The 288358-nt window shown below is 36.2% G+C and overlaps 7 protein-coding genes across 11 annotated transcripts; 3 read left to right on the plus strand and 4 right to left on the minus strand.

The window, feature by feature from the left end:
• Positions 1 to 1968: 1968 nt before the first annotated feature.
• pstpip2 (proline-serine-threonine phosphatase interacting protein 2) lies at positions 1969 to 34060 on the minus strand. Its single transcript, XM_088910516.1, has 15 exons — positions 33827 to 34060; positions 18614 to 18714; positions 14627 to 14701; positions 13786 to 13820; positions 13206 to 13312; positions 11919 to 11981; positions 10972 to 11070; positions 9989 to 10034; positions 8665 to 8744; positions 7363 to 7461; positions 6143 to 6239; positions 5774 to 5849; positions 5250 to 5284; positions 4099 to 4159; positions 1969 to 3769 (listed from the first exon to the last, which is right to left on the minus strand). Exons 1-14 carry the CDS (start codon positions 33857 to 33859, stop codon positions 4104 to 4106), a joined length of 1002 nt encoding a protein of 333 aa, XP_088766642.1. The 5' UTR covers positions 33860 to 34060; the 3' UTR covers positions 1969 to 3769; positions 4099 to 4103.
• Positions 34061 to 44341: 10281 nt separating this feature from the next.
• Positions 44342 to 49959, minus strand: atp5f1a (ATP synthase F1 subunit alpha). The gene is made up of 12 exons (XM_088910517.1): positions 49815 to 49959; positions 48768 to 48846; positions 48049 to 48218; positions 47664 to 47837; positions 47156 to 47322; positions 46747 to 46895; positions 46510 to 46661; positions 46011 to 46235; positions 45461 to 45568; positions 45236 to 45380; positions 44940 to 45090; positions 44342 to 44569 (listed from the first exon to the last, which is right to left on the minus strand). Exons 1-12 carry the CDS (start codon positions 49872 to 49874, stop codon positions 44488 to 44490), a joined length of 1662 nt encoding a protein of 553 aa, XP_088766643.1. The 5' UTR covers positions 49875 to 49959; the 3' UTR covers positions 44342 to 44487.
• A 1599-nt stretch (positions 49960 to 51558) lies between these two features.
• haus1 (HAUS augmin-like complex, subunit 1) lies at positions 51559 to 61101 on the plus strand. Its single transcript, XM_088911262.1, has 9 exons — positions 51559 to 51647; positions 52443 to 52617; positions 54064 to 54199; positions 55455 to 55589; positions 55849 to 55972; positions 57011 to 57076; positions 57718 to 57789; positions 58192 to 58239; positions 59730 to 61101. Exons 1-9 carry the CDS (start codon positions 51627 to 51629, stop codon positions 59811 to 59813), a joined length of 861 nt encoding a protein of 286 aa, XP_088767388.1. The 5' UTR covers positions 51559 to 51626; the 3' UTR covers positions 59814 to 61101.
• Positions 61102 to 62997: 1896 nt separating this feature from the next.
• On the plus strand, positions 62998 to 87562 carry ark2n (arkadia (rnf111) N-terminal like PKA signaling regulator 2n). Of its 4 annotated transcripts, none has more exons than XM_088910518.1 (5): positions 63001 to 63191; positions 64945 to 65810; positions 80669 to 80848; positions 82962 to 83088; positions 84276 to 86912. In XM_088910518.1, the coding sequence occupies exons 2-5, from the start codon at positions 65039 to 65041 to the stop codon at positions 84463 to 84465; spliced, it is 1269 nt and encodes a 422-aa protein (XP_088766644.1). In that variant the 5' UTR covers positions 63001 to 63191; positions 64945 to 65038; the 3' UTR covers positions 84466 to 86912. The 4 variants fall into 4 exon arrangements, with proteins under 4 accessions (XP_088766647.1, XP_088766644.1, XP_088766646.1 ...); XM_088910520.1 differs by having other exon boundaries at positions 80753 to 80848; XM_088910521.1 differs by lacking the exon at positions 80669 to 80848 and having other exon boundaries at positions 62998 to 63191; positions 84276 to 87562.
• Positions 87563 to 111381: 23819 nt separating this feature from the next.
• On the plus strand, positions 111382 to 148645 carry LOC148837927 (E3 ubiquitin-protein ligase ARK2C-like). Its single transcript, XM_088911382.1, has 8 exons — positions 111382 to 111506; positions 135023 to 135332; positions 135824 to 135949; positions 136422 to 136542; positions 137807 to 137911; positions 138640 to 138735; positions 142268 to 142374; positions 143320 to 148645. The coding sequence occupies exons 1-8, from the start codon at positions 111446 to 111448 to the stop codon at positions 143435 to 143437; spliced, it is 1044 nt and encodes a 347-aa protein (XP_088767508.1). The 5' UTR covers positions 111382 to 111445; the 3' UTR covers positions 143438 to 148645.
• Positions 148646 to 156385: 7740 nt separating this feature from the next.
• Positions 156386 to 237569, minus strand: LOC148837928 (lipoxygenase homology domain-containing protein 1-like). 2 transcript variants are annotated; one of them, XM_088911274.1, is made up of 46 exons: positions 237470 to 237569; positions 234345 to 234503; positions 233457 to 233608; positions 232479 to 232616; positions 232114 to 232287; positions 231119 to 231317; positions 214325 to 214439; positions 209704 to 209784; positions 208013 to 208197; positions 206277 to 206375; positions 205418 to 205566; positions 202615 to 202738; positions 201752 to 202002; positions 200922 to 201057; positions 200258 to 200418; positions 200030 to 200116; positions 198716 to 198851; positions 197613 to 197767; positions 196951 to 197111; positions 196655 to 196731; positions 196186 to 196382; positions 194833 to 195025; positions 194521 to 194681; positions 193284 to 193593; positions 192370 to 192521; positions 191291 to 191424; positions 188213 to 188361; positions 187361 to 187465; positions 186831 to 186959; positions 186002 to 186166; positions 184799 to 184980; positions 184072 to 184188; positions 182756 to 182918; positions 182155 to 182309; positions 180211 to 180420; positions 178684 to 178828; positions 177078 to 177286; positions 174732 to 174917; positions 173558 to 173685; positions 172809 to 172926; positions 169109 to 169286; positions 159998 to 160183; positions 159191 to 159361; positions 158301 to 158439; positions 158005 to 158166; positions 156386 to 156866 (listed from the first exon to the last, which is right to left on the minus strand). In XM_088911274.1, the coding sequence occupies exons 1-46, from the start codon at positions 237567 to 237569 to the stop codon at positions 156386 to 156388; spliced, it is 7464 nt and encodes a 2487-aa protein (XP_088767400.1). The 2 variants fall into 2 exon arrangements, with proteins under 2 accessions (XP_088767400.1, XP_088767401.1); XM_088911275.1 differs by lacking the exons at positions 231119 to 231317; positions 232114 to 232287; positions 232479 to 232616; ... (1 more) ...; positions 234345 to 234503; positions 237470 to 237569 and adding an exon at positions 219986 to 220715.
• A 7079-nt stretch (positions 237570 to 244648) lies between these two features.
• st8sia5 (ST8 alpha-N-acetyl-neuraminide alpha-2,8-sialyltransferase 5) lies at positions 244649 to 281407 on the minus strand. The gene is made up of 8 exons (XM_088911717.1): positions 280648 to 281407; positions 270534 to 270641; positions 263182 to 263274; positions 262647 to 262733; positions 260307 to 260451; positions 258722 to 258834; positions 258039 to 258131; positions 244649 to 249968 (listed from the first exon to the last, which is right to left on the minus strand). The coding sequence occupies exons 1-8, from the start codon at positions 280812 to 280814 to the stop codon at positions 249506 to 249508; spliced, it is 1269 nt and encodes a 422-aa protein (XP_088767843.1). The 5' UTR covers positions 280815 to 281407; the 3' UTR covers positions 244649 to 249505.
• Positions 281408 to 288358: the final 6951 nt, after the last annotated feature.

The raw sequence follows: 288358 nt of genomic DNA on the forward strand, positions 1-288358 counted from the left end.
CTCTATCTCTGCTTCTCCCCGCTAGTAGTGGGAGCAAAGTTTGTCCTCTTTGGGTAGGTCTGTGTAGATAAGTTTATCTAATTGAAAATTATTAACGTTCATTAGCTGTAGCTTGACTTCTAACTGTATAACAATATTCTGTGGTACTGTTTACTTAGTAAAAGGGAGAAACACAGACAATTTGTAGTAATTCTCATGCATGTCATTCCAAATCTGTACCAATGCCCAGTACCGGATGCTCTTACAGGGATCAGCTGAGAATTCAGAACTGAGAATTCAGAACTCAGAATTCAGGGGTTCATGATCACTGATTGGCAGAGCTCTAATGCCCTGACTTGGTGCCACATGGACATGAGCTGGCACTTCACACAATAATAAATATCTGCATTGTTTGAGAGGGACCTGTCACGGGAGCCGGTTCTGACTCCTGTGAAATGCGTAGACCCTATGCGAGACGGTATAATCTGGAAGTGACTGGAGTAGGACATCAGGAAAGACACAGCAGGATCAGGTTGGGTAGAAACACGGGGCGGTGACAGCAGTGATGTGGTGCATGGGGGGGGAGCGCATGCAAAGGTCTAGGTCCAAGATGATCCATCCAAGACCAACACAGGGAACAGGGAACTAGGAATAAGGATAGTTAAAACCTTGACGGGACAAGGCGCTCTGAGTCCCAGACTCAATAGGTCAGGACACCCTGATGAAGCCTATGACCTTGGGCCACTCCTGTGCCCAGTGGTAATTGGGCTTCTGGGTGTCCCTCTTCCAGAGCTGAGCCCAGAACTACGGAGACACCGGGCTTAAATATGGAAAAGGGAATAAGACACAGCTGAGACAAATAAAACTGGGACCACAATGAAAAAGGTAGGAGCGCCCTCTAGAGGAGGGATGATGACCGTGACAGGACCTTTGCCTGTCTAAGATGAAGGTCACCTTCTATTTCCTGTTTATAATGAATCTTAGATGTAATTAATCCAAGATTTTACAATCTGTCTTAATAACCAAACTAAACTGTGTGAGCTGTTACTAAATGGAAAGATCTTTTCAATTTTCCTTCCAGTGTTCACGTTAAATTAAATAACATTGAGAGAATTGTTAGTGAGGATGAATATAAAAGGCTAGCACAAATAGCAGCATCTGTAAAGTAGGTGCTGTGAAGTTACTGAGAAAACTCTAGAAAAACCACTGCGACAGAAATAACTATTAAAACACCAAACTGTCTTATTTTGATGGAATATTTATGAACAGAAAATTGAATGCACATAAAATGGGTCATTTCAAATAAATCAGCTTAAAATTTGTGCAGCCATTTAATGTATTAATAGTCACATTGCAATTACATTCCATATGGTCTTATCATCCACCCTACATAATATTCTACTTTACCAGCTTGTTTCAATTTCAAATTGTAGATTGATGTATTAATATTTGTTATTAAATTTACATATTATCTATATTTATCACCATAAAGGAAAAATAGTCATCTTAATTTCACTGAGCACTTCTGGTTATATATTTCATGTAGAAGACATTCCGTTTTGCAATTATCAGGCAGTGTTATAAATAAAATAATAAGCCATGTAATTGAAGGCATTGCATAGGCAATAGCCAATATTGACCGTAGTATTAAATAAGCAAAAATGCTTTAACTAAAATAAGAAATACATACACTCTAATTAGAAATAATTTAATTTATGAAGCACAAACATTAAAATCAGATAGCATACTGTGCCTTTCCATGAATATGAAAGTGAAGTATACAATGGAATAGGATTCCTGAATATCCTGCTAAATAGTTTATTTTCTTGTGTGAAGAAAAGAGTATAGAACAAAGGTTTTAAAATTAAAAAAGAACCATAACTTGCAATGTTTCTATTGTTCTCATGTATGAAAATCCCTTAAAGTATAAGAAAGTTGAGACATTTTTGAAAATATTTTACAAATTCAGTATAGCAGGACTGATTTTCTCTGTGTGAAGACAGTAAGAACTTTTTTAATTAATTTACTACAGAGCTTGCAGCTCTCTCTCAATTATACCACTAGGAAAATAAGGACCAACAGAGTAAACATTTGATCACATTGAGATGTCTGAGTGATTGATCCGCAGTAGTGCAGTAAAAATGCTGTAAAATGGAACAAAACCATAAAGAAAAGCATTGTTACCACAGTAACCAAGGGTTTGTAAGAGAGGATTTGTGTGAGAATTGTCCAAAATATACGTATGAAGGGACACGTTTTTGAACCATTAACATTGACCTATAGTGTTACACAGTTTGAAACTTGCACATCTGGTCAGTAATAATAATAATATATTTTTCAACAGATATAACAGTTGGGATAAGACCAGCTTATTTGCTCTGGCCCCTAAAAGTTTTCAGTTTGACAATACAAGTTTAGCTAAAAATGTTTACTTTAAAAAATGTGTAATCATTTGTAATTCAACACAATGGGACATCATGAAAAGGATATGCATACATCTGCAAGACTGTAGTTTTCAGAATAATTGAAACTATGACCATATACGGTATGTTCCTACATTTCTGGTATATAGTTAATATTTGTGTTTTGAAGTTTTTTTTAAAAAAAACACTGGGTTGTGCAAATATTTCTCCATACCATAGATATGTTCTTTGCTGGATCATAAAGTTTTTTTTGGAAACTATACATATAATTATAAATATGGATTAGTATTCTCTTGAATAGCATGTACATCATCATTCAGTGTGAATCAAATGAACAGTATTGGCATTATTTATTATATGACAGTTATAGGACATACAGTAAATTTTTCCAATAATCTATATTATCATCCTTTCTGTAATTCTGTCCACATTTACAAACAGTAAAGTTTGCATACAGCTGGGGTTGACTCTTAGGATACCCAAGCAAAATGCAAATAAAAACGTTTTCTTCATAATTTATTACTCTAAAGCCATGAAGACTATTCAAAGAAATTATCTGATAGGTACAGTAAGAACAGAAAGTAGAACAGAGTAGGATCTTCATTTCTCATTTTTCTAAAGGGAAAGGTGCATTAGGTCTTTCTGACAGTGCACATTTCAGTCCTCCATGCTCACTGAACCCAGTGTTCAGCTATGAGCCCTTCTCCATCTTTATCTCTTGTCAATATAAGGCCAACCGACAAACACCTACTAATAAAAATCCAGCACAACATTTGTTTATTTTATTGTGAAGCCCTGACTGTTCCTTGGGTGTGCAGTAGCAGAGCAGAGGCAGGTTATAAACACACTCTGGGTGTTAAAGGCTCTCTCTAAGTACTTAAGAAAAATGTAAGAACTGGTTCTTACCTTCAGCTAAGGAGAAATTGTTAGCAAATGTACTGTATAAGATGGACAGTTTGGTCAAAGAGGAAAATGTACCCTGTTTCTCTCCAGAGAGACTGTGCATGAGGTCAGAATTTAGAACAATACAGTGTATCAACAAGCACAAAAATGTATGTCATTCCTGTAACATGAGAAAATGCTGCAAAGGCTTTAATAAGAGCTAGACAGTGTTAAAGACCATAATTCTTTGTCTTCAATAATGAAGTGAAAATTAGTTCTGCCCTCTTCACAATCAGACATCTGATTGCTGTGGAAGTCAGTTTATACACCACTTTAGACAAATGGCATATCAGTAGTAAGCTGTTGTGTTTTTCTGCCGTTATTGCTGTTACACGGGGAAATTGTTATACGGAAAAGGTTGGTATTAAATATGCAGTCTTGTGGTTTGTTTCTCTCCACATTCTCTGGTGATAAAGGATGAAGGGCTGCAACAACAAGAAGATGATTAAGTCTGTGATAATTAACCTTCCATTGCAACTCACACCAGACAATTAATTCATTTTTGGAAGCCTTGGGTAGATCTTTCATAAACGTTCATCAAACAGCTACTAAATATCTGCAATATGTTTATACACACATAAGTACATACAGTACAGTACACATAGATATGCAACTCCAATTGTTTAAAATTATAAGTTATTGTCTATATCATAACCATTAATTGAACCAGATTCACACAATGTACTGGAATAGGCAAAAGTAATACATGGCACTGTAATTATAAAAGGAGGCAATACAGCAAAAAAAAACTTACATGATCTATTGCCGCACAAAACTATAGGTGGGGTCGTTAACTGTTGAATAAATGCCATCACCTTAAAAAATACAATAGCGTCAATTAAGATTAATTCTGTATTTGTATGTTATTGATTTATCATCAATTTTTTACTTTTACTGCCACACAATTTGAAATACCTAATTGCAATACACTACCCTTTATGGCTGCAACACCGTATTCTGCTTGGGGGAGAATGAGACATAGACAAGGACCTCTGACATATCCACCTACAGACAATAACTCAGCAGAACAAGATTTAATAAAATCCTGTCCAAAGATTATTTTTACCCTGCATGTGAAGATTAATAATCATTGTATAGATCTTCCCTGGTTTCTTTAATATTGTTTTACAAGTTAAAGCAATTTTCACATTTGGAAACATAAACATACTCCTTCAACACATTACAGATGGTCTCTATTGTTATCAATGTTATACAGTACCTCTCCCTGCACTTACACCATTTAATATTTAGGACAGGGATGTAAAACATCCCTACTAGGACACTACCAAGTCCTCTGGAAGCAAACTTCCTGCTAAAATGTGAGTGGAAAAATGGCCATTCATCAGGAAAATTCTTACAAATTTCTCTTGTCATATTACAATAGCTATACCTACAGTATGTCATACACAGTACCGTCCTACTATTATTATAATCGTATACATTTGTATGTATGTACTGTAATTACAGCATGCAGATGTGTAGTGTGTAGAAGAAGTGTAGTGTGTCGAAGAAGTATAGTGGAAGTTTTATTTTAGTTATAAATATACATATATATAAATATAAATATACATTGATGCTAAGCATAAGCATTTCCGTATTACATAATGTATTTGTTTATGAATGTGTTAAAACAAGCAAAGTGGTGAATGCCCACTCTCTACCTGGAATTGTTTTCAGTTTGCTAAGTTTGGGTTATTTCATTGTTTTTTATGGATAAATCCAATAGGGGTACAACAAGGGTAAATTTGCATCTTTCCAGTCCCCGTTAACCCTTATATACTGTACATTGCTTCTTATGGGAAAAAATTGCCAGAAAAAATTAATTAATTTTTAGTATTAATCCAGATTTGTAGCCTACATTAAGAACTACAAGGCACAGAAACACTGTGTTTTCATTTTACTTACTTTCTGTATCCACAGGATTTGGCAATGGTCCTCTCCTGAAAAACAAAAAAATGAAAATGGAAAACAAATGCCTAAGAGAAACAATAGCAGGACAAGTAAAAATAATATTACAACAGGGATTAAAGAATAGACTTTGCAAAGATAAGAGAAAATGACAAGTAGACATGTGTAATGAAGAAAAACATTAATATAAAGTAGCTTAACTTTAACAGTAAAATCTGTGACATTTGTGTTCTGAATGTATCAATGAAGCTCGCACACTGGGAATTCAGAAAGTGCTTTAGGACAGAGGGTATATTCTTGATTAACAAATTTTATACTGAAATTCATGAGAGAATGCTTGGGGATAATAAGTTGATCCATGTTTTGAGTGTTTCATTATTTCATTGTCGACTGGAATTGTAGAACTTGAATAATAGTCATTAGAAACCACAAACACCCCTCAGAACCATGCTAACCCATTCTTATTTACAACACAGACTCCAGTAAAACACTGGAGATGCTCCTGTTTAATTCATTCCTACCTTCCACCTAGAAACCCTGGGCGACCAACAACAGGAGGCCTTTGACCGCTGTAGAAGTTCTCGTATGGGATGGGAGCTGGATAAAATGAACAAAGCCACCAAAATGAGAGCTATAACTGAGGTTCCTGTATTGGCAGATTTTAAGAAATATACCTCTGTCATCAATTACAATAATAATGCTCCTTGTTGAAAGGAGCTATTGTCATTCATTGCAGTGACATACCTGTAGGTATGTAGACATCTTGTAAGAGGACAATTATATTACCTCCAACAGCATAGGAGACATTCTTTAAATGGGGAACAAAAAAACACAGGTTCAGGGGTTCCTGTAGTCCTTATACAATATGTCACCTGGTAAACATACTGTACCTGGTGGCTTGTCTCCAGTTCTCCTGAGGTCAATGAAGTACTCAATGTCCTTCTGGATGCTACACTGCTCCAAAGACTTTCTTACTTCTTCATACAGCTGAGTAAAGAGTCACAGGAGATGTATGTGAACAGAAGTACTCCTGTCACAAACGTTACACTAAGAACTGTTTTATGTTTATTCTCCTGTACACATCTCTCTCTTATGGTGGTGAGATTTTGGATATAGATTTGGTGGTCACCCTGTACGTATTTATTCCAGGACATAATTGTACTGATAGTGGATGTGCTATTTAATAAAACAATTTCTATTTCATGACACACAAATTAGAAAATGAGTATTAACCCTTTATACCCAAGGGGTTTGTCTCCTTTCCAAGGTACATTATTCAGGATTTTACAACTTAATATAGGGATATCAAAAACTAAGGAGCACATTTATTGCAGCAAAACAGATACAAACTAATAGTTAATAGCAATTATATAGCCATTTGTATCTCAAAGTATCCCAGAGCACTTTACATACAGTAGGAGACCTACTTATAATAATAGTAATAATTGCTTACACTTACATACCGCTTTTCTGGACACTCCACTCAAAGCACTTTTACAGGTAATGGGAACTCCCCTCCACCACCACCAATCTCCCACTGGTGGAACACCCAGCTGGGTGTAATGCTCAAGCCTTTATTCACCAACAGTCCCACTACACTGCAAACCAGGTGGTTTCACCGATTGAATTAAGGGTGTATTTTTAGTAATCCAGTTTGTACAAGCCCAGACTGGAATTCGACCAGAACGCTTGAGTTAGGTTACTGTATGTTTCATATCCACTGCAGCAGTAGGTGCAAGTGTCTATTCAATAGTGTCTATTCAATTTTAACAACATAACAAATACCGTAGGATTAATAATATTCATATCATTACAATCACAATATTACTCAAGAGTATTGATTACTATACAATTATAATTGTAATTTTATAGACCAATACATGCCACAGATTACTCACAAGAGTAATTTAATTTAATTCCACAGATTTTGGTCAAATCTGCAAATAGTACAAATAGCTCAATTACACTTTGAACTAAAATACAAATCATTCTTTCTGAACCAGGTAAGTTAAATTCACAATTACATTTTCTGGAAACTTTGTTCTTTTTCAACAGGTATATGACACAGAAACGAATTATTTAAAAAAAGAGACTAAAGAATGAGCCTCACCTCATCACTGGTGACACACTGCTGAGAAAGATGGTTGAGGTGAGTCCATAAAATATTCCGCAGGGCACTTATCCTCTCCACCTCGTAGTTCTCAAATATCTGTAGATATGAGTATGATTAGAACATAATTTCCTGCAGTTCTGCAAGACTCTTCGTTTTCAATTATTCCCGGCTTCCTTTTCAGAGCTGCAGTAAACAGACTAGCAGTCCACAAGGTGGCAATGTTGACTTATCCATTCATTATTATACAACCACAGTTAGGGCAACCCAGAACCCATTCCAGAAGCACACAGGCCTCAAGATGGGACCACACCCTGGGCACGATTCCAGTCCATGGGCACGCACATGCATGAGCAGACAGAGACCATTTACAGAGATGTCAATTAACCCAGCCAGCATGTCTTAAGAAAAAAGGCAGAGCACCTGGGGAAAGCCTGTGTAGACACAGAGAGAACCTGCAACCTCAAACACAGGCACTTCAACCAAGAATGACAGCAGTACCTTCATCACGCTATGAACAATTAATTCAGGATTCACTGTTCTTATTAAACATTGGAAACAACTTCAGAGTTAAAATAAAAATATAGACAATCAGCTGTTTGTTTTGTAATGCAGCTCCCCGTTTTCTGGTTTCCTCTTTTTGTTTTTGAAGTGGAAATTCTTTAAAAACAGCCCAACAACTTCAGTGTAATTCTAAAATTAACAGATTTGCTTTTAAAAAGAGCAATATGCAAAAAGTGTGAGTGCAGGGTAATCGGGATTGAGGTGCAGAATGAGATGCACTGGCCACAGAAATAATATAGATGTTTGTGTAAGTGATACCCATAACACCCTGTTTAAAAACAACACAAAACATTATTTCTAAATTAAACCTACTGGAGACCACTAAAAATATTTCGTGATGGACCCTACCCTCAAACAGGATTGTCCAAAAGGGATTGGCAAACACAAAAAACTCACTACTTATTGTATCTAATCAATTACCTAATTAACACTCACTGTGTAGCTATGTACAAAGAGTAGAGGCTGTATAGTGTCCTCCAGTGGCATGTCAGCTGTAAGTGCAGTCCTTCCTTAAATTTGTCTTCCAACAGTTCACAATGCACACTGGGTAGATTGCACCATGAAGCATAAGAATTTGATCCATGGATTTTTGTCAAAACCGAAGTCTAGTCACTGTATTTATGAGTAAATGGTGTTTATTGTAGAGATGGGAGAGGTCTTCATTATCCAAATACCAAGATCATTACTCATTCATAGGAGTGTGGAAGTAGGGCTTTGAGAGTACAAAGAGATGATTACCTCACAAGCTCTCTCATGCTCCTTCTGCCAATCCTCGCGAATTTTCTCCAGGATGGATACATTCTGACTGTACATTCTGTCTGAAATAATAGAGAAGAAGAAGTTTAAGTAACAGGCCATGCTACTAGGCAACCTGCTTGCTTACATCATAGGAATAGTAACACAGATTCTGTCTCTACACAGAAGATAAGAAAAGATTGGCCTGGTCAGTACTTTGATAGGAGAACTCCAAGGAAATCCATGTTGCTCCTACAAGTGGTGTTGGTAGACCAGCAGGGGGCACTCATCCCTCCGGATCAGGATTTCATAGCATTTTTCTCAAGAGTAGTGGTGTTATCCTCTGTTTCCTGACTAAATTCCAATCTGTGCTTGAACATTCTAGCCTTCCTAGAGCCTGCCGTTAATTTAGTTGGCAAAAGCAATATCCCTCTTCTTCTTCTGATCTGCTGTGCAGTGGGACTGATGGTGCATGAATGTAGCCAGACGAAGAGCGTCTCTTCCCACGTGCTTTGTGATCTATATAAATGTAAGGAATTCTTTTTATTATTATTTCATAAACTATAATTCATTCAGCTGAAGCATACCTTGGGTGAACTAATAAAGGCTAAAAATGTTACCGAAGCAATGAAGCATTGAAGGTGGTGTAAGAGTCAGTAAAACACCTGAAAAATCTAATGTATCTTAATTTCTTGTTGCTTTTTTTGGAGAACTACTTTATCATAAAAATAGTATTTTTTTAATTTTATTGTTACATATAACATCCCTTCTCCTTTACGTTCTGTACTATAGTTTACTTTGCTAGAGTTCCACAGCTGTCGTGACTGATCCAAGGTTTTCTCTAGATAATTAGGAATCAGAAAGGTTGTACACTTCTCTAGTTTACTGTAATTAAAGCTAAATATTTGTTTTATGTTATTTTCACCGGTATTTTAATTTTGCACGAGACTACAATAGCAGGCAAATCCCAGCACCCTGTCCAGGAATGGAACACACCAGATATTCATTCATTTCAACATTTTTTTATTGAGATGAGACTGTAAAATCTATTGTGATGAAAACTGGGAAAGATACTCCTCTTACAGGAGATGAGCCCCAGACCCACCCCTATGTATCAACATTTGATACATTATTACATTCACAAAATGGTTTGAGTTACATTCAATTAAAACATATCATGTGTGGGTATTAAGTATGTCCTTATTAATATCCTGAAGTGTGTTATTAACAATGATTTGTACAGTATACTATACAATGCCTGTTAAATAAATTCACTGTCAAAATGTCACTTCTCAGCTCCACAAATAAATAACAAAATTTCACTTACCTGCTTCCTCTGCAGCCATTTTTGTTTGCTGAGATTTCAAACTCAGCTAAAAGGTGAAAGAATGATGTTAATATTTTTGTGTGCACATTGTCTGGGTGTTTCTGCAATTAGGTGCAACATTAAGAAATATAATGAGCTAGCATGCATGGTCACAACATTGTCACAATTTGTGTAAAAAAAAAACAATTGACTTTTTTGGGTTTTCCAAGATTGGCACAGTCAATATCTTTCGCTTTCAGAATCTACTGCAGCAACACAAATTCTCACAGTGGGATGTCCTGCTTTTGCATTTTGTTTCATTCATTGCAATGTTGGAGTTCCTATATTTACACAATACAGGGGTTGCTTAAGTAAAAATGAGGAAGAAAGAATCAGCCACACAGTTTTACACTTGCTTGAAACACTCTGAGATGTAGCCCTTTCCTAAGGTCACTGAGTGTAAAATGAGTTTTTATATCTTTCTTTTTATATCTATGCCTTTATCTGCCATTCAAGAGAAATGTATTAAATTAGACCATGAGTAAACATTACATCTGTTATGTATTAATCGGTATTAATAGAAATTTCAACAAACAAAAAAATTTTCAAATCCCCTTCATCCTCATGGCAGCCTTACTCCTACTTGAACAGAAATCCAGAAATGTTTTGAATCACGTAAATCTCTGCAAATACAAACTCAATGCCTGAATAGGGGAACTTGTTGGTGGTTATTTACTATTTTTACATAACTATTTTTACCATTTCTGATGCAAACAACTAAAACTCGCACCATATCTGAAACCCCCTGCTGCAATCTAAGATCCTTTAAAGATTTGCAATCTGCAAATTCTAGGCACTTTAAACTTACAAAACGTGCAGGAAGATTTTGTCTGGAGATATTTAGGATCTTTTTCACACAGATGATAATGCAGGACAATTGCCTTTCACCATCCTTTGATTACATAAAGTGTTTTTCAAAGGAAAAAAAAAAGAAGAGGTCGTACCTTCTCCAGTTGTTTAGCATTGCTTGTATTGGCATTCCGATTCATAGTCTGCTCAGCATCCTCCTTTTCACGGCACTTCTGCTCATAGGTTTTCTTTGTCTTCCAAACAAAAAAGTGCACTAATGCAATTTATGTTGTACAGCCAAGACGTATAAGAGAAGACTATTCTATAAAGAGCAAATGATGACAGCCCTAATATAGGTTGATCATGGCACTAAAAAGCAAACCTTACATCCTTCATCAAAATAATTTCGTCACTACATTGTTTTTCAAATATTTTGCATTTTAAACACACACTCCTGTTTTGGCTGATGGAAACAGAAGGCGGCAAAAAACTGTAGTGTTCCTGTTTTGAACAATTTCATTCAAAATGACTAATCAATTTAAGAAGCATGACAGGCCCATTTTTGGGGGTTACTTGTTCTTCCTCAAGGGCCAGAGAATGAAGGAAAGCCACACTACTGTTCAGTAAAGACAAGTCTAGTCATTTCTAAAGAGCTTTTTATTCTCTCATGGGATGTAAATAAGAGAAATTACACTGAAGAAGCTTTCCTTTTTCTAGTTCTAGTTGACCAAAAATATTCTATAGTTTTTTGCACTACACTTTTATTTTATGTGTGAAATGATGTATTTCTGCTTTGAAAGATCAAATGTAATTTTTTTACCTTAACTTGATACATGGAGCCAGGAACGTTGAGCACAACTAATGACTAATGCAGCAGAACTTTAATGCAGCAGAGTTGTTTTTGGTTTCTTTTCCAGCGCTTCAGATAGCAGTTGTTCTACACAAATATATTTACACGGAACAGCAAAATTCCTGAAATCAAATTCCCTGGACTGTTTGAAGGGGGAAGAAGCTTCAAAAACACAATACCTAATGTCCAGTTTGATTCTCCATTAGCTCCCTTCCTATAAATCTTAGAGTTCAAACAGAGTTCAAAACTTACTTCCATTGTTTTCTTGTACTGGGTTGCCTTCTGCTTGTGAAACGCCTCCATATGCTGTTCTACCTAAATGAGAGAATCCTGCAAATTGTTTTATTTTGAAAAAGCAAGAGGTGGACCTGTCTTCTTTAGGAATCACATGCAATAACAAATGTAACAGGACTAAGATCTTCTGTGACAGAATGAAGACAGAACGGTTAAAGCAACCAGTGCTATATGGTCAGTCAGCACTTTCACAGAGATTTTATCTCTGATATCACGGAGGTGTGACCTATGTAAGGGCCAAATTTAGCAAGTGGAAATGTATGCAATATCACAATACGTAAGATTAAAAGATAAAATACCAAAAAACTCCAATAACTGTACTTAATACTTAATAAAGTATGTAGCAATACACAATTTATTTTAACTGAACACCTATACTCTCACTCTCACACACAAATACTAAAATCTTTATCACGTGCAGTTTCGTATTATGCATTTCACATTTTCATTGGCATTATTTTTCCCTCTTTTAATTTCTTAATAAGTGCGCTATTGCGGCATGGTAATTAGTGCCCCAGATTTCAATGGCCCTGAGTTTGATTCTGACTCTGGGCATCTGGCCATGTTAAATTTGAATGAAAGGTGTCCATTTTGATGCCGGCTCTCCTCGTGTTCATGTGACTTTTCTCAACATGCCTTTGTTTCCGGCCATCTCGCAAAAGACCGATTGGCTATGTAAAATTGTTCATCCCTTGTTGTGTGCTCTTCCTCTAATACTTAAGCCTATGCGCGAAGCTACAATGTATGAGATAATGAGTTAATGCTCTAAGTCAGAATCCCCACTAAAAGTGCCACAATCTGGAATCTGGAGTGCCACAAACATGAGTAGGATAACGGTCTTTCTAATAATTCCCTAAACACTGAGTGCTCAGGCTGTGCAGTACTAAATTATTGAGCACATTTAAAAAAGGCTGTATTAATAAAGGTACTGACAGCTGTATACACTAGATATTGCTCAACCATCTGTGTGCTACTTTTTCTTTTTGTTATTTTTTACCATTGTATGCCTTACAGTACTGATTCAATCTGTATACATTATCATAATTCAAGGTTATTTAACAAATTAATTCTAATTTCATGCATCAATTTGTTAAGCAATATAAATGTTTTTTTCCCAATTGACAGTATATTGGTTCAACTGAATGTCACATGCACTGAAGTCAGTTGTGGTTCTTAACATTTGTGTAGGAATTACTCTTCTCAATTATTTGAGCACATCAGTAAGCATATTTAGCATTGTGTTACCTTCTTCCTTGCCTCTTTCTGCCTTTCTCGGAATTCTTCAAGCTTTTTGGCTTCATCTCGCAATGTCTGAGCCAGCTGTATGTGCGATGTACCAACATTTTCAATTTCTAAAAAAGAAGCAAAACACTTGGTCCATGTTTGCAAAAAGAAACAAACTTCCAGAATGTGGACAGTCACATAATAGGATTGGATAGATTGTATTGTTCTTTTTTGATATAGATATATAAAGTACATGCATATATGATATGCATTCTGCTTTGACTTTTTTATAGATATGCCCTACTACTATAAAAAGGTACTGGCTACTTGTATCTTGACAGTTCCAGTAATCTCAGCTGTATAGAATAGTATCAAAAATGTGTGTGCAAAAAAAACTGGCTAATATCATCTCTATTCTCATATTATTCTGGATAAAATCTTTAGCCATTTACATCAACATGTAAATCAATAAATAATGCAGCTATCAAACCAATGAACAAAATTGTTGTTTATTTTCACTTTGTCATTTGAAATGGTGTCACACCCTTTGACACTCCGCTCTGAAGCAATTTCAGAGTTTACTCAAATGCAGTGTACTTACGCAACTTGAAAACATCCAGGGATCTCTTAAGTGTGCTGCAAAATAAACAGAATTGTATCAGTCTGCTTCCAAGCCCTGGGTCACACAAAGTGGGTCAGCTTAGCTTTTGTAAAGTCACATTAACTGATTCGAAAAGAAACATGGTTTCTTTAAGACACAACCACAATAACAAGAGTAAAAAATACTATCAGGGAGGTGAAGAATTTCTGAGGAAACTGCAGTATCATTTGTTTTCACAGATATGACACAAAGTATTCAAGGAATGTACTATATCAAAGTTACATAGACATGAATAGATCTCAGTCTGAATCCATTTAATTCACCAGTTAATTTACTTAAATACTGTTTGTTTATTATACATTTTCATTTATATAGAAATAGGTAACCCCTATCTGAATGCAGTTTATTCACCTGCATTCTTTACTGCTACTCTCTGGCAGTGAGGGTCTTAAACATGGGATAAATTTCATCTTAAGACAAAAGTCTCTTAAAAAATGGTCATCAATTTAATGTTAGAAAAAATGTTAAGAAACAAAGTTGGTATGTAATGCAAATAACAAATTATAGCTTGTGTTACTTATTACAATAGTATACTGACATACAAAATCATTGGTTGTCAGGCCAATGAAATCGTTTTATACCAATGTGTGTCTTCTGACACATTAAGTTTGAGTCCAGTCTGCAGATACGGATGTCTTTCAATAGCCAAAAGCTTAAATGGGGCATTAATGAAAAAAATAATTAAAAAAAGCAGCATGAAGAAATCAAGAGGTTTAGTTCTCCTCACCAAAAATACAATAGCAGCAAAGACTTGTTAAGCTTAAATAACACTAGTTCTTACTTCAGTTCACTTTGTCCACAAACCTTCCTGGATAGGTTCAATAAATCCTTGCCATATTTCTCTTCTATTGTAGCCCTGCAAAATAATAATTGGATATGTTTTAACAGCTTTCATCTGCATGAAAAAAAAAACTAATTTTCAGAATATCTTAAAAAAAGTATAAACAGATTCTCTTATTTCACTAAGTTTTCATAAGCTGCAGAGGCTCTTCAAGAAAATGTGTTTCCTACATTTTCTTACTTGCCACTGATGCAAAAAAATCTATTATTGTCTATTATCGTCTTGTTTGGGTGTAGCACTTTTACACAGCAATCAAGAGCTTCGTACATTCTTAACTACTAACAACAACCTAGCTAAAATCCAAGAACAAAAGAATACTTATAGTTTTGACTGATGTTTTGTTGACAAATGAGCAACTGTCTAATGCTATAAAAAATTGTAGTATAATATTTTAAATTTTTTCTAAGCAAGACATCATCCAGTCCATAACTCTTTCTGTTTTCTGATGTTATATGTTGTTTTGTTTCTTATTTCATCTCCCGTATGCATACATCTGGAGGGAACTGTATCCACAGTGTCTACAAGAAAGTATTCACTCCATCCAATGAGGTCCCATCCATCAGCTCATTTTCTAATGAATTTTTCTTCTTCCAGTTCATGGTCACAGGGGAGCCGAAGCCTATGCCAGCATGCAATGGGTGCAAGGCAGTATACACTGGACCATCACAGAGCACACAGACACAAACACATACTAGGTCCAGTTTTCCCAGAAGTTAATTAACCTACCAGTATGTCTGTGGACGTGGAAATAGGGAGACCATACAAACGGCACACAGATAGCACCCAGGAAATGAACCGAGGGCTCCAGCTAACCAGTGCGCTGCCTTGCTGCCCACCATAAGAACATAAGAAGGATTAAAAAGGTTCAACTTGTTTGTTCGGTTATAAGTAATTTATTAGTTTAAAAATCTCTTCAAATACTTTTAAAAGGCCTTTCAGTTGGGTCTTATTCCCTTTTGCATGATTTCTGGAGCCCTTTTGACAGGAAACCCTGGGGGGGGGGGGGGCTCCACCAATGGAAGTTGGGGGGATGTTTTGTGTTTTGCTCTGCTATGAGAAATTGAAGTTCATAAAACATGTTCACAAATGAAATGATCCAGTCGAGTTAGTTTTCCAGTCTGCTGTGACTTGGTATAGAAATACATCCCTTCTCACTCCTAATTGTGCCTGTCTTGCCCCTCTCTCCAGCAGTAATTCGGATATTGTCGGTTTCTGCTGGGGGGGCACTGATTCCAAAGGTGAGGAAGAAGACACAGTTTTATACCTGAGAGGAAGCTTTTTTCTATTGTTTATTCATACAGACATGTCTTGGAATTGGATGACTGACAAAGGGTTCTGAGGAATGTGGGGCTCTCATACTTAATTTATGTACGTTATTGGAATGTAACAGGAATGTAGCTGTAGAACAATGACAAATGCTCAGTACAACATGGCCTAACTCTCTGATAGTGTCTCGCTTTGTGTTAATCATTCTAGATAAAAAACAACAGCAGTAACAAAATATGACAGTTTGCAATTCAATATACAAGGGAAGACATAATCTGTACAAGAGATATGGTTATTCAATAAATGTCTCTACAATTGTGGAAATAAGCCTGGGCAACCCTTGAACTCATTAAACCACCACGGGATCTCAGCTAACACTTTCTGTACCTGCAATAAAGTTAGATGAGGTGTCTTTGACAAATAAGTGACAGTGAATAACATTCTTTGCGATGCATGGTGCCCATAACCATGTCTTTTACTATAAGTGAATAGTCTGGACACTCTCCAGACAATTGAGCTCCAAGATGTTCTGAACACCCTGAGCGCATTCCTTGAATTACACATACTTTTCTCCCAGTTCTAAAAACATATGACCAAAAAAACAGGCACAAAAAACATTTGCCTTATTGTAATGGTATACTGTGAAATAAGGTTAAACCAGTTCACTCGCTGAAGAGATTTGTGAATAGAAGGGTAGTCTGCTAGGAGACAAAAGGAAATGTTACATGCATTTGCATCTACACTTTCCAATTGAAGAGGAAAGAAATATTATTTTTGGTCAAAGATTCCCTTGATTTAAGAGAGCTGGTCTGAGTTAACCCCTCCAAGTCTTTGAAAACTACAAATCAGAAGAGTCATGACAAATACAATTCCTTATAAGTTTCTCATGATTTATAACTTTCAAAATTGCCCTTGAAATCTGCTTCTTAGACTTTCTTAACTAATTCTCCAGCCATCTTTACTTTTTTCATTCTCCAGCCTACATCTTTCTATTACGTCCCTCTACGTCGCTTTTTTATACAGTAGGTCTAAGAAAGACTCCAGTGATGAAATGTTACTCTTTATTTTTTGCCACTGAATAAACCTCCTGTATGTTTGTTCTTCTGCAACCCCTGCACCTACAGTATGCAGCTCTGCACTCTAACCTCATGAAAAAGCTGTACTACATTTAAGATTCTAAGCTGATATGATTGCACCTACAGTACCTACAGTATGCAGCTCTGCACTCTAACCTCATGAAAAAGCTGTACTGCATTTAAGATTGTAAGCTGATAAGATTTCAGAATGCAGAAGACTAAGGAAAATAGTCAGCCAGGTCTGATTCAAATTCTTGATCCTTTACTATTATGCTTAAATTCATTTATAAAGTTTCCCTGCGAGTACACCTAAACCTAGAATAATATTTAGCTCCACTGAGAATCGGCCCAGTGCCAGGAACAAACCTTTGGCATTGCTGTTAAGTGACTATCTTTAATAACTGGATAAATGTAACACTGCAATTAATCAGTTTCAGCCACGGAAAAAGTTTGAACTTGTCACCCTGGCAGCTGACTTTGTCCAAAGGATAAATGAAATACGTAACAATGTGAGGCTTTGTAATGGAAAAAATGGCTACATGTGCTGTAAAAATGTAACAATGCATGTTTGTTAAATAGCAAGGAACACATGGGACTAACAGGATCTTATCACAAATAACAGGAATTATGCTAATAAGAATGCAAAAATGGAAATTAGAGGACAGTATCTTGCTTAGAGCACCCCTTTGAAGAACAGGAAGAAACAAAATACTCTGTACAATGCCATTGTATGTCGTTAGGAAGGCAAAAAAGTGTGGTTCATACATTTCAAATGATCAATGGAGTTAATACCATTTTTTAACCATACATATCCATCCATTTATTGGTATCATCTGTTGGGTTCTCTCTCTATATATATTTAGCATTTTTTTGTTATGTTTGTATAGCTTAATAAGACATTTTACATACTGAATCACCACTACTAATATACAGTATGTACCAGGCTTAGGGCAGTCATGATATTCCTCCACAGCTGTTAATTACTTACCGTAAAAGGATTTTATCAGCTCCACTAAATATTTAAAGACTTTAAAAGAATCATTTAGGGATATGAGATGGAAGAAAATCACAAACATAACATTTCAGATAACTACATTTCTGCTTTCCTCTTAATTCAATAGGTACTAGCTCAGTTGCATTTAGTATCCACCCAAAGAACACATGAATGCAATCAAGATCTGCTGATAGGGAAAAAAAAAATCTTTGCCGCATAAATATATTGTTAACCGATGCTTTGCCTTTTCATTTCAGCTTAAACTTTACTCTGGTTGTTAAAAATGTTAAAAATCTATGGGCTTTCGAAACACTTTAGCTTGAGATGTTCAAGTCAGAATATTTGGCCTATAAAAATTCATACTCGTTTTCATCTTTTTAGTGATGTGGGGCATATATATCTAGAACAAATACAAACACAGACATTCACAATCACCTTATTTTGACATTTTGATATGTGTTGTAATATCAGTTATACTGCAGTGTTCATATACACTACCACAGCAGTACAGAGGAACCAGGTGTTACACCATACCATCACAGGAAAACATAATCAAATTGCTTTTCTGTATCAGATACTGTTGACCTTCACCTAGCTTTGATGAAGTCTTCAATTTCCTTGCAGGTTTTCTTTCCATCATTGAGACGCTGAATGATAGTGTCGTACCCTGAAGTGCTGGTGATCTCAGCATTCTGTAAAAAAAAGTAAATGACACAAGTTAAAAGTAGCCAGAGTTTAACAATGCTTATCCTAATCCTTAGTTCCACTATTTGTTTCATTTCCCCTTTGCCATCCACTATTGAAATGTCCACGATTGAGCACATGTAAAGTGGTTTGGTCTAACAATAGTGTCCACACAGTGTTGCTTTTAACTCTTTTCACCATAATGATGTGTCACGTAATTACATGAGACACAGAGAAGTTGGCATTTGCTGTATGAATCTGTCAGACATTGGGCCTCTCTTAAACTTTTTCTCGCCAGAATATTGTGTAAAAACATTGATGACAATACTGGTCATTTCTTGTTTTAATAACTGAGAAACTCCTTCTGACTGACAGTGTTCCTTCAAAGGAGACAAAAGATGATTATGACTGAGTGCCAAAGTTTAGTTTTTTTATGAAATACACTAACTTCATAGTACAGGCTCATAATATAGACATATACAGAGCTTTGCCACTAAAACATTTTTATAGTTTTCCTGTCCCTGTACAACTCTTCCACTCTTCAGATGTACAGAAAAAGTCAGTTTTCTGTATGATGAATAAGAGGTATGTAGCAGACACTGCTATGTTTGTTGTCTTTTCCATTTCACGCTTAGAGTTGTATCAATGCATATTATCATCTGCAATCACTACACTATGACAGTCCTTCAAAATCATAATAACTTCGAAGTGTGAAATGGTGTTTTGTAATCAGCACCTTACTAACTTTCTCAAAACGTGTGTCCCTGAATGTATCACTGTGTATGTTAGGACTCCTATCTGGCAGAGGGATGTTGTTATTGTATAATACACACTGTACGTATTGTGCTTTTTATATAAAAGGGCAGACAATCTGAGGAACTTAGATATAAGTAATGGCTTCCCCAGGGATTTTGGACAAAAGGGGCCATTAAAGTTCACACAACACTGTTCAAAAGAAATCTAAGACAACAGAGCAACATAATATTAGGTGAATGGTGTGTCTGAACAAAATTAAGAAATGGAACAGTATTGACAGATATTAGAAATGAGTTACTAAGGGGAGGGGTGTACACACAATGTCCAGGAGTGTGCAACATGATTTACTGGAAACTGCAGTTTCTTTTTTTTTGGAGAAAATATCTTGCCCTCTTACCTGCTGTTTCTTAACAGAAAAAAATACCCAAACCTCTCATAATGAAAATGGAAGACCCAACATTGTCTTCCTCATTTTAACATTTCCATGGGCATCACTAACTCCTAAATCTTCAACGTAACGAACCAAAAGCAACTTTAAAAAATGATGCATTGGCATAAGAAACTGTGATATTTAAAAATATTGCCCATTATCTGCATTCAAGAAACTAGAAAATCATAATCTGGAGCCTATTTTCAGATAGAATAATTATTTTCCAGTTTATATTTTAGAGAACTGACCAAACTCTAGCTCATAATTAAAAGAAGAAGGCGAAAAAGAGAAGATGAAAACACCTAAAATGTGTGCTTCCATTTTGTCAGAGTAAGACAATAGCAGTGTTCTTACTGAAATCCATGGATTTATGAGAAAAGTGATGTACAGTAGAAGAACACAATGCCTATACGTTTTAGTATGTAATTTACATTTCATTTTTTATTTAAATGAGGAAGAAATAAAATTAAAAGAGTAATTTCACAATTTCAAATTTGCATAATGATATGAATGTTGGAATTACTGCTGTTTCATTGTTCTGAATGATTTAGACAGCACATCTTAATCTAGCACATCTTTCCAGTTTCAAATGTTTTTATCTTGGGAAGAACACTTATTATATTCTTCATTTATATGTTTAGGATTGTAGTAACGGAGCACAGAAGTAAACTTATAACTGTTACAGTTTTATTCATAAATTAAACAAATTAGCTTCTAAACAGAAATTAATTATAGATATTAATTAGTACAGTATATCACAGTATCACGGACTCCTCCGCTCCTTTTTATCCCTTAAAAAATTGGCTTATTCTGTTTAGACGAATATAAACACACATTTGTTTATTAATGACCAGTCTACTGGTTGCAAAAGTGTACCTAAAATGGTGCCACTGTTATGAACAATGTCCTAGGTTATATCCCTCAGCAGGGACTGCATCCTTTAGGCTCCACAGTGTTCAACAATACTGCAGCGGTGTGAAATGACTGTCAGAAACATTCCATTTCCTTCTTCTGAACAGCTACTTTGCTTAACCAGCACTTCAAAGTGATTTGAATAATTTGGAATCAGACTTGTTTTTTGAAGAAAAGGGGACACGTCAGATAATTTCTGGTGCATTTATACTGAAGGTAAAAATCTGGTAATATATTCTTCACATTCTCCGTGTGGGTAAATCTGTGCAAGTGTAAATATACGGTTTTAGAAGATCCGTTAGATTAAATCATGATATCATAACCAGGGCTGAAAAAATCCTTTTAAAAAATCCTACACATGCCCAAACAGAGCTGAATTTACTCTACACTGTACAAGTTCTGATGTAAAAACTAGAACATGGAAAATTAATTGGAAAAAATGGCCAAAATGGGGCTTGTATGAGGGTGATAGGTGGAGATAGGATGGAGACTGCATTCCCCAGAGAAAAATGGGGAAAGATCTGCCATCCTCTGTCACCTGTCCAACTGGCGGAACACAACTGATCGGGTGATATTTAAAAACCAGGAAGTTGAGGATTTCAGGTGAGCAGTCATCCTCTGTTATTGACAAGATCAGAGCCAATGAACTGAAGGGCAGATGGGCAGACTCATCTACCAGACAACCAAAAGAGCAAAACCGATAAAGCAAATCTGACTTTTATTTTTGTTGTATCCTTTTTTATGGAGTGCAGAATTTTCAGAGAGAGACTTTGGTTTCTCAACAGGGAGCTTTGGTGGTGGAGCTGGTAAGCACCTTAGCTATCTGGTCATTTACAGAGAGGGACACCAGAAGAAGTGAGGTTAAAGGTTGGAGACAGTCCGGCTTTTTTGTTTTGCTGAGCTGGAGCTTTTTTATTGAACGGCTACAAATGTGTGTCTGTTTACCAAGCCTTGTCTAATTAAGAGGCCCACTATGGTACCCCGCCCCCAGAATGTCACAGGTTCTATTTTAGTTCAAGTAAGAAATATAAAGCAAGCACAACTACTTTCTGTCATTGTGATAGCATTGACCTGAAATGGCTCAAGCTGCTTAATAAGCTGAAAATATTCTCAGTACAGGCCTTCTGTATTTCATACACATGGAATCACAAGTTAATGTCCATAGACAACTTCATTACAACAACCAAAGCCATAACAATACTACAATTACTACTACGAAACATAACTACAAATGTTAGACCATTCATTTATTATCCAGCGGAAATAATATTTTGAACATTTGGTTAATGTTCATGCCAAATTAAATAAAATATACAGGTCCTTAGAGTGACCTGTTAAAGAGGATGGGGTTTAATACAGCAGAATCCTAAAAAATAACTGCACTGCATGAGACTACTGCACCTGAAATGTAGAATTTAGTTCTTTGAGTTCACCTTTTTGTCCCCACAGAAGAATATGCCATAGACCTACACTGATATTTCATTGCTGAGCTCAATTTTATTTTTTTTAATAGTGACACCTTGTATTTTAGATGAGTTGTACCTGACAACCAGTTTGACTGACATCATACTGAAGTTCCAAATATGAAATTATGTGCAATATGTTTGTCTGAAGGAGCATTAGAAACTCCATCTTCTTGAACTCTTAGCCTTTTCCTTATATTGTGATATCAGCCTGATTGACAAGGAATACTTGTGAAGATAATGAAAAATGACCTCTCAGAAAGTGCTATGACACAAGATGCTTTAAAAGCATGCAGAAATGTACTAAATACAATAAATGTTCCAGAGCAGAGGCAAAAATGAACATCAACACAAAAGTAACAAATCCGTTACTTTTTTAACACGTCATTGACTTTACTGGAAATTAACTAAACTAAAAAATAGTATGTCTTAGCACTTTTGGGCAAAAGCCTCACCACAATTTAACACTGAGCAGGATTTTACAGAACTGACTTTGCAGTGCTGTTGATGCTGCAGAGGATAAGGCTGTGTCTATTTGCAACACTTTTGTGCTTCTGTAATGTCTCCTACGTTTGCTGCAAGATGGGGATTCAGCTATGCCTGACACAAAAAACAATAAACAATGAGGCATATTAGCAGTTTTGAATTTCTAAGTGCCAAAGAAAATGGCCATGTGTTGTGTGAGTTGGAACTAATACAATAAGAGATAAAGGAAGTCTATTAACATTGTATGGTGTTGCTGACTGACCAGGTCACTTCCTCTCTATGTTGCTTGAGTTTAACTCATCATGATCAAATGGCCTGATTGTAGCAGGCAACACTCCACTGCGGCAATGAGGTGCGAGAGAATAGATAAAAGATTAACATGTTGCCTTTGTTGTAAAAAGAGACCATCAATGAGAATTTTCCTATACATTGTGTAACACAGAGTATGCACTCAGTACTCAGACAACCCTTTTGTCTTATTCGGGTTTTATTCATTCACTGTCCATTTTCACATTAGTTGACATTAGACAGACAGCTGCCAGTACCCTGCATTCCAGAACAATAAAGTCTCAGGACATAGTGAGTGCTTACTCAAACATTTCTAAGACAAAACAACATTCAAAAGTGGGCTGTTCTGTCCTTAGCCCAGATCTAAGTCCTAGATTAATGATTAGATTTAGAATTTAGAATCAGAACCCCAAATCTAGGTTGATAGGCATCCAAAAACCTGGTCATTAACCAGGGACTAAATGTATCAAGTAGTGCTGAAGAACTTCAGCAACATAAGGTTTTATTAAAATCACTTTCTCTCCCTGATAGTGTGCAACTGTTACAGTACATAACACATACTGTATCCATTATTTATTAATACCTTGAGCTTCAGGTGGTGACAGTAGTTCACAATCAAATATAGCAACTGAAATTAATTGTGCAGCCCTAATGAATGACTTACATAACTACTGTAGTACAGAAACAGATTATGATTTTTTAATAATCTAATAATGATGCACATATTGTTTCCATCCAGGTGCAGACTTCTCATATTTGTGTTTAACTTCCTGTTATTGAAGTGCACTAATAGGTCATTTTGTTTTACACACAACACTGTTACTTAGTTTTCAGGTTCAATACCATTTTCCAAACCTCACTCCTGCTCAGTGAATGAGCTCCCACCTGCTGTGCTGATTTGAAAAGGGCTGTTTCATTTTTAAATTTGCAGTAACATGTCTAAAGGAAAAAAATGCACTTTTGGCCTGTGAGATTACATAGGGGATTGTGATATGTGAGATTAATATGACTTTTATTTTTGTTGCATCCTACAAGCAAAAAATAAACTGTAAAATACAAAGAATTACAGTACAATTACACGTACAGTCTTACGGTCACACTTTAAAAACTTGAAGGTTTACCCACCCTGACATTAAAATTAGTGGTAGATCAAATTGTTGATAAACGTCTGTTTTTATTACTTAATCTATTTTAACACGGCACTTGTTCGTTTAACAAAAAAAGTTCTTAAAACCTCAGATAAATTCTAACAGACTAACATTCTGCATTCCAGTAGAGAAACTGAATTCTTTACAACTGTATTTTCTACAATTTAGAAAAAAAAATAAAGAAAACGCATAGGTGTATTAATACATTTTAAATAGATCTACAGAAATCCATCAAATGCTTGGAGATAACAAAATTATTTCAGGTTATCACTTACAGTTTGTATTTTGAACTCAATCAAGGTTTATTGTATTCATTTTATTTTAATCAACATGTAAAGAATACTATACCACAATTACATTTTAAATGTCTCATTTATTTCTAATCTTTCCAGTTCAGATGAGCTAAGGTAAGGCTAAAATTGTAGATAATGCCAACTGTTTTTCTAAAAGTTAAACAAGAAAACATGCAGAACTTTCTTAAGAACTAAATGGTTGACTCCACCTAAATCAAATAAAATTACAGCTTAGTTCAAAGCAATTTATCCTTGAATTATACTGTTCCAGACATAGAGATAAATAATGGTTACCTGATGTAGATATCAAGACTGAGATGAAAGTTACTTTGTGAGATAAAGCACAGTGAGCAGCACAGTACTTTATTATGCAGTTATTAACTACTGGCACAACTTCACGGTAAGGCACACTTTTACAGGATCTATATGTTGTGCTCTATTTAAGTAGTAGTTATTCAAGTTTAAATTAATGATAATTTTATTGAATAGAAACAGGAATTGTAGATGAAGCCATCTATACCGAGGCAACACTAACAGAAGGTTTTTCTTTTATTGTCTGATTTTGCTTTCTGCGAGTGATTTTGATTTCTGCCAGTCACACTTCAGAATCTACTGTCACTGTTGAATGCTAGCTTTCCAGATAATATGCCAAAGAATAGTTGTTGATGAAATCTCTTTCTGAACCAGGATTATATAAAGTCCATATCAATTAATGCAATCAATGTCTTGAATGCATTGAAAATACGACTGTCAATGAAAGTACAGAAAATCCACATGATTTATGCTTAGTAGGGCCTACACAATGGTTTCCTTTTTAGTATTGCTATGCTATAGCAGGAACACTTTCAAAACTTTTTCAACATGCCAAATGTGTCCCAAGATTTCATACCTCATACCTTTTGCAAACAGATACAATCAGATCAAATTATATTATGGCTGGTGATGTATACCTTAAATTTGTAGAGCTCTGAGGGTTTTCCAGTGTTTAGCATCCAAATGATCTAAGTTAATTTTTCTGTTACAGTCAACTTAAATAATTGAACTACCACCCAAAATTAGACAATAAAACATCAATTTCTCTCCTCTGTCATTTGATCCATCAAAGTCAGACATGAATACAGTACCTTCTTGAAATGTTACATACACCATGTTTTAAAAGGTTTTTCCGGTAATTATGATTGTGCTGGGTGTTCACACCCAGGGGCACACATCTTGTAGTCATTACCAACAAATTGCTCATGCTCTTGAAACCTGTGAGGAAAAGGACACAATATATAATATAAAAGAATCCAGCCCTAACATGACTCATCATTGTTTGATATTGTAGATGGTTTCAGACCTGACTATGTACATAGTGTGTTGCCTGAAGTAATAGATCATTTAAGCAGTGAAGTAAACTTGGTATTTAGAAAATAACTCTAAGGCAGTTGATGACAGACTATTAAAATTTACATCTTCATCTGAAATTACTGTATTTTCATAAGATTACATGTTTCTTACCCAGCATGTTTCTTTCTGCTTTTGTTTTTTTTTTTTACCATTCACTTGCTTGTTTTAACTGTTAGGAACCACAGTCTGTTACGGATACCCTCTTATTTCTTTTGAAGTAAGAAGTGGTATGTTATTATCTTTCTTCAGAGGAACTCAGCATGTACCAATACAAATGTGCAGTTCTTCTCAAGAAGAAAAAATGTCACAAAAAACTTCAGTGATTCTTCCTTCTTTCAAAAGTGACAACAAGGGAACAATTTACAATATGTACAATTAGACTAAGAGGAACTAACACCTATTTACACACACAATGCTTACCAATTATTCATGACAGTTTTGAGTCCTGACTAACTGTATTAACACCAGTAAGCTTTACAACCACTCTTAAAAAGCTGAAAATCCGGTGTTTCAGCTCAAATGATTCCATTGTGATAATGCATAACCTTTGAGCTTTAAATCCTTACTGCACACGTGGGGCTGACTTTGCCCACTGTACGTGTGAAGACGAAACATGCTTAATACTAGAAAGGTTATCAATTCATAAGAGGCAAGAGGGTAAATAAATCTAGGTATTCTGTTATACTCAGTCTTTAAACTTAACATCTTGAAAATCAGCTTTCCTTCTATACCATGTGATATCTTTGGGGGGTTTTTAAGAGACAAGGAAGTATTTGTTATCCCTTTGTTAAATTATGAGGATATTGGTTATAATCAGCTAAGTCAGCTATATTTCCAAAATGTATAATATTTTTAATGAAGTCTTACATCATTCCTTAAACCAATGAGAATGACTGAATTAGTCATTTGAAAAGTTATAATGACTATAATATATTACGCTAGTTCAAATCAAGTGTTGGTAAGTATGCAGGTCGCGCACAAAAAAATAGTTATGTGTAGTAGCGTGAGTACTTATTGAATACATATTGTATATGAAGTACAAAGGCACACTTCATACTAACTACTGATACTCATTTTATAATCATTCCTTCACTACATAAACTGTAGCATTTTTGTACCAGTTACCAGCAGTAACTACAGTTATTTAAGTAGTTATTTCTACTTATAAGGAAAAGAATACAAGTGGAAAGTGTTTTTTCTTAGAGTTCTGAGAAGTCATAATGTATTTGTCAGTGTCCCTAAAATAAAGAAAGCACAGCATATAAAGAATAACAGATATGTCCTGATACAAAACCATGAAGTAATTATAGCAGTTTCACAAGAAAACTAAATTACATTCTAAACAGTTCTATTCATTTTCACAGAGAAATCTCAGAATGAAACTAATAAACAAAATCATTGCCCAGCTTCAAAATGTTAGAAAAAGGCTTGAGCTATATTTAAAAAAGGGGAGGGAACTTCAGGAATGAGAAACATAAACATTGAGCAAATTAGTTTGTTCTAAAGCCCAAATTTCAAGGGGAGATTTAAGGACATCTCTCATTCAAGCCATTGAAGTCATTTGTAATGATGTGAATTACTTATATCACTCAATTAAACACATGACAAAGAGGACCTTTTTCCTGTACTGCAACAAAGAAAACCTCACAGAAAACACAGCGTGCTATCTAGAAGATGTCTTCATTACATAAATAATTATTCAAGTCAAAGCTACAAGCACAAAACACAAGACACTGCTGGTCTGAAATTTCTTCTACTTACAAGAAGAAACAATGAAATGAATATAACTACTAACAACATACTGTAACAGATACTGGATACAGTTACTCAAAAACATTTTAGCACTAAAATGCATACATTTTTTTCTTTAGATGGTCCAGTGCAATTTACACTCAAAACAAACAATGAACTGTAAAGAAAAACATTTAAATGACACATAAGTGGAAATAACTAGTGATTAGAGCTGTACAAAAATAACTGAAGTGAAAAGGCTTCAAAGCATCACACTTCTCCTGTTTGTTAGGCAATACGATAATTGTCCATTTGAACTTCAGGTAATTAGAGAGCCAGTACAAAGAACTTACAGTATCTGTCAAGATAAAGCAGAAAAATATACAAGCACACATGACAGACCTCATTAGACCTTACATATGAGTTCTCCTTTTCCTTATCAATTGCATGCTTACCACAGTTTGTCTTTTTCCTGTTATTTAAGACCTATCAGGTCTCATATCATACTACAAAACTTTCAATTGCACTTCCTCCTTTGGCTATATATATACCTGAAGAAGGTGTGTCTACCTTGTCTTTCTCACACCTGAAGAAGGCTTTACAGTCAAAACGTTGTGTTTTCTCTCTTCTTTTTTTAGCATGGAATAAACCTACTACTTGTTCCTTTAAAATCTTCATAGTTTTGTATGTGCAAGTAAACTAAATTCATAAACAAAAAATATGAATGGAGGAACACAATAATAATAATATCATCAAACATTTAGTTGTGTTGTGCTTTATCACTTTTTTTCTCTTTGATATAGGAAAGTTTTTCACAAATTGCTTTTGCAGTCCCCAAACCTGCATGTGTAGGCACGCAAATTTTACAAGGCATGATGCATGAAGTACGTTGCTTAAAAAAAAGAAAGATTCCCATTACAAAGGCAAATTTCAGCGTCTGTCCCTTCATCATGCAAAACAGATTTCCTTTTGCATAGATACAACACTGTACAACACACAAATTCTTACTGTTCATTTCCGTGCCGAGTCAGCTCTGTTAACAAGAATTGATCCATTTATCCATTTTTTAAAATGAGCTAAGAATGTAACAAAAGAACATTAGAGGTTACAAACAAGAGGAGACGATCTGGCCTATCTAGTCCATTTGGTAGTCAGTGGTTAATTGATCCCAGGATCTCATCCTGCAGTTTCTTGAAATAAGAGTACTGGCTTCAACAGCATGGGTGGTTAACCTGTTCCCCACTCACACAACCCTTAAAAAGACTGTCAAATAATAATAATAATAATTTCTAAATACTGTCACACTTTTAAATTTTTTAAAAATTGAACATGACAAACAATAGAAAAACATATACAGAACTGAGGAAAATATCACATATTCCGCGAATAGAAATCTGCTTCACCAATTACAAAATTGCTCAACAACCTATTTGGAAGCAAATTCCATTAACTAACCTTCTGTCCTGAATATCACAATCAAGTATCCTTGATTGGCCACCTGCTACCAGAGTTGCTACAACTGACCTCTTTTTTCATCTTTTCTGTTACGCACGCACTTTATTTTTTAAACATTTAATTTCTCAAGGGTCTGAGACGGGAGCACCTGAAAAAAGCTGAACTCCTCTCCTGCTTCCTGTTCAGGAGTTTGACTTGCCAAAATTGGCTAAAATGATAGCAGTCTATGCCCTAATACAGCAAATGCAAGGTACAAAAACAGAGATGGGAGCCTTGAACCTCCTGAATTCTATTAAAGGCTTAGATCCTTATGCTCAGACAATAATATTGGTTCTCTAAATTGTACTTGGGAGAACAGTGAGCAGAAAATAAAATACTGAATCACATGCAGCAAAGCTGGAACAGTAATCAACTTGACAACAGATCAAGACAATTAATAATCAGATTATTACAGAGGACTCTGAACATGATTATCAGGTTAAAATCCTGAACACAGTGATCCCTGAGAGGATTCCAGATCTGGTACAACAGAACGTCTTTCAGTAATTTGGTAAAAATTGTAATTAAGACTTTGATGAGGTACAATTTGAATAGAGAGCATTAATAGGGTAACTTGCCTAGTAGAGTAGAACAACATCCCTTCCATAAGAATATAATTGGTATAAAAGTGTGCAAGCCATCTTTTCTGCAAAATAAAGAGGCCTGTAATTGTATCGTACAGTATATTTTGAATTCCTATACTGGGGTCAGGGGGTGAACTACCCTATATTGGTTTGTTGGGGATCCAGAGCCTATTGTGACAAGAAACAGGCACATGGCAGGGTACACCCTGGATGGGACACCAGTTCATCGCAGGACAGACACAACACACTCACATCCATATCAGGGCTAATTTTTCCCAGAAGTTAATTAGCCCACCAGTATGTTTTTGGACTCTGGAAGGAAACACACACGCATGGGGAAAACACACAAATTCCACAAAGACAGCACCCAAGTCTGGAACTAAACCCAGGGAACCAGCACTGTGAGGCAGCAATGCTAACTACTGCGCCACCATATTACCCAACACTGCAGTGTGCTAGTTCTTTTTTATGCACTTTGACAAAGTCCGTTACTTTTTCAAACATTTACATACATTTGCAATACCTTTACTGCCTTTGTCAAACATACAAGATGAGTACTGGTGTTTTTTGAAATTACAGGATTACTGAACTACCTACTTAAGAACAAGACTCAGTCTATAAAACACACTTAGGGTATTAAATCAGTAACACTTTAGTAGGGTCATAGTGAATTCATGTATAAAACCCTCATAATTCATAAGACAAGACAGGAATATTAATACAATGTGAATAAACTCACAATAATAAGAGTAACAATAATAAGTGGCCCTCACTAATAATTGATGGTATAGTTTTAAACTGAAGACCTGTATTTGTCAGTTATACATACAGTACTTTATTAATGGCTACTTCATTGTTGATAACTGTTATAAACTTAGAAATTGTGATTTAGAGCACCCTTTAAAGTATTACCAAACAATGCCTTCTTCACGATATGTACTTTTTTATATGAGTTAGTACTTTTCTAAATCCGAATAAATACCGTGTGTACCGCATTAGACATGTATTTTCTTTCCAATCTTCAACATCTTTGTTAATATGAATATTATAAAGAAAACAAATCCAATTTGGAAAACAAAACTTACATCTAGCAAACAACAGGAAAAAATGAGAACTGAAATCTAAGATGTCCAGTGAAACATGATGACTTTTACTCTTAATATTTACTTCTATTTAATTTTTTTGCAGTCCAAAAGGCTGAGCAACAGCACATCAGTATTCCATCGCTTTACCTTGTAATATTTTGGAACGGTACTTTGTTGATATTTTTAAATTGGCTATTTAGATAATGCTCAGCAGAACCTGTGGAAATTGTTAAATCAGATTCCAGTCCTCATAAATTATAACCTGAATGAGGCCAGAAATATTTGTTCCTTAAAAGTAAAAAAGGGGTCAATAGTGCCTAAACTAGAGAACAATCCCTATCTCATGTTTATGGAACGTGAAACATTAACTTGTTCAAGATTTCATTATGTAGTTTCCTTTTTTGTGTAGTGTACCTGATATAATCTTTTAGAGGTTTCAGATTGTTGTATTAGTAAGGTAACTTGTACTACTTAAAGAAGTAGAATGTTAATAAATCTATAGTTGTGAACAGTTATAGAGGTGCTCGAGGAGAAATTAAGTTACAGAAGAACTGGTAAACACATAACATACTGATAAAAATATTAATGTGTACACATAAACAGTGTTACCACCTTCTAGCCTGAATTCAACATACAGTATGTCAGAAGCAAACCAAAGCTGCGCCTGATTTTTGCTGCTTTAAGTAAAGCTGCTGGACTAGGGGGTACAGTAGCACTCTTCTTTTTTGTTCAAAATTTCCAAACCAGTACTCCAAAACTGGTGGACAAGGACACTGTGTGGTAGGTGGTGTTGTCCTTTACATGAGACACTAAACCAAGGCCCAGAGTACTCGTCATTTAAGATCCCATTGCGGCATTCTTAACATTCCCCTTGAATTTAATTGGCAAAGTCATTTCTCACTTCTCCACCTGACCTGCTGTGCAGTCGCACATGGTGATGCACTTCAGTGAATGAGGGGGGTCCATTCATGCACGTAAAGCATTGTGTGGAAGTGTATTAGGACTCAGCGCGGTGACTGTGTTACAGAAGTGATGTCGTCCCCTTGAAAACTAGATTGTTTAGATTTCTACTCTGGGGCAAATCTTGGTCTCTTGGGGACAGGGATTGTCAACTGTCCAATCAAATCCAGCTTTAATTTAAAATAATCTTTCCAATTATATAGCGCTTTTCTGGGCACACCACTCAAAGCACTTTCGAGGTAATGGGCACTGCCCCCCACCACCCATGTGCAGCACCCACCTGCAGCCATAGAGCACCAGTGCCTCACCACACATCAGCTATCAGTGGTGAGGAGAACAGAGTAATGAAGCCAATTCATAGATGGGGATTATTAGGAGGTCATGAACTTGGCCAGAACACCAGTGTAACACCCATACTCTTTTTGAGAAACACCCTTGGATTTTTAAGGACCACAAAGAGTCAGGACTTTGGTTTTATGTCTCATTCGAAGGATGGCACCCTTTTTACAGTATAGTAGTACTAGTGTTACACTATACTGGGGCATTAGGACTCACACAGAGCGCAGGGTGAGTGCCACCTACTGGCCCCACTAACACCTCTTCCAGGAGCAACCTTAGCTTTCCCAGGAGGTCTCCATCCAGATACTGGTCAGGCTCACACCTGCTGAGCTTCAGTGGGCTGCCATTACAGGGTTGAGTTACAGGGTGATATAGCTGCTGAGCACAGCTCCATGCATTACGTATGCACGATATGTATAATAAAATGTATTATGTCAGATCTAAAGTCATTTACATCACTGTACCTTACCATACCCTGTCAGCAATTACCCTCTTACCATGGTTCTACTGTGAAGTACCTTAAAGAATCACAATGAGTTAGTCTAACCCAGCAGACTGAAATTACACAACGGAGGGGGCAACTGACAGATGCCAATTGACTTGAACAACGAGTGGGAGGAAACTGGAGTTAGCCCACACAAAGCAGTGGCGAACATGCAAACTCCACACCCATGGATCCAGACTTCAACCCAGAATTTTGGATCTGTGAAGCAACAGTACTACCCGCTGTGCAGTCCATGAAAATCCACATGTTACAATTGCAAAAGAACTAATTCTACTAATTACTATGCAGCAAATGAGCTGCAAAAAATAGGCATGTGAGTGATACATTAAATTTTACATCAGTAAACATAAACTGTTAAATGATGAGAATAAAGGCTTGGGTTATACTTATAAAGTTAATTACTAAGAAAAAGTCAAAACATAAATAAAAGACTCTTATGGGCATATTTAGGATTGGAACACTGTTGGAACGGTATACTGTATACTGTATATAAAATGACCTTTTTAAAGGATGTAAGACAGTTGTGATATGCTATTACCTAAACCGTGTTTTCCTTTCATGTTTCTCTGCAATAGCCTTGTTGCATATGCGGGTCATAATTTCAAACTCCAGCTCACACTTGTTCGTGAAGTGTGAGGTTTGTGAAGTGTGAAGTGAGAAGTGAGCGAGGCGAAGTGAAGAATTTGGTAAAGGATCCTACAGCGTTGTATCTACCTTTTCCCAATCTACAGTAACATTTCAGCAACTCCAGCAGACAGATTATCTTCTCGCGTTGTGTGCCAGTTCCAAAAAGAAAAATATTTTGAAGCTGAATCACTAGCTCCGGGCACAGAACAGAAACAAGCAAGACGGTGAGCAGCAAATTATTTCTATATGCAATTTTAGAGGAGGATGTAATATCAAATACATATAATCTATATAGAATCTGTGATTAAGACTTTTAAAGTCGCACAAAAAGTAATATGGAACAAACACATACGAATATGTTTCATACAAGTTAATACGTTTTGCATATTTACTGAAGAAAATGCATAAAAGCTTTCTTTCGCCGATATCATTAGAAATCAGAAATAATAAATCACAATTTTCTTTTCACCTTCAGTTTCATTAACTGAACGTATGCAGAGGTCAACTGCTTTCATTATTTCCCGACTGGTCAACTTGGCAACAAATTTTAAAGTGCAATAAATTGCTTTACAAAAGTATTACAGAATCGACAGTCATTTGGGTTTAAGTAACGAACATAAATTCACTTACCCAGAAATTGCCTTTAAAGTGTAATTCTTTCATTTTGATTTTGATGTCAAAAGAAAAAGGTAACTCTTTTCTTGTATGTTTTCATGTATGTGTTTCCTTTTATGTTACAGTAGCCGTTCCAGTTCCCTTTTATGTAACAGTGCAAAGGGAATAGGATTTTAATATCACAGCCAAGGAAATATTTCTGCTCCGTTTAAGGAGTGAGCTCTTACTGTAGCAGTAGTTCCTCAAACTGTTTTCTTTTTAAACCGTATTTCCGGGTCCTAAAGTCCGTCATAGCAGTAGTTAATAATAGTGTTGGCTCACCGACACGTAATTTCTTAAAATAGAAACCCACATTCAAAACTCTTGCATATAGTTAGGCTTCACAGTGATTCTTGAGAACAGGTTAAAGCTATTTTTGTCTTTACAAAGTTCTAATTGATCAGATTCAGAGTTTTAAGTACATCTAAGGAATTAATTATTAATTTTACATAAATGCTGAGCTCCTTGTAGTATTTGTATAGAGAAATTTGAATATAGTTACTTACAAAGAATTTGTCAAACAAATGAGTCAAACAAAAAGCATGTTATTTACTCTTGAGGTTTCATATTAATAACAGTTAAAAAAGGAAGTGTAATACTGTTTTTGTACAAATCAGTTCCATGCCACATCCAAACCTTTATCTCAAAATATTTTTGGTATCAAATCTGAAAATCATAATATATTCATTATTTTACAAAAACAATTTGAGAGTTTATCTGCGGTCTACAAGATAATAGTTTTGATGTACTGACAGCAGATGAAGTTAAATGTGACTGGGTAACAAAGGTATCATGAAGTACACAGTGCTGGCATGACACTGCACTTCTCTATCAAGGTATTTTTACTCCTACTTTCCCTGATAGTTACAACAACTTATCTTCCCCATTTATGTATCGTTTTTAAATTGTTTCATAATGCAAACAACTGTGCGTGTGGGGATATGAAAACAAATGAGAACTTAATAAAGGCTTTTATTGGTAATGTTTTTTTCTAGATCACCATATCTTCTGTACTGAGCAAATAGACTTTTACATTTACATTTGTGACTTTACCTTTGGGTATCTGTTATTTTTTCTCTGTTTCTTGTCCTTCTTCATATACTGTATCAGTAGTTCACTAATGGAAAGGGAATTACATTTTAATATTACATGGAATGGTTTCTATCTGGCCTAAGGAATAAAATCTAGACTTTCAGACAGTAAATAAGGATTCTGAAATTCTTTATATAGAACATTAATAATCAAGGATATAATAAGACAAGTAGACACAATGGGAAATCATGTACTGTATATTACCTTTTTCTAAGACATTTTTCTTAAACTTTTATTTTTATGTCATTTCTTCCATATCTCACTAATACCTTTATTCTGCCTGTACCTGCCTGAAAAAAAAACATAGACAATACAATTGTCTGATTGCCTTGGCTATATTTAACAACAGACAATTTTTTGTCCTTAATTAAAGAAGTCATGCTGGTCACTTTAACTTCATTATATGAATGTTATGGTTTTATTTTAGTAAAATCATTTGTACAATGCATATTGACTATATTGTAACCATAAGCAAGAGTCCATTACAACAAGGAAGAAGCAGCTAAATCTTATAAATCTCGACATCTCTATAAGGGCACATCTTGAGATGCTGTTGATGTCTTGTGGTGGTAAAATTATATTTTTATACATTGTATCAAGCCAACACACAAGCAGCTATACCGAAGTTTGGAATATTAGACATTGCAGTAAGTGGAATATACAGTACGGTATACAGTATGCAGTATACAGCATATATCAATGCATACAGTATGTATATTTAATGTTAAAGTCTTCTTTTAAGACTGAAATGTTGATGAAGTTGTTGTTATTGGTACTACACGAGGACAAAAAAAGAAGTTTGCATAGTCCATTTAAAAAATATTCAGGAGTATAATTATGCAGTATGAATAGAACATAGAACATTACACATAAAGAAGACTACAAACAAGAGTAGCTATAAAACAGAATAAAGAAAATTACTAACAAGAGGAGGTACAGTATGTATTTTGTCCATCTTGCTTGTATGGTTGATAGCAGATTCCTGAGAATCCAAACATTTCATCCATCTCTGTCTAGAAGAGAATGTGCTTCATCAGTAGTTGGTTAGATCCTGATGAATGCGATAGTGGGACGAATGTGTTAGAAATTATTTGACATAACTTGCCCAGCTGACAAATTGACAGCCTGAAAGTAAGGATGAAGCTGACCGAACACCCTCTGACTTTTGTGAGGAATGAGCAAGGGAGCTGCTGCAAGGGTGAAGATGGAGAGATGATAAGATAAGATAAGACAGTGTATATATAGAAGAGCAGAATTAATCAAGATAAGGATCTTTTTTTTTCTTTTTTCCAGAGAAACATACCCTTAGTGCTATCCTTAATTGTCATGTGTGTCACGGGAGCCGGTCCTGACTCCCGTGTAGTGTGTATTTAGGACCATATGCAGATGGTATAATCCGGAAGTGGCTGGAGCAGGGCTACAGGGAAAACACAGTGAGGAAAAGAAGGGATGGCGAACAGGGGGCGGTGCCGACAGTGATCAGGTGCAAGACGGGAGCGCAGGCAAACAAGTCCAAAAACAATCCAATGTAAGAAATCCAGGAGCAGTCCAAAATCCAAAACCAGGTGATCCATCCAAGACGAGACGAGAGTAAAAACAAGAACAGGATCTGGGACTAGGAAGTTAAAAATGGAATGACAAGGCCAGGCGCTCCGAGCCCCGGACTCAGCTAGGTCAGGATGCCAACCGGTGCCACGGATGTCGGAAAGGACGAACCGTGGAATGGCAGGAGAGCGGAAAAAGACCCTATGCGAGGCGGCGGAATGGGGAGTTAGCTGGGGCTCAGCAGTTCAAAGAGTTCTGGAGTGCCGTATAGAAACCTATGCCCTCAGGCCACGGACGGAGTGGCGACCTGGTGCTAGGCGGGTCTCTGGACATCCAAACGACAATGCTGAGTGAAGCAGAATAAGTGACCCGGAAATATATAGCCCCAGAGAGAGAGACACCGGAAGGAGAGGAAAGCACAGGAAACTAGGGATAGGACAGAGAAGGAGCGCCCTCTGGCTACAGAGGGCGTGACAACCGGAAGCCTATGCCTTCAAGCCACGGACTTAGGGCGACCTGATGCTAGGCGGGCCTCCAGGCATCCATCTTCCAATGCAGAGCCCTGAGCTTCTGGCTTAAATAATATATGGAACAAGCGGCAGGTGAACGTGATAATGAAACTAAAATACAAAACGGGCGGAGCGCCCTGTGAGGAGGATGACGATTGTGACAATGTGTCCTCAGGCCCCTGTTTCATTATTGCTCCTGATCTGGTACTCTGGTTAAATTTCAGTGTGATTTTCAGGTTTTTTAATGATTTTTAAATTCAGAGATTCCTCCGTTCATGTTTAAAGAGATGAATTAGTGACAAAAACTGTACAGAATATTTTAAATGAGGTCTTACCAGTGTAAGTTGTATAATTGTAACATTATACCCTAATTAAATTCTGCTTTTTTTTTTACTATATACGCTTTCATTATCATTTGGTCACATTTCAAGATGAGGACATTGATAAGTGCAAATACCTAAACCTTTAAAAAAGTTGCATCTTCAAGGCCAGTGTCTCCAATCATGTACATTTAGGAGCCTACAGTACATATAATATTCTGCATTTTTCTACATTAATGTTCATTCGAAAGTTTTTTTCTCTGTGCAACAGCATGGAGAAAATAATGGTAACTTAGAATCAGGTGATTGAATAATTGGGTAATAAGTAAACAAGGCCTGAGTCTGGATAACCTTGTCTTATACAGTATAATGGCTAGAAACTATGGGAGTTTGATCTGCCCTACACAAGTTAGTGGAACAACCTTATGCCACAATCAAATTTCAGTGGACTTAAAAAAACAGAGTAGTTGATGCTGATCAGTCTGGGAAGAGTTATAAAGCAATTTCTATACATTTGGAGCTCTATCCATCAGCTGTCAGACAGATGTCAACAAATGGTGTCTCTACACAATACCAGTCATCCTGCCAAGATCTTCCCAAGAGCAAGCAGCTAAATCATCTAAGAATCCTAGTGTCACATCTAGGGATCTGCAGGCCTCTCTGTAGCCAGTGTCAGTGTGGCCAAAAAGCTTCCTTCCAACAAAAGAAATTCATTCTGACCATCAAGCATCGTGTTGGAAAATTCATAGCTTGGGGCTGATTTGTTACCTCCAGATTCAGACGGCTTGCAATCATCAATGGAACCACGTTATCTATATTTATGTTTAGTAAATTAAAGAGCAGAATAGCAGGTCATCCATTCGTCAACTGAAGCAGAGCCGAAATAAGGTCATGCAGCAAGAAAATGACCCTAAACAAACGAGCAATAGCAAAAGAAGAAAGTTTGCATTTTGGATTGGGCATGTCAAAGTATGGATCTAAAACCACAATGAAATGTTAGGGTACAGTCGGAAGCAAACTCTTCATGCAAAGAAACCATCAGATTTCACTGACCTGAAGCATGTAAGGACAAATGGGCCAACATTCCTGAAAACTGATGCAAGAGACTGATAAAAAGTTGCAGGAAATGCCTAATGTTGCTCAAGGAGGTGCCACCAGTTACTGTGATAACTTATTATTATTATTCACATTAGGATATTTTCTATAAAATAATTTTGTTAATTAAATAATCCACGTTTCTTATGTCTTTGCATTATACATTGATTTCAGGTTATCCATCCATCCAGTTTCTAGCTACTTTATCCAATTCAGGGTTGCAGGGCAACCAGAGCCTATCCTGGTAATCAGTGGGTACAAAGCAAGATAAACCCTGAATGGAATACCAGTTCATCGTATGGAACACACAGATATAAACATACACACAACTGGGCCAATATTCCCAGAAGCCAGTTAACCCACCAGTATGTTTTGGACTCTGGGAGGAAACCAGAGCACCCAGCAAAAACCCAAGTGAACATGGAGAGAACACTCAAATTCCACACAGGTAGTGCTCCAGGTCTGGAATTGAACCTAAGGCCCTACCACTGTGAGACAGTAATGGTAACCACTGCATCACCACGCTGCCCACATAATTATGTTTAAAGTCTAAAATATATGAGACTATGAGCCAGACTAGAGGGCTCACAAACCTTTTTTTCCATGGAATTGTAGTATTTCATAGGCGTTTATTGTAACCACTGCTACCATTGCTTGTTCAAAAAATTCTGTAATGCAGTTAAACAAGATATACTCTTTCTAAATCCATGCTATCTGAGAAAATATGATTAATATAGTTATAACACTGTTTTTTTCTGATTAGTATGACCCCAGTCCAGAGTACCTGCTTGTAGATTCTTGTTAAAGTATTGTATAACATCCTTCATTTCTTAAAATACTATAGCAGAAAAAGCTAAAGTACTATTGGCGCATAGCTGTATCTATACTGATGGAAAAAAGAAATGCAACATCTCCTCCTCCACACCTATCCCGTCTGCGAGGAACAGGCTGAAGAGTGACTCATCCGTGAAGAGGATCTGATGCCACTGCTGACGAGTCCATCACAGCCTCTGTCTGGCCCAAGCCAGGTGGCTGTCATCTAGGAGATGTGAGCAGAGGGGCTCTAACAGGTCGCCCTGCTCTAAGGCCAGCAGCATGGAGCCTCACTTTCCTGTCACTGATGCGGGCAATGTGTCTGCTGGCAGTTTCAGCAGCAGTGCGGGTGGCAGATCTGAAACGATCTCTCAGATGGACCAGTCTGATGTGTCTCTCCTGCTCTGGTGTGGTCACTCGAGGCCGACTGGATCTTAGATGGTCATCTGTCCTGCCAATCTGCGGAAACTTTCTCTGCAGTCGGAACACAGTGGAGCGGCTTACTCCATAGTGTCTGGCAACACTGGCACATGACATGCCTGCCTGCAGCATGCCAATGGCCCTCTCCCTTGCTTCTGGTGACATTCGAGGCATTATGGAATGCACAAAAAACTACTGTGTGTCCATTTTCTTGCAGTGACCTAAGCTTTCAATTAATGCCTTTTTAAAGGTAACCTGATCGGGCATTGTTCCACCTGGACCTCGTTGGATAAAATTGCACATAACGAGCTTTTGTGTGATTGGCAAGTTGCAATGCCTCACTGTACAAGCTGTATTGCTGTCAGAGGGCTTAAAACAAATTGACGACTTTTTTATGAAGGTACATAAGCTATAACTATAGTATTCTCATTCCAGAAAATTTAACGTTTCTTTTTTCCATCAGTATATTTAGGACAGATTTAAGATGAGAATAAATTATTAGCATTAACGTTGGGAAACCCATTTTGCCCTAATTCCTTAGAATAAGTGATACAGTATATGCAGAAAATCTAACAAAGATTACCAATTCAAAATCTTCACTCAAGTATACTAATAAGATGTGATGAGAAATCTGCATGTCATGAGGAACTTGAGTAACACCAGTTTTATCATGGACGGTTACTGGTGTAAAGCACATATTAGTTTTACAGTATGTTACCAAGTGTATTGAGCGATCCCTATTGTGATAGATTAAGCAGGAGAGGGTGTGTATTCAAAAGAACTGAAAAGCAATGACCAACTTATCTGAGTCAGCTCCAGGGTGTAATAGGATAGAATAGATACAGTTGAACCACAGGACAGCAGGCCTTCCCATGAGTGAAAATGAGAACTGTTCTGTGTCAATATCTCTGTTGCAATGTTTACAGGAAGTTTACAGGAGAACAACTTTAGTGTTCTCAGGTTAGGAATTGTTTAGTTTCTTTTTAAGGTTGTATTATTGAAATAAGGTGCGTTTGTTGAAATTATTTTCATTTGATGACTACTGTCAATGGATATGCTATATTAAAAGGGGAAAATGGTCGTATATTCTACCATTTATTTAGGAAAGATGTATGATTTTGGAGTGTTGTTTGGAGTGTTGAAAAAGATTTTTCTAAGATGGGCATCTTATCTATGGAGACATGCTGATATCTTACTAAATAAAATGATTATTTCAAGCCAATAAATTAAGAACCACATACTGAATTCTATGCTTTAATTTATTATGCTAGGATAGTTCCCAGGAATGTGGGAAGTTGTTTAATCTTTAACTAAATAACTTTTAGCATATTTAGACATACACAATGTATCTGTATATACTTACCTATTGCATGTACATATACACTCTCGCATTGTATGCTGTATGTATTCTGTAAATATTGTATCTGTAAATTCTGTTAATATCTGTAAACGCTATACACACATAAAGCAACTGTAAACACACCTAACAAAGCTGAGAAATAAAATAACTGCCTACTTCCTTACAGACAGCTTTACAGGAAGATCATAGTCAGGAAACAGAAAATTAAAGGAAGTTCAGTCATTTTGATACACTTATCCAGACCAATTAAAGGAATGTTTTATTTGTATGTTCTTATATTTAGGTTACCCATTGAAAACGGTCAACATTTTCATCTTGTTCTTATAGAGATAAATGCACTATATTCATTCCTTGATTTTAGGAAATTACAAAATGTAAAATAACTGTAATTTTAAAGATGTTTTTATGTATGTATATGCACCTTCAGCTGTAATGCCATGTGGTTAGAAATATACAGTAAATAGCCCCCTCTACTGGAACATTATTGAATACAGCATTAAGACAGTTACAAATTCCCATTTTAAAATCATTAAAAAGAGACATATTTTCTAAGCTAATTTTACATCTTTATTAGGCATGCTATGTTATACTATATATGATGTATAATATTTATAACATATAAACTGTATATAATATGCAATAATGTTTAACTCAATGTGGGTGACACGTATTTAGTTCTGCTGAATTGATTCCAGCTTAGCTCCTGGCTTTGGCTCTAGATTGAAATGCCTTCTGTTTGGAGTTTGCATGTTCCTACATGCATGTTTGTATGCCTTTTAGCCAGGAGCTCCAGCTTCCTCCCACATTCCAAAGATATGCTAGGTAGGCTTCTCTAACTGTATCTGTTTGTGTGCATGCCCTGCAATGGGACTGGTCCTTTGCTGCTGTGAATTACCAGGAGTAAGCGACTGACCGTTGAAAAACAAAATCTATTTATGGTAATACAGCCCCTTGAAAAGAGGTCTAATCCCTTGCTGGGTTGAATAGGTGCTCTACATCTGTGGTTCAATAATCCATCCTCACAGTTCTCGGAAAAGAAGGATGCTCAGATCATGACTAAGCTAAAAAAATTAGCAGTTCATAAAACAAGTTTCTATTTAAAAAGGTCTAATATTAAAGATAATCCTACACTACATGTAAATACTTCTGAAGGCAATGTTTTGTTAAAATAGTGCTTTTAGTCCAATTATAATGCTTGAGTTTTGCAGAAATACAGCTGGTCTTTTTTCTATTTTTGCATGGCAGAATAAATGAATATTGGTTTTTGACTATCAGGTGGTGACATTATTTTTAGATCCACTTTACATCTGTATAAAATGTTTTTAGCTGGCTATCTGAAAGGAAGAGGGCTGTGGTGTGTACTTTACAAATTGTATGTTTTCCCTCTTTGCTACCCAGCAGCATGACCTTGCATATTACTGACACTAAGCCAGAGCACTGCCAGTGCTTGAAAGCATTCATTCTAAGTAGCAGTCAATTTGAGCTTAGCAGGCAGTTTACCCACTACAATTACCTCATGCTAAACTCCCTGCTGTGTTTAACAGAAATGAAATGTTTCAGGTCTATCAGCCAAGGGAGTCTCATTGGAACAGTGTGGGAATGGAGTCACAGAAGGTAGTCTGTTGGTCAGTATTTTTTTTAATACTCCTAGAGCTGAAGAAATAGTCTCACTAAAGGATACCTTTGTCCACAGGGTGCAACTTCCACATTAACCACAATGAGAAGGTTGTGAGATGCACAAGCCTCTACAGACAAGAGTACTTTCAAGCTTACAGCAAATACATTGAGGTTTTTGGTTTTCAACTATATGATTTTGGTTTCAAGACCATGTATTGATTATACATGTAAGCGATTATCTCTGCCCTACTGTGATCACACCACCACTACATGAACAATTAAACTAATTTCAGTCTTGGAGCTGTATTTCATTACCTGAAATTTTTTTCACTTGCAGCACGTAAAGGGTTAGGTCTGTGTAAACCAGGAGAGGAATAAAATCTGCCTATTTGGCAAAATGTTATATCAGGTAAATCTATATTACAGAATCTTTTCCCATGAACTCAGAACTTTAAGTCAAGTGAACACCAGTTGACAACCGGTTGCTTGGAATGTTGAACTGGCTCTACATTAGATTCAGACCAAACTCAAGATAGTCAGAAGTACTAATGGATGTGTATCTCCTTTGTGTGATACATATCCAAGTACCACATCAAGACACCAATCTATCTTTATTACTTCAGCTAAAATAACATTTTTATACCTCATTCCAGACTGAACCAACAATGGTTGTAAAAGTGTTTGAACTGACTGCTCCTGCCAAAGACTCTATATTCCCTAGGTAGGGACTTGCATCTACCTGTAGTCACTAATCATGCTACAAAACAAGAACAAAAAAATTGTCAGGGAGTCATACATCTCAGGTGAGAGGTTTTAATATTTTCCCCCATAGCTCCAATGAGAGCATGACCATAATCTTCCAACAGGTTATCAGCAACACATCCAAAATTACATTACAGTACAGTTGCCATTTCTAGATATAACAATAGTGCTAATGACTGGCCGAGTTCCATTACACAACTGCACAATAGTGACCAATGCACTGAAAATTGTTGGGCCCTTGTGAGCTTGTAGCATTACAAGAATGACATCACTTGTCTAGTGACTCCCAACATAAAGGGTGAGACATGCCCCTTGACAAAAGCATGTAGTGATCACCTCTTCACCCCATTTGCCAAAATGAATGGTAATCTTCAAAGTGGGAGGGTTTGAACAAAAAAATCATCAGGTCTCACTAGAATCTATACATTACCAAACTAAATAAGCAGACAAGTGTATTGCATACACACAAGCATATATGCATGTTTAAATTAACATTTTTGCACGTGAGAAATTTTAAATTTCCTAGTGATATCAAACCCTCACAAATGGTTATGCAATTTATATCTCAACTCACTACTGCAATTTACTGACTAGCTAGTCAGTAATCACTGAAGAAAGGTTTGAGAACACAAAGAACAATTCCTCAAAATATTTTTCAGAATACATTCAGATGAGGCCTTTTTTAAAGAAAGGCCTTCATCATATTTCAGTTTAGGGGAAAAAAAGGTATAAAGATGAATAAATTCAAGGTTTTGTACAACACTACTACTGGAGATGCAAACCTGCAAAACACCTTAATTTTTACTTAGTTTACCAATTTTTGTGTGCTGTTCCAAGCACCTAATCTTCATTAATGCCGTCTACAAGTCTCTTTCTTGCTCTCAAAGTTCTGTCATGTTTATTCTGTTTTGTGCAAACTACATTCAAAACATTGTGTTCCAATAAAACAAAAAACAACGTCCTGGGGTTGGAACACTTTATTCTCAGAGAGAAATAATCTGTACATTGATGAAATGCTTTCTTAATTGTTAAAGTTCATATAAAGTTAAACTGCAGCACAATGCAAACATTGACAAAACAGCCGACCAGTAAGTAGAACAGGATTTATGCATCAAAGGTGGACAGGAAGTTCAGGACAATCTCCTTCAATTTTGCATCTGCCTGTTCTGAGATTTTGCCGTCCGCCCTGACAGGAGAGAGAAAATATTTTAGTATTGGATAATAAAATGCCTCACCTCTTAAATATTACATTGTTACAAAAGCCCAAACTTTATATATACACTTCAGCTATGCAGCTGTACCACACCTGGTTTTAGACAAATAAGCAAGAGCTAGAACAGTATTTGATTTGAAAGCCAAGCAACCCAACATGATGTTTTCGACCCAGATTTAAGACATTACAATGCCAACTACCTATTTTACAAAGCATAGCACCTGAGGAAAAAGTAGTGAAACAAGGTCAAGCAATGGAATTCCATCTTACAAGCTCTCATCCACAGTGTTATTTCAGACATAACTAAATGAAGTTTAGTTCTTTGCCCACCCAGGCCCCATACCTGATTGTGGCCAACAGATCCTGATGCTGGCTGAGGATATGTTGCAGGAAAACCTTCTCAAACTTGGTGATCTTGCTGGGCTCCAGTTTGTCCAGGTGGCCCCTGACACCAGCATAGATAACAGCTACTTGCTCCTCAATGGCCATGGGAGCTGAAGGGGGAAAAAAATGCATCAATTTCTTAAGATGTTCACATAAAAAAATTCCACTTGGCAAATGTTACGAAGGACAAAACTGAGAAATTTATTCCCTCACTGCACTAAGCACTTTAAGAATTTCAGAAAGGCTGATACTTACAGTACTGCCCCTGTTTCAGCAGCTCGGTCAGACGGACACCTCGGTTCAGCAGCTGCTGGGTAGCAGCATCCAAATCTGAACCGAACTGGGCAAAGGCAGCCACTTCACGGTACTGAGCCAGCTCCAGCTTCATGGTTCCTGCTACCTGGTGACAGAATTGCAGACATCAAGACCTCATCTGAATCACTTTGCAGAATATCCAATTTTTTCAGGGCCAAGACCAACCTGCTTCATGGCTCTAGTCTGGGCAGCAGATCCTACACGGGACACAGACAGACCGACATTGATGGCAGGGCGGATACCTTTGTAGAACAACTCTGTTTCCAGGAAGATCTGAAAAGACAAGTTTAAAAGTCAGTCCCCAAGACTGCAACCAGTTACTCTTAAAGCATTTACTTATGGAAGTCTTAAGAAATGTAGATTCTATTTCAGGATCGAGTAGTAGTGGAAATTCAGGTTTCTTAACCACTTAATTGTAATGTAAATTGTACAGCTTAATATTTGGAAACTTTACACTACTTACAACAGTAAGGTTTTAATATGCAACATGTTTCCTCTTAATTAAGGAACTTCCAGAATACACTTGGATACAATTGGAATTACATTCCAAAAGGCTATCTCCCACACCCCAACAAGAATTCTCAAAATATAACCTTAGGAAACCAAACAGAAAAAATGAATGGTGGGAATGGTTTCAATTCCTTTTTTCCCCAGCTTTTAGGCTGGAATTGGAACGCGCTCGTGATGCACAAAAGAGCACGGGTCGCATACTGACCTGGCCATCAGTGATGGAAATGACATTGGTCGGAATGTAGGCAGACACATCACCAGCCTGAGTCTCAATGACAGGCAGGGCAGTGAGGGAGCCACCACCAAAGTTGTCATTCATCTTCGCTGCTCTCTCCAGCAGACGGGAGTGCAGGTAGAACACATCACCAGGGTACGCCTCACGACCAGGGGGACGACGCAACAGCAGAGACATCTGGCGGTAGGCTACAGCCTGCGAGGAAACAAGCCAGCATTTGAACGTGCAATTTGAACTTTCTTCCTTTCTTCAAAGATATCAGATCAAGAAAAAGTCTTAACTATGGTTATAAGGGCTCAGAAACCACATTGATCCATACTCAGATCTATGTTTATTGTTCACTAAATTCAAAGCGCACTACTGCTTACTTCATTAAAAATGGTTTTGAGGTATACATTTGGTTTTGCACAGGACACTTAATATACTATAAAAGAGGAGATCCATACGCATAGATCCTTTGCTTACTGACCTGCTTGGACAAGTCATCATAGATGATTAGGGCGTGCTTGCCGTTGTCTCTGAAGTACTCTCCCATGGAGCAGCCAGAGTAAGGAGCCAGGTACTGCAAGGGAGCCGCATCGGAGGCAGTGGCAGATACCACAATGGTGTACTTCATGGCATCTACAAGAGCACAGCTTCAGCTTAAAGCTCATCTCAGAAAAGGTCTCGTCAAACATTCAAATCCCCCACATCAGAAATAACTCACCAGCATCGGTGAGCCTCTTGACAAGCTGAGCAACAGTGGATCTCTTCTGCCCAATGGCAACATAGATGCAGTACAGCTTCTTTTTCTCATCTGTCCCTTCATTGAACCTCTTCTGGTTAATTATGGTGTCAATGGCAATGGCGGTTTTCCTATGTATGAAATTGCAAACCTCATCAATCTTTAAGCAACAAAAGCACTGAAAATAAGTCAGAAATTAAATTATAAACTGAAAGAACACTAAGTAGAAATCTTGGTTTCATGTTCCTAAATCCATAAGTGTGTTACCATTATGGTCCAACAGTACTGGTGCAAGGGAAGTGCAAGTTGGCTTCCCCCGTATGTAACTGAATGCTATATCTTTAGTGTTTAGAGCAAAGATAACCAAAGGTAAAGGTGTTTTAAACCTTACCCTGTCTGTCGGTCTCCAATGATCAATTCTCTCTGTCCACGTCCAATAGGCACCAGGCTGTCAACAGCCTTGATTCCCGTCTGCATGGGCTCACGCACAGAGATCCTGGGAATGATACCAGGAGCCTTCAACCCGACTCTCCTGCGAATCTTTGCACCCAGAGGTCCCTGGAGAAGAACACGCAAGAATAACTATGACGTGCATCTTTAAAGGATCATTTATACACCTAAAACATTTCTCCAGACATGAAGTAAGTCTATGAAGAACCACAAGAGATGGAGATTTAAACTTTAATGAATATTCCTAATGGCTTTTAATCTAAAGTATTTACTAGTTATACAAAAGACTTTCAAACGCATGCTTCAGAAAAAGATGGTCTTCGGCACATACTGACGATCGACCAGATGAATGGTATCCACTCAATGAGCTAATCATCAGTAAAAACAGTGAAGGTCATTACCATTTCAGCTTGTACATGCAAATCTACAGATTGAAGCCAAACATGTACCTTTCCATCAATGGCATTTCCCAAAGCATCAACAACACGGCCAAGCAGCTCCTCCCCCACAGGCACATCAACAATAGCTCCAGTTCTCTTCACGATGTCACCCTCTTTGATGAGCTTGTCATTACCAAACACTACAACGCCAACGTTGTCAGGCTCCAAGTTCAGAGACATACCCTGTAAGCAGGAAAACAAACTTAAAGATAAAAAAAAATACATCCATTTAAATAGACTATTGCCCCACCACTAAATGCGAGAGATTTTGCAGTGAATGTCTTCACTTTGAAAACAGGCTTCTCTAAAGTATTAAAACTAAATTTCCTCTACAGAAAATAGTTGAACTTCAGAGGGTTTGCTGAAAATCTCACACTGATTTTCCAGTCATTACCTTCAGTCCAGAGGAGAATTCCACCATCTCTTCAGCCTGCACATTCCTGAGCCCGTAAACTCTGGCAATACCATCTCCAATGGACAGCACACGGCCAGTCTCCTGCAGGTCAGCAGTTGTGTCCGCACCCAGGATTTTCTCCTCCAGGATAGAGGATACCTCCGCAGTGCCTAAGATAACACAAACATGTTTTGTTCTGTCATGCACTAACAAGAACAGTGAAGGCTTTGCCCAAACCTAAACTCAAAAACTATCACTGAACAGAACAGATCTTCACAAGGTGCCTGTGCCCAAGTAGTATAAATCAAACTATTCCACAAATTTGATGACAATCCAGATATTCAAAACAGAAGGTGCTTTATCTATCTTTCCTTTAATGCAAATTTTTATATTTATCGGGCAAAAAATGCATTTAAGAGACCAGGAGCCACAAATTTGCACTAAAGGGTTGTAGGAGTTTGGAAGCCATTACCATAGTTTGACTTGGGTTTTCTTAAACAAGTGGATGAGATTCAATCCCCAGATCAATTAACTACTAAAAAAACAAGTGAGCTAAACTGACCAAATGGCCTCTGCTTGTTTGCAACCATTATTTGTAAGACACAAAGTAACTTCCATTCAACACAAAAATCAAAATAATTTTTAAAGCCATACAAAACAGCCAAGAGACAGCTATAGTGCACTGTGCAAGACAATTCTTCATCAACAGCAGTACGGACCTGTCTTCTGCAGCCATGGGGTAGTGGTGTGCAGGTTCTTGACACCTACACAAGCAGCAGCTACAGTATTTTTGGAAACCTGGAAATATAAACAGTTAAACATCAAATTCTGTTAGGCTGCTTGACGAATGAGGAAAGTTAAATTCATATACCCCGGTAATGCACTATCCAAATCTGTAAGCTTAGTCAACGTAGAGGCAAGCGCTAAATCAAGATCTACACCCAACATGTTTAGCTAATTGCAAGTACGGAAGTAGTTCAAATTCCAAGACGAACTTCGGACAATACTATCTGATGAAGCTTTTACAACTGCCTGAAAATAAAACACTGCACATGCTTTCGCTCATTCAAAAACCATACGAAAAGAAAGAAAGACGGGCCCACAACGCCGATGTTTACGTTTCTGTATAAAGTCTTCATCCAAAGAATGTCAATAGTCGTAATCAAATGTATTTACAGTCTATTAGTTTCCTAAATGTAAACGAAAATGATTTAATAATATCAGATCGTTAGTCCAATGAAGACATTTACTATTCGCAATCTGCACTTTTGTTACTTAACTAATCCACGTTTTCCCTAAAATAAACACTTGTAATTGCGCTTAGAAAAATTGTTAATATTTGCACAAGACGTCAAACCATTAAATGCAGCATCAAGGGCGCATTTTCTGCAAAACGGTGTCCTAAAACCTGCAGACACCGTGAGGCCCTGACCTTCATAGTTATGACATTCAATGAGACAAGTGAAATTCAGCTTTTGTGATTGGTTAACAAATGTGAAATCAAATAACTTAAGCGATCAGAAATTAAATGGGATGGCAGGAATGAATGCAATAACCAAAACGCCTAAACCAAGCAACATGCAGAGGTTTCAAAGTCATGCACTACTCCGTTGGCTACTTCAGGCCCCAAGTGCAACATGGCGGCCTTCATAGCTTTACATGTCCTCTCCATTCACTGACATTCAGGATATAGAAGATTACGAATAACCTTAGGAAGAAATCCTAAAGGATCAGAAACGGGGAAAAACAGAAACCATATTGCTTACAAATCCGGCCCGCCTTGGCAGAGACCGGGCGAGAGCGGCTGCAACACGGACTGACAGCATCTTGCACTACGTTGTCTGGTTTAACCTCCTCCACCGGCCGGCTGTAGCTCGCAGTGCGGAGTGAAGAAGATGGAGGTGCAGCGCCGGGGCTGTATAGGCTAGTTACCTAGGACCCGGAAGCACTTCTCTGCATGCCCAATTTTATTTTTTTTCACAAATGGGACAAATAATTAAAATTCCCGTGCGTTCATAATCCAATAATCTAATCATTTCTAGATTATTTTCATATATTATTATTTTTAAATAAGTGATTGACTCCTTTGTCTTCGGGTGTGTCCGTTAGGACACGAAGTCCTGCTTCAGTCACCTTGTGTTTAGGTCGCGAGGGCGGGCGAGATGCAGAGAGCTTGACAGCTCAGAAGTGGAACCATGTTCGAAATACTTTATCACTTTAAAAGTGCATATAAACTTTATGGTAAATTAAACGATTTCTCAAAAAACAAGGTTCATACGATGTCTGCAGATGTGGAAAATTAGGCTAATATTTGATAAATTAATATAAGTGACTTAATACAAGTAATTTAACATATTATTGTAATGATTGAGTTGCTATAGATATTTTAATTTATTTTATGGTGGAACAGCACATATTAGCAGAAAAATAACGTACATTTAAAATGCAGTTGTCACACCCAGATTCGAGTTTTTGCAGATACCGTTGCATTTAAACAATTTGGGTTGTATCAAATTTCCGAAGTGAGAACGTACACAAAACATGTAATACGTTTAAAAGCACTGAAGGTAATTTTACGGAACATGATAGCTCATAAAGCAAGGAAGACTAGCATAACGTTGCTGTCCTATTAACATAAAGTAACCACTTCTTCCAAAATCATGGAGTCAATAAAGCGAATAAAATAAGATATGGATTAAAAGACATATATGTGTTGGGTCGGGTCCACACCCGAATGCCAGTGTAAGCAAGTAATACACTTAAAAACAAGAGAAAATTGTTGTGTATAGTTTCGCTTAGCGTGTACAATAATACACTTCATATGCATAGAATAAAAATAATTAACAATAACCACTCGGATACGAGAGAGGACGTTACAGAACATTTATGTTGGTAAAAATTACTTCCAGACACTAGTGCCAGTCTCATGGGTAGCTATGTGCATATTGCAGCTTTGCAAGCTTGCTTGCATCTTGATAGCTCTATGTATCTTCAGAAAAACACTACTCTATAGTTACTGCTTGACTAGATCTGTGCAACGACAAAGGATATCTTACATGACAGCAATATTAGATTTGCAATGGTGAATACAATAGGCCATTTCTGATTTGGCAATGCTGTGTAAAGCACTGTATATTAACATAGATTTTAAAAAAGTGATGCTTTTCAAACAACAACAATATCACATTTTTAGATGCCGTCTTCAACACTCCTCTCAAATAACTATAAAACAATTATGTTCAAGACAGTCACAACACAGTGAGATTAATAAAGAAACCAGTGATATTTCTAATTTGTGCCTATGAAACTGTTCCTTCTCTTGTCCTGCTGGTGCCGCCAGCTCACTCGCTGCAGCGCCAACAAACTTGTATGCGGCAGAATCAGAGGACGTTGCTGATTGGGTTGTCATTTCCGAAACACCAATCATTACATGGGTCTCACGTCCGTGCAGAAAAGAAACTTCGAGGCGGGAGTCCAGGAAATAACAAACTGTCGGTCGTGTTGCATTATTGGAGGTGTTAGCTATAGCGTGTGGGTAGATTTTATAAATTTGTTTTTAGGTTTTACCGAATGTTGATATGTGCGAAAAGACGACCAAGGTATGTAAACCGTCTAATACGGTGCATGATTAGTATAAATGTATATGTAATGTTGATTTATTAGCTAAAATAATTAATCTCTTGATTTCGGTGTAGGAGACGTTCATTTATCTTCAATCGGCAATCTAGCTGACCTTTTTTCCACTTTCGTTGCATTTAACATTAATGTGGCAGTCTTTGTTTACGTTTGAAAAAGAAAGTAACGCTACTAATATACTGTGCCAGTTATAAGGGTGTGAAATAAGCGAATAGCTAAATCTGGGAACTTCTGTAGCCCACTTGAAACATCGAGTTTAAATGCAGTTATTTATAAATAAGGTTACATATGGAGTTGTAAATGAAAAAAAATAGTTTACATTTGTTCTTTTTTTCAATAACTCCAATCACTTAAATTTATCGTTAGCAAATAGAAGTTATTTCCTACTAGGAATTCTAGGAATGATTTGTGTTCTTTCAACCAAGTTAGCATATACTCTGGTAAAAAATACGTACTTTCTACACCTTCATCTTAAAATGTCCCATGTTTATGCCTCGTTTAAATACCTTGAAAATTATAGATCAAACCCAAAATAAGAAACTACAGCATGCGAAATGTTTTTTTTATATATCACACAGTGTTAAAATGTTACTGTATCCTTTATTTTCAGTAAAATTGTCAATTGTCATTTTAGTTTAAAATCCTCCCTTTAGTATGAAACTACTAAACTACTTTGGAGTGTTTTATTCCATGCGAACAAATACTTACACGAGAACCTTTGAATTACAAATAACAAATTGCTTCATTTAATATCTTAGGTTACACAGTGGCTCAATAAGATATTTGGGGACCAGCCAGTACCATATTATGAAGTGAACAGTCGGACTATAGACGTACTGTACCAGCTGGCACAGAGCAGTGAAGCCAGATGCAAGGATGAGACTCTGCTTCTAGAGGATCTTAAGCAGCAAGCTGCTGAATACAGTGCAGATGGTAAGTACACCAGGTGGAAGTGCTGGAGCTCTTGGACGACCTCCTACAGAAACCGTCTGTGGGGCAAGATTTTTACTTGTAGTGGTACAAGGACTACCAACAATATTGTCTTTATTCCATGTTTAGCCATTATTTAATGCATATTTCAAAAGTGGGAATAATATTAATATCTACCTTTTTCAAGGAACAAGGACGTGGATGCGGTATTGTGCATTTCAAGTCAAAATATTAATATTATGTCTGAAACTAAGAAGTTTATGAAGTGCTGTAGAAGTATGATGAATGAATTAATTAATTAAAACAGCAGCAGAAACTTTAGGTGAAGGGGTAATCGGTTTCAAATAAAATTCTCATTGGCTGAGTCACATTATGTTTTCCCTCATGATAAAAATAGACATTCTCTTTAAATTTAGTTAGGTAGACCCAGCTAAATATTTGCTACTTAAATCTATAACTCAGTGCTAGCATAGGTTATTTTCTTCAGGGGTGTAAATTGCTGTAATACATAGTTTTAAGTATGGAGAAACAGAATAAGCCAGAAATCTTAAATCTTTTGGCAATTCTCTCAGTTACATTATAGCAAAGATTGTAGCTGAAGACTTGATAGTTAATATTCCACTTGAAAGACCTCCAGTTAACAATTCGACTTCAGATTTACAGTCATGCATTATTGTAAGTCAAGTCACAATAATCAAGGAATCCATCTTATGTTAAATGTGTTCTTGTGCATACTCAGTTATTGACAAATACATTAAATCATCTATAAAACCGTAGTCAGTTTCAATTAATTTAGAACTGTTTACCTTGTCAGGTCCATATTTCCTCATACTTCTTTGTTCTACAATTTCTACAGCTGTCACACTCTTTTATAGCTGTATCTCTGTCAGGACTGTCATTCAGTCACTGTCTTTGCAACAAGTGGGTGTTGAAAAATTAGACTGGATAAAAAAAATGCGGTCTAGTGCGCCGTCATAGTCATATTATGTAGATGTTTATCCTGTAATAGGCTGATAATTTTAAGACTACATTGACTTTACATTTCTAGTTGTGTTCTAGTGCTTCTCAGGCATTTTCAACTGAAGTACTGTTTGTGTCCTCAGTACTCTTCATTCTACCATTTGGAATCCTTATGTGATTTTCTTTTTAAAAACAGAAATAGGCGACCACAAAAAATAACAATAATCATTTAGACATTTTTTGAAGTATATAGATAGTAGATATAGATAGTCTCCCGTGTATGATTTGGATTTTAATTGCCGATGTTTCTTTTCATGATTTCCCGTCAGTGGTAAATTGTGCTTTGATCAGTTCTGCTGTGAAGCTAAAGTTTTCTTACAAAATAGCCTGTTAACTCTTGTTTAGTGAATTTCTTTACACCAATTCCCGTTCTTATGATGCCCTTTAGAAGTTACCATGGTGAATCTGTAATCTGTCTTGTTTTTCCAGGAAGCTACGTTCAGGAGCTGCTGCTCCAGGCAGTGGGGTTGTCTTCCAGCAGCTTGTCTAAAAGGGCCTTTAGCAATCTGAATGTTCTGGAAGGCAGTGCCATGGCCCTCAACACCAAAGACACCTCCCTGGCAAGGTACGACTAACATGACCAGAGTGGCACAAAGATCAAATGCAGCACAGTGTGTTTTATTTATTGTGTGACGGAGCTTATTGTCACTGTTGGAATTGTTTGGACAACTGGAATTAAAGACATTTGGCATTGTTGTTGTTAATGCTGTGTCATTAGGAGCCTTTCTGAAAAGTGTTGATGAGCAGGATGATTTGAACGGCCTCCTATAGTCTCTTGTTCTTGTTTCCTAACTGTGCAGGACTGTAAATCAAAAGCAGTTTTCCTAAGGATCAAGTCTGGGTCTATAGATGGGATACATTGTTATCAATAAGGCTAAGGCACTGATCCATTAAATATATGGTCTGATCTGTACTGATAGTGGAAATGTGCAGGAATATTATTTTTTCAGAAGGTCGTAAGTAAGGGTACGTTTGTCTAGCTACTGGCCCCTACCCAGCTCAGTATCTTGTAGATTGGCTTACACAGTCTGTGTGCAGTAAAGCCATGTTGGAGACTGTGATTAATTAGTTAACCACATTATTCACTTTGACTGTGGTAAGGTGCTGAAAGCTGCTGTTTTTCTGGAAGTATACTGTAGCTCCTGGCAGTGGCTCAGGAAATTCATATCAGTGTATAGTATTTAGCTGTTGGTTGCTAGGCTATCAGTGGTCAAATAAATTCCACCAGAAATTATGGCTTCAGTATTATTAATTCTGATGACTGGTTGTGAATTCTAAAAGCAGGATAAACTGTACAGTACTTCAACATGGGAGATATGTTTCCTCTTAAGACCTGTCTTTGGTAAGTGATGTAAAATTTGTAAGTGACATGTACTTTGCTCACTTCATCTAAATAGACTCTATTGTCTGATCTCCATTTATACAGCCAAGGAAGCTTAAGAGCCTTAAAATGTATGATTCACATAGATTATTATTCAAAGATCAGTCTAATGTGTAGTATTTTGTCCAGGCAATTTCTCTACTTGAATGTTTGAAACTTTGTAGCCACTGCTTTTGGAGAAAAAACAAACCCTGATAAGTGAATATTCCCTTACAAAAATAGGTAGGGATTTTTATCAATTTAGTTTTCTTTTGAATTAATGTATTTTCTTTGACTCCACAGCCGATAGAGAGTTTGAGAGATTAAATCTGTCTTTGAGTTACAGGGTGTATAAACTGGGGTTATTTGGTCAGTTTATTAATTTTAATCAGTTACTAAAAATTTTGTGCAGTATTCAAAACAGTGTATCAATCTCACTGTAACGTCAGCATTTTTCTAGTTTTGTAGCTGCCATGAATGACCTGACAGCAGAGCTTATGACAGTGGAAAAGAAAAACCGTCAAATGGACCAGGACCTCACCATTCTGAGGAGAAAACTCACTGCTGCTATCGTACAGAGGAAGGCTTTACAGGAGTAAGTGGAATGGCATTTGGTCTGCATTGAAGTTAATATTTTGTATTTCCAAAGACATACCTTCATGCATAGTTATTCACCTATTTTGTGTCTTTTCAAGAGCACTATTTAGCTACTGTACTTATTCCTGTCTGTTTTATCCTTTCCTTTAGGATAATAATCTCATCTCCTGTTTTACCAAGGACATATATTGTTTATAACACTATTGCATGCTCCTGTACATTCTGAAATTATAAGTCAAATGTTTCTTTTTTGTTAGGGACCTGACTAAAATTGAAGAATCTGAAGAAGTAGAGAATGCTAGAGCTGAAAATAGACTCCAGAATCTGGACTTTCTCAGAGCAAAATCTGAGGACTTGTCATTTAGAATAAAAACAGCAGAGGTCAGTAGGATTCAAATATAATTTCTCTAGTACAGTATGTGTAGCTAGATTACCAGTGAAATTGAAATGATACTACTCCACTGTTTCAGTTAAGGCTTGCTTTCTAAACTTGATATGAAAAAAAATGTATTTTTGGAAAGTGTTTTTTAATCCCTACTCTCTCAATTTTCTTTTGTTTTTTGTAGTTGTGTTCTGGCTAAACACAGAGGGGAAATGTTTAGGAGGTGACAGGGAAAGAGGAAAAACAGGTTGTTTTTCCTCTTTCCCTGTCAGAACAGAAACAGAAAGAAAATTGACTCAGTACAGAAAGTACTGAGTCAATGTGGTAAAGAAAACAGAGGCCTACGTACTGACTACTCAGAAAAACCCCAGACTGCTAGCAAGTTTTCCATCCTATATAACACCTCTACAGGTCCACAAGAGAGATAAATTGACTTCTAAACCAACAGAATATGACCTAGAGTTAAATCTCTCTCTTTAAATCTGGATGCTACAAAGTGAATGGGAAACATATCATCCTATTCTAAAAATGCAGCTAATCAGGACTCTCATCAAATAAGGGATTCTTTATATAGGACATCAGAGGTTCCTAAAAACAAGAGAATGTCAAGCTCTCTTAACACGATTCAAATACTAAACTCAACTCTGGTCTTAATGGCTGATCGGAACAAGGACTTTCTTCACTTGGCACTGTCTCTTCTCTCTGTCTTTGTCTTGTCCCACATCTTCTCTCTTTTCTGTCTGAACCTGCCTGTTTTACACTGTGTTCCTAATACACTAAGCCCTAAGGTAAACCAGTATAAACTTGATGATTGCTTTGATTTGTGAATCTCCTTTGATTTGAGTCCTACATCTCAGCAAAAGACCACCTTGCTTTGAAGCTCCTGAGAACTGGAAATGTTTACACAAGCCAGGTGCTGACCATTGTTTGTTATATTATGACACCTCAATAGCCAATTCCCAATAAACAGTAACAGTGTTTATTATCTTTTTTTTTATTTATCTATCTTATTTATATTTTTGGGGGTCTCCCTACAGGATCAGTTGTCTGCTACTGGGATGGTGCCTTCCTTAACTCACCAGGCAATCGTAGAACTTTCAGAGGTAAAATATTTCACAATTCTCCAAAACTGTGGAATTTAAATTTACACATGAATCAACAGTTTCATAGACCCTAAGTAGCAAAAAACTGCTTAACATTGATATTTGACTGTATTCAAGATGGTGGCTAACCACTTATTTTGTTTAGATTTTCATACAGCATTTGAAAACATTTTTTTTCCCATAAAAGATTAATTCTTAAATTGCATGCAGTAAACTTTTTAGGTAATTGTTGTATTTTGTTTAAGAACTTAGGTTAGTTGTTTAAAAAACATTATTCATAGTACAGATAAGGGCTAAATTCTCACATTAGAGTCTTACATTTGTGTTTGTGAAGCACTACATGGATCTATATTAGAATCCACTACCCTTAGTAGTAGATCATATATAATATATTATATATTAATTTTATTTGCGACTATGTCCTTATTTCTACATTGCTTTTCCACTCTTACCTATTTCCTTTTTAAACCTATTTGGGGAAAAATAAAGATCTTATAGTACAAAACACACTTCCTGTGCAAAGAGTTTAAAAGGAAAAAGAATAAATCATACTAATGATTATTGCACACACGCACGCAAGCACGCACAGACATTTACTGGCATGTTGGAATTTTTCAAATCTGTTAAATTTCCCTTTGCAGAAACTTGCCAAGCTAAAACAAGAGACTATACCACTGAAAAAGAAGCTGGAGTCCTATCTTGACTTAACACCTGTAAGAAATCATCCTTTCACTCTTGTGTGCATGAAATCTATATAATATTGGGGGTTTGGATCCTTACTATTTTCAGAATTGCCTAACACATTAAATTGTTTGGTACATAAGGCCACTAGCACAAAGGTTTCTACTATAAGGTGCACCTTATCACATGAGAAGCTTTTGTGAATGAGTCCCATGGTTATTCTAATGGCGTCAATCATGTTAAACTGTGTCGAACATTATGAAAATTATGTGAACAAAACTTGAATGCATTGTGCCTGCCTGTAACTGTATATTAATTGGTCCATGAAGGACTTGGGAGTGTTAATGTATTTAAATGCAACTATAGAAATCTTTTACTCCTGTTATATTAATATAAGCCACTGATCACACTGTCCTTTTTGTATGTCTTCACAGAATCCATCTCTTGCTCAAGTAAAAATTGAAGAAGCTAAAAGAGAACTGGTATGTCTTTGTGTTACCTGAGGTGCCTAACCTGCTAAAACTGTTTCTATTTTTTTACTATTTCATGGGAAATTATATTTAGTAACAAAAAGTACAAATCATAAATACAAAGACCATTGAGAGGTATTCAGCTTCTGTGTGTCGTGTTGTTGACACCAATAGAGTTTAGCTAATCCACATCTTTTGGATCTTAGTTTATCTTTTTCTAATTTAAGAGATACTGCTTCAAAGTAACACACAAACGATTATATAGCAAGTATGTAATGGCAAATAACATGCAAAAATTAATATCTTGTTGTGAGTAAAGTATTTGACCACATTTTCTTTAGTTTCCAACCCTAACCCTGGAGAGCTCTTGTCCAGCAGGGTTTGTAGCTAACTATGAAATAATTCCAAAAGACCAGGAACAATTTATTAGGATCAGTTAAAGAATTTAGAATACAAATCAGAACACCTTTAGTCCTCACGGACTAGGAGTTCCCTCATTGAACAGCTTACATGCTTGTTGGATGGGTAACATAAGCAAGTGCTTCTAATCTTTATCTAACAGGTGATTTTAGTAATGAGCCTAATGAGATTATGACTCTCCAGCACTAGGTTTAAAAACCCCTGCTTTATAGCTTTTGTGTTGAGTGACCATTCAAAATATGTATTGATCACAGGGTTGTCATTATGGGCTCCCACACTTGTTATTTGTGTGCATTTAGTAATTAGTACAATGGTGGGAGATAATGGTATTTTTTTAGTGGAATGTTTGATGTGCACGTTATTTGGGTAAATATACGTTTTATACCAAAAGTTAAATTTGTGGCCTATAAGGTTATATCACTGTGGATCAGATAGACTAGAGATGCCACATCCTTTCACGTGAACCAGCTGGTTGTGGTGGAAAAGGTCCATCCGCTAAACATTCACAGCAGTGCTAATTGTCATTTATAGAGGGGTGGGTAGTTCCTAAAAAAATCCAAAGTGGGCCGTGTTGTTTACTTAATCATTTTTCCCTCACGTTTAGATGTGTAAGTGAGGGCAGTGAGTTTAGAGAAGATAGTATGCCAAAGTGGTTTGAACTGTTGCTCATATACAGTGTGTGTCGATACCCCTCACCCTCCTCTTCTTAATAATGACTGTGATATGGAGAAGCTCGCATGCTTACTGGTTCATAAGGAATTTTAAAACCATTAATTGAATTTATTTTCATGAAATAGCAATACAAGATCAGGACTTTCAGTTACAAAACCTAATTTTAGATGTTAAAAATAAGGCAATTCATTAAATGACTTGAATAAAGCATTGCCTAATCAACATTTGAACCTATAAAGAAAGTTATATAGCTCACTTACTCTTTGAGTTGTCAGTGAGCTCAGGTATGCTTGCATGCTGTTGGATTGCATCTGTCTAAATTGTTTACGTAGCGTGATGCTGCCTGAAATATCGATTGTTAATTCTGTGGAAATGTTTAATTGGATTTTATTTCCCCCTTTGTATCTCAGGCTGCCATTGATGCTGAACTTACAATGAAAGTGGATATTGTGAACATTGCACTACCAGAACAACGTGGAAGGCATCTAAAATAAAAATATTTTTTTTTCTAAAAAGTATGTTTTTAATGCTTTTTCTATAAAAGAGAAAATAAATGTAGTGACATATTTGAAGCTATATTTAATTTTTAGGTCATGATTTTAAGTTTTAGCTGGGCTTAAAGAATACTCTGCTCACACATAGCTCCTTGTCCCAGAAAAGTATGCAAACTGTCTTGATGTGTTTTTTTTTCTTTCGTACTGCAGACAGGCACAATTTACAGTATGTGTATTATCCCATGGCTGAAAGAATGTGATCTGGTAGTAGTAATAACAAATCATAATAGTAATAGACTTGTAGTATTGGTGAAGAGATGCAGGATGATTCCAAAGTTTCCACCTTTTTATAAGATTAGGCTGAGGGTTATCCCTGGTGAATCCTGCTGGTGACACTTTTTATTTGGTTATATTTAGTGTGTAGGTTACTGTATAGTTCATTCCATTGAAACTTTGGGATTTGCTCATAAAGCCTGGATGAAATGAGGTTGGGTTGGGCAAAATAAATTCCCCAGACCACTGCCTATTGTTCTTCACATCAATATAGTGCACAGTAATACAGTATGTGTTCGTCCTGACCCAGAGAGCATTCATTGGTAGTTTAAAAGGAAGTCAAGGCAAGGAATTCAACCTAAATACTTATTTCTGATTATATGTCATATTGAGTTTCTTATATACTTCTAAATTATCAATACTAAGTATTTTTTTAATGTTTCATTTACAACAGTTGGCTGGTAAGGTCAATTGCGGATTGTTATCAGCTTGTGCAGTGTACAGTATGTTCCACTTGTCTTTATTGATACTTTATTATAGTTAGTGATGCCAGCAGCATGCTAATGTTTACATTAAACATTTCGTCACATACGTTAAACATTATGTGGAAAATCATGCTTCCTTTCTTAATGGGTGGTTCTTCAACATGCACTGACAATGAACCAATACAACAAAGATAATCAATTCCAACTTTAAATATAATTAAGCATGTATTTTACATGATTGGAATAAAAAAAGAAGTTGGAAGATCTCAGGAATTAGTGGGAACTTAAACGTTTCCTTCATAAAAGCATTAAAATTATTACACAGTGTTCAGTGACCTCATTTTACAGACATCATGCAGTGATTGATTCAAAGCTACATGCAACCAATATTCACTTTTACACTGAAATCTTCATTGAGTGTGTTTCAGAACTAGTGATCACTTGAAATCACAAATGTTTTTGTTCTAATATAGTCACATATATATATACAGTATGAAATATCCAAAAGAATAAATATTTATTGTACTGTACCTTTTTGTCTGTCTTCTTAATCTAATAGTCACAAATGCAAACTGTAAAGCAAAAATGACAGTTTTGGCTTTACTGTCCCAATATTTTGGACATCACTCATATGTTTTTGATTCCCTTAGTCTTGCTATAAATATGCATTTACCATCAACATTTTGGTCTAAGAAGATAGAAATCCTATTGCAATATTGATTGGTTGCTGTGTGTGATCTTGGAACCCTCAACTACCAGACAGTTTCAGAAAGATATAATTTAAATATAATGCAAGACCCAGGCTGTATAATGATGTCTCAGTGTATGACTCAATTACCCGGCTCAACAATTTAATGGTGGATTATCACATTAGAGGGATATGCTCAATGTTAGCATTTTCCATGGAAGTGTTTTGTGGTTCTCTATAAGCGTCTGTGTGAGGCCCTTCTGATACTGGGGTTCTGAAATCTCAGTGATCAAGATGGGCACCAATGGATGGACTCAAGTCCTACAGCAAATCAAAATCCTTGAAGATTCAGTCTGTTGGCAGGCTATATTGAGTCATGGTTTCACTGCTGTGAATCTGCAATTGAGCAATTGCAGGGGATCCCTGCCACTCAAAGTATTCTTAATTCATCCAGACTTAAGGTGGTTGCAGCATTATCACCTTACTGTAGAGAACTTAATGCTAGAACCATTTTAAGTAACTTTTGAATTTATAACTTTTGAACTTATGCATTTATTTTCCATTGTATGTTCTATGTGGCCTACAAACTAGAATTTCAGTTCAGTTACTGATATTATGAGACAATGCGTGTAGTGGTCATAACTAGAAAAGCTAATCAGATCTCATTGTTTGTTTGTTTTTTTGTTCTGTAATTTTGTTAAAAGGAAAAAGCTAATAAACTACTGAACAACATGTGATGAAGCCAACCTTGTTTAAAGTAAAAAGGGGTAAAAGGTGTTAGCCAGTTTCTTTATGAGAAAGATAAGTGACTTAGGCAATCTGTATGTTGCTTTGGTTTAAAAACGTAATCTATGGAATTGCTGCTTAGAGTCATATTATACTACCCAGCACTGTTGTAGTATAACCACTGGAGTGGCCAACAATCTAGCTGGTTTTATTGGTTACTGTTAAATTTAAGATTAGCGATTTACAAACATTTAGAACAATTTCTTTGTGACCACTTCAGCAGGCTGTTTGGTCCATTAAGTTGTCTGGGGATCATTCCTGTAGTTCTCAATGACCACAGTTGACCATTTCTGACTGACCAATTAAAATACTAAATTAATCAAATCCCCCCTGTGCTCCACATCTTTACAAATTGACGATTTAAAGGTGACCTATAAAACTTGCTAGGCTAGACTGTGGCTGTCCATGTCTCAGGTTGTCCTTTTTCCTGTACTATACGTTTATGTAATGCAGGGTTCCCTGGTCCCAGTCCTAAGGGGTAGGTTATGTGTGCAGGTTTTCAATTCAGCTGTGCCCTGAGGGACCTAAATCATCTTAGGTTCTCAAATTCTTGACTTTAGTGGGATAGTTTAGCAGCTGCTCCCAGTTCTTCAGTTGTTGCTTCTTTAAAGACATTAAAAATTATGCTGGCCCTCCAGGACCAACCAGGTTAGTGGTTAAAGTTTTGTGGCTACCCATTACATAATTCCAAATTTATTTTTCTGTACATTAATAATTAGAGTGAAATCAAATAACACTCGCAGATTCTAAAAATTAATTCAGTAAGAGCGAACTAATTTTTATATGACACAAATACATGGTTATATATAAATATGACACAATAACATGGTTAAATGGGGACGTTGCGAAATAATTTGGATTTACCCCTCCGCTACGGAAGAGGGCGCATTCGTGTGGCAAGCTGAGGCACCAAGCGCATTGAGGAGGCGTCATAGCAATCCTAACCGGAAATGACGCATTCACTCTGCACAACGGCTGGTGGTGACATTTTAAAATAAGTAGAACAAGATACGGGAGGGAGGTAGTGGCTTTAAATAAATCAGGTTCTAATCTGTTATCTTATGTATATAGGTAGCCAGTAAAATAGGCGATATAATATGATGTTAAGGAAGTCGGGCACGTAAAGAAATCACACTTTATATCCAGGTGAGTGCTTGCGCTCTTCCATTTTGTATTTTTTTTAATCGAGGGAAAGCCATCGAACAAGTGGAACAGCTCGGTGTTTAACTTCCCCCAGCCCCAATCAGGGGTGTGTGTTTAAGACTACGTACCTTTTCCTCTTTCTTGTGAACCATATCGTGGAACTTGGGTTTCTGCCGTGTGCGACGCTTTTCTGTTTCTAGATGGAAGTTGAGTTAAAAGTGCACAATGATCCGTTGCGCGGTCTGGGAGTAGCGCAGGGTGCAGGGCCGCCTGGCTTGTGTTGCTGATCTGACAGAGGCTCTAAGGGTTGCGCTGAACACTGGAAGATGATATCCTTCCTTCTGTGACACAGTTCAGCCGGGCTGGCCGGCCGGCCGACCGACCGACACGGGGTAGAAGTTCAGTTTCCGAGAAGTGCCCTCCTCTCTCAGTTCGGTCTGTGGTTGGGCCTGGGGTTCTGCGGTCTTGACGGACGAGACGTTACCGACACGTCGCGGGTGCAGTAAACGCCGTTTCTTGTCTACACTTGGCGTGAAGGCGAAGGAGCTGACGGAAGAAACCTCCGACACATGTTTGTAAAACGGCAAGTTCGGTATCGACCTGACGTTAATCGTACCCAGGGGCGCAGATAGAGGCGATTAAATACCTTCCGAGTCGAACTAGGGGAGTTTGAATTTAACACCCTGCTGGGATTTTCCCCAATTGAAAATATTGCCCCCCCGCCAAATTAACGTGTCGACAGCAGTTAAAGTAAATTGTGGGATGTGGATATCATCGGTGAGAAAGATCTCTAAGAAAACCAACAGGACCATGGTCGATCTTCAGAGATGAGCAGGCTATTATTATAAGTACAAAAGAGATTAAATCAGAGCATGTGAAAATAGCCGGGACAAAGTCAACAAAGGCCGATTTCTTAGGAATTTGTTTAACCAAATAACGATCATGATCGATTTTCAAGGGTGAGTTACTTGTAACTCATAGCCAGCTGCAGAAAATGTATTACGTTGTCCTTTATAAAGTCACGCTAGTATTCTGCGGAACTGAATTACCTTTAAAAATGTGCTGTTAATTTCTAGTTCATATTTAAATTACATTGTGATTTTTATTTCAATGCTGCCGTTTAACATTTAATGACATTCAACCTTGGTAAGCTCGAAACAGTTCATCAAATTTTTATTGTTCTGACCTTACTAGTTAGACTAGTTTCATCGGGTTAGGTCAGAAGGGGAGTGTTGCCACTGAAGTTAAATTGGTTTTGTGTGACCGTAGGTGTATACATGCACTGTTATGATGTAAACATACGGAAGAGGAGTGTTTGCGTCAGTGCACATTTAAGGCCTCGCAATGCTCCACAAAATGACTTCTTTTGCTTTTAAGCCTGGCTTAATGTATTGTTTTTACAGGTTTGCATCTTGTGCTGTAATAAGGACCCTGTACTTGAGATTGAGTTTGAATTTTAAAACTCTTTTTAACGTGTCGTCCTATTGATATCACGGCCACCTGTTCTCTGTACTGTTTATGATTACAGAATTGGTTTTGCATCCAATTTGCTGGTTTTAGACCTCAGTTTTCATTGATAATCGTTGATACCACACTTGTATTTTGTAGTTTTTGCGCGCCTGTTTTAATTCTGAGGAATTTAGTTACTAAGTCACTCTGTCTTCATGACCAGAAAAATGTGTTTGCTTTGCGTCTGGGTTTAGGTGCTGGCTGCCGATGTGAGTGGTGAATGATTGCATCTTCATGTACATTGCAGGTACACACCTGTTCAGTCCTGTTCACACAGCATTCCCCACTGCTGTATGTTCTGAGACCAGGGAAGTGGTTGGTGGGTTGGGAACTCAATTGACATGAAGATGGCAGACACGGAGAAGCCGGAAGAGCTTGTGGATCCCGAGACGCCGCCAGAGGGCCCTGTGGAGAGGGCAGCAGCCCAAGGAGGGGCAGAGGACGAGGCCCTGAAACCCGAGACATCCCCCTCGGAGAAGGAAGGCGACAGCCCCCTCCAGACAGACCCCGGCCTGCTGTCCTCCATGCCCTGCCTCCTGATGGAGCTCCGCAGGGACTCTCCCGAGTCCCAGCAGGCCTCCACCGAGAGCGAGAAGCCCATGTCCGGCCCCGCCTACGAGAGCGACTCCTCCAACCCCTGCATGCTCTCGCCTTCTTCCAGCGGCCACCTGGCTGACTCGGACACGCTCTCCTCGGGGGAAGAGAACGCGGGAGAGGGCGCGGGGGCGTCGGGCCCCGCCGAGGGAGGGGACCAGAGCGGGTTGGCGGGCGGCCAAGCGGCCGCGGGGGCCCGGAAATCGCGACGGTTGCGGTCGGAGAGCGAGATGTCCACCAGCACCATGGCGGCGAAAAAGAACCGCTGGCAGGCGGCCGCCGGGGGCGACAAGCAGAACGGCCGGCTGGCCAAGGTCAAGGGCCACCGCAGCCAGAAGCACAAGGAGCGGATGCGCCTACTGAGGCAGAAGCGGGAAGCAGCCGCCAGGAAAAAGTACAACCTGCTGCAGGACAGCAGTACGAGCGACAGCGACCTGACTTGTGACTCCAGCACCAGCTCCTCGGACGATGACGAGGAGGTGTCGGGGAGCAGCAAGACAATCACTGCTGACATCCCAGGTATTTCCCACTGTCAAAGAGTTTTGCGGCAGTTGTCTGGTTCAGGACTGCCTTTACACAAACACTTCCTTTTTTAATGGCAAAGCAGCACACTGTGCTGATTGTATGAAACCTGTCATGTCTTTGCATTAATTTGCATAGATCTTTTTCTTGGGGCCCTAAAGTTAAACAGATATTGCCCTAAGCGTGTGCTGTTTTCACATTGAGATAAGTTTCCCTCATATCTTGCTATTTATTTAAAGCAAACGTGTAGCTTATGTGTTCCCATATTGTGTAAACCCCCAAATTTTAGTAACTAGCATCAGATAAACAATATTCAGATGTGAGGAAAAATTTACAAGAAACTATTGTCTTCCTGGAATTGGTTTAATGTAGTAGTATTCTCAAGGGTATGTAATACACATGCATTAGAGGTGCAGCGAATGAGTTTCCCTCACTTCACCATTAGAGCCCTTTCCAATGTATAAAAGGGAATTTGAATGTGATTTTCTTTACATATGATGTTCTATATGTAGTATATCTAAACTCTGGGGGGGGGGGGGGGGGGGTATAAGTTGAGTGTGTTTTTGTATAGCTGTTAGCTGTCTTTGATACAGCTGCATGTATATGCCAAAAACTAATTGTTGCAAAAAACAATGGAAAAGATCTATGTATGTGTTCATGAATTCATTCAAAGATAGGTTCACGCACTTTGAGGTATTCATATCTCTTAGAATGAATTAATTAGGGGAAAGATTAATGTATTATTAACAGATTGCATATATGTCACTACAATTGCATATATTTTTTAACAAATCTTTTCTCTTGTTAATCTACTAACCAACTCTTTTTTTAATTTAAAGTACAACTATCAGACTTGCAGATGGAAATCTGAATGCATTCATTTGACCTGTGAATGTTTACTGTAGACACGACCAGCATGGGTTGATGGTTTCAGAAGCATACTAAGGTCTTGGTAGCAAATGTTGTAAGTGCCTATGAATAAGGAAAACAACATGCAAGAATAGGAGGCTAAGACTTAAGGTTAAATTTGGAATGACTTTTGAAGAGAAGATATTTTGCTATGCAAAAATAATGCCTCGCAGTTAATGTTGCACTATCATACTTTACAGTTAAATCTGTTACGATGCTCAAGTGGTCTAAAGCAGGTGTTCTTAGATATTGATAGTAGCCCTCCCTTTGCAGGAGGAGGAAAAAATTTTCCATCTCCCTTATTTATTGTTACCCCAATAAAAATAGGTTCAAATATTTACATGTTCATTTCCATAACTGTACTTTGCAAGTAGTTTAATTTCTCAGTAATTGAAAGCAGATACAGCATGAAGGCAGCCAGTGAGGTTTCATTATTAGCAATAAAAATCCAATTATAAAGCAGGAAATGCAGTACAGCCGAAGTTGGAAGAAAAAAAGTGAGTGGGAAATACTAAACAAAGTGCAAAAAGTCAGATAAATGATTTACTTTTGGTGAACTGAATATTTGATCATTGTTTGTAATGCATAGGTTTATTATGACAGTGCTTTGAATTTTCTTTTTTATTCATAGCTTTTGAATGATTGGGGAACTTTACAGTCGGGGTTAATTTTACCTCTGGAGTTTGCAGCATGTCGGAGGAGGAAGAGCTTGACAGCGATATGTTTGGAGAATCATGTCTGCCCACCATTTTTCACAGGAGTTTTGTATGCTGAGATGTAAAGTAACAATTTGCACATCTAAATTGGGCCATTAAATTAAAAAAAAGAACATTGTTGAAACAAAATTATATAGATTATATAACTGTTAATCCATGATCATTACTAGAGAATTTACTAAGAACTGAAGTACTTTCCCAATCAGTTTGTTGATCAGGATAATAGCTTTCTTTCTGTAGCACGGGCAAAATTGTGAAAGTTACTGTCAGTAGCGTGTGGTCCCTCTTGAAAGCAGTGCACACTGTGTATTGATGACATACTTATTACTAGGTTGCTGATGCTGTTTTATGGAATTCTGTCCCATTTTTTGGTGGAACCTGGTTTGTGCATTTTCACAGGTCTCCGAGCCTTAGATGGACAAAGCATTGTCCCAGCTCTTCCCACAATTGTAATGGGGAAGCAACTGTGGTGACTGGCATAAATAGCACATCCTTATCCATAATGGAAGTGGTTGTGTGAGCACGAGGATGTATGTTGTTCGTATGGAATGTGCCATGTCAGATTGAGCCCACAAGAATGACAGCAACTGAGGTCCTCGTAATTGATCAGTGTAGTGAAATTGCCATTTATCACTGCAAATGTAGCTGCTAAAGCACTACACACTCCTGCCCAGATATTCACAATTAACCCACTTATCTTCTGGTCTTTTTTTTTTACACATTAGCTTTTCACATCTGAGCCTCACTTGCTGATTTCTATAAGGCTAGTCACCACAAATGTTTTGTCTCTAACGAGTACTTCTAGAGTTGTTGGCAAGTCCACCTTCGGTGTCTTAGTCTCATTTATTCCTTTCTATGTTTTTTTTGTAATTTTTACCGGTCCTGATTGGATTTAACCATCTGTAGCCAGTCCTCCCTCACTAATTTAGTGCCAAAAGTTGAAGTAACTTGAATGTAGTCATGAATTATCAATTAAAAGGGTGTTAAATATCCAAACTCCATAAATGTATTTTTTATAACATCGTGCCTAAACCAGTTTATTTTGATGCTCAGTGAAAACATAATGGTTAAGAAACCTACGTCCATTGAATTTTGCCAGCAATGTCATTCCTGAAACACTGTACCGTATGAAAGATGAAGCACAGAAATGATCCAGATCATACAGATCATACAGAAATGATCCAGGATTGTTTCACAGCTGATTGTGGGCACTTCCTCCACATCTCATCACAGCACATGTAACTCTTGTTGAATGGTATGTTGGGGTTTAAAAAAGGTACCTGAAGTTTGTGAATGTAGATGTAATGTCATCCCAACATGGCAGAACTGAACACATATGTGTTTACCAAGGGAAAATGAAATCTAGTTTGCAGTACCTGTAATTATATCTGTAAACATGGTTTCTAGCTTGCAGGACCTATTTCACCTCTCTTATCATGGACGAGCAAGGCCGTGCAGCTCCACAGACCTGTCAGGAAAAGGAGGCAAGGCTCTGAGACGGAGTCTCTGCCGTGATTTAAGGATTTCACGCAGGAGCCAAGCTGCACAATGTGTGTGCCAGCTTATAAACATGGAAGGAAGTACTGGAAGGAGAAATGAGTTCCAGAAGTCATTTGCTGCATTATTAAAAGGAGCATTCAACACATGTATTTGAATTGATTCTCATTTGCATTTTTGTTAGTCTCTTTTTTGTAACAAAGGACAGACACCCTTTCCAAAGAGAAGCTGCCGTGTACTAAAAGCTAAATAAAATGTTTGGGTATAACCATAGCATCAATAGCAACCAAAAAGGCTCTATACAAGTTTACACATGTTAAAATATAAGCAAAAAGCTTATAATTCAAAGGTTTTTCTGCATGTCGCACATTTTTCTTAAATGCAGAGTTGTCTCCACCTTTTTTTTATTGGATTCTTGTAAGGTGCTACACTTAATATTTTTATTAATAAGCCAATAACTTAGCTCTCATTCTTCAGGCAGCACAGTCAGCACCTGTTCATAGGAACTAGGTCATAAATGTTGTCAGTCATATTTATGCCTACTTCATCAGCACTTTTTCCCTACGTTAGGAAACCGCAGGAAGCTTGGAACACTATAATATTATTAGTTACTATGGTCATGCTAAGATGCTGTAAGTTAAGTAAATTTAAAAATCTTATCTACACATGAATTTATGACCTTTTTCGACCTTTTTTAACTCGTTAAGATCTCAGCTAAATGGTCTGAATGTGAGGTGTCAAAAATAAAATTTTCAATAATAGGTGATCATTTCATGAAAATTAAAGGCTGAGGAAACCTGCATATACATTGCCTCAAGTATTATTGCAGCAAATGTGTGTTCAATAAATGTATATGTGTATTCAGTAGTTGGTGGTCTGTTGCATTTAAACTTTAAGGGCGATTACAAAGTCAGGTCTAAGGAATTTTGGTTCTAAACCTATTAAGGGTCTTAATTACGGATCAAAACCCGTTTCCAGCTATCAATATTTCAGATTTAGGAGCATGACCGTAAGAAATATCAAATGGAAGCCATAATTGCCATGAGAACTTTGAAGAAAAAATTTAAACTGCAGACTGCATTCTAGCCTAGGTATTTAGAACAAATTGCAGCAAAATCTTGCGAATATAACTTGAAGCAAGATATACATTTTGAAAAACTGCTTACAGTGAGTCATACTCTGCAGAATATAGGAGCAAAGCAGAGAAAAGACTGTGGAAGGGATCCCAGCCCATCTCAAAAGAATGCATCTGGCAGACAATTCCTGGACTCAAATTAACCTAGACAAAATGTCCTGGGATAGGTAAAAACAAGATTACTCACTGAAACACCAGGCTCCCACATGGAAAATTCTATGCATTTTTCAATGATTCTTATTAAAAATAATATTGACATGGGGAAAGATGACTGCATCTTTAAAACTCTTAACAGCTCTTACAAAAATGCCCTTCTTTTACAGTTTTATCCAGGATGCACAGATAATTCTTTGCTAAACGTGCTAGTTTCTTGTAATGGTTATCATACATCCTCTGCAGTGTAAGTGGGTCCTTATCAGTGGAATTGCAACAAAGGAATCTCTGTGTAGTGTTCAAATAGAGTAGCCATAGTTGGGTAGAATGCTTGACGGAACATCTTATTTTAATACAGGACCCGGCTCCTTCTATAGATGTTGGGTTCTAGTCCCCAATTGTCATCAAACTGAAATTCATTCACCCACTTTTTACCTTGCTCAGATTCCTATTTCTTCTTCAGTAAACCTGAGGTGTTTGTGTTGAGGGCTTATAGATGATGTGACAAGTGCTGCCTTATGTGCTGTTTCTTAAGATGCTAAACGCCACATCTTGTGGTGAATTTTAAACATACTTTGTGATTCATCATTTACCAATACACTTATTTATGAGGATGCTATCTGCCAAATTGGAATTTAAAATGTCTTAACGTTTTCCCCACTACTAGCTATGAATGTAGGTTGGCCATACAGCTCCTTATTCACCATGACAAAGCACTTTAAGAAGAGAATGGGCATGAACATTTCCTTTAACTTGAAAGATGTGATTTAATAAAATTCAGCATATGAAATTTCCCTATGGAAATCAGTGTTTCGTACTTGTACTCATCAAACATCGTATTGAACTTAACGTTGGTCATTGGATTAGTATAAAATCTGTAAAGATTTCAAACAAGTTAGTAACATTGTTTATCTGTTCTGATCGTTGGCAAGACTAACGCTTTCTGGTCTCGCTTTTCAGTGCACTTGCCCTTAGTTTCCACTTGTGCCATCTGGTTCATGTTTTACTGCTAATTCTGAAGAAGTCCATTGGGTTGTCTTTATCGGTGCCTTTGAGGATTTTGCATACTTGTGTCAGGTCTTGTCTTCTCTATTCAAAGCTGAAATGATTTCATTCTTCCTGCTTGTCACATTGGGTATTCCTTTGATCTTGGGGAGTGTCCTAGAGGAACATTGTGCCTTCTGCTTTTTCCTCCAGCTGAGTTCTTAATCACATGCTAATTTCAGTTTTATATTTGGGCCATATTGGTAACTTTCCTTTTGCTCTAAAAAGTACAAATGGGATTTGTAATTGGTGTCAACCTTGTACCCATTTCTGAGTTTCAGAACTACAGTTATTCAAGTATGTTGTGAGAAAAATGTGACCTCTGCAGAAGGAATAATGCTCATTGTGGATGTATCTCATTCCCACTGTTTGTTCATCATCAGTTGACTGTGAGCTGCGTGGTGGAATGGCAGTTAACACAGCTGCCTCGCAACTTTTGCATCCTGGGTTTGTTTCTTGTCTGGAACTCCTTCTGGGTGGAGTTTGCATGTTCCCCCCCACCCCCCCACAGTATTTGTGTGGGTTTCTCTATGTGCTCCTGTTTCTTCCCACCTCCTGTGTGCGCCGCAGAGGGTTTGCCTCTCTTCTGAGAGGCTCTGAGCCTGGCAGTGATCATCAGAGATTAGTATCTTTCTGAAAATAGATGGGTATTTTCTTTTTCTTACACTCCATTGTGTTGAGGTGTAAGGAATCTGATATTGAGTATAAGCAGAGGCCTTTTTGTTTTGAAAGGAATAATCTTTGTGACATATTTTGACTAATATCTTGAAGTTTGGATTCCTATATGCCTGTTGTATACTAATAGACTATAGTTTTACAATATAAAGTAGTACACATAGCGGATTTGGTTACTGTAAAGAAACACTAGGAATTATAGGAATACTACCGGCAGGGCCCCAGCACTGTGGTAGTAATGCTAACCACTGCTTCAGTCTACTACCCATTCTAAGAACATGAAGGTTCCAAATTTAAGGAGACCTTCTGTCCATCGGTCAGCAGATGCTGTCTGTCATGGAATATCAGTATTCCATTCACTAAACTTTAGTCACACTGATTAAAAGATCAGCCGTCTTCCATTTCGAGTCTTGACCTAATGAAAATGAGCAAGGGTGATGTTAAGATTTGGATTGAAGACTGCATATTCTGATCTTGTTCTTTTTTTTTCTATGAGCTTTTTTTAAATAGCTTGATAAGAAAATGTTGATCTGTTACAGGATATGAAATTTAAAACATACAAAAGCAGGAGAATATTATTATTATTATTATTATTATTATTATTATTATTATTATTATCATCAGTGTCCTAGTTTAATCATATATGAATGATCTTTTTTTACATTCTGGAATTCTGTATTTTGTATTAGAAGGGTCACGCCATTCACAGACACTTCTCGTTTGTTTTTAACAAGGCTATACAGTCAGCTTTCACAATACATGCCAGCTTTACAAATAGCTTATTCAAAAAACATTTTTGGGGGTTCTCTTTCATGCAAGTCTTTTTTTTTGTGTGGCTTTGTCAGTTGAACTGGTAGTCTAGCTTGGAACATGTGGGTATCAACTTAAGTACGTAGTTATGTGCATAATTCCAGGTAATATTTCCAGATTAAGTGTTAAATTCCTGAATGTGGAAAAGAATACAATGCAACAATGTCTTAACACATAAAGAAAATGAAATGTATTGTGTGCTTTATAGCCATTCCTCTTGTATTGTCATACAACTTCACATTTAACCTTACATCTTTACCTAAGAGATCAAATTTGTTTGCTGCATTTCATAACACTGTGCAGATATTCACAGTTTAAGACTGCTCTTTTTGTAGTAGGATTTCTCTTAGTGTAAAAATTTGTTTGAAATGAAGTATAGTTTAAGACTACCTTGAGGTTGTACAGAAGTGTTAACAAATTGTTCCATTTCCTTACTTGAGAATTTTGTTCTTTGGTTGCCAAGGCAAATGGGTTTTTTTTTCACTTAATAATTTTCAGTATTACTACATAATTCCTGATGGGAGAAAGTAGTTGCTTTGTCCCATTTACCTTAATTAGTCAAATAAGTGTACTGAACAATGTATTTACACAGCATTTCCATTTTCTACGTTTGACTTCCTTATTGCACATGAAGTAAAACGTTGTGAAACACTGTAGATGAAGTGTCGGACTCAGTTCTTGGAGAGTCCAGTGTCTTCTGGTTTTTGTTCCAACCCAAGTTGTGAAATAAGGAATCTATTTTCTTAAACGTATATAGAATCTTTAAAGGTCTATTGCAATTTAGGACTTTTAATCAAACATTCACTTAATTAAAAGTATAGTTACCTGTAAAACTCTTGGGAACCAGGTTTGATAAATTATAATTATGCAGTTAATAAAATATTTAGACCCACTATGTAACTGAGAGCTCGGGTATAACAAAAACCAGAATATACTTGGCTCTCCAGGTATTGCATTTGACAGCCTTGCCATAGATGATAAATTAGTTTAATTAGATAAGAGGGTTGGACATTTTGCAAGATCACTGCATGATTTTGTGTTTTGTTCATCAGCATGTAACACCAAGACAAGATGCCCACAAAAGCATATGAACTGCTTTTTAAAAAACTATTTGAATGATTCTTATCGAATGGCCTCAATGTCTTTAAAGCTGGCTTCAGTCGTGCTGAGGGGTCGTCAGGAGTGACCAGTCAAATTCAGGGACTGCTGGACAGTGGGACGTCATGGGACCGGAACTGCATTGGCAACGTCCTGGAAGAAGCAATGAACCGCTTTGCCGTAATGCAGCGGCAGACAGAGGAGAGGTTTCGCATGTGGATGGAAAAACTCACTCGACTAGACACAGATGAAGAGGCTAAGCAGCAGGATGAACCTGGCGAGCCCAAAATGCAAATGATCGGGCAAAGAGTGCCTCCAACCACTCAGTCCAGTGTTTTTATGCAAATGCCTGACAGCCATTTGCACATGCAAGAGTCCTATAGCCCATACATAATGAGTCATCAAAATGTCAACACCGAACCTATCCAGATCCCCTTTAACAACAACCCTCCTGAGAGTATTTCCGAAAATGGAAACCCTGCTGCTGAAGACTTGGTTCACTCAAGCCTTTAAAGACATTTTTTCTAAATCTTTTCATTTAGACTATTAATCGAGCTCTCTCCAGCTTATGTTAAATTGCCATTCAAATTTTACACAAGAAGTGGGTCCTAATAATTTGTGATTTTGTGCTTTAAAGGCAGGAAATTATTTCAACCAGAAATAGTTCAAAAATGTATTGGGAATAGATCAAATACTTTCTGCTGCATTTGGTTAAGAGGTTAGAAAGCACTCGTAATGTGATGTAGTGACTCAGGTTTTCAGAAATATGCGGTTCTGTAGAATTCATACCGACTACTAAATCACTGTGAAACCTCTCATTTTTTACAATTAAGTTGATTACACTGGTAACTCTAGATATAATTAACAAAACTTGGTCTTTGATCTTATGTTGAACATCTAATATGATGCACAGCGTATAATGTTGTAACATTTAGTTTTTCCTGTGAATAATGATGAGGGACATCTGTTATCAACATTTTTACTGTATGTAAGGATGCATTCAGTGCATATTGAATGCAACATGGTTGGTTGTCACTAATCATCCCAATAAGCAGCAGCAGTAATTGCTGTCTCACTTATTAGAAAATGTATTGATGTCAAATTCTAAATAATGCTGTCTAGGACAATACTTTTCAAAGTAGGCCAACAAGGCTGTGGAAATTAAAAAAAGGTGAAAAAATCATAATAATAGTGAATGCCACCAATAGTAAGTTTCCTCACCCAAAGCCAGTATTGACTGGCAAAACATTGCCCTCTTAGGGAGGAGGTAGTAATTACACCTATAATTTACATTCAGTGACTAAATTGTTTGCTTTAATATATTAAAAGACCAAATTTCTGAACACCCCCTCTTAGACTACATTCAAATGATGAATAAAGCAGTCCAATGCAAAACTATCAGATATCAAACTGTATTACCACAGTGTCACAAACTTAATTTCAAAGCATTTGTCAACTACTGAAGATGAAGGTAGCATTCAGGTGGTTTTTATTAGAAGACAATTTTCATTACACTTTATTAACAAGAGGTAGCTAAATTGCAGTAAACCTTGCACCAAGAATGTGCCCAAAGCTGTAATGGTCTTCCAACTGGTTTCATAAATAGTTATTGCAAGTTTAGATGTTCTATTAAAACATCTTCTGTACTGCATTTTACCTACAAATTCTTATCTGTAGTCAGTTACTTTCTTGACATGTAATGCACTCTTTCCAAGTTTAAACCATCTGATATGTTTGGCAGTGCACTCCTTTTAAAATGTGAGGTACATTGAATTATAAACTTAGAACACCTTACCTTCTTGATAAATCATATCTGAAATAAACAAAAGAACCACCATCAGTCTTTTAGCATATTTAGCCTTGAACTCAAATTCCATTTTATTTACAAAGAAATGTACTTTAAGTCAATTTCACATAAATATTCAAGGCTGAATTTTTAAGTTGGTCAATCAGTTTTATTATTTCGAAGTTAACAGAACCATGTACTTGATAAAGCATGCATTTGGTTGTTACACAAATGCTGTGTATATGTATTGGATTGTTTTCCATTAAAATATAGAACATAGGGTAGTTGGACATAGTTATGACTTTTCCTTTAAATTAGAAATAGATTTTTTTCTTTTAAATTCTGTTCCATAATATTAATTTCTGTAAACTTTTACAGACATTTTCTGTACCTATGAAAACTTTTGTGGGCTGTGATAATGTAGTATAATAGAATGTAAATGTTATAACCTACCCTATTTTTTTAATATAGATTGCAGCTTTTGGAATCATTCATTACTATGTATATCTTTGATTAGGCATACTTATTGTTTGTAAGGTAGATGCTGATTTTTTTAAATTTCAGTTTTAAGTGCTTTGCACTTAAAGTACAGTAGTGAACGTTGTAAAATTCAAGGGCCTATTGCAATGAATCTGTAGTATGTAAAAAGGAAAATTCAGAGCTGTTTAGAATGCATTACCACTATTTTGGACTTACATTATTGTCGTGCAGTTAGCAGCCTGGTAATGTACTGGGCTACAGTACAGTAGAAGAGTGTAAATTTGAGGTTTTAATTGTGAGCTGACTGGCAACTACAACTAAACATTAAGGCCATGTACTCTTTGGAAGACTTAATTGACCTTAAAAATAACTGAATTGCTAAAAAGGTGACCATTAACCAGAATGGAGCCTAATTAAGTTTTCTCCATTAACAGTATTACTTTTCATCAGTTTAAGATCAGATTTTCTAGTAAGCATGCTATTTATAAGAATTATTCTGGTGGTCAACTGTAAATATTATGCTAAGGTAGATTATAAAATATCAGTTTTGCTTTAACCAATATGAAATAAATAGTTTTCATAGTTCTCAATGAACATTTTTGTATGTGTGGAGTTACCAAAGATCACCTGCCAAATGCAAAAAAGTAAAAGAAAAATACTGTTTAGTTTTTTAGCTCCAATTTGTAAGGGGCAGGCCTTTAAAATGCTCTTTTTTGGGGGGAAATTAACTTAAATATCTGACATGTTTGCTGTGCCAATTATGCAGTTTTCTGAAACCATAGCAATACATGCACATCTGTATCTTAAGGCATGCAGGCTGAGTAAGGCATGGCTATTGCAAACAGTTTTCACAAAGTATATAATACGAAAGATTACTAAAACAGGGTATTAAAGCCTGCTACATCCGAAGCATGCCCTGAATACCTATAGAAAGTTAAAACTACTTGTATCTGTAACTTTAGCAAAATTGTATCGAATGTGTTCTTTTGTAAACTTTTAAAGCTGCTGCTGATGTAATGAATTTTCTGTTACCAGCCTTTGCACAAATCCATGATGGCAAAATCAGCAGGACTTCCTGAAATGATGCTTCTTTTTCTTCCAGAGATTTTTTGCCATACTGTGCAATGGATAGGAATAATCCATGATATCAATTTCCGTGCTTTATTAGAGATGCTTGTGTTGCAGAGTTGCAAACTGTTCTCACGTGTAACTGGGTGAAAATGAGTACCTTTTTATATCATTTGGAAACGAGCATTTCTGATTGCAAATTATCGATATTTTGCTATGTAGTACTTGTTTATGTAGAACGTTGTACTATAGAAGCCATTTATGAAATTAAGCTATGCCTTTTGTTTGCTTGGTTTGGTAATCTCTTCCGTTGATACTGTGCCATTTAATTTCACAAGGTGTTAAAACAGTGACTGACTTTTGACTGACTTGAAGTTTAGACGTATTTTTAAAATAACACGGTTGCCATTTTTGTCCAGCAGTATTGGGAAGTTTTTATTTTGTTAGCTCCTGCTGTTTGATTTTTTTTTTTCTATTTGTGAAATATTTTTCCTTCATTCATGTATATTAGCTGTAAAATTTAGTGTGACTAACTTGAGATTTTCAGAATTTGTTTTGAGTGTTTGTCACCTTGTAAAAAAAGTCATTCTCAAAACCAATAAAGACAAATCTTAACACATTGAGTGCTGACATAATATTTTTGTAATTTCAGAAATTGTGAAATCCAAATTAACTTAAAGAAAAATTTATATACAGACTTTCTTTAACCTGGGAATAGAACCCTCAGCTTGTAGAATTAATTAAGATAAGAGTTTGTTTTCGTGTTCTTACAGAATTTATCTTCATCTTAATGTTAATTTTCTTAAATAATTCTGGGAAATCTCACTTCCACATTGATATTATTGTAACTGGGATAGATACGTTCTAGTGATAAAATCTCAAGTTTTTTGAGGTTCAGATCTGTGAAGATGCAAACTGCGGTGCCTTAGAAGCTCAAAGCACATCAGAGAGGGATCACTGACAGAACTCCCTTAGCTTTTTAAGAAATGTTAAGAAACGTGCAAGAATTTTTGTCTACAGTTAATATTAAAGCTTCTAATATCTGTTTCAGTGGAGTCCTTCAGTTCTTGCTACTTGCTCTCTGCTGAGGACATTTTTTTGTTCCACCTGTTTTATGCATTGTGACGTAATGTTAAAAGTAGCAACATCTTTTCTTTGTTGTACATTTCAGATTGAAAGCCTCCTGTATTAAAGATGGGGGAAAGGTGTATACATCCATAAAGTATAATGATGTAGCTGTTCCAGTTACTTTTGCTTTGGGGAAATATTTCACTGTTAAGATATTTTTGTATTGGCAAGTTTAAAGTTGTAAACCAAAGGTGTTTGAAAGTGCAGAAGATACAAGAGTGGAACTACAGAGAGCAAGGTTTTGCTTGCTTTTTGCTACTGATGAAGAATTGAAGTAATACCCAAGCACAAGTTTAATAATGGGTAGGTGACCAGTGTATTAATCTGCATGCTTTGTATTGAGAAATTATATATGCATGAATATCATACCATTTACTTAGTAAAATTCTTACTAAATTTTATATATATCCATTTCCTTTAGTACTAACCAGATTAACCTTCAAGCATCTAAATTCATAAAATATTCCCTTTTCATTCTCACTCTGAGCTAGAATTAGTCTCGGTATGAGGATCAGTCAGTATTATACTCTGCTCTCAAGTGGTATTGTATCTTCTGCACTGAAATGAAAAACTTTCTGTTGAGCATGGGTTGTACCTGCTTTGGCTAACGTTAAAATTCATTTTATGTATGTTTTAAAAACCTTTTCATATCCTTAGTTTTTTAAATATGTAGCTGCTGCTTTTATTTAAAAAAAACATTTGTGCAGATTTTTAAGCATGAAGTGGAAAGAGGTAAAAGCAACTGCTGCCTGAATGTTTGATTTAAAGCCTGAGAATATTAAGTCATGCAGTGCTTGTTTACCTATTTTGCTTGCCTTCACCTTTGTGATTCTTACACACCCAGTATATGACAGCATTTTATGAATGCCTTTTTCCAGATTTTTTTCCAGTCTGAGAGTATAGTAGTAGGATTAAATTTAAGACCTAGCCAACACTTTTTGGCTACTGCAGTGGCTTAATTGTTAATAGCAATTTTTTGGATGCTATTATGATTGAACAGATTTTGCTTGTGATTGTTTGCATACATCTTAGATACATTGCCTTGCTAAAGTATTCAGTTGACTGGGAGATGTGATTAGTAAGCTGGGTCTGTAATGCTGGGCATTTAGACCAGAAAGTTCTGATTTGGTTTCATCTGACCACAACATCTTTTGCCCCATTTTTGCAGGATCACTCAGGTGCTTCCTTGCAAACCCTATGCAAGATATTAGATGGGTTTTCCACTGGGTTGTGTAGCGAGCTCTGTGGAATGACTGGGATAATGTTGTCCAAAGCACATGTTCTCCAATCTCAGCCACTAAAATATGTACAGTAGCTCATTCAAAGCTGTCAGTAGCCTCACAGTGGCATTGCTAATAGGTTTCCACCTTGCCTGGCTGCTCAGGTTGGAGAGACATCCTGATCTAGGTAGTGTCTGAATGATACAGTGCTTCTTTCTCTTTTCTTCATGACTGTGCTCATAGAGATTTTCAAAGATAATTTTTTTGTATCCTTCTCCTAATATGTGCTTTTCAGTAACACCATTTGAGGTGCTTTTGAAAGTCTGTTTGAAATTTACTACCTGACTATGGAACCTCCATAAGACAAGATAAGACGTTTTTATTCTGAAATCCTTTTTATTCTGTTGCACACAGAAAGAGGCCACCAGATCAGTTGGCTTGTTAAGGCACCTGTATTAATTTAGGTTTTAAACAGAAAAGTTTCAGTACTTATGCAATCAAGACTTTTCTATTTTTCTTTCATATTATTAATTGACCTCTCTTTTTGTTTTTTTTTGCATTGAATGTGTGACAAACTGTGGGTTGTCTATATAACACTAATTGCTACTTCAGAATGTCATGACTACAAGCTTTAAAGCAACAAAACACTCAATGGCAATGAATACTTTTCTAAGGCACTGTACAGTTTTAAGAACAATAATGTGTCTTATATTTAATACCTATAAATCCTTTATGAAATAGAATTGGTTTAACGTGTTTTAAGACTGAATGATACCCTAAACTTTGATGTACAATATTAATATAATGGGAGTTAATTGATCATCTTACTACTGAAAGTCGGTTCTGGGTGTTTTTCAGAATCCGAGTCAAGTCTGAAGTAGATGATTACAGTGATCTGCTTGGCTAAAGTAAAATGTATTATTTTAATTACGTGTATTGCAAGAAAATGGGTATCATACAAAGTGATAAAACATGGAGTAATACTGGGATCTTTTGTCATAATGGTGCTGTACTTTATTACACCTTTAATTTTGTTTTTTAGATTTCAAATTTTGAAGTACATTCATTAAAATCAACATAAGGTAATCACAGGTTCAGGTTAAGTAACATTAGTATTTTTTGTTGTGTTCTTACAGATGGGCCTCCTGTAATAGCACACTATGACATTTCTGACACTAATTCTGATCCCGAAGTATTAAGTGTGGACAATCTTCTTGCAGCTGCTGTAGCTCAGGAACTAAAAACTTTCAGACCCCAGGATATGGGAGCAAATTCTTGGGGAAAAAAAGGGCATCTTGGGTCAAGTTCCATAACAGGTTAGTTGTGAAAACTGTATATTAAGTAACACTGTGCTACTACTGAATGTTATGGCTTAAACTATCTTTTCTGGTTCATTAAAAAGGAAATATGTTTTCAGTTGGCAAGAATGGGCAATTTCAGTTCATACAGGTCACAGTCTCTGAAGACTTAGGTTCTGTCTGCAATAGTAGCAGAATCCCCCCAGTGTACTATTCTACCATATAACCTCTCTGTAAAGTAAGACAGGTACTTTGCTATATTTTTTGTACTTGGAAGTGTTTATTTAAAATGTTTTTATAATAAGAAGTGAAGTATTTATCTTTGTTCCTTTAAAATTACTTTAAAGTGGTTCATTTGAGGCTTCAGGCTCTGATTGCCTTCCCACACACTGAGTGTGAATCTCTCTGACATCAAGCCTGCTGGAAGACATCCAGCAGGAGGAGTGCATTACTCCTACACAACCCAGTCTTGCTAGCTTGACAAGCAACTTTTAGTCAAACCTTTTCAGTGCAACACAGAACTACTGCTCCTCAAATTCTTGCTTTGCCAATTATGAAACTAACCATTTCAGTTCAGATTATGGTCTCAACAGTACTAACATTTTATAAAAACAAAAATAAAATGTATTTGGCTTTAGGGTAATTTATATGGTTCATTTTATCTTAAAATACATGTCAGTGTCCCACATTTATATAAAAACAAACATGTTCTGGTAAAATTCACAGCATTTAGAGTCTAATTCATAGTGTGCAAAGGCAATAGCAGGATTTTGAGCAAAATGGTTTCTGTCACTTCATGTGTAAGATTCCACACAAATTAATGTTTCACTGGGACAAAAGGACAGAGGTGTGTTGTGACTAGTTGTCATGCATTCAGAATGTTGAGATTTTCTTTACAATATTCTGGTTTATCTGGTGTTGTTGGTTGTAAGAATTAACATTTTATATTTAATTTATATTTTTTTACAGAAAATGCTGATCTTATGTAAAGTGTTATTCAGCTTTATATAAGTTATGCAACTGTTTGGTCTCTTTAGGAATTATTGTTTTTCCTGCTAAAATATTGCTGGTGCTACTGGACTGTTAACTTCAAATCAGGGGACTCCAGTCCTGGTCCTGGAAGGCTGTTGTGTCTGCAGGTTTCCCAGTTATCTTTAAAACATCAGCACCTCAAGAGCTGGGAGATGTTTGTAATTTGGCCTAAATAAGCCAATAATGAGCTAATTCAGGTTAAGAGGTCAGATGGAGTGAAAACCTATAGACACATTGGCTGTATATGGTTACTTTTTCATAAAATGTTTTGATTGATCTAAATGTATGAATTGGCCCTATGATGGTCTAAGCTAACTGTTATATTTACTGCTTTTACATTTCAGTAGTCAATTAGAGGTTTAGATGCTTCTGTTTGTAGCTGACAAAAACAATAATATACTAATAACTTAGAGTTTTATTTGAAATGCTGATTTATGGTAGTTTGTATTCTTAAGACTATTTTTTAAAACAAAACACATTGGCAACCTTGGAACAATTTTATTCTCAGTATAGTTACAAACTACTAAGTTGTTTTTTTAAAGCTTGCTTATACAGTTTGTATACTTATCAAAATAAAATAAATGACTGTCATTGTAATATTTTTGGAGAAAATAGAAAGTTTGATTGGTGTGGGATATATTTTGTTACCATGTACCTTGAAAAAAAGTTAATGACTAAGATAATTAGATCTTGACCATTTTCATTGCAATCTTTTTCAATTACATCTTAAGAATGTGGGATCATCAGAGCACAAACATCAATGAACATGTAAAAAATGAAGCCATTTTGAAAAATATATTAAATGTATTAAAGTAGAAGATTTTAGAATTAACCTTCCTCTTATATCTTGTCAAAATGTATTTTTTATTGCTCTGTACTGTATTTGAAATATGTCTGGTGGTTCTGCAAGAAGAAATGGTTCACCTACAAATTAAGCTTCTCAGTCCAAATAGACTTATACTTATTGAGTAAAAATCAATTTTTACCTTGCGTTTATAAAGTTTCTTCACTGCCGAGATCTCTTTGAAAATACTTTTTTACTGTTTGACTTTAATTGATATGTGTTATTTGAAGATTTGTCTTTTCCCCTCTGTTGCAGGTCACATAGAAGCTGAACTTGCAACTGGCGATCAACAGACCTGTGGTCCACTTCAGATCAAAGAAGAAATCAATATTGCTTCTTCAGACAGTGAAGTAGAAATTGTGGGTGTGCAAGAAAATTCAAGGTACTTGTCGTATATTTTTTCAGAGAGAGATTCATTCACCGCCAGTCAGAACAAAAACAATAGGAAGAAAATGCATTTTGTGGGAGGCTTATAGAAATATGGTGAAATTAGTGCTAACCTAAGTTAACTTTCCAGAAAGTAAAACTGTCAGCATTCCAAATGGTCAGGTATTTATTTTAGTTATGTGAATGAAAATGAATTATTTATTGGAATTTTGTCTGTTTCTTATGTTGGGTTACAGGCTTGCCTGTACAAGTGGCAAAGCTCTAATAACATAAGCAATTTGCATGTCCCATGAAGAAAAGAGACTACCGATACTCATGTGCATGTAGTGTGGTTTGTCTGTGGAACATTTGTGTTAAGTGAATTTCTTTTCACATTTTAATTCTATTTTTATTTAAATGCTTTACATTAATATTAGACACCCCCTAAATCGGAAGAGGTTTAAGTTGAAACTATTATCAGGGTCTTCAGTTTTCAGTCATTTGTGGTAATTTGATGCAGCCTTCTGTAAATATTTATGTAATCCCACAGTTTGCACTAAAAACCTTGCACAGTTTTTTAAGAACATTTCAAATGTAGGGATATCTGTTCACATTATTACACAAAGCCAGGGTGAAGACTTGATTATTAATTTTGAATGTCTCTTTAAATTCTAATATGCACACATTGTATAGATACATTTATAAAATTGTTAAAAACAAGAGTCCTCAATCTAGTTAATAAGTTTTAGACTTAACACTGAAGACACTTTCAAAATACTATTTTATTACAACTAGATAAATATTTATTAGCATGAACAATGTATTTTTGTTTTAGATTTTTATAAGAATTCTTACAATGGACATTTATACCAACATACAGTACATTTTATACCAACACATACAGAACTTTTTTACACAGGAAGCTGCAGTTATGCCTCAGACTGTTTTATTACTGTATAATCATAATGCCCAAAAAATCTCAAGCAGATTTACAGTATTTCTAAAGCTATTGAGTAATATTTTACAATAAACCTCTAGTGTTCTACCAAATCACTAAAATAATGTCTCTGACTTGTGACTCAGGACTAATGTTTCACAAGTGTATTATTGGTAATAGTTTGTGGTCAACAAAAATAATTTGAGATTAAAATAATGTCAAGTGTTGTTTTTTATTTTTTTTTTTAAATCTTTTGGTTGTTTTAGATGCATCCATCCCAGGGGAGGTGTGATTCAGAGCATTTCATCATGGAAGCACGGGCCAGTTACACAGTACAACAGCACTAGGCAATCTCACCTCTGGACAGCTGTTTCACCCCAACCCAACTGGGCGTCCCCACCAGAAGTGGTTGACCTTACTCTGGATGAGGATGCTAGACGCAAATACTTACTGTGAGAACCAATGCACTGATCAGTCTTCTGAGGTGCACAAGAGAAATCTTAGCTTCACCTTCAGAAGTTCTTCCCTGGTGTTATGGATTACTTGTGGACACTTCCTTTTTTGAGTGCAGTTTATTTTTAACCTAAATATAGCAATATTAATTTTTTTACCTCACTGACTTAGAGGTATGTTTTTAAGTAGGCACTGTTTGTTAAGCTAGCTAAAAAGAGAGAAATATTAAAAAAGCTGCATTTTAAAGACAGCAGGGCTTCTAATGAGCTCAGTAACCTGTTTAGAGGACATCTTTCCCTCAACCTGTGAGATTTAATTCTGTCTCACATCCAAGTTGACAATCGTGTTGGAGTATTTTAGAAGTTCTTACACTAATAGCTTGTGGCTGATTCTCAGGCAGAATATTTCTTCCATAAAGTGCAAATTGCAGTCAGTTCTTGAAAGGCAAACATTGGAATTCATAGTAGCCTTTAACATGTCTTGTTTTAATTTATTATAGGTTGATCGGCAGCTGTCAGTCTTTACATTGTCATGCAGAAATGATCTAAGAATGAGCAGCACATAGTATATTTGTTCTATATTACAACACCAGATTTGATAAAGCTTGCCTTTAGCTGAAATACATTTCATTGTTTGTTATAGATTAACTTGCTCAACATGTCACTGAATAGGTTTCCTTTTCCTGGTGGTTTCTTTGGTAAAACATAAAACTGATGTCTCTGAATCATTGAATGTATGAACATCCTAACATGCTTGTTGAACTTTGAACTTACTGTAAGTATAGCTGATTGGAAACAAGTTGTCTTTAAAATGTCAGCTTTAACAATAAGAGGGAGATCTTTCTTATACTTCCCTGAAAGACCTCTTAACAAGAGAAAAGATGCTGTAAATTCCATCAACCCTATCCATCTAAAGTTTACTTAGTGTCATGGCCTGACTGCCTCAGATTGTGCACTATTTATTGTTTCAGAATCATGTGTATTCTGTTGTTAAAGTTTGACTTTTTTTCCTTTAGAAAACATTTAATAATGAATGAGCTTTTATTGCGTGTAATATCAACAAAGATGAATCAGGAAAATATTAATGTGGGGCTTCAACATAAGTAGAGTGCATTGTTCTTGTGGCATTTGGCGTCTACATCATTCAGTACTCTGCTTAAGAGTTTTCTCTATTTTTACACCCATTTATACAGAACATTTTAAAGGAAAATAAGTTCTTCTATCCTAATTGTAGTGTAACAAGTTTATTTTTGAATCAAGTATACTGATTTGACTTCAATACTATTGTATACTGTCTTTTGTTCAGATAACATTATTCTTTTGTCATGCCTAAAATATATGGATTAAAAACTTTGAACCGTATAGACAGACGAGTGTTTAAATATCCACATTTTTGGTTGCATAAAGGGAATTCATTAGCCCTCTGTAGTAAAAGTTAAACGTTTACCAAAGTAATATTTCCAACTCCTACCAGCTATGCTTTAAAATTCAGAGATTTTTTTTTTTCTATAAGTGTGTCCTTGAATACCAAATATTAATTTATGAAAAGTAAAATTAAGTTAAAGTTTTGAGATTAGGACTGCTCTATTTAAAAATATGCTGGTCTTTTGACCTAGCTGTTTTCATACTCTGCCTTGGACTGAGATGTGTTCTTAGCAAGGGTTACACTATCTTGAATGTGAAAACCACCGTTTTCCAATAAGGTTTTAAATACAGGGAACAGCATCATTAACATTTTGTTCTTCATAATCTAACAGTGATGTAAACTCAAAAGTTGAGGTAACATCTACAGTTTTTTTTATTGGGTCAAGTTTAACCACTGGAAGCAGCTAGCAGTTACTGTTATGTTAATAGCTACGTAGACATTTTATCATGCATGGAAAGACTACAATACCCGTCTGATCTGAATACAATACCTGCAATTTGGAACCACTTCCGGATGCACCAGACTTGTTCAAGGATGGTCAGGGAAGTGCCACTTAGCAAATGCTTGTCACTGTCTTTGATCTTGCTGAAATTACTGTAAAAATGTTAATCCTGATCTAAATGTGAAAGGACCCCCCAGCACTGAGGTTTATTGATGGAAGGAGAACGAGAGACTAAGCTGGGTAATAACTTTCCCTATTGTTTGTATGGTATGCTCTTCAGATATGATAGTATGAATAAGTTGTAAGAAATTATAGGGAAAACAGATGTTCTAGATGCAGCATGGTGCACATACAGTGTATACAGTTACAATTTACTTTCTTACCTACAATTAATACATTGGTTTTCCTAATGCTCATTTCATGAAATCCTTGCTTATTTTTACTTTCAGTATTTAATTAACTAAAACTGAGTGTTTTTTTCTTGCCTGTGCAAGTCCCTGACTTCCTTGAAATTTTAAGTCTGTAGTATAAAAGTAAACTATTTTAAGAAAAAAATAAATAGAGTGTATTATTTAAAGACGAAGTATGTGTGGTCTGTTTTAATGACTTTAAAAGCATTCTTTCTTAGTTTGCGTATTACACTTCATGTTTCAGTTCTAGGCTTTACTTTGTTTTCTTGTAGTATTTTAGAAACAAACGCCACAAATTTTATGCATTTTGTGATGAACGTCCAATAGCACTCTTCTCTCTAAAATATTTGAACTGGTCCACGTCTTAAGATCTGCAGAGGTTTAAAGGCAAACTACAGTCTACCTAGTTTACTTATTCCTATATTCCTCGAGTTTTCCATACAAACACTACAGAATTAAGGTGTACTCATTGCAGAGTCATAACACCCCTACCCTGTATCAATGATTAGCAGATGTTTCCAAATTTTTCTCATCAAAGGTGCCCTGGAAAGTCAAATCAGATCGATTTTAATGAGGTTCAACATCTAATTATTGGGAGTGTTCCTGTTCCCAGTAAGTACTGTAAGCACTTAAAATCCTATGTTGGATATTAGAAGCATATGGAATGTATGTTTGAAAAATGTTTGTTTACAGATTAACAATGTGTTTCTCTTGGAGTGAGATGCAGTATTAAAATGAGAGAAACTATCATGAGTGGGAATATGTTCACTGTCATGTTTAAGTGTTTAGATTGCAGACAAGTAAAATCAGTTTGAAGTCAAAACACAATTGTCTCAATTTTTTCTAACTTAAAGGGTGTACCTCAGCCCATAGGTCTGTCACAAGTGTAATCATAAGAGCCATCATTTCATCAGCTTTTCCAAGACTCCACAGGAAAGGCAAAAATGCCTTGCTTCAACAAGTGCAGTCACTGCATTTTGATCCCCACTAAAATTAGTCAAATTAAAATCTCCTTCCTGTGACTTTGGTGTCACAGTGGACAGTTCACAAATATTCCTCAAGTTACTAGTCTCTTTGCACACAGAGCAACATGCTCTTAAGAAATACGTGACAGAAATTGACGAGACCCAGCAAGAAAAGGAACAGAAATCATGCAAAAAAAAAAAAAAAACATATGTGACTCATTGTCTCCGAGACAGGAGAGACTTTTGATTGGATGTTTGTCAACAGCATCCCCAGTCAGTACCTGAAAAGAAGGCAGAACCTACACTTCTTTCAGTGACCTACATCCATATAAAGACCCTCTGCTGTGAGCTCATCTGAGGAGCAGACAAGGTCAAGTCATTGGGAGACCGTCACAACATGTATGTAATACATTGGAAGTGTTATATTATTATTGTACTGGGCAGAAAGATTTCCCAGTATCTAGATATAATTTGTGTAATGGTTCAAAATCAATAAAATGGATACAAAGTTTGTAAAGACGTCAATGAAAATGGCATACAAGTCAAAGTTGTCTTTGTTAAATTATGCAAAAGAGCAATATGCAGGGTATTACACAAATTGTGAGCTTATGTATGCTACTGTCCATATGCATAGTATTACTATCAGTAATATAGTATTGGTATTTTCTATTTTTCTCAACTTGCACTCCTGATTTCACTTTTCTTAACTGGTGTGATACATCCAGTATCGGTCTCCAAATATTCCAGAAAAAATAAACAAATGTTAAGTGCAGCACCTTGAGAAAAATGATCAAACTGTTAAAGAAAAAGATACCAAATTCACGAACTGATTTGTGCATCACACATGCATCTCAATTCAACGATTTTAAGGTTAGTACAATTTGAGAAAAGACATTCATTGTAGTATTGTATTGCAATGTAAAATGTGTGACCTAAATATTAATTTTGATGTCGATTCTTCTCTCTGTTCAACAGGGAATGACGCTAATAACAGATATAATAAATACTGCGAGACATTAAAAACTAAACAAATGCTGTTGGTTCCAGCTCTGGTTTTTAATGCCTCTCGGGTCATAGTGTGAGAGAGTGTTGGGGGGTGAGTACTGTACGTATGATCTGTCAATGTGGGGACAAAATTTCATAAAAATTGCCACCAAGGATAGTAGTCCTAATCTTTTTTTGTAAACCAGTGGCATCATTGGGCTAAATTTTGTGTTTAATTAATTGCTAAGTCAGGAATAATAACAGAATGAGAGGTAATGAATTGTCCTCACAAAACCACGGAATCGAACAGTGCGTGTGGAGAAGAAAAAAAGGTATCATCTGGTTTAATTCTAAAAAAAGTCAGGCGAGTATCTGAAATGAACAAACTGCATTACATTCCTTGGAGGCTTCAAAAACATACCTTCCTTGTTTAAAGGAGTGTAGATTAGACAAATTGTGGGCTATGCTACGGCTGGAAATGTATTTTTCAACATAGGCTGTTGAAATCCTGCTTTTTTGTAGCTAATTGTAGCAAATAGCTATTGTTAAAACTGTACTTTTTATTTTTCATCAGTTTGAATTATTTTAAATTGTTTTTTTTTTAGCTGGTCAGTTCAGTACCTGCACAAAGGAACTGTGAATTTTAACTTGTTAGATCTACATTTTAGAACACAGAAAATATAAATATCCACTCTTCCATTCTGCAAGTACTAAAAGTCCAGAAATAAGAAACCTTACATCCTGTAGTGGAACTGAGCCCTCCTGTTGAGAACATGCAGACTCCACATAGACACCCAAAACTAAGATCCTGCAGCTGTGAGGCCACAACACTAACCACTGCAATGCTGCACCACCCAGTATGTGGATTAAATAACAATGGGGTTTTTATCTCTTTGTTGGATTACTACTAGTAGGTTTCAGTCTGTAAAATACAAAGAGATTCATATTTAATGGTTTTTAACACCATATATTCAGAAAGACATTTGCTGTGTCAAAATTTTTTTTGAAAAAATCCCTTTTTTTCTTGCTGAGGCTGTTTTGTTTTTGTAATACACCCTGCAATAACACAAGCTGTAGCCTAAAAGATACACAGTCATTTCTTCCATTAAACTTCCCTGAAACACTAGCATGTTACTCAGAAGGCAGACAAACACTATGCTACTGGAGTTAGCTAACCTTTTTTGTCATCCAGTAGCTTAGTCCTGGCACACAAGCGGTGTTGGCCACCAGCAAGATCCTGATTCAGAAGAATTGCTTCACGTGAGATTTTAACAAGTTGTATTTTGGTCAGTCAGATTACACATGTTAGCTGTAAGGCAAGGTTTATACAACCCTTTATGATAAGGATTTATGAAGATCCTATAATTTTTAACTCCCGGAAGCAAGATGCTTTTAGCCTTAGATCAGCTTGCACTGAAAAGCCTGAGAAATGTGTCTGAGCCAAGGACATGACAAGGTTAGTGAGTGTGTAATTGCATTGCTTTTCCACATGATTACGCACAGTGCTGCTTATACTCCTGATTCACTCCTCTGTGAGCTCTGACAGGAGAAGCCAGCTGCTCCATATTCCCTGGTCTGGCTACTAATGCGCGGCAGTCTGTGCTTCCCGTCAACTGCCTTAGTAACAGGAATTGTACATGACACTCTTGAAGGTTGAATCTTGTCAAGGAAGGCCTCTTTGGGCCTTACAGGCAATGAGCTTTGTAATATTTGGCAAGTTCATGGCCCTCAGAAACCATAAACCAGAGGAGGATTCTACCCTTCTTCCACAGGATAGCATTACGTGGTTTGGTTTGCTAAGCAATCCTGTCCTTGTGTTTTTTAGGTCTGGCTGCATTTGTAGTACCCAGATACTGTAAGTGGCATGGAGCAGTCTTAATTATTAAATATTAGTCAAATCATGATTGAGGGCTCACAGTCATACCCGTCTGCCTCCCTTCACCTGCTCCATGCATAAGAGAAGGCACTGGAGGAGTAAACATCCATTCATTTATTAAACAGTGCCCTGAGTGGTTTTGCGGGGTTTCCATCGCATTTTTCGTGAATGGTAATCAGGTTGTGTTAGCCCACTTTTTCACCCTGGATTTTTCCGAAGTGTGTTGAAAACCTGAAGGATTGTTTCAGACACAGAAAAGGGATTTTTGCATATATAAATAATAAGCATTTTGATGTTTGGATTGCAGTTTAAATGGTGCTCCTTTCCAAATTCATCACGCATGTAAATCAAAATTTTATCGGTAACTTACCACAGTTTTGCGTGTAAAAGCACAAACTTGGAATGGACACTTGACTATTTTTCAAGACAAATAATTGTGGCTTTAATACATACAGTGGTGTGAAAAAGTGTTTGCCCCCTTCCTGATTTCTTTTTTTTTTTGCATGTTTGTCACACTGAAATGTTTCAGATCATCAAACAAATTGAAATATTAGACAAAGATAACACAAGTAAACACAAAATGCAGTTTTTAAATGAAGGTTTTTATTATTAAGGGAAAAAAAAAATCCAAATCTACATGGCCCTGTGTGAAAAAGTGATTGCCCCCCCTGTTAAAACATAAATCAACTGTGGTTTATCACATCTTTGGAAAGCTGAGTTCAATTTCTCTAGCCACACCCAGGCCTGATTACTGCCACACCTGTTCTCAATCAAGAAATCACTTAAATAGGACCTGCCTGACAAAGTGACCAAAAGATCCTCAAAAGCTAGACATCATGCTGCGATCCAAACAAATTCAGGAACAAATGAGAAACGGAGTAATTGAGATTTATCAGTCTGGAAAAGGTTATAAAGCCATTTCTAAAGCTTTGGGACTCCAGCGAACCACAGTGAGAGCCATTATCCACAAATGGCGAAAACATGGAACAGTGGTGAACCTTCCCAGGAGTGGCCGGCCGACCAAAATTACCCCAAGAGCGCAGCGACGACTCATCCAAGAGGTCAGAAAAAATCCCACAACAACATCCAAAGAACTGCAGGCTTCACTTGCCTCAGTTGAGGTCAGTGTTCATGACTCCACCATAAGAAAGAGACTGGGCAAAAATGTTCCAGTTCCAAGACGAAAACCACTGCTGAGCAAAAAGAACATAAAGGCTCGTCTCAGTTTTGCCAGAAAACATCTTGATGATCCCCAAGACTTTTGGGAAAATACTCTGTGGACTGCCGAGACAAAAGTTGAACTTTTTGGAAGGTGTGTGTCCCATTACATCTGCCATAAAAGTAACACAGCAAAAAAGGAACATCATACCAACAGTAAAATATGGTGGTGGTAGTGTGATGGTCTGGGGCTGTTTTGCTGCTTCAGGACCTGGAAGACTTGCTATGGTAAATGGAACCATGAATTCTGCTGTCTACCAAAAAATCCTGAAGGAGAATGTCCAGCCATCTGTTTGTGACCTCAAGCTGAAGCGCACTTGGGTTCTGCAGCAGGACAATGATCCAAAACACACCAGCAAGTTGACCTCTGAATGGCTTAAGAAAAACAAAATGAAGACTTTGGAGTGGCCTAGTCAAAGTCCTGACCTGAATCCGATTGAGATGTTGTGGCATGACCTTAAAAAAAGCGGTTAAGGCTCGAAAACCCTCCAATGTGGCTGAATTACAACAATTCTGCAAAGATGAGTGGGCCAAAATTCCTCCACAGCACCGTAAAAGACTCATTGCCAGTTATCGCAAATGCTTGATTGCAGTTGTTGCTGCTAAGGGTGGCCCAACCAGTTATTAGGTTTAGGGGGCAATCACTTTTTCACACAGGGCCATGTAGGTTTGGATTTTTTTTTTCCCTTAATAATAAAAACCTTCATCTAAAAATTGCATTTTGTGTTTACTTGTGTTATCTTTGTCTAATATTTCAATTTGTTTGATGATCTGAAACATTTCAGTGTGACAAACATGCAAAAAAATAAGAAATCAGGAAGGGGGCAAACACTTTTTCACACCACTGTACGTCACAATGATAGCTGATGTTTTGAATGTCTACTGTATATGTGTCTTTAACTGTATTAATGTAAGCAAAAAAAAATACTGAAAAATTAAATTTCTTTAGGCTCGCACTGTCATTATATTTTATCTCTGGGATTTTAACATTATGAAGAGTAACATTTCTTCAATGGATAGTTGATAAACCTCCCCTCTAAGAAAGTCACTGAAGATAACCTTCTTATTAATAATACAGAAGTGGTGCATTCAATACAGACATGTGAAGTAACATATACTCTTCCCTGGAAATAAAATGAGCTTCACCCGTTGGAACATTTTTCCCCTGTGAATGTGTGAGAGCTCTATATTCATAACTCTTCATTCCAGCTTTGTCCTGTGTGTGACAGTGTGCCATCTTGCGTGTTGAATGGAAAACAAAGTGAAAATTCACATTTTACATTTTAAATAAGATTTTTTTAAATCTTTGGGGTTGATATCAGATCAAGTAAGACTATAAGATTATGTCATCTACAGGATCTGAATGCCTAAGCATCTGTAGGCAGACCAGAATGCTCTTCGAAGGTGAAAGGCTGGGCAAATGAATGTTTCATAGCCTCCCCTCTCAATGTTCTCTCCATTGTTCTCGCACATGTCTGTCTAGACATGCTATGAAAGGAATGAGGTCAGCGATGAAGAATAAAAGCACCTGGAACTGAGGCAGCGAAGAGTCTTCTTCAATGAAAGACCATGCAGGGCTGCAAGGCCTCTACAAGAAAGAGTCTGGAGATAAATCAAATGTATCTTCCAGACAATATAGACAGTGACATAACACTACTAGCGAGGTTATTTAAAGCATGTTACAATTCTGTTTTACTGAGGTAGACTTTTGAACGCTGCTGTTTTCAACAATTTCAACAACAGTTGTGTTGTTGCTTTTATGTATATATATAATTATTATCCATGTTGTCAAAAATAGTCTTCTTTCAGCATTTCATTACTCTCATGTGCATAGATGCATTATAGTATTATAAGTGGGTAGCTGCGTCAGCATGCACAGGCTGCGAAAGGAACAGGTATTGGGTTTATTCCGTGCTGAAAAAAAGAAATGAAACACCTGAAGAAGGCTCCACAGCCGGAATGTTGTGTTTCCTTTCTTTTCAGCATGGAATAAACCGGTTACCTGTTCCCTTATAGTATTGTATATGTATTGCTAAAAGAATTTCAGTTAATTTTCCAAAATGCCTTCAAAACACAAAGAGGATATTCATCTGTTGTTTGTTCTCTACCTGTGATATAAGATAAATATTCTATTTTTTTTCAGCTCATAGAGGGGTTTGTTAATATGCAAACTCTTCAGCATACTGCACTGCTGTACTTCATGTTTAGGCATAATGTACTTTACACGGTCTGTTTGAATAGCGATCATGCCTTTAAAAATCGAAGTGATTCAATTAGACCTTTGTCAAGGCTGTACAGAACATGCTCATTTAACTATGTCTGTCTCTACAAACCTAAAGTGGGACTGCTGTGCAGTGGGGCTATTTTCTGACCTTCTTCCGTTTGTTTGGAGCTCTCAAGAGTTTTTCCAGACTCCCACATAAACAACTTTGTCTGGTTTGTTAAAATGTCTTTTATTACAGAACTTTTTTACAGTGAGAAAACTGGACATCCAGTTAAGCTTTAACTATGTTTACCTTCTTTCACCTCTCTTTTTCACTCTCTTAGCGTGACTTTCATCACAAAGAATGTAAAAAAATCAATAAAAAATGGTTTACACTGTTACACTGACTTAATCACTTTATTATAGTTATATTATATGAATTTTTTTATCATTAAACTTGTGAATGTTAAGCTGTGAAGTACTATTGGTAGTAACTTGGTTGAATAGCAGCGAAGCAGACATGATGTCATTATACTCCTCTTTGAATGTGAACTGTTTGTACGGTATGCTGAATTGCCAGCTGAAATTATGTCCTGACCTCCAAGGTGTACACGCATCTTATTACATGTAGACGATTACTAGAGTAATTGATACACTGGTGTCTGTGGAACATAAGGAAAACAATGCAGAGAAAGCAGTGAGAAAAAGGCAGGCTGAAAAACACAAGAATGAAAGTGGAAAAGAGAATTGCTCTCAGTTACTCAGAAGCTGCTGCCTTCACACATTGAACATTGATTTTTTGGTTAGGCAAGACACTTCCAATCTAAATTGAGTATCAGATTTGTCTGTCTCTCGGTGAAGGTCAATCTCTTGACTGTGCAGTGTGGATCAATCATTGGTCTGTATCTACAACAAAATTGTGATGCCATTTCAGTCCACTTTGTTCATTGCTTCAGTGATTCTCAGCCTTTAGAAGTGTGCATACGCTGATTAAAAATGAGTGCGACAGATATTTTTGCTGATGCTGGAAGTCACTTTTCACACCCTCTGTAGTGTCTGTACACTATTTTGATTATGCCTGTTGGGGATAATGGTGGTTTCTAAGTATTCGAAGATTATTTTTCACGATAAAAAAAGTTAAGTTGCCATTACAAACTAATTATTAAAACAGCTTAAATTGCTTTAATTTGTAAAGTAAGGCACAGTAATCTAATTTATTCAAATAATATTATGACAAATTGTTTCATATTCCAGATTGTCTCACAAATTAGACAATATTCTTAATGCAGCGTATCTTCATAGTTCAGTTGTCTAATAAAGATCATGTGAATAAACAAATGTAAGTTATTACAGTTAAAGCATTGCTTCTGAGTGGATAACACCGGAACATTTTTGCAACAAAGATCAGTTTTAATTAAATCTTCCAACTGGGGAACATCATGTCACCAGCAGATTTGATTTTTAAAATTAAATATTTCTCTACATAACACATAATATACTGTAAGCCTGTAAGATAAGTGAAACCTGAACGTGTTAACTGTAGATGACCCTAAAGGTGTCCTTCTACAGGAACAGCTACAGTGTGGGTGGGTGTCTGCAACTCGACTGAAAGTGTTCATGCTGATGTAATGCTCCTTAGATGCTAAACTATTTTAACAATTAGTATTGCCATTAAACAAAAGTCTAGCACAGGAAAAAAAAGTTTTTAATTCCAAACTATAGATACATTGAATTATTTTATAAATGAACACTTGATCCTTTTTTTGTATTATTTTGTTTTACCAGTTCTCAATGTAACAATTGAGAACAAATTCCAACTTACAATGAGGTCCTGGATTTGAAACCAAGACCCTCCAGAATTCTAAATGCCACTCGGTAGAACAAAGATTTTTTTACTGCCCAGCAGTCACATCAATTTTCCATTTGCAAACAAATCCCAGACAGATCAAGAGAGTTGTAAGTCACATGATATGGGTTGCCTCATCAAGTTGAAGTCGGGTACCCCTGTGTCAGTCATCGATACCTGATTTGTACAACATGAGCTCAAAAACAAGGTGAGGCATAGACTGTCAGACATGGCTTTGCTCAGACTGAAAGAATGCTCCTTTTTCAACCTGTGCATGACTTCCAAACTTGTAGTACAGGCACTCAGTCCAATCCAATGAATCACCAGCCTGCAACTGACAGAGATGTTGCCAGTGACCATTGCCATAAGATGTTAAACATTATCGTGTTGAGAGATAAAGACATTATGCTGACGCTGGTATTTACTATTCTAGTACAGAACACAGGTCTTAAAACATGGTCAATGTAATGCCATGCCATTCACACCAATAATCTGTTTCCTAAGGTAGGCGTTGATGGTCCCAACCCACTATGCTACCAACAAAATATCGTTCCTTTAAGTAGACTTATTGTTTGCACATGCTCTGTCCTTGTTAATGAGAATGGGAACTCACTGGAAAACCAACACATTTTGCCAGTTTTGCCGGGTAGTTGAAGTCCACGTTGATGCACTATCAGCGGGCTCTGGTGATATTAAGTCATTTCACCTTTGCTACCCATGTGGAAGCACCTACATCAGATACCAGATGAGCTGTATCTGTATCATCATCATCAGCTGAGATGTATCAACTAGATGACTGTAAGACGCTTTATAGTTCTTGTAGTTGTGTTAACAGTCATATACTAGCTGTTGTTATGAGAAGGTAAGCAAAGTTGCTTGGGGGTAACCCACATACTTAGTTGGTCTGAATTGACCACATGTGCTTCTTGTCATTTGAAGCCCAGGGATGTTGAATGGATTAAACTTGAATATGTGTTGCAATGATCCCGTCATTAACAATCCCTTTGTTTCCTCTCTCTTATACAGAGCCAAGGTTTTGTTTTTACATTTATGACTGGCAAACACAAGTGTCTTCTACTTTATGCAAAGATCACCATGGCATATTCAAGCTTGCAAATACACACTTCTTCTTATTCCCATCCCACTTTTGGTAATTTTCCACTCAGGAGATAACAAATGTTATGTTACAAATGTTATGTTAATGTTAAATGGATGTGAGCTGTAACTTTCTAGATGAATACCACAGCCTATCTCAGGTTACTCAGATTATGTAGTTAGCAGTTCAAATAATATTAATTATGTGTGAAGATGTATTGAGTTTCAGTATATTTGCTTTATCAGGGCAAATTTGTGTAAGAGCCTTTAGGCTGTAAAATCTGTTCTTCTGCATTTGGTGCCCGTTTCTATAATAATTTTACTGGCTTATTTTGTTGTGAATAAATTGGCACTTATTTTTATTTTCCAAACATAATTCAAATACGAAACAAGACCCCCAACGCAGTAACTCCTGTCCAACAATGATCATGCTAACATCCAATTTTTCCGCCAATAAAAATTGTACATAAATGAGGCTGAATTACAGAGCACTCGAGATATATCTTTACATTTACAGACCATGTCCGTATCACCATATCAGCAGAATTCCAAGTGTCCACTGTCTCTCTGGCCAGTCTTATTGCCTACTATTCCAATTTTATGTGGTGATGATACTACAAGAATGAAAGTGCCCAACAAATATTTTTTGTTTAGTACGTTAAACTGTAATACCCATTTCTTTGTTTTGTTGGCAAAAGAACAAAACTACAGATTCTAATGACCAATATTAATTTTGAGTAGCCATCCCTATAAAATCAAGACTGTGCAGCAGTGACTTCATCAACAGTTTGACAATTTACACTGGCAATTACAGTAAGTGTTGTTTCATATTTAATACTTTTGTGGCTGTCTAACTGTAAAGATGTTGCACTGCAGGATCCCATCATCTCTCTTCCACTCAGTCCTCTGAGGTACTATTAGGAGTTCAGACTGTTGGGATACTGTTAAGATACCTACTGTATGTTGCACTCACCTTCACTCACTGCGTGAGGCATGTGATGTACTTTCTCCACCATCTTGAAAAACTTGTTTTTTTTCCCTCTGCGGCTCAACTGCAAAATTTTATTCTGCCTGAAAGCCTTTCTTAAACGTCTTTAAGAACTTGCAGATCAACCCAAACATAAGAAAAACCTTGAAAATTGTAGTTTCCATCCTCTGTCCTTTCACTTCCTTTTTTATTTCTTTCCTCTTTTCCCTTCATCTCTTTCACATCTCTGATTTATTTTTTCTTTCTTCTCCTCTCTTCCTGTTTTCATATTTTTGTTGGATTTATACAGTTTGTTAGGTACCACGTCTGTCATGCAATGATGATTGTTCACATTGGTTCATCAATGGTACCATGTAATATTCTTTGTTTTTCCTAAATAAACAATAAACTAATTGAACAACAACAAATGTTCATGATAAACACACAGGATTGAATTTGAACAACATGTTATTTTTTTGCAACGCCAGCCAAACATTGACCTGTTCGGACATTACATACATTTACAATACATTTGACCATGTTGAACTCTCACTAGTATTTTTCTTTCATTTACAGAACAGCTTTATTTTAATTTTTCATTTTATTTGTAATTATGTTTTGGTCATATTTTAAATCAAGGATTGGTGGCATGATGATTCAGAATGGAAAGCACAAATCTCTCCCCTGCTGTACAACCATCCTCCTAAACTTAACTTAGCAACAGGAGCAACCAAATCAATTGTTTATCAGTGTCGAAATCCATTACAAGGAGGTATTTGTTTTCTATCGTGTTCCAACTGAAACTGAAAAAAAACAAATGATGTTTGGCCACTAGAGGACACTCTCTCAGTGTAATACTTTAAACTGTAGGAAGAGTTTACAAATGAGTAAGGAATCTCAAGAAGGGTTTCAGATACTGTAAGAGTTGTGTTCTTTAAAAAAGAATAGAATTCAATAACAAATTTACTCTTGCCTTTTCTTCCATTGAAGGTGTTTGTGTATTTTTCCGCAATCACTGTGTGCAGTTAAAAAATCTTACAGAATAGGATAGTTCTTTTACAATTCAACAGCTGTGACTAGCTTAGATCACACACTATACCAAAGAAAGTAAGGGCATCACAACCAGGCACTGGCCTAACTAATGGTCAACAATATAGCAGTCCCCGCAAAGCTGACTATGTACCTGAAGGCAAGAAAATGTCTTTCATCTCAAAATAAGTATTATTTGAATAGATTATTGAAAAAGCTATTTTCAAAAAAACATCTGGAATAAAGTAATTAAAGTATAATTAAGGCTACCCTCTGTCTTTATTAATCTTTCATCAAAAAGGAACTGAACCTCCAATTTTTGAAGGAGCAATTTCCAAAGCCACCTGCTTCTCTTTGTTAATTTCCATTTCCAGTAGGTAATAAATGGCTTCATGAACATTCAGAAACTAAAATTAAAAATAATAATAATACTTGCTTTTAACTTATTTAACTTACATAACATTCTTAAACTGGAAAAAGTATCACATTTTAACAAAGAACTAAGAACAGATGCTAAAGTTTCACAGACACACATATAGAATGGGATACCATTACCCAAATACAGCACCATACAGTTCTGATTTCCCATACAATAGTAAGCAGAGGTAGTACTGTTTTTTTCTAGAAAGATCTATGCTATGGGATTGTACTTAGAAAACCACGACACAAACCTACAACAGCAAACAGGAGCACATTGTATCAAGGTGCAAGGAGCCCCAGTAACACATGAACATTGATTAGTTCACTTTGGAGTCCTTTGGAGACGTCAACAAAGATGAAGAGACAAAGTGTAACTAATACAGAACAATGCAGTACAAGGAAGTCTTTTGAATTTGGGGGGTCATTTCAGCTCAGTGCTAAGAAGCCTCATAAAATTTCACTGACAATGACTGCATTGAAAGATGATTTCAATTTCCTAAGCCTTCATCTTTTCCCATTCTCTGGCTTTTATCAGAAAATGAATCTATTCTGTTCCAAAATAATTTAGACTTTTTTTCCATGTTGCAGAATTGATCTGCTTATGTCCACAGATTCCATTGTTTTCAAGTGATGTACGTTGACTGAAGTGACTATGTAGAAGATAGCGTAGGGGAGAAGCATTGTCTCTTTTATTCAGTTTCCCTTACTCGACAAAAATTTCATGCAATTCAACACTTAAAATGCCAAATGTTCAATATGTCATCACAAATGATATTGTTTTTTAAATACATTAAACAGATGTATATGTAAGTGGTAGTAGTTCAGGTGGGTAGCTGCGTCAGCATGCGTAGGCTGCAAAGGAACAAGTAATAGGTTTATTCCATGCTGAAAAAAAGAAGAAAGAGAACACAACGTTTCGGCCGTGGAGCCTTCTTCAGGTGTGAGAGAGGCAGGGCAGTAGGCAAAGGTAAAGTAGCGGGAGAACAAAGGTTGGGAGGGAGGAGGAGTGAGAGGCGGGAGCAGGGGACAGAAAGAGAGGCCAATCAAGAGGTGTGAAGTCAGAATGGGTGCAGAGAGGTGTGAAATGAAACTTCCAATGAATGGAGAAAATTTAAAAGAACATTAGTCTGTCGTTAAGGGAAGGGAGAAGGTGTGATCCTAGCTGCAGAATAATTTTAGTTTCGGTGGTCTTTCTGATGTATGAGTTTGGAAAACCGTCTTTGAGAACACAGACGGAGAGATTAGAGTGGTCGTGGCCGTCAGAGGTGAAATGAGAAACAATGGGCTTGGAGAGATCTTTAATCTTTACAGCCCTGACGTGTTCTCTGAAACGGTCTCCGAGTCTCCTTCCTGTTTCTCCAATGTAGATGGCTGGGCATTTACTGCAAGAGATACAGTAAACAAGGTTGCTGGAGGTACAAGATGCTGTCTGGGTGATCCGGAATTGTCCTGAGGGGCCTTGAATGAGTGTGGTGGTGGCTGTGTATTTGCAGGTGATACAGCGAGCTCTGTTGCAAGGGAAAGTGCCTGGTGTGGATGGTTGTTGAGGGCGGTCAAGGGAGCTGTGAACAAGGAGGTTACGCAGATTAGGTGGTCGGCGATATGAGATAATAGGGCGATCAGAAAAGAGGGCCCCAATGGAGGGATCATCCTGTAGGATGGAAAAGTTGTGGTTAATGGTCCTGGGGATAGGAAGTGTGTTAGGGTGGTAAGGAAGCACCAGAGGAATGCGGTTGTTACGGCGGGAGTTCCTGATCGGGTTGATGGTCCGGGGGGTGTTTTTGGCTCGGGCAAGGGCCCTGTCAATCACACTGCTGGGGTATCCTCTGTTGATGAAAAATGAGTACATTTCGAGGGCTTGGTTCTCGAAGTCGATGTCGTCGCTGCATAATCGTCGTAACCTAAGGAACTGTGAAAAGGGAAGAGAGTTTTTAGTGTGGTTGGGGTGAAATGAGCTGTACAGGAGGTAGCTGTGTGAATCCGTGGGTTTGTAATAAACTGAAGTGGACAGTCGGGGGTAGTTGATAGACAAGTGGATGTCTAGAAACGGAAGAGTAGTGGAAGATATGTTAATCGTATATTTGAGGGACGGGTGGAAGTTGGTGAAATGGTGCAGGAAGAACTCAAACTGATCGTTGGAGCATGTGGCGGCACCGACGCAGTCATCAATATATCGTTTGTAGAGGTCAGGGACATAGCCAGTGTAGGAAGCGAAGAAGCGTTCTTCTACCCAGCCGACAAAAATGTTGGCATAGCTGGGTCCCATTCTGGTGCCCATGGCAACTCCACTGACCTGTTGGTAAAAAAGATTATTGAAAGAGAATGCGTTCAGTGTGAGGACCAATTCTGCAAGGCGTACCAGGGTGTGGGTGGGTGGATCAAGCACTGTGCGTTTGTCCAGCATGTGCTTGAGTGCTGTAAGGCCGTCATTATGGGGAATGACGGTGTACAGAGATGTGATGTCCATGGTAAAAATGTAGCATTCGGTACCCTGAAATTGGAAATCATTAAAAAGTTGGAGCGCGTGGTTGGTGTCTTTGATGTATGAGGGAAGATCTTCAACCAGCGGTCTCATGAGGCTGTCGAGAAAGGCTGAGATGTAAGTAGTTGGACAGTTACATGCTGATACGATGGGGCGTCCAGGGGTGTCCGGTTTGTGGATTTTGGGGAGGAGGTAAAATTGAGATACCTGTGGATGTTCCATGATGAGCCGGTTTGCCTCCTGGGGGAGCTCATTACTGCTGATAAGAAGAGAAATGGTGGATACCACTTCCTTTTGGTAGTCAGTGGTAGGGTCCTGTTGGAGAGGGAGGTAGGCAGAAGTGTCAGTTAGTTGTCTAGAGGCTTCAGAGATGTATAGATCCTTACGCCACACCACAACAGCGCCTCCTTTTCACCCAAGGAGAAAATCAGGCGCTCCAGTCTCTCCGCAACAGGGATGATATCGTCATCAAACCAGCGGACAAAGGAGGCGCTGTTGTGGTGTGGCGTAAGGATCTATACATCTCTGAAGCCTCTAGACAACTAACTGACACTTCTGCCTACCTCCCTCTCCAACAGGACCCTACCACTGACTACCAAAAGGAAGTGGTATCCACCATTTCTCTTCTTATCAGCAGTAATGAGCTCCCCCAGGAGGCAAACCGGCTCATCATGGAACATCCACAGGTATCTCAATTTTACCTCCTCCCCAAAATCCACAAACCGGACACCCCTGGACGCCCCATCGTATCAGCATGTAACTGTCCAACTACTTACATCTCAGCCTTTCTCGACAGCCTCATGAGACCGCTGGTTGAAGATCTTCCCTCATACATCAAAGACACCAACCACGCGCTCCAACTTTTTAATGATTTCCAATTTCAGGGTACCGAATGCTACATTTTTACCATGGACATCACATCTCTGTACACCGTCATTCCCCATAATGACGGCCTTACAGCACTCAAGCACATGCTGGACAAACGCACAGTGCTTGATCCACCCACCCACACCCTGGTACGCCTTGCAGAATTGGTCCTCACACTGAACGCATTCTCTTTCAATAATCTTTTTTACCAACAGGTCAGTGGAGTTGCCATGGGCACCAGAATGGGACCCAGCTATGCCAACATTTTTGTCGGCTGGGTAGAAGAACGCTTCTTCGCTTCCTACACTGGCTATGTCCCTGACCTCTACAAACGATATATTGATGACTGCGTCGGTGCCGCCACATGCTCCAACGATCAGCTTGAGTTCTTCCTGCACCATTTCACCAACTTCCACCCGTCCCTCAAATATACGATTAACATATCTTCCACTACTCTTCCGTTTCTAGACATCCACTTGTCTATCAACTACCCCCGACTGTCCACTTCAGTTTATTACAAACCCACGGATTCACACAGCTACCTCCTGTACAGCTCATTTCACCCCAACCACACTAAAAACTCTCTTCCCTTTTCACAGTTCCTTAGGTTACGACGATTATGCAGCGACGACATCGACTTCGAGAACCAAGCCCTCGAAATGTACTCATTTTTCATCAACAGAGGATACCCCAGCAGTGTGATTGACAGGGCCCTTGCCCGAGCCAAAAACACCCCCCGGACCATCAACCCGATCAGGAACTCCCGCCGTAACAACCGCATTCCTCTGGTGCTTCCTTACCACCCTAACACACTTCCTATCCCCAGGACCATTAACCACAACTTTTCCATCCTACAGGATGATCCCTCCATTGGGGCCCTCTTTTCTGATCGCCCTATTATCTCATATCGCCGACCACCTAATCTGCGTAACCTCCTTGTTCACAGCTCCCTTGACCGCCCTCAACAACCATCCACACCAGGCACTTTCCCTTGCAACAGAGCTCGCTGTATCACCTGCAAATACACAGCCACCACCACACTCATTCAAGGCCCCTCAGGACAATTCCGGATCACCCAGACAGCATCTTGTACCTCCAGCAACCTTGTTTACTGTATCTCTTGCAGTAAATGCCCAGCCATCTACATTGGAGAAACAGGAAGGAGACTCGGAGACCGTTTCAGAGAACACGTCAGGGCTGTAAAGATTAAAGATCTCTCCAAGCCCATTGTTTCTCATTTCACCTCTGACGGCCACGACCACTCTAATCTCTCCGTCTGTGTTCTCAAAGACGGTTTTCCAAACTCATACATCAGAAAGACCACCGAAACTAAAATTATTCTGCAGCTAGGATCACACCTTCTCCCTTCCCTTAACGACAGACTAATGTTCTTTTAAATTTTCTCCATTCATTGGAAGTTTCATTTCACACCTCTCTGCACCCATTCTGACTTCACACCTCTTGATTGGCCTCTCTTTCTGTCCCCTGCTCCCGCCTCTCACTCCTCCTCCCTCCCAACCTTTGTTCTCCCGCTACTTTACCTTTGCCTACTGCCCTGCCTCTCTCACACCTGAAGAAGGCTCCACGGCCGAAACGTTGTGTTCTCTTTCTTCTTTTTTTCAGCATGGAATAAACCTATTACTTGTTCAGATGTATATGTAATGTATACATATGGGAATTAAATGCATTAGCATTTCGAAATGACATTTCCTGAGTTAGCTTCCTAGGAAATGGTACACAAACAAACAAATACCTGTCTGTTTTAGCTCCAAGTAGATAGTTGATGAACATAATAAAAAAAAAGCTCAAATTTGTGTTCTGAAATTGTTGCTGCTTTTAAAGCAAATTATTTGTTAAGCAGTTCATTTGGCAGGCATGCCTGTCATGAATGTCTTTTGTCACAAAAAGCTTCAGTTTTGTGCCCCATGCTGTCTCACCTTTCATCCTTCAGCCTGTTTTGATTTGTTTCCATAATAGCCACAAACACTCCTGAAGAATTTGATGTTACCTGGGTATTTTGCATCTCCTGTGCCAGTTACACATTCAGGAATGAAGGAGCTCCTGTAAAATAGCCCTCATTAAAAGAAAAAGAAGCAGGTTGCATCGCAATATGCAGCAACAGACCCCATTAAGTGTAGAGATTTCCCCTCAGAGCACGAAGCTTTGCCTGAAGGCTTTATCTGCATCCGTAAATGTGGATCTGAGGTCTAGGGAGGTCACTGGAGACAGAAGTAGCATATCGGAAGCTGACAGGCCTGTTGATGATGTGAAGCACAAAGGAGAAAACTAGTATACTATTCAGTGACGACAGACCTGAAAAAGACACATACTGTAGATCCAACCAAAAAAAGGTCTTTGTAAAAATAAAATACAGTAAATATTAGTAGGATTTGTCATGTTTTTAGATATTTAATATATACAGTACTGTATATATATTTATGGTCTGCAGTAATGAACGTTCTATCTTGACATGGATATTAGATTTCATAAATGGTTTCTGAGCAGCTCCTAAAATCATTTTGAAAGCAAAGCAGAGTTTTTTTTAAGTAACCATTCAAGCAGAATGCTTTTTCTTCATTATACATGACAAATTTGGATAATGACTGTGCACCAGTATATTCAGATTTTTAAGCTTGCTGTCACTTAACTATACTGCACTTTGTTCCACTGCTGGCTTCGGTAGGCTTATATTTGTTTGAAGCTCAATTTATGAGTCACACAAATTATTCAGCTGATGTTGGGGTTTTTTTTGTAGGATATCATCGATAACCTCTCTTTTCACAAATGTATTTTAAAAAATGGTGTAAAACGTCTAAGCGGCTGTGCATTAAGGAGATCTCAGTTGTCTTGCTGTGCTCAGGTTCAGTGAGTACTGCATGTAGGGGTCGGATTTCATTGCTTGCTTCTTCGTTGGGTTGTGGGAGCTGATGTACTGTAGCAGCAGCTGCTGGGCAGGGCTGTTCAGTGAGAGAGAGAGTGGCCATAACACAGAAAAGCTTGCAGTCCAGATCCTGAATGCATCACTTGTCTTTCCAATTACAAAATACCCTGAACCAGATATTAATTTAATAACAAAACACTGAAGGTACCCCTACCAAGATTCCAACCATGAGCATGGGCGTAGGGTGGCCATGAAACATGACTTGAAGGGTCCTACATGCCAAAACTCTCATCACCAGACACTGATCCTTTATTTCCCTTAATACCCCCCAACTCCTTCTTCTACATGCTATATCCTAGAATTCGCTGTGTCATAATACACATGCTTAGGCACATGACCAATCCAGTATAAATGCAGAGGTATAAAGACAATTTAGGTGCTTTGGAGTAAAACTTGTATAGTTTGCACAATGTGCAAAACTGCTATAATTTAAGTCACCGAGCGCTCTCATGATCCTCTTTTTTCTTGATTTTCCTTTCATAGAACTAACGTATAATTACTATTACATCAAGCTTTTAATTCATAAAATTGGAAGTGGCCCTGCTTTCTAATTATGAAGCAATTAAGCTGTTCCATGCTATTTAATTTACTGGTTACTGTAAACACCAGATTTAGTCACAGACTAACAATTTAACAAGAGGCAAAAATGCTTTTAGACATTTTATCTAGACAGATTAAATTTTCGTTTTTACAAGTGGTATCTAGAGAAGTGTTATCTAGTTACTGTGGATTGAAATCCTAATGTAATAAAATTAAATGTAGTTACAAAGTGTAGCTTCGGTTTGTACTGCATCCGTGTGTTACCATAAAAATATTAATTTAGATCATCAACCAGCTTAGCGTTTTAAAAGTCCATTGTTTAAAGTGGACTTGATGGTATCTAATCTTCACCTTTGTGATGGAGAAGGCTGAGGCTTAGTTAAAGCTTCTTCCTTCACTGCAGTAAATCGGACACACCTGCCTTCATTGCCTGATTGGAGGACTCAGACTGGCAGAAAAGGGATCAGCTGACTGGCCCTGTGTTTAATTGGATATTCTTCAGGAGTAGCAGCAGTCAGTACAGTATATCAGCAGTCAGGAGCAGAGACAAGGTAGCTCTGTCTAAGCTCCTGTAGTTCAGGAGGGAGGGTGTGTTTATGGTATTGACTTGCAGGGATTTTAGATAGCACAGGAGTGTTTAACCTGGCTTTCTTAAGTGGAGGTTAATTCTTCTCTGAAAGTAGAAGAACTGAATGTTTCAGATGTTATACCAGTTCTGTTCCTTCAAGCCCATGTTGCCAAATATTTTTTTTCTTTTCACCTTTTGGTGTGGATTTAACCTCTACTTGTTCCTCTGTAGCTCACACACTGGCACAGCTCTTTTCTCCCCTCCTGTGCAGTTCACAAGTGCAAATGAACAATCATTCTATACAGCTTTTTTATATCAAAAATAGCAAAACATTAAAAATACAAAATTGAAGCTGATTAAGCCTTTTTTTTCCTTTATAACTTTCATCATGAATGCTCAGGATGAGACTTCCATAAGAACTGCTTCAGTACTGCATCCATGATTTTGTCAACACATTGCAAGAGGGTAGTATTGTAGGTTATGAAGATATGAAGATTTTTTTCTGGATCATGTTCCCCAGAGAGCACTGGGGACATCTTCTATCACCTGGCCAATTGGAGGAAGCCAATTGGTCAGGTAACATTTAATACCAGGAAGTAGGCCTTCCAAGTTGGCCATCGACCTTCCAAGCTAGCAGAGCCCTGGTGAGCTGCATCTAAGGTAGCAGAAGGAGGCAACCAACCTATGAGCTCCAGGACAAGACACTAGAGTATTTTTTTAAGAACCTTTGAAAGAGACTATGAAAGAGTTTCAGAAAGAGACTGAGTTTTTGGGAAGAATTCATTGTTGACAAGAAAAGAATTTGGGAAGCAACTTCAAAGCAACTTCAATTCACTTTTAATTCCAAGAAACACATTTAATGATATTGTTGGATCCACTAGAAACCAACTACCAAACAGATTAGATGGACTGAACGTTCTCCTCTCTTATAGCCTTTATCATATTCTTATGTAGGTGACATATACTGTAACGTGTTTGGTGACTGCTTGTTCTTATGTTACAATGAAGTCCACCAGCCCCTAAAAAACTGAAAACAGATCCCTTTAAAAGAAAAAAAAGTGGTGTTTTAGTTTAAATGAAACTTAGTTAACAGCAAAACAGCTGGGATGCGGCATAGCGTCTGGAGAAATACACTACTGGCCTTGATCAACATTTGTTTGGCAAAGAAAAAAGAGGGGAGGAGGCATACGATACAGGTAATTGCTACCGCTTAGAAAGCAACTGCACAACATGAGTAGATAAGCCATCAAAGCCAGCAGCAGCTCAAGCAAAATTGTCTGTTGTTCGGTTAGAAGAAAGGATCCACAGGGGAAAGTCCTTTGCTGTCTGTGTGAAATCTGTTCCAACGGAGTATTCACTTTCACCAAGAGAGGCTTACTGTACTTGGGTTTTGGTCTACCCTTTGTCCCTGCATCACTGTCAGTTTCAACTCAACGGTTCTCCTTCCTAGAGCACTTTAGCATCACACAATAGCCTGCTGTTTCTGTCTGTCTCCTTCACTCTCACTCCGTGAGCTGCACTAGCTGAAAAAGAGAAGCTCTACAGAGGGCACAGGGTTGATTCTTCAGCACAGAGTCTTAATCTGTTCTCTGTATGTCAGTAACCTTCATACCAATCAACAGCACTAGTTTTCAGAAACAGCTATGTCTGACCTGAGCTTTGAAAGAAAATCCATGACATTCTTCTCTGCCTGGATCTTTTGCTTCGTGTGTCAATATTTTACAAGTGAAACCATCCTTTTTGGTATCCTGACTGTTTTGGATAGTGTTTCCTTATCATCCCTCACTACAATGGATATTTATATGTGCAAAGAACATTACATGTACATGGATTAGTGATTAAGAAGCATGCATAGAATAATTACACTAGCTTGATTTGCCTTTAAGTGGCTCTGCAGCTTGTGAAATAGTAGGAGAGACAAGACTTCTGATGTTATTTGGATTCGAGCTCAAAAAGTGGTTAAATGTGTTTCCCTTGCTGACAGGGTAAGTGTATTAATAAATGAACAGGATGAAGGTGTGCCTGATAAGTACTGTAGTACCTACTGGCTTTTGTATTTAATCAGTCTTTGTGTCACTCAGGCTGGGCACAGAAATTAACAGCAAAACTAACATATGGGGCTGGGCTGGTGCCTAATATATCAGCAGCAAATAAACAGCCCCATCTGTTAATATACCAGTAACTCTGCTATTTATCTTATTGTGGTGTATTGGAAAAGACAGACAACATGCTTGTACCGAGCTCAGTGACGTGCAGCAGGTTATTTTACTGACTTCATGTTGTTAGGGTGTCATTAAAAATGCCAGGTATATTTTATTCTGAATTCTGTAAGGTTGATCTATTGAGCGAAAGAGAATGCGTATGCAAACCAATATTATTTAAAATTGCAAGAAGAGAAGTCACTCCTTAAACCTTCTGTCATTTATCTATTACAAAAAAGAAACAGATTCTCCACGCAGAAACAGACAAGGCTCAGTCATAATGTTTACTAAATTGTGCACTGTTTTTATGCTGTGTATTTAATTTTACACTACCAGTAGAACATAGTGGGTATGACCTCAATTACCACATTGATAATCCTGTTAAGAGTACAGTACATTATTGTACTCCACATTAACAACACATATGGCTATGGAGTCAAGATCTTCTCATATTATATATATATATATTGTTTTATTCCTGTATTTATTTGTTTCTTATTGTATTTACAGTATTTTATCAACACTTGGACAGAGAAAACTGCAGCAGAGCAAAGACAGTTGGGGTAATTTAAAAAAACATTTTCTAACATCAGCAGATGAATATCTACACTTTTTAAGAACTTAAAAGAAAGTTAATGTGAATGAAGATTGCAGACTTCATAATGCTCAGAGTAATGCTCCAAACAGAATAATACCTTTTTAACACTACTCCTTACAAAGCCATCCTATGCTTATTATGACCACATTGAAATGACCAGGCAACAATAATTTGGAAATCAACAGAAACTCCTTATTGTAGCATTTCATTTTTGGTTATGCCCTTACTAACATCAGTCAACCACAGTTAACAACTGTTCAACTGAACACTACCCTGTTTAATTTTATATCCAACTGACTTTGAATATGATACTGTATATAGACTGTGTACCTTGTTTATGCTCATTGCAGATTAAAGCAAAAGTCCTTTCACAAAGCCAATGTCCAGATTAAATATAGAGCACACTTTGTTCCTTCACAAATTCCAGGAATCCAAAAAACATTGAAAAACAGAATTGCAGATTTGGTTATTGTCAGAATCCTGTCTCAATCAAGTGAACAGAAAATGGTATACAGTAGCATATGATAAAAGACAACTGAAGAAACTTACTGAAAATCTTAAACGGTAAAACATTTGAAATGAAAAAGCTACATGTTTACCAAAATAATGGATGAAAATCTACATCACTTTGCAATAGAGAGCACTAGACAGTAGCATGCACTGCATGCATTGGTTGGGCTATTGGTGAATTCCTGATAAAGTCAGCAAAATTTTAGTGCTTTTGCTCGATTTCACTGAGGTATAATAACAATTGATTCATAAGAGCTTATTTGTCTTGAAGTTTTATACACAGTTTGATTTTAAAACCACATATATGGATGTTTGCCCATTATACCTTCCAGCATGTAGGGGCAGCAACGTCATGTTGCTGTAACATTAGTTTTTTACAGGACAGGATTGTTAGCCTTGTGCCCAACCTCCAACATGGAGGACCTGGTGCCAGACATAGGACACAAACCCACAACCCTGAGATTATGAGTCTCATGCTCTACCAACAGAGCTAGTTGGGGCCTAAATCACATGTATGACCAGGAAAAATGAATTCATTTTAAAGATAAAAAAATCTTCCGATAGAGGGTTTTTCTGCACGACAAACTAGTGGTTTTGAAATTGGTTGTTTAAAGGTTTTAGCAAGTTACTTGTTACCTCAATGTACCAAATAAGAAGAATAGGTTATAGACTTAAATTCTTTGGTATAGTACTGACCATCATCTATATTAAATGTTTGGAATTTTATTAACAAAATACCAATTTATTTTTTTATTTCTGCATTTTACATTTGCTTGATAAAATTATTATTAATTGATGTAAATATAAAGTTAACATTGGGACTCAATCTTCACTTCAAATTACACTAAACCACATAGTAATTCAAAGCTGTTACTAAATGAACAATTTATTTGAAACGTTTCTAAATTACAGCAACATTGCTTAAACGCTGGTAAGACAAAGGACAACAAATACTGGTATTTTCAGTTAACTCTTTCTGTGTGTAGGTGTGTAATTTTTCATCGTTGTATTTTTAATTTCAAATCACAAAAGCAAAGGTAGGAGTGGAACGGAGCGCAAAAAATAAATTAAGAAATGAAATCATGCAAAAAAAATACGTTTAAATCCAGCGAGGAGTGTACTGATGTGTGTATGCGGATAATTTATAATAGTAGGTACTATTTCCATACAAAGAGGAACCCCACACTCAATCCAACCAGCGGCGAATCTCATTGGCTACCCCGGTGTCACAGGAAGCCAGGTCTTTAACTCAGGTATCCCGTGATTGGTCCGCTCTCTCTTTGTCTGCGAGGCAGCTGCAGGATCTTCTCCACATTTGAATGTATAGGGGATTGGAAGGGACCCTTTCCATGGGCCATCTGTTACACAGGCTGCAGTACTAACAAAGGTTCCCAGGATGGTTTTAGTGCATGTTGGATATCTGGTTCTTCCTGTTTTTGGCTCTGTAAGAAATAGAGGTATTGTTTTTTCTTCTTCTTCTTCTAACCTGACGTGTAGCTTTGTTGCGATTCTTGTTAGGCTTTGAATATAATCTGGTGTAAAATCGAGTTTGCGCAAGATTAGTTTTTATATGCCAGTGTTAGGCGAGTGTAGCGTGTGGCACGTTTAACCATCTGCTTGTTGCCTTCCTAATTTGTAAGATCTGAAAATGGGTCTTTGCACAGTTTTTTTTACGTTATATATAGCTACATGTTTTTCGTAATTTAATATACCAGTCCTAGCGTAACAGTTGTGAGAAATACCGGATTTCTTATAGTCTAAATGTTAGATTTTTTTATATTCAGGATTTTATTCAGGAGTTAAGCCATTCAATTTATGTATTTTGAAATACGATGCGTTCACTTTTGGTCTTCTACCTACGTATAATATGCAATTTGTCAAAGTGGCTAAAAAAACACGTAACCGCTTAGCCTGTTGGGGGCAAATTTTATATTATCTTGTTTATGCACCTTAGTAATCCGTTCCTCAAACATTCTGGCATTAAACACGGTCTTTGTGTTCTGGTGTTGCAAGTACAAGAACACTTCTTGGCGTCTGAGTAAAACAAAAAGATCTAACCGTACTGTTATGGTTTAAAGTAGCGTAGAAAGTGGCGTTTTTTCGTTGCTTTTGTTGTTCAGGTCAGGCTGAATCGAGCTACAGAATTTGCAGACTAGCCTCCATTATTATGCAGTATCTGTGTTGATTATGTAATAATAATATGACGTGCCTTAAAAGACATACAGTAGCACCAATGATTTCATTGTGTTTTTATTTCTGTTCTTTTTTCCTGTTTCATAGTATCGAGGCTGGCTCTACATTCTGCATTTATCAGATCTTTGTCCCCCCCTTCATTGTGTAGCTAATGGTCATCTGCTGCTGTGTGGTGTGGCCTCTGCCTGTACTCTGCATTTAGCTGTATTGTGAATCCCTTCTTCCTCATTTACTCCTTCCATCAGAAGACGACATTGGCATTAAAAACGAGAACTCACTCAGTCATGCAGCATATCCTCGTGTAAATCAAGAGACTAAAAAATAACACCTCCTATAGAAAACCTTTTGTCTTTTTTCTGTCAAGTTGCTGTATAGTAAATAACCCATTGTAGCATTAGAAATTAAAACAAATGTCATTGTGTACCTCCCATCCAGTCTTTAAAGACTACATTATGCTGTAAATTCCTATAAAGTGGACACATTTTGCCATAGATCAAAGCAATATTTCATCAAACACTAGGTTTTGTTACATATTCGTCTCCCCTTTCTCCGACCCTTTGAAGGTGCATTGTACTGATAAATATTTTGAAAATTGGCGTTTTCTCCGATTTTTCTCTCAAAAAAAAAAATATTGTGGCAGTTTTGCCTTCCCACAATTTGCATTCATTTGCTTTGAATATTTAAATTTTGCAAACGATTTCAGGCACAGTGCACTGTAATGGTATACTGCACCTGTCACGGAACGATAAAATGGACAGTCGTTATATGGGAGGGTTTTCTAAACCAGTTCCTTTGAAATTTAAACGATTAAGAGACGTGTTTTATGGTTACGCACTTTAACAATAAATTTGAATATATTCTAAGGAATATGGGAACCCTTGTCCCGTTTTCAAATTACGAACAAATTATTTGCACTTCACCGAGGCAATACAAAATGCTGTCCACTTCACAGGGATGATGATTATCCTGCACTGCTATAGAAATCCTCTTTCTTAGATACAATAATGTCTCTATATTCTTTGGTTGTGGTTCTTTACCTTTTGTTATTGTTTTAGAATTTAATGCATGTTTTTATTTTTATTTTGTTTTACATTGAATAGCAAATTCCAATGTAATCTTTCTGTAGAAAAGATGTACCCTGCTGTACTGTAATGTGCTGTAGCATATACACATTTGCTCATTGGATGCTGCTTTTGTTCTGTTAACCCTATACTGAGCATGGTGGCCCTTGCCTTTGATCGTTTGCATGAAATTATTATTATTACACAGTTCCACATATACTAATATATTTCAATAAAGAATATAGTATTTTCCTAACCTTCAGTGTGCTTCTTGCTGATTTCCATTTATTGTCTTACCCTGCTGTGATCAAGACAGCCTATCTCCTTTCTTTTCTCCACTGTGAGGCCTGAATGAGCTCGTATTTACAGTCGTCTGTGGTAGCCGTTTTGAGGCACTGAAAGGTGCAGTAATGTTTAGGAATAATTCAAAACAAATCGGCCTGACTAAGTCTTAACTGCGGGGAAAAACAATAGGAATGTGGATGATATGCTATGAAAATGATGAAAACAGTTGCCACTCTTAATATTTACCACCACCCCTATAACATTATAATATGTTCCTTTTTAGAAATATTTTATCTGTTACTACAAATTTTGATGACAGTCACGCAATTTCTCTGTGCATGAATCATCTTCAGCTACAATTGACCAGCCTAATTTCCTATCTGCTGTCTCCCAATCTCAGAAATGCTGTAATTATAGGACTTCTAATTCATATGAGAGTGCTGTAAAATAGTACAGTATCTGTAACATTAGCCTTAGGTTCATTAGTGTGAAGCTATGCTCCTTTGAAACTGATGGATCATTTCTCTTTGAAGTTTACACTTCTTCCATATTGGTTTTATTAAGGATTACTTGCACTGCTAATTATTTCTACTTTGTTTTGAAAATGAATTTGTTTTTAGGCAAATTGAAAAGGCTGTAAACTGCACCTTTTAGTTTCTCTAACACATCATGGTTATTGATACAAATGCGATGTAGACTTGGCATTTTTTATCTGAATTCAAGAGACTTTAAGGGGATCCTAACAAATGAATGTGACAGAATCCTTATTATATGAATGTTAGGCATTTCAGCTGGAGGAAAAGCAAACAGTTCTTTAATGTCGATAAGTAGAAGGACAGCAAAATACAATTCTTGGATCTCATAGAGTCCCGTACATGACAGATATCACTTCTCTCTCAAAACTGAAATTCCGTAAGAAAAGGTTTAACGCACAGCATTCATCACTTTTAGAGTACATTTCTTTCAATTAACAAGCTTATCATTACTGTCTAATGCTTTGTGAATGGTGTCCAGTGCATTGCTCTCTGTTATAGTATGATTGTTTTCTGAAAAAAAAAGAATATTATTTGAAAATATTTTTCCCTTGTTTAGAATATTTCCAAAATGAAATATAGATCATTTTAAAGAAAACCTTTAGTAATCTTTTGTATCTGGACAACTGAGATGGGTGCATTTTAAGGCAAACATTGAGATTAAGGCAGGCACATCAGTTGATAACATGTGCCATGCATTTTAAAAAGACAGACAGATTGCTGCTTTAAGAACCCTTTTGTGCCTTGTGCCTATAGAATTTATTTTTCATCAAGCACTTGCAAAAGTCTTTGTTTTCTTATGACCCAGTTTTGTGTGAGACGATATGTAGAGAGTAATAGTTTACTCATTTACTAAGGGTATAATTCTCAGGGGTACACAAATGTGAAGCTTAAAGCCTCAAATTAAAAAAAAGTGCTGTACCTATGAGAGCACCTGCTCCGTTTGAAGTCTCCACTGAATTAAATTTTTCCAATATATATTTAACCCAGTACTGTAAAATTAAAACAAAAACCGTTCCTTGCACAATAAAAAATGGGAAAAGTAACAACATTCCTTGACTTTCTAGTCATAAATTTGCCAGTGTTCATTTACTAATATCTTTAATGCAATTTTCTGTAATGGGTCCTAAAATTGTTTTCTTACTTCTGACCTTTGAATTTGGCATTTCATTAGTTTTCACTCCAAAGTTTTCTTTTTTTATTGAAATTAAGATATGCTTGACATGCTTAGGTTAGTTTTATGTATCTTTTTTGATGTATGTGTTCTAGTCAATTTTTTTCCTCATATTAAAAGGAAGGCTTGTTTAACAGAAAGAAATTCGAACTAAACATATGTTATAAAGTACCTCTTTTTATCATTTTCTTTACTACATTAAGTGCAAATAAGTAATTGGGAAAAAAGCAGGAGTTAAACATGGACCTAGTTTAAATGAGCAAGAATATAATCAATTTTAGTTCAAAAGAAAATCATTGGTACTGTACATCCTACTACAATACACAACACAATTTGTGAGTCCAAACTGTTCCAAAAATTTAGCAGGCCTCTCAAATGACAGTGTAAGGCTTTGTTTGAAAAAATATGCACTGAATATTGGTGCACCTGTTACTGTCACTGAAATGTGAGCCGGAATCAAAATATACTATTGATTAATCTGATTTCGTATCTCAGCATAGTTTGTACTTTCCTGGTGTTTTGCTGTAATAGAATGTTTCTCAGCAAAATACTTATATTTCCTGCTGTAAGTATTCTAGACATTCGGTCACACAATTTCAGAAGTGTGATGCCTTTTGTTTTTTTACTCAGTCCAGCATTGTTATTTTTCTATGAAGCTCATCCCATAGATTTTTAGCACGTAAGGTAATGAGGTGAAGTGACTGGCAGATCCAATGCCTTGGTTTCAAAAAGACATTCTTCTTTCTCAATGAAGTAATTAAGGTTTCATTTGGCTGTGTGTTAATACTTGCTACCATGCTTGTTTATCCACAAGTCATGTCCTTGAGGGAACTGCATGATGTTGCAGACTTTTTGTACTACAGCAAAACAGCTCTCTACCTTATTGTGAGCACTATTGTGCTCTACTGTAGGTGCTACATGGTATTTTGACAGTCCCTCTCGTTTTTGTGTCTTCTCACAGTCTGTTTCCTCCTGGAGCTGAAAAGCTCATGTTTGTTTCCTCTAGCCTTCAAGCTGTTCTTGGTTGCTCTTTTGGTTAGTCTTTATGGTTTTGTTCCATGCGCTGTGGGCAGTTTCCTGATCTGAACCATTTTATAAACTGTAACTCTCCCCACCATGCTAAAACCTCTTACGGTGTGTCTTCACTAGTTGTGTGGATAGGGAAAGACATGACATGCAATTAAAAATCCGTAGCAAGCCAATTGGTGGTTAGGGAATGCTTAGCTTTGGACTGTAAAGAGTTCCTTCTCTTAATTGTTTCTTGTATTCATGCTTCTGCTTTGGACATTTATGTGCACATAGCTAGTTTTTCTGTGTCTTTTAGGGTGCTGCATTCTGCTTTAAAATAGCAATGGGAAACATTGTTTTTCTGTCCAACAACACCCTTTCTTGTGAAAGGTTAATGTATATAAATTGTCATATTTTATCTGCTTCTTTGGAGGCTTGTTAACTCTCTAAGAGTACGTCTCTATAGTGCGCAGCCAGAGATGTAATTTCAAAGGATCAACAACTGGCTCGTGTTGTGGATGCAGTATAAAATTGCGGGTTAAAAGATATCTTTTTAAACGTACGTTTATGTATTGATCAAAGATAAATGCTGGGTGCAATGCAAAATGTAGAAAAGATGGTTTTGGAAACGTAGAGGATAAAACTCTTGAAATAAGATTTTTGTGTTGGATTTGCTGTCTGGGCATTAATATGGTTTCTTGCTATCCTATAGAGAAACGGGAAAGCTTAATAAGGAGCAAAAATGTTTCCAAGTAGTTTGGAGAATTTCTAACTTTATTTTCTTCTTTCATACCACAATATTAGAATTATTCTCCTGTCACATTTGTTCAGGAACATTTTAAAAGAACTACAAAGCAATAATAAAAGTGTCTAAAGAATCTGTAGTCATTTGTGTCAGAACAATCACACTGATGAAATCTCCTTTATATCTGTAAAATCAGCAAACACATCTCATTAAAATAATTAAGGCCAACAGACCATGCATGGCTGCATTGCGACAGGGTGTGGGCTTAAGGTATAGATAACTGAACAGAAATATTAGACATGTCTACAGCTCTTTTAATTTTTACTCAAATATGATATTATTGTTCTTTAATTTTTACAGCATGCATAGACCTGGCAGACATTACGTTTTGAAGGTTTAGCTACTGAAATAAGGTTGCAGATCTTCTCTTTCTTAGTGGTTGAGTAATAGAATGGTGGAATAGTGGGGAGGGTTACAATATAGTATGAGGCAATAAAAAAGGTAATTGGAAACAGTATTCATCTGTTGCATTTTTATTGCCTCTCTCTATATAATACAACAGATCGTGAATAGAAGGAAGGCATTTAGTTCAGAAAAAAAATGTTTTGCATTCATTGAGCCACAGTGTAATATTAATGTGTTGCCCCTAGTGATTGAATGACAGATATTTTAGTTTGCTCATAATTTTAAGGTCTTTATTAACCAGATATAGGGTTGAATCCTCTCACCTTAGCCTAAAAGACGTTTCTAATTTAACTTTTAGGCTTAGAACTTAGTAGGTCCCACCTGCTGTTGTCATCATCCAAGAACAGAAGTGTGTCTTGTAGCGTTCAGGCTCATATTACATTTTGTTCATTCGTTGCCAATGTGTACATGCAGTATATATATATAAAATGGAAATGGGGTACTGTATTTCTTTCAATTATTTAATTATTAGTGTTTTTCTGGGCACATGTAACACAAGGCTTAAAAAAGACGAGGCTGAAACAAGCTGTGTTGCAAACAGGAATCTTTTATGTTTATATATAGCAAAGACTGGCCACGCAGTAATTGGTCTGTCTGCTTATTAACTTTTATTAATGGTACCAAAGCAATAATTGCATTCTTATTTTTTTAACTTGGTTAAGTACAGGTTTGTTTAAATATACCAATATTTTAAATTAATATATGAAATATATAAATTCAGAAGTATTTGATCTAAATGCTGTATATACATTAAACACCTGGTAAAGTAGCCTTTAGCATTTAGATTTTTTTATCTGTTTCTTTTCTTGGGGAAACTCAAGCCTTCTTTATACTACTCAGTAGCTCCATTGTGTTCACATTTCAGATTGTTCTTTTTTGAAAAAACAAATTCTAAACACGGCTCGGTATGATTCATTGGTAATGGCCAAAACTATAAGAGATGTGTGGTTCACAGCACAGTCCTGCCCAGTTTGTTTGGCAATGAGTAAAATTTGGCATATTTAAGCTTTTGATACGTCACAAAATTACTTATCAAAATATTTTTGTTAACCTTATCCATTTTAAACATAAGCATGAAACCTCAGATTAAGGAAGATCTGTGAATTAGAATCTCATATGTTAAATGCTATTAATGACTTGGCGTTGTTTTTGTTTCACATTAGCCATCTAAGGAATGCTTGTAAAAGATCATTACTGAAAATCAGTGTCAAAACCAGAATAATCCGGAATAATATGAGACAGAATAAATTATCCTCACAGGCCATATTGGTCTGGGTTTAATCAACTCTGATAGATGTAGGGCTCTACTAAGATCTAATGTCTTGTAACTCACTGGGATTCTGTTGGACTAATGACAGTTACTGTATCTAGCATTGTTTCTGGTGCTGTTGGTATGATTCAGTGTCAACAGCATAGCCAGACAACTGAGAACCAACTGACTTGGTTCCAACACACAGCCATCCAAATTAAATGAATGCAAACCAGCACAGCAGCTGGTTGGGAGCTAATTGTTAATTAGAAGGACATTGTCTTAATCTTGCCGTTGAGTCAAGACAATCTTCTATTACAATTATTTGTATTTCCCTTTTGATGCTATAAACTTTTGCAAGCAAGTGTGGAACAAATTATAAAATATTTTATTATTATTATTATTATTATTAAGAAAAGCCCTAAGCAATCTGTAGAGGTAGAGGCAAACATTAGGCTCCGAATGGAGAGGTCTTTAGTTTATGAAGCATTGGTTTACCGATTATGAAACAGTTTCCTACTGTTGTCATGCAGAAATTTAAGGAAATATTTTTGGACTCTGCACTAGAAAAGATTAAGAGTTCTGTATTGTATGTGAAGCATCTTCAGAGTTCTCTTGATCATTACCACAGGGAATACAGAGAGCTTTGTATTAATCCGTGTTATACCATTGCTAACCTATTATTTCCACTGAATGCTGTTTTGCATTACTAAGATTAAAATAGACCAGAGCTGTGACTATGTGGCAGAATGAAGCACTGAAATATGATGGTGGCTTTTTATGATCACTTTTCATTTTGCCAGGAAACCGCAAAAGGCCCCCAAATAAACTGCACTACAGAAATTAATTTACCTTAACGGATATTACATACAAAACACTGAAGATTTGGTGAAATCTGCCGTCACAAAATGGGTTTTCTTTACTTTTAAAAACACATGCTTAATTTTGTTTAAAAAACAAGAAAAACACAGGGTTATATTGTTAGCATAAATTTGGTTAAGGACGACTATGTAAAAGTTGACTGGCAGAGAATCCTGAGAACATTTGTTAAGTATATTGGTTTCAAATAATTTAAAACTCTGTTTATAAGTCTTAAGTAGAAAGATATGTTATATACAATGTGTATATATATTATTTTGAACAATTCAAAGCAAAACTTTTTGTAGAACAAAAATTCTACATGTTATATCACTTTATCTGAGCAGATTCAAGACTTGAATTTACTTATTACTATGTATAATGCCCAGTCAATCTTGAGACATAAATGAAAGGATTCTTTAAATTAACATAATTCTAGGACTGTCTTTTGAGTATCCCTCTGAGATTTTAAAATAAAGAAAGTTCCCATAGTTAACAAACGTTTTTTTTCTTATGAAGGTTGCAATAATTGATATTGAATAATGCTTGCCCTTTTCTGACATACATAGTCACAGTACAAAAGATATTGGAATTTGTGATTAAATGCACATTAAAAAAAAAATCTTAGTTCATCTATATACAGTATGCTTGAGAAGGCAATGATCTTTTCTTTTTATAATCAGAATCATTTTGGAAAGCACAGCTTAAAAACCATAAGAGACAGTTAAACATCTTGGCACTAACCTAGGACCTTTCACATTTAACAATATTTTTACTTAACAATATTTTAGCCACTGAACTATGGGCTTTCCTGCCAAGAACTTGTGGTTTTTGAGATTTAGCAAACAGGAACAATACGCAATGCTTTTCTGACATCTTCCCATGAAAAGCAAGGTTGATGTATATCTCCCACCAGACTCCATGATATTTAGACACATCCTTTAATAAGATCTTTACTTGTTCCTTATTATGACTTAATACTCTCTTTAAAATGATCAGATTCGAAAACATGATTTTTCCTGACAAGTGTGAATTGAGCAGTACTGTGCACCAGTATGCAGGCCTGCTGCTTTCTTCCATGAAAAGAAAGTGACCAGAAAAGCTTATGTTAAAATGATATTTGAAATCTGAGAGGTATTTGAGAGTGTGGTTACGTGGTCAGAGGACTTATGTAAAAACTATTATTAGCTCTGTTCATTTGATACCTTTGTCTTCCTTCATGTTTTGAACCTTTCTTCAAACTACGTCGACCTTTAAATATGGCTTTTCTTGAATCCTCCAATCATTTACTCATATATCATGCCTTAAAATAAAGTCTTATTTTGTATTCCAGTTAAAGAAGCAGAGATCTAATCTTCCTAGTTTAAGAATTCGAAAGTGCCTCCAATTTAGCTATCACACATCCTTGTTTTGCAAAGAATTAGTAACATGTTTAAAGACATAAAAAGAAGGCTGTGTTACTTGGACATTAGAATAGATTTAATAAATTTTATGCAGTGGCATTTGACAAAGACTTTCCTTATACATTCCAATCACTAAAACCCAAGACAGCTTCCTTAGAACTGAGATCACAGGAAAACTGGCATGTTTACAGAATTATATCGGATACAACCTAAACAAATTTAAGTGGTGGGTGAGGCAAAATAATTGCAGCTGGAGAAATTTCGAAAATTTGTTGAGGTTAAAAAAAATTAAAGGTTAATATTAAAAGGCCCCTAAGCATAATGTAAAATTCATTTCTTTATTGATGTTCTTAATATAAATTTTAGTTCCCCTTTCAGATCTCTTTAAGTCAAAGCCTGATTTGTTTGTTTACCCTACAAGGAAAACTGAATTTCAGATTTAATTAGCTTTATTGATTTATTTTATTTCACTTCATAATTATTTAATAATTAGTAATTGTTAGCATATGATGATTCAATTACGCCGAATTGTGGTTTCACTATGTACCACTAGCCATATAGTGGTAAGTTTTCCAAAACTCAAATGTATTCATTTTAATACTCATGTTTTAAAGACATTCGTAGCCTTCAATGATTTGTATTAAGTACAATACAACTGATGCCAATTGCAGTGTGACCAGACAAATCATTTTAAAAGATGAATATTTCATTTTGATAAGTGCAAAATAGAAGTGCATTGTCATAACTTTGTTTTCTCTGTTATGACACATATCAGATACAGCCTTTTTGTTATTCATCTACATTATTTACTAGATTAGGATTGATAACTGGATTTGACTGTTAGATTTCCTGTTTGAGAACAAATCAGATGGATGCATGTGAACGGCCACACTGATGTGGCTTCTCGAGTTGTTAAACAACAGGTTGCTTGAAAACACATTTAAGGAAAAACATGAATGCCATACCCCCCAATGCAGGCCTTGAAATCATGTTGTTTTTGACTTTTGTAGCTCATGTCGAAAAGGGCTTGTGTGGTGGTTTATGAGAGGCAATGGATGTGTCATACCCCCAGCAGGGTGGGTTTCAGCCGAATGATTGTGAGTACCACTGACAGATGAGGTCAGAGAGAGGCAACAGCATGTTCTGAATTCTCTCAGGGGTAGTTGGGCTGGCAGCCCATCTCTTGCTCATTTATTTTCCTGCTTTTGCGTAGGTGAATGCTGTTAACTAATGGATTTTAACCTTGGGTCACCTTGACAGTCTTTCATGTCCATCCAGTAAATAGGAAGAACCTAACCCCTGTTCTCAGCACACTAGCAGGAGATGGTGTGCCGCATTTGTTGAGGAACAGAAAAACTGGAATTTCATTTGACTAACGTCTTGAACTTGGAACGTTATAGCTATTGCCTTTTTTGTTATTGTGTTTTAGAATTGTATTTATTTTTTAAACAAAAATGCAAGCAAATAAACAATGAAATATAGCGTTATATTATTACAGAATGAACCTGAATCCATATTTTTCTACACCTAATTCCTGCTTTTTACCTTGACCCATTTTTCAGTCTTCCAGAATATTGCTTAAACTTCATCTTAACCAGTCAATATTTCTTAAATACTCATTATCTTTAATTAAGCTTTTATATTTAAGTTCCAGAACAAGTGTAGGCTGACAAAAATGTTGTTGTGGAAGAAAACACAGTTAATTACATATTAACCTTTTTTTCTTCACATAAGATGTAGTTGTTAAAGGCTGTACTTGTGAAGCAGAACAGTCACTACAATAAAAATCAGGAGCAGTCATTCTAAAGACAAAAACCATGCCATTTGAAGAGGTAGTTCACAAAGGAAAAAGCTTTACGAGTCCCCAATATGGAAGACATATATTTTAAAGTTAAGTGGAAGCTTAGAATTCCACCCAATTACTTACAGAACTGCAAAACAGAAAATGAACAAAGATATATTAAAATGCCAAAAGATCAAACGTACCTGTGTTATTTATATGCTTGCAAAAGCTTATGAGAGCTTATACAGATAAAGCTAAGAAGAGATTGCTGAAAACAAGTGTTCTAAAAATAGACATGATTGCATATCAGTAAATGAGTAGCTGGTCCAGACACATGGCATGACAACTATGTTATTGGTTTATTATGGTGGTTATCTTTTAAACACAGATAATGTCAACATCGTAAAACCTAGCCAGACAATATAGGTGGATATGCTTATTTTAGGGCAGTATGCAAAAAGGTTTATTTTTGTCAGTATTCCATTTTTTTATGAGATGAAACAGCATGCAAGAATGTAATTTGCACATCCCTTGCCTTGATTTAAGCATTGTCTCTTAGGAATGCTTCCTGCCCTGACCTACATAGCTCTTCCTCCAAATGGCATAAATTCCCCTATGTCAAAAGGCTGGTACCCTATTGTGGGAGAACTCGTTGCCTGTTGGATGTTCTAGGGAGTTATGTCACTGTAAACATGCTCACAGATGAACCCTGTTACACTAGTATCACATATTTCTGTAACAGTAACAATACAGTTGGTTCACTGAATTTGTTGCTTCTATTGTCATTGTGTTGCCTGAATAGGCCAAGTTAAGCCTCCTACCATGTAACATACAACACATTATTTTAATTAGTTTTTAGTAGCGGTGACATCACTAAAATTAATTATGTTCTGTATTCATTCTGTATTCTGGATTCATGCTGTGTACAAAATGCAGTGTACAGAAAACACCAGTATGTTTCCTATTGAATGATGATTGCTGAACACTATGCATATATCATACAGACTGCTCCTCCATCAAATTTAATCACAGATATATTGTAGGCAGTGCTAAAATACAGTTCAGAAAAACACTACAGTCTGCCTATTGCTATTAACAAGCAGTATAGATTGTGAAATAATAAATCTAGACCCCTCCTGCTATAAAATATAGTACCAGTAGTAATCATTTTTGCTTGTCTTTGAGACAAAAACAGTTCTGTGTGTGTTTACATTTATTAAAAGAAAGTAGAGTGATTAAATTAAGGTGTCACTTATTTCAAGGCAGATCTGGGAATGCCATGCAGCACCGGAGAGACATCTATGCAATAATGACTGCATTTCCATTATGAAGCATCTTGCAAATATACAGTATGGGTATTACTACATCATTATTTTTCAAAGCTGGACTGAGTCATAACAATTACTGACTCTTCGAAATCCTCTTGCTGTCTCTCATTTAATGAGAACAAATCAAAACATTTTTTTTTGTTTTCAAACAAAACGTCAATACCTTTAAAACTAAAAAAAAACTGATATGCCACTAGAGACACATGGTCAACAGGGGTCAACTCCTCCGATAATTTACTGTTTAAGAAATGTTTGAGTGAGATCCTGAGATCAATTAGCTATCACTTCCAAATTGACTAGATGGCCTGAATGTCATATTTTCTTTTGTAACCATTATTATTTTACCAAAGCAAATAATTTCTTTCTGGTTTTTACTCTATACTAAAATTTGGGAAATTTGTTGTGAAAATATGATTCTATCAAACTGCCTATTATGCAAACGTTCCATGATTCAAATGGCATTTTTTCAGGATCACAATACTTTGTTTCACAAATACAGTTTGGGTAATGCTCCTGGAGATCAAGCTCGTCTGATCACCCTAAACGCTTCTCATTTTACTCTTTATATAGTTCAATGTGTATAGCCCATAAATACAGAACAGTTCAAGGAAAACTGTAGAAAATGGTGAAACATCATTAATTATCGTCCTCTCATTTTCCAAGACTTCTGTCACATTTCAGTATTATTTTATCGTCTATTTAAACTGTAATATTACATTACCTAAAACTTGAGTTATTGTTAGGTATTATTACTATATCTGGAAGTGCTACTATTAATGATTATTCTTTATTTGCTTAGCAGACGCCAGTATAACAATTAAAAACATTGGTGCAAGACCGTGTCATAGCCGTTGAGGGATGAAGCTCAGAGAGTATACTGTAGGTGCTGTCTAAACAGAGCGAGCAGGTGCTTAGGGACTGAACAGTTGGCTTCTGTTGGTTATTCATTCCTCCATCAAGGAGCAAGGGTGGAGAATTAATGGGCTGTGGATGTGGGCGAACAGAAGGGGGGAACGGAAAGTCTAATGGGTGAGGAGGAGCAGAGGGGGGAAGAGAGTGTACTGATAGGAAAGAGACTGCGGATAGGCGGGAGCAGAGTGCCTGAGACAAAGGTTGGTGAGAGTTAGGGCTTTGAATTGGTTGTGCGTGACAGCAGGGAGACACCAGAAGGACTGGAGTAGTGGAGTAGCATGAGAAAAGACAAGGAAAGCTGCAGATTTTTTGGATGAGGTGGAGAGGGAGGATGGTATTGGCAGGGAGGCTGACAAAGAGGGAGTTACAACACTCTAGGTGGGGGAGTACCAGGGCCTGGACTAGGAAGAGCATTAAAGCCAAGAGATTTGATCTGTTCCATAAAACAATGCCAGCAATTAAAAAAAAGCAGTTGGATCTAAGCTGATAAAATATTTAAAGTGTTTCTCTTTAAACACATTACTAATACTTATGGAGGAGAAACATTGCATTTTATTATCGCCTAACTCACAATAACAGTTTGCCAATTCATTTGCTGCTTGAGTGCTAATGGCTACAGATATGATCATAAATACTTGAAGAAAATGTCTTTAACTAAATGGAGACTTACAAAGTGTTATTTTACTACAGATTGTTTATGTGAATTTCAAGTCATAAAATGGAACTAAATGACTAAGTGAATTTTCATTTTGATCTTTTCATTACATAAGTTACAATCACTCTGCCTTTTTATGAGGAACCTGTTAAAATTCATTTGTATAATCAAGATAATGTCCAGACCTATTTGCACCAATTTGTGTTTAAATAAATGTAGAATGAATATGTTAAGTCTTACATGTACTCTACTTCAGGCAATAACAATTCATATTGATTGTACTACAAGCTAGCAGACAAACTGTTTTAATAAGGCTTGCAAATTCCAGATACACATTCAAAGAGTACCATTTAAAACATTAAAGTATTAACTTATAAAATATACTGTCCCAGTCTACCATGGAACTGCAAATATTAAGAGAATAAGCCAGTAGATTCATACACATCTAAATTGGCAACAATTTTGAATATCCTTAAGCATTTTTCATCCAAATGTAGAATTTATTTTTCTGGAACTCTGTTAAAGAAAATATCTGTAATGGCTGATTTCCTGCTTCATTGGTTAATATCAGTGCCATTTTTTGCCATTTTTGAAGGCCTAGTAGTTTTTTTCTTTATAACCACTTTATTTTTTACTCCTTGACACACAGTTTAAAGCTGTTGTGTGAGGGAAAGTGTCTTGGAATGTAATAAAGAAAGAAATGGTGCTTAGCAATTTCACAGCTGAAGTACAACATATCAGTCTGTCTATACTGAAGCACTTCAGAAGCTCAGGCACTGGTTAAGACAAATGTGAAATGAGATAAAGCAAGGGATGTGCTATATTTTATGTTCTGATATCATGTCATTTATTAAGTGTGATAAGGACTATATGATGTGTGAATGCACAATACCTGGTGTGTCCTTCAATAGTCAGAACACAAGATTACAAACAATATGTCATAAACAGACATGTAGACATTGCACACACAAAATTCAATCTGTACTGTAGCTGTCAGATCAGTGAGGTTATTTGGCAATGGGTAGAGTTGATGTTCATTAACATCAGTTTTTCCCACTTGGAATGTATTGGGTAAAGAGCATTTAATGAACCATTAGCGGAGGTGTCTGGTTCCTTAAAACTAGCCAAAGACTTCTGGGCAAACTTCGTGTGCTCAATAGCAGTACTCTTTGCACCAGGGAAGCCTTTAGACTCCAGTGAATGATACGGTGAATGAGTGCATGATGGTGAACCCAGAACGAAGCAGAAAATCTTGAGTGACCCTTGCCAAGGGGGACAAGCATTATTGTATGAAATGTTTGAGGGCCTGTGTTACTGTTGGAGAAACATTGCTGGATTAAAGCTGTATGGTGAGATTACCGTCAAGAATAGAAAGTCTGGTCCTAAAGATGACATCAATGCCCAAGGATACCAAAAGTGAAGAATTAGCAAACACCATAGACAGACTTTTATGTTGTCACCACCAGAACAAAGTTATTCTCCCATGCAGAAATTCTTTATGCAATTATAAAATCAGATACATATATGGTATTTCCTTACACATCCCAATGCTTTGCTAGTACTCAGCAGACTGTCCTTCATGTTCATCCACACTGTTGACAAGTGTATGGTGGGGTTGCCATTGTAGGAGCACTTGCATCACATGCCAAACCTTTTAGTCTTTAATTATGGTAATTAGGTTTATGGTTTGTCAGTAATTAGCTTCCTCTGATATGTCCTAGTACCTCCTTATTGTGATATTTCTTCCTTGCAGCCCTCCTAGAGCCCATTCCTTTAATTCCTTACTGAGCTGTGACATCATTACAGTATGTGAAGTCAGTGAATGTTTGTAAGTGTATTGCATGTGCATACTCAGAAACACAAATCTTATCAAACATGTTGGAACATTCCTAAACATTAATGGTCAGCAGATAGCAATTAGTGTTAATATAAACTATATGCTCTGCTTTAGCTGTGGGGATATCACAACTTCTCATTATGTCATAGTCAATTAACATTGCATAATTAATATATGCAAATGAACAAGTAAAAGGTTTATTCCATGCTGAAAGGAGAAGAAAGGAAACACAATGTTTTGGCTGTGGAGCCTTCTTCGGTGTGGAATAATATATTAAGTATATATATATGATTAATATATGTTGGATATGTGCTGTATTTCTTCAGTGTTTAAAATTCTATCTATGCTACCAGGCTAAATTTGTTTCACATGTATTTTATATCATCATGGTGAAGGGCAAATCTTATTGATATAATTATTTTGTTGTCATAATGACAATTTACTGGCATCACAAAGTTAATCTTCATCTGAGATGGACATTCTAAGGAAAATTGGTCTACTGCCTCAAGGAAAATTACTTTCCTTCTGAAAGTAAATGATAAGATTTAGGTTTAACCCTTTACAGGCATGTGTTACAATTTCCCTTGACAACATATATAGAAATTAGACATTAGGAAACATTGTTATGATTATGTTCTTCATAGAATTAGTAAGCAACACCACTGGAGATTTGTAATAAGTTAAATCTACTTAAATTAATTCATCTTGAGCATAAAGGATTCTGGAAATGGCTACGGTTCAGGTCAAGTAAAAGGAGTATGATAAAGAGCTGCTTAATCAGTGTCAACTGTCTCCCTGTAAGATATTGAATTCCACAGCTACACAATGACAGTAGGAATAGCCATTTGTAAATAAAGGACTGGCTCAAGTCAATCATCAGCTTAAATCTTTCTTCAACAGACCCATAGGAGTCATAGTGATACCTGCCTTCTTTACCATCCTTCAGTTATCGGAAAGATTAATATTTTTGAGAGCAGGGCACACAGGCACACAGCCTAACCTGGACATGCAGGTCACAAAATGGAATTGAGAGCACATCCTGGATGGGATGCCATTCCATCACAGAGCCATGGACAAAGGGGCAATACAGATTTATCAATCAAGCTTTGCCAGTATGGAGGTATCTGTTAATGTAAACTCCACACAGACCGGCACCTGAGACAGGTCCCTGGAGTTTTGGAAATAACAGTGCTAAGAACCATGTCTCCATTGCATCCCTTCTTTTTAAATGAAAAAAAATGATCAGTACAGTCAGGGTGACTGCACACATATTCCAATGCACATATTAAAACAAAGACCCATCACGTCATTTAAGACAGTGCTTTTACACTTTGCTCCTTCCCTATTATAGATTGAAAAAGAACACACTGGAGCAGAACAAAAACAACTGATGTGGGTTATATGGTGGTTGCTGTTCAAGAGACTTGTGAGAAGAGGAAGAAACTGATTTTTTTTTCTGAGTACTGGGTGTTTTGAACAGCCCAACATGAAATTTTTAAGTGCAGGACTACATATTTCAAATCCTACAGTGTGCTTTCTGTCTCTAACTTTAAGATTGATGGACATATTACTAAACTGAGTAACAGCACACAAGAGGGACACATATCTTGCTTGTTGTGACTTTTACACTCATGCAGTGGAGTAAAGGGAATTCACAGTGCCAGAAGGGTTTCAAAGGTGTTGATAGTTTACAACCATAAAGTTAAACAAGTAAAGGAACATAAGAACATAAGAAAGTTTATCAATGAGAGGAGGCAATTTGGCCCATCTAGCCAATTCCATGTGTAGTGCCTGCTGTTCTCAGTTTTAAATGCACTTCCCCATAGTTTCCACTTGTGTTCTCCGGTTCATGTTTCACTGTTTATAATGAAGACATCAGCTGGTTCGAAGTTGTCAATGCCTTCAAATCCAAAAATTGTAGTCATCTGTATCTTAGACAGAAGCTTCATGTCCTTAAGCCTCTCAGTGTAGGAGATGCCTTTAAGTACTAGAATTTATCTGGTTGCTTTTTATGGACAAATTTTAGAGCAACAATATATTTTTTATAACATTGTGACCAAAATTATACACAGTGTTCTACATGAGGTATTACTTGTGCATTGTACAATTAAATTTCCCTTGACATAAATTAAATACATTCTACAATTTTAACCACATACCCTAAAGTTGTTTGCCTTTTTATTACTTGCACACGTTGTCTAGAAGATGTAAATAATGCGTCAACATTAAACACCAAAGTCATTTTCATAAGTAGCCCCTTTAAGTTTAGCCTTTCCCATTGTGTATAGTTTTATATAGCCTACATGTAACACTGTGCACTTACTCTACATTAAATCTCGTCTGTGAGGGTGTTTGCCCAGTCTTGGATTTTATCTAAATCTTTTTAAATTTAATTTACTACTTCTATAATGTTTCATAATCATTATGTTTTGTTACTGTCTGCAAACCTGACTAGTTTAATAATTGCAATGCAATTTAAATCTGATATATAGTAAGATATACTGATATACAGTAATTAGGAATAGCAGTGGTCCTAGTGTAGATCTCTGTGGTACTCCTCTATTTACATCACCCTAATTTGAGCATTCAGCTATCATAATATTCTGTTTTTTATTAACCAAAATGAAGATTCCTTTTTGTTTCTATTATTGTTATTGTGTTTACTCACTGAAAGTGGCCAGGCAGTTCATTAAAGGTTGTTGCTACCTTTTTATTTATATAGGAGGGCATAAATGGCATCATCATATTTTACACTTATCCTGGGTTTCCTACATTTTGGTGTTGTTGCTCGTCATTGGGTCTAATTTAAACAGCATGTCTAATTGTATCACAGATTAATATTTCAAACTGAGATGAAAACTGAGGTGATAATATCCAGTTAGCACAGGTGGAAAAATTATTTAGGCTGCAAGTGTATATCATAACCATACCAGGCCCTCATAAATATAAAATCATAAGGGCTTCTACAGAGAAAATGCGATTGTCCTTTCCATTCAATACACAGCTTGAAACCTGACAAACAATGATAAAAGACCTTTTCTTTTCTATTACACAAATTTAATTTCCCTGATGTGTAGCAGTAGGAGTGTAATATATATTGTCACATGAATAAATATGATGACTTGGCAAGTAAATGAAATGCCAATGGATAAGCTTTAATGGGTTGAATGACCAGGTGTAAATGTTATATTAGTAATGAAGTGAGAACTATCTAAGATGATATGTCTCTTGACAAGTAGTCATTTTTAGTATTTACTCATTTCTAGTACTTTCAGATTGTAAATGTGTGTAAATTGGAGGCTTTAATTTATTACAACTTAAATCTGTCCTATTCATTGGTAAAGAAAAAGCATAGCAGATAAAAACAGGAATTGTATAAATTCGAAAAAGTTGCAGACATAACTGCAAACCCGTGTTAGTTTTTACGGTTTTCAGTCAATATCACTCAGCACTCACCCTGCCGTTTAAGATGTCTGACAGAACCAGAGTGTTTTAATATGTTTCTAAGGAATTCACTGGGTCTTATAAATTCAGAAGGCAGGAACAGCTGAAGTGGTGAAACGAGTGCTGATGGTGCATCTGTTCATTCCTTGCTAGCATTTGGCAGTAACAGACATTGATTGTTTGACTTAAGACTTGTGAGGGGTTCTGCTGAACAAGCTTATAAAAGAATGCCTGCCTTACAATCATACGCATCTTATATAAGAAACACCCCTTGTGAAAAGAGCTCCACAGATAATATTTACAACTAAATTGTTTATTGACCACTCATAGATTTTTTACTGGTAGCTCATTTCACTGTTTATTTTAGGCTTGTGAAGTAGGCTTGAAATAAAGGAGGATATCATAAACTGTACCAATGTCGTGCCACACAAATAAAATCTACGGGTATCTGTAACTTGTACTGGAAAACACTGCAGTCCTGAACAGCATATTTTTTACTGATGCATTAAATGTTGGCACGCTGGCTGTGCTCTTTATAAGGACAAAAGCATTTGTTGATTGTGTTTAAATCTACTGCCGTTTCCTAAATAAAGAATAATAATGTCTGTTAAAACGTATAAAAATGAATTGCTTTTAGAAATTACACTGCAACTGTCTTGGACAGAGAGCTGGGTGTTAACAGGTCACAGCCCAGTGAGACGGAGGCGAGTGTTGACTCAGCTGGGAAGAAACATTCAACACTCCACTGCAATTAGAAGTGCTGGTGGCTAAGAGATAGACCGTGGTCATACTGTATAGAACACAAATATTTCCTTTATATTTATCAACATCCAAATATATTTTTAAGGAACCCACCACTGTATATATATATAGTAAAAACAAATCTATGTTTTAAATACCTAGAAACCTACTGCATCTGCATATTTTTCTCTGAGGTAGGCTAGTAAGCAATATCTGGTTTATTAAATACTCAATTTCAATTACTTTAAAATCTTAATAAATTGCTCAGCCAATGAGATTTAACCATTTAACACCAGTTAAATTCCTTAGCTGATGCTGGGGCACAGTTTAAAGCTGATGCTTATGTAGTCACGTTCTGCATAATTGTGCACTTCATTCTGATCAAATCTTGTTCAGCAGATTCTCATAATCATGCCCAAAGTAAGAATGGAAACAAATCAGTTTTTCCGCAGTGTATGGTGAAGTATTAAAGCTAGTCTTCTGGAACAAACAGTCATTTGGGAATTCATTGCACTTCTCGATAAAAGCTGTAACAGCAGCAACATTCACAAGACACATTGTGTTCCAATCAGCCTCATCTTCTATCCAGCATCTGGCTGTCAGTAAGTGCGAAAAGAATCCACATATTAACATAGTTGTGTTTAAGTCATCAATATTTCATTTTGAAAAGTTTGAGATGATATGTTTACTCCTTAAATAAATATTCCAAAATAATCTACAACAAATTAAGCTTTTAAATTGATTGATGATTTTAAGATGTTGTGATGAGATATGGTTCAAGGAGGATCTTTTTTATACCTCTAAATATAATAAAAGGATTTGTTAAAGGCTTAATATCTGAATAGATTGTACATGGAGGGAGAAATGTAGAGTAGCACTATACCTGAGTGCTTCAGTATACTTGATTTGATACTCCAATCAGATACTTCAGCATTTCTTTATTTGCTCATTTACAGCTCTAAATGCCTGCTTGAGAGAATTATATCCGCTGATCTAAATAAGGTCAGGATGTTTTGCCAAGTGCCTGAAACACAACCTTGTGTAATCATGGTGCTTTAGCAATGCAAAAGTGGGCAAACAGAGCCATACTGAAGAAGAAAAGGGTTCTGCTGTCAGTTCTAAAATATCCAATTTTCAATAAATTGCTTTGAAGCCCTAAAGAAAGTACAGCACTTCCTTAAGAATAAACAAGATGGGGTGTATGATCTTCTCCCCTTTATATTTTAATTGTTCTACAATGGAAGATGTTTCTACTGAGAGATTTACAAGAGCATGGGATATATGAATAATTCTGTCCAACAAAAAGGCATTTCTTTTCCCTCAATCTTGCATCCTCGTACCACAAGGAAATACTTTTGTGTTAAAGGACTGTGATGGACCCCATGGTCTCCACTGCTTGGTTCTGTCTGCCTGAGTGACTCAAAAGGGAGGTGTTGTCTGAGGGAAAAGGAAATGGCTCCTCAGATCACTGGATCTGGTGACAGTCCAAGCGAACTAGAGTTACAGGAAGGTTAGGCAGCAGCTGTGGGGAAAAATTAGGACTCGTATCTCTAAATTGGATGTTTGAAAGGCTTTACATAACAGTAGTACAAATAGGCGGTGGTCACATCCTTTGCTGAAAGTCAAGCTCCTGTGGAGGTTAGAAGCTGTCAAAAATGCTTGAAGTCAGATTACCTCAAAGTCAGCCAGTACATCTTCATCTATATCACTATATCTAAATATCTGTGGAATTAATCACAAATCTGTTGGGAGGCTTACATGAATACATCATTAAGGTAGTGAAATTAGATCAAACATATCTTACTACCATTTAAATGCTGTACCACTTTTCATTGTAAGCCAGTATCAAATGTAAGGAAACAATGTAAGGATTAGTATTACAATATTATAAAGGATAGGAGATTCAATTTCACGAGTGAGCCTGTTCCTCCTCCTAATTCCCATAGTTTTTGTAGATGACATGGAGACCACTGAGCACTAAGGATCGTATAGCTGAATAGCAGGCATATAATAGCATGGAATTGTAGTACCAGGAAAAAATAAGGAGAAAAGTGAAACAAACTTTAAATTTCAACCCCCCCCCCCAAAGAAAATACTGTATTTTCTTATTAATTTGAATGAGACACCAACCTGTGCACAAATCTAGAAGGATAGAAGTGAGCACTACGTTTTTAACATCATATTTATTTAACTATTACCTGTCCTAAAGATTGTAAAGACCTGCTTTTGCTGGTTTAGTTATCTATTCAATTACAAAGTATACTTTACAGGTTTATACAGTATAACAGGGTAAAGTATAACAGTGGTGTGAGAGCTTTGTCAGCATACAGTACGTTATTCTGGGCTCCAATAACGTTCTCTACAAATGTCAGCCCTGCCCACAATGTCCTGTCCTACTTAATACTGTTCTTGAATAACTAATGAATTAGATATTGCACATATTTTCTTGTGGTGAAAAAAACCCAACATAGACCTATATAATACCTTTTGTGAGATTTGACCTCACTTTGCAAGATAAAACATGAAATGCCACACATAAGTCTAAGATAGGACTTGAATACAGATACAGATTAAGGGTCTATTACTAGGCTTAGGAAGGAAGTTTCACAATAAGGGACCTTTTAAGTAAAAGAATCTGTTACCTGTTGTTTTCAGTTGTTCCATGAGCAAGTTCAGATGTCCAGATTAAAAAAAAGTAAAGAACTCACCCAGGAGTGTCAGATAGTAGCAGCTCTGCTAAGTATAAAAAGGATGTGAGCTGTGTCGCATGTTAGAAGTCGGCAAAAGAATTTTAAATCAATACAAAAATAGACAAGAAGTGAAAAAATTGGTGAAGAACAATGGAAGAACAATATGTTTCCAGGTCTTAGTTTTCTTCACAGATTGAAGATCTAGATAGACATCCAAGCACAGAGATACAATAGCCAAAAAATAAAGAGAACAAAAGCATGAACTAAAAGTAGCTAAGGAGCCATATAATCCAGCGTTGGCCTTATTTGAGCAGAGTTTCGTACATGAAATCTAGGAGCCTCACATTCACTTTACTTCCAAATTCAAATTAATTTACTAAGATGCACTGAAAATGAGACTACCATAATTTACCTGTCTGAATGTTTCCAAGTTTTGGTTTCATACAGTAAAGTAAATAAACAGTTTAGATGTTGACACAGCAGGATGTCCAATAAAATTCAATTAAAATGTAATTAAAAAGATTACCCAGGGTAACACTTACAGGTTGACACAAGTGACCCCAAAATATCCGAAGTACACGGAGTTCACTTCCTGTTTTGTCATTCCAGGGGCCCATTTCAATAGGCATCAGCACAGCCATGCTACCTCCTGCCGCCACTTCCACCTGGGCCCTCAGCCTCAGATGTCCACCGAATTCCCTCTCCCCCACCCTGGGCAGTCTCCGCCGGGCATGAACCCCCATCTGCCCCCTGCACACCAGCACGCCTCTCCGCTTCATCAATCCCTGACCCCCCTGCCAGCCCCGCAGTTTCAAGATGTACCAGGACCCCCTTTCCTACCTCAGGCCTTACACCAGCAATACCTCATCCAGCAGCAGCTACTGGAGGCCCAGCACAGAAGAATCCTTCCCCACTCCAGGTAGTACACATTCTTCTGATTGAGCGCCAGGCCGTTGTCCAGCTCAGGTGTCCGCTATAAAGGAAAGCTACTTTTGGAATTCCAGTCCAAGTAATTATACTGGAACAGCACTGACGCTAATGTTTATTACATCGTTTTTTCCTATCATAAAAGATTTACAACACCCAGTGATTCCAAAACACAGAGCCAGCCCTTTTAAATCCTTTTTTTTTAGTTCTTTCCAAAGCTTAATTAGCCAATTCAGAATTACAAGCACTGCAGATGACATTAGTGGACTGTTTTGTAAATTACAGCAGTAAATGTATACAAGGCTTACATTTTGAAAATGCTTTTTTAAAAAAAAATGGTTCTTGGTTTAATTTATGCAACATGAGTGATTGACTTATTTGTACTGTATATGCAGTTTATCACAACACACCAAGGCAATTCAAAAAGCGTTCAGTACGAAAGTAGGTCTTTATAAAAACATGTTATCTTTGTCCCGTTTGCAGACGTACACAAGAGCGAGTCCCTCTTCATCCCCACAGGCTGCGTTCTGGTTATGACTACGCCCCTTCGCTACATGTTCCACAGCCAATCGGACAGCAGCCAAGATATCTGGCAGAAGGCACTGATTGGTGAGTTAACGTCGAACATAGTCTCTGATAACAATTCATTCTTTTTGCTTATTCTGAATTCTGGAACTGCTCCACCGTACTATTTTCCCCCGCACACTTGAAAAGTGAAGAAATTCTGATTTTTTTACTTGTAAAATGAAAACCAAATTAACAGTCTGTGGTTCCGCAAATAATGAAGGTAGAGATGGATTTTAATGATGATTTATGAATTAATTTAGCTTAGTTTCAAACTAGATGCTCTCTTATTGTTATACCATAGACCACACCCTAAACCATATTTCACCTAGATTTTTAGGTATCTTCTAACTTTGCAATAGATACAATAATTGTGCTTGTGTTGTTGTGTTCTGATATGAAGACATGAAAAATGATGGGTATACCATTTATCAAGTTCTCTTTTTCCCTTAAAGTGACCTGGCAGCAATAAAGGGCTGATCTGTGGCTGAATATCTGTTCCTGTTTTTTCCCTCAGGGATCTCAGTGTCGATGCCGGACTCTCTCACCATCAGTTTCAAGTCCGGCAGCACTATCAACATTACTTGGCATCACCCAGAATGCATCACTTTCCAAGAAACACATCATCGACACAAGTGGTAAGCTGGCAAACTGTATCTCTCCTCTTTTTAAAGGCCTTACCATACTGTTCAATTAAATTTTTCTATGCAGACACCTTGAATCTGAAACACAAGGTTTGTTTTATGAACAATTGTAAAAAAAGAGATCCACTTAAAAAAACATGGTGATTCTAAAAACATTTATGAAGAACATTTTTAACTGAACATTTAAACAAGATAAAACAAGTAGGGGTGGCATGGTGATGCAGTGTTTAGTATGTTGCTGCCCTGGGGCCCTTGGTTCTGTTCCTAGGGTGCCATCTGTGTGGAGTTTGTATGTTCTCCCCGTGTTTGCATAGATCTTTTCTGGGTGCTCCTGTTTCCTCCAACAGTCTAAAGACATACTAGTAGGTTAATTGGTTATTTATTAAATTAAATATCTATTACATGTTTCTGGAATCATTTTGAATTAAATGATCATTCATGCCTGGCTGTGATGCACTCAAGTAACTTTTGATATTGTGTTAATTGTCTAGTCACTACAGATCTCCACTTTGTAGTGATTAATGGTAACCTGGCTGCACAGTGGTACATTAATCATTTGTTGCCCTTCCTGTGGCTGCTGATATGACAACTTTCTAGTAGTACAACATATTTACTGCTCATTTACCAATGCCTTTCTTGTGCGATGAGAATGTGACGAATGTTAATCAATATAATGAATTTAATTATGTTTTGTCTATGCTACAAAGTGACAGTGCACCTGCTATTTAAAGGTTACTGTATGTCACTTTCATGATGATAGCTTTGTGAAGGATCAAATATCAGAAATTTCACAACCCTCCTCAGTTACGAGGAATAAACCTGGGAGGCAGTGGCAAAGATGGAGTGGACATAGAGGCGGTATAAAAAATGTGCACAGAGATGCGGTGGACTGGCATCCCATACAGGGTGCCAAGTCTTTTCCAGGATAGGCTCTAGCTCCTATCACAACCCTGTACTGGATAGAGCGGTTCAGAAAATGGATAGATGGATATGCGTGCAATTTTTTAAGTTGTCAAGTTTTAATTCAAAGCTGCAGTCCATCAGAAGACGTTGATGTGATTGAGCTGTTTGGTAGTCTCTCATTTGAATTTAACTTCGGTATGTCTAAACTGACATTCAGCCTGCCAGATCAACTAACACAAAAATGTTTTGGGTGCAAATCAAAGCCTGTCCACATTCTTGTCTTGCTTTAAGTCAATCTAGAACAAAATATTCAGCAGGTATACCTGACACAGTTACTGTTTGTGATTTTTCAAAGGTTATCCATGAAATCCGAAACTATCCTTATCCACAACTGCACCTGCTTGCCTTGCAAGGACTCAACCCTTCACGACATGCCTCTGCGGTGAGAGAAAGCTATGAGGTGGGATTTATTTATTTTCTAGGCTACGCCTGTCCCTTTTCATTTTCTGTTTTGTGATGACTAATGAAGGGATTATGAGTAGCTGAGTTCTGTCCGCTATGGCGTTCTTATACTCATGTCAGATGCAGCTGAAAGAGGGAGTGAGTTCTTGTAATAACCCTTCCTAAACTGTGGATAATTGAGAGCTTTTTTATTAAGCCGAAATTTCAGTTCGTTTCAGTGTCTTTAAGAATAAGATGAGGAAACGGAACTCGCCTGATCTATCTAATGCAAGTACCTGGTCTTCCTGTCCTTCTAAACACACAGGTCATTATGACTATTTGCTAAGCAGAGACTGTTATCCAGAGCGAGAGTATGAAAATAATATATTAAATATAATACAAAATGAGGTGCACAGTATTTCTGGACACCGTGATATCATCAATGAATATTAACATGGATAATCCTCCCTCACAGATGTCTGTATGGAAGTCACTGACCATGAGATGATAGTTACAGTATATATTCTGATGCCATTCTCTCGAGATGCCCAGGCTTAATGCTCTCGTCTTATTAAATTCATAGTCTGTGAATCAGGCCTCTCAATGTGGCAAGTGGGAAAAAAAAACTTCCCTACTCCCTGACAAAGGTGATGAAGGTGGTGTTGATTGTGTTCGCAAGCAGATATTCTTGTACTTGCTGTGAATAAGTCACACTGGTCTAATCCAGTCCTGTGGTGTTGATTGCAGGAGCTGTTGCAGCTAGAAGACAGGCTGGGAAGTGTGAATCGGGGAGCAGTGCAGACCACCATCGAGAGATATACATTCCCACACAAATACAAGAAGGTAAACTTTGCTTAATGTTCCTTAATGTTTTCATGATAGAAATAAATATGTCTGTTCATATATTAAATCAGATGTCTGTATTGTTTCTTCCAGAGATCATATTTCCAAGTACATTTGATGTTCCCTGTATATTCTTATGGGTGAACAGGCTGGTTATTTTCATTGTTCCCCCTCTTGGAGAGCTACTGTACCTTTGCACTGCTGTAACTGAATTTCTAGACAGGGTGGAATAAATTCGTTAATGGGTCTGCACAGCTCAGGGTTATCTGATTAGATAAGCCGCCTAGATAGAGTAGAGACACCAGATGGCTTGACAACTTTTCAGCTGAATGCACAGCCAATGCTTTACTTAAAGGTAGGTTTAAACAGCAGAAAAGATTAAAGAAGAGATATAGTTGGGATACAAATGGTCCAATATTAATTTTAGAATGACAGAGTCCTGGAGCAAAAGGCAATCTTTACCACTCAGTTTCCTCATTGTACCTATTAAGCACTGGGCAGTGATGGGATAAGCCTAACTTTAGAGAAAAGATATGCATCTTTCACTTTTGTGGTAATATTACATTTTCTTCTTTTAAATCTGCAAGGAAACATTTGTCACCCTCGCTTACAGTAGATGTGCAGTATATACAAGAATTGCATTTTGATGTATTCTTGTAAACGGACCAAAGTTTGTTGGTCATTAACAACAGTTTAGAGTCTGAGTTTGCCCTGCCAAGAATTATTTCTTTTAATGGGCTTACTTATTCAGATGAAAGTTTCGGTCTACATCTATGTGTTGGGGTTGATCAATGGTAATATTTATGTGTCTCTGATGGCCGAGCGCACTGTTTCTGGCTCTGGAACTCCTTCTAACTATATACTGATCTTATTAATTGTGAGCATTTTATGTACTGTGCTTTAGTTTTGTTTAATAGTCAATTGTTTTTAAGGTATTGCCTATTTATTTCTGAATTGAAGAATCCATCTGAACTTGCTTGTGTGTCTCTGTCTAGTAGGAGGTTTTATTATTTAATTTTTATATTTTGCCTGTGCTGAAGCAGGTGTGAGAACGAACTATACTTAACCTCTGTTAATGTCCCCTTTACATAATTCAGTGTTTCATGCCCCAGAGCTGGAAGTCTGCAACCCTGAACCTCTTTCACCCCCTCCCCACACTGACTCACCTTTCCCCTCTTTCTTCTACCATAAAAGAGGGTGGAGATCTACTTCTCAGCCTCCTGTGGTGCAAGTGCTCCACAACATTCTCTGTGACTAGCACACCCCTGTCAAGAATTAACGGCAATAAGCCCTTGTGAGCATCTTAACCTTCAGCCAGCTGCTTCCTTCTCTTCTCTCAGAAAAAAGGGCACCACTATCAGAATTCATGTAGGGTCTTTTTATATGAATAAGTGGGCAAAATAATAATAGTAATAAATGTCTAAAACACTGGAACATGAGTTTACTGGCAGCAGTGAAACAGCCTGAGTCATTCAGATAGACAACAATGTCTGGACTGAAATCATTGATATACACCTTCTCAACTGCCAACATATTAATGTACAATCGTGAGACTATCAGAGTTGCTAGGATACACATTTCTAGGGTCACTAAAATCTATTTTTCTCCCACCCAGTGTCTGGCAATCCATGTAACGTGAAAATTCAATAGAAATGTATGCATTGTCAAATGATTACTTTGACTAAAGCCATTTCACAGCTTCAAGCTAAATCGTGGAACTGAAATACACAATATCAATGGCAACTAGGTCTTCGTTTTTCTAACCTTATGGCAAACTAAAGAGAATGGACCTTATGTAAACATACAGTATATTGAGATATAGTGTTCAGGTACCTGGAGAAATATCAGAGTCTGCATTAATGGATTAATGATCCTAAAATGTGGTTAGAAGTAATTAAAGAATTGAATATTGAAGTGGTTAATTGATGGATTTACTGTCAAATAATAGGGAATTCTCTGGATTATGGGAAGAAGACTAATAGGAAACTAAAGAGGACCAAAGACAAGTTTTATATCTCTTTCTCATTTAAAGAATATTGGAATTTGAAGTAGAAAATGCATTCCTGAATATTCAACAGCTATGAATCAACTGCTCAAACTCTACTTAAAGGACATCAGCTCACTTTTTGTTTAAAATAACTCAATTAAAAGTTTTGGAAGCAGCATATTTTACTGTTATCTGAGCATCAAAACAGAAGCTGACAGAGAATCAAAGCCTTTATTTTAGGTAACACCTATGGCACTGGTCCACAACCCTGGTTGTGGAGAGATATTGTCTTGCAGGCTTTAATGAAGGCCTTAAATGACAGAGATCTGGAAAACATGTTAACTCCTATTAATTATGCTACTGACTGATCCAATTTTGTCATTCGGAGCTCAGTTGAAATTAAAACCAATAAACACTATGGCTCTCCAGGAACAGAGTAACGAATTTATTAGAATATAGAAGGTGCAAGTTTCACTTCTTCCCCAAAACATGCCTGATAGTGGAGCTGAGGAACCCTGTACTCCCAGGCCCCAGGCCCTGTTCATGTGCATATTGCATAGTCAGGTTTTGCATTCTGAAAATGTAAAAGTAATGTTTGACGGAACTACAGCATTCAGATCCATGTTTCAAAATGGATGCCAGCAAACACAGCACTGGCTGCTGTATTACAGAAAGAGATAATGTATCTTAACACTGGTTAAATATATTTGATACTCTCAGTATCAGGATAATCAGCCTTTATAAGTACATGATAACATACTGTTTTAGATGTAGTTTGAATCAATAGTTACTTTTCTTTTTATACCTCACCAGTCTAGAAAAACATTAAATAATTTGACTCATCACTACAACCCTGGCACTAGTTCCAAAGGAAAGAGGACTGGGCACAAGGTCAGCCAATAATCCCACTTCTAAACCTCTTTTTACACACTGATCTCCATAGGATCTCTGTAAAGAAAGTTGAATTGTTTGGAGTGTTGAGGAGTCTCAGCTGCAGACTCATAGGTATTTAGAATCGGGCCTGGCCAATGTGACTTCACCCTACCCCAGTGGTACACAGGGACACTATAAACAATAAAAAGCAAAACGGTTTTAGTTTATGTCTCTTGCCTTGAGTTTTTGGTGAAAATTAGAAAATAATACTTAGAAATCAGTCTTGATTCTTCTATTTCACATTATTTGTTACCATTAAAAGCCAAAGGTTTACAGGAAAATTAACTACAGGGTAAATGATGCAAACTAAAAAACATAATAGCCACTTAGGTTAAACAAATATTGTACTTTACTGTCTGACTGTTTTGGTAATTTAAATAATTTTATATAAATAAACATGTGATGTGGCATATTACTTAAAGGGTATTAATTTGTATTTGTATAATTAAAACACCAGAACCAGCTTTACTTTAAATGTCTGAAATGTAGCAAATCAAAACTTAATAGTAACAGGATAGCCAATGATTTTTAAATCTTACAATGTGTATTTTAACTAAGTTAATGTTCACAGTGTACAGCATACATTACATTCTGAATTTGTTTCCTTTACAGAGAAGACCACAGGAGTTAAAAATAGCTTTGGATGCAGAGGAAGAGTCAGATATTGATGAGAAATGCACAATCTGTCTCTCTATGCTGGAAGATGGAGAGGATGTCAGGTAATTATCTCTACGTATTCTCCACAGTACATATCCATTACTATTGCTTGCAGCATCCAAACCATGAATTGCAAATGAAGGAAATTCAGTGACTTCAGATGTATTAGAGCTTAAATTTGGTTTTGTCGACATTTGTTTGTTCTGGTAACTGTAATTTATATCAAATTAAATTCGATTTCTAATTCAAACATATGGTTATATATTTAATTTTACAATGTAGCTGTTAATTGAGTAACTGAGTTAGTTAGCTCTCTCTGGTTAGCTGGTTATGTTGCAAATTGTGAATATACAGTACGCAGGAAAAGGTGGGAACCGATGTTTAAATTAGGAAAACCTCTCACACTGTAAAAGTTTATCAGGATGCTGCAGAACTCATCCTAGGCTCACCCACTGCTGTTTTGTATTTATAGTTTGCTCCTGTGTACTACATTCAAAGTAAAACACCTTATGTTTTCAGAAGCTGTGGGTTTTAATGCATTTTTTATATCAGTGGCACCCAAGTCTGTATATTTTATCCTGTAGACCTGAAGATGTGGCATACAATTTGTTGCTGGAAAGGAGTCATTTTTGGATAATCAGCAAAAGAGGAAATTGCAGACATTGCAATACAATTAAACTTTTTAAAGAAAGATTACCAGCTTGTAATGTGCTGAAGCGTCCAAAGCTGCAGAAAATTAATGTTGTTGTTTAAGTGGCGCCAGCGGGACACACATCTCTTTTTCAGCATCTTTTTTTTTTCCATTTTCAGTAAAATCAGTGATCAAAGCTGAGATTAAAAGCATGGGATACTTAAGCATGGACGATTAAGTGCTTTCTGTCACTTGGCACTTAGCTCATGACACTGGCATTCAATATGTAAGGAGATTTTATTTGTCATTGTGACATGAAACATAAGTAGCTTGACCTTTCTTCTTTTGTCTTTCTTTGGTTTTGTTTGTTTGATAGGAGATTACCCTGCATGCATCTCTTCCATCAAGCCTGCGTGGACCAATGGCTGGCAACCAGCAGGAAGTGCCCTATCTGTCGAGTGGACATCGAAACCCAGCTGACGCCTGACAGCTGATGCTTCAGTCAGCCTGGAGTCCGACCCTGCCATTCCCTCGTCCCTCAGGCACATTGCCAAAAGCTTTGAGTCTTCATCACTTACGACCCTGCCTTCTGAGCCAGCTGAAGACAACTGGAACAGCACACTTGTAAAATGCAAGGCGGTCTTTAGCCTGCGGTGGGAAGGCGGGATCTAGGTAGCAGTGTTGGGGCCTCACGTCTCTAGGGAGCTGGTTTTCCCAGACAAGACGAGTAGCACACCGCTATGTTTATTAAAGCCATTTCACACTGAAGGTACTACAATCCAGAGCATGCAGTCCTTAACCTGTTAAGGATTTGTACATATACCTCTATATTTCCTGGGGTTTCCTTAAAGAAAACAAAAATAGCCAGTTGCCCTCTTTGCCTAATGAACCTTGGTAGCTACAGTTTCATGATACATGGTTTACATTTCAAAGCTTCTGTTTAACTCCTCTAGGGAATTGCATTAAGCTATCAAATTTCATGTGGCTACTACTTCCTAAACTATTTTATTAGCTTAAGCCTTGTGGTGTTATGGGTTATGTGCAGTCTTCTTGTGAGTGCAGGTATCTGAGTACAGGAACTACTTCAATTCAACCACTACCTGGCAGAAACAGGCATCTGACTGGGCATGAATGCCCATTCACCGAAGAGTTAAAGAATAAATGCCTCATGTACAACAGAAAACATGAGGTGGGGGAAGGTCAGGTGTTTTGTAATGCCCTGAGCATGCAGAATATAAAAGCCAAATACATATTCCTGATTAAAATAGAGCAGAGTTCTTCTGTGATCATGCACAGTACAGAAAGTAGAGAGAGATAGGATGGAGATGGAGTGCCTGCACTTAGTGACTAGTGGTTGTTGTGGTGGTCAGGGCTCAGGCTGTGTTGGTTTATGTCTTTATTTTAATGGTGCCTCTATGGAGTGAAGTGGTGCCATCAAAATGCATGTTTTCATTGTTGGCTTAGGATGTTTTGTTAGCGTGAACTGAAGAGGGATGTCTGTGCATGAATTTGTTATCTGAGCAATGTGATTTTTTTTAGAAAAAAAAGAAGAAACAACAACAAAAAATATTAGCACGATGTAAAATGACATTACTGACATGGAGTATCCTGTCCTCATCCTGTCATTTTTATGGCCTCTGATGGAACCCTATTTTGATGTATACCTTTTTGCCTAAAGAACAAGCACATGTGATAGATATTGCAACAACCTCTGTATTTTTTTAATATGACAACCATTCAGTGTTTGGAGAGGATGATAAGCTGGTGTGTATAATTTGTATTTTGGTGTATCAGATCTCCCTTTGTGGTTGCTATGCTGTATTGATAGAACAATGTAGAAAGTTCTGTGGTGGAAGCAGTATCCTCTTTATATTTCATGTGGACAGTATTGCTGTAGATGATCGCATGATCACCTTAACAAACAGATGAGAGGAAAAAAGAAGCCATTCAATTCATAAACCAAACAAATCTCTGTCTATCTATCTCAATCACACTGAGACTGTGACTGTTTGACAATGAGCGGGGCCGTGGTTCTTGTTTATAGTTTATTTTCTTTAATATTAATTGCTAGTGATAGGGATGCTAAATTCTTTTGTTCTTATTACTTTCAAAAATGCACTGTATTGTGAATTCACTTCAATTTTCTTGGCTCTATATGAGCATCTGTGCCTATCAGCTTCTCTCGCTATGCACTCATGTGCTGCCTAGAAACAAGCATCACGGGATCCTTTTTAATATATTTTGTGCTGGATGTTGAGCCTCCATTTGAGAAAGATCTTAATAAAGAGAAGCCAGACATGATGTCTGATGGATTTCAGGGGAGTAATGGAGCTTTGACCTCAGTTTCACAGGCACTTGCACATCCCCCAAAATAAGGACTGTTTGTAGTGGCCATGAACTCCACTAGTGACAATGTTAAACATGCTACACAGTAAAAACAAGCAGGAATCTGTAAAATACAGCTAAGAGTGAGAAATCAACTCAGCTAGAGTGAATATCAGGTGAGATAAAGTCACAATAAATTCAAGAGGGTGATTTGTAGAGAAGCTCCTTCTCTATCTGTAGTTCTTATAGACCTTTTGTGTACACCTAATAGAGGCATGATTACTCAGAAGTTTATCCTTTACTCCCCCTCAGTTCTAATGTTCAGAAAGATTGCAATTATTTTATTTGCAGCTTAAATGTGAACTACTGTACTGTAGGTAGTACAAAAAGGCAACAAAAAAACTCAAGAAAGAATTACTGTAGCATGCTCAGGTAATTACTTAATGGACAATGTCGTCATCTGTTGCAGGGCTTTGACTTTGAGGGATAAAGTTTTACATCAAGGAGGAAAAATAATATCTGAGTGACATCATCAAATGACACCAGTAAAAGCCACACATTTGAATTTCGAATAAGATTATGTTTGGTGATTGCCATTAGTGTGAAAATAGAGCACCATTCCAGGTCTTGACAGATCTGATCCATTTAGGTAGTATGGTTTTTGAAGTGTAATGCTACTAAAATGATGTATTTATAGCATGCTGCTAAATATTTCTAATATGCATGTTCTTGTGTTTCACTAAATCAAGGAAATTAACATTGTAAGGCAGGGATCTTAACAAATTGGCTTGGGATGTGAGTACAGTATTACACACATTACTGAGGTTGTGGAGATCTTACAAATTGTATTAATATCTTTACACAGTCATGTCAGTCATCAATTATGTGCTGTAGGCTAGAACTACACTCCTGTGTGATTCAGAACATGCTTTACAGATTAGTTCTTTTTTAAAATAATCGAATATTTCCCACTGCTAAGGAAGACAACATTGTTTCAATACAGTGACCTTTCTGTTCTATGAAAGCATGAATTGCTGAAAATTGTGCTCAGCTGTTCACTAGTATAAAGAAAATGGATACTGCATCCTCCAACTCTGTGGAGTTTTCTATGGGAATTTTGATAGTTTACAGGGTGTTGTGAGTTGAAATGCCTTAAGTATTTAACAATCATAATTTATTACTAACTGTAGATATTGTGGGTACTTATTTAATTTTTATAGTTTTTTTTGCAATTTTAATTATAATTTATTTATTTAGAAATAACACAAAATGTAAAAAAAAACAATTACCTCATTTTGCATTGTTTATGGGAATGCTTTGCATGTGGTGGTATTTTGCAAAAAAAAACAAAACAAAAAAGCTAAAAATAAAGTCACATTTTAATTTAAGAGATCAGGGTGTGTGATGACAAGTGTATTAATGTGGTGCTGTTACTCTTGGATACATTCCATTAAAATGCAATTTTTATGATTCCTTATGCTGTGATCTAGTGGACAAACTGCAATATAGTGGAAATGGTTTTAGTATGTATTCTTTTATTTTTGCACTCTTTGTTCAGCTTGGCTACCCTTCCATTGGCATATCTGGATTCTTTTTCCTGTTTTTTGTGTGTGCTTAGCTCACCATTTCATCTTTCAAACCAGGTGTCGTCTTCTGTTTTCTATCCACACAAGTACAATACATATTCACTCATCCGAAACTGAACAACGCTTAAGTGCCTCAATTTTAGTGGCAAGTAAGATCTCTCCATTTTGTCCAAAAACGGCGATGCTTGCTGTTGTAATCCAGACGTGTTTTTTTTTTCTACAGCCATATTTTTTTTTTCTACAGCCATATTAGAAGAATTCTGGGATTAAGTGGTTGTTCCAAAAGCAGTCAATGTGCAATCTGCTGTGTGTTGCAAAGCCTGGAGTCTTATGAAACATTTTGTATCTTAAATTATGTTAGAATCTCAAACATGTAGCTCAAGGGAACAGTAATGGAAGCTAGACAGTATTGGGGGGGGATTGATAGAAAAACAAAACTGACCTACATAGGGTTCCATATCCAATAAATCAGATCTTTTGTTGTTTTTTTTCATATTCATTGTTCAGATTTTTCAGCCCTTTCCTTTCTGATGTCTTACATCAGTACATATTTCTTGCCAATGTAAAACAAGGAATTCAAGGTACACTTTCAGGTCACAAAAGTGCTTCAGCACTGCGAGACATACTTTCCAGCCCAGGGGTGAGGTTTTTGTAAAGCTGAAGATATCTCTGCACCCAATAATCAATGTCAAATCCTCATGAATTTAAAAAAAGGAAGAACGCACTCCGTACATTTCTATACTTTTTGTTTTCTAGAGACTACAGATGTCATCGCTCACACTCACTTGCTCACCCCAACCAACCTACACATTCTAAGGACGCTTCTCTTTATTAGATATTTTTTTTATCTGAGTTGAAAGAAAACTGTAAAATCACGACTGAAATTGCTAAGGGAAAGGGTTTTCATTGCAGCTGCTGAAAGGCTAACAAAACGGAAACTAGAAAATAACCATATTTAATTCAGTATGAGAGTTGCCTTCTTACATGCTTAACTCAGTGACAACCTGGAAAAGCCAACCATATGGCAATCTCTTCTGAACATGGGGTCATAAACCACTTAACCATCAAATAATTATCTGAAAATAGACCAAGGACGACACTATTTGTGCAGTATAGCAGAGTCAAGACCACTATGGCATGTATCTCCTGCTTCAGTCCTGCTCCACTGTGTCATTGCTCTCATTAGCTAAATAAATCAAAATTTCTCTGAGTGAATAGTATCTGGACTTAGTTTTAAATCTACTGACTCACAGAGTTTAAGAATTTAGCCATAATATTACCTTATTGTAAAAAAGAACAACAGTATCTTAAAGCACAAGCTAATGCATGTTTTTCTCAGGTCTGAATATATACATAACACGTATATTTTAATATACAATATAAATAGATCAGATTTACATTGACTATTACATATGATTACATTTTGCTGCTTTTTAAAAAAAATGTGCCAGTGGAAGGGGAGCCTCTATTTTTTTTGTCCAAGGAACTACTGTTTTGCTGTAACTGCGCAAATGTTTTACAAAATAGAATATTTTATAGAAAAAATAGAAATATTTATCATTAATATTAAAGCAATAGCTCATTAATGATGATGAAGAAGTACTAGAAAAGTGTATAATGTGTAAAGTCTTAGTTTCACTTTTTGGCGGATTTTGTACTTTATTTATTACTACTACTAATAATTAAAAAAAAAATTGCAACGCTAAACCCAAACTGTTCTGTTCATTTTTTTATTTCAAAGCTTGTACATGATCCTTTTTGTATGTGTTTTTTAAATAAATTGCCTAAAATTCAAACCTGTTGAATGCGTTGTATTCAATTAAAACAATTTAATTTTAAAAGGCATAAACTATTAACAAATAGACATACTGCAGTTTGGGTTTTCAAACACTCCCTTTAACTAGAAACAGTTTCATTTTAATTAACATTGTAAAAAATCAATTGTTAATATGCATTTGTTTTAATTCTTAGGTTATAGCTTTCATGCCTTTTTCTTTTCACGCACGATTTCCTCTTGGAACAGAAATGTTCTGAGACAGCGAACATAACATCATCACTCCCATTCATACTGGCTTCTCATAGATCTTTCCTTGCTGTTTCCTTTTAAGTGGAGATCAAATTGGCAACAAGCTGGATGCTGGTTAGAAAAGGAATTGAGTTAGATTTTGAACTATCATTTTTTTCTCTTGTTAATCTGAGTCTGCTACAGTAAGTTTTAGTTGCATAGCTACCAGCTTTTCTGTATCTATTAAGTATGGTCTTTACTTGATGATGCAAAACAATTATTTTTCTTTCAATTTTCCTTCTGGAAAAAATGCTTCTGTGAAGGGAACAAGTACATTATACTTTATATCCTTCCATGGACAAAGGGTAATTCTTTAACAATCAACCTTTTTCTGTGTTCTTTCAGAATCTTCATTTAAAAGAAACGAGCTGGCTGTTCAGCTAACTATTTCTAGTTTGCCTTGAAATTTCACCTTTCTCTCATTTTCTGAAGGTTATTACCCTTCTTTGTGATAAGAAAATCTTTTAGATACGTGCTTTAAAGGAATGGACTACGTAATACATGAGTGAAATGTATTTTTTGAAGAGAATATGTACTGTATTACTTTATTAATATAAAAATTGAACGTATAAAGGCACCCAAATGTGCAGATATGTATTTGATATGTTCTTAATTAATTAAAAACAACTGGAGTGTTAATAATCAAACACATCTTAATGTTTTTTTACAACTGTACTGTTTTTGATATTGTATGAGCTTACTATATAGTAAGGTAATCTGTGTATTTTACCAAAATCCTGCACTTAATTAAGCAAAATAATGTTAATATTCTACCTGAATTAGAATTAAAGGTGTGAAGCAGCTTGTTCTAGCATAATTAACCTCAAACTTCTACAAGATACAAAAAATAAAATATCATACACTGTATAGGTAGTCTAAATTATTATTTCTGTTTCATTAGGAGGTGTCATATTTAGGGAAATGTGCTTGGATTGTGTTCCCTAATTTGAGTTTTGGAATTGTGTTGATATAGCAATGACTGGAACTGCTGGATTAAGTTCATATGTGTTAGGATATATAAAATTCACAGTAAGCCATTTTTAATCTTTTTATAATTTCAAGTGTTTAAATTTAGATCAGGAAACAAATATGTTTTTTTTAATCTAATGCTTTCATTTTGAAGTATTCTTGGAAATGCAGCATGAGGCCTAAAAGTATATTGTGCTTTATAACTGATTCCTCAGCTGGTGCTAACCTCACACACAACTCAAAAGTACATTAAGTATATGTACATTTACTATTTCACTAATTATATATTCTTTTTAAAGAGGAATGCAGTCCCAATTTCTCAGAGTGTTTATTACAGTATATCTCGGTAACAAAATAAATTGATATTAATTTTAGTGAATTAAGCGCAAAATCATGACCTTTATGAAAGACCTGCATAGTTGCCATTCTGTCACAAATGCCTGGTCTCGAGAGAGTGTTTGCGCGAATTGCGAACTGAAGCAGCCCTTCCTGCTCACTAGTCACTGTAATGAGTGATGTAATGAGATGTACGAGCCAATAAGTATAGTTTGTGCAGCAGACATTTTACTGCAGAAATGTTCCAACATGATTTGCCCACAGAGTTAACAAGTAAGCAGTATTTGTCAGATAAACCGTGTGAAAGTAGACATGGTATGATGGTGCAAGATCACTTATATCTGCAACATATTCACAAATATATCATGAAAGTGTCAAATCTCTCTGAAATATTTTTTGTTGCAGGTGGACTGACATTTTATCGAATGTGTAAAATTGTGATGGCGATTAACGTGTCATTAAGGTTTGATTAATGTTTTTTTTTTGTGTCTAAATCACGTGCCAGTTCACTGGTCTCAGAGCTATAAATGCCACATGTCATCCCAGGTCATAGCACAAATGTTTTATGGGTCTGTAGGGTATCTACAGCATGATAATCCTATTCTTATCTAATAGGAAACCTGTTGGTACATGATCTTGAGGACATGCTGCTGCTGAAATGTTGTAATTTCAGGATTTGCTTGCAGGAAGGACAGCAGATCAGGTTCCAACCCCTGATCAAAGTGATGATGTGGGGTCAGTTTGCCATCAATCACCTTGAAGTCGACATCTTTTGGTCTGTCGTAGACAACAGTTAGCACATGTTTGTGTACGTTTGCGTCACACTCACTAATGTCCATCAGGGAGGTCTACACACCACGATTCATCTGAGGACTGTTCAGTTCACCACTTAAGGTGGTGCTTTAACAAGCCCACTGTAAAAAGCAAGACATATCTATTCCTTTCTGCCTTTTTTTCCCTTGATTTTCAATTACTTGACATTCTTCAAGCTAAATTGCCTTATCACCTGTCATATCACAGTCTTGAACGACTAAAATGATTAATTAATAAAATAAAGTATTTAACTTATCCAAAATTCACATATTTAATTTTTTTTAAGCAGACAGTGCGACATGTTTATTTTAATGTTCAGTATATTGAAACATACAGGACAATATATTTCAATGTTGTATGTTCAATAAACCTCTAACATGTGGCAGTTGAACACTGCCTTTCTTAGTGTAAAGGGGAACTGCAACACGATTTTTATATTTTGGGGTTAGAAAGAAACAGCATTGATCAGTCCATTTCAAACCACAATAAAAGTAAAATGTACACAGTAACTTGTAAAACATTTACTTCACAGAATAGATTGGATTTCCAGGCATGCACAGTGCCACATTGTGAGATTCAGAATGAGGCAACAAGACGTCTGGTGACATTGCAGCCTTATTACATTATAAACAAGTGGGCTTGTAAATACATTGCTTTTAATCCAATAGAAATATTGATTTAGATTTTGAGACATTTTGCTGACAAATAGTACTTACTTGTAAAATCTGCATGCATCATGTTGGAACATTTCTGCTATGAAATGTCTGCTGCACCACGTATACGTATTCGCCTATACATTACATTACAGTGACTAGTGAGCAGGAAGGGCCACATAACAATCTGTGGAGCTTGAATGCAAGATTGTAACAACATGGTGATTTACAGTACTTTCACAAAGTTCAAGATTTTGTGCTTCATTGGAAATTATTATATTTGTATATATAATATATATTGTAAAATATTTCTATAATGTCACTGAATTTATTTTGTTACCTACTGTAGATTGAATAACTGGTCTGAGAAATTGGGACTGCAGTTCCCCTTTAACAACCATGCAAGTGATCCAGGTTTGGTCCTTGTCCCAAATTCTTTCCCCTGAATGTTTTGAAACATTAAATATTATTTTTAGTCTTCGTCTGAATTAATTGGGAACACTGAAAGCCATGACACTGTTTACTGTTAAGAAATTCAAAACTTTGTATATACATGTCTGTTGTTTGATTGCAATGTGTCTTCTAATTTATTATAAGTTTAACGGAGAAGTGAAAATTTATTTAGCAAACAACATTTAACTTTAAAGTTTTATTTTTAAAAAGAATATGATTATGACTTTAAAAAGCACCTGAATAGAGTTAACTAGAAGTACAAGCCCATTTCAGGGTTTATTACTCCTGCGTTTTGTACTGGATACAGGTCTTGTTTGACTTTTCAGGACTACCATTAAGTTGGCGGATACTTTCACTCAAAAGCACTCCTGCTTATTCAAAACACTGCAGCTACAAATATACTGTATATATTAATATGAACTTATTATTTTGACATGCTATTCTCTTTGATATACGATATAATACAATATAAGCCTCTCAATCAAGGTGAAAAAAAAACACAAACACCCCTGGTCTCTAAATAATTTGATAATAATTTTAATTATACTTGGCAAGCTAACATTTTGGCAGCTCTATCAACAGTCACAAAAACATCTACTGCTTTTAATTATAAATAAGTAAAATGGATGATATGGCAACAAGACAGCACAATTTAAAGTTTTTCCATGCAAGTCTAGACAATGAATTTGCAACAGAAAAAAGACGAAGTAGAATGACGAAGAAGAATGTTTTAAATATATTCTTAAAATGAGAGACTACTCAATTTTTTAATCTGGGTTTCTCTTTTGTAGTATTTCATTACACAACAAAACATGGTTTTGCACACTTTTTCCCAAACCAAAATTGGTAACAAAAAAGAATACTTGGCATCTCGTACATGTCTGCATTTAGTGTGATAATTGCAAACTAAAAACAACAAAAGCCCAGGGGGTACATTTTATGCATGACAAATCACTTTTGCCCCAGCTCATCTAAATCATAATCAATGTCATTTCCCGAAATCTACACACACCATAAACAAACCTCTCTTGTCACATCTAACATATCCTTACTAACATATCTCCGGCTTTGCTACCTCTTGGTTAACTCTTCACTATGCAGGGAGGTCTGAGCCTCAAACACATCTAATTCTTGAATCATGTATTTCTTAAGAAATGCTACAGTATTTGTGAATGAATGTTGTGACAGAATCCAGATGTTAATTCATGTCTTTTCAATAAGCTCTATAAAAAAACTTTGGTTCAGTAATATCCACACTGAGAAGCTTCATCCCACATAATGTCTTCTGCTCCTACTTTCTCTTACAGCCATGTCTTCCTTATCACCAACATCACCATGGTATCCCGCAAATTCTTTCTTTTTTCTTTTTTAAGTTAGTTTTCTCCCACTTGCTCAACACAGTTTAGGTTCTCTCACATGTTTTATGAACCAGAATTGGTGGCCTTCACAGCAACTGCCTTTAGATGCCTTTCCAGTCATCAAAAAGATAAAACTGCAAAAACATTTTATTCATGTTTTTGTTTTTATTGTTAATCAGTCTCGGCGGTTTAAAGGAGGGTTTTAACATTTGGAATTACCAAGTGTTTTTCCTTGAATTTGCCAACAGTCAACCTACTAAGCTAAGGTAGCAACCCCTGGAATGATACGTAAGGCGTGACGACTGTGCTGGTTGTTCTCTGAAACACACACACTGTTGGCACCTTCCCCTTCTCATTCGCACTGCGAGCCCACAGAAGGAACTGCAGAGTTTGCACTGTCTGGAGGAGTGATGTGACTCTCATGAAAACCCCTGCAAACTAACGGTACTGTAAGTCACATTCAGAACCTGTGATGAATGGACTATAGGGCATAGTCTGTCCTCCAAAAGGAAATGAATTGCTTCATCTTATACAGGAAAATACATAGATTATAAGAGTACTTCTCAAGTGTGCAATGAGAGAATAACACTGTGGGGAAAACAAACCTGGAGGATCTTAGCAGCAGATTATAAAAGAGAAAATGGAAATGCAGGTATCTTTAGACCTCTAGACTTTAACTTTTCTATTCTGAACCGTCAGACAATATAGAAATTTCCATTACCATTAATTAATTTCTACACATTCTTTTAAGCTTTTGTTTTATATATGTTTTTTCATCTTAGACTTTGAAACCAACGGCAAATAACTGAAAAGTTTCACATCAGAAAGTTTTTTTTTCAGTGTTTCATTGAAACAATATTGAATCAAGAAATAATATTGATTTACAGCAGAACAGACTTATGGTGACTGGTGACAGTCTGTAGACTAATTCTCCAGAGCTTGTTAAATTGTAGGGAAAAAAGAACAAATACAGTGTTTAGGAAAACATGCCAGTTGAAAATGTATCTTATGACTGTATGTCATGTGGTTGGTTTAAAAGTTATGAGTGCTTTTGTTTAAAAATCTTTTGTTTAAAAAGTATTTCAGCCATATTCCTATGGCACTGTCTTCATTGACAAGTGTGCAGTCCACATTTTACAGTCTATGAATGTATACCATTTCATACAGTATATTGTCAGATTACCATTGAAAGTAACTGTTGACTCTACCTTCAAACATGCTTTTAAATAATTGCTTAGCTGCCTTCCCAGTGTAAAAAACATACAAAAGCATGAAGCAGTAAAATCTAATATAAAAATTAAAAGCAAATTTCTATTCATGATATGCAGTTACAAAACGTAGCTGAGTTATTCTGTCTTTTTTCAAGTACCAGGGTTCAACAGGGTCTTGCAGAAAAATATTAATATTTAATACAAAATATCTTGTAGCCCTTAAGAATTGTAAGTATTAAGTATAATAAATAATTTTAATTCTGTATCATTCTTCAACCATTTCAAAATACGTGCCATCACTCTCTTTATCTCTATGTGACATAATGTCAACAAAACTATTGTTTTTCAATGGAATTAAACCTAATTTATTATTAAATCCTGATAATGACATAAAAGCACAGTAGCAGTAACCTCCGATAAATATTTTAGGAAGGAGTCATACATACTACACGTGGTGGCACAACACAGTGTATAGGAGTGTAGAACAGAGTGTATAACAGGCAAACCATTAGTTTAACTTTTTATATATCCCTCTGAGACAGTCATTGAAAAACTAATGAGAACATAAATCATAAGAAGGATTACTAGTGACAGGCCATGTGTCCCATATACCTTGGTTAGTTCATAGTAGGTAATAGATTTCTCATATTTCTTTAAAGAAGCTAAATTGTACAACATAAAATGCCTTAACTGCCATATTATTGCCATTTTAATATCTATGATTCTATCCATTTTTCAGAAGGCTGTCAGATACATACTGTAATTTTTTTAAAAGAAAAGGCTCTAAGACTTTCTATCCCGTTGATTTCATTAGACATTGGAGTAAAACAAGCTTTAGGCCTTTGTTTGGGAAAATCTAGAATGCATCTGAGAAAATTGTAAAGGAAACAATCAAAGGGATTTTAGTCATATATAATAAATAATAAAAAAACTGTTGCTATTAAAGGTCAACATGAGCCTTGAGCTACTGTATATACATATAGCTTTGATGGAAGTGGGCATTTTCATGTCTATATTCACAGCTATGTCCTACCAAATTATATTAGTGCCCTGATGGCACTGATTTTAAATAATTAATAATAAATAAAAAATAATTAATAATTTTTCAGTCAACACTAAATAACAAAAGATGATGGTTTTCGGTAGTTTCTCTTAACATGATGTTATAATAATGTACAGTTGCACAAGAATTACTGGTAGAAATGAACGCTTAGATTGTACTTATAAAAGATGGGTTACAATTGCCTTGGGAAGGCTTTTATGATTAATTTCACAAAATGCTAAGGTTTTCATGGAGTTTTTGACATCAAGCACAAACCAGACCAGACACAAACACATACTGTGTACTGTACAGTATATCCAGCAAAGTTACCCTGAGAATCAGGCAGACATTTATGGCAAAGATGTGAAAGTTCCACTTTTTGTGATTGCCTTTTTCATTCTCTTGTCTTGTTCAACATCATGTTAAAATAAGTGCTCCCCAAAAGAAATGACACCGTCTTTTTTGAAGTGCTCCTGACAATGTGCCTTGCATTTGCAAAAGAGAAGGTGAGAAAAGAGAAAGATATATTTTGAGCATTCACATCGCCTATGATGCTCAATTTCTTCTCCTGACTAAAAGGGTGAGATTAGCGTTATCGTGGAAATAGAAGAAAAATATGAAAATAACCTCTTCAGTATTTGGGATAAATCACTTTATAAGTCTGTCTGTCCGCCCTTTTGGTGTCCAGCCACTTTCCACATAGGAAGATGGTGGTGACACCATTGGCAGTGTTTGTAATCTCCACACGATCCAGCAACCAGCCAGGATTCAAACCAGTATTGTCGTGCTCCATTTTCACTTTCAGGAGCTCGCCCAAGTCAAGCATCTCCAGTAGAAAGCGGTCAGTGCGTCCACGCTCGAACAGGTTCCTGAACTTTTGCTTGAGTGCTCGTTTGCCTGAGTCCCCGTTTGAACCATAAATGGTGATGAAGACATTGGCATCAGTCCCTGCATCCTTCTCATCTGCTGTGATCACAATTATCTCATATTTAACAGGTACCAGGCTCCGGGCTTTGCTGGCAAAGCTTTCCATTACTTTCGAACACTCAAAGGTTTTGAAATCATCCCTTTTGGATGAGAGTGGGATTTGTGCATTGCACCGGAACACATACCTAAAGAGTACAATAAAAAAGAGAGAAAATAACCGCATGATATTTAAATAATTCGCAAAAATAACATAATCCTGACCTAATTATACATAAGCACATGTAAAGTCTAGACTTTGCTGATTCAGTGTTTGACTGTCTTTTATTTTTCCTTTCCTTTTCTCTCACAACACATTAAGGCTGTGGTTAAAAATATGTGTCTAAATGCAACACACTGTCTGAGGCAATGAGGACCTCTCACCTTTTGGTGTAATAATGGATTGCCTTCTGGGCATTGACTCAACAGAGTCTAGTAAATCCAGCTATTTCTAGTTTTTTTTTTGGCGATTTTGTGGTTTTGAATTTGCTGTGCCTTGAAAAACTGTTTAACTGTCCTGCAAAGTTTTCAGGTATTATTGACATCTGAACTTGCAATCATGACACTTTCAAATAAGACTTTCTATTCAGAACATTTGCAATCGAGTCAAAACTGATAAAGCTAAAAATACAGAATAAAGCAGAATTTGATGATTTCTAATATAAGCAGTCAACCCCTTTGCTACAGGGACATCAAGCCAGAGGAATCATTCACCGCTCATTGTTTTCTATGGACTAATCCTAAACCCAAGCCATAGTGTCCCAGATGTCTTCAGACATTTGCTGTAGGTTTTTCCAGCTGTCTTGATCACATTGTGCTGTGCTGACGTCACTGACATGATTAAAAAACAATAAAATAACTATCTGGGTGGACACTGTAGCCAAATGATGGTACATCTCAGAATTCACTACTCCAGGATGCCAATGTATCTTTCATGTGAATGACTGAATTCACCAATGCCTTGTTTTCATAGGGGTTGGGATGCACACAATGCATGTGTATCACAATATCCTTTTTCACACAATAAGACAAGTTAAATTCTTAATAGCTCTAAGAGCTATTAAAAGTTAACATAGATCGATTTTACCATTTGATAATAATAATAGTTATTATTATTGTGGTTGTTTTGTTTATTAAAAGTTAATTGCCCTGAGAGTTATTTTTCAGGTGTTAAAAGCTATTTGAGGATTTACTGGATGATCTATATAAAGATTGCGTCATTACATTTGCCTCTCAGCATAGAAAATATACATTTCTTCCCTGACTGCTCAGATCAGGTATACTCACTTGTTTTGAAGCTCCTTTTCTGTGACAACAATCTCCTGCACGTGCCAGAAAACTTCGTTTTTGGATGAAACTTTTCGGCCATCTTTTGGACAGTGCCCAACACAGATGGTGGCAATGTCACCGATAGTTTTAGAAGGAAAATCAAATCTGTCAGTTGCTCCCCTGAAAGAACAATAACATGCAATGAATACAATAACAGTTTATAGAAAAATCAAATATTTTTGGGAATTTGTACAATTTATTTTTTAGTGAGGAATGAAAAGGGCACAGAAAAGTTAGGTTTTCATTAAAAATACCGTTGAAATTTCTTTTTCTTTGAAGAGTTCTCCAGGAGGAATTCTTTAGAACGTCCCTTTTTTCCTTCAAGTACAATCCAGACATTCTCTTTCGTTTCTGCGTCATCTGTGTCACAGGTTGTTGTAACAATTTCATATCCTTTCAAAGAAATACAGAATTTATTACTCAGTAAATTAACTGTAACATCTATCCATTTTTTAAAATCATGCTAAGGTTGTTGATTCTGTTGTCCAAGAAGAATCTTAAACAGATATTTTGTGGTTATTAAAATATAACTGAGAACTTAAATGTTGCTCCTCCATTATTTATAACATATTACATTTTTCATTAACATTATAGTAAATTGTAGTTAAAAACATCTAGCATTTTGATCACCTGAAGAATATTTCCAGTAACCTAATAAAGACAAGCATACAGTATTTGTTCTGAATAACAAAATCATACATATTCAGTATACTGTAACTGAATGAAATCCATAAAATTAAAATTCTTTCATGCACCTTTAGGATCCATCAGGTGTTTTTTAGAGTTCACAAATATTCCTGAAAGAAATTCCTGCCTTGATAAGAGCAGGATTAAAACCCTCGTATTAAAGCTATCAAGCCTAGCCTTCATATCTGTGGATGTGGAAGCAAACATAAACTCCACATAGACAGTTTTCCAAGCCTGGAATTGAACCCAGGTTCTTCTTGTTGTGTACTTGTGTACAGTACTAACCACCAAACCACTATACAAGTTTAAAATTGCTTTTTTGCTTATAAAGTAGCTTAATTAAGCTTAATAATATAAAGTAGGTGTAACTTCACATTGACAAGGCAGAGCATTACCTTTATCTGACTTGCAACATTAACACAACAAAACCAAATGAAGGGGAAAACAAGGGACTTACGAGTTCGTTCGTTGAGGTCTAAAGTGTCGTTATTTGCACAGGCAAGATCCCGAATAATCTGGCCATCATCCTCATCCTTTGCCAGCCAGCGATCACAGGGGAAGCGGAATGTTTTATTCATGACTTCATCTTGTACATCTATGAACTCCAAATGCCAGCCTGCACCAGCACCTGATTGTGATACACAATTTGAAAGAATGTTGTGAAAGCCACTTTTACGTTCTTGAAATACATTTTCTTGGTAATAACATGAGTTTTTATACATCTTGAAATGTATATATAACATACAAATTGGAAAAAAATGTGTCTACACAGGGGGTGAATACTTTTTTAAGGCACAGTGTATAATGTCTTTTGTGTAACTGATTTGTGTCCTAACTGATTTATACATAAGAGGGGACTCTCTTCAATCAGTGCTGAAGTGTAACACCCGGGAACTGAGGTAGCCCAGATTGTGCAAGTTCAGAGTGGAATTGTACTTAGGAGAGATAATGTTACCACACTTTATAACAATTTTAACTCATCAAAAACATTTGCATTTGCTTAAGCAGCATATGATTGATAGCTCACTCAATCCCGTGTCGAAAAAGGACACTCAGTTGACTGACACATTTTTAAAAGAAAATAAGTTTAAACATTTGGTATGTTTTTTTTGTCTCAATAGAAACAAAAAACAATGTAGGTAAGAATAAGAAGTTTGATTGAAAACAAAACATTGTATAAAAAATAAAAGTGTGCATTTGGGTTTCATTTTAAGTCTACATTAGCCATTGTTCTTAGCAAGGGGCTGTACTGACTTAGTTTTACCTTTATTATCATGCCATACTCTGATTTTGGATAACTCTCCCAGACTCAGCATGTCAGGAAACTTGAACACGTCCATTTGCTTGCGCTCAAACTTGTTGCGCTTATTGCTCTCTTTCAGAGAGATGGTTCCTGTGTCCCCGTTCTCTCCAAATATGATGAGGAAGACATTAGCGTCAGTACCAGCCCCTACAAGCCAAATTGGAAACATTAAAAAAATACATTCAATACATTCCCACAAAGATTTGTTTTATGCTATTGCAGGGGTCCATCTTGTTACCTTTCCGGGCACATACTGTCTGCATTAAGAGAGTTCTGAAATTGGTAACAACAAATTCCATTTAATGTTGAAAGAACTGAAAAACAAATTTAAATACATGTAGCAATCAAAAAACTGAAATGAATGAGCCTGTGATTAACAACATTAGCAACTGGAGAAAAAACTCAGAGAGATCCCCCAGGGACTGGGCTGAGAACCAGTGGTCTAAACATGCCCAGTCCTGGATCTGCATGGGCCTCTTATGGAAAACCTGTCACAGTTATCTTAGGACACCGCTCAGGTTCAAAACAGCTTGCAAAAGAGGGCTCAATGTACATTCAGAATCTTCAGAAAACTTTATAGTGTTTGTGGGGTGCTTTTGATCTGATTCCTAAACAGTGTTCTCTAGCATGAAGAATGACCAAAATTATCTGTTTCATCTCTACAAAGCTTTCCTCTCTGCTTCACTGATTAGGTAGCTCCATAGTGACCTGAAATGCACAGTACTGTGAGTCTGATTGATGCTAAATAATGAAGATGTTTACTGCGAGTGACAGGCCACAGTGGAGTAATTACCAGAGATGGTGCTTGTACTGTACATTTCCCTTTCTAGACTGTGTGTTACTAAATGACCTGTTCATAGGAGTGCACATGGTACCTTCCTCTGTTGTGCTGTAGTCAGAGAGAAATGATTTGTAAACTAATTTTTCAGTGCTCTAAACTCTTAGCTCAAAATTAAGAACTATAATGTTGACACATGGATGGAATCCAATTACTTTTTAAAAACAAAATAGCTGAAAAGAGCCTTTGCTGAAAAGTGTCATTATTTCCATTTCTCTCTGATAGATAACTTACACACCAATACATGTCTCTCTATTAAAAAATGTGTAATTGGTAGTTTTCCCACTCTAAAACACATACTTTTTAAAGTGCTACTTACATGCAATATTAAAATGCTTTTTCAATTCCCCCTGTGTGATTTTAAGTGCTCCCTATAGACTGCAATAAGGATACACCACTCTGTCAGCTGACACCCCCACACATCTACCATTATGGACACTTTCTACCTCCTACACAGAGACAGTCTGAAAAGTGTTTGACAGCTCACATATACATGAACAGATGCAGTGTCTAACAAGGAGATATTTCTCATGAAATTAGCCTTTTATTTCTGCAAGGTCAAAGATTACAAGGATGAAAACTCCTGTATGTTTCAGTTCCCTACACTGACTAAATGCTATTCTTGTTTGTTGATGATTTACCTTTCTTCCTTTCTCTCAGATAATTTCCAATATAATTTGAAAGCCATGGCTTCTTAGGTCCATCTGGCTTAAATTAAAACTATGATTGATTCCATGTTTTAGAGTAATAGATAGCAATGATGGCTGTCTATGTTAGTAAGGGATGGGTATTGTCTGTCTATGGCATGGAGCAATGAATGAAAATGTCAATTTGCTTGACTGAGTCCTGTATAACCTCTTTGCAAATTTGTGCACTCCATACTACATAAATTAATTAAAGGAGGAGTCAATAGCCAGTCCTATAAACCCTTGTAAGGTGTAAGATGGACTTTATCACTGTCATCATAAGCATGCTTTGTGCATGGATGAGTAATATTATTGCAATAATTTTATATGATGCTGACCCTACTGACTTTTTTCTTGCTTTGGAAATGAACAGCCATACAGTATCTGCCACTTCAGGCACAGACACTGCTTTTCCTCTGTAGTGCTTGATATAACTGTTCATTTAACACCTGCTCACACAGTGAGTATCTGTTTATGCAAATCTGCTTTGGAGGTGCTTTACAAATCGGTCTCTAGCTTTTAGTTTATACTTTCTTCCAGAAGGAAAAATACAATATATTGGGTAACAGTTAAGTTAAAACAAATCGAAAAATATTGTGTATGATTATTTTTCACTATTTGAAAACAGAGAGAAATGTATACGTAATGCAATAAGAACACAATCCAAAGGTTTTCAACACACCAACAGAAAAGGATATGCTTCATCTTGTTACAAAATGTTCTGGAAAAATTTAGCGAAAGCATTAGACTAAATCATGTACTTGATGTAGTTTTCGTGGCATTGATTTATTCCAAATGGAACACTGAAATGCTTTGTTTGATTTTATTTGCATGAGGTCGGATAATTAAAAAATGGTGAAAGAAAATCTCAACAGACAGAGGCAAAGAAATTGCTTGAGCTAACAGCTTCTACTCTTATAAAATTCATATTAAGCAAATACTTTATGAGGTCTGAGTCATTGAAACCTCAGTTTCATAAAAACACATTAGACCTATTCTTACCTTGAGGCTCATTAATTCAATTATAGTGTTCACACCATATTTTTTCAGTTTAACTTCCTGGATTGGGATTTCCTCCTATATTATACCTACCTTTTCTATTTTTTAGCTTGTTATTAAATCCATTAACAAAAACACTTCAACCAGCACTTAAATTATAGCACTTAATTAATGCCGGTGATGAGAGCATGATTACATAATTGTTGTTTTAGCCGGTGTCTATATTTGTATGTATTAATGTACTTTTTTTCTGTCTACAGTAAGTTAAATTCAAACCCATGTACATGTTGCAATAAATTAATGATTTATTAATGTTTTAATTTGATACATCCATGATAGGAATAGCATGATGGGACAGAAAAATGCAATGAATTAGTGAGCAAAGAAACATAAAAATTAGCATAGGTTGCTACACTTGTGAAATGAGTGCCAGCACTGAAAGTATAATGGAAGAGACATGAATCCAAAGAGCCTAAGACAAGGATCCACAGAGGGACCTTAGAGAGGGCTTTCTGCAACAGCTGGGTGAAAAGAGCTGATGACAATGATGAGGACGGCTTAAACAGGTATGGAACGCTCCAATCCTGTTGAGTCCAATCTTCATGAATTTGATATTGTTCCCACATTGGAAACTGGACTTCATTCTTTTCTCATTACTGGTTATTGCTAACATGTATGAGTAAAGAACCACTAACCATATTTCTTGGTTCCTATGTGCAGGTTCTGCAATGGCGTCAAATTTCAACCATGCCTTACTGTAAACATAATCCATCTACCTGCTTTTAAAGAAACAACATTGCACTTGTAATGTTGTTGCTCTTGCAGTTAAGAACCAGATTCCTGCCATGGTGTGGCCAGTTGCTGGATACAAACAGTATTTGAGACATATGGACATTTTTGATTAAATCCTGCAAAAATGGACCCCAGTATATTGCCATTATTGTTTTCACAGACTCAATAGCAGTAATGGTCCCTTTTAAATGCTAATTTATTTGAATTCTGTCAAAGCTTAATTGTTTACATGAAGTTGTCATTTTTTTTCAATCAAATCTCCCTATACCTACTGCTTTTGTGACTGAAAACTGTCAAAGTGATATTTTCAAGGTTTCACTGTCACATTAGAACTTAAAACTAAATTAATCAAGAAGCTCTAGATCCTTTGCTTTCAGAGCAATTCACAAACCTCACTGATTTGCTTTAAGGCTGCAAACAACCAGCCGCTTTCCCCACTTATTTTTTCCAGAGAATAATTATCACTTTCTGAACATAACAGACTACAAATAACATGAAAAACTTAGTGCTCTTAACTTGGAAAGCTGTAGTAATTAATCAGACTCCCTAATCTAAAATGCAGTGTCACAGGGTGTTGGCATTCATACATATATACAGTAAATGTGGCCATTCATTGAATGTTAATATGTATTCTACATTTGATTTTGTGGTGCAATTTTCATTGTTACAATGACTTTTAGTTTTGATTAAAATGTATCTGAAAGTAAATAAAAAGCTATTCAGTCTTGAATTTCCTGAATAATGTAGAATAATGATCACAACTTTATGGTATTTTGATCAGTCAAATATTTAATTACATCACATATATGATTACATCTTGCCCATCTGTTGCTGGGGTTTATAAACACTTTCTTTGTTCTTCTCTAGTGACCAACATTTGAAAAAGAGAGTGCTTTTATTATTTTGTTTGTATCATACCACACGCCGATCCACTGAAATCCTGCAGACAAGCCAGGAGAAGAAATTCCCTTCTTGTTTTTGTCTATTTTCCTCATACTGAACAGGCAGATATTTCCCTGTCTGCAACATTTTGGTGGTGAAACCCTGACAATAAGCCCTTGTTTTTTTTATTATCTCCAATGAAACTAAATGGATGAGTTCCCACTTGCACATCTCCTGGCTCAACTAAGGGAACTGTAAGCATATCAGGCTACCCTGGGGGAAGGTAGCCTGATGTGCTTGGTCAAAAAAAGTGGTTCACTCCCAGGTTGTTGTCAGGAAGGTGCAGCTCCATCATCTTTGACAATATCCATGGTGTTACTAATATTTTTGATGCACAAACAGCAGTTATTAAATATGGTGATATTGACTCTAGACGTTAATAGAGCCAGTGTGAAATGCCACTAACTGCAAGATATATGCTGACTGCATGCAGGACCATGCGTCTTCCATCCTACCCAATTTTCTTCCAAATCTGACTGTCCTGAAACTGAGTTGACTTGGTTTGAGTCAATCACAGAACAAGAGCTATGGATACAAAGACAAGATGCTTTTGCCACTAACATACTCAGTGCATGTCACAAGCCAATGACATCATTTCAGTGATAACAATGGTGAAGATGTCAGCCTCACAATGCCACATTTTGCTGGCACTTTATCATTTCTTGCTCAGTAACTGCTTAAACAGACAGGAGCTCAAACATTTTCCACAATCTCTCTCATATAATGTTCATAACAGGTTAATGTTACATCATTAACAATGGGGAGTGAAAATGTGCTGTTTTCAAAAATGCTGCAGATTTGACTAATTACTAAACTAAAAGTGCCTTAAGTGTAACAGACAATTCTGTGAGATAAAGGATGTTTTCTACAGATTAGTAATTTCCCCAAACCTCGGTGAAAATTCAAAGCCTTATCCCTCTCCCAGCAGTCTGGATGAAAGCAAAGCCTATCTCATACCCAGTAGCTCCTTAGAGGAGGGGCTCCAAGTTTTGTACTGTATTCACCTCCCCAGAATCCACAATATAAAAATATTCAGTAAAGATGGCTGCGGTCAAGAAGTACCAGAAAAGTTTTCAGCTACACATAGGAAATCAACAGAGTATTCAGCCAAACTGGTTCAATGAAAAGCTTTTATAATTAGAATGTAAAGTTTTTTAGTCATTATTTTATTTATTAATTGTATTTTTTGTGGTTTTTGACTCCTATTGACACTTATTTTCTGTAAGACCATCCATTGTGCTCATACTGACAAACGGAGAGTCGGATGTTTGATGCACTGTAAAACCGAAATGGAATTATATGCATCTCAGACGGGGAGGAGATAAGATGAATAAAGACATCATCTATTCAGAAGGAATGATTGGGCTATTCTGGAATACCCTAATATTTACAGTTATAGCTTCTATTTTTTATTCTTATTAATAATAGAATACTGTATATTGTAATATTTTATTCTATATTGCAAAGATGTTTCAATGTGAAATACCAAGACTCCTCAAGATCAAATATTCTCTTTGTATTCCTCCTTTCTAGCCTTTACCTGACTTACAAAATTAATTCTGATCTACAGAACACTGCAAGGCAACACTAGATGAGGAATGTTATACCACTGCAAAGACATTACAAAGAATCCCTGAATCACTTACTAACCAAAATGCAATTTACTGACGATTACGAAACACCCAAACATTTTCCAGCCTGATATAATTATTATCAAATCATTGGTAAAACCCTATAATTGTAATAAAAGTATCATTATTTAGTACTTTTAATTATTCACAATCTCTGCCATATCAAAAGAGAAATAAATTAACTTTGATTTCCTGTTTCTTATAGTTGATATTAGAACACTGTTCAAGATGGGGTGTTAAGGGGCGGAGCGGTGGCTCTGTGGCTCTGTGGCTAAGGATCTGCGCCTGTGGTTGGAAGGTTGCTGGTTCAAATCCCGCAGCTGGCAGAGGAATCCTACTCTGTTGGGCCCCTGAGCAAGGCCCTTAAGCCCAACTGCTCCAGGGGTGCCATACAATGGCAGACCCTGTGCTCTGACCCCAGGCTCTCTCCCTGTCTGTGTGTCTCATGGAGAGCAAGCTGGGGTATGCAAAAAGATAATTCCTAATGTGAGAAAATTGTAAAGGGTTAATAAAGTGATGTTAAATCCCTGTTAACACCCCAGGGGTCCTGTTAAATGGGGTGAGGGAGACACTTCACTGTATGCTGCATTTTAAGATTCTGTACATTCCCTGAGCTACCAATTAGCCCCAAAACAAGTAAACTGACAGCTCCTAGTTACTGATCATTTTTACTTATTCACTCTTTGACTGTCATGTATTATGCTCTTGGTCTTTTAGAAAACGATACTGGGTTTTTAGCATGGCTCTCGGCACAAGGAGAAAATGTTTTTTCTGGGATTTTCTAATTACACGTCTGCGTTGCAGGATGTACCTGCAAAGCATTTTTAATGCTTCAGATGACAACTGATTAGCATCTCTACCGACTGATGAGAAATTGCAGAAGGCAACTTCTTTAATTATATAATCAGGGGCGGCTCGTGGGTATATGAATTGGTGGGACACAAATGAGGATGAGAGGATTGATGTATGTTTTTTTTTCTTGGTGTTGAATAATTTGTCATAGAAGAATAAAGGTGCAAGCTTTTTTTAGTATCCACCTTTGACAAACTCAGGTGTAACAATAGAATCATGTCAAAACAAGCTATATTCCCCTAGGAATGCTTGAATGTTTATTGCATTATTATTTGTCAACATGGATAACTTAACAGCAACATCACATGTCACTGCTTCTTCATGTAAGAAAGGCATTTTTGGAAGACATCCATGGCAACCACAAAAGTACTAAACTGATTAACAAGTGGAATAATTTATTCAGGAACCGTGCATAAAGGCAAAAGCCAGTGTGTTTAAAGTACAATTGGGGATGTGGAGCTTTTGAACTCTGGAGAATTTCTTACTCTTCGGAGAATGAATTACTAGCAGTTAGATGTTGTCTTTTAAAGATGAATTAAAAGACACAGCAGAAACATTCAAATTAAGAAATCTTATCTAAGATGGCAAAAAAAACTCCAAGCCCTTAAAAATGGATACATGAGAATAAGTAAAACTGCAATAAGATGGTTAGGCTTATTTTTTTTCTTAAGAATGGTCAATTACTTTTCATGATACACCTATCCTGGCATTGTATAAGCCTGTGGAGTCATGACTTTAGGTTATAGGTTCATGTCTTCACTGCAGACACTGCAGTTGGTACCCCTATTTACCCAGATTGCTCAAGTCCACCCAGCTTTATGAATAGGAAAAAACATCAAAGGGGTTGTGCTCTTTAGTCAGTTTAATGGTACTGAAATCAGGATGAGCTCTGGTATGGTTTTTCCTTTTGAAGAACTGTATACACCCAGCCAATGGGTCCCACATACCCATTGAGCTGGTCATCTTTTAACATCCTATAAGCTAAGTGCTAACATATTGTATAGGATGCCAGAGCTGTAGTCACCTGGTATTTCCTAGGACCCAAGAGAGTCCTAACTGGCAAATCCCAACCCTACCACCAGCGCTGAACCAATTGTGAGTCACTTCTAGGAGAATTCCGGTCATGTAGTGAATAGAGCCAGACTTCATCCTGCACCGAGAGCGAGCTTACACTGGAAAACCAGGTTAAGAAACTAAAAAAAAATGTTTCCTTGAATCGATATCAAAGAAAAATGAATACGAGCATCCTCACTCCCTTGGAAACTAACCTGCTAGCATGTATGATGTCTCCGTAATGTGCAGTAACACATTAGACAAAGACCCTAGTGCAATAGGCTCCTTTAGTCCCAGGCTAAAGAAATAAGGCACATGAATGAGTGTTTAATAACAGCTGTGCTAATGTCATTACTTCAATGCAGTGTTTAGGAGGTGGACCCTGTCACCCAGTGGTGTGCAAGTAGAGGAGTGCATGATTGTGTGTCTGATTGTGTACTCATAGCTAGTTTTCCTATGAAACTGTCTGAAATACAATTTGAAAATGATGTTTAGCATCTTTAAAAGGGGCAAGATCTTTGTTGTTGTCTTTTGCGATTTCATTCTACATTTTCTTTCACTTTTGTCTGTGGTGGGGCATTGGGCTGCCCCTCCGTACGATCATGTACAGTAAGTGCCGAGAGGGCAGTTTGGATGTAGTGCAAGAAGAATAAAAAAAACCTCCTGAAATTGTTAGGAACACCGGAATCTCATTAAATACATAGAAAAAAAAGCTTTTAACAATGCTAGGAAAACATTCTCAGGCTTAATTGTATTGCATGTGGAGGAACACAGATGATAGTTGACAGGTGTTTTTTCTTTGCAGGGAAAAAAAAAGCGGTGCAACAAATCTGTGTGATAAGAAAGGCAGCAAGGAAAACTTACCATTTACTTAACATTTAACATTTAACAAACTTAACATTTTTATCCCTGATAAGTTTCATTCTTAACTGCCTCAACTTTAGCACTGCCTTCTAAATATCATCCTGAAAATCAAGTCAGTACATACAATTTGCATTTAAATCCCCTAAAAAGAGAAGGAAATGGATGTGTGCTCCCGCTCTTCAGATGAAATTGAAAGGAGGACACAGTCAAAAATAATCTGTGACTCACTGTTATCTCTTCCCCGTTTTTAAATCTTTCTCTAAACCTGTAAATTTATTGCATTTCATCACAGATGCTTCCGAGATAAATTTGCAGGAGTCTGTTACTGCAAATTAATTATCTTTTTTATCACAGAATACAGCGCAGTTTAATTATTTGCAGCAAGGGATACTTGTCAGGAGATTGAAAGTCCTACCTGATACATCACTGGTTTTCACTTGTATGGTGTAGGTTGTTTTTTCCACTAATTGCTCTTCATCCACCACAGCTGCTAGCTCACATACAGTCGTCCTCTTAGGTCCCTTTGTCTTGGAGAGCCACTCATTGTAGGTGAAAACTGACACTTCCTCTGTGCTCATATTCCGCAAAATAATCTGCAGAACAGCCAGAATTAAGTCAAACTTACTGTGAACCCCACCCTTGACATCCATTTAGTCTCAGCAGCCTAAAGAGTTTGCCTGTGAAGAGAGGTGTGCCACATAATTTATAGAGAGCTGATTTAAATAGTTTAAACAGTCCACAATCATTTTCTTTTTAAAAACATTTCTTATTGGACCAGAAAGTAAAGTGAACTGTTGTTAACTGCACACCACAAAACAAAGTAGTTGGCCTACATACAGTATAAGCAGCAGAAGAACAAGCACTGCAAGATAAAAGACATTTTTTGTTGTTGATTTTTTAATGTGTAAATTGCAAATATATGTATTATAATATTTTCTCAGTCTGTGTTATACAAATGATTTTTCTTTGCTATACGCCATTAAATTCAGAGCCTTTTAGTAAGCCTTCTCAAAAAAGGAAAGGATTTGAAAAAAACATATTAGAATGGTAAGGACATACAGTAGGGGTGTAAGATGCTGGTGAATCCGTGTGCTTTTTGTGTCACAACAATCAGATGCTTTCCTATTTACATTACCCATTACTGGTATTCACACACATTTCAAATAATCTGTTTAAAAAATAAATTACTTAATGTATTTTCATGCCATGAAGTGGTTAGTACTTTAAATCTTTATCTACATACACGATTCTACTGCTACTGCTAAGAGAAGTTAAACAAATAGATCCGAAAAAAACAACAACACTGTTGTGCCAACATGATTGGAATCTTAATGATCACAGAAGCTTCAGTTTGAGATCTCTATACAGTATGTATTACAAGGGCTGAAAAGAAATGACCACCCTGAGCACCCTGTTGTACTGTGATGATAAACGTCTGACTTTCAGTCTCATGTTAACTGTCAAATGACAGTTTTTATGTTTCAATAAAAGTCTTGTGCAGAAGGTCTGAATGATTAAAAGATCAGGTTGTCTGTGTGCTTCCATTTCTCTCTCCACAAAGAGCCTTTGTCTGAAATGTCCTGCAACATATTTTAATCATTTAAACTTTGTGTACAAAACATTTTCAGTCTTTTATTTTGTATACAACAGCTCAGTCTTCTCTTAATCCAAGAGACTGTGATATAAAAAAATGGTTCAGAAAGGATTTGATGGAAAATCTGGAACAAATGGTTAATTAGAGGGCTGATGGCTTAATCCAGTCTCCGGTCTTATCCTCTGTGTTTACTTAGGACCATCTGTTCAGATATCCTATATTGTAATTGTTGATGAAAATATGCAGTATCTAAATTAAAATGGAAATAATTTTGTGTTGTGGAAGTAATTCCGAGCAAACGTTTAGACTGCAAAAGCTACAGTGTTTAAAGCATAGTATTATGTTTACCATATAGTATGGGTTGATACTGGAAACTTTACAAGCCACATGAAATAATCCATGAAAAGCCTAAACTAGTAAATCCACTGCCAGCTGAAGGTGTCTTCTTTATCCCCTTTAACAGTCTGCCTTTGTAAATAATCTATAAGAGTATCTACAGCACATCTTGCCTCTAGAGCCACAGACTATACCACAATAGACCACTATACATTAGGTTCATTCATTCATCCCTGTCTTGCCCCTCCTAGACAATCTGTCACCGTCTGCTGAGAACAATGGATTAATTCCAATTAGTGGTTTGAAATACACAAAAAAAATAGTTGTCCAGATGCATTGATCACACTGTTAAACTTTGAGATGGTTCACTTCACAGAACATAAATGTCTTTTTAGAGTTGTGCAATAATAAACACAGCCAGGATGGACCCCAACAACATTTTAGATGTTTCGGTTTTTCATTTTCTATAAAATTCTACTTGTTTTTTTGCAATGAATAATGAACATAAGGTTAAAGAAATCAACCCGGCGTAAACACATCAAACCATAAGCACACACAAATGTTGGGGAGCTGAGTCTCTTGAGCTCCATTAAGTCAGATCAATAGTCTGGTTTAAAGGAAAATGAATTACCAGCTTAGACCTGGAAAAAATACAGTATACATCATGGCTGTGACAAATTATATAACAAATGTCATTATGCATACAGCATGATCCACTACTAGTACAGTATGTTACTAATATTATTAATGATTTTTCAATACATTTGATAATTACATTTATTCTGCTACATAATCCTTTCCACTGAGTAATTTAATAAATACTGTAAACCTTAAGTCGTTAGACATTAGGGCGTAGGTTAATTGCTAAATGTGACTTTAGAGAGCAATTTTATTACCAAATTAAGATTACAATTTTCACTAAAGAAATATGACCTATTACATCTTCTTTATTTCACAATGACAAAATCAATTTGTTATGACTACCTAATGTAAAGAAAACCAGAAAATCTTCCCTTATGGACTCTTAAAGGAAGGTCCTTTTTATTGTGCATCTTGAGCTGACAAAATATCTGTGCTTTGGATAAACTGAATTTATATCAATAACTGTACTTAGGACTGTACCAGAAAGAAAATAAAAAAAGTCCTGGAATACTATAAAATGACTTTTTTAACAGGAGGTGCTTTTCCACAGTCTCAGTTTCAAATGGGTCAGATTTGGTTAGTTCCATTTGAAATGAGGTGAAATGAGGAATCTGGATCACTTACAGTAGATAGAACTCCAAAATTAATTTCTTTGGTTTTATCCTCCTGTTATGTTATTCATAACACATTACTCTCTAGACCTAGGTTATTCATAAAAAAATTTCAGATGAGGTTAGATACTAGATCTTGAGAAAATCTTGAAAAAAAACATGTTCTCAAACAATTAGCTGCATAATGTGTAGGTAATTTGGCAGACATAAATATTAAGCTTTTATATTTAACCTTTTAAAAAAAATTGCTATTTACTGACCACTGCTTTGCACAAATCAATCTGGAACAGTTTAGGAGAGTAGGGCTTAAGAGAGATATAGATTGTGGGAGAGTATTTTTTCTGTAATCTAGTGATGCACAGGCACTAAGGGATTTGCAACTTGAATATTACTAAACCACAGACACTTTATTTTTCTGATGCAGTGAACAGTTCATTCCACATGTTTGAGTGGCAGCTTTTGTGCACATGTTGTTAACAAAGCAGGTGAATGCCATCTTCCCAGCAGACTTTGTTATACAATTTGGCACCCCAAATATATAAAAATATGTTGAACACAGCAATGATTGTTTTACTTTTTCTCAAAGTCTGATTTGACCTATCTGACTTGTAATTTTTTTAATTTACTGTATCATGTATATTTTGATTTTGTTTTAAATAAAAGTAAACGTGTTGTTGCAGTTAATAACATTAAGTAAGGGAACAAGTAATACTGTAGGTTTATTTCACGCTGAAAAGAGAAAAGAGAAAACAATGTTTCGGCTGTGAAGCCTTCTTCAGGTGTGTCAATACTGTCAATACTTAATAGTATTAAGTACTTCCATTCAGCAATAATTTTGTTGTTGCAAAGTCTTTTGGAGTATATAGAATAACCAATAGCACTAGTTAATGTGACAGTGCTCAAATGTTCATGAAAAAGATATCAGTGACAACCTTATCCAAGAACCAGTCTGGACGACTTCCACTGCCATCAGTGCGAACCCTGATCTTTTTTATGGGTGCAATGTCATCTATTTCCACATTGAAGACATCTTCTTGACCTCTCTCAAACCTAGAAAATACCAATGTGTTAACATACTAATATACTGTATATCATATAGCACAAAATGTAATAGAAAAACGTCTTCTATTAAAAGTATTTTGAGTTTATTTCTTTGATTCATCTTTTGATATTACTTTGAGTTATATGGAATGTATAGATTTTATACATAACATAGATAATATCCATCCATTTTCTAATTCCTTCTTCCAGTTTAGGGTTGTGGGCAACCTATCCCAGCACGCCATGGGCCCAAGGCAGGATACACCCTGGACAGGACAGCAGTTCATTGCAGGGCACACACAGACACAACACACACACCTACACCAGGACAAGTTTTCTCAGAAGCCAGTTAACCTACTAGAATGTCTTTGGACTGTGGGAGGAAACCCATACGGAGAACATACAAACTCTATACAGATAGCAACCCAGGTCAGGAATTGATCCCTGGGCTTCATGTGGGATAACTACTATGCCACTGTGCTGCCCCATAGACAATATCTAGTATATATAATAAATAAACTGTTTGAAACCATGCCCAGAATTTGAATTTAAAATGAATATAAAATGTAATAGCTGATAATGATATTTGTGGCATTAACATGCAAACACTTGTTGCAATATTGAAATAAAAAGGAGGCACCTGTCTTCATTCTTCTGTAAGAGCATCTCTTCTGTGCTTCCACTGGCCCCAAAAACTGCCATGAAAATGTTGGCATCAGTCCCTGCATTCTGAGTGTCTCCAGTGACAACTGTTACTTCATATAAAACCTGGAAAACAGAAAGAATTATAAACCATGTCTCACTCATAATGATTTAATTCGTTTAGCACAATGTTGTTCCTCAGCGAACATCCTGAGGCTGACCCAAGAAAGAAACTGTGCATGGAGTATTATAACACAAGAATGTTTTTAGGAGATCATTATTTCTTAAAAGTAGTAATGGTATTGTCTTTGACAACATACCGTAGTTGTGTATCTTGTTACAGCTAAAAAGTACTTCCTGTTTTGAGTTTTAAATCCATTTTTTGTCTGTATGTATTGTTCCTGAAGTTATGATTCTGAAGAGGGTAGGGTTCACTTTACTGATGCTTAATGGGGAATTACACCCAAATAAATCAAATCAATGTTGGATGAAACATTCCTACACCTCTCCAAGTTTTCACATCGTGGTCCCTATAACATCACACAAGGGTTGTAAATGCATATCAAAGTCAAATGAAAATGTCAGGCTGGAATACTTTGTTTTGTCATTAAATTTGTGAAAAAACATATGAATGCAGTAGAATTTGGAAATTACAATTATTCTTACACAGTTTCTTTTGAGGCAACTTAGCATGAAAAGCAACACCAAAAAGAAACTCAAAAAACAACTTGCTGTTTGATTATTAATCTAGGTTCTTTAGTGAGTAGGAATCGTAATGTCATCCATGTGATATGGAGAGCAAATATCTCCCAGTGCAAGATCGATGTGACCACATGACCTCTTCTCTGGGACATCTTAGTGCTGTTCTTGACAACCCATGGCTTAAAAATATTTCCCATTTGAGAGAGGGTTTTTGTACATTTGGAATTTTGAAGAGTGGCAGTGCAAAGGATGCCAGCAATTTAGTTTCACTTTAGAAGATTGTGGACAGAAACATGGCCTGAGTCATGCCTCCTGCTCTCTGATGGGTTTTTAAAATGGACTTTTGGAGAAAAGAAGGTGCTTTTCTTTCTTTCTAGGTCTTCATATGTCTGAATCTTGGAGGGATAAACCATATTTCATGCCTAAGGCTCATAGTGGGAAGACTTTGAATACATCTGCAAGCAGCTGACCTTGTGGGAAATGTTGATGCTTTCTGCGTCGAGAACGCTGAAGATGCGGGCTGTAAGACCGTCTCCTCTATCTTTCGCAAGCCAGCATTTGCATGGGAAAATGTACATGATGCCTTTTGTCGGCACAGCAATGGATAGCTCATCCACCAGCCAGCAGCTTTCTGGAGTGGCCCCGTCATGACCCAGCTGTGATCAGAAACGAAGAGGAAAATGTGTGCATAAATCACAGGTTGTTCTACTTCCTTATGGAAAAGGCTTGGTTGTGCAAAATACTTCAAACAAGTTGAAATACGATACTTGACTGTCGGCTCTAGAACACATCAAGCAAGTAGAATATAATACTCGATTGCGTGCTATAGAACACATCAATAAAACCATTATGATTGGGTACCTAATTCTCAGAGCCCTTTAGCTTCAAATGTTTCATACATAGTCTTGTGTGTTAGAGCTACAGTGTATTATACATTTTCTGTACATTGATAAAGAGATCTAGAAGTATTTTCTCTTTGAAACATCTTATAGAGCTGGAAGACATTGACGGTTTCAAAACACATTAATCTCTTGTATTTTGATAACTAGGCCCTCTTCAATAGTTAAATGTGTGCAGATTCATACAAAGCAGAAACAAAAATAATTTTCTTGCTCATAAATAAAAAACACCAATCAGCTTTATTCAAAGAGTTGTGAAATGCTCACAGCTGAAAGCCAGAATGTGAAAAAGATTTGGTAGTTCTAAAATAAAAAAATAAAATATGGAAATAGAGTTTTTTATCCATGGCCATAATACAGTGGTTACTCTATGCATTAAGCCATCAAATTTTTAATTTGGTATTGGTTGGTCTTGGTGCATCTAACGTAAACTATGACTTGAATGTGCTATCAAGCTGTCAAGCACTTTATAAACCTTCTTAACATTCTTTCAAAGCCTGACACAATTACCCTGTTATACAATAGCTCCAGTACTGGTATGCTCTTTAACTTGCCATCGACAAGAAACTGAATTCTCCTTTTGCAATAAATGCAAACATCACAACACAATTTTAAAATGGAAAGATGAGGGGACAAATAAGTAGGGCACATTCTGCCATACCCATATCTCATGATTTATTTATTTATTCCCATAACTGTCACTTCACACAGTTATTTCACATCAACGCTGTCTAATGAGACACTGATCTGTCTTCTGCATCGCTAGCAGTCAGAGAAGGCTCTATTCATTTGCTAGAGACAGAGGAAAAAAGCAAAAGAAATGTAGCCTTTCCTGTTTTTTTTGCTGATCAAATCCCTGTCAACTGACAGATACTCCCCTTCCTTTAGGTCTGCATATGACGTGCAGTGGTGGCAGGAATGTGTTTCAAACTCTAGAGCTATATGGCTGCTCAGATGCAACTCAGTATAATGGCAGTAAATCACTGCGCCTCAGTCACAGCGAATTACTTCAGCTATGGAAGTTTCTTGCAGGTATATCAATTTGTCTTCTTGAGTGGATTTAGAAGCTGATGACATTTCTGACCATCGAGCACCGTGTGGCAAGATTGGGCTCCGTAATTCCTTTACTTTCAAATCATGCTCATTTCTTAATTGTGGAATTATCATTTATGAAGTAGGAAATATTCTAGTCTTCTTAGTGACTGTTTTGAGGTAACTGATATTAAAACCACTGCACACTCACAAAAATATCTAACTTACATTACATTAGGTTGTAATGGCGACATTACCATGCTTGGTGAAGAGTATCGGTAAAATTAAGCACCACTATATGTAAACCCTGTCATATATGGTTTACTTTCTCACTACAGATAAAGATGCAGTTCAAAATGGTAAATTCACAAATCAGACACAGGCCTTATACAAGAACAAACACTACAAGCCTTTGATTGTTGCCATTGTTTCATCTCCCACTGACTGATTGACATGGCTGAAGATCAGTCTTTTCCTGCAGTAGACAAATGGATCGGGTTGCGGCTAAATAAAGTGTGTGGGCCAATTCAAAACCAATTAAAACCAATTTCTGTGGAGCAATGAATTCTGAAACACACAAAATCAGACCATAGTATTCCTTACGACAACATCACTAGGCACTACCCTGGCCACCAGTTGTGACCATCATGGCTGGTATGCATGAAACAGAGCTGCATGAAGCTGGTTAGAATCCTCTGTCACTGACCACAGCAAAATATGTCCCATAGACCCACAATCAATCACACAACACTTCACAGTTCTCAGAAGAACACATTAGAAACATACCGTGAAACTTCCATTCTTAGAGCCAATGTTAATGTCTCAGCACGTGTAGGTAACATTCCGATCTTGTGTTTAAAAGCCCCGCCAAACTCAATTCCATACCTCAACCTTTGTGATTTCCCCCACATCAGTTCCTTGCACCTCGAATTTCTCCATGGTCCCTGCAGCGAAGCACTTTTTGCCCTCAGAGAGATCGAGCCAAATGCGTGCGGTTTTAGCCTGCTTGGGGCCCATGATGATAATATAGGCCCGGCTGGTGGTGCTGGCATCCCGCTCTGTTCCAGTCGAGATGGTTATGTGGTAAGGGATAGCTGAAAAGGAGAGCATAACAGCTGGATTCTTTAGTAATGAACCACACTTTTAAAAAGGACAAGAAGCCATCTAACTACTTTCCAGACTTTTCAAACTAGAGAGGAATGTGCTATTATCTTTTATAAATTTGCCTACTAGGCAAGCTGGTGTCAGGTCTGATTTTCTGACTTGAATATTTAGCCTTATTTATTTCTTTTCTTTCTGTCCATGATTTATTGCAATTGGCATTTGAACTCAACCACCCTTCATAAGAATGATGAATAAATAAAATTGTGGTGACTGATTTAGGCAATACATTGCAGAAAGCAACTTGATCTCATCTTATATCTAAACCCTGGAGCATTAAATCTGCTGCACATCACACTTTCATCATGCTTTCATCTCTTGGGCTGGAAAATGATTCCTTCCCTCCCTCCTCTTCTTCATCATAACAATGTTTAAGAGTCTCTTAAATTAAGAGTCTCTGATGTCAGTTAAGACATGTTAACCTTATATATAACCTTATACGTGAAGAAAAAGGAAAGTGCTGACATTTTACAAATCTTTAAATTGCTAAATCCTATCTTAAAACAATGTACCACATGATGGAAAATCTGGTGGAGAAATGGGCCTCTCTAGTACCCCAAACATAAATATGACAGTTTATTTAGTTATGGATAAATATCTTTAGCTCTTAAGTGTCTTTAGAATGTTAAAAAATAAAGTAAATGATTGCTTTACAATTAGTGTTTATGTATACACTGCTAAACTCACCACTGTGTTTTTGCGTTATGCTTTAAAATAAAACTTAACAAAATATTTTTTTACGCAGTCTGCATTCTGATGTATCAATATCACCGTGTGGTGTATTTCTGTGCGCCCGAAATGACGTTGTGAGCTGTGTGGTAAATGCTTTGTCTAAATTAACTACTATTATTTTATTATTGCATCTTATGTTTTCTGTACCCATATTAATATACTTGCATTCATGTTGGCTAACTATACAGTACTTTAGAATGAAGAATGGAGATCCAACATTGAATTAATGCAAAATATCAATATGCATTAAAGCTTGAGACTGCTATTTGTTTCCAGCCTAAATTGTTTCTACATGAATACTTAAGTACATCCACAGATACATGCATCAGAAAGTATCAATACAGGTCCCTTTCCTTGTACTGGCAGAAAAAAATGTATTTCTGTGGCTCAGTAGAAACTATATGCTGAGAAATATTTTTTATATTGACAATGTGACTTATATTTTTATATACTTATACAAAGCATTCTGAATTGCAGCTTGGTATAGCTTATGCTTGATTTTGGTTTTGCTCTGGATTTGCCCTTCAATTTCAGTTTCATAAACCTTTATAATCTCATTATATTCTTTATTTTGCAGTGGATAACACAAATCCCTTACTTGGCCCCTCCTCAAAGGACTCATCTAGGGAGCTCTTCCTCTTGTTTTTCTTGTTCATATTGCTATCCAGACTCTTCATACTGACTGAGGAACCTTTCAGACTCTTCTTTGAGCTGTGAAGACTGGTTCTTTCCCCATCATAGCCCTGCAAGCAAGCCAATATTGACTACAGTCCATTGTAAGTTAAATTTAAAAAGTACTATCATTATAATAAGACAGAAAATATCAAGCAGGAGAAACCCACTCAGGCTGACCATGACATGAATGTAACCTTGGAAATGATGCACACAATAATCGATTCAAAGTTATATAGCAATGGGATACAAGTCACAATTTAACCACATTTTAATTTTATGCTACACAGTAGTGATTTACAGAAGTGGTCTCAGACTGCCTGTATGTGTTATGTTCAACAGGGCTCATTCGTACTGTGCCTGTTACAGGAGGTGACATCATTCCCTTGGAACATGGAAAGTGCTGAATTTTCGTATGGTGAAGACTGCACTTATCCCATACGACTTTCTAACAAGATTAGGAGACATAAAGATACTTGACAAATGTAATTTTTAGTAACTGCCTTCATTGTCTCATGTAAGATGTTCTGGATTCTGTACTCATGGAATAAAATGTAATTGTAATACTTTAATCGAACTACAAAATCACCTTTCTCTACATAAGTGCAACATTCCATACTTATTACTAATTTAATAGACTTCTGTAATATAATAATAATAATAATTCTGGACACTCCATTCAAAGTGCTTTACAAGTAATGGTGATCCTCTCCACCACCAATTTGTAGCCCCCACCTGGATGATGCAATGCCAGCCAAAGTGCACCAGTTCAATCACCACACATCAACTAGCAGTCGGGAGGAGAACAGGGTGATGAAGCCAATTCAGGATGGTGAATTTTAGGAGGTCATGATCGGTAAAGGCCAATGGGAAATTTGGCCAGGACATTGGGATAACACTCCTACTTTTTTCCAGAAGTGCCCTAGGATTTTTAACGACCACAGTGAGTCAAGACCTCGGCTTTATGTCTCATCTGAAGGACGGCGTGTTTTTACAGTACAGTGTCCCCATCACTTCATTGAGGTATGAGGACCCACACAGACTGCAGGGTGAGCGCCCCCCGCTGGCCCCACTAACACCTCTTCCAGTAGCAACCTTAGTTTTTCCCAGGAGGTCTCTCATCCAGGTACTGACCAGGCTCATATCTGCTTAGTTTCAGTGGTTATAAGTTGTGAGCCGCATGGTGATATACTGTAGCTGATTAAACTATATCATACAAACAAACAAAAAGAATAAAAGAATATTTAAATCTCCTCAAATAAACTAAATCACTTACAAATTATGTACTTAACAGCCACTAAACTAAAATATTTATTTCTAATTACAACTCAGAGAGTTTTTATATTTTTCATTAGTTAGAATGTGTTTTATGAAGTCTAAATTAAAACTTTAGCATGTAAACTCTCCATGCAATACAAAAAGAGTGACTGTCATGTCCAAAACCATCTGGTACCTTCACATAGAAAGTTCTTTCTATGCGTTTGTCTTCCTTTTTCTTGGAGAGCCACCTTTCACAGAGAAATAAATATGTTTCTTCCGTGTCTACATCCACAATCTCCACCTGCTCCAGGTACCAATCAGCATTCATCATGGTGTTGTCGTGGCGGATTTTTATTTTATAGACCTGGCCCAGGTCCACTGCTTCAATCGTGAACTTATCAACCTGGAAGTCAGAGTGAACTCATTATATATCAAGAAGAACGGCATCCTGCAAATTCACAACAGAACAAGCAGAAGCCCTATCAATTTACAGAGGCGAGGCTGTAAGTCAAAAATGATGGAGTTATGCAACCTAATTCATAGTTGTAAGTGATTGTGTATGATCAAAAGTGTATTTCAAAGTCTGCGTTTACATATACTTAGAAAAATACAGTCATCAGTTGTTTAACATTTTAATTCTCTTTTGCCAAATAAATAATTGATTTTACTTTGTAGATTATTTATAATATAAGGCATCATTAACTTTAGTAACATATCTTAAAAAATAACAGAAGGACATTTAGTCTCTATTATGTAAATTTACTGAATTTGACAGCAGCGGGTAAAAAGGATGTCATTATTTTTATCTTTTCTGGGCCACATTATCAAACCATACTCTGGATAATTCAGATATGTGTCCCATAATTTGAAAAATGCTACAGCAGAATTTCAATATACTGCAGGATTGCTATTGTGTATAGAGTCGATTCACACGTGTGCCTTAAAAGTAACCAGTTTAATATCCCCAGGGATAGTCACAGCTGTTTAACAGCTGTCTTTTTAGAGTCATAAGGGAAAGACAACTGCAGTCAAACTAAAATGAATCTTGTCACAGTCTTACACTAGCATGTAATAAAAGAATTAATTTGCTACAGCACCACAACACAATTTGACTGTACTGTAGTACTTGCACTACAGCACAGCTACTTTTTTAATATATTGAACTAAACCAACAATGTTTTTTACTCTGGACACAATCAGAACACAACAAATGCAACAGTTAAATGGATAAAAAGAAAAAAACAATTATTGTATATGTTAAGCACTACATAACATATAGGAGAAAGAATGAAAAAAAACATGGTATGATACTTGATTGGATCACAGTAAGGTCTAGTTACATGGACAGTTTGATAAAAGGAGCTCAGATATAAAGAGCATTATCTTCTGAATTACAGTATTTAAAATGAGTTGGTGACTCTGGATATTTCAAGTATCTTACACAGAATGCAACCATTCAGAAAACAGAATGGTAAAATACAGCATTAATTGAATAATATAATAAAATAATGATTTGAGAAACTATTTGGAGATATATAGTTAACAGCCACTAAAATAAATCATTTTACAGCTTAAGCCATGTGTTAGTCCTTTATTAGGCTGCTAATATGGTTAACACATGATAGATAACCACTGTAGGAAGCCCAGCTAGGTAATTAAACCTTAGTGTCAGTAAGAATAAATCATGCATCCCCTACATGTTTCACTATTAAGGTGTGCACTACACATGTATCTGTTATTTAACATTACCCAACAAGCTGTATTTCAATGCTAAAGTAGTAATAAATGTCTTACTTAATATTTAATAATACAGTGACTGCATAAAACAAATTATAATGACATTTGTACTGTAGCATCAATTTAATTTAATTACAGGCATTAGTGGTTCGTGTATTCAAATATATTTGCAATGTTAATTCTGATAATTCCAATGTATTTACAGTATACACACTCTCATAAGACTGCGATAACATCCAATATTGGCAAATCAGGGTTTACCTCGAAAGGGCAGCTCCAATATTTTGAAGGACATCTACAATTGTCTTTGGCTTCAGCTCATACTGTCTGAATTGTTTGAGTCGGAAATGTTTTCACTGCGCCAGAAATGTGAGTGTACAACAGTACTCCTTCAACGTACCTGACCTCTTTCGAACTTGTTTGAGTTTGACTCAGACTTGCTGAGCTTCCGCTCTCCAGTGTCTCCCAAGTCTCCATAGATGGTGAGGAAAACATTGGCATCTGTTCCAGCCCCATACACATCGCCCGTGATCACAGTCACCTTGTATGTGTGAGCTGAGGACCAGACATTGACATACTGTCATCCAGGTGCCTGCCTTTCATTTGTAAGGTACATGAACCTGGCAAATGTCTTGAGACTTTTGTATATGTTATTGGCATTTCTTAGAAATTCTATGTATTGCAAGACAAAAAAAATGTCAGGTCTTCAACACATTATAGACACCCTCTATAATTATAAGAAACAGGATTAATATTCAGATCGTCAATTCGGTTCTTCAATCCCTTGAAAGGTCTCTTTGTTCTTCTGTCAGTCATGTATTAGTCACTGCGAAGCTCACAGACCTGAGTTCATGAGTTTACCTGGGACTCAAAGCTGAGTTTCTTATATTTTAAATATTATATTGCAGGAATTACATTTGTTCTGATTTAGTTGTTTGTGCTGTTAGGGGACAATTCCGTTTTCAAAGATTTTATTTTTCATGTGTGAAAATGGCACATACTTTCCAGGGCGTCTTCTACCGTAGTCTCCATGGTTTTTAGTGTTCCATCCCTCTGGAGCTTCTCCTGGATGATATCCGATGGCACCAGCTCCCGCACGGTCTCCCCGTCGTCCTCGGACTTTGCCAGCCAGCGCTCACAGGGGAAGATGACTGTCTCTGAGCCCTTTCCGTGGAGAAGCACAACAAACAAAAGAGAGCATTACCCTTACTTGCAGGGGAAACATCTGTCCTGCACAGAAATCACCAAAAATCCTAAGCACTTCCAGATTTTATGCAAGATGTCTAGCCATAGACAAAAGTACCATGAAGGTTGTCAGTGGTGCTGTATTATCTTACCACCTTGGTTCACCAACTGCTCTGAGACCTAATAGAACATTTAAAGAGGGTGTTACAGAAGTAGGGGCAGCTTGGTGGTACAGTGGTTAGCATTGCTGCCTTGTAGTTGCAACCCTGGGTTCAATTCTGGACAATTCAATTAAAAAACACACTTGTAGGTCACTGGCTTCTGGGATATTTGGTCCTGGTGTGCGTGTGCGTGTGTGTGTTTGTGGACTGGGGTCTTATCCAGGGTGTAGCGTGCCTTGAGCTTGTTGCATGCCAGAATAGGCTCCGGTTCCCCAGCAACCCTGAATTGGATGAGGTTAAAAATTGAATGGATGGGTAGATGTTACATGTATCAATTTAACACTTAATGTAATTGAGGTGATAATTCCCTATGACAAAAATGAGAAAACGTTAGAGTATAGTGTTTTTTATGTACAGTGATGGTTGGAACAGCTTGTCATTGAAAACTGCTGGGCGTCATGAACTTTCTTACTATGTGAATATTAGGTATTAACACTGCAGCAACTGATAACCTTGCTTCTCTTTTAAATATAATTTGGGTAATTGTCTTCGTATGTGTATTATCTGTGTTATCATACTGATAAATGTCAGCAGCTGTGAGCAGAAAGCTTTGAGAATTGTTTTTTATTGCTTGCTGTTTTGCAAGTGTATGAATAATGAATGATAATGGATGTGTTTGTGAGGTCTTATTAATTTCCATAACAAAGACTCCCAAAAACACGGTTCTTGTTTTTACTGAATGTACTGAATAAAGGAATATGTTATTTATACTAGGTTAGAACATTAGGCAAACAATTAAAAATATGGTGGGTATATTAGTTTGTGACTCCTTTAATCAAAGTAAGACATGACATTCCCAGTCATGCTAGTTCTCTATTAATCCAGATTTAGAGGAGTTATCAGTCATCCAAAGTCTGATCTGTCTCTGTGTATGGGAGAACATTGTACATAGAAATGCTAATATGAGATACCTTTCCTTTTCGCAGAAGCCTCCTGATTTCCACTCTGTCCAAGTGCCACCCAGAGTTTATTCCCTTGTCATTATGTCCAATTCGGATCTTCTCAATAACATCGCCAATATCTTCAAGCTACAATTACAATGAATACAATCAAGTGGCCATGAAGTCCCAACATATACTGATGCCTTAATTATTTATTTTAAAGTCAAGAAATGTATAAAGTCTTCTTTAAGCACTTTCATCTGCAATATTATTTATTATATTATATTTATTATAAACTCATATGGTTTGGTATGGCACATCACACAATTCTATAAAAAGGGTTTTGAACCTGAATCAATAATGAGGAAAATTAGCAGCTATAGTGAACAGTAAGTGAGGGATTGAAATACAATCCAAAATTATTTAAAACTGTGTAAACCATCAAAACAAATCACTTCACAATTTGGTTAGTGAAAAGAAAGACAAAAAAACAACAGCACCATCTATAGATAACAACAGAATCCTTCTCATTGGAAGTGATAGCAGCTTCATTTCACATCCATCTACTGCAATAACTTTCTCTTATAAAGAACAGTTTCAAACAAACTGAGAAGTGCAAAGCACAAAGGGAGGCTAGCATGAGAAACAAGCTGAGTCTGTGCCACTCAACCACAGTAGCTCGTAGGTTGACACTCTTAAAAACAGGAGCAAAATTAAAAATTAAAAACAAAATTCTAAGATGTAAGGCTGAGTTTACCTCAACAATAAATTTGTCAGCAGAACCTCTCTCAAAGTACATTCGCCTTTCTCTCTTATTCACGCAGAGAGATTTTTGCTGAGTACAGACACCATCCCTCCCATAGAGAACAATGAAGACATCGGCATCAGTACCAGCTCCAAAGATGTCACTTGTAAATGTTGTAATCTCATAAGGCACAACTGAAAATAACAAAAAAAATAACTATTACTGTATATCACGAGGCGAAACCCTGCAGACATCAAAATGTACAGCTTGTATAAATGCTTACATATACAGTATGTGCACCACATGTGTCCTTTTAATTAATTCTGTGTTAAGTCCTTTTCTAAATAGGGCATTTATGAAAACACAGAGGATTGTGCTGTGTCTGAAATATAAAAGCATGGAAAGGTGGTCTGTGCTTGAAAGCTGAGGGAAGTAGACAACGTTGGTCTACTATAATAAACACTGAACTGCTCTGTGACTTCTTGCATCCCTGCCGTGCATGAGCAGACTGATCACAGAATAAGGCAAAACAATAAGGTACCATAGGTATATTCACAAGCAATCAAATAACAAGTTATGATGTATTCAAAAATGGCCTATTAGAAATGTAGGTATTGAATAGCGGAGTGCCTCAAATCTAAAAGGCTTTGAATTACATTTTGGTAAAGATATTTTCCTAGATGTAGAGCAGGGCTTTGCACCCCCTGTCCTACGGAATTCCCATCTAAGATATTTTTAATATCACCATTGAATCCGTTACGTAGATTATACTGTATATCAGCTAATTAATCAAATATAATTAATATAGAGAATTTTTCCATGTTGTTTAATTTAATGGGCAATTTGTTATATTAAACAATGTAAAGGTCATTCAGGACTAATACCTAAGCACTCCTTAGAACTCCTGTAAGACTGGTATGGGGTTGTCAAGGAACATGGATGGAGATCCGATGAATTCTCCAGTTTTGAAAAACATAAACAGCAAGAAAATGGTGCTATTTTCTTAGAGGTTACTAACTTTTTTCATCATTTACTGTATCTTTTTTCTAACAAAGCAGCATCTTATATGCCAGCATGATATCAGGAAGGAGAACTGGAGAAGGTGTCAACAATATTAGTAACCTTGTTTATCACTGAAAATCATAAAATCGCAAGCCTTATGTGTTAAAAATTGAAGTAGTTGGCCTAGACAGTCACACTGTGTTCGGGCCTTACAGGGGACGTATTCCTCTGTCTGAAGGTCAGCTGGATAGAGGTCTCTTTCAATCGCCCCATCATCCTCTGATTTGTCCAGCCAGCGGCCACAGGGGAACCGCAGCCTCTGACCAAGGGAAGGAGCATCAATTTCCACCCAGTCCAGGAACCAACCTGCAGAGCCCCCTGTACCAGTGAGGGTACCAGGGGTTGGAAACAGACAGACAGACAGCCCAGGGAGACATTACACCTAAAACAGAGTCACAGAACTGGCAATACACACTTGCATCATGGAGTCACAGACTGCCAGCAAGGGTTTAAATTACGAACTACATGTAGACTGTGATGGACTAGACAGATTTTAGATGGGCAGAAAGACAAAACAGGATACAAGCAGATGACACAAATGGAGCAACACTGAATAGATACATAATAATACAAACAAATAAATGAAATAAGAATCTATAGGTAACACAAGCTGCCAATATGAAGGGATATAACTGTTAATCCTTCATGTTTGCCAGTCATTAACATTATTTGGCCCCCTCTGCATATCCAAAAATCTAAAAAGGTGATGTTTTTTGTATTACAAAATACAGCTCTATCAGAATTAACTAGAATTTTAAATCAAAACGGCTACAAGGTCAGTAGACGATTGCCACAGGAATGTGTTTCTGCAAATAGACTGAAAACAGTAGAGTGACGCGATCCATACAGCTTTGTACACTGAAGTGGGTTTTAAGAACAATGCCCTGAACATATGTACAATGAAAGAGTCACATAAAAACAAGTTTGTTTTTCTGTAGATTGATATTTGTGTATTTGATATTGATTGTATTGTTCACCTTACCTGAATTGTCATGACCAATTCTCAGTTTTTTCAACATTCCAATATCCACCGCCTCCACAGTAAACTCATCAATCTGTCCTTTTTCAAACTTATTCTTGTGATTCTTAGAGGCTTTGAGGTTGATTATTCCTGTTAAAGAAATTATTGTTAAAAGAGAGTGCAAATATTAATCTTCAGTATTGCTGTTTTGGATTCCTGATGTAAGGGTAGGGACTTAGGAAATAAATAAATACCTCATGTTTTCAAATATAAAATTCCTAAAGAAAGAAATTCTCCAGCAGCATTAAATTGCAAACTGACACTGAGGAAGGTCATGAAAAGACTTAGTCACAAAGTTAATAAAACTGTTCAAATAGTCCTTTCTTGTAAGAATGAAAAAATAAGCAGAAGTAAAATGTACTGTATATTTCTGTTGTTATTAAGATATAGCTACAAGCTAGTACAGTATTATTTTATACTCAAGCAAGATTTCTAAGGGCTCTGCACATTTGGTATAATGTGTTTACAGAGATTGCACTGTTAATGCCTACCTGTGTCATCCTTTTCTCCATACAGTATAGCAAAGACATTGGCATCCGTTCCAGCATGTTTCTTCTCCCCAGTTTTAACTCTTATGGTGTAAGTAGTAGACTGAGCTGAAAAATAAAATAACAGATCAACCGGGCCCTTCGAATAAAAAAAACTCGTTTTTGAACACTTCTAAACACAAACCCATGTAATTCTGGTAGAAAAACAATCTTTTGTCTGTGTCATTAGATGCTGTAAATAGGACGGTGAATTTGGTCTCAAAATGGGAGATGGGCTGATAGAACTAAACTTTTTGAGTCTTGAATAGGGAATATTAGGAGGGGTCCTTATGCTAGTATTCAGCATCTTCAAAGGCATTGACAAAATCAAACCAGCACACTTTGAAGTGAAACATGTACTGTAACACAGGTGGACCCTATGTGGAAGTGAATTAAAACCAAGAACAGAAAGCACTTCTTCATCCAAAAGGTTATGGGAGTACGGAACAAGCTACCCAGGCATGCTCTTGAAGGTGATACCCAGGCTTTTCTCAAGAAGCTATTGGATGAGATCCTTGGCTTTATTAACCAGTAAGAAAAAAAAAATAGCGAGACAAGCCAAATGGCCTCCTGTCATGTGTAAACTGTTTTGAGTTTTAATCTCATTTGTACTTACTGTATATATGTTTTCTTAACTGAGTGATCAGCAACATTTGTAAACAAAATGTAAGCAATTTCCTTCCTTTCTGCAAAGGAACAGGTAAAGGTTCATTCCATGCTGAGAGGTAAAGAAAATAAATAAAACCTCTATTTTTGGCCTGGGGAGCCTTCTTTAGCTGTGCTCCTTTCATTACTCTATGTTAACTAAGGACCTACCTTTCTGTTCCAGTCCCAGTGTGGCCTGAGACTGCTCATCGCTGTCTGAATTCTTCTTCATAAACGCTTCATCCACTGGCACCAGCTCACGAGCTATTTGACCATCATCTTCGTCAATTGCCAGCCAACGCTGACACGGAAAGTAGTATCTGTGGTAAAATCAATACAAACAGTCGGATCAAACCATTCAAACCTGTCTTCTGTCAGATGAGACTACTGTACATCCAAACCGGACTTTTGTTTTCAAATTGCATTCACATAAAGCAAGCACAAAGTGAATGTCTCTTTCACTACAGATGGTAATTTAGAATTCCACAAGGGGAAGTACATAGAAATGTTTTTGAAAGCAATGTGTATTTTTACCAGTCATTATTAATTATGTTACACACTTAAACTGTGTGAACAGAACATTAATGGAACATATTATCCCTCTGGTGAAAATGTTAGTTTCGATCCCATTTAGCACTTTCTGCTACCTCACATGTATGAAATCGTGAAACTGAGTGATGATATATGCAGGGTGATCTGTGAATTGCTTAACTAAGCTATAGGAGGAAAATCCCTCAGTTTGATGTGCAATGTCCATGCCAGTCTTGCCTTCTTTAATGCATGAGCTGAGGAAGGACACAGGAGGTATGGATCATTTCCATGCGGGCTCCTGACTGTATATAACTTAATGAAATTCTAACTCAAATCATTTCCCAAGTGATGAAATGTTATTACTTCCAAAACCAAAACCAATCTGTAAACCTTAGATTCAATTTGTTTCTCAAAATGAATTACTATTAATATTTTTTATATTTAATATACAAGATATACTTTACATTAATTTAATCATTTCAAACAAAAGATAAATAAATCCATACTATTTTGAGACCAATTATTAAAGAGTCTGAAGATTAAAGCTTTTCTTTTCTGGTAAACTGAGAAGGTGGCTACTTGTTTTAATGGTTATGATGGACATTTTCGCTTAACCAAAACTGTATTCTGCTAAAGAAGGGTAGTACATTAGGGACCCCATAGGTGAATCTCCCTGTCATTGTGAACTGTTTAATCCAACTCATACCCCAAGTAATAGAACATGCAAATAGAATAGTGTTCATATAAACAATTCAGGAGGTTTAAATCAAAGTATGTTTATTACTCTTTTGAAACAGTTAAGAAACGACTTTCCTGGGTTTTACATCTTGAATAATCCAACTCCAATATGTACACTTTATCTAATTCAGAGATATTGCATTTCAATGGCAAGATCTGCAGTTATCACCTTTTGCCACCAGAGGACGCCCTAAGACTGAGCATTACCATCGACGCAATCCAGGTGTTTTCACCTCAATGTAACGTCTTTTTACAGCAATCGCATTTCATATGCATTGTTTTTTGCATTTCATATGCCATGTTTAATAGTTTCACAGCTCTTTAACTGTTGCTCACAGAATGGAGAAACAATACATTTGTTACAATTCTTATTATCAAAAAATGCATTTGTCAGATTAGAACATGTGTTTTGTAAATAAATAAAATGTATTTTATGCATTTTCTGAATCCACTAGAACATTCCTATACAAATGCCAAACTGTACCATAAGAGTCATGCAAGACTAATAGGCCTGCTCAAGGGTTGCTATGAGACACTCAGTAGAAACCTCATGGCATTTTCAAGGGGAATTATGTCTGACAAGCTTCTCTGAACTGTCACAGATTTGCTGTGCTACTCTTTGATCTGAAGAGATCTGTGATGATGAAAAATATAAAAGCTGAATTGTTGTTTTTATCTCTGCATATGCATGTTCTTGCTTCTCCATAGCTAATGTGGGTTGCAGTATCTAAAGAGAACATTACTCTACAAAGAGTTTCTGTAAGTGACACAATCAAGAAATAATCAGAAATTGATATTACGAACAGAAGCAGTTAAATTGTGCGACCTATGAGGTCTTTACTTGAATGGCTAAAAAAGACTGATTGATATGTCGACCAAACGTGCTTTTTAACAAACAAATGATGTGCTCATCTGAGGGAGACATCTTCTTCAAGCTGAGTAGTAGACACATAAATGTACAGTAGTTTAATAACTCAAGCCTTGATAACTCTGCCATTTGATAGACTGCTTCATTCAGGTCTTGGACAGAAAAGACACATTTCTTCTAGGAATTCTACCTATCGGCAGTGACTGAGAAACTGATGAATTTGTTATCTTCCCAAATTTAGTCTTGGTCCTCTGTCATAACTGAGGCTGAAAATCCAGGTATAAAATATTACATTTTACCTTAATTAGCAGAAAATGCTTAGAAGCCTTTGACTTGTCTACACACTCTGTATCTGTAAAGATTATGTGTCATGATGCAACATTATAGCCAAAGTAAGGGACAGATCACATTCCCCCACAAAATATCTCAAATACATGTCAGATACATAAACCAGGAACAATTTCATTGGGGTGAAAGAAGCGTGTGAATACTGAACCATTAGCATTCAAAAATGTGAGATTTTCTCAGCCAAGCTGATTGTGTAACAGGAGCAGAAAAAACATGATGTCAGTCATCTTGTCGGAGGTACACAAGAACTTTGAGCTTCCATTTGACTGTCAGGAAACTCAGAAAGTAGTATCAAGTTGAAGACAGTCAAGAAACTAATTTTTATTGCATCGCCAAGATTGTTAATGTACTGTAGGGCTCCACCATTGAGTTACAGCACTGGAAGCCTCCCTTGGTACAATTCAAGAACATTTGTCCTGTAGTCCAATTGACTAGGGGAAGGAAAGCTTCTATAGGGTATTACCATTCTCACCTATGGACAGAGACATGATCCAAGGTGGCAGTGAGCTATCTTAAGATGACTGCCGCCAGAAAATAAGTTGTTCTATGATTCGTTTTATGATGGTTCTGGCAACCCCTAAAATACACCCACAAAACATTTGCTTTTACTGTTATTAAATCTTCCTGCCTATCTACAAAATTGTCCTGAGGCTTTGCAGATACATGACACTGAAACTGTTGAGCACTTCTTCAGTCTCTTATCAAGGTATGGTTAGATCTCCCTTAACTATAGCAGTTCTCAGACGTGGGCCTGCAGTACTCACGTTGTGTCATCCTTGCAGTCTGTGATTTCGACTCGGTCCAAAAACCAGGCGGAATGAGCCTGCGTATTGTCGTGGCGAATTCGCAGCTTCTTCAGTGGCCCCATATCAATCGCACTGATTGAAAATATATCCTCCTGTGGGTTACAAACAGGAGTGGCCATCAAGCACAGCTTAAGTACGCACAGTGTCCTGCAAGTGGTTTGCTTAGAATTGTGCTTTAATTTCCACTAAGCCTATATGAACCAGGGAAAATTGATAGAGGAAATTGGAACTAGTGATCCTTTATTTAAAGCAGCTAGGCAAAGCTTCCTATTAATGGACTGAAGTACTATAGAGCTGAAAAAACAATTTAAACAGCAAGCAATACAGTGTTCAAAAACAATCTTTAAAAAAGGTTTTGAAAATTTTTTCTCTGCCATTTACACTACGTTACACATTCATCTTACATCATGTTTGTTCATAAATAAAATGCAGAGATGTCAATGAGATTAACTGTGTAAAAACAGGATGTATTAGTCCAGATTTATTTTGCTAAACTTTTCTTAGGCATAATAATGCATATATTACTTTTTCACTTAATCCATTCAATTCATACAAGAACCTTCTTTTCTCCAAGCCTGGAATGGGTTAAACTACTATGTAATGGAAGTCTTCTTTTCCTGGGGTGTGCCCGCAGGTGTATTTAAATATATACAACAAAAGTGAATGCAGCAACAGACATACATATCTCTACATCATGCAAGATTCCATAGCTCCAAAAAGAGCTTTTTAAGTAAAATCACCTAAATAAAGCTTCCACAGTATTCAGTATGGCCCAACAAATCTAGGTCTGCTTAGAAAAGGTTTAAAAAACAATTATTAATGTACAGGGAACACCAATGAGTAACAGTACACAAGGCAGAAATAGAATTCCTAAGAATCACTGGAGATTAACTACCTCATTGTCAGGCTTCCTTCTCTTTTTTGCAAGCCCAGCCACTTGCCTGACACAGGAAATAAAAAACCACTTTGGCACAGCTATTGTCATGTGTTACAATACTTTGCGGGAAATGTAAACCACAAGAGGAGTCCATTCTTACCTGTCCTTTCTCAAACTTATTGAGGTTATTCGACTTTTTCAGGTGACGTTCTCCTGTGTCTCCCATTTCTCCATAAATATTAATGTAAACATTGGCATCTGTCCCAGCGCCCCACATGTTCCCAGTGAAGACATGCACTTCATAGGTGTTCTCTGTTAAAAAGATAATAGTCCTGCATGTTCTGCCACAATCAATTTAAAAACTGCGGTCCAGTCTGGTTTTGAACACAACTAATTTGTACTAGACTTTCTCTTCTTCAGCTTGTGAATGTGTGGATTTGTAATCAAATGTTTGAAAGAAGACATGAGGATATGGATGGCACAGTGCGGCCTTGCAGTGCTGGGACCATGGGTTAAATTTGGATTTTGTCTGTTCTTCCCATGCATGTTTTGCATCTGGGTACTCCGGTTCCCACAGTCTAAAAACAAACTGGTAGGTTAACTGGCTTCTGGGAAACTTGGCCCTAGTAGAAGTGTGTGTGTGTCTTTGTGTGTGTCTGTGTGTTCCCTGTGATAGACTGGCATCCTGTCATGGCTGTACCCCACCTTGTACCCATTGCTTGCTGAGCTTCTAGGTCTCCTGTGACCTGAAAATTGATAAAGTGGTGAGAAAATGAATAGATGAATAATGATATATAATGAAGGTGGTGAGGATGCTTGCACTCTCCATTTCAAACATGTTGTGTTTTGTACTACATGTATGATTTCATTGTGTTTCATTTTCGAAATACCTTGGAAAAGCATATCAACCCTGCAGTCCGATCCATGAAGGTTTCACAAGTTTAAGAATTACTTTTTTAGGAAATGGGGCAAAAAATTTAGCTGAGTTCAGCGGATACAAAAAAAAACAAAAGAAAAAAATCTCTCGTAGAAGTGGAGTTCAACACCCACAATGATTGATGAGAGACTATTTACCTTCCAGGTTTCCATCATCGTCTGGTAACAGCTCCACCACAAGTTGCCCATCCTCCTCACTCCTGGCCAGCCAGCGCTGGCAGGTGAAGGTGTAGGTCTCCACCACTTCCTCTGGGAGAGCCTCCTCTTCTTCCTCTTCCTCCCCCTTCTTCTTTTTCTTCTTCTTTTTGTCCTTTTTGTCCTCCTTCGGCACCGTAGACATGGTGAGCCTCTTGATGACAACAGTTTCCAGGTACCAACCATCTCCAATGCCAGTGCCATCGTGGCCAATACGGATTTTGTAGATCTTTCCTACCTCCCCAGCCTCAATCTACAGTAGAAACAAAGAGTTACAAAAGGTGTTTTTTCATTGGATGTAAAATTCTGTCTTGCATATTTCAGTAGAAAGACAACAAAGAAAAGATGAGCATCACTACTTCAACTAAAGACACTTTTAAAATAAAATCCCAAAATATGAACTTCAAATGTTGGGACCAGAAGTAATCTTAAGAGATTTACTACTACAGTAAATATTTATGTTGTCCATACACTAGTGAGGTGAAACTACTTCTTCTGTTTATGGGTAATAGGCTAATGGGTCTTTAAATTAACAAAGCTTTTATTAAAACCACTAAAGAAAAGGTCTACAACAGTAATGAACTATTTGATTTCAGAATTGGCAAATTTTTCTCCATCAAGCAGGTTTAGAGAACCACTATGTTGCCAAGACTTTCCTTACTGTGTCCAAAGTTAAAACTTCAAGACTCCTCGTGTTTTATTGCTGTGATGCACTCTGAAGTCTTAGAGTGACTGAACAATACAACAGACCTTGTTGTTAGGCTTCTATTCAATGCACCTTTCTACTTTACTATATCTTACATTGCAATAGACAGTTATTTTTACTCTGGACTTGGGGTAACCATACTTCTCCAATATGCTGCAACTGCAATGTGGAATGGCAAAAAGCCTTTGGTTTCAATTTTCTTTAGTTCTTGATGTGTGAAGTAATACATTTGAACAGGCTAGTCTTAATTAGTTATTTTTTAATCCTCCAATTAATCCTCCCATTAATGGGTTGTAACACAAAACAACTATAAAGTGTCCTACAGATGTGACCTCAAAATATATTTTGATTCCACCATGCTAACACCCAGAATTAGACTGAGGCTTTTTAAATAACAAAAGGAAACATTTTACAAGAAAATAAAAATGAGTGCAAGGATGTATTGTAAGAAGGAAACTTAAGGACCACAAGCACCTTAAATATCTCAGTTGTGCCCCTTTCAAAGTTATTAGATCTACTTTTGAGGTAGATCAGCTCGGTCTTTCCACTGTCCCCATACATCTGGATGAAGACGTTGGCATTAGTGCCAGCAGCAAATTTGTCACCAGTGAGCACCTTTATTTCATAATTAATCACTACAGAACAAAAACAGAAATGCAAGGGTGTTATTTGGTAAGACAAAATAGAAAAGCTTAGACATTTCCATATCGCATCTCAAGTATTGTTTTTTACTTCTTTAACATAAGGAGTTAAAATGTAAACATGAGTTAAAAGGTTCTTCTGTACATTTTTCAATGTCCATGATCTCGCTGGGGTAGATCTCTATCTCCACTTTCCCATCTGCCTCATCCTTGCAGAGCCAGCGGTGACTGGGGAACATGTACTGCTTGCCATGGGCTGGCACCTTGATCTGAACACTGTCCAGGAACCAGCCAGCTCGCAGACCTTCATTGTTGTGTCCGATGAGGAGTCGGTTGATCTGTTAACAGATAAAGAATTATTTAACTGCTGAGGTAATGGTCAAGCCAAGTTATTTTCTTAAAAGGTTTAAAGGTTAATACTGCTGGGGCGAATGTATCATACTAAAAGTGAAGTTAAAAAAGTATTTTCTGACAACAAATGAGATTAAATTATTGAGTACCCCACTAAAAGATGTGTTTTTAAGATTGGATTTTATTGAAATGGACTGGATGTTAATCCTTTAGGTTATTTACCATGAATTGCTGCATTTTGGATTGTTTTGTACTGTAACCTGGAGCTGCCACCTATTGTTGCAAATCAGTTTCAATAAAATCATCAGCAAAATAAACAAATGAGCACATTGGTGATATCCATTTTGAATTCTATTTTATGTGCAAGTCATTTATCCAGTTATCCATCCTTCCATCCATTTTTAACCACTTCATCCAATTCAGGATGGCAGGGGAGCCAGAGCAAGCCATGGGCGCAAGGCAGGATATAACCAGAATGGGATGCCAGTCCATCACATTGCACACACAAACTGTCATGGATGTCAGAAAGGACGAACCGTGGAATGGCAGGAGAGCGAAAATAGACCCTATGTGTAGCGGTGAGACGGGGGTTAGCCCGGGTTCAGCTGTTCAGGAAATGCCGTATTGAAACCTAAGCCCTCAGGCCATGGACAGGAGTGACCTGGTGCTAGGCGGGTTTCAGGACACCTAAACCTCGATGCTGAGTGAGTAGCAGAGTAGAAGCAGGAAGTAAATAGGCTACACAACAAGACACACCAGAAAGACATGAATAATCACAGGGAACTAGGAACAGGAGAAAAGTAGAGCGCCCTCTAGGGGTACTGGGTGTAACACAAACCGGCCAGTTTTCTCAGCTGTCAATTATCAGCGAGAAGAAAACCAGAGCACCCCACCAAGAGGCAACCCACATAAACACAGGGAGAACTTACAAACTCCAAGCAGATAACACACCAGGTCCAGAACTGAACCCAGGCCCACACAGCTGCAAGGCAGCAATGCTAATTATGATGCCACCATGCCATCTGTAAGTCATCATATTGTCATTGAAATGTTGTCTAAATATAGAAATTCTTATGAATTTAGGAATTACTGATTGATGTATAAAAATGCATGTTCTATTATGAATTAAAAAACAAAAATGCCTTACTCTTCCAATATCAAAGGTCTCAATAGTGAAAACATCGACTCGTCCAGTTTCGAAATAATTTTGTAGGTTGTTGTCGGAAACCTCCAGGACCATTTTGCTTGTATCTCCCTTCTCACCATACAGCTTGACGTAGACCTTTGAGTCTGAGCTGGCACCACTGATATTGCCTGTCTTCACAGCAATGTGGTAACTGATGTCTGAAAATAGTAAAACCAAAGCAAAGTAAATGACTTGCTTACTGCATGGTGATTATTAGTGTGTATCTCCAGAAGAATAACAGTCTTCAGAAAACAAATCCTATCATTATGTGTGTGAAACAACTAACAGTTCCCCAGGTACAGTAGGTGTGGTTAAGAAATGACAGCCTTTCTGAAAATGTATTATCAAATTTCTCAGCATCAAAACTGTGGTGCATCATTAAACAACCTTTCCTGACTGTTCATTGAAAAATAAGGTCATGGTGACTCACTGTGAAGCATCTTTGCATCTCCAGATGGTACTAACTCACGCACTATCTGACCATCGTCTTCATTCCTGTCGAGCCACCTGAAAAATCAAATGGTGCATTTAGTGCATTGTTCCTTCAGATGAAGAACAGGACACCTTATGTGACACATTTTAACAATATTTTACATTTCAGAAAAAACCCTAAGGACTGAAATTTTTATTAATTGCATGCAGTACCAAAACAAAATCTAAACTATGTGTTTGCTATTGTGGAGATTCCACAGTATTAACTTTTAATTAGTGTTTATTTTGTCTTGCCTGTAGCAGGGAAATTCAGTGGCCTCTGTCTCTGGTTTCCCCTCCTCCCTCACCACCACTTTGTCCAGGAACCAGCCACAGCCTCCTCCTCTGCCATCATGGCCAATCCTCACCCTCCTCACACGCTTCAAGGACACTGCCTCTATCAGAAACTCGTCTGCCTGTGAAGGACACCCAGAATGTCAAACAAGAGGACATATCAAACACCCAGTCCACTTCAGGGTTAGAGATGGGGTGAGGGATGAGAATGGGGACCTATGTCACTACTCTAAAAATGCATCACTAACCTGGAGAGAACGTCTCTAACCTGGGGATTCCTTATAAAGTAGATCATGATTTCCTAAAATAACAGAATGGCAAAATGACAGAATTGTCTTAGTTCTGTTAATCAAATAATTAACACCCAGTGAGTCTATTTACATTTATTAAAGGCCCTTTAGCCTCTGGCACCAGGTCAGTTTCTAGTGCAGTCCCTTCAGAGACCAGCCTACCACTGATGTTTTCTGGATTCTGAGTAGATTCCACATCTGCTCATACCAAGTGAACAACCTGAAGCGCGAGACTCACAGTGAAGCAGGAAATTTCACTTGTAAGAAAACAGCTTTGCAAAAGCATCTTAAAATGACTTTGCCACAAGTTGAAATCAGAGTTCTCATACTCACATTTCCCTTCTCAAACTTATTGACGTTGTTCTTGCTGGTGTACAACACCCGTTCTCCAGTGTCTCCAAGTTCCCCCAATAGGCATAGGAAGACACTGGCGTCAGTGCCACTCCCGCTGACATTCCCCGTGCAGATTGTGATTCTGTACTTAACAACTAGAAACAAGACATGGTCTGTTCAATAAAAGGACTTACAGTAATCCCCATGAAGACATTGTTTAAAATGTCAGGTGTAAGTTATGCTGTATTTTAACTCAGGAGGCCCTAATATGTGGTATTTATCCAATCTAAACAATATCTCTAAATATGCCTAAGATGAGGGTGGTTTTGCTGTTAAATGTTTGTTTTTTATTCTTTCACAAAGAAAAGGTCATGGCATTCATTGTAGCAGTTTTAGAGTTTGGATTGTAGACATGATGCTAAAACAAATGTGATGACTTTTTTGCACACGTTATGTCAGTTGCACATGTGACTAAATCATTATGAATCAGCATCATGACTATGATTATAATGTTTTGTTATGAAGGAGTTATGAATCCATTATGCAGGAATATTCAAATAAGTTACTTGATGTTTTGTACAAATACAATTGTAATCTACACCAGGGATTTCCAGTTCTGAATGACTACAGACAGGCTGTTTTTCATTCCATCCAAGCTTAATTGTCTAATCAAAGCCTTATTAGAGCTAACAAGTTTCTTGAATGGAATATTTGCAAGTTCTATTTTCTACTTTGGAATTTAATTTGAATTATGAAATGCAAATTCAGATGAATTCTACTACCAATTGTGCAACTGAGACCTTAACTGGAACACAAACCAGTAGGTATGTTACAGTATATCCTCCAGGCCCAGGATTTGGATCCTCTGGTCCACATCACAAAATAAATTTTCACCTCATAACAGGGTGATTTTGGAAGAAAAGTACTGTGATACGTTGATTAAATAATCCAATGTCAATCTTCAATGTCAATTCCAGCTTTGAAAAATTCTGTTGCTGGTAGACTTCACTTTCTCACTATAGAGTATGTCCAATGTCTAAACCCTTCTATGACTGAATGAATACCAAAATTCAAAGATATAATATATATTTTTGTTCTCTTACTTGAAAGAGGATCTTTGACGATTTCACCCTGAGCAGGCAGCTCTCTGATTATCTCATTGTCGTCTTCATTGACGTCCAGCCAGCGGCCACAGTTAAATGTGTACTTCTCCTTTGTCAACGTCTTCATTAATGTGACCTTTATGAAAACACAATAATTGGCTTCATTGCAATTTGCACTGATGTGCACTATATGACTATCAGTCCTCCTTCACATGAACACTATCAAAGGGTGAAACACCCACTGCATCCATCTATTTTCTAAGTTCCTTATGCAGTACATGGTTGCGGGGGAGCCTAAACCACTGAGCAACATGCACAAGGCATGACACACCCTGGAGAGGATGTCAGTCCATCACAGGGCACATGGGAACACAGTGAAAACATGAAAATTCCACGGAGACAGCACCCCAGTGTTCAGAAGATCTTTGTGAACTTTTTACAGTATGCAGTCTTTCATAAGGTGGACATACAGTATAAGACTACTGTGAACTGGAATGGAAGAATGTTGGACACAAGGGCTATTATGTTATTCTATACTGTGTTATACAGGAATGAGTGTAACAAAACAGTAAACTAACCGATACCAATTGTATTAAAAAAGTGCTCTTGGGCAAATAGGGAAGAGGAAGATGAGTGTGATCCTGGAATGCTGCCAATCTGAATAGACAGGGAAGCGTGGTACTGAAGATAACAGAAAATATTTAAGGAGTGTTCTGGTTTAATCGCTTTGAGAAAAATACACCGAGCATCTCCTTGTGTTTCACTCCCATGCATGTGAAATAAATACTTCTTTTAACTTCCGAGATGGACCCTGACTGTCTTTTAAGGGGAAGTAGGAAAATTCCTCCAAAACCAGGAATTGAACTCAGGGCCCCAGCACAGTAAGACAGTCATTAATAACCACTGAGCCACCATGTCAACCAGTCCATTGTAATAACCTAATTAAACCAAGACAACACCTACAAGAAATGTTTTGCTCTAATGTTATGGATCCATTTAATATTTTCAATTATATTCTGTATATTTGAGTTAAAAATTAAAGGTAATGTAAATTGATCTTAATTTTAAGAAGCATAATGAGAAAAAAAATTATACTTCAAAATCTTAGAAAGTGAAGTTAAATGTAACATCTTAAGAAAGTAATTTCTTCTTTGTTATACAGGATCAACGCATTTCAACAATAAAACTTAATAGTGTGTTGTAATATTGAAAAGTAGCGAAATTGATGATTTAACATTTTTTCTCACATAAACAGATTTTCACATTGTGTTGCTCGCAATGCTTAAAATACATGGCACAATATTTTTTTCCTACCTTGCTCAGATGCCAGCCAGCAAATGGGTGTCGTTTCTCGTGCCAAATTCTAATTTTAAACAAAGTTCCTAAATCAGGTAGCTCAATCTGCAAGATTAAAAAAGACAGTAATTTGACAGTTCAGTAACCATTAAAGAGGATACATACTCTAATCCCTAGAAAATATAAATAAAACATGTTATGGAAGGGATTTCCTCATTAAAAATCTAAATGTGTTACTGAACTTACCATAAATTTATCTACTTGTCCAGCTTCAAAGTTGTCTGAATTATTGTCTAGTCTCATTTCATCGGACTTCCCCTTTTCTCCGTATATCTGCAGGAAGACGTTGGCATCTGTTCCTGCACCTTTCAGATCACTTGTCCAGATCCACAGGGACCAAGGGTGTTCTTCACCGGTCGAAGAAAAGAACGAGATATTCTATCAGAGGAGGGATCACTGCTCTAAGAGAGATTCACTTTATTATCTAGGTTCCAGAACATCTTAGGATTTAACTGCACTTTGGAAAGCCAGTGATGCAATCTAATGCTTTTAAAATTAAAAGGCTTGAAATGCACCCACGATGGCAAAATAAAACTTCATATTTTCAGAATATAATCTGTTTCTAGTTCTTATTTAAAAAAATATCACATGAATGTGTAAGGCAAAAAAGTCAACCTTACTTTCCTCTGCATTCTGATGTCTTATACAGGAGAATAGGAATCATTACTTATATTTATTATATTACATCACAAGTGTTCCTTGTCATACAATAAATAATCAGTGCTCCTCCTAAGACTTCTCGAATTTGGTAGTATTTACTGTATGATGAAAAATTGGCTGGTTAACTCTTGACAAGTACAGTAAGATCCCTCTTCATGTCTCTGTTTGAAAGCCATAGAAACAGACATACTTTTCTGCCTCTTTTGACGAAGTGACACCATTTCATAAAGCTCCCTCTCAATCAGCCCATCTCCCTCTTCTTCATCCAGCCATTTGCTGCAAGGAAATGTCTGCTCGACACCAGTAAAGGGACAGTATACCACCACCTGTAACATCATATGGCATACAGGAAAATGACTTGTGGTTTCAGACAAGTAAGCAGTTAAGTAACAATTGCAAGCAATTGTTACAGGCATCTCAGAAACTTTCCAGAATGCTGTTCTGATGAACAAACAATATTCAGCTTTTCAATCTGATTGGAATATTTTCTCTTGCTGCACAATAGAAAAGACTCTAGTTCCAGAATTTTATTTCTTGAAAAATAGAATTCCTATACATAGAGTATCCTGCATAGAGCAGTTCATGTTAAAACGGGTCTATATATTAAAGGAGTTAAGCTGTTTTGTTAGTGAATATGTTTAAACACATAGTAGATATTAAATTCTGCCTGGAATGAATTACAATTTTTCTTAGAAGCAATTGCTGTTGGCATATGTGGTATAATTGTATATTTTCATTGGCTGATACAGTTAAGAAAACAACAAAATCCTCCTAACTTAATGAAAATACAAGGTACAAAAATATTAGTATAAAAAATCTGTTTCTGCCTTTACTGATTCCTTTAAAAAAAATGACAATTATTGAAAATAATCCATTTCCAATTATGTTAAAGACAGATGGCACTCTAAAGTGTTAAGACTAGAGATGTTCATAGAGAACCAAGTTAGCACTGTGCACATGAACCTGAATATTAGGGGAAAAAAAGGAAATAAAATAAACAAATAATCTGTCATCTCCCACCTTTTCGCAGTACCACCCTGCGCTGACCCCACAGTTGTCATGGCCAATGGTGACCCTGCTGAGTGGACTGAGGAGAGCAGCGATCTCAACGTTGAAAATGTCTGTGAGCCCCCGTTCAAACTGGCCACCCTCCAGGAATATCTTGCCACTGTTCTTCAGTCCCTTGGAGCCATGTAGGATAATATGAACCTTGGAGTTTGTGCCAGCACCTCTGACATTCCCAGTCACCACAGAGACATTGTAGACAATACCTACAGGATCCAGTTACCAAGCACAGTCAGATTCATTTCTGTGAGAGCGTTCATATCAGTGCAACACTCTAGCCCTGATTCAAGGCCGCAGAATCTTTTTCATTTAATAGAACATAGATTACTAAAATATAACTTGATTTGTTATACAGCTCCTTAAAAAAGTAAGTTCCCCAACTAGTAAAAATCCTCTGTACAGTACATACTGTACACAGATACACCTAATGTTTTTCTTCTTAATCTGATGACAAGATTAAACATATTAGTTTCATTTTCCGTTTGATACTTAATATCCAATCTAGTTGAACATGCAGTATTTTCCATTACAACTATTTATGTTGGGTCTCCCAAGAATCTACAGCTACCTAGACAAGCACATTCTTAGTATTTTTTGTTAGTTTCTTAGTATTTTAACTCAACAAGTTCATGTTAAGGCTGGCAATGTCTTTGATAAGGAGTCCATGTATAACTTAAAACAGTTTCAATTTCATTTACTCCTAATTCTTAAAATACACTGTATTACAGGACTCAACAAAGGTAGTCATTATTTTGTTTTGTTTTTTTAAAATTTGTATATCTCAATGCAGGACAAATTAAGAGAGGTGTCATTTATACCTGTGGGTTGTGTGCCTCCCACTAAAATGTCTCTTTGGATTTTCCCATCATCCTCATCTATTGCAAACCAGCGGTTCACTGGGAACTCATACACTGCCTTATTTCCCAGGTCATCCACTATCACCTGAAGAAAAAGATACATTGAGGAACTGTTAGATCTAAAAATATTAAATTCCAAGACATGAAGAAAGTCTTCAATCAAACTATCATTATCTTGTGAATCCCTGCACCACCTGATTTCAAACTACCATGATAGGGTTTAATCAATTTGGACCTGCTTTTGTCTCTTTAACAATTTTAAGAACATAAGAATGTAAGGTTCCAAATGAGAGGCATATCTAACCCAATTGGTTGCTAGTAGATAATTAATTTGAGGCTCTCATCCAGAATTGAAAACTTAAGCTATCATTATCTTGAAAACTAAGGACAATACAATTGCTATGCAGTAAAAGAAGCATTCTGTATAACCGATTCTGGTCACTGTGCTACCTTTGTGTTCTCTTCTCAACATGCATCCCTTACTATCAACTACAAAACAACTGTTTTGGCAATAAAGTAATGAATAAGTTACAACAAAGTAATGAATAAGTTACAACAGACCTGCTGGGAATCCTTGAAACCTTGAAACCTGCTGGCAATTTTCTAATTAACTATTATTGTGGCCATACTTTTTATCCGTCATCTGGTACCAATTTGATTTCTAACCTCTGTTTGATACTGTACTCTGGAATTATATACAGTAGTATTCCAGGGTATTCCATTTTGTTGACTGTTTAAATATCAAGTACTGTAAGTATCAAGTAATCTCCAAAATCCTCAGAGGTCCCAGTTCATATTATAACATGTTCATAACAGAGAGATATCAAAACTCTGAAGCCATAACAGTCCCTAGAAACACCTTGATCCAAAAAATACCACAGATGTCTTCTGTGTATGAACAAGTAGTACTGTATGTGCACAGTGCCTGTCTTTAATGGCCTTCTGTTGTATAGATTAAATTGGAAAGACAAATGAAAAGCCCCTCTCTGAAAAAAGAGGTAAAATTATTTTACCTACTCCAAATACACACCAAATAAGAATCAATAATAATAATTCCTTATATAGCACTTTTCTGGATACTACACTCAAACCGCTTTACAGGTAATGGGGACTCCCCTCCTTCACCACCAATGTGCAGCATCCACCTGGATGATGCGACGGCAGCCATAGTGCACCAGAACACTCACCACACAGGTGAAGCATTCCTACTATTTAGTTTCACTTACATTTATTAACATTTATGACAGAGTGCTAAGGTGGTAAGCAAAGGCCTGTTGGAAGATTTGTTTAAAAATGAAGATGAAGATTTTGAAATGAGTCATTTTGAAGACTACCAATTCCTCTCTACCACCAAAATAATAGTCAATAAATCACAAAGTAGCATTATCCTCATCAAGATCATCCTATGCTTTTATTTCAAAGAACTATTTTTTCAGCAGCATTTAAGCACATTGATATGTACAAAAATGTACAAAAGCATTAAGACAACTCTGGCAGTGGATTAGGTTGTGATAATCAACTCACACAACTCCTTCAGGGAGATTTTCACACATTAATTCTCCACTTGTCATGGCTTAATGCTTAATTCATGTGAGCTTCATTAATAAGGAACAAGGTCATAAGATACCAAGAGTTAAAGAGCAAGAATAGGCTAGAGGAAAACTGAGTCCCTGACTGGGTGGACATGAGGATGAAATATTATACTGTTGCTAAGAACATAAAAATAGTTACAAACTAGACACCATTTGTCTCATCCAGCCTGATTTCATAGTAAGTGGCTTATTGATCCAAGGATCTCATTTAGCTATTTCTTGAAAAAGGCCATGGTAAAGGTTTCAATGGTTTGACAACTTTCAAATTCCCAAGGAAAATTCAAGAAACAGCAGATTCTTCTATCAATAAGCTAGTATCACCCAAACACGTTAAATGACTTCCTCTCATTTGTAACCTTCTCATGCTTTGTGATAAAAGACTGTATGAAATGAATAGGTACGAAACAAACCAGACTTTAGTCATCCTACAAGTATGACATACATACTGTACAGTATTACATAAACAGTAAGCAGAGAGTGGCATAACATGGTGCATTCTGACATCTCTTCATGTCTGAGGATATTGCACTGGAAAAGACGCACTCATACATTGACCAGGACTGTGCAATCCCATCCAGTTCATCATATCTTCCAAAATGACAGTGCGGTTAGTGGGTGCTTACAGTTTTTGAAGTTTCCAAATATCCCAGGGCATGTCAGCAAAATGAATTCCAAATTCAGACCTCAGGTAAAGCATTGGCCACCCTTAAAAGCAACTGTACCGTCCTCAACTACAAGTTCTTTAGATCCCAGAGACATAGAGAATATCCAATACATTTATTCTGTATTGCTTGCTTAGTTGTATCACAGCACTTACTTAGGTACACCTACCTACAGTATGAGCGATGATAAAATGGAACAGCATAAAACAATATCAGTACCAGATTTTCCAAATAAGCTCAAATAAATTGAAAGCTATACAAGAAATGAAGGATTCTGTTGCACTATCAAACTAGCCTAAAAGGCACCTGATACATGATCAAAATCAGACATTATAATAAGAATGCAAAGAATATCAAGAAGGAGAAGGTGATGATAATGATGAGTGTGATGATGAGGAGGAGAAGAACAGTGGTTAATTTTGAAAAGATAATCCATTAATACTAAACAAAACAAAATAACATAAGGTAGCACTTAACTGATATTGTTATGCCAATTAGAAAACGTCATACCTTATCAAGACACCAGCCAGCAGAGGAGCCTTTGTTGTTGTGGCCAATGGTAATCTTCCTCAGACGACCCAGATTAGGGGCTTCGATGGTGAATTTATCCTCACTTCCCCTTTCAAAGTTGTCTTTGTCATTGTCAAGCCTTCTTTCACCTTGACATTGACAACAAAATTATTAATGTGCATACAATATATCACTGGATTCCCAGTATACAGTATACTTCAAGATAACAAAATACAGAGTTAGAGGCCAAGATAACAAAATACAATACCTGTTACTTGCATTTATTTTATACTCAGTTAATTCAATCAGATTAAGTGGGCTAGACGGCCTTGTTTTGCTTGTAACCTTTCTTATTTTCACTAAATAAGTCCCTAGTTCACATGCTTAATTCACAGCTAAACAACATATGGCTTTTTTAAGACTTCTGTTTTCGGATGATTCAAAACAATACACAGGTTACTTATCTCGCCATATATTTACAGATTGATGCATTCCACATTTCCAATGGAACGTGACGTTCAAATACAGATCACTTTGCCCCCCTTTTCATACTCCCTACCTATTCTCAAGTTTTCTTTCATCCTCCCCACCACTTCATATAGTATTTTGTCTGTCTCTCTCTTCCACACACCAGAAAAAGTGTAGAAGTAGAGCAGAACTAACTATGCTTGTTCAACACAATAACTAAAAACTATAACATTACAGTTGTAAAGTCTTTTCTGACAGGTTTTGAGACACAAATTGGATGAATTCAGGATTCATTATCCATCTCGTATAACAAACTAATGCTTAACTGTTCATTGATGTAAACAACTTTTTCAATGCTTTAAAAGAAATTAAATTAGTAATAAATGGTTACCTGTATCTCCATTCCCCCCAAAAATATTAATGAAGACATCTGCATCAGTTCCACTGCCCTTCACATCTGCAGTGAATACGCTGACAATATATTTGTTAACTGTGAAATTTCAAAAGAGAAATTCTATATCACTTTAACTGAATAAGTAATGATGGTGACATTGTATGTTGAATTGTAGTGATAAAGGCAATATAACAATTGTTAATATAAATAACATAGACATAAATGTGATTCTAAAAGCGTAATTTCTCCTTTGTTCTGTCTTGGAAAATTGACAGTGCCTTTGTTTTGTGTAGTAAACTGCTGGGAGTCTGTAGCTACCGATTTTTAAATTATCTTTAGCTATCTAATGAAAAAACAATACCATGTGCCTAAATCATCAAACGGCTTCTTGCTCCAAAAGTTCAGAATATGTACATTACATATAACTAAAAATACACCATTTTTTCAATTGACCAAAAAAAAAAATTGCACAGTACAAGCAAAATAGTCCATGAATCATTACAACTTGAATCTCACCTGTTCTGGCTCTTTAAGAAATACTAACCTACATGTATTAGTGTACAAGCTCCACTGCACCCAATCATTATGAAATACACAACATTTTGAACAGCTGTTGTTAAATTATTTCTTAATTTGCTCTGCATTTGCCAGTTAAATTCAAATTCTCAAAGCAATGTTTTAAATTGCAGTACGTTAAGAAAAACATTAGAATAACAGAATAAAAGTATGAAAGGTCTTTCACTCCTGAAAGATGATACACTTATCTTGTAATTAATTGTTAAGACGTAAGTTAACACTACCATGAGTGACTGCTCTTTTGTCACTGAGAATCTTGTGTACTATTGTTGTGTGCTATTGTTGCTATGATACAAGTGACATTTGTCATCAGTATTTGTTCAGGGTGTCTGTGACAACATGATCAGTGCTGATACAAGTGTTAGACTTATGGTGAAGTAAAAAGTATTTAGAACTTGAATAAAGTAAAGGTACTGCACTTTAAAATCAGTCTGCCCGTTTTAATTGAAAGGCATGTTTTGTAATTAAAAAGATTAATGTAACCAATATTTACTTTTGATTTGGAGGCAGATCTGTGTATTGAAAATTCAGCCATCAGAACTTACTTGTCAATTCTGTTTCCCCAGGTATACTGGTGCAAGTAAAGCTACAACAATTTTGAAAACTATGAGTGGATTAAAGCAGGCCATATTTAGCCTCTACATACATATTATGAACAATTATCCAATAGTGATGATTACAAGCAGAAAAAAAGATTTTGGCTGTACAGATTGGAACTGGACATATTGAATTATTTCTGTGATCATTACAATTGCAGTGCACAGCTGCAGGACTGATTGGTTTTTGATATGTTGTATGGTATCCCTGTGGATGGCTAATTTGGCAGCATATGCTAGAATCTCCATTTTTTAAATGGTCAGTCAATAAGATACGTTGCTTTAATTAATTCACATAAATTAATTCAAATCAAGTTAAGATAGTTGTTAGACTTGGAGAGATTTTATTATTATGTAAGAAGATATTGTGTGAACCCGATTTTACCTTTGGCCATTGATACTGTTAATGCTATATCCATAAATAAAAAATAAAAAAATAACATGCATGCTAATAAGTCACCTTGAGTCAGCTTGAGTAACACACCATACATTACACAATTGCAATACAATTTGTCTCTTAAATGTAAAGGATTTGCACAACAGAACAAAGAATAAACCTACGTTTTGGTACATCCATAGGGTTCAGGCTGCCCAACAGATCTCGTACAAAAAGCCCATCTCCCTCCTCTCTGCTGAGCCAGTTGTTGCAGGCAAAATAAAAGCGCAGGTGGGGTCTGTTCATATCGGTGACCACCACCCTGTCCAGGAACCAGCTAGCGTTCATTCCAGTGTTGTCATGCTCAATCCTGCCAGAGACAGGTCAATTTTCATTACTGCCTCTCAGGCAATGTGTGCAAGAGGAGTTCATAAGGTCAATAAATACAGTATGTACATTTAACTTGGACAAAAATATAATTGCCTAGACGTTGATATAAATAAATATGACCTGTCATTTTCACATGCATTAGAAAATTCTTGACTATAAAAACATGCACAGATATCCACTTTAGTGCTTTGTGCTGTGATACCTAAAGGATAAAGACCAGTTACTTTATTTTCTTGTATGCTTTATGGGTTGAAGATATTTGGCAAAAAAATAACTGTTTCCATTATGTGAGGTTTTGAGTTGAGCACAAAATGTATACACTGAAGATCACCTGACTTTGAACAGATGGTGGTTATATCTAGGTGACTTGATGTAACAGAGGATATGGGGTAAAATGTGCATTTGGAAGCTCTCATCAGAATGATGACTAAATATTTATTTTTAAGACAGGCTTTTCTGCTTAATTTTGGTTTTATACTGTAGCATATAAAATTCCATTCATTTTACACATCAAATAAATTTATAAAATATGGTTTAAGCCAGTTTGCAGTAGAAAAACATAATATTAAAAACTAGAGTTTCCTTAGTATTCTAGGTATTTCACATTACAATACTCAATCATAATGTGATACCAATAAATATGTTTTAAACAATCATAACAATAGTTCTGACCTATTCATTGCATTTAAAGATTTTATAAAGCACATAGATTTGGTCTTGTGCAATATTGTACAAGTTATACCAAATCATAAAATGTTACAATGAAAATCATAGCTTCCATGCATAGATAATAAAGTACTCTCATACAGTGTATGTGTACAGGTATATTGTTTGTTAATGTTTAATGCTGTGTGTCTTGAGTCTCAAAAAGAGATGACCCCATTCAAAACTGTAAACAATAAAACTGCCATCCCTTAAACATTTTATTTTATTATGCATAATTCTGGACAGAGTAAATAAAAAATACCCATGAGCACATGCATATGATACTTGATGAAGGCTTGATTACCACAGTATACATGCTAATGTATAGTATATGTATCCATTATAAGAAGATCCCTCATTCGTGACAAGGGTCACAGCAAATCAGATCCTATCAAAGACAGATAGGGTGCATGGTGGGACCACATCTTTTAAGAGTTGCCAGTGCATGACAGGATATACTGTACATACACAGATACACGGTGACAATCAGGAGACACCGATTAACTTAGCCAACATGCCTGGGAGGAAGCCAAAACACCCAGCTGCAACAACCCATACTGATCTATACTTTAGACAAACCATATAAATGAAAAAAGAATGCTATAGCTGTCTTAGCCTTTTTACTTTGTCTTGGCTTTTTACCTTACGGATAATATGTAATATATTAAGATGATACTGGTCGCCCTTCAGCCACAGTCCAGAATTAGTGCTCAGTTCTTTTTTATTTCCAATTTATTTCATTTTTGTGAGAGTGCTGTTGATTTTGTTTTTAATGGAATACCTTAATTTTTTTATTGGCCCAACATTATTAGTTTTGATTCTGAAAACGTCGGTTTTGTTCTTCTCAAAAGCTGTCCTGCTCCTGTGAAAGAAATAAAGACACTACATCTTATTTCAGGTGAATACATGGTTTTAAAACCAATTACAAGGCACACAGAACTGACAAGGCCATTTGAGCTGAAAGCTATCGTAGATGCAGTATATATGAAACCTGGGGGAGCTACTTGGGACATGTGAATACTACACCAGGCTCTTCCAAGGTAGCAAAGCCTTGAACAATTCTATGGCCAAAGCTGTAGGTATAGACAATGATTCTCTTCTTTAGAAGGGAATTCCTGTCTGCTGAGAATTAGTTATGCTGTTTCAACAATGGGTGATGGGCTATCCGTTGACATTGAGCAAGATACATGATGAGGCCTTGGAAGACAAGGAAATTTAATACCGAATCCCAACTGTCAATGCTGCAGCATCATTAAAACAAAGTCCATTTTATTTCACATACAGTATATATAGTTATTATTGTTGTATATTTTGTAAGCTGCCCTGGATAAGGGGGGCAGTTGAACAAATAATAAAGGATGTGATGTATTCCAAAAGGATAAGGATTTAATTTATTCCATCTACACAAATAATAAAGCACATAATATATTCCAAACAAATACAAAAAAGTACATAAACACAATTACAAATATTAAAATCTGCTGAAAACCAACATGCAAACTTTGGAAATAATGCAACTTAAACACGTTTTTTGTCAAATTGCATTTGAATTCCAAAATGTTGCATTTTTTCCAATTGCCATCCAGAGTGAACGCATCAAGAAAAACAATACGGGCCTGGACTTACCTGGTCCTCTATGCTAGTCTTCGGTCATGGAAGCATGAATTTACATGTAGTTTTAAAAGCTACGTACCCCGTTTAACTGAGTGAGACAGAACTCTTCCAGAAAGCCCATCAGTTCAGAAGGGTTTGCTGTATCTCTGTTCTGTTATTACACAGAGTCATTACCCAGCTAATAAGAATATAATACAGGAAAATGTATTTTTCATATAAAATATAATGTAATTACTAAATGACTGTATGTACAAAATCAAAATACCATAGCAACATAATTTGTACCTTTCCCATGTTTATTGAAGTTTGCATTATTTTTTTTGCCTATTTCATAATTTGTGTTTAAAGTTAGATTTTTTATACTGAGAACATCAAATCCCAACTACTACAGTACTATACGTACGGAATATCAATATCAATATCATACATATGTGTTGTATGTTAATGTCTCTCAGTATAAAATTAAATATTAATGTGTGTTAAGTATAAACAGAGAACGAGTAGAAAGCATGTAAAGACATGTCATTTATTACTCAAATATTTTCAAAGGCTTTCCAAAATCACTCTGATGCAAAGGTGCTGTATGTCCATATCTAAAATGCAAAAGTGATTAATATGACTTTCTGTAGTGTACAATGTTCCTCACAGGCAATTCACTTTTGTGTGGTCTGAAAAGAAAATGAAAGCTCTAAACTGTTTAGAACAGGGATTAGGGAAAATGTTTTCTTGTCAAAACATTATGATTTTGGAGTATTTGTTTAGAGGCGTGTTCTACACTTTGGCTCCTATATCTTTATTGTACAGATGTGATAATGCTGAATTTATATATTTTATGTCTTAGTGGTATAAAAATTAAATTAGGATTTTTATTATTAATGCAGCCTGCTGATGTAAAGCTTCTTAAAGACACACAGCATATGTACTGTATATGTGTGTGCTTTAAAGCTACATTTGGAAATTAATATTTTTGCAATTTCTGTAATATCATTCCGCAAAACAGTAAAATTATTATTAAATGTGATGGTAAACACAAAAAGTAGCTTAAACTCAAAAACAATCCAAATTAGGGAAATTCACAATTACATTACAAAAACAATTTTGCATTTAATCTCTTTTCCTAACATATGTTGATCTGGAAGAGTTTTGTCAACAGAAATTGATTTTGTATGTATACATAAAGCTGTAAATTATTCTACAGCACCTACCATTTCACAAAACAAAGCCATTCACAAGAAACCAGTTTGGAGTGTAACATTTTAACAAAATACATGAAATTTTATCCTTTTATCATGGAAACAAATTGATTTTTGTCAATTTGCTATTAAAGAACACATACTGTATACAATAGTGCAAATGGTTAAGAACAACTTATACCACAGTACTGAGAAGGGTCTTGCAATTCCTTATAGATGTGTACTGTATCTCATTTAGCTAAAATTACACTGAAAAATGGGGCCTGTTTCTGTAGTGAATTGGTAATTAATGCTTTCCAGAAGATGTCTAAAGAGCTGTTAAAAAATACTGTATAAAACAAACTGGGATCTAAAAACAAATGGAATTTTGCCTTTGCAGCGTTATGCAACATTTATTCTTAATATTTATTTAACTATTTGATCACAGAATTTAGCAATCGTGTTGCATGAAAAAGAACTGTTCCATGGTAGTAATCAAGGATATATTTTGATTGTATTCAGTGGCCAGAAATGAAGCCCACTTGTACCTTTTTTTGTCTTACAGCTATTATATGATAAACCGGTATAAAAATTCATGTATTTTCAATTCTTGAGAGTACACATGGTATTTTATCCTCTTATCCATGATACTAACTACATGGAAACAGGTATAAAATGCCATGCATGACAAATTCATTGAAGGCTTTAATTTCTCAAGAAACAAACCTAAGTGTTTGGAAATTGCATAATGTTAGTCTTTTTTTTCATTTCTTTTAAATGAAAAAAACAGACCTAAAACACTATGAATTTCCAGACTACTTAAGTACTGTATATTAAATCTGTTCATCATTGGTACATAACTGTATACATGCTATTCTATTCTTTTACCATGTACACAATACTAAAGCCTTAACTTCACAATTGGAATATCGTGCATTTAGAATACATGTACTGTACATGCTCTTATCATTGCTGCTATTCTAACAAACTGATCAAATATCTGTATATAATCTAGTTAAGTATTTTCATTAATACTATTATTTCTTATAGTACACCAGGCACAACATATGCTTTTACAGAATGTTTAAATCAAGCTTGACTAAAGACATAAGGAGAGAGAAGGTAAGAAAAAAAATATACTGTAAACACTACTGTAGGTTTAAGTATTTAAAACCTATTTCAATAATTGTTTTGAAGTCTACATATAGTATATATACAACATAAGACATGATGCTTTCAAAAATTGCAAAGGAATCAAATATGTTTTTGCTAATGTTTTAATAATGTTGAAATTACCTTTCATTTATGTGAACCATAAAAAAGCTTTAGTAAGCTACTTAATTGCGTCATCTTCTAAAATTGTCTCGAAATGGAGAATTCTTTTAAGAAAGATAGATTATATCACTGAAAGCAAAGTACTTAGGATTTATACGAATAATAATGATGATGACAGTAATGATCATTATTTTAGAAATGTTAATTACCATTTTCCTGACTCGCCACTACACATCTACGCTAACCTGGGAGAGATGAAGACAACACAGAGAGCCACTAGCACAATAATTAATAGCTCATCTTTAATGGAAGAAACATTTACACACAAAAATGTTTTGGTCTTGGTTCCACTTTGTTTCTAGTGTTACCTGACTAACATATTGTACTCCTATAATTAGTGCATGGTAAAAGATTCTAGAATAACATGCAATTCTAATATACAATATCATTTCAACTTGGCAACCCAAGACATTACATAGTCCTACATCAACTCCCTTTTCACTTCCACCATATACAGACCAATATAAGAATACCTCTTTTCTGTGCTGTAGGTTTGGAGAGAAATACAAAGATTAACAGTTATAATTTCATAATATACATTAAAAAAGGTTTTAGAAAATATTTGTAATCCAAAATGTTTTATATAACATAAACATGTAACAAACATGTTTAGAAAGTTATTCTAAGTTGATTCAATCCAAAAATTAAGACTCAAAAATGTTATTGAAAAGAAACATAATATAAACAGAAGATGGAAAACAATTAAGTATTACATTTAACATTCAACTAAAATATTTTCTTAGCTGGAAAACTAAGTGTTATGGATTTCTCCTGTACAATTTTGAAGATATGTTATTTACAAAACAATCATATAATCATATAATCATAACCACATTTTCAGAGTGACATTTTAATAGTTAGAAAATTTCTGAGGCTAAATAAATGTTTTTCACTCATACCTTTATTTTCACATCCTGTTTGAGCCTTTTTTGTAAACTACACTAGAATAATTTTTAAGATATGAGAAGGTTTAAAGTTGGAAAATGTTTTTTTCAGCTTCTGTCCTGAATTCAAGAATAGAAGTCAGATGAAATTGATAAAAATATTTTAAAATAGCTGACATGCTGTACAGCTGCCTGTAAACAATATCATAACAGCATGACTGTCTAATTAAAAAATATTTTTCCCCTTTATTTGAGAAATTTCTCACAAATGCTAGAATTAATCACATGATGGGTTTTGTATTTCTATTGATTGCTTCTCATTAAATGGGAAAACTCAGAAATAACATCAAAATTCCTGAAACATTTTATAGTGGCAAAATAATGATAGCTCACTTACTTGCTGGCAAGGTGGACTTTAGGAGTAATACCATACTCTCCAAAGAGAGTGACAAATACATTGGCATCAGTTCCTGCTCCTCTGACATCTCCAGTGACCGTGACGACTTCATAAACTGTATAGGGAGAAAGGGACATCTTGCAGAAAATGTCTTTATCTAAAACTGAGGAGATACACCAGATACACTGAGAAAACACCAGGCAGATAAAACGAGTGTGCTTCAAATGAAACCCACTAAAACTATTACAGGTATTTTATTCTGTATTCCATCTGAAATGCTTTTTGATTATACTGGAATCTATCCATTTTCAATAACTGCCGCGGTCTGTAGAGGAATGTAGTCTAACTTGGCTCAAGGTAGTATACACCCTGTATACCAGTGTGCATTGCAGAACAAACACAGTCAAGTGATGGACAATTTAGATGTACCAGTAAACCCAGATAACACAAATGTGCACTGTAAGAAAAACACTGAACACCTGGTAAAAAATCATGGGGCCACAAGGAGAACATGCAAACTCTACACAGAAAGCACTCTGGCTAGAATTGATCTCAGCACCCAAGAGCCCTGAAAAAGCAATGCTTACTGCCATCCCACTATACTGCCCTTTACTGGAATCATATATATTTTAATGACAATTCTAGAAATAATGTGGATTACAGAAGTTAAAGTCCCTATTTACCTTAAAAAAAAACATTTTTCTCAAAAATATCTCCTTTTAAATTGCTTCATTTTCAACAATACAGTCTTCACCTAGAGAGTGTTGATGAAGTTATTAACTTGGGTAATTCGTTCACGTTCTTATGTACTGTTTCTGCAGCACTTTACTTTTAAGTGTTGTTTTTTTTTTATTTTGAGATATCTATGTAGGAAAACATAGACCTCTTCTGTCTTTTGAACAGATTATATACAGCATGTAGTATTTTTCAGGCGATTTTGGAGATGAACACATAATTATGCATAACATGCAAAACCCCAGCTCTATTTAATAGAAAGCATTGATCTGATTGAAACTACAATAAATTCAGCAGGAACAACTACTGTAAAATATGGCTTGGTAACTTGGTAGTTACATAATGCATTTAAGATGAAGTATGACTCCCACTGAAGTTTCTTTACCTGACATGAAGTGTTTTATGGGTCATATACAGTATCTCCACCATAATTACTTAATATATAGCATGGAGCACCATGCATCTTTTAATCCAAGGTCATACTCCTAATGGTGTGACTTTGAAAGTATTATATATGTGAGAGAAGAAAACTCTTATTTCTTATAAAATAGGAAAAACATCATAACAGTATAGTGATTTGTTCAACCCTTATTTATTCATCCATTTATTTATCATGATTTTCAAAAACAAATAACAATGTCCTGTTGGAACACTAGCCTGGTCCAGTAAGTGTGATGATATATAAAATGTGCAGATCAGACTGAAATATATCATTTTTTACACAACAATAAAAAATGAACATATTTAGATCAGACATAAATGAATATCAAAGTACAGAAAAATGAAAATTCATTAGAATATGAAACTATGTAGTCTCATGAAGGACAAAATGCTTTCAAGCAGACAAAATATTGACAATTTATGGGATTGTATGCCACATATACTGCATGCTCACAATAAAATGTTAAATTTGCTGTTAAATTTCAGTGCCATTAAAAGTCAATTATGCTCACTATATGATGCTGTCAGACGTTGACTCTAAACTACAAACACTTCTCAGTGTGCTGTTGACCTTTGTCCATTCAGTCAGGGTTGTGGCTGCACACTGTATGATCCTTTAGCCATTTAAGATTAATCAGTTATAGGCATAGATCAATGTTATGCAGGAAAGATCATCTGCTGTGTGCTAGTCTCCAGGTCAAGTGAAGGGCATGAATCCTCAGTTATCATTATTATTTAAAGATTAGATCCTAGGTTCTACTGATAAGCAGGTTAGTCAGATTGGGACATTTTAATTATTGCTATGAAAAGCAGAGAATGTCATTTCATATAACGAAGGTTTCTCTGAAGCAGTTTCCAAAATGGTACCAGTACCAGCAATAGTACTAGCAAAATGGTCACAGTCTAGCTGACACCTTGGAGTCTCAATATTAAGGTTACTTCTGTAAAATGTAATGAGATGACCATGACTGGGGTTCTCTAAGGGTCGACTCAGGACACTAAGTGCCAAATACTGCCAGAGCTGGCGAGAGTTATTTTGGCTTGCTGCCTGATAGAGACCTATGACTCCTGTAACTCCTGTACTGTAACTTGCAGGACGATCATTAGCTTTCACTACCATTTCACCACACGTCAGTCCTCCAATAGATCTGCTGTTGGCCTTTTGGGCTCACAGTGTGAAGAGATGTTAGTAGGCAGACTGGACACAATTGAAAAGACACGGGCACATGTCTTCCTCCCTCCCTTACTCACTTGTGGGTTATAGGAGTGAACAGAGATAACTGAGATGATGAGGTGTCAGTATCAGGAGTAAAGTGTGAGAAAAAAATAGTTGGTAATTTTAATTTTTTCCTTTAGAAGCAAACTCCTTTACAGCTCTGTTTTTTTAAATGGTAGTGAACTGATAAAAATTCAGATAAACACAATGCTCTTAACAGAATTAACTGTGTTCCATTCTTACAGAAAATACATTGTAATAAAGCAATATATTTAAAATATATGGACATGGTGTTAGAATACATTCCAAATGACATAAAAGCAGGCTATTGAAAACTTTTCAAAGCAATGCAGCACAAACACATTACAGTAGCTAAATTACCCTGATTGCTTGTTTCAGTATTCTATAAGGTCTAAAACATATTAAAAACCATAATACATCAACAACAAATTCAAATAAATTGGTTCTATCAAACACCACCTACTTGATGTACAGGGTAAAATATTCTTTCTTTCAAATGTATAATTTGCATGACAATGTGAAAGAACTATTATGTCCTGTAGATGCAAATTAGAAACAATTGAATGTAGTTTGTTGTTAGTGCCGATATTAGGTATATTTGGTAGTTATTGGTAGTGTCCCTTCTGTAATATAGGGCACAACATAAATATATATGCCAAATAAATAATGTAGCCATCTCCTTTGACTTAAGACGGACTAGGAGTCAACACTTGATAGGCAGCTTTGCAACTGTGGAACACAAGACTCACATTCACCAAGATATAATCTGTTGCATTATTGAAACTAAATCTAGAATCACCTCATTATATGGCATGGTATCCCTTACAAAATAAGAGCAAGTATGCTGCATCCATTTCCATTCTTAGTAAGATAGATACTTTATTGATCGCGTGAGCGAAATTGCAGTGCAACAGCAGCTTAACACAAACAACACAGCTTATTTTATTGCAGGCTTATGTAATTTTACTGTAGGAATGACCATGCTCATACTAACAGTAATATACAGTAGCACTGTATTGCAGAGAAGCTCCAGCTAATCCATGTATATCAGTTGCAACAGCCTGCTGTCATCCCTGTACAGTTTCAAGAGTTCTTCCTTCTAAAACAACCCCCTTTTGCTTTATTGACAATGGTGTTCACTTGCTCTGCAGGAACAGTCATTTCCCATGGTGAAGTGCTATACAAAATGAATATTTTAGCAGTTTGACAACTGGATTCTATAAAGAACTATTAAATGTTGCCTTCGACTGCTGGAAAGTATTGCGTTGAAGAATCAAACATTTCTACACATCTTGTAACCTAGCGATGTGTAACAAATGTTGATGCAGGGTGAGTAGGTTCTTTGGTGTCACGGCCAGTTTCGTTTTAAGATATTGAATTACTGCTTCTGAACCAATGTCATCTCTTCTGAACACCAGGACCTGCATTTCACGGCTGTAGCTCTATAATTAGCAACATTGCTCTGGTTATTTGTGTTCATAACTAAACAATATTCAGTCACTTGTTAAAATGTTCTCTTCAGGGGTGTAAGCCCTACCTGCAAACACTTCTCATACAGATGGCAATACAACATAACATAAAATGTTTATTATCCATAATTCTTGTTATAAGTAATGATTGTATTTTGAACAATAAGTATTAACTAGATTTATTACATAAATGCTCTATATATATATTTCAATAATCTATACAGACAGTATTCCTCAATGAAATAAAGCTTTCTATTTTTCCCAATGTAATCCAAGATTAATACTGTATATAGTACATAGGTTGAAAGTACTGTATATTTACAAGATGACATTGTGTGTTTTTCTCTCTGAAGTTTAAATTCTTGTACAATTCTTTAACAATTTTTTTTGGAATACTTCACCCAGATATAGCACAATACTAAAGGAGTCTTTTCTGAATTTAATTGAATTGCTTGTTTGATAGATAAAATTATGCACATCGTAGGTAATGAAAAAATCTAGTTATTTATTATACTTATATTCTCTTATATTAAAATAACAAATATTATATAATTTAATATAATAGTAACGTATTTCATTCACATTTTTCACATTCATGTTGAAATCGACATCCATCAACACTCTGAAGCCTACTGCTATGCAATAATTCACTTTCAGTAAATATCAGGAAAACAACTATCCCCTTAATAACTTTTCTCTCTCTGTAGAGTAGTTTTTTGCACATTATTTCGTTGGTAATAATTAAAAGGGAAACAAAAGTCATAAACAGAAATATGAAAGAAAGAAAACATATACCAGTAAACAAGACTACAAGGAAAAAGAAAAGTAGCAAAAAGAAAATGTACATTAATTACTCCTTTAACTAACTTTAGAAAAGGGGACTACTGTCTATTATTAAACATTTGTATTAGACGTACTTTTAAATATGAGAAATAGAAATATGAAATTCACACCACAAATAGAAACGAAACAAAAATGAAACATCCCATTCTCATTCTCTGAAACGTTGCATTTTGTGGAGACGATCAACAGTGAAAATAATGTTTTTTCCTGCAAATTTCTGATTCAGTTGTGTCCACTGTTATACAGCCCTGACATCATAATGCTGGAAGCTATAAAATAGCATTAGAGCATTTATTTTCCCTTAAAAATAATAACATACAACAGCAAACTGCCTAGAGCACTTTGGTTTATGCAATTTTTGTTTTTGCATTGATGTAGAGTGTGTCTTTTTATCATTAGAAAAAAAACATTTAAATCCGCTCTAAAATTACATGGGTGAAAAAAAATTTTAAAATATGAATTTATAGATGTTATAATGAACAAAAAGAAGTACAAAAGCAATAATTCGTTGTTTTTCATGGAATACATTTGCAACAAGGCATAAAATTATATACAGTATCAACCGGATAAAAGGTGTTCTGAAGTTCAACTTCCTACTGTAGAACGTGAAATGAGTATCTACCCCAACAATACTACTTATTTGCAATTCAACTGACGTAAGATGTGACAAGATGTGAAGTCATGTTTTTACATTGCACTGATCATTTTAAAGTTTGCCAAAGAGTACAGAAAAGACAGTATAAGAAAACGTTTAAGCACAGATTTCAGCTGGCCTGTGAAATTCCTTCCAGCACCTTCATTCACTGTAGCCTTTGTGGTGGGCTACCCATGTGGAACATATGAAGGTATTATTCAAATGCAGTCATACAAGCTCATCCAGGCTTACTCTGAGTATACAAAGGGAACCCATGCATTCATAAATTAGTGCAGCTTTACCTTTTTTCTTGTGGTACTCATCTTCATACCCATCAGAGGATTCTGTGTGGTAGTTTTTCAACTCATTTTCATAGATCTCATTATAATCAATCTGCTTTTTGGACTTTTTGCCTTTCCCTTTCTTTTTATCGGCCTTCTCTTCATCACTGTCTGCTGAGCCTTTCTTGGATTTCTTGCCCTTTTTCTTCTTTTTGGAATCATCTTCCTCCTCCTCCTCCTCCTCTGGTATTGCCTCTTCATCTTCTGCTTCCTTCTTCTTGTGCTTCTTACCACCTTCCTTGGACTTCTTGTCTTTGGCTCCCATGTCTTTTTTATCCCTGGAGGATGACTTTGTCTTCTTCTCTTTGCCTTCTTTTATCTCTTCTTCTTCACTGGACCGGACGGAATGTTTTGTTTTCTTCTTCTTGTCTTTTGCCTTTGTATCATTGTTGTTCTTCTCTTTTCGACCCTTGATTCCATTGTCTACCACGCTACCATCATCTTCTGGGTCTTCCTTGGACTTCTTTTTTTCCTTCAATTTCCCATTAACCTCAGCCTTTTTCCGGGACTTGGTCTCATCTGCTGCTGTGGTGTCGAGACCCTCTTTACTCTTGGATTTCTTCCCCTCTGTGGCTTCGCCGTTGGCAGTAGTTTTACCTTTGCTTTTCGGTTTGGCTTGCGCTTCCTCTAAATCATCATCCCCTTCTTCAGTTTCCTCTGTTCTCTGGGTTTTTTTCTTTTTGGGGGACATCTTTTATTTATTTACTTCCTTGACCTCCTGATCTTTCTCCGTTTCGTAACCGATTCCCCTGTTTCCAGCGTAAGACAATTCATTTGACCTACGACACCAAAGCCACCTGCAACAACGAAGGAGCAAACTGATGTACATGGGCCTTGGCTTGTGCCATGTTACGACAGGGCAGATTGGACAGTCGAGGCTTCTGTCTCATGTGCTTTCCTCCCATAGCTGTGGGAGCCAACAGGGACCTCATGAAAAATTACTATGCTTGCCTGGGTCACATGACCAGAAGAGAAAGCCGAGTGAAAAAGGAGACTTGCCAGGTTAACTTATCTTACAGCCTTTGCAGTCCTTCATTATTAATGGTGTTAGGATCGCTTTACAGACAAGGGAAGTCTCAGTTTTACCTGTATATTCTGGCCAATCCACATAATATGAAAACAATGCCCAGTCTTGATAGCAGACACTTCACTAGATCTGTAGCAATACATTGATTATATCCCAGCTGAAAGAGTCATACTAATTCCTTTGTTTAAAAAACCTTCCATTCATAAAACTGTTGATAGTGCTCAGATTTACAGAGTTCTGTTGCGTACTGTACATAACACAATCATTTAAGACCTCCTGTGAAGACCTTCTTGTCGCGGGCATTTTTTTAGTAGCAATTAAGAAAATTAAAATGAGATAGTAAATAGGCTCATGTAACAAAGTCCAATCTGTTAATTTGTTTACACAAAATAAGTTACATTTACTCGAGCTAGCTATACTTTATTTCAAAGTGTGTAATTATCAGTATCCAAAATGGGTGCCGCAATAAAGCTTTTTCATAAAATAAAAACAGAATAAAAACTCATTTTTTATTCAAATTTCATTGTGATCAATATGTCCATGTTAGGAAAACCTTTGCAGAAATTAAGCTGTCAGAATAAGCAGGATGAAAGCTTCAGAAAACACCTTGAAATAGTTTTTTATCATACAGGAAAAAAACTGCATAATTAAAATACACACTGGATACTTTGTATTAGAAATCACTGAATCAATAAATTATATTTTTCAGTGCAGCTCTGCATAAAGAGCTAGCAAAAATATTCTTGTTTTGAACTCATTATTTAGTGAGCCTGAAGGGTTTGAACACGGTGACATCTACTGTTAGATTTCAGACAAACCATCCCTGGACGTTTGTGAAAAACTGTGACACATACTGATCTCAACCAACAGGTGATCCTAAGGAAACCATGAGAAAATTCTCATATTTGTATACAGTAAGCCTGAATCAAGATGGTTTTCCAGTGGGCACTTTATCAAAATATTTTTTTTCTGATTTTCCTAATCTCTGCTGTAATGCTTTGAACCTCCAAAGATGTTTGATTTCAGAATCGGCCACAGTTTTCTAAAAGTATTCCAAAACTGTAAAAAGGAATTTTTCGGGCTCTTAAAGGGGAACTGTAATGTTATTTTCAGCATTATGTGGGGGCTAGAAAGAATCAGCATTGATGAGTGCATTTCAAACCCCAATAAAAGTAAAATGTACACAGTCATTTGTAAACCCTCCAATTTACATCACAAAATAGACAAATAGGTGTGCACAGCGCAATGATATGGAATTCAGAACGAGGCAACAAAACTTCCAGTGACAAGGTGTGGCCTTATCACATAGTAAACAAACAGGCTTGTGAATACTTCTCTTTTAATTCAATAGAAATATTGATGTCAATTTCAAGATGGATTTGTTTACAAATACTACTTACTGTGTTAACTCTGCATGCAGATCACATGTGGTGAAATGTTTGCTGCACAATCTGTATTTATTCACAGTACCAAAGTACATCTCATTACATTAGTCATTTTGGTGACTCGTGAACAGGAAGGGCCACATTACGTTGCAATTCCTGGGAACTCAAATGCGAGTTTTGACAATATGGCGACTTACGGTACTTTCACAAAGTTCACAATTTTGTGCTTAATTTGAAGTTTGTCATTTTTTCTATAACATCAATTAATTAATTTTGTTACCAAGATTTGATAACCAGTCTGACAAATTGGGACTACAGTTCCCATTAGCTTTTTGTGCCTTATGCTTCCTGGCCTTACTGAAAAGAAATCTCCAATGTTTGGAAAATATTATTCCTCTGATGTTTTGGAGCAATTTTTTATCTATATTACCAGTTTTTATGACATAAAGTACTGGGACTGCTTGTATGGAATGGGAGTCTGGAATGGCTGGTTAATGTGAATCCTACTATAAAACTCAACGATATCATTCAAGCAATTCCAAGCAAGTTAGATTTCTATTGGTGTAAAATATGCAGCCTGGCTCTATAGCAGACTGGGTAAGTATGGATCTCCAGGTATGCTCAGCCCAGTTATGGACTGACATTAAAACTAAGAAAATATTTTTTAAAAATAAAAAAGTGTTTCATTTACTTCTAGATAAATAGATCATCATGAGGAGTCTTGGCACCACATTAACACATTTACAAAAAGTTTCAACAGCCATGATGTATCTGAGTGGGTTCAAATTTCCAAGAAATGTAATACAAACACTTCCTTTCATATGCAAATATTATTGAGGAAAAACAGTTGCAGCAATGTGATATAAGCTTGTACATGGAAATGCGGTTTCAGGTTCTGTGTTTTAATTAGAAGGAGCAAGAACAATAACCTCTGCAAAGATCTCTGTAAACTTGTCTGCAGTCCAGGCGTAATCCTCCACTGTTTTAGGGAAGACAGTTAATTAAACACATGGGGATGACTGAAATCACCCTCTTTCATAATAGTTGTGGCACTTGAGAAGCCAGGCAGAATTTCTAAGCCTGGTTTCTCAAGGGATGGCTAACAATCATAAACAGCAGCAAAATCACAATGCTTTCAAAAAGCATGAAGGGTCACTGCAGAATTATCTAGCTTGCCCTGGCCATTAACACAGCTCATGGGCTGTTCAATTCTTGCATTGCAACACTGACATTGCAACACTGTGTCGACAGAGAAAGCTGGCAGAAAACTACGATTTGAAAAATCTCCCTTTGCCAAGGAGCTCTTGAAACTAAAAGATCCAAACAACTGCAATGTAATAACAACTACCGTATGTTCAATGGAGAGAGAGAAAAAAACTCTTCATTTGTGACAGGTATGACTTTTTCATGAGAATGAGGGCACACATAGTAAAACCACCGTAAAACACAATCTGTAGCTGGGTTTCTTAAAACAATATGTACTGACAATTGCACTCCTGTTTAAAGCCAAGAAAGAAGGGCCACAGTGCTTGTCAGGCCTGCAGAACCCTACTATCTACTATCCACTGCCTGTCATAGAGAAAACAAATTCTCTGGTACCTCCAAGGTGATGACCAGGTGATGACATTCTGGCTCTGGCTAGGTCAACCCAGGTGACATGATCGTGGAACATCACTGCTTTATGAGGAAAGGTTTGAGAAATGTGGCCTACTGTACCAGTGGGCAGCATGTTTACATTGTGGCCTGAAATGTGCACATATTAGACAGGCGGACAAATACTGCAAGGCTGCCATCGCAGGATCAGGGCTCAGGCAGTGCTGGCACAGGTTGTGGATGTCTTTGGCTGGAAGTTTATATATGGAAGAATCTGGCTGAGGTACCATATTCAGGTGTGGATGGTCTGAGAAGGTGGTGGTAGGAGCCTCATTCCATTCCCATCATCTAGCTGGAACTGGGCTCCAGCCATGGCAAACAGTTCCAAAGAACAGGGCGTAAGCACTCATTCAGTGTCGCCACTAGAGGGAACAAGAACCCAGCAGCTGAATAGGAGCGGGGGGGGGGTGTCATGGTCTGATTCCACAGGAGCAGAGCTGCCACCATCTGCTGTTAACTGGGGGCTAAGACAGACCTCCAATTTCACAGTGGGATAGTACAAGGCTAGCAAATATCTCCAGACACATCCTGGGAGAGCCCCTCAAGGTAGAGATCCATATTAAGACTTTAAAAATCGGCAGCAGAACCCTCAGTGTCGGGGGAGAGAATTGTCAAGCAAAAAAATAATACAAGAAAAAAGTCACATGAAACTCTTTTCAGTTTGATGTTTTGGGAGTATAGGGTTGTTGGAGACTGGAAAAAGCTACTCAGACATGCTGTTGAAACTTATACTTTAAAACTGCTTCATTTGTTGCTGTAGATTAAACAAGATTTGTAGGTATTATTATATTATATTATTAGATTACTATATGTTATTGTGACTAATTATTTGCCCATAATAATAATCATTTAAAAACTTAAAATCAGGTGGCAACACAATACGTTGCAGGACAGTTAACAAACTACGATACCAGAGATGGAATTACAACTATAAAAGCTTACAATGCTATAACATTTTATTAATATTATTTTGTACAGTGCAAACAATTGTTTAAAAACTTATTGTATTATTAAAGTTTAAAGTTATTAAATTATTTGAGGTTAAATAACATTAAAACTGCCTCTTATTACAATCCTGTCTCCAATTATTTTGATAAGCATACTCACAAGTATAAAGATACAATGTCAGAGTCAGAACTGTAGAAACACAAGAAACATTCTCATCAACCATGTATTTAAAAGGGAAAAAAAGTGTTTAAATACAGGTATTTCAGTGGAATCTCTTAAATATGTTTAGATCTTAAACATATTTATTTTATAAAAGTTAGCCTTAAGAGACCTAAATCTGAAAACAAATGAAAAGGTCATTCCTTAGCGCAAACATACAGTCCAAAGCATCCCTTAATTCATGTATAAACTGGAAATAAAAAATGCAAGAATACAGTATAGAAAGCTTTTAAAAGCCAACAGCTCAATCTCATAGATGGCTAGTTAAACATGCTCTAGTAAAAACAAATTATATCTATTCTTAGTATTAATAGTGCATATTTTATTTACTGCTTATGGAATTTTAAAAACCTACCAGTATGAGAACTTGTTATCTTGAAACTTCTTCTCCAGCACATTTTAGTCAGTTATTCTTGCTTGTTGCTCTACAGTGTTAAGTTAAGCCTTCCTTAGAGCCGTGCATCTCTTTCTAACACCAGACAGCGATCTTAAAAGTTGAATATTATAGCCTGAGCCACGCAACTGTCTGTGACGTACCAATTACCTCATGGGAAAGACAAGAGAAGTAAATACTAGATGGAGGGCACAGCACCTTTGCTCTTTTACAGTTACGGTCAGGCAATGAAGAACCTTCTGTTTGCAATCAGGCCTGTTTAAAAAATGATGAGTGCTGTGAAGGAACATGAAGTTAACTTGAAAGGAAAAAAAAAGTGAAGACAGAGCTATGTAAGCACAACTGTGATCTCAGCACCAAAAGCTGCAATACGTAAGTTTGGTTCTAAAACCAATTTTGCTATTTTAATCCTTGGATTCTTCAAGGATTCAGTTGGAATTCCGAGGGTTATAAATGATACAGAAAATGTAAAGGATATACTGTAAATAAGAATTGAAATGTGTTAATGATACAGTAAATGTAAATGTTCTATACACAGATATATGTATTATTTTTTTAATTAAAAGACCATGGTTATACTTTAAAATTATTATTAGATTTTTCTACACCCTTTTCTTCAAATTAATATAATTGTTGTTAATTTAAACTAAAGATGCCACCTTTATATAAAATTATGAAAACATTGTTATTCAAATCGAATGGTAATTAAGAGAAAAGTAGAGTACTTTGGATATAGCTGGGTATACCCAGCATAGTAAAGAGGAATTATCTGTAATAACATATGTTTATAGAACTGGAAAATAGTTAAATATATGAATAAAGTTTTATGATGCTGCAATCTATTTCTGTTGTCTACACATATCTATTATTTTTAATTGTTAAATTTTGATTTATCATCACAGTGGTAAATTGTTTCATTATTATTACAGTAAATAATTAAACCTGAAGAGATTACAAATACCTGAACAAATATTTTTGGAAGAAATGCTCCTATCCGAGCATTCTTGATCAAAAGGATCAATACACTATGATGCAGTATCTTTGGAAAGCATCTCGAACAACACTGGAAACCTACAGCAGGTTTACTAAGCACGCAGCTGAAATACATGTACCTATTTATAGAGCTGAGTATCATGTTGTAAAGACAATCAGATTGCCCCACACTGACTAGATTAGTATTGGTTTAAGTTCTGTCAGGAAGCCCCTTGCTGTAATGCAACACTACTGAGGGATACCATCTCGTCAGGAGTCAAATTTTCCATTTATGCCGTAACACATCAATCAACTGTCATGTCCTTTTGTGGTTGTGAATCCAAGTGTTCCATTTTCTAGAATGATGTAATGCTGCACAGGAATCTCCAAGACAGGCACACTGGATTGAAAACTCACTCAATTCATTTGAGCACTTGAAAAAATAAGATAATACCTTCAATACTAATGTGTTAGTAAATGAAAAAATATGTCAGCTTTGGTTTTTAAAAGTTCAGAACATGGGCAATTAATGAATTTTGTAAAGTGGTTCTAAGGTAATCCAAGAGGAATGACAATGAAAACCAAAAGTATGCCATTCATGAGTAATAAAACACACGATTATAATGAGCTCTTTTAAATATAGGGTACTATGCTGTACTATGCTGTATAACATCATGAATTTCTCTTTGCATGTGCAATACACTCTTATTATTGATGTTGGCTAGGTTGAGTATAACCAATTTACCTAATGGTTCCACTAGTGTTTTCTATTATTATTACAATTTTGATAATAAACATAGTTCAGATTGGGTGACAAGAACCAAAACTTGTCACATCAATCAGAATTTTCAAAAACTTGATCAAAAACTCATGTTGCAGTAGCTGCTTCATTATTTTTACCGCATTGTAAGGTTTATCTCATCATTGATATAATTTGCTCCTCTCCGAAAGAGGACTACAAAACACATATCTACCGTATTTGTAATAGTCATGAGTGTAAAAGTAAACAGCTAAGTAAGCCTACAGTACCTTCCATTTTTTCTTTATAAAGAGGGAAATATTGAGTGAGAACAATTGTCAGCAGTATATGCCATTGATTTAATTGCATTCCATATGTTGACATCTCTGAAAATTGAATTAGCATACAAATCTGCAGCTGATTTTCACAAACATGGTTCTCTTTAGCACATTAGGTGAAATTGCATATTTCCTTTTTTAAAAGATATTTGCACATACAGTAGGACATGGAATGCTCATAACATTGCATGTTCAGCAGGGAACTATATACTGTATTTGTTGCTGTATTGTCAGATATAATTTTTTGGTCTAGACATCTATAATTGTTCATATGCTTGCATAATTAAAGTTCAAGTTCATTCAAGTAAATATATCTGTCCACTTGCCTCAGAGCAAGCCATCATTTTAATGTTTCTGTTGTAGCCTTTACTCTCATTCTGTTTCCATGGGGTTTGTTGTGCTTTTTGTTATTGGTTCCAAGATGCTAGAAGGCTGTACATTCGACAGACAGCAATGCTCAGAAACCAGCTTCTGTTATTAAACGCTTGTGTCATGCTGACTCATATCTCTTCAGAAATTCAGAAGGAAGTCAAATTGTAATCTTGTACTTCTCCCCTCTGACATACAAATTTCTGTGCCCACGACTCTGCATCAGTCTTTTCTAGCACTTGGCGTTGGTCTTGTCTTGTCAAAGACAGACGGTCTTTGCACTCAGTGTTACCAGGCTTGTCTTTGTCACATTTGTGTTCTCCAAGCCAGGGCTTGATTTGCTTTCTCGCCACTTCTTGTATAAGCAGCTCTACAACATCAAATTCTCCACCATGTTGTCAACCCTCCCTGGAACTCTGGAGCTACTACTGTATGTCTTCTCCATAGGTCCCTTCTGCCATTGCTGGATCACAGGAATATTAATGTGAATCTCAAGTTCTTGCATTTCCACATGTTGACAAATGCATCTTCTCTTCCACAGTGAACAGAATGGGGACTGTTTTTTTGTCCATTGACCTCAAGGACACACACTTCTTCATCTCCACTGCATAGAGCCACTATTTTCCACTGCACCAAGGACAGTTGTGGCTTTCAGTATAGAGTCCTGCTAATTCAGGCACTCTTTAATGCCCAGATGTCTTGCAAAATGCATGCAGCAATCTGGCCCCTCTCTTCTTGAAGTCAACTCTACAGTATGTCCAGTCTTAAATGATAGCACATCCTCCATCAGTTGATGGAATTTGGCTGTACTGTATGTTCGAAGATCTCCGTTTAGAAATAACACAGACTTCACCCTACACACTTGTCTGCTTCTAGTTTGTGAATGTTATGATATGTGCTAAAGTTTCTGTTCACAAAAGCTGGGACATGCTGCATTTCCAAGAGGTAATGACTTCATTTCAACTGAAAGGAAACAAGACTATCCTAACCCCGGAACTTTCGAAAGAAATGTAGTTATTACTCTTCTATGTTGCTGACATTAGGTTATTTGTTGTCAAAAAGTCAAGATGAGTTTTTCCTGTTAGTCTAGCAGGGAGAGGGTAAAGGAGGAGTACGATGACATTTCAGGGTCCAAATGGACAACTCTGTCATACAGCCAGATGTTCAGGAGGGAGAGCAGTTATGAAATAGTTTTAAACTAGGGTTATGAAACGTAACTTAATACTGTTAAATCATTTCTAGATCCTAAGCAGGAAAATATCTTTTCACTGTAATATTGTTTATTACAGTTTATATTTTATTTAAACCTGGTGAAAGTTTATCAAAGCTGTAAAATGTAATGACTTTTACAATGTTGCCAAAGTGCTGAACAGTAGTGCTATTACATGTTAGTATGGATGTTATTTTACAGTATTTATTTAAAATAATTAGTGTTGGATACTCATTGTTCAAATGCCATAGCAGTTGGCAAATGTTGCAAAAGTGTTTCTTAGTATCTGTTAAAGGTAATGATAAAAATTAGGTGATGTAAAGTACTAGCATAAGCATGATATGATGGTTAATATAAGAGAACTGAAGAGATCATTGTACATTTTTTTCAGATGTAACATGACACCTATCATAGGGGTAAACTTAGTAAGAGTATCATTAATGTAAATAAGGAAACCACGCTCTGTGTACGAGACACGGAACATCTTCAAATGACTTGTGAATTTAAAGTAAGTATTCACAGAGGTGTAGATTTTCTAAAGATCAGAGGTTAGTCGCAGTCAAGCTCTACAGTCGAGTACAATACTGGAAAGTGGTTTCAGTTTTCTGAGGTGTATTCCTTCAGACACAACCACTAAGAAAGCTGATACAATGTGAACCAACAAGGCAAATTTAAAGTCATTCTCTCCAGTATTTACATTCCACCCTACAAAGTGCCCTTTCACTTAATCTGTAATCTCATAATGAATCATGCAGGACTATATTATTTTATTGTTTATAGAAATATGAAATACAATTTTATTGTTCAAAGAAATGTGAAACTGGGGAAATAAAATGGCAGATTATTGTTATACAGAAGTGAAAATTCAACTAAAAAGCCAGAATGGAAATCTAGAAGGAATTTGCAAATGATCTACTCATTTTCAATACTCAAGTTATTCAAGTGAGGTGGCCTGCAAAATCCCATCATAAATTTCCATTTGTACAGATAATGATCAATATGCATTTTACTATAAAAACACAGCAAGAAAATTCTATAAAAATAAAATATATAGAATTGGGGCTTCTTCTCTTTATTTTAAGGTTTGTTTTTTGACTGGTTAAGTGCATTATTTAATGCTTAGAAAGTTTAAAATGTCATAATAAACTGGCTACTCTCAGCATGAGATACAAAATGCTGCACTCCTGGAAACAGGTCCCAAAAGAAGCCTCTGCAGCTTGCAATTGCTAAAAATGTACTTATATTAGAAATGCCAAAATTAAACCTTTTGAGAGCATTCAAGTCTAAAGCTCAGCCAGATGCCAATCAGTTCCCTACACTTGTAAAGTACAATCAATCGTATGTGCTGCTATGATGCTAGCACACACGACTGATAGAGTGGCAATAAAATCCACATCATACTAAAAATACATATACTGACTTATTGAAATTTGTACTTTTTACCCACAAAAAATATATATTAGCCTTTTGGTTAACCAGCAAACCTTCACTCAAAAAAAATGTAAATTTCCCACTGAGACTACAAGTCTCAATATTGCAATATTGGTCATAAGAGTGATTCACACAAGACGCTAAGTTAATGGCTTTTAACTTATATACAACAAATATACCCATAGATACATTATGAATACTCATTTTAACAGCACAGTGGTTTCTCCTGCATCTGTTGGTGTGAGGAAAGTGGTAATGTGACTGCAAGAGTGAAATAAAGCATGAATCCGAAAATCAGCTAAATGTCTGGATGCATGTACCACATTGAATTGAGAGCACATTAGAAAGAGAAAAAGGAGGGAGACATGGTACTGGGGAGAAGTGCTCGGAGCTGGGAGTGTTAGCTGACCTGTGCGCTTGGGATGGAGGTGTGGTGGCAGATCCAGGTCTCTGCTGCCCGCTGGAGTAAAGATTCGGCCCAGCTGGCAGTCCGTGTGAAACAGGGACAGCCAGCTCTGGCAGGGGAAACTCCAGCTCTTGTCTCTCACTGTGTTGGTGACAGACACCTCCTCCACAAACCAAGCCTGTTCCTTCTGCAGGCCATCGTGCTTAAAGAAAGAGGAGAATTTGTGTTCATAATACTATTTTGGCCCATAAAACAAATACTGGACCGCTCATACATTTTTAGTAACCTATTGTATTGATACAGGTATGAGGCAACAGTACCCATTTATTAGTCTTTCACACTTATTCTGTTGTAGTATTTTCACACCACAGTCCCCTGTTTTAATTACTTCAACATACAGAACTTCAGTAGAAATCAGTTCTAGAAGGGGGTGGGAGAAGAGTTTTTAATTTTGAAATTGGGAATGTTTTGTGTTTATGTTTTTAGAGTATCGTTAAGATTTGTTCTCATAAAATAATTTAAAAATGATAAATTATTTTAATTAAGCAGACAGGCATAAAACGGTTTCCAGTAGAGAAAACTGGAATAAACATTGATTGGAATGAATGCACTACAAAGTGTACTGGGAAACGGTGCATAGACAGCTGTTCATCCATTCAGTTTCTATGAATACAAACAGTAATAAAACCAGCTAATTCAGTGAATTTGCAATACTCCCTTGACACATTTTAATGCACAGGAAATGTCATTGTTTCTATAGTAACACATCAATAGTGAGCACGGACTATTACATACATTGACAACAGATTCATAAACATATTTGCTCACTTCTAACCAACAAGTAAAAACTGCAGCATTTGAATAAAACAGGGAGTAAAATAAACAGCACTGGAGTTTTTTTTTGGGTTTCTCTTGAGTTGCTAAAATGATAGCAGCTTAAAAGCTGTGACCTCTTACTGTATATAGATACATGAATGAGAAATTATTTATTCAATTACCTCCAGAAAAATGCTCTTGATATCTCCAATGTCTGGCCCATACAAATTGAAAGTGTGGCAGGATCCCGCAGCGAACTGGAAAGAGCTGGTGTGACTAGATTTGTTGGAGCCAGAGTGTTTAAAAAGTCTCTTCTTACTGAATTTACCTTTAGAGCCTTTCATACGTATATATACCTAAAAGGTAAAGCAAAAGACATTTTGAAGCATTTGATTTTTTACACATATTTTTTGTAAGTAATTTATTCATAACTATTTCTCTGTCAAAAATCATAACAAAAAATCATAAAAAACACAAGGAGCAGATTTCATGTCATAGGAAACAAAGGTGAGAGCTGTTTATCGCAGCTTCGGCCTCTTGGCATTACCCGGGCATCTGTGCCGGCATGTTTCATGTCTGCAGTCTTCACTGTTACTTTGTAAAGCACTTTGCCCTCCTTGGTGGACCCTGAACTGGAGCTGCCATGCCGATAGTTTGGTACAGGTGCGCTCTTTGGGCGCCTGGCCTGCAAGACAAACACCAGCTGAAGTCTGAATGCCCATGTTAGTTTATCAAGTGATCACCAAAACTGCTTTCTACCAAAAATATTTATTAAAATGTTGCCTCAGGGGAAAAAAAAATTCTCCTGTCCACACTTTTCAAGAGATCACAGATTGTGATTAGAGCTCTGGATCGTGAAATCACAATCTTAGTTCACAGCCATAGAAAATATGAAAATTTTGTTCAATACCTGTCTTGAGGTCCATGAATTACTTTAATACTCCTTTACAATTTTTACATTATACTATCTAATGTTTTTTTTTATCTGAAAAAAGAGAAATATAGTCTTGAAGATTAATTGGCACTTTTATGTACCTGAATTTGAATGGTTACTATTTTTACTATACCCTGTGCAATAATATATGTTTGATTGCTTTGTATACCAAGTCTAATTGAGATTCATTTGAAAATCGAAAAAGATACTGTACATGTTAACTGTAATTCTAAGGTTCTATTGAGATGTCTTATCTGACAGGTTTTCCTGATCTCCTCAATTTGATTATGAGGCCAGCCATACAGTGATAATTACTTACTGTTACATTATAAAGATTAGTATAATTAATTAAATGTATTTTTGTTCATTCTGAGGGCTTATTGGTGCATCTCCATTTTAACGTTGTACAATATTCTGTATTGTAAAATGTAAAATTGAGGTGTATACAGTATTCAGTGTGTATAGTTGTGAACAGATAGTGTTATTTGTGTAATCATTTAATTCAATCATTTAATTAGCCAACTCTTCAATTAGTTGAATTAGAACAAATGTTAATCATTGGTAACATTAAAGGAAAACTATAATACTTACAGAAAGAGGAGGTCTAGGAGCAAGCTCATAGCCAAACTTCCGAGCATAGTAATTAAAAAGATGAGGATCACTGAAAGAACTGTACTGGGGCAGAATGTCCATTTGTCCAATTTTTTTATCGTACCCACTGAAACCTGCACTCATTGTTCGTTCTGGTGAAAGAAAGGCCACACAACTGAAGTGAATATGCTAGTAAATCAGAAACAGAGTAAGATGTGTAACTATCACACACCAGAACTACAAATCATCTTGGAAATCACATGCATTTTCTGCATGATAAAGGAGTGTCCCCTGAAAAATGCAATGGTCATGTTTATAATAGGACAACTCTGCTAAGGGTCAAGACAAAGCTCACCCCAGTATAGCATAGGACACAAGAAGGAATTAAGAACATGAACTATTCTCCCTTTGGATGGAACATCCCACACAGAATTCCCTGCAGGCCCTTGGAGGGTAGCCAATCAAATCTAGCCAGAATTAGACTGGGAAGTGGGAGAAAACTAGAGAAAACCAACATGAATATGTGGGGGGCATGCACACTCCACACAAGACATACTGCATACTTAAAACCAAACTCAAACCTGGGAATCTGGAACTGTGAGGCAACAGTACTGCCATACACTGTAACTCTTTTTCCAAATGTGTCCCTTTAAGGAGTGGAAACTACTTTCTTCCTTATCTCATGAACAAGGTTACCGCATGTCCAATCCACGAGGCTTAATCCAGCAAAACGGCAGTGATTCAGTACAAGTAGGATTGTGAAGGGACTTTAAAAGGATCTGCAGGCTGTTAAATGATAGCTTTGCCCCACTGGTAGGTGGAAAGCAGCCACAGGGCGTATTCTTACTACTCATTTCTGCTGCAGCATACGCAGCAAATCACACTCACCAGCAAAAGGAGCCCTCCTGCTCAACAAGGATGGTTTCGGCCTGGGATTCAGGCTCACTCTAAACTTCCTATGGGGCTTCGACCAAGTTTCCATTTTCACCCGAGGATCATTCCAGCCTGGCTTCCCACTCGGCGCTGAGACATCTCTGAAGTGGAAGCCTTAATGATAACAAGACAAGCAAACGCAGCTTTGAACTCTGGCAGCTATTTAAAGCTTGGCAAGGCAGTTCTGAGTATATACAATTCAAAACCAGTTTACAATGGCAACTTTCAAGATCGAAGAAGAATCTGACAGCTTTAAAGCAATATGCGCTTGGAAGATTCATTCTAAATAAAGAACTTTAGATTTAAGACGTCTTCTCTTATTCGTATTCATAGTATTTGTTCTTTAGACTGGTCACTGCGGTGGACTTCACATCTGGATATACACTTCTGCCAGCACTTAGGTTTTATTGGAGTCTTGAATCAGCATGTGAAGATCAATTTAACCAATAATTAATTTAATTCTTCAACAGAGCGCAGCTGGAACGAAATCAAGAAGATCCCATGGCTCTCCAGGACCAGGATTGGAGTCTATGGCTTTATTTTTCCTGCATCAGTAACCTTTAACTGAAGAGTAAATACTGTGGATAAAGAGGAAATGCTGGGGATTTGCCTGATGGCAGAATGTGAAACTTGGAGGGTGGGTGGTGTTATCAATACCGAGAGAAAATAAGAATAGAAAAAAAAGTTCTATACAGTTGTTAAGAGTCAAAAACATTTAAAGTAAAATAAAATGTCTTCTATTACTGCAGAAAGCAAAATCATATATAATGTCTATAATGTTGTGGGAGAAACTGTATTAGAATAACAGTAAACCAATTCAAAGTTATACATCATGTAGCCATATGTGACTGTGTATTAACTATTAACTGGTATCAAGTGCTTTCTATTGCAAAGAAAATATTGGAACAAAATGTTTATGTCAGTAAGATATCTGTATGTTGTTAATTATTCTTTGAGAAAGCATTTATTTTACATGTATAAGATGATATTTCCTAAACTGACTTTGAATAAGGCTGGAAATGTACTGTATTCTGCACAACATAGAAAAATACTTCTGTTTGAAATTACTTTTTGTTTCCTATTTTTGTAGGGAATATTTTTCCAATTGCAATTTCGGAATTTCTGGATAATTATAAGTATCAAGAACGACACAGGGGTATGGTTAAAAAAAGGTAAAAAAAATGTAATGTATGGTAATAACAAAGTTTACCTGGAGGAAGAAAAATTTTGTGAAAATTTTGCACAGGAGAAAAAAAGGTAACATGCAGTTACAGGTAACATGCAGTTAAATGTTAAATATGTTAAATATTGTTATATGTTAAATATAAATGTTAAAAGCACACATTTTTTCAAAACATTTCCTTTTACCTTTTCACTCTTGAATGATTCTTCATGTTTTATGTATACAGTAGCACAAAACCTCGATGCTTCATGGTACTAAAACCATCTCACAAAGTTCTCATCTATTTTAAACCTAATGACTTTCACCATAGCAACATGCAATTTCTGTGAAACAGTCATTCCATCCAGAATAGTAAATGCTACTGTAATATCACAGAATTATTGTGCGTTAAGGGATAAAAGCATTGAAATACAATATGAAGATAGAGGAAGTATAAATTTGTATGAATAATGTGAGTGTTTTTATGATCAATTTTAGAATCCAGGATTGTTATCCAACGGCATTACATCTTCCTGCAGAATGGCCATTGCTCACCAATCTTTGGCTGATAAGTAAGGCCATCAGGGATCAAACATATAGGGAAAAATCAATATGAAGGGTAATTCTTGTCATTAATAGTGCAGTGTGTAGTAGAAATTGTGTTACTGAAGCAGTCAAAGACATTTGTTCACAACATAGTAGCACAAACTAAAATGCTGTACATAGATGGTTGACCATTGGAGATCATCCTTATATAACAGTGACTAATCATTAAGATTGGTCTTTGAGTTTTTGTTTAGTCGCAAAGGTGTCAACTCATGTGGTTGCAGAATGACTGAAATATAATACAAATTTATTTAATACAAAATGTTATGTGTAAACTGTACAAATGGTACAGTAAAAAAAGTGATGGACAAGTGTGTTGGGCAGTGAACAATAGTCTGGGCAACTGAGGACATTCTGGCCAGGACTGATGGATGGCTAAATGAAGACCTAGACTATATAGACTTGAAGCACCTCACACCTGAAGAAGGTTTTCCACGGCTGAAACGTTGTGTCTTTTTTCTTCTCCTTTCAGCATGGAATAAACCTGTTACTTGTTCCTTTGCAGCCTACACATGCTGACACAGCTACCCACCTGAACTATATAGACAAGATACCTGCTCTCACAAGATGATGAGACTTGAAACTTGAAAGGTGTGACAGCGCATGCCCACACACAGTGAGCACTTTAACATTGCACATTTTAACATCTTGATTTTGATCTGTTACCCCACCCACATTCTACAGTACAGATTTTGCATCATCGGATTTTCATTTTTGGCCCTACGATGCTCAGAAAATCAGCAGTGATGATAATGAGGAGGTGCAGGCCTAGCTCGGGGCCCAAGCAACTTTCACCTAGCTTGTGAAGTGATAGAAGAAGGTATTGTGAAGGTGTGCAAGGGGCACAGTTAAAAACATGAAGAATAGTTGGTGGATATTTTGAATGGTTTTACTTTTTGACTTTTTACAGTGTCATCTTTGATTCTGAATAATTAATACAAGCTGAAGATGGCAATCAGCAGAAAATTACTATTTTTCTCCAGTCAGGAAAAAAAATATATTGTTGAAAATAACATATTTTTAATTATCTCTTGTAGTGACAGTATTGCAATCTGATACTCTAGACAGGAGATAATGTATTGACAAAGTTGGCATTTACATTTCTGCTGATACCAATGCTGGTAAAACATGAAGAATAATGTAATAAACACAGTACTAAATACAGCAGAATTGTGTAATGTAGGTTCACATCTGTCAGCTTGTTTTGTGAAGTCAACTATGTAGAATACACGTTATAAAAATACATTTGTTAAAACATACAAGTGATAAAGATATGAAAAATTTCAGCAGCCAGCCAATGTTACTTACTAACCTGTTGCAGGGCCAATGCGTGGCACAGATAACTGAGAATTCTGATGGTGAAGAATTCCACTCATTAACTGGGAGTTATGGTGGTTACACTGTGTCAGCATTTTAAACTTCTATAAAACAGAAAAAAAGACATTATTATACCAAGGCACTGCTGAAAATGCATAATCCACACACATTACTTTATATTTGCAGAGTAGTGCCCTGTTCTGTGTGGCATGGTTGTGCTATGGTTAGCACTGGGGCCCTGAGTTCACTTCCCTGGGTGCTATCCTGGTGTGGTGTTTGTATGTTCTCCCTGTGTTCATGTGGGGTGTGGGGTGTCCCAATTTTCTCCTACAGTCCAAAAACCTTACCGGTAGTTTAAATGCCCTCTAGGAAAAATGCCCCTATATGCGAGTGTGTGTGAATGACATGGGGCATTAAAATCATGTACACCCAATGTAAGCCTTCAGTCCTGAAAGGATTGCCATTAGCTTGGATACAGCATTCAAATGACATGACACAGGCTACAGCTGCCAAATCCTGGTCCAGGAACTTCTAGGGTTTCTAGGGCCTTTCTTTCATTTTGAGCAATGAAGCAAGTGATTTGGTCGATTAAGCAGTTTAGATATGCTTCGAAATGAAAATATTAGCACACTGTAATGCTTAAGACCCACAGTTGGCTATTCTTGACTTAATTAGACTAATTTATAAAGTGATCAAAGCTCACATATGTTCCAAATTATGATTTAAAGCATGGCATTTAAGACTTGCTTAAACAAAGCTGGTGTGGCCGCCCCTGGCAAAGGTTGGCGGGGACATTGCACAGAGACTGCAGGCTTGCTCCTCTATCCACTTCTGTAAGGAGCAAAAATGAAGACACTGAAGCTGAAGATATTCTATTTTTGTTAATGTACTTTGCAAAGCTACCAAGCTTCTAAAATATTGCAACACACTATGAAAACGGTAGTTAATTTCATAGTTGATACTCTATCTTACTATAGGCTGCCATTCTCATCTTTTCTCTCTAGCAATGGGGATTCTGAACACCCATGGCTTAAGCTCTTCTGCATCTAATCTGGTTTGTGTAAAGACATACAGTACATTGAGCTGTGACTGAATGACAATGAAAACGTAAAATGAACTACCCACTAAAAAACAACAAATGTATTTATCAGGCCAAATAATGAGGGCAGAGTAATCAGATTGTTGCCTATAGAGGCAAGGCATTTAGGGAGTTGACATTGCTTTAAGAATCTGATTGCTATTTAAAGTTTTTTCAGTGGTAGCATGAGCAGCATTCTCGAAATGTTTACTGACAAAGCATTAAAGAATATTTTCTGATTTCGTTGAAATCAGACCTTACTATACCTAAGCAATCCTATAGAACATGAACACAATTGATCAAAAACATCTAGCATCAAGAAAGAAGCAATAGTCCAATGCACTTTCTTTTAAACACATGCAAACATCGAGAGGTAGAGGAAATGTTACTTTCCTGCTTTAATTATCTAGACAAATAACAATAAAATACAACAATGCAACAAATAAAATGTGAGCATCATAATATACGGAGTGATTCGGTTGCGTAACAATAATTAAATTTTCCTCCCCTGTGATCCCTTGATTATCAGCCTTTCATATTCAATAAATAGGTAAACGCCCCCTTTGCAGAATAGTGTACAATACAAAAATGTACAATACTTCAAATGTTTTAAAGGTGATGCTGCACCTTTAAAAATAATCTTAAATCACTTTAAAAGACACAAAAAGCATGTTACACATAAAATACAAAAGCAAATAAATAAAAGAGATTAAAATCTAAAACATCTTTTAAAAAGTCTTTGTGAAAAAAAATGTTTTTTAAGACTACATGTAGATTTCTAAGTACCCAATGTATATATTTAGATTGATGTTCCAGAGCTTTGATATATAACAACAAAGGGCCTTGTCAACCATCAAGTGTAAATGAAGAGTGGGGACATAAAGTTAAGAGCAAAGAATGGAAGAGAGTAAACCAATAACCTGAGAGTATATTAAAGTATATTAAACCAAGTTATATGGTATTGAATATGGTACTGAATGAAAGCAGAAGGATTTTAAAATCAACTTCAAATCTGAGAGGAAGCCAGTAAAAGGACTCCAAAGCAGGAGTGAAGTGATCAACCTAGTCAGGATTCTAGGTACTGAATTCTGAACATGCAGTTCTGTATTGTGTCTTGTTAAGATTGTTCATTGCTGTATTGTGATATTGAAATTATTTGAAAAAATGTTATAACTATAAATATTATTACCCCTCATTCTATCTTTTGAGCAGTATGAAAGTGAAAAATGTACATTTGATACCAGCCTTGGTATTGACACTGTCTTTAGAAAGTAACATCAGTAATTTTTTACATAACGCTTACTTTTCTGAAATACCCCATTCTCAACACACAGATTTCAAAACCTTACATTTGGGACCTGAATGTAACTCTATAAGACATATGTTTCCACAAATCAGTCAAAACCTTCAGAATTATGAACATGAAGTAGAAGTTGCAAAAATGAAACTAAATTAAAATCACTCCCAAACACTCCCAAAGGGTTGTGGAAATCAAGAACAAGCAATAGTATGCAGCCATGTTGCTGAAGCCAAGAATAAGGCTTCTTTCAAGAAACTGCTGGGTGACAATTCACAACCAAGTGGGCTAGATGGGCCATATGTTCCACTCTGGTTTGTAGCCAGATGTTTTGATGTTCACCCTTCTCCCTCAAATTCACTGTCCTAGGGCTCCCTAGTAACTCAACCAGTAAACAAATGTTCAACTTCAAAAGACGTTGATCTCTAAGACTCAGATATCATCAGATCGAGTCTGGGTCTGGTTTAATGTAACTGGGTGTCTCTGACCAGGAGTTCCAAAAGCCCAACTGGTTTAGCAACACTGCTAGCTTGACATTTTGTCAAAAGACAGAAGGCTGAAGCCATGAGGTAAAGATACAATTGGTGGTTTCAAATTGAGAAGCTATAGAATTGACAGTGTTGATTTTTATTTTATTTAAAATGCTAAAAAAATCATCATAGTCCTTACAAAGCCTTTCATGTTCTACTTATGGGACAGATAAATGGATCCCTCTTTTTGTGATAACAAAAGTGCTTATGAATGCTCTTTAAACATGTATCATCAGTATTGGACACGTCGGCATACAGTATTCCTTGCAATTAATCTGACGTGATTCCTGCAAAACTAAGGAGTGAAATGTCTACTGGAAAATAACCAATTTGCTAATGTGTCAGAAGTTTTGATTGTCAAGGTTTACTGTAGCTAAATGGCTACAATACCTATAAGGGCACTAGCCACTGTGTATAATAATCCATATGGGACAATGATTATATTGCACAAGGACAAATGGCAGCAGCACAGAGACAGCTGCTAAACACCCAGACCACTGCTGATTTTCTGAGCATGTAAATTGTCCAGAAATCATGAAGAACAATGTGATTATTGTACTGTATGTTTTTTAAATAGATTTAATAGAAAAGTTAGATTTAAACTGAATTAAAAATATCTTTTGTACACAAAATCTGTTTGTTAATGAAAAGAGTCTGAAGTCTTGATATTTAAACGCCTACAAAATAAACAAAAAAAAGTAATCGTACTGTATGCACTGCCACAACAAATACAGACACGATGAACTACACTCAGATGTAAAATTTAACAGAGAAATAATTTATGGAATCTATTTTTTTCTGTATCTAACCACATGTAGAATGGGCAGACGCTTTATATTTTACAGAACTTTTAATTCTCCCCAGTTTTCCAGTTTAAGATACTACACCAGATCATATCAGATCATATGATTCAAGCGTTATCTACAGTTAATCACGTGTAATTGAAACCTTACTGCGATTCCTTCTGTCTTCTGGAACATTGAAGTAAATACTAAATAATTATCCAACATCTTACGACTTACCTAAAATAATTATTCCACTGTTGTAGATATTATTTCCCTAGACAGCAAAGGAATTGGTTATTTATCCATTTAATAGGTCATCTAAATCAGAAGCCGAAGATAGCCGGTCTGTAATGTTTGTATTCCACGCCTGCGGTTGTTCAGGACGCTTTCTGTTTCTATGTGAGCTGGGCGTGGAAGCTTTATGATATTATTAGTTTAACAATGAGATTTAAATATAGGTCGGATTCACAGAAACCTGCTGTAGTCATAGAGCCGTATTATTTGTGAAATGTAATCTTTGTTATTATTTTCTCTTCCTTCGATTTCTCATTTCGTATACTATCTACTGTACTATATATAAAGTAAATTGTAAGCGAGATAAAATCAAAAGTACTGTATTTAGATCTATTATCAAAACCTAATTCCTGGTGGGTGAGGGTTGCAACAACCGGGGGTACTATATCAAGCATGATATGAAGTCTCCCTCAATGCACACATACACGGTTCAGAGGCACCCACAAAATTTACACGTCTTTTGGAAGAGGAGGGGAAAGGAGAGCAATTGAGGTAAGCACGGTTGAGCACGAGAATTTTCACACGGATTCTACCCTGGTACAAATATTTAACCAAGGACTCGAGAGTGATGAGGGATCAACGCACCCGAGCTACTTTATTAAAAGTAAAAAACGAAAGAAGACCTTAAAAGAAAACTAATATTTATGTTTACAGCTTAAAGGTTTCCCGATTAGTAGATTAGCCTTCTCCAAAAATACTTGTCTGCTATTTTTTCTGCTTGTTAAATGGGACAAAACCTGGCAATTGTATAGAACATTGCACTGACTAGTCACTGAAGGTAAAAGGTAGAGAGTGAAATGTTCTTTCATCTCTAGTATTTTATCGGATGCTTAGATAAACTGGATAACAGATACTGTGTAAAGAAAAAGAACTGTATTTACCGGTATCAACAGATAAATTAAAAAAAAAACATGGTTTTGGATCTTTGGTGAAGCACAAAGTACAGTATTTTGAAAGAATTCTGTTTCAGTAATTTTCTTCTTTTACATTTCTTCAGGAATGACTGGTGCTTTTGTGATCAGTTGTAAGCTTAATTACACACCCTAGCTAACATTTAAACGTTCAATTACAATCACGAAACATATCAGGAGATTCTACTTGTGATGCTGTACATATAACGTACTGTACATCAGCCCTAGGCTACAGTATATTGATAGAATATGATAATGTCTTGTGCACTTTAGGTACAAAGAACAGAAGTACCACACAACCCAAAATTACTTTAGGGTGTTCAGAATGTCTGTTTTAGATTGGATTATGAAGTTCAATTGCCATAGTCGTGCATGCTTCTGCGACAATCGGAGCTTTGCTCTTGTGTGGTGGATTTTCAATCACGGTCGCTTCGGAGTTCACTACTGTACAACCCCACTCCTGAGACACCCACAAAGGCTACCGCACCAACATTTCTGCAGGAGGTCTACGTTGTGTAGCAAAGGGGGATGATGACATTTCTGTTACGCGCTCTGAGCCCTGTTACACATTAAAATCTTTGAGGGTCATAAAATGAGCGAGATTTACATTCGGAGAAATACTAAGCACAAATGACTAATCTATCATTTAAACAGCTTTCCACTCTGTTCATTTTGTTAATCCCTGTTCCTGAAAATACACTGCAACCATTCAATTATTTCCAGTCATAATTTGCTTTGATTAGCTTCAAGAAAAAAAATGAACTGATTATTCACTTTGAGGACATAGCTCATCGAATTAATTCGCTGCAAAGATGACAATTCGAGTGTAATGGGAAATAAGGACTTTTCCATCCATGATCATAACTACACTTATTCCTGATAAGTGTCATAGCAACCCATAATCCCAAAGATATAGAATCTTACGGTACCATCATCCAACCACCAGGGGGCTTCGAATCCACAGGCACCTACCTCAGTCAGGGAAGATTCAGACTACCTAGACCTCGTCAACCAATCCCAGCACCTCTTCACCACCACGCCTCCCCTACCCAACCTACTTAAGCCAAGCTCTCTGTCCCTTTCCTATTCAGTATTAGGTTTTTCTTGTGAGAGTTGTGATTTGTGTTTACGGTCTTTGCTTCCCTTTTTGTCTTTGGATTCTAGCCTTGCTTTTGACCACGACTTTTGGAATCTCACTCAGGTATTTATTGCTTTAAGACCTCTTGGCTATTGACTTATTACTGGTTTTGAGTTTGTTTTTGGATATCCCCTGTTGAACTCTGTTTTCCTCCTCTGGAGTTCCCTGGATCTGCATAGGGTCCATTCCTTACTATTTCCCTAACAAAGAATGCTAGTAGGGACAGCACCCCTTAGTTGCAAGCTAGTCCATAGCAGAGTACACACACATGCACTTAGATACCAGAGACCCATTAACCTAGCTGACATGTCTTTCAGTTGTCCTAAGGATCAAAATGTCTCATTTTAAACAATGCATGTTTCTTCAACCACATGGTGATGTTACAAAATGTGTATGTAGAATTGCATGCCATGAAAATAAACTTATAAATAACCTGCCTTGATTAATGAATCTATATGCATATCTATATTAAGAATATCAAACAAGCACATTACTGTGTAGCAGAAGACTACCTTTTTTTTATGAAAATGGTCTGTTTGTAATCTCACCAGAGTTATTTCTTTTATTGTTACCATTGAAATGGAGTATAAGAGACAACAAATAGAGATTCCAGATACTGAGGACATAAAAATGAAAGTTATTTGGAGTTTAATAATGATTATGGAAACAAATGAATGGCAAGCATAATTGTAATTATCCTTGTACACACACTGATAATTTCTAACAATGACAGCAAGCACCTGTAAAGGAATGAAGGAAAAATATGAATCAGGAGCCAATGCACAGCTGAGTACCAGTAAATCCAGAACTGGTAGTCACTAAACATTTTGACTTATTACGCTTCCAAACAAGATAAAAGAACATCCTTACATGATTGCAATGTTTGTTTAGAGTTGTATATTTGTGAATGCATGTGTATCAGAAATGTCAGGACTACATAGATCCTTGAGTATGGTACACAAAGGTCTGTTATAATAATATGACTCTTTTTACTAGAGAAACGGAATAGTAAAACCATTATTATAATTGAGTTATTACTGCATATGGACAGGGTATACGTGCTGTTGAAAAACTTCCATGATACGTCTCTATAAAAATAAGAGAATCGCTGTACTAATCCAAAAAAGAAGGAGAATCCCAAAATTTAAAAGTTTATTTACATATATGTCATCAAGATTTAATTTGGATTTATATTATACAACCAGATCTTGTACTTTACTGACCACACTGTACTGCGGCACTTTCCTATACATTTAGCACAGCAGAACTACACAAACACAGACTTCACAGATTCAGACAGCACTCTGCATAAATTGTGTGAGAACATCTACAAACAGAATTACATTGTAAGTATTAAACCTTTCTACAAGGAAACCTAGGGCATATTACATATTATATATGGGAATCATTGGAGTGTATAGGTATCTTTGTGAAATAAAAGATGCAAGTATACACACATTTCATATATTTAAAATGTTGCTACATTATCTAAAAACACATAGAAGTGTTAAAAACATGACAGTGAGTAATCTGCCCTGCAAAACATCCTGCATGTTTATGTAACAGACTATTTGAATAGATATCAGGCCATTTTCTAGACAGTGTTAAAATCTAACCATGAGAAAAGGATTTGTGAGTATGGATACATTTTTGCTGTCTCTGGAGAAAACATTTGTGGTCATTTTTAAGTGTCTTTAAGTGTTTCCTCAAGAGCTCACCATATGATATGCTCATCATTATACAAACATGTCAATATACACTTAAAAGTCACATCTTTCCTTAATGCATGTCAATTCTTAGGGCATTCCCCCTAATTTACAAAAATGAACTCAACTTTTTACAACTCAGTAGTGGTTTTGAGCATAATCGAAGATGATTATATTAACTGACTGCAACAGAGAGCCTTTATCCAGTGTACAATTCCACTGTTACATCCACTTGTTAGTCATTATATACTTGAAATAACATTAAAATTCATCCCTGAGTCCAAATAATGCTGCTGTGCATATACTGTGTTCAAATATTTTTAACCAATTTCTTATATATGGAATCTAATTACCATATGAATGAAACATAATTTGCTGTCATATATTATACTGTACATACTGTAGGTTGTCAGTGTAGCAAATTGTCTACACATGTAGAATAATAATAATATTTCTTCCTTTTTTTGTGTATTTTTCTATGGAGTTTAGGCTGAATATTAGACCCCCAACATGTTGGTGCTTTATATGAAAATAGAAGAATGTGAGAAGTGAGAAGGTCAGAAATGCTTCTTATTGTGGTCCAGACTTGGCAGTGGCTTCTATCTGGCAATCTTAGGCAAGAAGGAAGTGAACATTTCTTCAAACTGGTCATGTTCCTGTGCTTTTCAAATAATTAGAAACATGTGTTAGGAAAGTGTCTGATCCGTACTACTACAATATATAGAAAGCTGAGGAAAGGACATTTTTTTAGTCAATTCAAAAATAAAAAATAAAGATCTAATAGAATATGAATTAATAAACAATTATTGAACAGATGTTGTTAGATCTTTTTCCTTAAGATGGTAACTTTTTACCATACAGTATATTTTTGTGTGCATTCATTAAGAATTAAGCTTGGCAAGGGCAGTATTAAAAAAGAGTATTCTCCAAAAAGGCTTACAGCAGTAATTGTTTCAGAGGTCAGTGCATGATCAGCATTGGACATTATAAGGTAAAATAATATCATTAAAAGTACAAATACTTCCATTGGGAGAGGCAGCAAAGAATCAATTAATACAATTAATACAAAAATAAATACAAATATACATTTTCAGAGCTTGAAACCTTCTTAAAAAAATTTGGGTAACTGTTTAATGATTAAGTACATTTGTAAAGCACAACTGATGCACAACTTAATTGAAAGCAAAAAAAAAACCCACAACCATTTCTCTTCTTTAACATAATATGATAGTAATTTACACTGAATAATCAATCAAGTGACCTAAACTATACAATTTATATATGCAGGCTGGGAAAACGATATCATTTTCGCTACTGTCATTGCTGTGTCCATAATATTTATTATTTACCTTTCATTTCAAGATGCAATGTTGGGACTTCCAGCATCATGCATGGTTTTTCTATTAAGCTTGTGTAGATAGATCTATTTTGCAGTCCTATTTTAAAGCTTTAAGCTGATGACACTTGTGGGTAGAGAGACACAGCTACCACTCAGCACTGGTATTTGATACTATAGATCTGGAGGTGTAGTCTCCAAAGAACCATGATGTACAATATTATCTGATGAATTAGTTCTGATTGTTATGGTGTCATCTGGATTACAACAGCGACAGAATACCTAGTGCTACACCCCAGAATGCTGACGATTATAAAGTTATTTTCTACAATATTTTTGAGGCTGTTTTGTTTCTCATAACAAATTAATAGGGACAACGATAAATATGGCAGAATGTTTCTTGTTTAACATTAATCATGCAGCTAGACTTCATAGCCAAGTGTAACAATGAGCATTAGAAATTTTCTGTTTAATTAATGCTCTAAACGACTTCCTTTTTAGGGAGCCATTTTTAACATGTTTCAGAATGTGATGGGAAAACAAAATATAGATCAAAATGGAAAAAGCTTATAGTGGTTTGTAACTACAATATACCACAGGTCTTAAAAGAACAAGGTGTTTATTATCAGGTGAGTAGGGTGTCACCTGCATATCACTGTTACGAAAGATACTAATGAATGTGGATAATGGCCTTCATGAGATGCTGCCCCACAAAAAAACTTCAAATCACATGAAGGTCCTAATCATACATTTTCTAAATTTGATGAGTGTCTTACTCTTAAGTAAATTGATATTGCCAGTTCCTATCTCCACTCTATTGTTAAAAAAAACTTTAAAAAACTGATAGAATATTCCAAATTGACAAATAAAGAGATTTAATTGTACAGGCAATATCTGTTTGAAGAACAAAAACATTTCAAAGCTGATCAAATCTAACAAGAATAAATTTTAGCATAGCTTTAGAAAAAAAATAAAGCATTTTTGAATACTTAGTGCACTGAAAATGTGCCCAATACTTTAAAAATCAAAAGATAATTCAAATTATTATTTGAATATTAATATTTTTACTTTGTTGTGCAAGCAATTTACTCTTAAAGTAAATAAGTTAAAGTGATCATTTATTTATATATAAATAGATATTAAAACATTATACTGAAATGTAATATTTTCAAAGTATATACAAAAGTATGATTTTTCACAAATGTATTGAAATATATACTGTATGTAATTCAGAGAGTAGCCCTTTCTAAGACATGACCACCTTTCTTTTTATTTTGAATCATATTCAATTTTATATATGTTAATTTATAACCTGAGTTTCAGGTTCAGTTATCAGTTTATTATAGTTTGTTTAGACATTAGTTCATTTACAATGAGTACATAAAAGTATAAGTACAATAACACAATAAATCAATACCCTAAAACTATTTATGGACAGAACAAGTGTCTTATATTATTAAAGAACATTGTATATGTGTTTCAAAATAAAAGCTTGCTTTTACATGTATTAAATAATATCAGTTGCAGAAGTGTGCTGGTAGTTTGCTTTTAGTCCCTTGTTTTGGAAAAGTACAGAGAAGTTGACAGAGAGACTGCTGATCAAACTACATATGTATCATTTTCTTTTCCAGTTTTTAAAGAAATGCTTACTATTCGTGTTTCCTGTATGTAGTCATATCACAGTATATTGAATTAAAATGCCCATTCGTATTTCTGTAAGAACTGCATTGATTTAATATTTCATATCTATGCAATTAAAGCATCACAGGTGTATATATTCAATGATTCAATTCAATTTCCAGCAATAAAAATAGTAATTGAAAATCAATTTGTGTGTAGTTTTAAATCCTTATTCTCTGGCTGATTATAAACATTACTCAGCCTCTCAGATTACTAAAAAGCCCTTGGTGAAGCAGTAGTAATCCTTTTGCTAACAGTGAAAGTCTCTTTTAGTTGGGCAAGTATTTTGTGCTATTTTTCCATCTGTAATTTCTTAAATAAAATAACATGCAGTAGAAATATTTATAGAAAATCCAATGTTATTATTATATTTCTGTGTGTAATCATTTGTGTAATATTTAGCACTTACCAGTAACAGTACAGTAACAGTTTTGTTTCACAGAGCAAGTAGAATGGATATAATGTTATTGTTTCTTCATAGAACGCCAAACAATTATTTTGGATTAGGTTTTCATGAATGTCTGCCAATGTGCTTCTTAAAAATATCTATGTTTACACACACATAATGAACTTATGTGTTTCTGACTTGCTGTACACACTGTATGAAATCAAATTTTGTAATTGAACATTTTAAAATTCTGAGCACGAAAAAGTGCTGATTAACTTAATTTTTTGATAGTCTTAATTATTCTAATTTGTGATTATTCATGTAAAGATGAATATTGAGAAAATAGGTCTCAGAACTGTAATGGAAGTCATCAATGAGAGCAAGTAGCATTTTATTCTGTTCTTTTGTTGCAGGTAATGGCTGTTTGAGAAAATCATTTTCTAAGAAGATATTTGATCAAATCAAATCTCAGATCAAAAGTCTATGATCTGAGATTTGATTTGAATTGAGTGTCATGTAAGGTGAGTTTACAGTCAAGTCAGTACTTTCTTGTGTGTAGGGTTTGATAAATGACAACTCTTGCAATATTCTAAAATGTGCACAGTAATTCTTACAAATGTTTGTCTGCACAGAAAAGTGTGAGTGCATACATAGATACATCGGTCATATATTTTGACATTTCACTCAAAATATCCAATTATAGGTACGCAAACACAATTATTGTGCTCTATTTTTAAAAATACAGGATATCTGTAGAGTCACATTTTGAGGAATACAGCCTCACGTTGCTGTCGAAAAATTATCTTCCTTGAACACTGATTAAAGAAAGTCTTGACATTTGACCTAAAATACAGAAAGGAAACATCAACAAAGGCGAGCAACATGACATCACCTGCAGGGGCTGGTGTGTACCTGCAGGATGCCCCTGCTGTGCAGATGCAGGAAGCTAAAGATCTCATTGGGCATGGAATGGAACCCAGGCCGAGGCTTGACGTTGTCATAGTAATGGTGAGTGATGAAGATTCCGGAAGGGTTCATGGGGAAGGCCCAGAAGCCGTAGAGGTGCACCTCCTCACAGAGCTCCAAGGCTGCCGTGACCAGCATCAGTCCGCTGCTCAGCCGCTTCGCACGCACCCCTTGCATCATCCAGAAACGTTGCACATTGATGAGGTACTGGGGGTGGAAGTAGAACACGGACTTCTGGGAGTCGAAATCGTCCAGGACGTACTTGACCCGGAAGGAGACGTCTGTATTGCGAGTATTATAAAAGGCTGGCAGCACTATAGATGCGTTCTCATAAGCTTGCAGCACTTCGTAGAAGGGTCTCCTCCATTTCTCCAGCTTCTGAAACCTGACAAAGAGTGCACGACAAAGTTTAATATGGCAACTTTGGACTTATAAATGTTATAAAATGTGATGCAGAATAAACATGACTGTTTTTTATTTTCCAGATTTATGTACATAACATGCAGCACACCAATAAATCTGTTTTTATACATCTGTTTATTGCATTCATATTTAGTGTGTAAAACAGCCAACAGTTTTTAATAAGCCATTTTCATCAGATTTGCCCCTTCAGTAAGTCTATAAATTGCATACATCCATGAAAATTGAGCAGAATTTGAATACATGAATAGCAAAACACTTTGTATTATAAACTATACTGTAGCTGCATCTTGAAGTTTTAATTACACAGATGTCTGGGCTCCACGTAATCATGCTGAAAAGAATACTCTTCAGTGAATGCATGCACAGGCCCAGACTATAGCTTTTATGCTTCCATTAGATTAAAATTTGCTAGATTTTATAAATCTGCATTTTATAACTGTGTTACTTTGTTAATAGCAAACCAGTGTACCGTTGTAAAAGAAAGACAGAGTAGAGGCTTTTCTTTTTAATCAAGCTGTCATGGAAATCATTGTTATTCAGTATATATACGGTTTGCTAATTTTACTGGTTTAGTTAATTTTAGGGAAAACAAAGACTATAATTAAAAGAATGGTCCACTTACACTGTATATGGCCTTGTGGAAAAATACTGTGGTAATATCGATAGTATATTGTTAGAAATGCATGATTGGGATATTTTTTGATATACTGTATACCCATAGTTTTTAATTCTAATTATAAAGAAGATCCATTCCCATACTGTACATACAAAAAAGTTTAAGCCAACAGTTTCATTGGCAAAACTATTACAAAACTCTTGGTAGGTTAAGTTTTAGTAGCTTTATATTTAAAATATTGTATAATATTTGTATAATTAATCATATATTGTTGTAAATACAATACGCAGCTAAGTACTGTACTAAGTACAAACATATTATTTAATTCAACCTGTGTTTCACAACATGCATGTACTGTAAAACAGTTCTGGGGGTTAGGGGGTTGTTTTAGTGACAGTCTCCAATCTGTTTTATTTTTTCAGAATCATCAATTATTCAACAAACCATATTTCTAAGTAGATAACAAGAGATTAATAATGAGAGCTTATTAACAAGCTCTTCACATTTTGTCAATTCCTAAGGTGAGAAGCAAGAAGCCTACATTTTGGTAAACTGTAGAACACATACTGTAGCTTTGGTCCTAGCCAAAAGCCAACACGACCTGTCTGTATTTTAGCTGTAATTCAGTTGTTATGCATGTAAATTACACATTTCAATTAACAGTTTAACTTCCACGAGGATAAACATAATTGACCTGAACATGATTTCTGTATAATGCAATAATGTTCTACAATCCACCAAATGTCCTTTCATTGTAAAAAGGCTTTTGCTTTCAGAATAGGTCAAACTGAAAATACTGAGCATCAAACATAGCTCATGTAAAGGGAAGTTATGTTTTTCCCAATTATAGACCAAGTCCATCACTTTGATTTGAAGTCAGTTTCAATCAAATCAATCAGACAAGAACAGCAAATGTGACGAGCAGGAGCTTTACTCCAAGGTGTTTGGAGGCATGCTTAAAAATACCTACTGTACTTGAAGATAAGGCTTTTAAATCATAATAGACATTTCAGATGTTTATATAAATATATAAACTATTAATGCATGAAACAATTTTATATTAAAAAAAAACTATCTTTTGTTGTGTTTTTTCCTTTTTTCCAGAAGAAGCCTTGAAATTTATCCACCAGAGCCATCTGTGAGTCAAATCTTCTATTTGAACAGTTCTGTCTGAAGCATTCTGTCTGAAATGATAAACCATGAGGTCTTATGTGGTACAACACCGTAAAAGCAGACTTTTTGATGCCACTAGTGCTAGCTAAATATGAACTCAATGTATCTTAAAATATACAGAAAACCTTAAAACGATATATTCTGTATGAAACTACACCAACAGAAAGACATCAAACAGAGACATCTCAGAAATTCTTCCTCTACTATGTCTTGATTAAATTACTCCCACAGATACAATACTTTAATAGTAATGCTGATTTACAACAGAGTTATCTCTGTCTGAAAACAAAAGGTATTTATATCTGGCAAGGATAGTGATGAGATAGCACTGTTTGTCTCAAAAACATGATCGTATGTATAACTTATTTACTGTGAAAGCCACTAAAAGGGTTGAAAGGGTGTGATCAATACAGAATGTTATTGACATTGATTGGGATTTCATTCACAGTGTCTGTTACTGTTTAATTGTAGTTTATTCCTACACTTAACTGGTTTCTGCTATGCCGTCAGTCCTCAGTCCTACATTGTTTCTTTTTTCTCTGGCTGTCATTCCAATGACATAACCACGAAGGTCATTTCAGCTCAAGACAAGCTTTTTTTGTGAGCTTGACAATTACCCCAAGGCAAAACCACTGAAGTACACCATGGGATCAAAGTAGGAATAAGCTCAAAATGCCATGTCTATGTTTGTACAGTATGTTTCAAAAATAATAATTTTTGCCATTTCAAATTCAGTACTCTTATTAAATAATTGAACACAAATTTCAGCTACACAATGTTCTTACAGTATGCTTAGAATTTTAGATTCCACATTACATGTATGGAAATTAGCTGGATTTGATTTTTATGTCCCAGACATAAATGTATCACAATACACCAATTTATTCTCTTATCACTACTTTTTAACTTCACAATATGATTTTTCCAGGTAATATTCTTTACTCTAAGGTCTACTTTTGTAGTCCATTATGTAAAAACAGATTTTTGTGGCAATGTAAAATTTTACTGATGAATTCGGAGAGAAGGTAGTCAGATGTATGGCTTGGTCAGATTTTAAAGAAAACTGGAGTTATAAAAGTTATAAACAGGAACACTAAAAAGGTAGGATGAAAACGTTTTTGTCAATCTGAAATATGTTGCTTGGCATATACCATCTTGTCACAAACAATGTGTCAAAGCAGATCTTTATTGTCCTGAGAAATTGTAATAAAAGGCATAAACTTTCCTTATACTGTAGATCCTTCAGCATTTTGTACAGTTTTCTAGCATAAGTTATGTGATAACATCAGATGCTATAGTACTGTTACATAACAGTTGAGCCAATAGATGAGAAACAAACTGAATAACAGCCAGACCATCAACACTAGGTACAATGAGTGCCAGCATTATGTGTATGATGGTGGCCACAACAGTATATTTGCAGTATTGCATTTATTTGATGATATGCCACAACAAGCCATATACAATAACAGTTTTGGTACCTCGATTTATGAGGAAACAAATTCATAACTACTATAAATAAAAAGCATCTACAGTATATTTAGTAGTGGGACTACAGAAGAATAGTGCTTCAAAATATAGGTTTTTGTAAGGGTAGCTAACTATTCTTGAAAAAGTTAAAGCAGACTTTGACAGTATATTAATTAGGGGATAGAAGTACTTTAATTCTGCAGATTGAACATTTTCACTTGTAAAAGAATAGAATGGTAAAATAGAGTACACACAAGCATGAAACTGTAATGTCCAGTTTCCCCAATCAGCAACAATTTGATTGAGAAATTTTTCTTCTCTAATTTGTCCCTTTCAAGCTGTGAAGTGTTGGGATAGTAGTTTCTAATTACAATTATGATAATGGGAATTAAAATAGATACATTGCCTTGCTTGTAAGGAAAAGGTCATTATTAGGCCTAAAAGTAATTTCAAGGATAGACTGACCTGCGTGTTACAGTAGAAGCTTTATTCTTCAGCTGCAAATACAAACAAAACATGCACTGGGACTTTCTAAATCCTTAAGACGGTCCCCCTGGGCATATTTCCATGTTAAATAACAAGTACAGAAACTAAAATCCAATTAACATTATCAGTATACTGTAAGATAATCATTTCCATCGTATTATATTTTAATATTTAATAATAAAATATCTCCATATTCCTGAAGAAAATACTGGTCTATAATCATAAAGAGATCTAACCTTTGCTTCTTATTAGCACACCTCTTCTTAACTCACTCAGTATCTCCTGGGATAGTGCGTCATTGGTTATGCTTGTTTTTTTTAGAAAAATACATTTGCCTATTGCTTTACGATGCTTCATTTTCTTTTCTTTCATTACCATTATATTTTCTAATATACTTTATAAAAGGCCGTTCTACAGAATAGCATCATAATCCCAAAATAGGGAATTCAAGCATGGTAAAAGCTCAATATAGCACAGTTGGGTTGTTTTAAGATCAGAATTGTAATTTTGCTAACAGATGTGGCAGCAGGAGCTCAACAGGGTGCAGAATGAGAGAGATGGAGTGTCTCCAATGCACAGGCACTGTGACTACGAACAGATGTCCCCAAATATCCCAAATTTGTCTGAGGAATCCTTTTGTGTTAGACAGCAGTCAAGAAATAACTACAAAGTAAATCACCATATGCAGTAAATAACCATTACACACATTCCAGACAACTATATTTTCTATTGTAAGGGGAGGTATTTATGGTATTGAAAAATTGAAGGAATATTAAAAATGATACAACACCAAAGTAAGGTTGTGGTGAAGAATTACATGGTCTCAAGCTTTTAGAATAGAGTTTAAATACCCTAGCTCAATCTACTTCATCTATCTAGTTTTCTTTACAGAATGGGCAGTGGGAATGTGGATCACGCTGCCCAGCCATGTTGTTGAAGCTGACACCCTGGAGGAGATCGTTTCGTCAGAAAAAAACACACAAATGAGCTGGATGACAAGAATTCCACTCTCTTCTTTGCAACTATTAATTTGTTATGATATTTTAGACATTGTAAATCCCTTTGTATGAAAATTAAAATGAATATGATTGAGAAAATATCCAATATGTTTTTACCATAGAATTATAGAATTATCATATAGAACTTGAATGATATAGCCAGGCATTTCACTGGGAGAGAACACCCCACAGCCAGTATCTTTGATACAGAAATAGATAACTGCTTAATCAAGCATGAGTAGGACATGCACATACTGCTGTCTTGGCTGCAGATATGCCTCACAATATTAATTAATGTATAGTGGGGCATTAGAACGCTAAGAAAACGGACACATTTCAAGGTTATGGCAAATTCTAATAATATTTGTTACATAAACCCTTTCATGATCCATTATATAAAGGCATGTTGAAACAAAGGAGGCAAATATACACCAACTAACAGAGTATATAATACAAAATTAATAGCTAGAAAAGTGAGTGCCGGTTCTGATAAGGGTTAGGAGACCATTCCACAGCTTTTGAGCAAAATAATAAACTTATAGGGAGTTAACAGTTGATGTAGTCAGGAGCTAACCCAGTCACGCAACAAAGGCTGAGAAGGAGTAGTTCGAATTTTATTAACAACCCAGTACAAGGAAGCTGCAATGGCTCATGCAGTATATTTTAGTTATAGGTAATATCTGAGCAGCTACATTCTCCACACGTATCGAACTTTTCTGCCTCAGATTGGGATAATGTAGATATGGACATTGTTACAAAAAGTATACCTTCACAACATTCTTAACTTCCTGACTCCTGACATTAGAACTTGAAAATAAATTTGAGCGTCATCAATCATCAGCATGGAAATGAAAATTCATACCATACTTCCAAGAATCCAACTGAAGATACTGAAAAATTAGACCTTCTTGGCCCTGTGGGGCACCTGACGTGATCACATTTGTTACGGAGGAACAATGACCTCTAATCTATTCAGCAAGAAAGAATGATCAACAGTCTCACAGGCAGCACTGATGTCCAGCAGGGCAAGAATGTGAGCAAGAACAGAGTCAGCAACAGATCATTACTATCCCCAACAAGAGCTGACAGTGTCCTGTGCATCGATCTGAACTGTAAACTGTAAGCTGAAGTGACTCATACAGCTAATTTGCAAATGAGTGATCTTGTAATTAAACAGCCACAGCTCTTTTTAGAACCTTTGCCAAAAATTGTTAGCTATTGGTCTTTAACTGCTTAGCATGCTGAAGTTCCACTTTTTTAAAAGAAGAATAATAATTGCAAGATCCGAGGGGTACATTCCCAAGTCTTAAAAATTCCTTGATAATATGTCTGTCAATGGAACAAAAAATTGCAAAATATGAACACAGCAAATGCAGAAAATAAGATGAACTGAACATGTGGTGGCTTTCATCTTAGTGACAGTTTCTTTTTTTAATTTTGAGTGTCAGTAGTTATCGATTTAACAATGTCCTCAAATATAAGAATTCAGCTATAATTTGGGCATCTCAGTCATAAAGAACTTAAAGAACGTTCCCACACTTCCAAGTGCTAGTGCAAAACATGATTCTTGAAAACTTTCCTAGCTAATGGACGCTTCAAAACTAATGAACTGATACAAAACTGGAAAAACTGTAAATGTATTTAATGTTCAAATTCACCATACAAACCTGCCTTGAAATGTTCTAATTCAGTTACCATAGAAACATTGTAGGTTCATCTCTAACCTACAAGATCATACAGCCTGAATAATAAATATGAGATGGAAAGAGATATAAATTTTATATTCATCTTCATTTTTAAGACTTGGGAATGTACCCCTCGGATCTTGCAATTATTATTCTTCTTTTAAAAAAGTGTTGTGTTGTGTGTGTTAAGCTGCTGTTGCACTGCAATTTCCCTCACGGGATCAATAAAGTATCTATCTATTTCAGAGTCTTTTTTGACTTGAGGCTGAGTGACAAATAAAAAAAAGGGAAGAGAGAATCAGTACTGAAGTTAAGTGTTTTCCAGGTGATGCAACTCCATATCATTCAAAAGAGAATGTAAGATACATAATTCTTTTGTCCTACTTGTATGGCTAACTACTTATTAAAAAACAGGTGCAAGTACTACACTTTAGACCAAAGTGTTTTATGCTTTAATCTGGAATTGATCTATTGATGACTTATATTTTTATGGAACCACGTGTGTTCTACTGAGCTATAAATATTATTCTTTTAAACATCTACATACATTTTAAACTTTAAATGGTTCATGATAATTGAATGACCCTCAATGTACTGTGCCTTTCCCATACAGTATTTACCTGAATTCACCAAAGAGTCACTCTTTTAGTGAAGGAGCACACATTTTGCTGAATTTTGTTACATTCCTGAGCTCCAAAGCCAAGTTATCATTGTCTGCAGTTTAACTGAACTTTAGTGATTGTACAACCCTTTCCATATCCTAGAAATTAAATATATCCACATGCATTTAAAAAAAAATTCCCCTTTCACACCACCATCAAGTATTAAACATCATTTGCTGTTTTTACCCATTAGAGAGAAAATACAAAAAAATGTAAATCTGAGATAGTAGGGGCACTTGTTTAGCATTCACGTTCAGTTCTACAGTCTGGGCTGTCATTTGCTGATGGTCCACAACTGGCCAAAGGTTCAACATTTTTTAGCCAGTGGTGTAAAAATCTTTATGGATATAAGCATTTGCAGAATTATCAAACCAGACATACATCCTGCACAAAATAAAAAGTTTAGAACCGTTTTACTGTGGTTTTGACATGTGCAAGACTTTTCATAGAAGAATACCTTCAAAAGAAGAATTGAACAACTGGACGAGGTGTTAGCTGGGCCAACAGGGGGTACTCACCCTGCGGTCCATGTGGGTCCTAATGCCCCAGTACAGTGACGGGGACGCTATACTGTAAACAGGTGCCGTCCTTCAGATGAGACGTAAAACCGAGGTCCTGACTCTCTGTGGTAATTAAAAATCCCAGGGAGTTTCTCAAAAAGAGTAGGGGTATAACCCCGGCATCCTGGCCAAATTTCCCATTGGCCCTTACCAATCACGGCCTCCTAATAATCCCCATCTACGAACTGCCTTCATCACTCTGTTAATAGCCCTAATAGCTGATGTGTGATGAGCGTTCTGGCACACTATGGCTGCCATCACATCATCCAGGTGGATGCTGCACATTGGTGGAGGGGAGTCCCCATTACCTGTGCTTTGAGTGGAGTGTCCAGAAAAGTGCTATATAGGTGTAGGCAATTATTAATTATTATTAATTATTTACCTTTCAGTGATTATGCTTGGGTTTATTGTCACAATGCCTGTCTTGTACCCAACATCCACTGCATATTTCTCCGAGATTGGTGGTATGTTGCACCTTTGAAAGAAAAGATAGAGAAACCATTCTTATTTGAACTGAACACCTATCACATGAACCCAGTAATGGTAAGGTAATGTAGAAAATGTGAACCTGACATATTGTTGTGAAAAAGACTTCCTTGCCTATCACAGCCATTTGAATCATCCCAAACTGAGGTCATGAGGTCATGGCTCAGAGTGGCCAGTTAATTCCTTCTTCCCATTAATTCCTTCTTCTCATTAAAATACTATTGTGATTTAATGGTAATACTGTAACTGGCTGCAGTTCATTACAAAGAAACCTATATTAGACATACCTGTATGGTTTCTCCTTTCATGAGTAAGAATCAATAAAAAAGAATAAGATGCAATTCGCATGAAACCCATTCCCGTTAAATATGCATTTATTACAGATGTTACACTTATTATTATTATTATTATTATTATTATTTTATCATTATTTATTATTATATTACTATTACTTATCTGTGTTGAATTCATTCTGTTTCTCCCTCTTGGATATCATGTGTAATTAAATACAGCAAAATAATATTTTACTCAGATAAGGCTTTGATCTTAAGAATAGCAATTATAATTAATTTAAATTACCTAAAGACAAAGTCTGCTGAATCAATCTCTTTCCCACACTTGCTGTTCTTTATGATTCCCCCATTACCAATTACTGCACATCGCTTGAACTGGGATCTTGTGTATGGCATATCCTATAGGGGAAAAATGAAAAAAGAACAGCTTTACTTCTATAGTTTTAAAATTTCATGCACAGCCCACTCCAATGACAGTGTAGAGTAGCAGTAAGAGTTCTCGGTTTCTGCCTGCGAGGTTATGGACTCATATCTGGGATAGAGACTCTGTTGCTGCACCACTACACTGAACATATTCCTCCAGAAAACACAGCTATACTGAACAATGAAAAGCTCATAAGCTGCACCAGAGTTATCTAAAAAACTCACATCCATACTATAAAGTGGTGCTGATTTTATTTTACTTAAATACACTAAACAAATAAAACTATGAAGCTGTAGGAGCCACTTACTGTATTTATTAAAGCACTGGAATTCATTTCCATCATATGTAAATCCATTCATCCATATTTTCAACCTCCAACGAAATAGGATCAAATAATGTGCCTTGGTTTTTAGTTCTGAGTTGCTATTTCTGTCAGAAAGAGTTGTCTGCATTGTGTTGACTTGGGGCTCCACAGATGATTCAGCATGGCTTAACTACTGTACTACTGTATGTGGCACATAGAATGGCTTGGATTTCCATTATCATTTAGTGGGCTTCAGCACTTTAGACTTAACCTTTTACAAGATGAACCGCATTGATGCCCTTGACAATTGGGCATTTTTTCTGCTATTTACCAAAGTATGTATAGAGTTTGACATACTGTAAATGGGCAAAGACATGCTTTGGTATAAGCAGTCTAGCAATGTTTCAATCTTACATACAAGTTCAGTTCAGAAGTTAATATAGATTACTGCTGTTCTGGACAGTGAAGAGGAATGCATATCAAAGAAATCAAGAGTATTGCATGCAGTACCAGTAAAGATTTGCTGTTCCTTAAAAATCTGAGAAAATCTAAGACGAATCAGCCTAGATTCAATGATCTTGGATTAGATCAGAAGTAATGAAATTGCACACCAGCCAATGAAGTGCCAGCAAATGTTTCATTAATGTCAGAAGCCACTCATTCCTGGGTAAAATGCCAGTATAACTCCAACAGTACACAGTAATACTCCACAATAAAGTACACCATAATTAAGCATGCTTTTAATATCTATTAATATCTAATAATATGTCCTCAACATACAGATAGGTATGAAGGTAAAAAAAAAACATTTTAAATTGGAGTAAACTCATATTGTTATACTTATGAATAAATCAATGTTTTTTTACCAGTCTTGAAGGGCTTATTTCCTTTGAGTTGAATGGACTTCCAAGCTTCTGATTTACGTCTACCTACTGTCTCATTAAACAAAAGCAATGAATACTTCAGACATTGCACTAACAAACAAAAAGAGCTGGTCATGCAAGCCTAGGTGACGGATTGCATATCAAATGACAGTAGTCTGTTTTACTGGTTCTAATAAAAATAAAACTTGCACTTATGTGATGCTTTTAACACAAAAAAAGGTTTCTGGGTTTAGTATTTTTGTGTAGGGAGGCCACTTACGTTTGGAAACATTTTGAATATCTCTGAGCTGATGTGTAAGATTCCGCTGGTGTCCACCTCGTACCGAAGCTTGGTTCCTGAGGGAGTGTTTCGCTTGGTAGTAAACAGAAAGGAAGGAGCATTGCAGCAACGAGACAGGGAAGTCCTGCAAAGGAAAAAGAAACCAAAACTAATAGAGCAAGGACCATTTCAAATGACTATGCCGTAACACTGATCAGTGATTAGATTAGCAATCAGTGTCATTGAAAGTCTACTATAATGATGACTATTAATCCACCCACTTTCTAACTGCTTTATCCAATAAAGGGTAGAGGAGGAGACTCGGCCTCAATGCAGGATACACCCTGGACAGAACGCCAGTCCATTGTAGGGCATAGACATAAACAAGCACACACTCGCAGCAGGGCCAATTTTACCCAGAAGCCAAAGAAACTACCAGTATGTTTTTTGACTGTGGGAGGAAACCAAACTAAACACGAGGAGAACTTAAAAATGCCACTCAGGCAGCACCCCAGGAAGTGAACCCAGTGCTGCGAGGCAGCAATGCTGACCACCGCTCCACCATGTCCCCCTAATGATGAATATGTACAATATAATTTTAATAGTTTAATAATTAGTACAGTTTCTGCACGCACAAATTGAAGTTTAGCTGTTCATACTTGCCTGCAGTTAGACTTGCAGACAGGACATGTCAGGCGTGAGAATTTATAGTAACTTCAGAATTATCATTGAGCAGTCAAGGTCATAGTAGCACAGTTCCATCCAAAAGCACATTTGTTGTGTACACATACTGTAAAAAAACTCTATTACAGGAAATATTTAAAAAAACTAGCAATTAGGTACCAGATCCATCTTGAGTGCATCTGTGATAGAGAGATAAATCTTCATCTGGTACCACTGGTATGGCATCAGAAACATTGCAAACATTAAACATAGAAATTAAAAACAGATTAGCTGAAGAAGATTAGAGAAGAAGGTCATACAGAAGAGAAAACAGACCCTGTGTACTGACTGTTGAAATATTTTGGTCAGCCACTGGGTGAGAGTGATATCAAACGACAACGTGGAGGAGCAACAGTCCAAGTTGAATGCGAGATCCAGAAAATAATGGTAAAGGAACACAGATCATACTGTTCAAATAAATAGCAGGAAACACAAGTTTTTTTTATAAATTCCAATGTAATGAAATGTCTGATTGACATTTTCCAGAAATGGGGGCTATAGTTCATCAGAATTTCCAAAACCTTGTTCATTCATGACATATTACTAAATAATTACATAGACTGTTCGTTTAAATCCATTTTTTTATATCTGAGTTTAATAACCATACTGGCCTACAGCATTATAATGGGTCTTTGCCTCTTTATGAAAAGCTGTATAAAAAAGAAAGCTCACAAAAAGAGTTAAATAAGAGTTAAAGAGTTAACCTACTCAAAACCCACCAGTAACAGCTCAAGCAGAACACCATCTAAACTAAGACATCTCTGCTTCTGTATAAATCAAGCAGCTGCTCTTATCTCTTTCATAGTTACAGTATATGACCAACTCAAAGCTCAGCTGACGCAATAACAGTTAATGTGTCCTTGGCATAGACCATGACTGTACCAAAAACAGATGTATAGCAGTATAATAGAAATGTCTTGGCAAACCTAAATTAACTGTACAGGTTTATTATTTGTATTTCCCTTGATCCACTCAAACAGAAGCCAAATAGCTTGGTTTCAGTCTTAATGAAAATAGCCTACTTGGGCATTCAGCATGTCTATAGTAGAAATGTGTTGTCCAGTGGGATATAGGAATTCTGGACTAATACTGGTAACAATTTTAAATTCACGTTTCATATTAGCCAGCTCTTTACTAATTTGGAAGTTATATTTTGTGATTTATATTTTTTGTAAATACAGTATTGCAGTTTCAAACCAAACAATCCTCTTGTGTTTTTTGTCCACATTAGAAATACAGTACAATCAGCATATGAGCTCATTACAAAACATTTAGTAACCCCACATAATGAATTAAGAGTCATTTCAGGATTATTGCTAATCTCAAAATAATCTTCCAAAATCTCTCAGAGGTGCTTTAAAAAGTCTTCATTCTGACATAAGAAAAAAGTTAAAAAGTCAAAAGTAAAATAACTCATAATCTAAGGGTTTTATTATCAATTAAGATGGCACAATGTCACAGTGATCAGCAAAATCAAGCCTAAAAAAAGAACCGACATTGACCCCATAGCCAGTAAGGACAGTAATTATAGCCAACAATAAACCAATCTGATTTCCTATTTGCAAAGTGATTACTGTATTAGGCAAGCTAATGAGTCTGTTGCTCAGAGATACTTACTTAAAAACATTGGCCTCTGTTTTGTTAAGCTCCCATTTACACACCTGTAGACTCCTCCATCTATCAAACAGCTCAGATGTCTTCACCCTGATTGATAAAGGAATGATGCAATAGTCAGTAGATTTTGTTACAAATGAATGTACAGTAATTCATTCACAGTGGTTAGTTACACCAGAATCTGTTGGATTGTTTATCCCCAAGAGAAAGAGTGGAAACCAAACAGGACAGAGGAGAATTAATGCATTAAGATAAGAATTGTCTGATGACTGAGAGGAGAGTTTACCTGGTAATCAAATTAAATAAATTTTACTTTAATATTGTTTGATAATCTCTGCTACAATTCTAAGTTTTAACAACTTCTATACTTAAAGATAAATCACACATATTTTTCTTGATGTAAATATCTGCTTTATATATATGTAGGAAAGCATGATGTATTAGTGTGTATGTATTGAAAGTTTTTACTTTGGTAAAACATATTGACAATTTTAATTCAATGTCATTTAGTCTGCAGGCGAATTTGGTAAATACTCACATAGAAAGGACCTTCACATTAATGATCTCCTGCCTGAGCTCCCTGCACGTTGTGGAGTTAAAATCATAAGGGCCTTCGTAAAACTCAAAGTACCTGCACAAAAAAAGAACATGAAATGCCCAACTTTTAAGATATTAAAAAAAAATTGAAATACTTAACCACGGTTCTCTTAATGATTCCAAACATGAGCCTGATGAAGATATTTCGATTTTTCATTTCTAATACTACAGCAGATTATTTTCTACATTGATTCTCAACACTTCCATTTTTTTATTTTAGCAGTTTGGCCAATACTACAAATGCAACACCAAGTAAATTCAAGATTCAAAACATTAGACAGAATAAAGTTAAATTCAGTCGGAAACAGAGGGAATTTTCCATTTTATACCCTCTTTACAACCTCGGTTTGTAGTAACTGATTATTTGTCAACTCATCTTTTAATGCTATAGCAGCTTTGTTCCATATGGGGCAAATATGGACCTGTGATGTACTCCCTGGTATATCCACTTATTTTAGCCTTTCATCGTCTAACTCACTGTGAGCTCCACACTGCCTTATGGGAGATATACTGGAGCAGTGATAACAGAAGCAGCGAGTTTTCAACTTACCTTACTGTATGTTTTCAAGAGAGTGGCAAGACCTGGGAAAGTGTGTTAAAATTTCAAGGAAACCTTGGTCAAATTGAGGAAAGCCCTCTCCTTGGAAAATCCTAGCCACAGCTAATGGCAAGGTCCAGGCATAAACAGGTGACAATTGGACCACAAAGTTCAGAATGTGCTCCATCTCTTTACTAGTTGATCCACTCAGGGATACACATTTCATCTTTCTTAAAGACGTTTCTGCACAGACTAACAAAGTTACAGGAGACATTGAACTATGCAAACAGTCTGCTCCAAAGTGGCAGAGATGTTGTAAATGATGACTGAAGAGTGTTACTCACTTCAATCTGTAAAATAACTAGCACGTCAGTTTCACAAATTCATGGAAGATGATGATGACTGTGAAAAGATCTGGGGATACAATAAATGCCTTTGAACCCAGGATGATGCAAATAGTCTTGGATGAAGCTTGTTATGTGTGGGTGAACATAATTGCATGGAAACATTATGGAATTATGAGGTTGAGGTTTGTGTTACAATACAAATGTGTATATGTATTTATATAATGTTATGAAGTAAGATTATAATTGACAGCTCTCACTGTGCAATGGTGCAACACCACTACAAAAACAGTGTCATTCCTTTCCAGAGTTCTGATCAAAGATTTTGAGCTTCTCTTGTATGCACATACAGTATGTTATATGAGACACAGAATGTGAAACACCTCCATTTACCAGTATCTAGGAGACTGTTGTAAACATTGATGAGCAAACATTCATGCAGCAAAGCTATGATGAGTTTTTAAACAAGAGGGTGCTTTATGTCTGTAATCAGGTTGCTGGATCTTCCTGATGCCCAACGGTGCTAGCAGCCAAAGAGGTTGACGTGCAGCTTAATACCTGAACCAGTCACACACTTGTCATTGAATTGATACACATGGATAACAGTGCATGGATTTGTTCATGAATACTTCCTATCAGGTGGCAGCATTGCTTTAGTATTGTTACGATGGATGGGATAAATGCCCTTGCAAATTCTTGTTGCAACATTCAGCTTTCTTCGATTGAAATGTGGGATGGTTGTGATTGAAAATGGTTGTATATTTTATAACATTTGCATAACACCTTTCCATGTGGAGACTCAAAAGAACATCACATTTGTTATGGAACATTTCATACTAAAGTACAAACAGGTGACATAGGGCCGACTGTTTTCTTCAGGCATATCACATACTCTAACATGTTAACTGCTTAGCATTGTCCAATAGGGATAAAGACATGCTAAGTCCCTAAAGTATTTCAGAAGCACACTTTACATGTACTGTATATACAAAGCTATTATAATGTCACCTAGTATTTTAAAATCAAATTATTTCATTAATAAAAGAGACAGTTTTACTCAAACAGGCAAACATAGTTTTCATATTGTATACTGCATATATTTTACACTGTAGGCTGTGCCCACTTGCCCAGTTCTGTTTTACAGCAACCAAAACTGACATTCTTGTTCCTGAACAATGAATGGCACAGAAAGTAATGCAAAGATTTGACAAACATATTTCTCTTGCTTTTTTGCTGTAGCTGTAACGAACAGTTCTTTCCGGACCCTATGCGGACGACACAGTCCGACGGAGTGGGGGAAACACTAGGGAAATGTCATGCAGGAAAACGGGGCTGAAGACAGGGGGGCGTGTCCAAGGTGCGCTGGTGCACGGGGGAGGCGTGGCGTGGCCGAGGCGAACAATCCCAAAGAGTAATCCATAGAGTATCCAAAACATGAAGGTAAGTCCAAAACCAGGAGATCCATCAGAGGAAGGAATTAAAAACCACGAAGGCCGGGTCGGAACCGGCGGACGGGGAACAGGAACGGGAACAGAGGTTAAAACCTTAACGGGACCAGGCGCTTCCAGGTCCCGGACTCGCACGATATGGAAATCAGTTGCGGAGCCCGGATGAGCGTCAGCGCCTGGCTTTTAAGGTGGGCTGGGAATAGGGAACAGGTGCAGAGAATAAAGTCTTAGAGAAAGGGCTGGAGCACCCTTAAGGAGGGGGGACTATAATCGTGACAGTAGCTATATGATTTTCAGATTCAAGTGTCTCTTGAATAAATTACGAAACACGTGTCTTTCTATTATTAAGTTATACAACTTCAAAAGAATGCACCCCCTTGCCCATAAATTTATCCTAAAAAGATAATCCATTTAATTTGCCTTAAAAAGTCATCTGGTAACCCATAAGTCATTAATTGTACATCTTGTGCTTAATTTAAATCTAATTAAAGTAAAAAAGGAATGTATCATGTCTCCCTTTAATATTAAATCAGGTAATAGTATGTCTTCTGAAAAACAAGTAAAGTTCTGTGGATACCAGACATTTTCCCTTACTGCTGTGAGAGATGCTTACACTATGTCAAATAAAAAAATAGCCTTTTCCCTAGACACAAAATGTACATATTAAAACATATTAAAATCTTAATCTGAAATCTCAAATGAATGATTGCATGTAAAGTATAAATTTACACTGTCAGAACATCATTTTACTGTTCAAGAAGGACTCATTGTGTTTAATGCCTCACTGCATGTTTCACTGCATTGCATTTTTTTTCCCTGGCTCAGCTCCTCTCACATGTGTGCTGAGGAAGCCTCATTTCTCCGTCCATCCATTTTTTGACCGTTTCATCCAATTCAGGATTGCGGGGGAGCCAGAGCAAGCAATGGCAAGCAATGCGTTCACAAGTCCATCACAGGACAGACACAAACACAGACAGGTATACATTGGCACCCCAGGGCCAAGTTTCCCAAAAGCCAATTAACCTACCAGTATGTCTTTGGACTGCGGGAGGAAACCAGACCACCCAGAGAAAGCCAACAAGAACACAGGAAGAACATACTGTACAAACTCCACACAGACAGCACCCCAGGTCTGGAATTGAATCCAGGGCCTCAACACTACAGGGCAGCAATGCTAACCACTGCGCCACCATGATACCCGGGAATCCCCCTTTATATCGTGTCATTTTCCTCAAAACTTATACTGAGTTTTTCGTAGAAAATAGTGACAAAATTACTGGCATTCCCATTGTAAATACGCAAAGTATTTCGGAATAGGTGTTTTTCTCTAGTAATGATTCCATGTGCTCGTATCTAAGAAATAATAGCAGTTCAAACCTACAACATTTCTTTTTAAAAGTAAAAATGACACATGAATGAAAAAACAGCATGAAAATGAATAGCTGTGTAACCATATAAATTTTATGTGAGTGCTGCAATATTTAAATGGGTTTGTAATGGATAATAGTATTGATCCTTTCTGGCCATAGAAAATGTCTGGCTCACTGACATACTCTGTGTGAAGGGTTGCAATGCAGATGTACTGAACAATGTGATGGTTTCAGAGGAGATAAAGAAGCACTGATATTAAGCTTCAGATGTACATTCTGGGGATTAAATTTCAGGGTTATTGCCACTTCACCCCATCAGAATTGAAGGCAGTGGGTCTTTTCTGTTGAACTATATGCAAAGGTAAAGAGTTCTGTCTAGAATAAAAATAACTATTTCTACATAGAACATGGGTCTCTAAATTTGCAATGATTGTAGGTCTTAAACACAAACAGCCTAAATATATTTTAGAATGGAACAACTACCTCCCATTTGTTAGCATTCAAATGTTGGACATCATAATATTACAAAAACTGATCTTAGTAATGAAAGATTCAAACTTAGAAATGTTAATGCTTTTTCTTTTAAAAGCTTGTACCTCTGAATAACAACAGTATGTAAAATTTATTGAATCAAGTTTCCTTTTAGAAATGTAGTACAAATGATGTAAAAAAGTCTAGCTAGTCCATTAAATTGCGTCTCTTACAATAGCACAGACACATTGTTGATGTGATTTACTGAGTTTAATTACAGTATCTATTGGGCAAAGTTCACTGTACATACAAATTTATTTTCATGTGTAATTATGTCATTTGTAACTATGCTTACATAATAAATACACAACCCTGTTGCTATAGAGAAAGGAAATCTTAAACACCTAAACATATATTAATACAGGTAATAAGAACTTTAATATTTATTCTGTTATTCATTTTGAGAGGATTCTGAGAGGATCTTTGTGCTGGCCCTTGTTTATTGGAAAGGAACACTGTATCAAATGCTGCACATACTATTATTTATGTTGATACTACTTATTTTTCATAACACATACTGTGTATAAATGTGTATTTTATATTTACTTCTACTCCGATAGAACTGTCTAGATTCCCGATTTTATCAGAGTAGCTGTTTATGAAGCACAATGTTCTAGGACTAAGTCGAGATACTGTAACTACAGTATACGGTATATTGCTCCTGCAAATAACGAAGTGGTGGCTCTGTGGTTGCCGGTTCAAATCTCATGGCCAGCAGAGGAATCCTACTCTGTTGGACCCCTGATCAAGGAACTTAACCCCAGCTGCCATATAAATGGCTGACCCTGCACTCTGACCCCAAAAAGCTTCTCTCTCCCTGTCTGTGTGCCTGTGTGTTAATGGAGAGCAAGCTGGGGTATGCGAAAAGACAAATTCCTAATGCAAGAAATTGTATATGGCTAATAAAGTGATCTTATCTTATAAGGATCCCCTAAGGAAACAATAAAAATTACACCTGGTCTGCCCAGCTTTCCAAAGTCTGTGTAATTAATACAACAGTGCTTATACACACAGCTTCTTCTCCCTATTGATATGATGTACCTAGTGAGTTGTAAGACTGAAGAATGTTTCCTGGAACATTTGAATGTAAGTGAACATGGTGAACTGCAGTTTTATAGTAGACATTCTCTTTCTAGTTATTAGAAATTCAAAATACAGTATACAGACCATTACTGCTCTAGGAGCAACCTATTGCTCTGTCACATCAAACAATTGTCATTGCACATGGGTAATTAGCTGGAGGAAGGCTAGGCAGGCAAATGTCAATAGCAACGATCAGGCCTATAGCCCTGGATCCACAAGTTGTCCAAGGTCTGTCTGCAGAACCTGAAGGTGTGTGGAGATGACAATGCCACTAGATGAACTGTTCCACAGGGCCTGTTCCACAGAGCAGAGCCTATCACAATGAGCACATTGAGCAGAATAGCTTCAAGGAAAGGGAAAGGGGTACTCTGTAGGTTTGTTGGATTGCTTTGTTTGGATGTCTGAATAGGTCAGCTTATCGAAAAGGAAGACAGTGTGTTTATGGGTAGTCAGTATGTACTCCAACTCCCCAAAGTGGATCCGGTGAGATAAAAGCAAGGGCCATGAACGTATTGACCGTGTAAAGGTCGGTAGTGCAGTCTTCAAAACTGACCATGTCCTAGGAAGAGTATTCAAGATCCCACTCTGGTACTTCTGTAGCAGTGGCCCCTGACTGAGACAACAAAATCGCAAGTTCCCTATCGGAAAGCCAGTCCAATGTACAGTAAATACTTGCATTTGGTTTCTTTCTATCATTTCAGTTGGATGTTCCTTTAAAATGACATATAATTTTAAGATCTCTTTATCTCCAGCTTTCACAGGCTAAGAAAGGGCAACAGTCAAAACCTCAATAAATTATTACCATTCTACTGAATGGGTGTCCATGCTCTGTGAGATCAAATTTGCAAAGCATGAAATTCACAGCTTTGAAATTCCATCTTTCTTCACAAGTGCTTGCTATCCTAACACAAAATGCAAAACTGTATGTTTATTAAGTCCAGTTTAGATAGGCATTTTCATCTTTTTCTTAATCTTTCTCCATCCCCCACTTTCAGGAAGAATACAATTAACTGCAAAAGTAAATGAACGCTCAATTGCTTAGATGATTCCCAGGTGCATAAGTTTAACCTGCTTTGTACAGAAAAGCAATATGAGGTGAGCTTTAAATGCAGGAATGAATGGCAGTGAGAGACAGAAAGATGAATTCATATAGAAAAAATATTTTTTTAGTTTTTTTAGTTCTTCAAAAAATAAAGAACAAATTAAGAAGGGAATCAGGGGCTTTAATAATAAGATAATAAATGTTACTTTATTATCTCACTATATTATATTCTCACTTTACAGTGAGAAAATATACAGTATAGTGCAACTACCTCTAACAACAGGGTAACAGAACAGATTCAGAAATTCTCCCTGATATAAAGCATAAAAACTTCTTAATTTGAAAAGTATCACAATGGACTAATGTTGTGCCAAAGACTGCATGCTTGCCTTTGTATATTTGTTGTTGGGGTTTGTTTTGTACATTGAGAGCTCAGTGTGGAGAGTTAGTACAAAAACTCTGGTTTTTCTCTCTATTATTAAATGTGAGCACTCCAGCTCTCTTAAGACAGTGATACTTCTTTGGCTGGTTAAGGTGATATGTGGTTTCAGTATCCTCTGTATCTGTTGTAAGGGGGATAGAAGTCAGTGGAGTGTGTAGTGCTATTGCTACAAATAAAATATCTAAGCCTTGTGCTGAGAAACCAGGACTTGCAATGACAACAATGTTATTTTAATTATTCTGTGGACATTTGTCTTCCAACTGGAATAATTTGTGAACACTAATCTTGATGCTCATTGAACTGCTTGCTAAGCTGATATTCTAATCATAAATATATGACATTGAGTATTATGCAATTGAATTTAACTTTTGATACTCTAAAAGGGAAAGGGGAGGAGTGGAAGAACTTCAATAACACATGCAAGGTGCCCATAGCTCTTCTCTCTCTCAATCACTCTCTTTTTCAAAAGTACAGTCATTTAATTTGGAAAGGTACCTTTTTTTTCCATTTCTGGCAGGCTTCTGTGCTCCTTCATCCGTGAAATTAATGGTCCCGGTCCAATTTGTCGATTCGTCTCCATTGTGCCGGCTAAACTGTAGCCCACTAATAAGAAAATGAGTCAGTTGGTATTTGATTTATTTACGTTTATGTTTTTAAAAAACCCCATACATACAGTGATTCATTTTTTTTAAATGTAAAGATTTCTTCTCCATCTTATTTGACGTTTAAATTTTTTTTAAACGTATTTTCAGATATGAAGGTGAGAGCTTTTAAAAACACATTTAAAAAACGGAAAAGCTATCCGTATTTCTATCGCGCAATACATTTGTGTCAACCCAAACAAAATGACAGCAGAAACTGCTGCACAATCGTTGGCAATTCAAATAGTTACAAATAACAAAAATCATAAATTGGAGGGTTTTTGGATGTATTTTCAAACAATTTATGGCAGCACTGAAGCTCCCTTGGGAATGATGGGAAATCTGAGTGAAGACAGAAGGACAGACTGACCAGAAAAGAGAAAGATCAAGAGAATCAGAGATGAGATGGACTTCATGTACCAGAGCATGTGTGACTCAAAATACAAACAGGACATGGACAACACAGGCACCATAGCTGAAATTATTGTTCTATGTAATACATCTGGGATTTTAAAATAGAAGGCTATGACTGTATTTAGAGATGATGCTCTGCTGCTTTAGTAATTAACTCATCAATATTTTGGTTTTTTGAATTCTTACAATTCTGGGATCCACAATCAAGCACTGCAAAGAGATTGCATACAGCATGTCTGCATACTTCTACTTTATGGACTTTTGCTCAACAAGTCTCCAAACAAAAATTCATGACATTACTCAACCTGAGTAAAAACAATGTTTTAATTTTGAGATGCTTTGTAGGAATGTGATATGTGTCTGGGCCATGGTCACAAGGGGAAAAAAAAGGATTTCTGGTAAGAGAAAAAAATGGCAGATGTCTGTTACAATTATGAATTGAATACGATCAAATCCAATATGTAAAGATTTATATAAGTACATAAAGATTCGTATTGTTCCACAACGCATGATTACCTATGATATATTTTCATTAATTTCATCTTGTTTAGCTCATTTTTTACTTTTATCTTGAAATGACATTGCTGGTTCTTCCAAAGACAATGACAAGTTACAACCTACAGTATACATCATGATGACCTTATACACTGTAGGTTTCAGAGTTATTATTTAGAGAGTGCTGTAATGATGATAAAAAATACTATGTAAAGACTAAAGAAAATGGCTTTTAGATGACGCAAAGGTTTTTTTCTGTACCTTCTCTGATAGTGAATTTGCTGATGACATTTATTGCCAGTAATGTACTACATATCTTCACCTAACATCTTAATGCATTTGGTCCATCTGCAGTTCAAATTTAATTAGAAATGTACATTTATCCATAGATTCCTCAAACCATTATGTCAATAGGCAGAAACAGCCTGGTATAATTTGAAATTTCACATTAAGCAATTTCTGAAACATTTTCGTATAATTTAGGATGCAATTTTCTAAATCACCAACAACTGATCTTTAAACAACTGAGTTAAATTAAGTAGAACAGTTGTATTTCTTGAGTGCTATTTTGTTAAAGAAAAAAGCACTTACAGTATGCTGTCAACAAATCAACATGGTTTAAATGAATTATTAACAGGCTTGCTTTTCGTACATTATGTTACAACTGCAGAGAGAATGCAAAATGCTTCAGAAACAGTAGTAAAGAAAATATGCTGTCCTGGAACAGGTAAAGGTTTATTCTATGCTGAAAAGAAAACAAAATTTCAGCTTTGGAGCCGTCTTCAGGTGTCTTCAAAAGACACACCCAAAATGTTGTGTTTTTTTTCTTTTCCTTTCAGTGTGGAATAAATCCTTACTTGTTCCTTTGCAGCCTACACATGCTGATGCAGCTACCTACTTGAATATACTCTTCTATTGTCAACCTTAATAAAATACATTACTGTAATTCCAGAATTTAAATATTGCACATTTTAAAAGTATCTATAAAATACCTAAGAATCTGAAAGAGTAAACTTAGATGTGTCAATGCTTTTTGGAAGTCTAAATATAGGTTGTATACTGTATGTAAAGGAACAGGTAGAGGGTTATTCCATGCTGAAAGGAAAAGAAACACATTTTGGCTGTGGAGCCTTTAAAAAATGTTGTTTCTTTTCCTTTGAACGTGGAATAAACCTTTATCTGTTACTTTACAGCCTATGCAGGCTGATTCAGCTACTGTACCTATGCAAAATACTTGAATATGCACTGTTTTACTTTTTACTGTACTGTTTTACATTACTGCTGTTACTTGTTTAAAGAGCTTACCTTTATGTCTGTTTAAATAAGTTATATAGAACCTACCTTTTCTTAAAGCATGAAACTTAAACAAATGACTTCTAAAATTTAAGAATAAATGAGAAGAAATGTATACAGTATGTATTTCAGGCAGTAAAGCTCAGTTGAGCTCATTATTAACTAATTTATTGGTCACCTACAACCCATCTTAAACTACACCAGATGCAAAGGGAGTTTATAGTGCAATGGTCAATCTGACTGAAATGAAGACACTGATATGGTCTGAGTACAGTTTTTCTTGTTTTTAAGTTATATGAAATGGCTTCAGATTTGGGTAGTGAGCTATGGCAAGTTACATATTGTTTTTCACCTTTGGGAGAGTTCAGAGACAACAAAATGGACACTCTTCGACAGAGCATCGCATGCCTACACGTGTTCCATAGTATCATCTGATTGTATCATTACATTAATCCATCCAATGCAGTACAAGACAGTTTTACATTTTAATATTTAGATGGGTTGGAAGTCACAAGTAAGGACATTTTTTAAAGATCATCTACAGTTTTTATGTGTCTCATCAATATCATGACTCTGCAGTATGGAGTTATGAGAGAGCTTTGCGTTTGACATTTCAGAGATGTCAGATCTCATAGGCATGGTAATTTTAGGACAGATCATATATACTAAATTCCTATACTGTATGTGATTAAAAGGAATAGTTCTCGGTTCTGGTCCTGGGTGACCACTCCGTCTGCTGTTTTTTGGTCCTACTGGGCTCTTAGTCATCAGTGCTAACGGATGCATGTAATTAAACTGCTGGCTTATTTACACTTTTCTTCTGCACTCAGTCCTTAGCTTTCAAAAATACCCTAGTTAAAGTACTATATTACTTCCAACAACTTAAGCAAAGAGAGATTAATGCTGTATCCCCTCAACTTACTAATTAAAAATGTGTTCCATTATTTCTGACTAAATACCTCATAGCAGGTAATCAATTTATGATTAACAGAAGATGAAAATGTATCAAACTTTTCCACTGTGACTTTTTTCTCTTTCTGCTGTCCACTTGGTTACATTACAGCTAAATTAAGTTCTGGGTTCTGAAATTACTTGGTAGCTGAAATGTGACAGATTGGACAGCAGAAGATGAAACAGACACTCACAGTTGGAGTGTTTGATCTCATCATCTTCACCGGGAAAGATTCTCAATTTTTCAATAGTATGGACTTTTCATAATTTTTTCAGAATTAAAAAAATGAAAAATAACTATAGGTATATAATAAATGAATTGCTTATCCTTCTAAATATCTATAGATAATACATTGCTTTTGACTCTAATATAAACCATTTTAAGAAAAATACGTTTTTGAGACAGACATAAATGCCAAAAGGTATGTTGGCAACTCGCTTATTGATTTGTACCTTGCTACTGAAGGAATGTTATAAATGTTATAAAAGCTAACAAACTGCTTGTCTTTTTGCTTCCTAACTGCTTATAAACCTAGCAAGAGGAAACATACAGTACCAGGGGGCATCTATACTGTAGGTCAGTGGAAAAGTACAGCTCATGTCTTAAATGTAGTAAAAAGGGAAGTCGAATGTCTTGTTTTGCGAATGTAAGCAATGATGAAAGTCTTAACAAGGAGTTGTTTTCCGCTACCCAAGCTTGACTAAAAAACGAATGGTTCGTTTTAGGGATTAGGTAATCTATGTTAAAGCTGGTCTGTTACTGTGTATAAAAAGCGCTGAGTAACGTCTTTCAGAGAGATTATCTTTTGCAAGCTGATCTCCCATATGCATACGAATAAACAGCTCTTCTTTCACCATACGAATAAACAGCTCTTCTTTCACCAACACCCAGACTCTGACATTTTAATGTTTCTTCAGTACTATGGTAAATTTTGATTATTCTAACATTTTCCAACAGACATATTTTATAATAATAAACAACAATTAAGCATTCAATAGACAGATCTTTTTTATTTCAATATAGAACATAAAATGAGCATATTTGCCTCTCTCTCCTCAACCTGTATTGGTTAAATATTGCATATATTGATAATTGTTAATATTTATTTTCTATGAGCAATAATTTTATCATATATGAATAAAACACTGTTTATAATATTTTATTTATAAGAGCAAAGTTGTTTTTCAAAATGTTTCCAAATTTGTTGTCATACAGCATGTTGTTCACTGAACCAGGGTCACAAAATAACAATTTCTAATGAACACAATTTTGAAAACCTTCACAGCTCATCTCCTTAAGACATGGATTGAAACCTGTTACACTTCTTTAAACTTTATCAAAGATGTCTTCACCCCTTTTGTAATCAGAAGACTGCTATTTGATGTTTTAGAATGTTTGTTGGTCTAACTAAGAAACTATACCACTTCAACATAATCCCTCTTGACTTTAATTCTTCGCTACTGTATGTACTATGGAACCAGACATTTCATTTGCCTTTGGTATTGCTCCTACATTTTGTACAGAAGCTCAAAACACCATTCAGTATTGTCCCAGCTATATAGCAGTTTGTGTCTATCCTGTATATATATATTTCACAGTCAATCCTAGTCATCTGTATGATGAAGGACAATAGTCCCAGAACTGACCACTGTGCTACTCACCCTCCTAACCCTTTTTTCTCCATTTAAATAGTTTTAATGTCACCCTGAACATTTTTAATCTAAAAACAATTTGAGGTTGGGAAACAGAAATTTGCTTTGCATATTTCACCTGTAGCAGTTCTGTAAAACATTCTCTTTTCTGCAAGTATCTAGTAGAATCGTTTACTATTTAGGATTTTTCCATACAAATAATTTTGTTGATATTATCTACAGTATGTTATTGACTATGAAAAGTAAAAACTAGCATGATGAAACAAAAAAGGATACCTTAACTGATGTTAAGAATAAGTTGAATGTTTTAGTACATTCTATTTTTGTCACTGCAGGTATAAATATAATAATTAGGGGTTATTCGGTCAGCAAGCATGGTAAGTTATAACTAAGCTGAATGCACTTTCAACATTTTAATTGAACCTTTTAAGAACTAACCTATTGGATGATCTTAATCAATTTCTAAAACGTTTTGTACCTGACATTTTATGGTAATATGAACTACATGTTTTTGTTGTTTTGTATTTTTCCAAATTAAACTGAATGATGGTTAATATGCCAATCACTCCACACTGCAGAAACTACACTTTAATTTGAACAAATCATTTTTCAAATCTGGAACACTTCAACATCCAGGCAATCCAGGAGCTGGGAGTTCATGCTGACCTTACCAAATTACCACCTATAGAGGATTTTAATTCATGGTTAACGTGTTTATTGCAAACACATAGATATCATTAGAAGTTATTTGTCCAGAGGAAAGGACAGATTTCTGTATGGTTAGAGTATATTTTGCATTATAATGCACTGAAAGTACAACAGATTTCATTTTTAACAATACAACAAAAACTAACAAATATGTATTCTGAAGCTCATACATATGCAGAAGTAAGATGAATACTAATCTTTCTACATCTCAAATTTCTTAAACATCCATTCATCCATTTTCTAACAATTTCTTTAATTCAGGGGGGGCTGGAGCCCATCCCAGCATGCAACAGGCACAAGGCAGGATACACTCTGGATGGGCCAACATGCACACACTCACTCCTTGGGCCAATTTTCCCAGAAGCAAATTAGCCTAGCAGCTTATCAACAAAGGGAGAACATACAAAGTCTGCACAGATAGCACCCCCAGATTTAGAATTGAACCCAGGGCCCCAGTGCTGCTAGCCAGCAATTCTAAACAGTGTGCCACCATGCCACCATTTCATAAACATGTTAAATAATAATATTAGTGGCATAATGAGAAAGCAGTTCTATGGTGGTCAAAGTCATTTTTTCAGTCATGATTCATGCTTCAAATGTACCTTGAACATATAGTTTTAGATAATACAATCTAATGGTAGACTAGACTAGACTACTCTAATGGCAGAGAAGATTGATAAGAGAACACAGAAAACATGCCTACACATGATTTCTCTATACTAGCCAAAACTGTGTAGGCCACAAGACTGACCTGACTTAGCTTTCAATCAGTCTGTTTTTTTTTCAGACACATACAGTCTTATAACATAAGCAATACATTCTCACTACTCAAACAATAACACAAAAGCATATATAGTACCTACAGGGTCCTTCATTTCCTACAACAAACCCTGAAAATAACATGGATTATATTGTGAAGAGCAATATAGTGAAAATGTGTTTATTATGTGCAGGGCAATGTAGTGGAAATGTACATCTCATTTTGTGATATCAGTGACATCTTTATGAATGCAACACTCATTGCTGAGCTCTGACTTACTCAAAAGCATTGCGAAAGGTATGAAAATGTTTCTGTAAAGAAAAAAGAGACCTACTACAAGAGAGAAAGACAGAGACACAGAGACAGACACAGATAACAATTGTAATGCAGCTGCCAAAAAAATAAAATTATCTGTAATTTCAAATGATTCTTGGCATTTGTTCTTGTTCAATGAGATAAAATTTTAAAACATGATACAGCACTTAAGTACATATAATAAACAGCAAACTGTCTTTCTTCTTGAATGGTTCTTTTAATTTAAACACTTTCATACATACAGTAATATGAATAGACCTGCAGGTTGTTAAGAGCCAGAGAAGCCAATTCTTCTAAGCAGTGCAATATTCTTCCCTGTTGTACCACTTAACAAACTGAGTCAAGGTCGTAGAAATCACAGTTGCCGCCTAACCCCCCTGGGAGAATATTAGATTTACAGAGAAATCTAAAATTAAGCAAGCACTTAAGAATTATACAGTACATGTGAGAAACAGATTATAGTTTTCATTCTCATATAAACATTCCAAGGTATCTCACTATTCAAAGACCTACAGTTCATTATCTCACACCTGCATCTCATTGACTGAATTTGTGACATTGGCAGTGATGTGTTCAGTTCCTTACTAAACATCGACTTGTACATCAAAGAGAAGTTATTGAGATGCCCTTGTCAGCTTTCTGTGGAAAATGATACAGTATATACACCTTTGCTTCCAATATATAACTGGCTGTTTAAGTGGGGCTCTGTAGTGCCATCACCTCTTATAGAGGAGACAAAATGAGTAGAAAAGCCTGCATAACATGTTCTAAGCAAAAGCTTCCTAATTGGCTCAAACAAACATATCTTGCTTGGTGGCTTAATGTGGCAAATGATTTGTTCATTTGTAAATTAATTTGAAGCTGCATTTTCCTTCTTAAACATACAATTGCACACACTGTGCACCATTTCAAAGGGCTAAGTATCTCAAAATGGAATGAAGCCCAGTAAATATTATACTGAGAAATGCATCCCAGAAACACAGATTGATTCCCTTCCTACATTGTTAGAGTCACCAATTAAATTAATACTGTACTATCGGGGCCTTTTTGAAAGAGAAAAAACACTATGCAGTATAACCTTTATTTAATGAAGATCTCAAGCTGTTCTTTGACACACACTTTTAAAATACAGTATAATGACAACACACATACTCTAAGAGATATCTTCAACATATTTTTTCCTACAAAGCAAGCCTACAAGGAGCTTACGAGAATCAATAAGATATCCACTCAACATTAAAACTGTGAAAGACAAATACTATAACCTACAGTTGTCTGAGAGAACACTCTCTTATTAGCATCTGTGACAATGGAAACAGTTAATATGAAAACAAGGCAATTAATTGTTCTGTAAACAAAGTCAAATTTCTATCAGATTATCATCCCACAAACCACAAAAAATACTTTTTATACTGTGAACAGAATATTCACTAGTCTAATGGATGGTAAATCACTATAAACATTCATGACCATTGTCTTACAGAATGAGGTCCTGTGCAGAAAGCAGTCAATGAGGATGACTCCACAATTTCAAAAGAAAAAACTTGAGCCTATTACCACAAACCTACCGGAAAAAAGTAACACCTTCATAATAAATTGTCTCCTTTATATTTAGAAATCCCTTCTGAAATGATGTAATTTGAAGCATTAACTCTGCAGCTCCTGTACAGTAGATCAAAGCCCAAAAGGAATTAGAAATTGTGTCCTTGAGAGACTTGTGGTAAAATAAATGTGCTGATTGTTAGTGTTAAAGTTCAGGATAGAAACCTGAGTAGTGTCAATGCCAGGAATGGTCAACCCTATTCCTGGAAAGCCAGAAACCCACAATCTAGCCAGCTTTATACTGTAGGTTAGTCTAACTTTAAATCTTCAATTTCCATATACTGTACTTGGAACACTTTTATTTTAACCACTTAACCAGGTGATTTGTTAGGTAGTTTAGAGATGTAATCACACTATAATGATCACAATGATTAGGTTTGACTTACTAGAACCAATGTATTTACAAAACATCCATTTGTTCCAAGTCCTTACAAATGTGTTATAAGATTGACACGTTACCCCTGCTAGATAGTGCCTATAGATCTAGTGTTGACCAACCCTGACCTACGGTATGTCTTACTTTTCTAACCTTTCTCCCACCATCCAAAGTATGTTGAAGAATTGCAGGACTCTTTTTTAACTGAACCTTTTAGTTACCAAATGAGCAAGTTTTAATCATCTGAAAAAAGGAGGAAGAATGCCTAAATGTTTTCATAATAACAATTTTCAATAAAAAATTTAATTACAATGAGACAAATAGCCGGCACTCATATTTATATGAAAAGTATAAAAAGAACCCATGGCTAGGACTATAAGACTGACATTTCTTCTTTTCAATCTATCATATGACATGGAAGGCAGTAACAGCATAGTACATAATGTTGTGTGAATCACAAAATATTTACAGAAATGTTCCTGTATTATTAAAACTCCCTAGCCAATTTTTAAATAACAATGAAAGAAAATTACCAACATTCCAAGGGCTCAGTGTATCAATGCTTCATTTATAAATACGTGCTACTGTTCAAGCGATTTAAAATACCACAAATAACAAAAATAAAATAATCATTGAAAATAAACCAGAGGAAATTAACCTCTGCTCAGATGATACAAATTAGGGTGTCCAAACGGAAAATAATCAGTTATAGACATGCTTTTCCGCTTTCTTTCAAGGAATACCTTGGTAAATTCCTCGATGCATAAACCATCTTTACTATACACCATATGAGCCAAATGGCACACATGTGTCACTGATTACAAGTAGAATTCAAGAATAGGATTTTTATTTTTAACTCCTTTTTATTTTTTTAACTCGACTGCTGATGTTTCTAACTTAAATTAATACAAAACCCAAAGTCGAAAATATTTTTCTTTTACTTATGGCTACCGAATCTTAAATGAAATTACATAAACTGTAATCGCACACTGTATTTTTAAAAAAAAATCAAAGAAATCAGTCAAAGGAATAAGCGCTATTATAGATCACAGGAGATCATATCCTGTGTAAACCTATATACTTTCTAATTAGTATCCTATTTTCTACAAGAATTTTTTATACCACATATATTTATTTGAATAATAGTAAATGTGTTTAACCAATTATATGTTCAAAGACGGATTTAAACCAATCCATGTAAAACAAATGTATAAATATGTTTATTATTATCTAACCTTAATACTGTGCATGTTTAAGTATACACTGATACACATTGTAATTTGAAAAGGCACCACCTTAATTCTCCCCCCAAAATAAAGTTTAATATCGTTTCGGGATGTCTTTTTTCGCGTCATTTCGATCAAACCTGGCTAACTTTTAAAAAGGATAGGCTCAACGTACCTCTTTAAGTAGTTTTTCCCATAAATGATCTGTTGTAATAAAGTAACCAGTCCAAATGCACAAATAAAAATAAAACAAAGCGATCTGTTTCCTAGCAAATCTCTCCCGGAAGGGTCCGAGTATCCCATTGTTTCCTCTGGAATCCAGTGATTTAAGATAACAACCATAAAATAAGCGTCTATTTCGGAGGACCCAAACGCGACACAATCAGACTTGGTCACTCATATTTGCCCAGTGTAGCGTTCAGGATGGCATTACCTTAACTTCACTATACTGTACGTCAACAGCAAATGTGCTTACTGGCCACAATAAGCAATTATTGCTGTTTTCTATGTATATCTTCCGAAGCGCTCGTAGTGAGACCAAAAAAATCCGTACCCATTGAGACAGCAAACCAAAGAAATTGAAATCTCGTTACATTAGGTTCTCAAATTGTAAAGCCCCACTCATCTTGTACACTGTCAAATGATGTCTGGTAGGTAGGCAAATGCAAAGGAGAACCTCGGCTCGATCACTGCATTACAGCTTCTCCCAGCAATCTGCGAGAGGAACGCAGCCAGTTCCAATTTTGTTCAGTGATCCAAACAGACGGTATTGGCTTCCAGACGTGACTGGGATTCACTATTGCGAGTCAAAGAAGACCGTGTGGGTTGCGTCTAATAAGCAAGCGCCTTTTTACCGCATTTCATTGTATATTTACACGAACATAACTATTAGCTCTCTGTAGTAAGATAGTAATGACGATAGGTTTGGATAGCATGAGTGTTTTTGAAGACCGCACAGTTCATTTAGCCTGCTCCTCAAGTCATCGGTGAAAACAAGGTCACAATTGCATCCCTTCAAGGACAGCTGGTAGCTCCGCCTGCATACTGATTTACTGCACACAATACATACAGTATATACTGTACTGTATATAGGCAACAATGAGTAATCGCTATTCTTTTCAATGTATTGATTTTTGATTTTGTTAAATAATATTTTTTTCGGATGAAATTACAAAAGCTAAAAACAAATTACCATGTGAAATATGAAATATTTAACAATTTCTTACGAAAACAAAGATTATAACGTTGCCCTTTTTTATAAGTGAGAAAGGTGTGACAACAGAATCAGGAATAGATGCCCTACAAACTCAGGAAGACAGTCAAGATATTCCCAAAAACCTTGAACCAAAAAAGGCTTTGGCAATATACAACAGCTTTTTAAAGCATCGATGTCACATCTCATTATTCCCAATTCACAGTGTTATTGAGTTCAATAAGTATTCTATTTTCAGACTAAAGTACTTTGTCCAATCTCCAGGGGTACAAGGAATTGTCCCATTTTGGTTAATCTAATGTCTAATGCAGATGATGAACATTTTGGCCTCTTTGTACATCTTTGAATGTCCAATTTAATTTTGCCCTTTTTTCCTGTTCTCCATTTGTTACTGTACATGCTGTAAAGCTCTGTATGTGTATTTATTTGCAGCTTTTCAATGACACAACTTTGTAGCATGTTTTTTTTTACCTCTGTAACATTTACACAGATGGCAATTGTAAAGCTGTCCAATCTATGCATCTTGAATCTACAGTATCTTCTGTTTCATTGGCAGAATTAACCAGCTCCTGTGAAGAGACATTCTTCTTCTTTACTCTGAATTCTTCATTTTGGGATTCTTATTTTTATTTTTACATTTTTATTTTTATACTACATTTTTATATTCAATGACTATGAATATGAATAAATTATAAAAGCTTCATGGTGATTCATATTTTTATCAGGTGTGCCGAAGTGTAGCAGGCACATCATTCATCTGTCAAATCTTCTATTTCAAAATCTTTTTAAATCCCTTCATCCCTAAGATATTATTTGATTTCTTAGCATTTAATTAAATTAAGGGTGTTTATTTTTCAGTGAGCCCAAAATTGTCTTCCTAATATTGCAAAGCTGATTTGTACTGCATTGTATATTTTCTGATATGGACATGCATACATTATAAAATGTGAAAGGAACATTTTAGCAACAGTTATTTGAAAGACTTGAAAGGGTGCATATAAAAGGTATAAATTCAGACTTATTTTCATTGATCTTTATGTGAGACTATGTGAGACACCACATTTTTTTAAACTAGCTACATTGTACAGTATATATAATTTATTAGGAACAAGTAATAGATTTATTCCATGCTGAAAAGAGAAGAAAGAAAACCCTGAAGAAGGCTCCACGGCTGAAACGTTTTGTTTTCTTTCTTCTCTTTTCAGCATGGAATAGACCTATTACTTATTCCTTTGCAGCCTACACATGCTAAAGCAGTTACCCACCTGAACTATATAAATTATTGCTTAATATGTATACATCTAGTAATGTATTAGTTAATTTGCTACTGTATGTTATTGCCATACTATTATGCTTTCATAAAAACGACTTACAATAACATGCATCGATTAAAATTACCTAGGTTCTTCTTAGCCTTCTTTCAAGTAGATTTTGGTTCCTAATCAATTTGGACAGTTCCAAAAGATCAAGTAATAGGTTTATTCCATGCTGAAAAAAAAGAAGAGAGAAAACACAACGTTTCGGCCTTGGAGCCTTCTTCAGGTGTGAGAGAGATAAGGTAGTAGGCAAAGGTAAAGTAGCGGGAGAACAAAGGCTGGGAGAGAGGAGGAGTGAGAGGCGGGAGCAGGGGACAGAAAGAGAGGCCAATCAAGAGGTGTGAAGTCAGAACAGGTGTAGAGTGGTGTGAAATGAAACTTCCAATGAATGGAGAAAATTTAAAAGAAGAGTAGTCTGTCGTTAAGAGAAGGGGGAAGGTGTGATCCTAGCTGCAGGATAAGTTTGGTTTTGGTAGTCTTTCTGATGTATGAGTTCAGAAAACCATCTTTGAGAACACAGACGGAGAGATTAGAGTGGTCGTGGCCGTCAGAGGTGAAGTGAGAAACAATGGGCTTGGAGAGATCTTTAATCTTCACAGCCCTGACATGTTCTCTGAAGCGGTCTCCGAGTCTCCTTCCTGTTTCTCCAATGTAGATGGCTGGGCATTTACTGCAAGAGATACAGTAAATAAGGTTGCTGGAGGTACAGTACAAGATGCCCTCTGGGTGATGCGGAATTGTCCTGAGGGGCCTTGAATGAGTGTGGTGTTGGATGTATATTTGCAGGTGATACAGCGAGCTCTGTTGCAAGGGAAAGTGCCTGGTGTGGATGATTGCTGAGGGTGGTCAAGGGAGCTGTGAACAAGAAGGTTGCGTAGATTAGGTGGTCGGCGATATGAGATGATGGGGCAGTCAGAAAAGAGGGCCCCAATGGAGGGATCATCCTGTAGGATGGAAAAGTTGTCGTTAATAGTCCTGGGGATAGGAAGTGTGTTAGGGTGGTAGGGAAGCACCAAAGGAATGCGGTTGTTACGGCGGGAGTTCCTGATTGGGTTGATGGTCCGAGGGGTGTTTCTGCCTCGGGCAAGGGCCCTGCCAATAAAACTGCTGGGGTATCCTCTGTTGATGAAAAAGGAGTACATTTTGAAGGCTTGGTTCTCGAAGTCGATGTTGTCGCTGCATAATCGTCGTAGCCGAAGGAACTGTGAAAAAGGGAAAGAGTTTTTAGTGTGTTTGGGGTGAAATGAGCTATACAGGAGATAGCTGTGTGAATCCGTGGGTTTGTAATAAACTGAAGTGGAGAGTCGGGGGTAGCTGATGGAGAAGTTGATGTCTAGAAACGGAAGAGCAGTGGAAGATATGTTAACCGTATATTTGAGGGACGGGTGGAAGTTGGTGAAATGGTGCAGGAAGCACTCAAGCTGATCGCTGGAGCATGTGGCGGCACCGACGCAGTCATCAATATAACGCTTGTAGAGGGCAGGGACATAGCCAGTGTAGGAAGTGAAGAAGCGTTCTTCTACCCAGCTGACAAAAATATTGGCATAGCTGGGTCCCATTCTGGTGCCCATGGCAACTCCACTCACCTATTGGTAAAAAAGATTATTGAAAGAGAATGCGTTCAGTGTGAGGACCAATTCTGCAAGGCATACCAGGGTGTGGGTGGGTGGATCAAGCGTGTGCTTGAGGGCTGTAAGGCCGTCATTATGGGGAATGATGGTGTAAAGAGATGTGATGTCCATGGTAAAAATGTAGCATTCGGTGCCCTGAAACTGAAAATCATTAAAAAGTTGGAGTGCGTGGTTGGTGTCTTACAACCACATACACCTACAATCAACAATTCTTTTATTATCCTTTGGCCAGAGTCAAATAAAAACTTTAGCATATTCACTGATCGCCAACAGAAAATGTATTGCCTGATACATTTCTGAAACTTTCTTTGTGCCAAATGTTTTTGCATTTATACTTTATGAAATGTAAAATCACAAAATTGTGGGTCTGAAATTGAGATTGGCAGATGTGCCAAAGGTTCAGAAATGCTTCATTTATCTTGGTCTAAGTAAAAATGTAATACACGTTGTGTTAGAAGTGGAACCCCTGGTGGACAAATTAATTACTGTAATATAAAAACCTTTCTCAAATTAAGGAAGACATTAATTTTACTGCCGTTATTTTTCAGTACTATATAACTGTACTATAGTATTTTTTTGAAAAATAAATGACACATTCTCACAAGCACATTAGTTTTATTAATTTCTGTTTATATGTAATCAGGGCCAGCCCCAGCTTTCTGGGGGCCCTGTGCAAGATCTTGAAAATGTTGACCCTCCACATTGCAATTTGCACATTCACTACTAACATCAGCTCCCACCCCAACCTTATTTTACTATGCACTGTAGAATAATTAAATAAATGAATCACATAACTAGAAAACTCGTATTAACCGGCTTTGGAGAACATATAATAAATAACTTACAAACAAGAAGAAAAAGCACACATTTTACAAACATGATGCCTGTTAACATTAAAAGTAATAACGTGAAACATAAATCTGTTAACTTTCTAGTAAAACACCTCAGTATTTCTACATGTCGAGCTAGAAAATGTGGCTTGTTTACTGTTCACTACTTACATGGATCTGATCGACTTAAAACCAAATGAAATACAAAAACATTATTACAATGACTTGATTTGGCATGCCTCAGTTTTGACATCACTTATCCTGCTCTTCTTTTCTCAGTGCTGGATAGGCACATCCTTTTGCAGGACAATGTGCGTTTACCAGTTGCAACTACCTGATTTTAATTCAAGACTGTTACAACATACACAACACAAGTAAAAGGTCACTAGTAATGTTTCATTACACGTTAGATGTAAAGAAAGAGTAGTTAAACTAATCATAACATTTTCTACTTTCTGAAATTAAACAAGCAGCATTTGGTGTAGCAGCAGCTGAAATCACACTGATTGTCAGTTTACAGAGAAGAAGATGGTGAAATAAACCACTACATGTACATTCATAATAATATTATCATTTATAACTATCTTTAACAGCCTAGATTAGCACAGCGGCGACAGAAAGAGCCACTGGAGGGGATATTTTCCCTCCAGTTTGTGAATGTGCTGATGAAAAAAAACTGTTTTGTTGCACGTTGAAGTGGCCCCTGGTGTCTGTGGAGCCCCAGGCAGTTGCCTTGTTCTCCTAAGCCAAGGGCCAGCCCTGAATGTAATTAAACCAGTGTGAACTCTCTGAATGAGCATGCCTGTTCATGGTCTTTTTACAATTGGCACAGCTTAAACATAATCATCTTAAACAGATTCAGGTGATGCCCCTAGTTCTAATTATTACAGGAATTATTTGAGGCACATGATGCATTCTCACAGTAGACAACTTGTGCATTTCTAAAAGTGGCCCAAAATCACTCTTAAAAGCAATCAGAAGAATACAAAAATGCATGTTTCACATTACATTAACAGGAGTGCAAATTAACTTGACATTTGAGTCTGAACTATTCAGAATTTGTAGCAGTGTAAACTGGCACTGTAAATTACTGTATCCCCACCACACAAACATGCATGTGCGTCTCCATTTATTTCAAACATTTGTACTAAACGGTACAACAATATTTAGGCTACATAACATTTAAATCATGCTTGACTTCATTACAAAATATCCAATACAATATTTATGTATGAAACATCAATTCTATAATTTTATGCAATTTAAACTTTCAACCTGCAGTTAGAAAAATGAAAAAAAAAATGGTAACATGCCTTTTCACTTTTCTTACTTTCTCTTTTCACAAGTATCATGTTTTTCATAGGAGATAAAACTAGCTTCTTTTAACAGGAGTATCCAATATGTAAACCTTATTAAACCAAGGCTGCTTCATAGTCTTTGCTAAAGGCTGATCATGTGTCTCTTTCTTTGCACATTAACTCTCTCCAGGGGTAGAATGTCCCTGACAATGATATTTCTAAAAGGCTTATTGCTACTATACTCTTTTTCTTTAGAAGAAACAACCCTTCTGTTTCTGCCTCTTTCTGTTTGCTGTGCTCAAATTTGAGGTTATAAAATAGTATTTAATTTAGTTTACAAATATGTTTTATAATTCAATAAAGATAGCTTGAAAGTAATGAAAACAATTTAGGTCCAGAATTACATGCTACAATTTATCAAATAATGATAAACACATTTGGGAAAAACATGACAATAATTGTACCTGAAGAAGGCTCCACAGGCAAAATGTTTTGTTTCTTTTCTTCTCTTATCAGTGTGGAAAAAACCTTTACTTGTTCCTTTGCAGTCTACGCATGCTGATGCAGCTACCTACTCGAACTACTTCATGACAATAACATCATTAAATAGATATACATGTACTGGATCCTTACAAAAAGACTTAAACGAATGTATGTATACAGTATATAATAGCATAACTAGCCATTTTAACCTTATATGTTCTTGCAAATGTATGTACAATCCTTGTTCTGTCTAAAAATTGAATAGGTATATAAATAACGGTTTACCTTTAGAAAACATAATTATGATATTTTTATATACTGCATGCAAGAAAAATACAAAGTCCCTTCTCATTACTAAATCTACACATGCTTTCATTAATCCAATCACTGATTATAACCTCTGCTCTCAGGTCCTTTCACTACTGCTTCATCACTTTGCCCACAAGATATATTTAATGTTAAAGCTGCAGCTCTCTGGAAACAAGAAGGCAAAATATTCTAAGCTGATATAAGCATATCGCTTAAAATGTAAGTTTAGGGCTTATTACATTCAGACTTATTCATACATTATTATGAATAATTCTGTCAGTATTTGGTTAAATAAAAAAAACTTTATTTTTTCCAAACCAAAAGCATAACAAAATGATATGTCTCCACTCCGGATACCTGTTTATGTGATACTATGGACATGTGTAAATAAAAAAAGGATTCTATAAAATAAAAATGAAGGATTCCATATGAAGATACACAGGGTGTATTTGTACGAATTCACATTTGTGTTCTCAGTGAATCTGTTACTCATGTCTCAAAACATGGGACCTTTGAGGGTTAAACTGGAGATGTTGTCTTCTTACATAAAAGAGCAACACCTCTATATCTCTGCAGGGCTGTGCTATGCTTCTCTTTGTGCTGAACCTCAGTGACTCATTTGGCAAAGAGGTTTGCTACAAGCTTGTATTCAATCTAGTCCTACTGACTTTGTGCATTAAAACACAAGCCATGTACAAAAGCAGTGCCAGTGACAGTAAATACACATTGGAGCAAAGTGGCAGCCATGGCATGGATTGTGACCTTGGCTGCTTCAGTAAAATGGCTTAAAGTTTTCTGAGACTGAT

Source organism: Atractosteus spatula, chromosome 3 (genome assembly GCF_055471065.1).
Source record: "Atractosteus spatula isolate fAtrSpa1 chromosome 3, fAtrSpa1.hap1, whole genome shotgun sequence".
NCBI lineage: Eukaryota > Metazoa > Chordata > Actinopteri > Semionotiformes > Lepisosteidae > Atractosteus > Atractosteus spatula.

What these genes read in the sequence shown, in the direction of transcription:
- atp5f1a (XM_088910517.1), bottom strand. Translation starts at nt 49,874, where the DNA reads ATGCTGTCAGTCCGTGTTGCAGCCGCTCTCGCCCGGTCTCTGCCAAGG. An exon ending in AATTCTCCTCTGGACTGAAG is followed by an intron (nt 47,838 to 48,048) that starts GTAATGACTGGA and finishes TCCTGCTTACAG; the next exon opens with GGTATGTCTCTGAACTTGGA. An exon ending in GATCTGTTGGCCACAATCAG is followed by an intron (nt 44,570 to 44,939) that starts GTATGGGGCCTG and finishes CTCTCCTGTCAG; the next exon opens with GGCGGACGGCAAAATCTCAG.
- LOC148837927 (XM_088911382.1), top strand. Translation starts at nt 111,446, where the DNA reads ATGGTTTTAGTGCATGTTGGATATCTGGTTCTTCCTGTTTTTGGCTCT. An exon ending in AGAATCCTTCCCCACTCCAG is followed by an intron (nt 135,333 to 135,823) that starts GTAGTACACATT and finishes TCCCGTTTGCAG; the next exon opens with ACGTACACAAGAGCGAGTCC. An exon ending in CGGTGAGAGAAAGCTATGAG is followed by an intron (nt 137,912 to 138,639) that starts GTGGGATTTATT and finishes TGTTGATTGCAG; the next exon opens with GAGCTGTTGCAGCTAGAAGA.
- LOC148837928 (XM_088911274.1), bottom strand. Translation starts at nt 237,569, where the DNA reads ATGCTGACACAGTGTAACCACCATAACTCCCAGTTAATGAGTGGAATT. An exon ending in CTCCTAGACCTCCTCTTTCT is followed by an intron (nt 232,617 to 233,456) that starts GTAAGTATTATA and finishes TTTGTCTTGCAG; the next exon opens with GCCAGGCGCCCAAAGAGCGC. An exon ending in GGGAAATCACAAAGGTTGAG is followed by an intron (nt 174,918 to 177,077) that starts GTATGGAATTGA and finishes TTCTGATCACAG; the next exon opens with CTGGGTCATGACGGGGCCAC.
- pstpip2 (XM_088910516.1), bottom strand. Translation starts at nt 33,859, where the DNA reads ATGAAAGAATTACACTTTAAAGGCAATTTCTGG. An exon ending in CCTGGATGTTTTCAAGTTGC is followed by an intron (nt 13,313 to 13,785) that starts GTAAGTACACTG and finishes CTTCTTTTTTAG; the next exon opens with AAATTGAAAATGTTGGTACA. An exon ending in ATGCTAAACAACTGGAGAAG is followed by an intron (nt 10,035 to 10,971) that starts GTACGACCTCTT and finishes TTCACCTTTTAG; the next exon opens with CTGAGTTTGAAATCTCAGCA.
- haus1 (XM_088911262.1), top strand. Translation starts at nt 51,627, where the DNA reads ATGTGCGAAAAGACGACCAAG. An exon ending in TGTGCGAAAAGACGACCAAG is followed by an intron (nt 51,648 to 52,442) that starts GTATGTAAACCG and finishes TTAATATCTTAG; the next exon opens with GTTACACAGTGGCTCAATAA. An exon ending in TTAGAATAAAAACAGCAGAG is followed by an intron (nt 55,973 to 57,010) that starts GTCAGTAGGATT and finishes GTCTCCCTACAG; the next exon opens with GATCAGTTGTCTGCTACTGG.
- ark2n (XM_088910518.1), top strand. Translation starts at nt 65,039, where the DNA reads ATGAAGATGGCAGACACGGAGAAGCCGGAAGAGCTTGTGGATCCCGAG. An exon ending in AATCACTGCTGACATCCCAG is followed by an intron (nt 65,811 to 80,668) that starts GTATTTCCCACT and finishes GTGTTCTTACAG; the next exon opens with ATGGGCCTCCTGTAATAGCA. An exon ending in GGTGTGCAAGAAAATTCAAG is followed by an intron (nt 83,089 to 84,275) that starts GTACTTGTCGTA and finishes TGGTTGTTTTAG; the next exon opens with ATGCATCCATCCCAGGGGAG.
- st8sia5 (XM_088911717.1), bottom strand. Translation starts at nt 280,814, where the DNA reads ATGGTTGTTATCTTAAATCACTGGATTCCAGAGGAAACAATGGGATAC. An exon ending in GGGAAAAACTACTTAAAGAG is followed by an intron (nt 270,642 to 280,647) that starts GTACGTTGAGCC and finishes TTTTCTTATTAG; the next exon opens with TGGGCTACAGTTTAGCCGGC. An exon ending in CCAAGCATAATCACTGAAAG is followed by an intron (nt 249,969 to 258,038) that starts GTAAATAATTAA and finishes ACTCTTTGTCAG; the next exon opens with GTTTCAGAAGCTGGAGAAAT.